This window comes from Talpa occidentalis, unplaced genomic scaffold, assembly GCF_014898055.3.
Source record: "Talpa occidentalis isolate TD23 unplaced genomic scaffold, MPIMG_talOcc4v2.1 talOcc4.12, whole genome shotgun sequence".
NCBI lineage: Eukaryota > Metazoa > Chordata > Mammalia > Eulipotyphla > Talpidae > Talpa > Talpa occidentalis.
Genome location: NW_023601212.1, coordinates 54,462,932 through 54,748,317, shown reverse-complemented (window position 1 = coordinate 54,748,317; position 285,386 = coordinate 54,462,932). Strand labels below are relative to the sequence as shown.

General features: G+C 40.4%; 2 protein-coding genes across 3 annotated transcripts; one reads left to right on the top strand and one right to left on the bottom strand.

Annotated features, from left to right (window-relative positions):
- Nucleotides 1–25,257: 25,257 nt before the first annotated feature.
- LHX4 (LIM homeobox 4) lies at nucleotides 25,258–67,713 on the top strand. Its single transcript, XM_037504425.1, has 6 exons — nucleotides 25,258–25,595; nucleotides 40,947–41,118; nucleotides 58,946–59,148; nucleotides 63,881–64,035; nucleotides 64,410–64,581; nucleotides 66,854–67,713. The coding sequence occupies exons 1-6, from the start codon at nucleotides 25,520–25,522 to the stop codon at nucleotides 67,246–67,248; spliced, it is 1,173 nt and encodes a 390-aa protein (XP_037360322.1). The 5' UTR covers nucleotides 25,258–25,519; the 3' UTR covers nucleotides 67,249–67,713.
- A 14,491-nt stretch (nucleotides 67,714–82,204) lies between these two features.
- ACBD6 (acyl-CoA binding domain containing 6) lies at nucleotides 82,205–254,832 on the bottom strand. Of its 2 annotated transcripts, XM_037506349.2 has the most exons (8): nucleotides 254,321–254,832; nucleotides 249,433–249,497; nucleotides 246,054–246,150; nucleotides 194,906–194,988; nucleotides 176,479–176,584; nucleotides 163,112–163,201; nucleotides 106,427–106,457; nucleotides 82,205–82,492 (listed from the first exon to the last, which is right to left on the bottom strand). In XM_037506349.2, the coding sequence occupies exons 1-8, from the start codon at nucleotides 254,540–254,542 to the stop codon at nucleotides 82,338–82,340; spliced, it is 849 nt and encodes a 282-aa protein (XP_037362246.1). In that variant the 5' UTR covers nucleotides 254,543–254,832; the 3' UTR covers nucleotides 82,205–82,337. The 2 variants fall into 2 exon arrangements, with proteins under 2 accessions (XP_037362246.1, XP_054549407.1); XM_054693432.1 differs by lacking the exons at nucleotides 82,205–82,492; nucleotides 106,427–106,457 and adding an exon at nucleotides 139,130–139,207 and having other exon boundaries at nucleotides 254,321–254,831.
- Nucleotides 254,833–285,386: the final 30,554 nt, after the last annotated feature.

The window sequence follows — 285,386 nt, the reverse complement described above, 5'->3', positions numbered from 1 at the left end:
CCAAAAACAACAGTGTAGAAGCACAGGGCGTTAGTGAGTACTGTCCTTAGAAGCCAGATAACATCTCTTTTGCTACGCTTTATTGATTGAAGTAGACAGAACCCCTCACTGAAGTTCAAAGGGAAGAACCCTGGACTTTGTCTTTTGATGGGGGCAATGACAAAGTTCTGGAAAACTTTGTGCAAGAGGGGCAAGAACCTTGAAGACATCTTAAAAGAATGCTATCTGCCACGGAGCACTCACATACGCTGCTAGTGAAAGTATAAACTGATAGAAATTTTGGGAAACAAACACATAATTTGTAACATAATGTAACTAGTAATACTTTAGAGCCTTAACAAAATATATAACCTTTGATCCAGCAATTCTCTTTCTGGAATTGATCCTAGGGGAGTAATTGAAGATATTTACTAAGATTCACTACATTATAAACATATACAATGCAAAATAAAATTGACCTAAACTCCAAAATAGAAGATTGATGAACTCCATCATTACCATGGAATACAATGCAGTCTCTAAAAATAATTTTAGAGACTATAGACCTATAGGCATGCAATGCTTGATGATGTTTCAAAGACAGACAGTATATTCAATGGTGTTCTCATAATTACACTCGGTGATGTTCCCATAATGACAAAGTTGCATAACACCCCATTTTTCTGAATCAATTCCCATCATTAAGTGATGCGTATATTTCTTTTTTTTTCTTCTTTTCTTTTTTTTTTTTTTTAAAGATTTGTTTTATTTATACAAGAGCTGGGGTACAGACCAGATGCGCGGAAGGGTGAGAGGATTCACCAGAGACAGAGTAGGGAGCAGAAAAGGCAGACTGACGAAATACACTGCTGAGGGGAGCAGCGGGCGAGACAGGAGAGGTCTGTGCGCCATGTGGGATTCTTGCTGGCTGGCTGGGATCGAACCCGTACCACAGAGGTTGCGAACAGCTTCACAGTGCAGTGCTCAAACACCTGCACCACCAGGGAGGCCCAAATTTGTATATTTCTTAACCTGAAAATATTTTCACACCATATTGTTACGTGGAAATATAAAGGTGCAAAGGCAATGCCATACAATATGATCTCATCTTTGAGAAATAAAATACATATATAGTTACGGACACTGAAGCAAGGGTAAAAACCTGATATATATACACCAAAATGTTAAGAGTAGTTAGTGGTCAGTGGTGGAAATATTTGTTTCTCTTTCTACTCATCTGTATTTTCTCTTTTTCTGTTAAATATTTACTACTTGTATAATTGAAAGATATTTTAATTGGCCAAGACTATAAACTGTCAATTCACAGAAGAAGAAATACAATGGCCTGTAAATAGATGAAACAATATTCCTCAGCAATCAAGGAAGTAAAAGGTTAATTTATGTAATATTTTTATATGTCATGAAACAAAACAATTTGATGCTGGAAAGGTGACAATGTGCACTGGCATAATATTTCTGAAAAAATAATATGGCAGTCTGTGGCACATTTAAAAAAGTTTATACCCTTTGATTCAGTAATTTTACTGCTCAAAGTCTATCCTAACGAAATAACCAGAGACACTGGACCAGAGACCAAAGCCTGGAATGATCTACGTGTTCACCATCAAAACACCTGCCCAGATTCCCACATGACAACAGTCAACTGGGACATCCTTTCCCAGGGCCCTGGTCTTTACTGTTCCCTTTTACATGCCCACTATGAAGGCCAAAGGCAGTTACCATTTATCATCATATTTACACTCTTGGTTTAGAGGAGTGAATGATCTCCATGCACTCAAATTGCTAACTCCACAAGTCATGGTTCAAGAAAAATGGAAGAAAATATTATCTGTGTGGATATGAAGAGCATGCCTACATCTCCCATATCCAGGCAGAGCATAGCTCATAGTCTATGACCTAGCTGCCTGCCCCATGGGCATTTGAGTTGAGGCCTGATTTTAGATTCAACTGAGACATCACTCCAGGGGGCACTTTAAACACATGGTGGGCACCTGGCTATTGTCTTGCCCAGCTCCTCTGATGGCTGTGAGGTAAAGTCTTGCCTCCTCTACTGCAGTGCCAGGACTTGCCATGGGACTGGCACATAATAGGTGGTCAGCAGATGCCTTTTGAATAAACAGGGGGACTTTCTCAAAGTATGTCCCTCCTTTTTATAACCCTCAGGGGTGTGCACAGGGAGTGCTCTGAACATCAAAGAGACTTAACAATCTCAGCATGAGTAAGTAACAAATTACCAGGAAGCAGGGACAATTATGGAGAAAGGATGCTTTAGGGTCAGGAGACCTGGATTCCAAGTCCTGATGCTGCTCCTTACTAACTGTGTAAACGTCTAAGTGCTCCTCTGAATCTGAGTTCCTTCAACTGCAAAGAAACTAATACAACGTTGAAGGAGTGGCTGTGGCACCCTGCACATAGTAGGTCAACATGTGTATGATCAGTCTTCTTTTCTAATCGTAGTGGGCCAGGGCTTGGGCTGACAAGAAGTGAGAGCCCCAAGCAGCAAAGGACAAACAGGCAGCCAGCGCCCCTGGGAATGGCATGAGTCACCTCGGCGTGGGGGAACCCCACGTGCACCTGGGAAGCGGACACTCCACATGCAGCTCAGGATCATTCCCCAAAGACAAGAAACATTGAGGTTTCAGTTATTTATTCAGCTAAGTCCTTTCACATACGTTGTTCTATTAAAAAAACCAAAACCCACCTAATTATATTCTGTTCTCAAAAACCAACTTATGTGTCCTTTCAGACCCTTCTGTGCAAATACAAGGGAAGAGCACAGACACCGTTTTCATTGCTTTGTTGTATTTTTCATTTATGACCACATCCTGAATATCCTCCCATGTCAGCATATACAGAACTGCTGACAAATGCCTAGTGCCACTGTCTTTTTGGCTCGAAAATCCTTACTTCCCTCTTGGTCTCCCTTCTGAGCTTCAGTTCCATCTCCAGTTGCCACTGACTGGTCTCCCTAGGGAGTCTCTGATCCCCCACAACGGTCCAGATGTCTGAAGTCCAAATTCACTTCCCTCTTCTGGCAGCTGGTGGGGTTTATTTCCCTCTCCTCTCTCCCACATGTGGATGAACGCCCTTCTTTGCTCTGGCGCTGCCTGTTGGAGCCACCTAATCCTCCTTGTTCCTGTTGCCTCATCCACATTATCTCAAAATCTCCTTCTAACCTTCAGAGGTATAGCCCAAGCCTCTTAGATGAGCAGCATGCCCTCCACTGTCTGGCCAGCAGGCTCTTCCCCCCTTTACTTCCGTTATGATCAGTCTTGGCGCTTTGACTGAGCACCTGTGGGACTTTAGTACATTAGCTTCACTGAACCTCAGCTGCTTTCTCATTTTTTAAAGATTTATTTATTTATGCATGCAAAAACTAGGGTGTAGGCCAAAGGTGTAGGGGGTGAGAGACAGAGAGGGGTACAGAACAGGCAGACTGACCAAAGTACACTGCTGAGGGGCGCAGCGGGCGAGACAGGAGAGGTCTGCTGCGCCATGTGGCTGTCTCCCTGGCTGGGGATGGAACTCGTGCTGCAGAGGCTGTGGATAGCTTCATAGTGCTGCGTCTTAACCCCTTGTGCCACCAGGAAGGCCCCTCAGTTGCTTTCATAAATAAAGCAGGGTCAGTAATGTCTCAGCACTGGGGACCCAGGTGAATAAAAGAAGTATTTCTGGTCACATTTTGAGGTGAGGTGGTAGGATGAGACAGATAGTAATCAGGTAAAGAAATGAAGAAATAGGGCCTCCCCTGGTGGTGCAGCAGTTGAGTGCTAGGCTGCGAAGCTGCCCGCAGCCTCTGCAGTGCCGGTTCCATCCCCGGCCGCGAGGGTCCCGCATGGCGTGCAGACCTCTCCTGCCATGCCTGCTCCCCTCAGCAGTGTATTTCGTGAGTGTGCCTGCTCTGCTCCCCGCCCTGTCCCTGGTGAGTCCTCTCACCCTCCTGTGCTTCTGACTGTACCCAGTGCTTGTATAAATAAATAAATAAATCTTAAAAAAAAAAAAAGAGGGCCTCCCTGGTGGCGCAGCGGTTGAGCGCGGGGTTGCCAAGCTGCCCGCAGCCTTGTAGCGCCGGTTCGATCCCCGGCTGCTCCCCGGCCACCGGAGGAGGGTCCCACATGGCGCGCAGACCTCTCCTGCCGCCCGCTGCTCCCCTCAGCAATGTACTTCGGTCCTTCTGCCTGCTCTGCTCCCCTCTCTGGCTCTGGTGAATTCTCTCACCCTCCCGCGCTTCTGACTGTACCCACTGCTTGTATAAATAAATAAATAAATCTTTAAAAAAAAAAAAAAAATGAAGAAATAAATGAACAGGATCTCATGCAGTGATACGTACTATGGGGAAAATTAATAAAGACATTTTTAAAGATTTCATTAAACAGAGAGATGTCCTGTGGTTACGGATGGACAGATGAACATGTTAGAGATGAAGAACTGCTCAAAGTAACCAAAAAATTCAGAGTAACACCAATTAAAAGTCTGATGGAATCTTTTTTAGAACTCAGAACCTTATTCTAAAATATATGTGGGTGATTAAAGTTTCATGCATTAAATGGCCAACAGGCATATGAAAAATGTTCAACCACTTGTAATCAGGGAACTGCAAATCAAAACTACAATGAGAAACAACTATGAACCAGAGACAGGGAAAGGGAGGATTGGGGTCAAAATAAGGGGGTTGCAATTGTATGGCAAATATAAAAATAAAATTAAAAAAAAAACTACAATGAGATACCATCTTACAGCAGTGAGAATGGCACACATTTAAAAAAACTAGCAACAACAAATGTTGGCAAGGATGTGGAGAAAAAGGAACTCTCCTGTACTGCTGGTGGGAGTGCAAACTGGTCCAACCACTATGGAGAGCTGTGTGGAGATTCCTCAACCTACTAAAGATGGAGCTTCCATAAGATCCAGCAATTCCACTCCTAGGTATTTACCCAAAGGACACAGAAACATTAATTCAAAAGGGCACCTGCACCCCTATGTTTACAGCAGCACTATCTACAATAGCTAAGCTATGGAAACAACCCAAATGCCCAAAAACAGATGACTGGATCAAGAAGATGTGGTACATATACACCATGGAATATTACTCAGCATTCAAAAAAGATAAACTCATGCAATTTGCAGCAACACGGATGGAGCCGAAAGGGATCATGCTCAGCGAAATAAGCCAGAAAGAAAAAGAAAAATACTGGATGGTGTCACTCATAGCAGGAATTTAGAAAACCTAAATAAGGAATCAGAAAAAGACTAATTATAATAAAGAAAAAATCAAAATCAACAAGCAACTACAAACCAGAGACACACTATGGCGGGGTGGCAGGGGGAGGAGAGGAGGGATTAGGGTCAAAATAAGGGGGACTATAATCAAAATGAAAATGCATACATTGTGAAAAAATGAAAAATGATGTAAGAATTATATAAAATAAAATATATTAAATAAAAAAAATAAAGTTTCATGCATTACTGGGTCAATTTTGGGGGGAAGGGCAAAGTAGGAGAGCTGCCCCATGAGAAATTGTTTTGAAGTGTGATTTTACCATAGGAGCAAATAAATAGACCAATTAATCATAACAAAAAGTTCAAAGGAAGACCCATGAATATATGAAAGTGTGAGATATGATAAAGGTGGCATCATAAGCCAATGATAATGGAGAAACTGGCTCACTCACTCTATGGAGAAAAATTAAACTGAGCCAAACTAATAAAAGAAGGTAGACTATCATTGTGACATAGTAGTGGGAGAGCATTTCTTGAACAAGACCCCAAAAGCAACAATGACAGATGGATTATAAATGGACTCCATATATCACATGAAGAGTTTCTGTTCAATGGAGGATTCCATGGCAAGTGAGCAGAGAGATTCCAGACTGAGAGATGTTCACAATGTCTGAAACTGCCCTCATGGTCTTCATGTGGTGCAGCCCTTCCAACACCCCTGGTGGGGAACCTGGTGGGAGACTGTCCTCATCTTGATCAGGGAGGGGCAGGGCACTGATGGGAATAACCTGAATGGCTCCACAGCCAAGGACCATGCCAGGCCAGCAGTCAGTGTCCCAGGCATCTTCTCCCAGCCAGGGCTCCGGGGTGCAGGCTTCGTCTCCCTGAGACCACAGTTTCATTCACAGCCACAGCCCAGACCACAAGCACCGGCTCTGAAATGTGTGTGATAAAATGGACAAATTGCCCTGAAGAGTTCCAATTTTCACTCTCCTGGAGTAATTCCCTGCAGGCCTATTCCAGAGCAGCAAGTGTGAAATGCAGCCTTCATGGTGGATTACCAGCCTAAAGGAAGCTGTCATCTCCAGGCATGGGGCAGAGAATGGGGCTAATTCCGTTTCTCTCTGGGAGAATTCCTTTCTGTGTCCTGTCTGTGGCCTGAGCAACATTTCCTGTCACCACTATTCTGCTCCCATGACTGAAAGGACTGATTCAGTGTGTGCGTGTGTGTTTGGAGGTGAGGGAGACTCGCCATAGCAGCTGGTACTGAAGGCTTCCACTGGGAAACAGTCTCCTACAGAAGGGCTGCTCCTGAAATTTTGCCCCCCTTCTGGAGGAAAGCTTTGGTTTCTCCTGGGGGACAGTGACATTCATAGCAAATATGTACACAGTGCCCTGCCCTCAAAGACAGTGTAGTCTCAAAAGGGTGCATTCTGTTACATTCAGCAGGTAGATGTTTAGAGATGGGCTGAGGGGCCATGGAGGCCCCAGTGGTCACCTGCTTTTCAGGAGGGGGTGTGAGGGTCATGCAAGAATAGCAGGGGTTCACCAGGAAATTAACATGAGGGATGGGGTGGAGGAAGGAAAGATGGGTACAGAAGCACTAAGAGTGAGTGGGTGGGGGGTGGCACGGGACTGAGGAACAGCCTGAAATTCTGGGCTTGATCCTACAGGCAGTGTTCAGCAGGAGGGGGCACAGTCTTGGTGGTTTTTCAGTGAGAGGTTCAGACTTGAGATCCAGTTCCTTTCAGCCAGCAACAGGTAAGGCCTTGCCAGGTGCTGCTCTCTCTGCCACCTGTGGAGTACCTCCATGGACACCTCCCTCCCTTGGCAGTACTTAAGGGCTCCCCAGGTCTCAAGCTCTTACTCCCCAGGCCTTCTTGTATGCATGCTTCTCCCTATTTGAAACCCTTCCCTGCCAAACTCCTGCTGGGTTCAAATGTCACCTCCTCCTAGGAGCCTTCCCTACCCCCCTCACCCCTCTCTGCTGACAGGCCCTTTCTCCCCTTTGAAGGTCACACTAAGATCATCCTTTTCTTCTCATTTTTATCTCATTGCTGAAGCATATGCTGGCCACTGGGCATCCCCCTCAGACTATGAACCCTGGGAAGGCAGGCAGGAGCTGCAGCCTATCCATCCTGTATCTCTGTCACCCTGGTTGCCCAGTTATTGCCTGATGGATGAATGTGTAGTTTCTGCTCCCACCATGAAGTAAACCACTTCTTTTTTTTTAAGATTTATTTTATTTACACAAGACCTGGGGTACAGGCCAGATGCATGGGAGGGTGAGAGGATTCACCAGAGACAGAGCAGGGAACAGAACAGGCAGAATGACGAACTACACTGCTGAGGGGAGCAGCGGGTGAGACAGGAGAGGTCTGCTCGACATGTGGATTGCTCCGAGGCCAGTGGGGATCGAACCCGCGCTGCAGGGGCCATGGACAGTTTCACAGTGCTGCGCTCAACCGCCTGCGCCACCAGGGAGGCCCGTAAACCACTTCTTGACTTTGCCAGGGCTTGATTCTCTCTCATGGATCTACATCGCATCCCAGTAAGAAGACACCAAAAAATCTTTTTAAAAGGACTATTAGAGGGTCTTCCTAGTGGCAAGCGGGTTGAGCGCAGCACTGTGAAGCTGTCTGTGGCCTTGGCAGTGTGAGTTCGATCCCCAGCCAGCCAGGGAGATACCCACATGGAGCCACAGACCTCTCCTATCTCACCCACTGCTCTCCTCAGCAGTGTATTTCAGTCCTTCTGCCTGTTCTGCTCCCTGCTCTGTCTCTGGCGAATTATCTCACCCTCCCACGCATCTGGCCTGTACCCCAGTTCTTGTATAAATAAATAAATCTTTTTTTAAAAAAAAGATGATTAGCTTCTCAGAAGCACTGGTAGACCCTTTTGGAAGTATCTATCAAGATGATAATTTTACATGCCTGTTTACCCAGGAACTCCAGTTTCAGAAATATATCCCTTGGGAATATTTTCACATGCACAGAAAGACACGTGTGCATATGCAGTAGCCAAAAATAACTCAAATATCCACCATTGAGGACGACCTTATTGTCCATTAGTATTATGGACCATTACACACCACTGAGAAATAAATAAACCTAAATGTGTGTACTGATATGAAACAGCATCCACATCTTATTAAATAATAAAAGTGAACTGGAAAACAGCGTTGTAGAGTAACTTACTTCAATGCAAAGTTATCTGTGCACACCTGTCTGTTAAGAACTTGGAAAATAAGTCTGAAACAATATCCATCCAATTCCTACTAATAGCTACATTTGTAGGGTAGAATTTCAGAAAGCTATGGGAGTAACATTCATTTGTGAATACAGGTGTTTGAATTATTTGAAAATCATGTGTACTGTTTTCTAGAATAAGGATAAAATGGGGGACATTTCCACTGCAGCCAACTACTAATTGCCATCAAAATACTTTTGAGTCATGTATTTTAAAATGTGAATGTAAAATCAAGAACACTGGTGGTGGTGATGGTGCTCAGCCAGTATTCTACTCTCACCTCCCCCTACTTCAAGCCCCATGCAGGGCGTCAGGGCTGAGGGACCAGCTTTAGTCAATGAAACTGGGGAGATGGACCTCCCTGGTGGTGCAATGGCTTAAGCACCACACTATGAAGCAATCCACAGCCTCTGCAGCCCAAGTTCAATCCCCGGCCAGCCAGGGAGCAAACCATACGGTGCAGCAAACCTCTTCTGTCTAACCTGCTGCTCCCCTCAGCAATGTATTTCAGTCTGTCTGCCTGTTCTGCTCCTTGCTTTGTCTCTGGTGGATCCTCTCACCCCCCACACCTCTGGCCTGTACCCCAGTTCTTGTATGCATAAATAAATAAATCTTTAAAAAAAAAAAAGACTCAACCTATGAAGCTATCCACAGCCTCTGCAGCACAAATTCGATCCCTGGCCAGGAAGCTACCCACATAGCACAGCATATCTCTCCTGACTCCCCCGCTGCTCCCCTCAGCAGTGTATTTCTTCAGTCTGCTTGTTCTGTTCCCCACTCTGTCTCTGTTGAATCCTCTCACCCCCCACACCTCTGGCCTATAGCCCAGTTCTTGTATGCATAAATAAATCTTTTTTTCTATTTTTTAATTTTTTACATCATTGTTCATTTTAAAGCAATATTTGCTTCCCCCCACCCCCTCAGGTGTAGTCCCCATAGAGTTTCCTTCGCCAATGCACCTGTGCACCATCACCTCAGTCCCCTGTGCTCCTCCCTCAATCTTTAAAAAAAAAGAAACTGGGGAGATGACACTTGGCATTTCTATGCTGAGGGTGTGGCAAGCCCTGCTCAGCTTTTCAGTTTCTTTTTCTCTGCTTTGGACACCAAGGTGGCCTTAAATTCTAGATTGTTAAGCTACAAAATGTTGAAGTCTCCTGGGAACTGCTGGTGCTCTATGATGCCACTGAGATTTTGGAGTTAATTTGATAATGCTTTATGTCCTGGCCTGTTTCGGTTATGTGTTACTATCTGACAAACCACCACTTCATAACTTTTAACAACACCCATTTTCTTTGCTCATGATTCTGTAATTGGGCTCCTTGCAAGGGGCAGCTCTGCTATAGCTTTGCCTAGCTAGACTGCTTTCAGCCAGTGAGCAGGCTGAGGCCTGGGCTTGGCTGAAGCCCTGGGAAAATTCAGGGTCTCTCTGGCCCCCTCCCAATGGTGTGCTCAAGTGGAGTCTCCAACAGACATCTTACATGAAGAGGGAGCAAACCTGTTTGAAGTGCCACAACTTTTTTGAAAATAATACCTCTGGGCCTTCCTGGTGGCACAAAGGGTTGAGACAGCACTGTAAAGCTATCCACAGCCACTGCAGCATGAGTTCTATTCCCGGCCAGGGAGCTAATCCACATGGCACAGCAGACCTCTCCTGTCTCGCCCGCTGCTTCCCTCAGCAGTATATTTCAGTAGATTCACCTGTTCTGCTCCCCATCTGTCTCTGGTGAATCCTCTCACCCCCTGCATCTCTGGCCTGCACCCCAGCTCTCGTATGCATAAATAAGTCTTTTTAAAAAATAGGAAATAATACCTTCCCTTCTCCCCTACACTCTCCCGCATAACCTCAGAAACCTCATTTCAGTTACCAATGTCTCTTAGTTCATAATTATCTTGTTTTGTTAGCTCATGCACTTTATTTCCTTGTATTACTCCAGTGTGTGAAATCATCTAATATTTATCTTTCTGGCTTACTTTGCTTCACCTAATCCCAAGTTCCTTTTATTTTGAAATGGCAACATTTCATCTTTCCTTAAAACTGAACTGTAGTCCATCTGTGGGTATAACACATCTTCTTTATCAGTGGACATTTATATAGCTTCCATATCTTAGCTACTATAAATGATGTTGCAATAAACAATTCAGGGCCTCCCCTGTGGCACAGCAGTTGAGCCCTGGGTTGCGATGCTGTCCGCAGCCTCTGCAGCACCGTTCGATCCCCGGCTGCTGGGCGAGGGTCCCACATGGCGTGCAGACCTCTCCTGCCGCCCGCTGCTCCACTCAGTGTACTTCGTCAGTCTTCCTGCTCCGCTCTGGCTCTGGTGAATTCTCTCACCCTCCCGTGCTTCTGACTGTACCCAGTGCTTGTATAAATAAATAAATAAATAAATAAATAAATAAATACATCTTTGAAAAAAAAAAAAACATTTCAGAGCATATAATTTTTTGAATTGCGTCTTCTTCAGATAGATACCCAAAAGTCAGATTGCTGGATCATAAAGTATTTCCAATTTTAGTTTTTTAAGATAGGTCCAGACCACTTTCCAAGATGACTGCACTAATTTACATTCCTATCAACAATGTAATTGGATTCCTCTTTTTCCACATCCTCTCCAGCACTTGTTGAGAGTCTTTTTAAAGCATGCCATTCATACAGGTGTGAGATGACAGCTCATTATGGTTTTGCTTTGCATTTCTCTTATTAGAAGTGATCATGTACATTTTTTCATATATCTATAGGCCTTTGTATGTTCTCTGAAAATTAACTACTTTTATGCCATTTAAAATTGAGTTGTTTGGGGTTTTTTGTGTTTTTGTTTTTTTTTTGTTAAGTTGGATGAGTTCCTTGTATGACGTGATTAGAATATTAGGTCACACCTTCTTGGTCTTACACTGGTGGAGTCTCCTCTGCTGCATTCTATCAGTCAAAGCAGGTGATAGGCCCAGCCTGGCTCCAAAAGGAGGGGACTCTACAAGGCACAAATACTAGTGATGTGGTTCATTGGGAAGGAGTGTGACATGCTACAATGTAGCCTTTTGTGACTAGCATAAATGCCAAAGGTCTGCTCCATGAAGGAGAACGTGGTAGTGATTGTGGTGGTGTGTGTGTGTGAGTATGTGTGTATGTGGTGTGGTGTAGTGTGGTGTGATATAGTGTAGTGTGTGTGTATGTGGTTTGGTGTATGTGTATACTCTCTAAGAGCATAACCATATAAATGACAACCAAATCTTGGAGAGCATTTTATTGCTGTATTCAGGAAATAGTTAACAATCTAAAATTCATTTAAGGGCCTCTCTGGTGACGCAAGGGGTTAAGAAGCAACCTATGAAGTTATCTGCAGCCACTGCGGCATGAGTTCCATCCCTGGCCAGGGAGATACCTACATGGTGCTGCAGACCTCTCCTGTCTCATCCTCTGCTCCCCTCAGCAGTGTATTTCAGTCAGTCTGCCTGTTCTGTTCCCCACTCTGTCTCTGGTGAATCCCTCACCCCCTACAACTTTGGCCTGTGCCCCAGCTCTTGTATGCATAAATAAATAAATCTTTGATAAATAAATAAATGAATAAATAAATAAATAAATAAATAAATAAAATTCATTTAAAAATCAGTAGCCACATTTTAAAAAAGCAAAGCTCTTATGGTGAACTTTTTAAAATTTTTAAATTTTTTTAAAGATTTATATATTTATGCATATAAGAACTGGGGTAAAGGCCAGAGGTGTGCGGGGTGAGAGGATTCACCAGAAACAGAGTGGAGAACAGAACAGGCAGATTGACTGAAATACACTGCTGAGGGGAACAGCAGGAGAGTCAGGGGATATCTGCTGTGCCATGTGGATAGCTCCCTGGCCGGGGATTGAACTCTTACTGCAGCAGCTGCAGATAACTTCAAAGTGTGTCTTAACCCCTTGCACCACCAGGGAGGCCCTGGTGAACTTTTTTTTTAAAGGTTAATGGTGAATTTTGAAGTTCACATCTTCCCTTATTGTTGTAGGTTAAAGAAATAGGGAGAAACAAGTTACTCCAGATGCTAAAGTCATTTTGAACAGATCCACAATAATTTAAGAGTAATAACTATAAAACATATGTAGCACACACACCCACAAAACTCACAACATTGAATTTATCCAAAGATAAAATTCTGCAGGAAGCAATAGTCCTGTGCAGAACTGCCTGGAAACAGACTTAGCTGTCTTTGAGAAGAGAGTGACCACAATTGCTGTGTTCATACCAAGGCCAGATGTCCCCCAATAGTCCCCTCTCCCAACCCCCAAACACCCTTCAGCCCCCCACCATGCAGGATGTGGAGACATAATCTTGTAGGGCAGGATGAGCTTCAAGTCTTCTCAGGTGCTTCCAGTCTGAGAATCTGGTCCCCTGTTGTCAGAGGTGTATGAGGCTTGATGGCAGAGGGAAATTTGAGGAGGGGCCAGGACTTGGGAAGGAGGAGAGGCAGCCTGCGTCTTGGACCTGCCAGGCCCAGCCCAGCCCAGCCCAGGCACCAGTGGCTGAAGCAGATGGCTGTTGAGGCTTTTCTGTGCCTCAGTGTCTGGGTCACTACCCCAAGCCGCCCCTTCTTCCTCGGCTCTCATCACAGAGACCACGTGGCCCATCTAATAAAGTCTGCAGAGAGCAGGAAGTACATAAAAAGCCAGGGATCATTAGGGGTGAGAGGTAAGTGGGGCCCTGACAGCCACATAACCATGAGTATCCAGTCAGTGACCACACCAGTAATGTCCCACAGCCTAACTAGGCCTGACAGGGCCACTTGGGGGAAAGCTCCAGGAGCAGCTGCTCAGAGCTGCCTGGCTGCCCCAGGGAGGGGGTCCGCGGGCTTCTCCCCTTTCTTGGGCTGTGGCCCACGTGTGTAACAAATCTTTACTAAGAGGCTGGGCCCTGTTCTTGGAGCTGGAAATATCTTGGTGAGCAAGACTTTTTTTATTGTTAGAAGAGGGGTGTAAAGAAAGGTGTCTGAGGACTTCATATGTCTTCAATGTCTATTTGTTAATCATCTGCTTAAGGAGCAACCCTCAGGGCCAGGCCCTGAGCACAATGGTTTCCTGTGTACTCCTGAGAGGCTGTGGTTAAGTGATTTGCCCGAGGTCTCTGGTGCTGAGGTCTCTTGTAAATAGATTGCCTTGGGCAAGTGAAGCTAAGGAGAATTGACAGTTTTTTGAGTGCCTTCTCAGAGACACCCAAAATATCCTGCGTGATTGGGACAAGTGGGAACACCCAAGTCTGGTCAAGGGTGGGAATGTGTATTATTCCAATGTTCTTTTCATGAAGACAGATGGAACCCCAGGAGGGACTTTGAGGTCCCCCATTAGCGCAGGGTGGGGGCAGTGGTCTCAGGGAGCAGAGGCCTTGGCGAGGCTAGTAGGTGTGGCTGAAGCCAGAAAACCTGGACCCTGGGAAACTTGAGTAGCCTCCCCTGGGAAGGCCTACTGGCAATGGCAGCTCCTTCCTGTGCTCCACAGTAGCTTCAGTTGCTAGCCTGAGCCCTGAAAATTGGGCAGGAGGCAGGGACTGGTGTGACCTCATGTGAGCCCATCTCTAGGCAAGAGCCACCTACTGAGCGAGCCCCTGGGCTGAAGAGGATGTCCTCACTCTGTTCTTGCCCTTTTGTTCACTGGATCACTTTCTCCTGTCTCTCTTCTCCATTTACCCGGACACTTCCTGTCATCCAGCCATCTAACCACTGGATGCTGGAGGAGAAGGGGTCTCTCCCTGGTCTGACCTCTGGCCTTCTTGTCCCTGCCCAGACTAAGCAGGGTAATGCCATGCTCCCTGGCACTACTGCTCCTTGTTTTCTGTGTGCGTTCCAGGACACTTCCACCCCACACTTTTGAAGAGTCTGCAGCCTATGTGTGGTGAAAGAAGGGTCCTCCCAGGGCAGATTGGGGAGCAGGAGTGGGAAGCAGCGATGACTGGGCCCCAGAGGTCACAGGCCTGGCTCCCACAGATGAGGGACAGAGCTTACCCGGCTTGGGGCGGAGGTGCCGGGCTGAGCTAATCACCTAAATGGACGCAGGCTGTTGAGAGACAGGCTCTATTCCCTAATAGAATTTGCCCTCAAGTGCAATTTAATTTTCTCTGAGGCGGTCTCCAGCCCCTCTGCTACCCTCCCCCAGACAGACCCTCATTTCCCAGCTTCCAGGGGGAGCAGAGCACCTTGTCTGAGAGGGAAGAAGAGAAGGGCCTCTTCTGGGCTCTGTGCAGATCCAGTCGTTTGGCCTCCACCTTTGGAACCCTGGCCCTTCTTCTGCTTCACCCCAGTAGGGGGGTGCTGCTCCCCTCCCAGACAATCCCTGACTGTCCTCAGAGCTGTCCATACTCAGTGACAACAGCTGCACGTGGCCTCCAAATCCTCACCATGAAGGCAGATCCTTCCCCTGACTTCTGGTAAGTTTTCCTGATTCCAGAATTCTTTGTCTTGCCTAGTGTGAGTGGTTGGGGGGTTAGGGAGACAGTGAGAAGCAAAGTATGGGAGAGCCTGAGGAATGAGGTGTGGGCCCACGTATGCACACATTCCAGCCTCAGTGAGGGGGAGGACATCAGCTCAGAGCCCCGTGCTTTGCATCCAGCCTGCTTCTTCAGCATCTTGGGGACCCTCCTGGGTAGACTCTCCAGTGGCTGCTTCTCCCTCCACATCCCTCCCCCACCCTAGACCACCGGCTGCACTGCCCTGACTCTGATCACTGAGAGTGAGGAGCAGTGGGGGATCCAGGCTCTAAGTTTCCCTTCCTTCTTCCTTCCTGCTAATTTCTAGGGTGTGGGGTAAGGGGGTGCATCTTCAGGGGCTTTGATAGGAGCTCAGGGAAGTCTGGGCCGCTTCATGCCTGACCTGTGCCCATGACGATGGGCTTCCCCCCACCCATCTCCAGACTGTCCCCCCAGTAGGGATGTGGAAAGCACAACAAAGAAAATCTTAGGAGATGATGTGAATGTAGAGGAGGTAGGCAGAGCAGAGGGGTGGGCCCTCCAGTTAGGTGGCTTTCAGGGAAGGCAGGAAGCCTTGGGGGCACAGAGTGTTTCCCAGACTCAGACTCAGACAATCTCATGACCCTCTCTTCATCTGGAGAGCCCTGGGGAGGGAACACTGGGATTCCTTTTTCTTGGCCTCCAAGTCTTGAAAAGAGCAGAGGGTGGGGCAAGGATGAAGGAGAATGGATGGGTGGCAGGTCAGGGTCAACTAAAGGGGGAGATGGTCATTCTTCAGGCACAGCCAGCTGCTCACCCCCGCCCCCTCTCATGCAGCTGAGGTCTCCTCTGCAGCATGTGGGCCCATGGCTCTGGAGAGGCCATATTTGTGGGTATCCTCCCTGTTCATTCACCCACCAAACACTTATTAACCCTGTACTGGGTTTGAGAAACTGCTGGGTTCTGGAAGGAAAAGGACTCCTGGTTGCATATGAATGCCTGCACACAAAATACATGCAAGTCAAAATGCCCTAGAACATCTCTGTCTAACAGAAATCTAAGGCCAGCTACTTAGGTGATTTTAAATTTCCTAGCAATCATGCCAGTGGAAGAAAAAAAGTGAAATTAATAGTGAATTTTATTTAAACAAATATATTCAAGATGATACCATTTTGAGATATAATAAAAGCTTTTAAAATATTTTTTAAAATTTTTATTGAATTATTGTTGGTTTATAACATATAGGTTTCTGGCATATAACATTATAATCAACTTCCATGTATATTACATTAAGTTTACCACTGAAAGTTTAATTCTGTCCTTTACCATATAATTGATCCCTTTTACCTGATTTACCCACCCCACTTCCCCCTTCCTTTCTGGCAACCACTAATTTGGCCATATAATCTAAAAGTTTATTTTATATTATTGAGTTCATTTATTTGTTTTGTTTCTTTATGTACCACAGGAGTGAAATCGCTTAGTGTTTGTCTTTCTCCCTCTTATTTCACTTAGCAAGGATCTCTTGGTCCATCTTTGTTGTTGCAAATGACAAGATTTCATCAATTTTTAATAGCTAAATAATATAAAAATCTTAATGAGATAATTTACATTCTTTGTGTTAAATCTATAAATTCTAATATAACACAACATATTTCATTTCTGACTAGTTACATTTCAGAACTCAGTAGCCACATGTGGCTAGTGGGAGCTATGTTAGAGAGTAGATTTCTAGAACATGTTCACACACAGCATGGTGCACAGGTCAGTAACATCAGCATCTCCTAGTCACTTATTAGAAATGCAGACTCTCAGTTCCTGGGCCTGCTAATAAGAATCTGAGTTTATATAAAACACTCGATGCTTTATGTACAGAATAAAGTGAAGTGTGTGTGAAGGGGCAGGAGAAGAGAGCATTTGCCTTAGGAGCCTTTCATATTGGACCCTATGATCCCCCAGCAATCCCATCTTAGGAGAGTTCTGAGTGTTATCATCTCCATTTAAACACACAAAAACAGGCTTTCCTTGTGGTGCAATGAGTTGAGTGCCGCCCTGTGAAGCTCTCCACAGCTTCTGCGGCGCAGGTTCAATTCTGGCTGCTCAGAGAGATTCCCACATGGTGCAGCAGACCTCTCCTGCCTCACCCACTGTTCCCCTCAGCAGTGTCTTCGGTGAGTCAGCCTGTTCTGCTCCCCACGCCAGCTCTCTCGCTCTCTCTCTCTCTGGTGAATTCTCTCACCTTCCTGGGCCTATACCCCAGTTCTTGTATAAATAAATAAATCTTTAAAATTAAAAAAAAAACGTGGGAAAGCAAAAGCTTGGAGAGTTTAACTTTTCACAGTCAGAAAACTCAGCTGTACTTTAGAGCCAGGATTTATGTCTCCCTTGGTGCTTCATGGGGAAATCTTTGCCCTACTCAGTGTTCTTCTTTGACCATCAAAAACTGGCTGTAGTCAGTGTCCTGGTCCCTGTATCTAAGTAATAAATGTGTCTAAGTAATAAACTTTGGTGACCAAGGACAAGCCTCTTCATAGTGAGGCAGAGATGTGAAGAAAGAAGGCCAAGCAGTGAGAGACATTTATATTTCCAAATTCTTTGTCCTCATTCACTAGAGAAAGTTAACATTTATGGGATGCCACGTACCAGGTCGCGAGCTAATGTTTGTGGCCCTCCTGTGACAACATTATCAGGCAGGTACTATTACTGTGTCCACCACAGTGGTCAGTAAGCAGAGGCTCGCGTGGTCACCCCCTACAGGCATCCACACTGAGTCCATCTGGCTCCAAGGTCTGGGATATGACCCTGCCTCAGCGCCTCTCCTCACATGGGCCTCCTGCCCATGTGAGGCAGGAGCTTCACAGGGCAGCACTCAACTTTCTCCTGTCGCCTCTGCTCACATCCAACACATCCACATTTTTTTGGTTGTAAGTCAGTTCCCAAGAGGAAACTGCTGAGTTAAGCTCCTCTGGTAAAAATCCTTCGCCAAGACGATGACGGGTTATTTTATAGATTAGCCTTGACACCTGCAGCTATTTCTAAATGAAGCCAGGCTGGACTTGCCACCCTCCACCTCCTCTGAGGGGCTCTGGCCCATCAGAGGCTCTGGGACCAGCCCCGGGAATGTAGTCAGACAGGGTGACCTTTCTGTGCCTCATTTTGCTTGTCTGTAAAATGATCTTGAGATGAGGTGCTTCACCTACCCTGTGAGGCTTGGGTGAGAAAAGCTGTGCAGAAGCCCAAACTGTAAAGCACAATGAAAATGTTGGTTACTGAGGTCATTCTTGGATTCAGGGTGCCTCTGATTCCTAGAGATTGAAGAGAGTGTTGGCCGTGCGGCGTCTGGCATCTTAGCTCTTTCTTCAAATAATCTTGGAGATTTAGTCAACTTTAGAGATAAACAAATACAAAAAGCATAATTGCATGTTGTGTGAGCAGAATAGCCTCTGAAGAGAAAATAGCATCGAGTCTCTCAGTGAACGTGAAGGGGCTGTTAGGTGAGGAAGGCAGAAGGAGCAGGCCCCTCCCATAACTACTGCTGGTGACCTGCTTGACAGCCACCTCAATGACATTCCAGTGCCTCCTGTTTATGGAACACTGGGTTCTGGGGTTTATATGTGTTGTCTCTATTCCCACACAAGTACCCCACCATGTCGGGGGGGGGAGGGTTATCTTTAGTTTACAGTTGAGGGAAGTGAAGTTGGCAGTATTGAATAACTTGGCCTCAAAGTCAGGAAGGACAGACCCGGGTCTGAGCCCTGGCGATCTGACTCAGTGCACCAGAATCTCCTCTCCCAGCCATCATCCACCTGGGTGTCTGTTTCGGTAATGAAGTGGGAGCTATTCACAAGACAGCTAAAATATTACCTGAGGAATAATTTAGGTGCCTTGACCTCAGCTTATGAGAGACTCTGGTGTTAAGAACAATCTCCTTTGGGCCTCCCCGGTGGCGCAGAGGTTGTTGAGTGCTGGGTTGCGAAGCTGCCAGCAGCCTCTGCAGCGCTGGTTCCATCCCTGGCCACCGGGCGAGGGTCCCACATGGTGCGCAGACCTCTCCTGCCGCCCGCTGCTCCCCTCAGCAGTGTACTTCGGTCCTTCTGCCTGCTCTGCTCTCCGCTCTGGCTCTGGTGAATTCTCTCACCCTCCCGTGCTTCTGACTGTACCCAGTGCTTGTATAAATAAATAAATAAATAAATAAATAAATAAATAAATAAATAAATAAATCTTAAAAAAAAAAAAAAAGAACAATCTCCTTCACCTCAAATGGGGGAAAGTCTTAATTAAGAATGCTCCCTCCATTGTGGGTCACTTAACACCTGTGCAAACTCAGGCATATCAAATAATATGTTCAGGAAAGAAGAGCCCCCAATTTGTAGTTTTTGCTTGAAAACATCCTAAAGACTTTCCTGTCCCCTGGCTTCTCCCACAAGTACAAAACAAGATAAGGAAAACATAGAATACGATAATGTCAGGAAAAAACTTCCAGAGAAAAACCCCTTCGGGGCTTCGGGCAACCATCTAGAGGAGAGTGCTATCATTGCCCCATCTAGCCAATGAGAAGGCAAAGTCAACCCAAACCATTTGGCAAAGTCAACCCAAATAGGAACCTATATACGCTGGAATTTGAATGTAGGTACTCTGGGTCCAGAGCTCAAATGTTTGCTAAGCCAGTTCTCCAACTCCCTCCCAGCATAGGCATGGCAGATGCACCTGGGGTACTTACTGTTATGTTTTCACAGGAATGTGGGGAGCCCTGGAATAAAATAAGCTATGGACTATCTGCAGTTGTCACTTGAGTCATTGCTTCCAGGGCCTAGCGTGAGCTGGCATACAATATGTGCTCAATAAACACATGAATTAAGGAATGATCAAGACGCTCCAGCTTTTTGATGGATAAAAAAGAGAGTAATCCCTCAAACGGAGCAAAACCAAATGTCCCGATTCATTCCCCAGCTCTTCATACCTAAAGAGCTGGGGGTTTGATGGCTGCATAGATGGGGCTCCAAGGACTCTGCCTTGCAGGGTAACCTACTGTCCAAGGACCTGCCTCCTAGCTTTGCCAGGGAAACTGCAAATAAGAGTAGAAGCTCTGGCAAAGACACAGCTGGATTCCAGTGCTTCCTACTTGTGTAAATTCAGGCACTTCATTTGACCTCTCTGTTCCTTAGTTTCCTCACCGTAAAATGGGACTGATAATAGTATCAGCCTCAACAGATTTGTAGAATTGAACGAGTTGATACATACCAAACACACTTATAGCAGTGTTATCTCTTGTCACTTTCCTTCCTCTCAGGAACCCAGACCCCTTTTCTTGTTCTATTTCTCAGTCACTTACTGAATCAAAATTAGACCCTGGAGAGTAAGATTCCTAAATACAGGACCATCTCTTTGCCATGTCCCTTAAGCTCCTCTGTCAAGGACAGGGGGCAGGATTAAGATGAGCAACAACTGCCTTCTGATCAGCATTGTTTGGGGGGGAGGTCCCTAGAAGGTTCTGGGAAGAGAAGGAGACAAATGACAAAGTGGTGGGCTCACAAAAGGGGCCTGTGACAAATGACTGGAAGGACTGGGTGGACAGATGGAGAAGAGCAAAGGCCTCTGTCCTTTTATTGGAGAACTCCTTGTGGCTCCCTGAACAAGACAGTGGCTCCCCAGGGGCCAGGCTAAGGGTTTGTCTCCCCAATTCTCTCTGCTGGGATGAGTAATATGGACCGGGGCAGAGGGTCTATATCAATCTAGCCCAGCAGAAAAATGAATGAAAATTGAATTCCCCAAGGAGAATCTGGGAGCTGTTATCTAGACAGAGATAAATCAAAGGATGCCACAGAGACGGGAGGAGCAGGTTTCCACTAGCAGGAGAATAATTAAGGAAACAGTTTCAAAATGCAAATGATGAAAGAGGGTTTGAGAGGAATGAAGACAAGGAGGAGATTATTGGAGACGGGGTGACAGGGAGCAGGGGCCAGGAGTTTGTTCCTCTGTGGAAAAAGAGACTGGAGTTCAGGATTCCTGGCGTCTGAGGTTGAACTCACCCACTCTGGGAAGCTACTAAAATGTAAGGGTTAGAAGACACACACGCTTGTTGTGTGCAGTGGAAAGAGCACCAGATTGGGAGTCATCAGCTTGGTTGAATTTCCAGTTGGCTCTGCAACTTACCAGCAATCTGACCTTAAGCAAACCACTTAACCTCTCTAAGTCCTGATAATCAGACCCAAGCCCATGCATGATTGTGAAGAGCAAACGAGATAATATATGTGGAGGAATTTTGTAAAATGCAAAGTGGTAGACAAATGCAAGCACGCGAGAAGCATTTCCCTAAATTGGGTTTCCCTCAGAATCTGATCCACTGACAGGTTGGGTTTGGTTCCCGGAAATGTAATGTGCAAATGTTCAGAAAGTACTGGGTAGTGTTACTGGCTATCCAGCAAATGTCTGGGCAGAACTAAGACCTGGGGAATATCACACCACTACTGGCCTATCCTCTGGTGCCCACTGAGTTGTGACTGAATGGCACAGGTCTGAGGGGTCTCTGAGGACCACTGCCTCTGGGAGGTCACCTGCCAGCCCAAGAGAAAAGTCCTCCTGGGTCAGCTCAGAGTTTTAAGTCCAAACAGATCCACCTGAGGGTCTTTCTGTCAAATTCAGCCATCATCCCATTCTCTGGGGTTAGAGACTAACTTAGCACATGTTGAACTCAGTTTTTTCATCTACCAGGTAGGTATAATTATGCCACTATTGAATGGTTATAAGGAATAGATGAAATAATGCAGATGGAAGCATTTGTCTTGGTGCCTGGCACAGTTTTTAAACCTTCATAAATGTTGGTTGTTTTTATTACCACTGGATTGTTTTTATTACCATTGGATACCATAATATTATCATTATCATTATTATTTTTACTATCAGCAGCAGCAGGCTCTGAAATGTCTGGTTAAGGAAAGCTTTTTGTTAGGGCTTTTATCATTTACTGATGGGAAAGCTGAGGCCACAGGAGGGAAGTGAAATAAATGCCTTGGCAGATGTAGATGATAGTGGAAGGACTTGGGACTCTGACCCAATTCACACCTGGACACTAGGAAAGTCCTGGAATGTGGAAAGGGCATTTATTGGCTGAATTGCGTTGTGTGGATGTGTGAATGCCTAGGGATGCTGGGGAAATGCTACCCAACGTTCAAGGACTGAATGCTATATGGACATCCCAGGGTTCTTCTGCCAGGGATAGAGGTAGAAGTGGCAGCTCCTGAATCAGCCTCCCCCCGCCCCCGCCCCCCCAGCAGAGGAGTGTCCCTCTTATAGTAAAACTGCTTCTCACCCAGTGACAAGCTGGTGGTATGCGAAGGGACCAGGGCAAGTCCCAGGCAGTTTCATAGCAGAGGAGCAGGAGCTGCAGAAGTCATGTTTAAGTATAATTTTAAATTATAAAAGTAATTATCACATATGTTCTACACTTGCTGCAGATAAATATTTTATCTTTTATGAATATTATTACAAAATATAACACATTTATGTGTTATAGAAACAAATTCATAGCCTATCTCTGTCATAGTCTTTTCCTCCAATATATGTTTGAATAGCATTTTGAGAGTTCCTTCCAGTTTTTTCCAACGTGTTTGAAAGGATTGTAATTTTTATTATTTTTCTGCATTATATAAATATGCTCATTGAAGAAAGTGAAAAAAGGCTAAAAGAACAAAACAAAAATATCCCTATAAGGTACTTAGATATCTTAACATTTTTAAAAAAGAAAATGCTTTTTTTTTTCTTAAAAAAAAAAACAGTTCCTATTGCTTCATATTCCTTCCCCCATTTCCTAATGAATCTCAATTTCCTATATTAAAGATCCTTCTGCTGTATTTTCTAATGATTATATAACATTAATTCTACTTATTCTAATTTATTTAATAATCCCCTATTGTTGGATATGTAGGTTATTCTCTTTTAAAAATACTATACACATCCTTGCAGCTGCATCTTCATAAATACTGTTGATTATTTTCTGTGGATAAATTACTATATGAATTGGGTCAAATCCATCACACTTAAGGCTACAAAACATTGCCAAAATGCTCTCAGAAGACATTATCCCTTGTTATATCCCCTACAGGAAATTGTTTCCTAATTCCCCTATGCCCTAGTCACAATGGGTATTATCACCACTTTTATCTTTGAATAACACTTTCACATATTTATAATCATATAAGATTGCATCCTGTTTTTGAAAAAAATTAGTATTTCACAAGCATTCCTGTGTTGCCTGGCTTCATAACAAGTTTCAATAATTGTGTAACATATAATCAAGCAAATTTAATATACTTCACTAAACCACTTTTTTTTTGCTGGATATTTAGGTTTTTTCCCTCTCCAAAACATAAGCATCTCCATGCATGTAAGTTGTTTTTGAATTTTAGATGATTTCCGTGGAAAAGAAAAGTGGACTCACATGAGTTAAAGGGTATGAAAAATTTATGGGTTTGATACATATTGCCAACTTGCTTTCAAGCGGATTTAAGAGCTTATACACAAACCAGCGATATTTGTGTGAGTACCAGTTTCAAAGCATCTCCATCAGCACTGAATTCTACATTTCCTCCCCAAACTGTCATTTAACAGACAAAAAAAAAAAAAAAAAGAAAAAAAGAAAAGAAAAAGAAGTAAGGTATGTACTATGCTGTTTTATGTCTTTTATTGTTAGTAAGCAATTTTATTTCTGTGAAAAACATTTGGTAAACCCTGACGATGTCACCGAGTTCTTTGCTTTTTTTGCGCACTGGAGTCACCTCGCAGGCAAACAGGACGGCAGGGGAAGATGCCAACCCAGTGCCAGGACACATACAAGTAAAATTGTGCCCTCACTGACGACAAATTCTAAGTGTGGACGGCCACACTATCCCTCCCCCCAACACAAAGACGCTAGTGCCCCCCGTTTGGGGACGACGCCAGGAGAAAGAACAGGGGACTCTCTGGAAAGCTGGGACGGGCATACAGCCCCCTTCCCAAGGAACCGGCCCGCACTAGGCTGGAAGTTCCTATCTGTTTACATCTCTGGAGCGAAATTCAGGGTGGGGGTGTGGCGAGGCTGGGGTCCGAGAGCCGCGCGGGTGCGGTGGCCGAGGGGCCGGGCGGCCCGCGCCTGCAGGCTGGCGGTGCCAACTGTGAACCTGACGGATTAGAGCGCCTCCGCGGAGACCTCGGTCCTGCGTTGGGTCTACCTTTTGATTTCCTCCAGGAATTGGCGTTGAGAATTTCAGTGTTTGTGTGTGCGTGTGCTGTAAATGCCACGAAGCCACACAGTCCCTTCGCGGAGTCCGGGCGGGTCCGCGCGCGCGCGCCGCCGTCCTGGGCGCGCAAGGTCGAGAGTGGTTCAAAGCGCCCGCGGTGGCAGCGCAGCCGGCGGAGCGGTCCCCGGGGACTCAGGGCCAGCTCCAGCGGGGCGCACGCGGGCCACGCGGCCCGGGAGGCCCCGCCGCCCAGAGGCGCTGAGCCCCGACGAGGCCGAGAGGGGGAGCAGACTCAGGGCTGCAGGCCGCGGCGTGCGGGGGCGCGCACTGGGGTCCCCAGCCGCGCCACCTCCGCTCGCAGCCCCCGGCCGCCGCGTCCAGCCCGCCGCCGCCGCTGCGTGACTCGCGTGTTCCGGGCCGAGTACGGACTGTCCCTGGCCCGGCCTCAGCCAGACGCGGGGGAGAGAGCAAGGGCTGGGAAGCGCCGGCGGGAAAGGAATTGGCTAGAAAAAAGGAGGAGGAGGAGGACGAGAGGATGGAGTCATCTGGTGACCGAGCGAGCTCATTCCGGTGGAGAGAAGCCCAGGACCGCGAGCGCACGGGGGGACGCCGCCTGAGGCCCTGGCCTCCGAGGGGTCTGCCTCCCCCTTCCCCTTGCCTCGGATAGAAAGGAGGGGAGGCGAGAACATGCGCCGCCAACCCTGGCGGGAGCCCCAAAAAGACCCACGGAAACCTGAGAGACCCACGCGCCGCTGTCCCGGACCACCTGCTGCCGCGGCCGGCTCAGCCGCAGTATTTATACCCAGGACGCGCGCCAGCACCTCGGGGTGGGGGGCTGGGGGGGGGGCTGTGCAGCCGCGAGGCCACGCCCCGCTCCCTGCGGCCCCGCCCTCCTGCCCGCTCGGCCTCTCTTGGGGTGCGGGGACCCCCCACTCCGGCCGGGGTCGTGCGTCCGCGGCCGCGGGGGGGATCGGCTGAAGGGCGGGCCTCCCTGCGGAAAGCGACGTCACGGCCGCTCCTGCAGTGTGAATGAATCAAAATGCCTGGGTGACCGCGGCCTCCGGGCGGCCGGCACGCGAAGGGTGGAGGGGGAGGGAGAGGGAGCGGGCGGGGGAGGGAGGAGAGGAAAAAAGCCAGAGCTGCAGCAACAGCGTCTCCTCAACCCGGGATGTGCACCAGCCCGGGAGAGCGAGATCAAAGGGATTCGAAACAGACCGAGGGCTGGCGGGGGAGGGGACAGCCAGCCTGTGGAATCCTCCCGAGGGGCGGAGGGTCCAGTTGCCACCGTGACTCCAGCGGCCACCGTGACTCTGGCGGCCTGGTTGGGGTTTTCATTATTATTTTCAAATTTCTGAATCCAGCTTGAGCGAGAGAGCGAGAGACCTCCGTGCACTGCGACTCGCTGGCTCTCGCTCCGAGATGATGCAGAGCGCAGCCGTCCCCGCGGAGGGGGCTGTCAAGGGGCTCCAGGAGATGCTTGGCGTGCCGATGCAACGTAAGACACCCCCCTTTCTCTCTGATTGAATTTGATATCACGACAGCTAGCAGCCGCGGCCGGTGCGGGGCGGGCCGGACGCTGTGCGTTGCCTGGACCGGAGGGGCGGCGGGCGGAGCGAGGGACCGACAGCCCCGGAGCAGAGGCGGTCACAGGGCAGGGGCACCCGCCAGAGTGCGTGGAAGGGCCTGGATCTTGGCTTTTGGAGCCAAAAGTGAAAGCCTCCCGGATCAGGCTCCTGGCGAACCTAGGGTACCAAACTCCGCATCCCCAGCCCATGGATTTTCTGGGAGCATTGGAGAGAGTGTTATTTGGGGCCATTTGGGGCACGAGCTGAAGGCCAGGCCTGTCGGCGGGGTGGTCTCCACTCAAATCACCTTGCGCTGCGGTCAAAGCGCCTAGTACCGCTAGTGCAACTTCACCCCAGCTGGCGGGAAGTTGGAGAGCGCGTCCCCCGCCTCTAGGGTTGGCGGCGGGGAAGTCCAGGCCACCGCTCCATCCCCGCGCAGTGCGTGCGCGCCCGGGGCGTCCGCAGTGGAGGCTGCCCACAGCGCCCGCCGCCCGAGCTGCCGGGGACTGCCTGCTCCTAGGGAGGGAGTCCACTCGCCATGTTCCAGCCAGCCGAGGAATGCCGGGGAGGGAGAAGCGACGGGACCAAGTTGTGAACTCTGGGACAGCTTTTGCGCACGCGAAGGCAGCCTCTCAGAATGGGTCCGACTCGGAAGGGGAGTGACTGGTGGGCTGCTCGCCCACGGGCTTTCTTCCCACGCCCCAAATTAGCAAGGGGCAGGAGCTCCATGTTTATCCCCAAGTCAGTCTGCCTGCCTGTCTGTCTGTCTGTCTGTCTCTCTCTCTCCCTCCCTGTATGTGTGTGTGTGTATGAGTGTGCGTGCGCAGGGATTTTCCCAGAGGGACTCTGTCTTCGTTTTTCATTCCGGTGCCGAGAGTCTGCGAGGGAGAATCTGTGCGGAGGCCGATGTAGGTACCTGGCGTCGCCGAGGGGCGGACGCTGTGCGAGTCTGCTTGCAGGTTCGCGCGCTCCGCGGACCGCCTCTGTCAGCCTGGAGAAATCCCTCATTCCGCTTGCCAAGGGGCTGTGCTTCTGCCCGCTCCTTTTTAAGCCAGAGGTCGTTACAGCCTTTAGGTTTATTTTAAAGACCGGTTCATCCACTGATGGTGCCTACCTACGTTCTCGGGAGCACCAGCGCGCCCTCCTGCGCCCGGGCTCTTCCTGGCAAGATTTCTGCCTCGGCTACACCTCAAACGGCAGGCTGGTGAGCCTGTATCCCGGGCTTCCCTGAGGGTTTCTGAGAAGGCACTAGAAGAAGACAGACCCCCCCCCACCCCCGCCCAAGCTATTTACGTTGTTCCTTGACAATAACCCACAGTTATCCTTTGTGTCTTTTTCTGTCAACTGTCGACAGTTTCATTTCTGTGCCGGACCTTGGAGAGTTTATTACCGGCTAGATGTGTTTGTAAAAGGTGTTGGGGGCTCACTGCCCCCCTTTACTGTCGTCATCCCACCACAGGCAGCAAGGGAGTGGGTTTTCAGCCCCTGTAGGCAAAGAACACAAGCCCTGGCAGAGGTACCCCAAGTCCTTAAGCTGATCTAACTCTGTGAGTGATCTAGCTGCTTGCGTGTGTGACTCCAGTCCTTGTTGTCTAGGTATGTCTGTGCTTTAATAGCTGTGGTCAGAAGGTGGCCTGGAAACACGGACAGTGAGCCGGCTCTATTCTGATGGTTTTTCTTGGGATGCCCAACACACTCTCAGATTGCCTCACTTTTCATTTCTCTTAGAGACAACTTTGATTTCATCATCATGAACTCCATTTCCTAAAAGCCTGGAACTCATTTTCACACCTACAGTCAACCAGGGCTCTGAGTCTGGGTTCTAACTGTGGAAAACTTAATGGGGTAGGGAAAAAACTCTCATTCCAAGGCAGCCCGGCAAGGCAATACCTTCCTTTTGTCTTGACCTGTTCTGTGGCATTGGTTGGAGGAGGCACTGGTCAAAATGGAAAGACCCTATCCCTGAATACTTTGGAATACCACTTTCTTTTTTTCTTTTTAGATGTGTGTGGGTTGTACCCTATTTCCGTTCCAGCAGATCTGGCCATTAGGTATTCAGTTGTTGGTACTAGGAACTAGGTTACACATCTGCTCTTTTGTGGACATGGAGCTAGAAACTCAGGATAGGGGTGGGAAACAGCCTTTGGGTCTTAGGGAGGAAGGCGGGTAATCCCAGGGAACTACGAAAAGGCCATCCCAAGGGGTCCTTCTGAACTGCCAAGTGGAAGATTGGGTTGCTTTTTTCCTCCCACCCCCAATACACAGGCAGGTTCTGTATCTTCACTCTGAGGCATCACAACTGAATCTCTTATAAGCACACGTCTAGGGCTCCCCTAACCTCAGTGCTGCTGGTGCCTTGGCTTCTAGGGGCATTTTAGACAGTTTTAATCCAGTTTGCTTTCAGTGGTCAGAATATTCTTTTATTTGGGGGTGAGTGAAGGGCATTCCCTTCAGAGAAAACTTACCAAGTAATGTAATCATTTCTCTTTCTTTGCTGTCCTCTTCCTTACACTGAATCCCCTTCCCCCTGCCACTGCCGGCTCCTGGGCAGACAGTTCCTTAGTGCGGCTGCCTGCCCTCCTCCTGCGGCACAGTGGCGGAGAAGCTGTGGGTCTGGTATCAGCCTTCACTCTCCGACAGCCTCAGGGCAACCAGATCTGTCCTATGAGCATTTCAGACTTCTCAGGACAAGTTGTGAGAGCAGTTTAGGAAGGATCTGGTGAAGGAGACTGGGCGCTATCTCAAGTGCAACTTGGGGTAGAGACCATAGCCACCCCTTAAATCTCCAACAGTCGGCTTGGCAGCACCCCATCCTGCCTTTCATCAATGGTTACAGAGCTCCTGGCTCTGGGTGGTGGGGTGCTCTGTTTGCAGGAGGCTGCATGCTTGGGTCATGTCCAGCACAGCCCAAGTACCCCTTTTGAAGGCTGAAGTGTCTTTCTCTGACTTGGATAGATTTAGAAAGGGACAGCATCCCAAGTCAGTGGCGCCAGGCTACTGGCCCATTATTTAGGGACTCGGTCTCTTTCTCTACTGTTTTAGGCATAACCTGCCTAAGTCTGGGTCATTCCCTCAGCTCCTCGGGAGTATAGGAACACCAGGATCCTCTCAGGCACCACCTTGGCACGAAGAGTGTCCCCAAGTCTCTGTCCTTCCGGAATTCAGCAATCCCTGCACACATCTGGGCACCGCTAGCCCCTCATGTCTGCCAAGATCATTCAGAAAAGTTGAGGACTTATAGGAAGGACATAAATGATGCTTTATTCACCCCTTGCTCTCAGTTTTGACCCACTGCCCATGGAGTCTCCCTGGGAACCCAGGGAAAGGACAAAGACGCCAGGTCCCCTGAGAACGCTGGCTGGAGAGTCTGTCTACCCAGGCGGGAGGAGTGGGGGAGGGTTACCTGGGGCACCTCAGGTCTCTTCCTTGTCTCCTAAAATATCTACCTCTATCTGATCTTGGATTTGGTAGGATCTGGATGAAGGATTTCTTCCCAGCACCAGTGTCATCCAGAACTCTCCCCCCCCACACACATTATCATCTTTCTTGAAAGCCGTTTGTTAGCAGGTGGAGTAGACTCATTTTCACAGGTGACTGGAGTTCTCTCCAACTCTGGCCTGCATTTTGCTCTTTTTTCCATTCCTGCCTTTTCTGATTGAGTTGAGGAAAATTCTGTTTTTTTCCTTTTTTTTTCTAGGAGGGAGGGAGGGAGAGAGAGAGAATTATATCAGATTTTGATAGAGACAGCAATCCTGGCACTGCAAATCTCCAACCAACTTTTAAAGTCCAGATTCTTCTTGACAGTAGAAGGGGATCTCGAGGCTTGGGGATTTGAACTCCCTAAACACAAGGATCCCCGCTGAACCTGTGACCAGAGCTGCGCACCTCCCAGGAGGGAATCTGGAGAAACGGTTGACCTTGGCAGTCAGGGCAGCGACTGACGATCGCATCCGAGGGGCGATGGGGCTCTGTTCCACCGCCTGATCAGAGAGGGCAGCCAGGACCTCAGGGGAACTTAGGAAGGCGCAGCACCAGTGAGCTCAGGGCACGGAATTAACGACTTAACCCTGACCAGGAGCCGACAGGTGGAGCGGCTAAGGGGCGAAGGTCTGCGCTGAGTGGTCCCCAGGGTCCAGGAAAGCTGGGGAGTTGGGGCTGAGAGGAGAAAGCAGGACCTAACTCAATGGTTTCCTAGCGTGGTCGCGATCCGGGCTTTAGGAAAAGCAGCGTCAGGCCCGGCTGGGCGGGAGGGGAGTCCCCAGGACCCGCGCAGCGACCTGCGTGACCTCGCTGAGACCCGGCCAGGACGCCGGCCCGGGCGGCCTGCGGAGCTAGCAAGGAATTCCTTCAACTCGCGTTTGCTGCTCCCGGGGGGCGGTGCCCGATCCCGGGCGCTCGCTCCCTGTGTGCCCCCGAGTTTTTGAGAGCTGGCCCGTGGAGGCAGGTGCAGAGAGAGCTGCCTTTTGGAGAGAAGGTTGTGCGCGCACCGTCTCCGCAGAGGTCGCGGCTGCGAAGTAGGCAGGAGACGGCACCTCCTGTGTCCACCGCGCACCGCATGCGGCCTTCCTGCGCTGTGGCCGGCTGACTTCAGCACCTGATGGTTCCTTTTCCCAGCCGATTCACCCGAGGGGCCCCGAGCGGGCTGAGATTGGCCAGCCCCTTCTCTGCCGCCTTGGAGGGGTGGCGAGACTTTTTCCGCCCGAGGATGCGCGGCAAGCTGGAGAGCCGACGGCCGCCCGGCGCAGGAAGCCCGCTGAAGTCTCCCTCCGTGTGCCCTTTCTTTCCCTCGTGTTATGCATTTTCATGCTGTGCATTGGGGGGTGACCAAACTAACCCCCAACGCCGGCGGCACGAGCCTTCCCGTGACTTTTTAACCTTAACGCGGTTCTCCGGTGAGGGGAGCGGCTCCTCTTTCACAGAGCCGGGGGGCAGCCCGCGGGTTCCCGCTTCGCGCCCCCTTTCGAACCTGGGCTGCAGGTCCCGCTCCCCGCGCTTAGCGGACCTTGACGAAAGCGCCAAACGGGTCAGACTCCAGAGAAACGAAGTCTCTGCCTGGGCAGCTGACGGTATAAAATAACTCGACCCGGTGAGTTGATGACACTGTGCGCCTGAGAAGACCAAGTGGCGCGGGTTGCACCCTCCGAGAGGAAGCCGGCCAGGGACAGTGCGGGGGGGGGGGGGGGGCTTCACCCCTGGCGCCCAGAGGCTGCTTCATCTAAGATAGGTGGTTTTTGTTTCCTTTTTTCTAACTTTTTCTTAGACGGCAGGGCCAATATATTTTTAAAGGAATCTGAAGCTGAAACTAATTAGGAAGGAGAGAAATTACTAGCAAAGCCCGGGCAGGATAAAACCCGGGGCGGCGGGAAGCAGAAGGAAGGAAGACCTAAGCTGGGGGTCCCTCCTGGACACGCCAAAACCAAAGCGGGTTAAGGCAAGAATGTAGGCTTGAATGCTGGGGGATTAGAGCTACGTGAGTCCTCAAGACGTCTTGGAGACCGCCTACCTGACTGCAAATACTGAGGTCGATTTTTTAACAAATGCAGTCCTCTGAGAGGTGAGGTAGGGTTGGAGGGAGGCGGAGAAACCGGTAAAGCAATTTCTTTCCACTGAGCAGACAAAACAGGGCTCACGGGCCTCTTGTATTCTGAGCAGTGACCTGATGACCCCGCTGACCAGGTGTAGACAGCCTCAAGTCCTAAATATTTCCATTGTCCTAACTTCCCATTTGCCTCGGATTTTGTGCCCTTTCTTTCACTTGTGCTACAGTCAATTAGTGATTACTTAGCACAGCATTAGCAGCCAGAGTCCAGAGAGGCACCCTGGCCGGGATGCAGTGGAGGGGGGGGGGGGTTGGGTTGCACCTGTAGTGTCCAAGGATGGAAAATTAATTAAGAGGAACTAACCTTCTTTCTGTCTTTGAGAAATCTCCTTTGAGCCTCTGGTTTTGATCTAGAATGGTGGACCTTCGGTGTGTCTCAGATGGGAAACTCGTCTCCTCCAAATTGAAGAGCTGTGGGTGGGGGAGGGTTGTGGAGTTGGATGGAAGAACTTGTGTCATTTCTTGCGGTCAAGGAAATTTATCAGGATTAGAGCTGAGAAGCTTTGGAATGCATAGAGACTTGGAAACAGTTTAGCTGATGAAAGGAGGAAAGGAGCATTATTATCCATTTTGGGAAATCCACTGCTGGAGACAAACTGAAGTGGCAATTTGTAGAAACTCCTGGATTCGGAGATGGCTGGGTGTGTGTGTGTGTGACATTTTACTTTTGCAATGATTTTCTGCCTTTTCCCCCCTTCCTGAAATGCCCATAAGACAGATCTGAGCAAACAAGTCTACTGCTTTTAGCAAATTCCATCATGGCTTGAATGTCCGTCTCCCCCTGTCTTTCCCTTCTTCCTTTCTCCCTCCCTACTGCCTCCCCTCTCTTAGTTTTCTCCTTCCTTTGTGCCCCTTTATGCATGGAGGAAAATGGTTTTGTGCCTGAATTCTCAGCACAGGGGTTTTATTAAGGACTGAGTAACCAACATGCTCAGGGCGGGGAGACACCCCCACCCTCTTGCTGGGAACCCTGAGAGTGAAGGGCAGTTTCAGTGTCCAGGACAGATGCCGCCCTGGAACTGGGCTATTGTTTGTGGTGAGAAGAAATCCACTAAAAATGGATGTACTGTGAGGTTTTGCCTTTTTCAATCCTCAATTTTATAGGAGACCTGACCAAAATGGAGCGCAAATCAACCATTTTGAGGCACTGATGTAGAAAGTAGGTGGACAGGTTGGGTTTAATTGGCAAAATTGAAATTGATTCTCCCTTGGAGCATGTACTTTGGGCTAACTATTAGTGATGGGCTGAAAATCGTCTTGGGAAGCAAGTCCTAACTCTTGTTGTTATTTTGGTGCATTTCTTTTCTCAGCTCTCCCTGCCTCCCACTTCCCTCTATCATATTGTACTTAGTCTGGTTCTAGCTACAAAAGTTTTACTGCGGTATGTCAACCCCAAATGCCTTTAAAGTGTAATTTGCTTTAATTATAATGTTAGGGGGTTAAGGATTGGTTCTGGGAATAGCTTAATAGAGACAAAACTTGCAGCCAAATTAATTGAAAGTTTCTTCTTATGAGGGAGAGGTTGCCAAACATATGGAATATGGTTACAGAATGAGACATCAGAAAAACAAATTGTGGAAATTGAGCAAGGATTAAACGTGAAAATGGAGTGCAAATAGATGAGGCAACAGCATTTCCATAGATTGTTTTGGATTTGTTTGTGATTTTCTGTTTTATTTGCAATTATAGAGACTATTGGATGTCCTGCTGAAGAATACTAATTCTGTGTCCATATATAATCTAGAAGATTACCCCGTCCTTTCACATACATATTTACACTGTGTATTTTATTTGCTATGGGAGTCCTTCCATTAAAATGCTATCCAAATTCAGCCTTCAGATGGCAACATCGAAATTATCTGTAGGATACTTTTGAATTTAATTTTCTATTGAAGAGGTTACTATTTTTGAGCTGTCAAAGAACAAGAACAAAAGAGATTTTCAAAGGGGCCCCAAATGACCAAATGAAACAAAATCTGAGGGGTGGTAGGAAGATTCTGGAGGGGAAGTGCTGGGGGAAAAATCTACATTAGTCATGGCCATTTTTAATATAAGGATTTTCTGATCTTTTTGTAGTTGTTAATCATTTGTCAAGACAAACTAGGAAAAAACCAGAAATTAGAAAAGACGTGTACAGATTGATGTGCTTTTAAAATATATAAATATAATAGAAAATACAATTTACCTTAAATGTGATGCCAGTTTTCTTTTTCACTAGACTTTTCCAATATTTTTTGTGGCTGGCCCAGCTGAACACAGTCAGTGTTCACATGTTGTCACACTGAACACAAAAACACCGGGGTGTTCAATGTACCTTTTTTCCTTAAGTTTCAAAGGCTAAATATTGAGATTTTGTGTTTCAGCTGTGTTGTATATGAGACAAATCTTATGAGGTTGTGAAAGTCTAGTCAGTGAAAATTTATAAAACATTTTGGAAAATTATATTTTGGTATCCTCAGATACATTGATTTAGAATAAGGAGGAATATAAAAAGGAAGTTATAAATTATTCAATAAAATGAATTGTTTTAAGTAGGTAAAAAGCAAATAAATTGCCAGGAGGGGAAGCACATCCTGTTAGGATTTATCACGTAATATTATCCTGGGGTTCAGACTTGTGTGAGACATGCCTGCCTGCACTGATAGTCCTCGAGTTCCTTAGATCACAATTCTCAAGTAATTCAAAAGGGGAGTTGTAGTCAGAAAACAAGATTTTATTTTCAGTGGTGATGGTGGAGACTTTGAATAGGAAAGTTTTATTTTTGAAATATATATCCAGTAAATGGGGCTTTTAACTAGCTTAATTTTAATTTAACTACACCACAGTTATAATTCTTAGAGTTGGATATTCTAAAATTTGGGTATGAGTTTAGGTGGGCATGCTATCATACTTGGTATGCCCTATGGGCTTACATGGATATTTAGAATTAGGGACCCCCAGACTAAATCAATCCCTATCAGAGTGTTTCCCCAACCTGCCTTTTAAAAACCATCTTCTTTCTTACTAGTGGAGGAGTAACGTCTGCCACTGACTGTAGTTCCCCTGCCTCCTATGTGGGGAAGGAAGGGAGAATTCCAAGAAAAACTTTTGCATAATATTTCAAGTCTGTATGCGCATCCTGAAAACTGTATTTCGCTACTCCTTTCAATTTGTTAACACATTAAATTAAATATTAACACAAAGTTAACACATAAAGTTAAATATTTTTGGAAACATACAAGTGTTTCCAAATATTATTTTTGACAGAGGTCAAAGGTGGTAGGCATGGCTTGAAAACACACACTTGTAGAGGTCTGAACCTCCCTTAAAACAAATACAATGATGTGAACCAACTTTACGTTCAATAAACATAATTGAAAAAATAAAAAACAACTTCTTTACTCCTTTTAAGAAGTCACCGGGAAGAAGATTTGGGGGAAAGCCACCAGGTAGAGGTAGCTTTTGCAATACCCTTGGAAGCCTACGTCTTCAGGCAACCCTAGAATCTGTCTTAGAGAAAAAAAAGTTCAAGCCCCAGGTTGGCCCCCAACCTTGTACCCCTAGGGAAGCCCTTTTCAATGTCAATTCACTTTTCACAGGGTCTCTGGGAAGAGTAAATAAGCTTGTTAATGAACGCGATGAAGGTCAGGGTGCTGGCAATCTTAGGTGCTCAAAGACCAGGAGCTCCGTCCCATTTGGCAGCTAGAGCTGCCATAAGAAGGTTGGGGTGTTCCCAAGTGTCCCAAGAAGATGGCCAAATAGACAGGGATGTTGTGGGAGTCTGCAAAAAAAGGAACCCTGGGAATGTCTTCCACAGAGCCAGTCTCCCACTGAAGGAAGCGAGAAAATCTTACCTGACCATTAAGCTCTAAAGTCAATGTTTGAAAAAATAAAGAGAAGAATTCTCTTTACCCAAGACAAAAAAAGCAAGGTTGTATACAAAGTTCCAACTTTATAAAATATTATTCTGATCTCAGAGCATAGTTAAATGAGCATTATTCCTATGAGCACAGAATAACTTAGTTTAAAAAATATTTAAGTAGCCATCAGTATTATGAGTCCAATGGAAATATCTGAAAATTTTAATTCATTTCTTCACAAAGGTGCACCTTCTTGAATATATTTTAGAAGTCATTGTCAAGTGTATTAGTTCTAGTTTTAGTCTCTTTGGTGGAAAAAATTTTCCTCACCCTGTTGATCTTCTGTGACCAAAGAGATAGAAAACCTCATTTTTCAAAGAATTAAAATCGATCAAACAAACAAACACAAACCATCTCTGAAATGTTTCACGGTGGTTCCTGATTCCTTGAGAGCATTTTCTTGGAAATGAAGAAACGTGAGTGGAGAATAAAAATACACAATATTTATTATATATCACCAGAGGGAAGTGGGCAATTTGATTACCACAGATCACATCAGACCTTTTGATCTTTTCTACTTCCCAGCTTTCTGAAACTTCACCAATGGAGAAATTTAGGGACTTAAAATGGAAACTATTTTCTGACGAGCCACTCAGAAAAATAAGCTTGGGTACCTCAGGTTCTTGGAGGGCGGGGTTTTATGTCTGGGTTTTATAAGCTTCCTTGATGATGAAGTATATTAAGCTACAGATAAAGAATTTGGTGGGGGTGTGTGTTTGAGTGTACATGTGTGTATGCACCTATCTGTGTCTCTGTGGATGTGGTATGTGCAGGAGACTGTATATCTGAGTGAGTGTCAGGGTATATTTTTGTTTATTTGTGACGGTGTGTGTTTCTATGTCAGTGTGTGTATGTGGGTGTGTCTGTCTTTGTGTATATTGTTAGTGTGTGTGAATATGTGTGTGTGTGACTCTATGAGTGTGTATGCTGACTGAGTGGATAGCAGGTGTATCTGCTCCTGCACGCGCGTGTGTGTGCACACACACACACACACACACACACACACACCCGCTACTCTCCCCGAGGGCTTAGGTTTGTGCCTTGAGCCAGAGGGAAGTCTCTGGTAAATGGGCCCTGCCCTGGGGAGTGCCTCGGTGTGGGTGGCCCAGTACCTCTGCAAATTCTTTGACTGATCTAGGGGTGCCATGTCTTTTTGTGCCAGAGTTTACCCTGCAGAGTTCCAGCAGAAAGCATTATCATGAATCCTTGCATACAGATAAAATTAAAAATTTCATTTTAAAGGAAATGCCTCTGCATGTCGCATGTCGGGAACTGTGTTTACTGAACAAATTCTGTTTTAGAGATTCCAAGGGTCTGCTTAAATTCTAGGTTTTAAAGTGGAATTTTGTGGGTCTCCTCTGGTGGTGCAGCGGTTGAGCGCTGGGTTGCGAGGCTGCCCGCAGCCTCTGCAGTGCCAACTCAATCCCCAGTCACCGGCGAGGGTCCCACACAAAAAAAAATAAAATAAAGTGGAATTTTGTGATATCAAAAACTGCATGAAATGAGTTGAGATTACTAGGGCTTTGGAAATCCTCTTGTTCCTTGGAAATGTAAATTACAAATTTACATTTGTAAATTTGTGGCAACGGACCTATAAAATCTCTGTCCTGTTCAGGCTTTCCAAATTGTGAATAATAATAGTAATTATTTTTTATTTATTGTAGGTAAAAATAAGAAAAGTTTGTTATTGCTCTTTGAAAATTTTCTAGATAGTTTCTATTTGATACTAATTTAAACAATTACTTGCAGTGCTATAACCAGAAGTGTAGGGTCTGAGTTCACAGACAAGGATGAATCTGAACTTGACAGACACTATCAACAAGCTAGCACCTTGCATCTGAGTAGAGATCAGAGAGGCATGGTTCCTGCTTCTGTCCTCCCCTAAGATTAAGTGTCCTTCCCACACCGCACAGGCACACACTGACCAGAGGATACAAATCTGTGCCTCAAATGCTTCCCTTTGCCCACTTGTTAGATAGCAAGAGAGGTCGGTGACTCATCTACTCCCTGTCAGTGTACACAGGGTAGCTTTGGAACCATCTCTTTGCCTTCCTCCTTCCCACATGAAATGACAGCTTAGACCCAGCCTGGTGGGGTGGGGTGTCAGGCCCCTCCAGTTCTCAGGTCCTGCTAGTCCACCTTAAGCCCATGCTGTTGGTTCAAATCCTAGCTCCCCACCGAGGGGCCTTTTCTGCTTACCTCTCAGAGGCTCAGTTTCCTCATCTGTAAAATGGGTACAATAATATATATAACAGGCTCTTGACATCTAGTTTTATCATGTATCATTATTCCATATTATTTATTATAATATACCAACATCATGAATGGTATATTATGGATCTTTTAAATAGTTTCTACATTACCTTTGTTTTTATTTTTTAAAAAGATTTATTTATTTATGCTTTCAAGAGCTGGGGTGCAGGCCAGAGATGCAGGGGGGTGAGAAGATTCACCAGAGACAGAGTGGGGAACAGAAGAGGCAGACTGACTGAAATACACTGCTGAGGGGAGCAGCGGGAGAGTCAGGAGAGGTCTGCTGCGCCATGTGGGTTGCTCCCTGGCCGGCCCAGGGATCGAACTGGTGCTGCAGAGGCGGCAGATTGCTTCATAGTGCGGTGCTTAACCCCTTGGGCCACCAGGGAGGCCCCACCTTTGTTTTTAAATAATGCTCTCTCCCAACATCTACAATACACTGGGAAAGTGTATTTCAGCTTTTTAAGTCATGAGCACCCTGAGTATATCCCTTCCATGGTTGCATAGCCGGTGGGACCCCAGTTTGGTCCCCAGAACCCCTACTTCTGTGGCCCAGCCTGACCCAGCTCCCTGTCGGAGATGGAGGCTGAAATGTCTGCTTTTAGCGTCCTGCCTGAACGTGATGTTGTCTCGGCTTCCAAGCCTCTAAAACTCCCTGCCCGCCCTTCCCTGCATACATTAGCTTTAATGTATTCTCTCTTGAATACTCATCATATTAAGGCTCCCGGAAGATACCTTGCTCGAAATAAATTTCATGGGCATACATCCTCGCCCGCATCCCGGTGCATGGGTGGCCGAGAAGAGAAATATAGCCGCAGCTTTCCTGGGAGGCAAGGCCAAGTAACGATGAGGTGGGAATGGGCGGCCCTCTGGCCCCGGAGCCCGGGCCGGGCAAAGAGCGGGAGGGAGCGGGTGCCGGTGGCTGCCCGCGGCGGCGCGCCCGGCGCTGGAGAACGGTTCTGCAGGGGTTCATTGCCTCCCCTGGGCCGGTACCTGACAGCTCGCTCAGAATCTAGTTTGTGATTGCGAAGCCCCTGGGCGGTGCGCACGGCTGGGCGGCGGGGTACGCGGGGTGAAGGACAAAGGTTCGTGACGCTCTGCGTGCACTTCCCTGAGCGCGGAGGGCTTCTTGCTAGGTCTTCCCTTTCGCTGCAAAAGATGCTCAGCCTTTACCAGCGGAAACCCGCAGCCCCATGCCCTTTATGGTGCACTCCTCGTAGTCTCACTTCTGTGTCCAAATCTTTCAGCTGGGGCGTGGAAACCCTCCTTGGCTGCTGGGGGACATCAGTCCCTGCCGGTTCCTAGAGAGAGGCGGGGTGTGATTCGGTGGCACCAGCATGGGGGCACAGCACCCTCTGTCCCCATGGGTCCTTGTTTGGCTACTGTGTGAGGTGGGCATTTATACAGAAATTCTTAGTGAGAGTCAGAGGTTGGGTCCCTAACTTTCCCTTGGTCACAACAGAACCACTTCTCACACCTGGTTACTGCTGTTGTCTAACAGTAACAGCAAATTTGGATTGATTACCAACTATATGCTGATGATGAGCTGTTCACTCTTCACAATCCTAAGAGATTCATCACCATCCTCTTTTATAGGTGAGAAAAACAGAGGGCAGAGAGAGGCAAAGAAATTGATTCAGTAAAAACTGAGCTAGGATTCAAACCCAGGCAGTCTGGCTCTAGAACCCAAGGTTTTACCCTTTGTTCTATCTACCCCCTCTCCTTTGGGAGACATTCTTGCCATCAGCATGTACTTATCACTTTGCTGGATACATTTAGAACTAAATTTCTTTGCCAAGAAGGAAAACTTTAGGAAAAGAAAAAAATCCCATATAAGTTGGGACAGGCAGCAAGTGTCCAGACCTACAACAATCTGCTTCAGTGAGACACCAGGTAGTTCTTGCAGGATGGTTTGCTTTGAGAATTGTGTCAACTTTCTGGGTCTGACTTTCATACAAATGTAGGTGGCTGCTAAAGTCACATAGGAAACAATCTGTGGTTGGGGGTTTAATTGGGTTTAAGATTAACACTGTGTCAAGGCTAGTGATGACATTAGTGTCAAGTGTAGACAGTAGCCTGTCTACAAGTTTCAGATACAAATGTCTTAATACTTGAGAAAGCTTTCTCTTTGCCTAGGTGTAGATATGTTCAATCCCCCCAGCCACCTACCACGCACCTCCCTTTTTCCCCTTCATGCTTTGAGGCTAACTGCCTATGCTGAAAACTATTTCACCTGAAAATTATATCACAGCCAACAAACATGAATGGAGAAACAGATATGATTCACGAGAGAGGTTTGATTTTACCACTTTGGCTGACATTTTGGGGGTGTGCAGGAGACTTTAGTGAAAGCTGTTTCAAGGTGAGCTGCTTAGGATTTGATCAATTATTTATTCCATGATAAATATCTGTGGAGTTGCTGTTGTGTTCCAGGCACTGTGTTTAAGAACTGACAAAACAAAATTGAGAACTCCTGCCCCTTGAGGATTCTACCTTCCAGTGGGAAAGATAGTGTGTAAACAAACAATTAGCAAAAGTTCTATTTGTACTAGAAGTGAGAAATGCCCACTCCCCAGTTGTCAGCCTTGGAATTACTGTATCAGGAAGCTACTATAGGAAACCAGATGCTTGCATTTTTATGTTTTTGTTCTTAATATTTGTCATCTTCCTTTCTTTCTAAATAGAGATGCTATTTAGCACTGCTTGGAAAAAATGATCATTTTTTAAGTTTTGGAACTAATTCAGTGACTTAAAACATTATCAATTTCCCTAAAACAATCCCTTGGAGAAGATGTGCTGGCAGAGAAATGGGGAGTCACCCAGGACAAGAGCAGTGTAGGGCAGTGGTTAAGGTTCAGTTACTGATGACAGAATCTACTTCACTATTAAACTGGAAAGTGATCAATTACCAGGTATTGGGTGACACTCAACACAATGGAGCTAGCTCTGGGCAGCCTCCAGGAATAACTCCCAGCTCTGCAGACTTTCATTGTCTCTATGGTGACTACAAAACCCCTGCTCCCCAGCAGCACAATGGAAGCCTGTCCTTCAACTGTGCATTCATTCAACACAGTTCTGAATTTAGGTCCCTCCTAAGTGCATTGGATTGGCAGGCTCTGAATCATATTCAGAACCCTAGCTGCAAGGGAGTCTGGAAAAGTAGTTTCTAGTTTTCTTGTCTGAGTATATGATAGTACTTTAGGAGGGCATGTTGTGGGAGCCAATCCATGGACTCTGTTGCAGTTCATTAAAATATTGAGATTCTCTCAAAAGACACTGAGATTCTGTCTCCAGGAACACCCTCAGGTCTGGGCCATGTATAGAATTTCAGTCCCCACTTGCTCCCTTGACCAGCCCATTTGTGCAGTGTGCAACCTGCACATCTTTATGTGGCAGTCTAGGGAGTTGGGTTATGTTCATTTCCACCATAGGCAGAATGAGAAGGCATCCACATTGGGGGGTGGGGGTGCCCTCAACTGGTTATCAGTGCTGTGCAGAAGGCTCACGCTGCCTCTCTACTCTCCCTGCAGAGATCCCCCAGTGTGCTGGCTGCAACCAGCACATCCTGGACAAGTTCATCCTGAAGGTCCTGGACAGACACTGGCACAGCTCCTGCCTCAAGTGTGCAGACTGCCAGATGCAGCTGGCTGACAGGTGCTTCTCCAGGGCTGGGAGCGTCTACTGCAAGGAGGACTTCTTCAAGTAAGTGAGATCCTCAGGTGCAGCCTCCTGCCACTGCCCTGGCCTGATTCTGCCTCTCCCAGTGAAGGGAGAGTAAAGGTTTGTGGGGAGGCTGGATGGGGCAGGGCGGGGGAGGATCTCGGAGGTCCCCCTTTTGATCATCTGCCCCTACATTACCTGAGGCCTAGAATCTTGGCCTGGGAGCTTCCACAAGGAACAAGGGAGGAGCTCCAGCAGGGCCTGAGCCTGACTTCCCCCAAAGGATTTCTGCAAATCTTAAAAAGAATGGCTCTTTCAGTCCTTCTGAGTTGGTGCCTCAGGCCACTTGGTTGTATTGTTCCTGTAGAGCAGGTGAGGCTCCTGGCAGAATCTAGTAGGTATTTCCCCCAGGCTATGCCTGGAAGATTTGTTCCCTATAGCAGTCAAGGTGGCCTTGGCCTCAGACAGTTTCAGTGGAAACCTGCCTAAGAAGCAGTTATATGTGATGATTAAGATCTCGGCCTGGGTTGGGACCCACTTGTTATCTGTGTGCTCCTGGACCAGTTTTTTGTTTTTTTTTTTAACGATTTATTTATTTATTTATTTATACAAGCACTGGGTACAGTCAGAAGCGTGGGAGGGTGAGAGAATTCACCAGAGCCAGAGCGGGGAACAGAACAGGCAGACCCACGAAATACACTGTTGAGGGGAGCAGCGGGCACAGCAGTAGAGGTCTGTCGCCCCATGTGGGACCCTCACCTGCAGCCGGGGATCGAACTGGCACTGCAGAGTCTGCGGGCAGCTTCACAGCCCAGTGCTCAACCACTGTGCCACCAGGGGAGGCCCTGGACCAGTTATTTAACTTCTCTGTCTTGGTTTGCTGGCCTGTAAAACAGGGCTGATAATAATAGTTCCTACCCCATAGGGTTGTTACTAACTTCAAATGAGTTAATATGTATAAAAACCTTAGGACAGTGCCTGTCATCTGAGTGATAAATTGATTTTTCATTCTGTGTTGGGTCCAGCAGAAAAAAATTCTATTAGAGTTTGGGGCCAAGATGAGGGGATCTTGTAGAATTTATTTTCTGTGGCATTTAGCCTGGAGTATACCCCCAGAATCTATAACCCCAGTTACCGAGGCCAGTACCTCAGTGGACCTGCTGGGGACAGCAGAGCCAAGGACAGGAGCTGTGTTGTTGGTCAGTGACCCAGAGCCTAGTTTGGGTGCCCACGGGATGAACATCAGGGTTTCTCGGAGGTTCACCAAAGCCTGGACAACAGGGCAGGAATGAGAAGTCCTGGAGGTGGTGCCCATCCCTCGGGGGCTGTGTGTTCTGGGGTCCTGGAGGAGAAATGGGGAGAAATACCTGAGCTAGGCACAGAACTGGAGTTCTCCTGATTCCTCCCAGGAGTTTAACTGCAGGAAATAGGTGAGTTGGGGTTCTGAGTTTCTCATCTCTTTAGTGCCCCATGAATTGAAAACATGTGAAAAATGATCTTGGTTTCAACTGTGGCTGCCTCCCTGGCTTCCTTGCAGAAGGCAGTAGTCGCCATCACCTTATACTACTGTCAAATGTGTGCTGGTCCCTCCTGGTGGCTATGTTGGTGCATGTGGGGGTGGGGGCGTGCATGCAGTTTCCGGGAGCATGTGTGTGCTTCCTGAGGGCAGGGGCAGTACTGACACAGGCACACCCAGAAGCTCTCCAGGGTTCTAGTTGAGGGGCGGGGCTTTGGTTCTTCTAAGCCTTTTCTGTGAACTGCTCCCCTTTCTCCTCATCTTTTTTTTCATTTCTTTATTTTTTTAAAGATTTATTTATTTATGTATGCAAGAACTAGGGTACAGGCCAGAGGTGTGGAGGAGGGGTGAGAGGATTCACCAGAGACAAAGTGGGGAACAGAACAGGTAGACTGACTGAAATACACTGCTGAGGGGAGCAGCTGGCAAGACAGGAGAGGTCTGCTGCACCATGTGGGTAGCTCTCTGGCTGAGAATTGAACTCATGCTGCAGTGGCTGCAGATAGCTTTGTAGGTTGTATCTTAACCCCTTGCACCAGCAGGGAGGCCCCTTCTTTTCTTTCTTTCTCTCTCTATATATTTTTAAAGATTTATTTATTTATTCACCAGAGACAGAGTGGGGAAACAGAACAGGTGGATTGACTGAAATGCACTGCTGAGGGGAGCAGTGGGCGAGCCAGGAGAGGTCTGCTGCGCCATGTGGGTAGCTCCCTGGCTGGCTGGGGCTCAAACTCATGCTGCAGTGGCTGTGGATAGCTTCATAAGTTGTGTCTTAACCCCTTGTGCCACCAGGGAGGCCTGTTCTTCTTTTCTTTTCTTTTTTAAAAGATTTGTTTATTTATACATACAAGAGCTGGGGTGCAGGTCAGAAGTGTGTGTGGGGGTGTGGGGGGTGAGAGGATTCACTAGAGACAGAGTGGGGAACAAAACAGGCGAATCTACTGAAATCTACTGCTGAGAAGAGCAGTGGCTGAGACGGGAGAGGTCTGCTGTGCCATGTGGGTAGCTCCCTGTCCGGCCAGGGATCCAGGGATCCAGGGATTGAATTCGGTGCTGCAGAGGCTGCCGGTAGCTTAAGTACTGTGTCTTAACCCCTTGTGCCACCAGGGAGGCCCCTCATCTTTCTTTTTGTTTCTGCACCTTTTTTTTCTTTTATTCTGGCATCTTCAGAGTCCCATTGCCTCTACCCACATCATTTCTCAGAGAGCAGCAAGAGGTTGCCTCTCCTTTCCTTCCTCAATGATGCCCTTGGGGGTGGGGTGAGCTGTCCCTGCTTGCAGAGTTGGGACACCACCCTCCAGTTTGCCCTTATACCTTTGGAAAGCTCATTCCCCATTTACCGGTTTGATCTTCCTTGTGGGAAAAACAGTCATTTTTCTGTCCTCTGCTTCTGCACCTAGCTTCAAGCCTCACTCATAGACCCTTACTGTACTGGACACAACAGAGAGTAAACTACATAACAAATTTATAATACGTATTGGTGACTGCCTTCTTCTGCACCCCACAAGCTGCCCTGTGACTCCCACAAACCCATTCTCTTTGTTCCACTGACTGCCCTCTTTTGGAAAATGATCTGCTGCTAAGATTGGATCATTTTGTAACATAGGGGCCGGCCACAGACTTAGTGCTGAATCCAGGTCATTAACTGTGATGGGGGAACTGTGTGCAGAGAAATTTAGAGCTGATGTGACTTTCCCCACAGCTGATGGAGGGTCAGCTCTGAAACCCCTGGGGAGGATACTTGCATTTGCAGGCACTCAGTCCCCATCCACTTCCTAAGGACCTTGCATGTTTGGTCAGGAAGGCATAGGTAGTTTGGCATAGTGAGTTCTGGGTGAGGAGGACAGGGAGGGACAGGGGAGGGAGTTGGGCAGGGCCAGAATGGTTTCACTTTCCATCCCAGGGGTATTGGGTCCTGCTGCCCACGTGGGGGGCAGGCTATGACTGAGCCACAGAATCAGGCAGTCTGTTCCTTCTTCACCAGACAGTAGCTTTCAGATGACACGTGGGGCACCTGAGCCCCAAGCACAGAGAAATGAGGGGGACAGGGCAGGGCAGAGCAGTCCCTGCAATCCCAGTCTCTCCCTGCTCTTGTGCTTTGTGAGGGGGCTGGCAGCTGCCATGTGCTTGAATGCCCCGTAAAACCTGAGTGCTCTCAGCTGTGGGATTTGGAAGCTGCCTAACTCTTCCCAGAGGTCAGGATCCATTGGCCTCAACGATCAGCACTGCTTCTAAGACCCAGGATCAATATTTTAAATCTCTTTGTCCATAACAAGGGGCGGGGCCGCTACTCTGCACATCTCTAGGGGGTATCCTGTACACACTCCACGTGAAGTTTTCCCAGTCAAGACAGGAAGGTGATGCGCGCCCCCTGGAGGTGGATCGTACGTCAACGACGGCCGGAGGTTAAGGTCCGTCTTTGCCTGTGAGGTGTGGCAATACTGGTGACTGGCGGCAGAGGGCGATGTTGGTATGTACACAGGCGAAGAAAGAAGTATTGTTGGAAGGTTGTACTCTGTGGTTGTTGCATTTTTCTTTCCCAGTTTTTGAACTCCGTTTTGCACAGTAACACTGGATGATTTTTAATTTATTTTTTGTTTGTTTGTTCTTTGCCTCTTGGGTCCTTGGTTTCCCTTTCTGCAAAGGAAAGAAAAATTTGAAGCTGGAAAGTAGAGGCATTGATTTGACTCTGCCCCTTGGTGGAGCTGCAATTCATTTGGAGTTCAGTGGTGGCTTCAGGAGAGCCACTGCCTCATGCAGAGGACATTTCAAGGCCTATTACAATTTGAATTGCAAGCTGAGAGGCCGTCAGGTCCTTGTAAAGCACTTCCTAAGCAGGTCCTTTCTGGACTGTACATCCAGCCTGTTGTAGGTTTTGTCTATTTGCAAAGGAACCAGGATCTGTGCAGTGGGGGTCAGGGAGGAAGGCTCTGGGTCCTCTCATGATCACTGTTTGGGTCCCAGGAGGAGCCTGGCAGGCTACTCCTTTACTCTAAAGCACGATGAGGACATTAGACAGGGCCTTGGTTATGGGAACCTGTTCAATTGCTGACTTTCTCTCACCAGCTGGGTCCTGAGACAAACTCCCTGCTGTCTCTGAGCCTCAGAGTACGTTTCAGGGAAAAAGAGAATAAATGTTAATGGTGCCAGCTTAGAAAACCTGACTCACAGCAGCATTTCAAAATGGAGTTATGAGTAGAGTGGTTTGGTGAACCCCAGTGGAGCTCAGTTGAATTCCTTGCACTGTCAGCAAACAAGTGACAAGAACTTTCTGAACCTCATCCCCTTATCTGTTAAGAGGCCCACAGAGTTGCTGTGCAATGGGAAAAAGAAAGGTGCAAAGGTGGCCAGCACGCTGCTAGACTCTCTGTTCAAAGCCTTGTGTCCCTGGTCACTTGACCTGCAGTCCTGGAGGGCGGGCCCACAGAGTTCTCCCTCAGGGCTGTCCCACCCAGGTTTCTCCAGGCCACCCCTCTCATCATTGTTCCCCCAGCTTTGAGAATTTGTGTGTGTGTGTGTGTGTGTGGGGGGGGGGGACCCTCACCGGCGGCCGGGGAATGAACTGGCGCTGCAGAGGCTGCAGGCAGCCTCGCAGCCCAGCGCTCAACCGCTGAGCCACCAGGGGAGGCCCATTTTTTGAGGTGATTTTTTGATGACCTAGAACAACCTGTGGGGGCAAAATGGGGAGGGCACCAGGCACTGTGCCAGGGATAAACTACAGAGAGAGAGATGCCATGTTGATTTACATGGAGATTTGGGAAAGAAATCAATGATTATTATAATATGACAACAAATATAGCTATAGACGCAAAGAGGATACATTCCTACACATTTTTAAGGTGAAAAGCACAAGCCTTCAAGGACATTCTGGGGAGGCATGTGGAGTGCTTCAAGCTGCCCCCGCCCCCACCAGACCACCGGTGCTGTGTGCTCATGCCTGCCTGCTTGAGAGGGGCTTCTGAAGGTGGCTGCCACTCTAGGGGAGCACCTGACTGAAACTTCACGCTTTACTCGCACCCTCTCGGTCCCCCAGGTCCTTACCCAGCATGGAGGGCAGAGATGGGCACCGTCTGGGGGCCCCTTGGTATAGAAGGTCCCTGTATGTCTGTGCTGCTGGGGAGTGTGTGGGCGCCCCCCAAGCCAGGCAGTTTGGCAGCTCTGCCAGTGCCCCTTCCCCCAGCCAGTCAATCTCCAGGCAGTCAGCGCGGCTGTCAGCCAAGGGCAGGTGAGCTGCGTCCTTGGGAGCCTGGGAGCTGCTGATTTATCCCCGCAGTCAAGAACAGCCTGTTTCAGCTCCTCAAGCTCTGCGTCTAGGCCGCGGCAGGGTGGTTTTGCAGCTCCAACCTGGTCTCCACTGCTGACCTTGGCCTAGTCATTCCAGCAACCAGGCCTCCACCCCTCAGTTGGGCAGATACCTACAGAACTTCGGAGAATATGGGGAAAGGTCCTTTGATGTCTCCACATGGTGGACTTCTCAGAGGGATATGAGTCCAGGAGGAGGAGTATAAATTTGGGATATGAGACCTCTCTGAGCCTCATTTTCTCATCTCCAAAATGGGACTACAAATACCAACCTTGTGAAGACCAAACTTGCAGGCAGATGATAGACCTGGGGCACACAGCAGGGAAGGGGGAGGGCGGGGGTCAGAACAGGGGAGGGAAGAGCACAGGGGCCTGTGGTGATGGATCCCGGGTGCTGTGGTGGTGGGAGAACTACAGGGACGACATCTGAGGGGGGAAATCAATTGCTGTACAAAAATGAACAACGATGAAAGAAAATTAATAAATAAAAACAAAAATACCCAAATATCTACCTTTTGAGTTACTGTGAGGATTGAGCAAGATGAAGAACGTGCTTAGTAATAACTAATACTAATAGTTATTAGTAACTATTCTTATTAAAGTTGCTTGGCATGTCTATGTAAGGAGGAGAAAAAAGGAGGGCTCTGCGTGGAGGCTGTGAGTGATGTGGCTGTAAAGTGTCTTGGGCTGGATAGCATGTGGGATGGGAGTTGGGCAGAGGCGGGTCAGATGCCTGGAATAATTGCCCACCTCCAGGCATGGGAGTGGGGCGGGGAGCCTTCGTGCGTTTTCCTCACAGGACGCCATCCCTTCCCATGTGACCCCGAGCTCTGGGGCAGTTACTGTGGCCCTCAGTCATCATTTCGCTGAGCAGGGTTCCCAGTCTTGGCAGAAGAGTCCCGCCCTTATGTGTGTGGGCACACATGCTAGCTTGTACCATGTTGCCCCAGTAGGAGGTCACTTCAATTCTGAGGTTGGCTGTGGGTCCAGTCTGGGTCAGCTTCTTGCTCAGTCACTTGTTATCTTATTTCTGATAATCGCACACCTGTTAGAACACACACACACACACACACACACACAAACCTGCTGTAGTAAAATGTGTTCAAGGAACTCACAGAGGGAGGGTCTCTTTGACGTGTGACTTTCCATAATTTCTGAATAGTTTATAGTCTAATTCCCTCGCTAAGCAAATTAAACCTTTTAAGGTAACGATCAGATGGTCTAGATAGTGACTGTGCATGTGGACATTTGTAAGATTCAAACACACTGGTGGGACCAGGCCCACAGTCATTTGCAAAGGCCTGTAATCAAGGCAGAAGCAATTACTTAGCTGAGCAGCTTCCCCCGGGACCTGAGGCCGTATATCAGGCAGTGATGAGTCCTCGGATTATCTGTCTGCCCGCCCCAGGAGCTCCGCTTCAGCTGTCCGCCCACCCTCCCAGAGCCCAGCCCTGGGGCGAAGGCCTCCTGACATCTGTGGAAACTGCATTTCAGGGGCTTTTCTATTTTGGAGGAATCTGTTTGGAACTGAATGATTGCAAATCAGAGTTGGGGTCAGACAGCCTCTGGGCTGTAGAAACAGGGTCCCCAAGTGAAAAGGGATCTGGGTGATGTGGGAGAGGGACCTGGAAGAAATTTCTTTACCCAAGGAAAAAAAACCTTACTTAGCAGCAGAAGCCCTCATTCTCTCCATCACTGAGGCTCAGCTTCCTCTCTCTGTCACCTCCCACCCCTGCCCGTTCAGGTACTAGTCCCGGGCTCTCTCCAAAATGCCCTCTTTCCATTCTCATAGCATCTGTCGTCTCTCAGGCTCCTGTCACCGTACCTCTGCTCAGCTGGAAGCTTTTCTAATCCACCCTCCTCGTCCTTTCCTTCCCCTTCAGATGGACTGCCAGTTCCGTGTCTGGCCTCATTGTCCCACGGCCTCCTGGAACGCCTGGGCCCTGCACTCAGGGGCCTGTGATCTTTCTCCACTTCATTTCCTACTGATTCTCTGGCTGAGGTTCTAGGGAGGTCCCTATAGAAACAGACTCTTTGGCTCTGGGGACCTGTCTGTGCCCCCTGGAAGCCCCAGGCCAGAGTAGGGCCCTGTGGCACTATTTTGGGTAAGCACAGGGGGCTAGTCAGCGGTGTGATGTGAGGGGATCAGGCCAGGCCCTGTCCAGCCACCGGTCACAGAGTCAGTGACACCACCCTTTGAGAATGAGTCCTTAGGTCTTGGGGAACTCAGGAATCAACCACAGTCTGCGGGTGCCTGGGGAGGGCCCAGACTGGCAGGCACACATGTCCAGCAGTCATCCTGGAGGCCTTGTTAAAAAGTGTGGATTCTATGAGTGAGACCATCGGGTATTTTTCTTTTTCTTTCTGGCTTATTTCGCTGAGCATGATCCCTTCCAGCTCCACCCATGTTGCTGCAAATTGCATGAGTTTATCTTTTTTGACTCATAGCAGGAATTTAGAAAACCTAAATAAGGGACCGGAAAAAGACTAATTATAATAAAGTAAAAATCAAAATCAACAAACAACTGTAAACCAGAGACACACTACCGGGCCAGGGGGTGGGGGTAGGGGGAGGAGAGGAGAGATTACGGTCAAAATAAGGGGGGTGGGAATTGTATGGGGAATAAAACCAAGATGAAAATGCATACATTGTGCAAAAATGAAAAATGATGTAAAAAATATATAAAAGAAAAGAAAAGAAAAAAAGGAAAAAAAAAGTGTGGATTCTGTGCCCAGATTCAGGAGTCAGGATGGCTTTTTTACTTTTAAGCCAATGCCCCTGGTGGGTCTTCTGTGCAGGGTAGTTTGGTAATAATTGAGCTGATAATTTGGCAGAGAAGAATTAACCTGGATTCGGGAGGGCAGATTAGGTGCCTTGGGGAAAGGGGTAGTAAGGAAGGAGACTGACGTTGGGCCAGCTGGCTGACTGTTCCCAGCCTGTCCCCATCTGTGCCAAGGGAATAGTGGTAGCTACCTGGAAGGGCTGGCATGCGGCTTAAATGAGATCACCCAGGTGAAGGTGGCAGGTGCACATAACTACTTGAGGCGTGTGTACAGAAGGGAGGTGAGCTAGGCTTTAGCAGGTCAGCTCTTCCTTGTCCCACTGCTTCCTGGGAAGCAAATCTACCCCGGAAAGTAAAGGGATGAGGTTGGGGAAAAAAGAATTCTGCCACTGTGTACTGTGTGGTGTTGGTGAGTCACTATCCTTCTCTGGACCCCAATTTCCTTCTGTATTGAATGAAGTAGTTGTTTCTAAAGCGTTTCCAGTAACATTCACCTCAAAATAATAATATTGGTTGCTCTTAAAAAAAAAAATTACAGGGGCCTCCCTGGTGGTGCAAGGGGTTAAGTCTCAGCACTATGACGCTATCCACAGCCTCTGCAGCACGAGTTCAATCCCGAATGCGATTCCCAGCCAGCCAGGGAGCTATCCACATGGCGCGGCAGACCTCTTCTGTCTCACCCGCTGCTGCCCTCAGCAATGCATTTTAGTCAATCTGCCTGTTCTGCTCCGCACTCTGTCTCTGGTGAATCCTCTCACCTCCTGCACCTCTGGCCTGTACCCCGGTTCTTGTATGCATAAATAAGTCTTTAAAAAAAGAAAAAGAAACATTAAAAAAAAGAAAAATATCACAATAAAACCCTCAAATAAACTGCAGAGAACTGTGCGGGCAATTTGATGGCCCAGGAGGGGTATGTGTGAGTGCTTGCATGGGATGGGGGCTGTATCTCTATTCCCCAAGGCTCTCGCATCCTCTGGTGTCAGGCTGCTGTCTGTGTCTGGAGAAGGCTGACCATTCTTGGGCAGAACTTTATGTGCCTGTGACATGGCTATGGTGGTGATATATGTTGGAAATATTGGTACATACAGTAACAGTAAATATCAGCAACTTACCTGTCAAGTGTGGTGATAGATAAAAGAAATACACGTAGGGAAGTGTCAGCCTGGAAAAAAATATACGGCCTGCAGTAAATCACCACCAAGCAATTAAAGCATAAAATTAAGTTATGCAGTATTTTGTTTCCTCAGGTGTTGCTGTGCTGTGGCAGTGCTCGCTCACCGGGAGTTGGCATAGGCCTGGGCTGCCCCCATGACAGTGTCGCTGTGGCTGTGACTAAGGAAGAGTCCTGAGTTCAAATGTCAGCTCTACCTGCTGTGTGGCCTCTGGCACATTACCCAGCCTCTCTGAATTTCAGTTTCCTCATCTATAAATGGAGGATGTGTATTGATGCATACCGCATGTGAGGCGAGACCTGTAGAAACTGCAGGAGTGAGCACACAGGAGGTCTCTAGGCAGGGACCTGGTGCAGTGCGAGTAACAGGAGACCACGCTAGAGAGTAATGGGGAGCTACAAAGGGGAGGGTCCCTGCCAGTAAAGGGATGTTGGCTTTTATTCTGAGCAAGAAGGGGGCTTGCAGTAGGGGGCTGAGAAGGTTTCGCTTGGGCCTGTGGCTCCTTTGTGGGGCCAGGGCTGAGACCAGGAGATCCCTCAGGACACAGTGATTGGTGAGGGGTGACGGTGGCCTGAAAGAGGACGGCAGCAGTGGTGATGGTCAGAGGTGGTCCAATTCTTGATAGAATTTTGGGTGGAGCCAACAGGATTTGCTGTCCAATAAGATGTGTGTGTATATTGGGTGGGGGGCTGGTGCAGTGTCCAAGTCTGAAAGAAGGAATTCATCATTCTGAGATGAGAAAGACCATGGGGAGACCTGGGGCAGATGAGGAATTTGGTTCTGGACATCCATGCAGAGGCGAGGAGGCCGGGGCTATACCATGCACATTTTGGGGAGACGTCTGCAATCCCCAGGTGGACAGGGAAGAGGCGTGAGAGGTGGAGGGGTGGCTGCCAGCCTGGAGGAGCAGAACCTGGATGACTGGTCCTGAGGGCAGATGGGAGAGAGGGAGAGAGTTAACCAGTACCGGGAGGACAGGGAAGAGAGACCCGGCCCGGGACTCAGCCATGCAGGGGCAGGAAGGACCCAAGTGCAGTTTGGGTTGATTGGTCGAAGGGTCCCTAACTCTAGTGTGCGTTAGGGTTTTCTAGAGAACCAGAGCCAACAGGGTGTGTGTGTGTGTGTGTGTGTGTGTGTGTGTGTGTGTGTATGTGTGTAAAGAGATCTATTTATTTTAAAAAAAAATTTAAGACATTTTTATTTATTTATGCATACAAGAACTGGGGTCTAGGCCAGAGGCCGGGGGACGAGGGGGTGAGAGGATTCACCAGCGACAGAGTGGGGAGCAGAACAGATGGATCTACTGAAATACACTGCTGAGGGGAGCAGCGGGAGAGACAGGAAACATCTACTGTGCCATTTGGGTAGCTCCCTAACTGGGGATCCAACTCATGCTGCAGTGCCTGGTAGCTTGATAGTGCTAAGACTTTAAGCCCTGCACCACCAGGGAGGCCCTGTAAAGAGATTTATTATAAGGATTGGCCCGTGTGATTCTGGAGTCCCAAGATCTGTAGTCGGCCCAGGAGAGCCCATGGTGTAAGTTCTGCTCCAAAAGCTGGTGGCAGTCTCCAGACCTAAGAAGAGTTTCGGTTTGAGTTTAAAGTCAGAAAAAGACGTATGTCCCAGCTCTAGGTGGTCAGACCAGAGGCATTCCCTCTTTCTCTTGGAAGCATTACCCTTTTTGTTCTACTCAGACCCTTCAACTGATTGGATAAGGCCCACCCACCTGCTTTACTCTGCCTGAGTCACATGTTTACCTCATCTAAAAACATCTCACAGACACAGTAATATTTGACTAAATATTTGGGTGACCGAGTCAGGTTAACACACAAAATTAACCAGCAATGTGGATTCAAGAGAAGAGTGGGAGCAGATACAATAGAGGCCCGAGCCTGTGCAGAAAGCCCCTTTGGAGGAGTTTTGTTTTAAAAGGAATAGAGAAATGGATGGTCGATAGAGGGAGATGTGAAGTTAAGAGAGGCAGAAATAACTACACGTTGCATGCTGAGGGGTAGGCGCTAGTAGAGGTGGACAATGAATGTGGAGGCGAAGGGGACAGTTGTTGGAAGAACAATATTATTAGGCAAGAAGGACTGGACTCCAGCTGGTGGAGAGTAGGCCTCACCCAGGAGCTGATGATACAGCTGCAGGTGAGAGAAGTGTGGCTAGCAGGGGTGTGTATGGGGGTGGGCAGGGAGGCACACAGCAGCACAGCAGTGCAGGTCTTTGCTGAGAACACGGAAAACAGGAAACTCAGCTACCAGACTGAGGAGGGGTCTGGACAGAGGCATCTGAAGGGTGGGGGGTGCCCGGATTGTATATGCATGGTGGTTCCTGGCCCTCCTGAGTCTGTGAGGTGCTGTGATTTTCTCTGCTCTGTTCAGACACCCAGTGCTGGGTGAAGGCAGAAGATGAGAGTGGGAAGGGAGTTGGGGGTGTGAGCATGGAGGGATGTAAGGTCATGAGGGAAGTGAGGGACAGTGAAAAGGATTAATGTCCCTGTCGGGGTTGCAGGATAGTGGGACTTGGGGTGTTGCTGGGGGGAATTTGGTGAAGTTATTAGGAGGTTATTCCTGAAACCCCTCCAGTTCCTGATAATGGCAAGGACAGGGGTAGACCATGGGAGCGACTGAGGAGGGCCATGCACGCCAGTGGGGGTCATGACCTTCAGGAGCAGGGGCCAAAGCATGCAGAAGATAGGGCGGGAAGGAGTGTCTACGTGGATATTGAGGTTATAAAGAGAGATGGCAGGAGAGAGATGGTAAGCCAGGAGCTAAACTCCTGGGGGGGGAGGTGGGAGGTGCCGGGGAGTGAGATCTGTAGCATAGAGCACACAGTAGGTGTTTGGTAAGGGGAGCTGCTATTCGTCATGTTTCAGTGACCACAATGTGGCCCCTGGTTGATTGTAGGACAAAACATAAAATCAGGAATGTGCCAGAACTTCTGTGGTGTGGGATTTATGAGCACCTGTTTCTAGAAGAAGTGGCGCTTGCAGGGCCTGCCTTTGTCTGGTTGCTGCAGGATCAGGATACCCTGAGTCTGAGTGTGGTTTGATGAGGTGTGTCACCAACAGTGGGATGGACAGATAAATGGCAGATGGGAGCTCAGGCTGAGCACTGGAGCAGGGGGAGGGCAGGGTGGTGACCTAGGACACAGGCCTGGCCCCCTCCTGGGCCAGGGCCACCCCTGAATGTCAGCTGTGATGTTTGGTGCATTTCTGGGCGACAGGCCCGGGCCCTTCATGCCAGACCCAGCTGTGGGATCACGGAGGTGGTGAACAGAGAGGACACCCCAGGGTGAAGCCTCCCAGGGCCACCCTGCATTGCAGGCCTGGGAACCCCATGCTCAGTGGCTCTGAGCAACTAGGGATGATGGAGGCCAAGGGGCACCACAGCTTCTTCTCAATGGATGTTGCTGCCTTTGACAACTACCATGTTCCAGAAGCACTGAGTTCAAACCCTGGGTTTTCTCACTCTGCCTGTGTGAACCGGGCTGGTTCTTTAGTTTCTCATCTGTTAGAGGTCACCCTAATCCTCACTTTTGAGACAGCAAAGTAGAATGGAGAGTGTCATCTTTTAGTAAACTGTGGACCTTGTTTCAGCCAAAGGTTCAACTCCCTTAGTTTTATTTTTATTTTTTTAAAGATTTATTTATTGATTTATACAATTTATACAATATCACCCAAATATTTAGTCAAATATTACTGTGTCTGTGAGATTTATTATTTATTTATACAAGCACTGGGTACAGTCAGAAGCACGGGAGGGTCGCTTTGGCTCTGGTGAATTCTCTCACCCTCCCGCTCTTCTGACTGTACCCAGTGCATGTATAAACAAAACAAACAAACAAACAAATAAATAAATAAATAAAACATGCCTCTATTAAAAAAAAAAAAAAACTTTAAAAAAAAAAAAAAAGAAGCACGGGAGGGTGAGAGGATTCACCAGAGCCAGAGCGGGGAGCAGAGCAGGCAGAAGGACCGAAGTACACTGCTGAGGGGAGCAGCGGGCGGCAGGAGAGGTCTGCGCGCCATGTGGGACCCTCCTCCAGTGGCCGGGGAGCAGCCGGGGATCGAACCGGCGCTGCAGAGGCCGCGGGCAGCTTCGCAACCCAGCGCCCAACCGCTGCGCCACCGGGGAGGCCCCAACTCCCTTAGTTTTAGACACAGTTTCCAGGAGTGGCTCAGGCATTAACTCCTAGTGCCTCCACGCATTCACTGGGCTCTGCTGTTTGCCTACTACATGCCAGGCAGGGATAAGAGAATCCAGTGGTGTGACCAAATAGGAAAGTAACAGGAGCCACTGGCAAGCCCTTCCTTGCATTTCCTTTGTCTTTTTTGGGTGAGCTCCAGCTGCCTTCCCAGGGGGACTGACCATATGATTTGTCCTGGTGATAGGGGCCAGTGCCATTTGCACCCCAGTGACAGCACCCTGCACACAGCACGTGCTCAATAATAGAATGAAGGGGTTGCTGCCTAGACAATGCCAGAAGCCTACTCTTTTTTTTTTTTTTTTTATTTATTCATGCAAGCACTGGATACAGTCAGAAGTGCGGGAGGGTGAGAGGATTCACGAGAGCCAGAGCGGGGAACAGAACAGGCAGACCAATGAAATACACTGCTGAGGGGAGCAGCAGGCGCAGCAGGCAAGGTCTGTCGCTCCATGTGGGTCCCTCGCTGGCGGCCAGGGGTTGAATCAGCGCGGCAGAGGCTGCGGGCAGCTTCACAGCCCAGCGCTCAACTGCTGCACCACCAGGGGAGGCCCAGAAGCCTCTTCTTTGATCTGTCTCAAGCTTCACTCCCATCCCCAGGCTCTCCAACTTTGGTCAGGTTGGTTAGGCTGTTGGTTCTCTAGATAGCAGTAAAGGTCATAGTTTTGCTCCATTTTGGCCACGGCTGTCTCATTGTTGCCTATCACAGAGCTAGTCATGAAGCTGCTCCAGGCTGTGGCTTTCTCCTCTCATTCTGTCTGGATTCTTCAGGGCAGTATCTTCGCTATATACACCCCACAGGACAGCACCTTAATCTGGGTCCACTGGCTCTGACCGGGAGTGGGGAGGAGGCACCATGCTGAGGGAGCCCTGGAGCCTAAGGGGGCCATGTGGTCCCCCCAATGATGGTCCAGTTGGCTGTGATCCAGGGAAAAAAGGTAATAAGGAGCAACTCCTGCTTACCATCGGTATAAATCCCACAATCAGGAAAATTGCTTCAATTGCTAAAAAACGCTGGTGGGAAAGTCCATTTATTTTTCATTTTTCTTGTGCACTTGCCACCCTCACACATGAATCACTGTCGGTGCGTAGACTAAATTTATACCCCCATTATCTTTCATGTCTCTGGGGCTCTGGTGTCAACTGGGTTTCTGGTTACTGAAGCCACTGTCTGCTTTTTGGCGGTGAGAGATGTGACCCTCTCCATGCGAGAGGGTTCTGGGGGGACTTGGCTGGCTCTGGAGCCTCCCTTAGTCTCTACTCCTCTGTTCTGACCACTACGGTGGTGTTTGGAAAACCCCCATTCTTCTGTGCCAGCATTTGCAGGCAAGGAGTTGGACACCGGATTTGGGGTGGCTCATATGGGAGGCTTCGCGGAGGCCGTGAGGAAGGCACTGCTTCATTTGAAGGCACTGCTTCATTTTTGATACCTGTTGTGCGAATTGGCCTGCAAATGTCAGGCACTTAGTAACACGTACAGAGGCTTCCTTTCTCTGTCCCCCAAACACCAGCCTTCCTCTGTGGTGCGGGTCATAGGAGCAGCCCACAGGTCTTGCGCTTCTGGGAGTAAGAACCTTCCAGAGCTGGCTCTGTACTTTGTCCTCCATCCTCACATTCAGCTGTCTCCACCCACATCCGCTAAAAGCCCGGTTCTGTATTCACTGATCTATTTATTTTAATTTTATTAAGATTTATTTATTTGTTCATATAAGAACTGGTGTATAGACTAGAGGTACAGGGGGTGAGAGGATTCACTAGAGAGAGTGGGGAGCAGAGCAGACACATCCACTGAAGTACACTGCTGAGGGGAGCAGCAAGCGAGACAGGAGAGGTCTGCTGTGCCATGTGGGTTGCTCCCTGGGGGGCTGGGATCGAACTCATGCTGTAGTGGCTGGTGATAGCTTGATAGCGCTATGTCTTTAACCCCTGCCCCACCAGGGAAGCCCCTTTCACTGATCTTTTTTTTTTTTAAAGATTTATTTACTTATTTATACAAGCACGGGGTACAGTCAGAAGCACGGGAGGGTGAGAGAATTCACCAGAGCCAGAGCGGGGAGCAGCGCAGGCAGAAGGACCGACTCACACTGCTGAGGGGAGCAGCGGGCGGCAGGAGAGGTCTTTGCGCCATGTGGGACCCTCCTCCGGTGGCCGGGGAGCAGCCAGGGATCGAACCGGTGCTGCAGAGGCTGTGGGCACCTTCACAACCCAGCACTCGACCGCTGCACCACCGGGGAGGCCTTTTCACTGATCTATTTATCCAACAAATGTTCCATCTCCTTTGTGGGTCCTGGACCCCCTTGAAAAGCTGATGAAGGCCCAGGCTCCTCCTGGTTTTGAATCTCTTGGGGGTGGTTTTCAGAGCCAGCCCTGAGCCTCAGGCTGAGAATATCTGCTCCCCACACACAACCTTCCCCACAAACCAAGAAGTCAGAAGTCTGGGGTCGTCACAAACCAAAGGCCTGAGGTTCTCAGACCCTTCTGGGAGTCTCGCCTCAGAAGAGCGGTCCCCTGGGTCATGCTTCTGGTTCTTTCAAGGTTACCCAGCTAGACTTAGAGAACCCCCCCTCTGTGTCTCTTTTAGATACCAAGTCCCTGGGAGGGGGGCTTCTAAAGCTGCAGCTGGCCACGCAAGCTGCAGGCCCGTAGCCCCCCAGCAGGTATCATTACCGCATAAGAGACCCATCATTCTGCATTAATCTGGGATTCATCATGATAGCCATGACCATAATTAATTTATTTGGTATTAATGTGGATGAAATATGTACTGTCCTTTCAGGGGAAATCAGGCTGCCTATAAGCATTAGTTAAAAGGACCATTAAAATCAAACCTTCCCCAGATCCATTAGGCGAAGTCTTTCATCCTGAAGAAGATAAAGTTCTGCTGTGTGAAATGTCATGAATAATTAGGTTGATTGCTGTTTTAAACTCTGCCCCTGCCTCCCCAGCCCCTCCCGCCTCTCTCCTCAAGTGGGGAAGGTGCACCTGCAGTGGTGCTCTGCACCCCCGCCCCCCACCGAACCCCCTCCATGTAGACATGGCCCATGTCTACACTGGCCTCCAAATTACCATCCCGCCTCTCCCATTAGTGGCCATTGCATCTCTGGTCAGAATGGGGAAAGGGGCTTAAATGACCCCACTGGCCTATATTTTAATGTGTCTTCTTCTCCCCCTCCCGAGCTTGGCCTGGATGGTAGCAGGTGACCTCCTCTAGCCGAGGTGCTGGTCCTGAAAAGTGTTGGCCAGGGAGCAGCTGAAGCAGCATTTTTCAAACTGAGGTCTTCAGACTCTGCCTCAAATGGTGAAAGGCTTGAAAATGCAGATTCCTGGGCCTACCCCAGGCTCCCACATCCCAGGGGCTGTGCAAGGGAAGGGGGTAGAGGCTGAACTCTGTGCTGGCTGGAAGGGAGAGGATAGAGGTAGCCTCAGGCGACCCCCACTCTGCTTCCCAAATGTGGCTCCTCTGAGCTCCAACATGGACCCCAGGCGGTGCTGTCTCCTGGCTTCCCAGTGTGGATGGTACCTGCTGGGTGTTTCACTGGGTGCTTCCTGCACATCAGTGCAGTCCCTGTGGGGCTGGCACTCTAGGCCTCACCATAGAGTTGGAGAATCCAAGAGGCGGAGGATGAAAGAGTTTACTCACAGTTGGGACTTAGAAATTCCAACGTCCTCGTAAACTTTAGAGTCTGGGATGTCAGCCTTGGGAAAGGGGCTGGAGATGAAAGTTCAGTCCTGCAATGAGGCTGGCTGGAGGCGGGAAAGACCAGACAGTGATTGCTGGGAGGCCAGGCGTTGATGCCCACGAATGTCCCAGAGTGGAGGGGCAGGAGGAGGAAATGGTGGGGCCAGATACCCCTCTGCACCCTAATCCTTTCATGCTGCTCTGACAGGCGCTTCGGCACAAAATGCACGGCCTGCCAGCAGGGCATTCCCCCAACCCAGGTGGTCCGCAAGGCCCAGGACTTCGTCTACCACCTGCACTGCTTTGCCTGCATCATCTGTAACCGGCAGCTGGCCACAGGGGACGAGTTCTACCTCATGGAGGACGGGCGGCTGGTGTGCAAGGAGGACTACGAGACAGCCAAGCAGAACGGTAAATGGCACTGCCCTGCACGGTCCCTCCTCCGGGCCTGTGCTCAGGCCATGCCCTCAGCCAGAGGAGCCCTCTGCGGCTTTGAGCTGCCCAGCCCTCAGAGCCCTGAGCCCACCCTGCCCCCTCTGAGAAGCTTTCCCCAATCTCTAGGGGGAGGGTTAGTTTTCCACACCCCTGCATCCTTGGGCACTGGCCGGATTCACTGAAGCATTAATCAAGTGATGGGTACTGAGCGTGTCACTGTTCCCCCACGCTAGCTGGCAGGCTCAGGAGGTGCAAGGGGCCCATGGTCACCATCTTGGGTGGCTTCTTTAATAGGATGAAGTTGGGCGGGTGCTCAGTCTACAGAGGACATTTGAGGTCACTCCCTAGTCTTGTATATTGGGGTGCGCAGTTACCTCAGCCTCCACAATCAAAGGCTTCAGTCAGTGAGAGCCCTAGCATTGGCCTAAGTTGCCCTTTGAAGGGATGTTGGATTAATCGTGTTCAATTTCCCCTCTCACACTGCAGGCCAGACTTCTCCAGAGCAGGAACTTAGGGACAATGATGGCTTTGTGTCCCCAAGCTCTGATGCTGCAGGCAGGGCTTGCTCAGTTTCCATATTCAGGGAGACTCCAGCTCTTGAAAATCCCTACCCACTCTTGAACCATTGTCCATGGTCCAAGCAGAGACTTGCTTTCAGGCCCCTGCTTTCAGCAGTCATACCCAGGATACCCGGAAAACCTGCCATCCCTTACACAGCCTGGGCACCATATTACCCTCCAGTGCCATGTCCTCGGGGATGCCCAGTTCTCTCCACTGCCTGGGCAGGGTGCAGACCCCCACACTCTCTCAGATCCCACTGGAAAGCCAAGCCCGACTCCCCCTCCTGTATCTCCTCCTCTGCCTCTTCACTCACAGTTATGCCTGCATCTGGCATCCCTTCCATCTTGGCATTTGGCCAAGCTCCACCTGGGAATCTCAGATGCACAGACTCAGGACACATCAAGGCCTTTGCCTTTGACTAGAATTGATATCAACTCAGTGTGTTCCTGGGAAAGCAGCTCTCATTGACAGCTCTGGGCTTGATGAGAAAATAAAGCAACAGTAATTTTATGTATCTCCTTCCAGATCTTTCCTGGACCCACACACATATGTTACAGGATCTGATCAATACATGGAGAAATTAGTTTTTCTCTTAATAAACACATTTTAAAATAAAGGGTTTGGGGCGTGGAGGAGGCAGATCATTCATGGGGCCCATTGGTGAGGCGACTGTGTTGAGCTTGGCTTTGGTGGGAGGGGCATGGATGCAGAATATTGTTATTGGGGGATTTCCTTTCCCTTCTCCCACTCCCATAACTCTGGCCTTTCAGGCCTTTCAGACCTTCCATCTCTTTCCTTCTCTTTCCCAGCCTCTGAAAGTCCATTCCTAGGCTCTGTCTTAATGGAGTTATCTGCTGGGTTTCCTTAAAACTCACTCGATGTCTTTGCTTGTAGTCAATTATGATGTCAGAAGATTAGGGCATCATGTGAGGGATAAAACGTCAAAGCAGATAGACTCAAGATCCTGACCTGGAACTTGGATGCCTCTGGAACTCGCACGCCCTTCCCCAGAGACTGGAAGAATGAACAACTTCCTGCGTCCACTGCAGCTTCTTCTTGTCAGAGGCCTCCGTTAGCCCTGAGTGCTTCTGGCTCCACAGCTGCTTTGGGGGGTGGAACTCAAGACAAGGGGAGGTGTCCAGCTGAAGAGGCACGATGGCATAACAGGGCTAATCCTTTTCTGGAGGGATGCTTGTGCCCTGGAGGCCTCTGTAGGCCAATGGAAACATAAGGGGTTTGGCATCGGGGGCTGGTGGACTTCTCTCCCGGGCCACTCACTGATGTGGGGGTCCTTTCATAAGCTCTGTGATTAGTCGAGCTGCAGCTTCTCACCACATATGGGGGATAGCAGTGGCTGCCAAGCAGGGCTCTTTGCCGAGGTTTCACTAGGACGGCGCTGTCTCGTGGGATATCAAGTGAGGGGGTGGCCAGCAAGTGGACATGTCACCAGGGACACGAGGTCTGCTGCAGGCCTTCAAGGGGCTGAAGGTTACGCCAATTCTGATATGTCCCCTGCCTCTGTCAGGGAAATTGGGGTGACCCTGGCCCAGCAGGGCTCCTTGCCTGCTGTGGGACACTCGCGTCTCGCCCTTTGATTCTTCACTGCTAAACTAAGCCCTCTCTCAGGCTTGCTGTTCCTTCTCCTGTGCTAGACAAAGGACCTCATCTCCCCTATTTGTCCCTTCCTGTGACGGGTTTTGTTCATTTATTACATCTCCCTAGATATTTGCATTTTCAATATAATGAGGTTGCATTTTATGTAAGGACAAGTGTGAGAAGACCCTGCATAATTCAATATGAACATATTTTAAGACTAATTTCCCCATAGGAGTTAATGTAAAAAGTAGAGGGGATGTGTTCTGGGAGCACATAAATCCATAAGCGGTGAAGTGTATCTTTGCCTTAATGCTACTTTTTATTTTCTCGGCACTATCTCTCATCGCTCGCAGAATGCTCTCTCCTAAATTAACAGCCCAGGGTAGCACCGTCTTGCTCGGCCTTCCTCAGAGCATTTTTATCACATTTAACTTCCGTACCAAAGCTATTGATTTTTGGGTACATTTTTCAGCATGAGCATTGCCACCGCTACTTAATGAATACTTGGATGACATTGTTATAGGGTATAAAAAAGATTTTAAATTATAATAACAGTGAATGTTAAAATAACAGCATAATAGTCCTCATAATCGTGAGAAGGAAGTCCTGAGCATGGAGGCAGCAGTGGGCCAGCAGCAGGGTGACCCCGCCAGCAGCTGTGGGGAACAACCTCTAAGTCACTAGGCTGAACTATTTTGAAATTAAGCCAGTCTTGAATTAAAATTTTTGGGGTCTTTCTTTCAGATTTTGCACATAAGACTCCATCCTTGTTCAGAAGTGCAGGATTTCCCATTCGCCTCAAATGCTGTCATCTTTATAAATGTTGGCAGAAGGGAGATTAAAGACCTTTGGAGGTTCTGCTCTGTCTTTGCCACAGCGGCTCTGGAATCCTTCTTTCTTGGGTTCAGGATGCCAGGGAGTAATGAGGAGGCCCGGATTTAATGGCAATGGCTCTGCTGGAGATGAAAACAGCCAGGGGAGAAGGGAAGACTTATGGTCTCATCCCTCCTCCTCTGTGAGCACGAGAAGTTGTGGGGACTCAGTGCACAAGGTGGAGACTTGCCACCCCCATGCGCAGGCTTCAGGGGTGATAGACTTGCTCATGTCACTCAACAAAAATGCTGAGCCTAGGTCATCTTTTTTTTTTTTTAAGATTTATTTATTTATACAAGAACTAGGGTATAGGCCAGAGGTGTGGGAGGGTGAGAGGATTCACCAGAGACAGAGCAGGGAGCAGGACAGGCAGACTGACCAAAGGCACTGCTGAGGGGGGCAGTGGGCAAGATAGGAAAGGTCTGCCGCACCATGTGGGTATCTCTCTGGCCAGCCAGGAATCAAACCTGTGCTTCAGAGGCTGCAGACAGCTTCACAGCGCAGTGCTCAACCCACTGCACCATCAGGGAGGCATGCCTAGGTCTTCTGACTCCAAGGAAAGCCTCTTAGAATTGCCCAGAAGAGTGTGTGCATGTTAAGCTCTTTGATCAACACTAGGCATGCAGTCGGCACTTAACGAATGCTGGCTGTTGTTATTGGTACCCAAGAGAGTGTTTTCTTGAATGGAAAGAAAGATGAAAAGAAAGGGAGAAAGGTAGGGCTGTAGAAGAGACACTTTAAAGGACACAGGGGGAGGGGGAGACCAGGGACCCTGCAGGTGACTTACTCTTTGTGGACCCCAAGGGTGCTGTGCAGAGAATGGGAATAACTACAAGTGCGGGGAAACAAACCATTTGCTCTTGGCTGTGAACTAGATCTCAACAGTGCAGGTGCCTCTCTTGTGCTGGTTCTGAGAACAAACCAGTCTTTGACTAATAGGAGCGTGAGGTGTGTCTAGTGAAATCCAGAGGTGATTTCCAAGCAGTTCTATGATCCACAGTATGATATGCATTTTACATCTCAACTCAGTACACACATTTCATCCACTAAATAACTTTCATGAAAGTTCTTCCATTCTGTTTTATTCTATTCTGTTCTATTCTATCCCATCCTGTTCCATTCCATTCCATTCCAGTCCATTCCAGTCCATTCCATCACATTCCATCCCACTGCTCTTCACTCCACTCCACTCCACCTCAGTCCATTATTTTAGTTTTTGATCAACTAATTGGACCTTGCAACCCACTAATGGGTTCTAACCCACTAGCTCATGGACATTGGTCAGATGACCAGTGGATATGTAGGCGACCCCCATCTATGAGTCCAGGGAGGTTGTGCTGTGGGAACAGGGGAGGGGTGTTGGGGGCACCTCAGAACAGACGTCACTCACAGCCCTGGTGTGATTCACGAGGGTGTACAGCAGGAGTGTTTGTCATGATAGGGACATGGACGGGGTCTGAGGACAGTGCCTGTGTAGCTGGGCTGGAAGGGGACAGGGAGAGGCCTGGGGCTGCGGTGCAGGAGTAGGCTCTGAGGGGTGAGGCTGCTCCACTCTGACGTCGCCAGTGTCTTCCATGCCTCGCCATAATGGGCAGGGTTGCTTGAGGAAAAGAGGGCAAGGGAAGGAGGCCCATTGCTTCAGGTAGACCTACCCAACAGGGAGTGGCTTTCCTTGCAGATGACTCAGAGGCTGGAGCCAAGCGGCCCCGGACTACCATCACAGCCAAGCAGCTGGAGACGTTGAAGAATGCCTACAAGAACTCCCCTAAGCCTGCCCGGCATGTGAGGGAGCAGCTGTCCTCAGAAACAGGCCTGGACATGAGGGTCGTGCAGGTGAGACATCTGCTGCCCCAGACCCAGGACTCCTTTGCCCAATCCTAGAACCACCCTCCTGGAGGGCCTGGGGCCTGGGTTGAGAGTGTCCTGAGCGGTCAGTGTGCCCCCCCTCTACGTGAGGGAAGTGTAGGGAGCTCTCACGATGTCACTTCTCCAATGCTCACTGATCCCCTTGGGGACTTGGGCCTCGGACCATGATTTTGGGAAATTTGCCAGAATCACAGGCGGATTTCTGTGGCCCAGACAGAGGGCATGGTGGCTCTGAACTTCATGAGGCTTCAGGCCCTATGTCAGCCACCTGTCTTGGGGCCCTGGGGTGCTTTGGGTTCATGGTGGACACCCTGAGCATGTCCCTTGTGCTTGTGTGGCAGGTTTGGTTTCAGAACAGAAGGGCCAAGGAGAAGAGACTGAAGAAGGACGCAGGGCGGCATCGCTGGGGGCAGTTCTATAAAAGCGTCAAGAGGAGCCGGGGAGGCAGCAAGCAGGAGAAGGAGAGCTCTGCAGAGGACTGTGGGGTTAGTGACAGTGAGCTGAGCTTCCGAGGTGAGCAGGGCTGGAGGGGTGAGGCCGAGGCCTTAGGAAAGGCCCCTGGGAAACAATAAACATTCATATTCAGGAGGGATCTTTCTGGAGGTCTTGACAACGCCCTCCTGCACAGGGTTCCCTGTGACTTGCAGTGAAGGGTGGGGGATGATGTGTAGTGGCTCTTTAAGATGTGACAAGGAGGAGAGATCTGGACTCTAGATTCCTGGGGACCAGGACTGTGGGCCCTAAGGCCTCCCCTCCTTTCCTGCTGACTGGGGCTCCCTCACCAGCTCATGCAGCTGTGGACAGATAGCTGGGTCTCCGTCTTGTGCCTCTAGCCCCTCTCCTATGTGTCTCCCCTCTGCCGGGCAGTGGCCTCCCTCCCATGCTCCCCTAGAGTGGCCCCTAGTGGTGGGGGGGCATGTTTAACGGGCTCTTTCCCTGGGGGAATCCCTGCTGTGGGTGCATGAGAGATAGCACTGGCTTTATTTCTGAAATCCCTTAACCCCCCCGCCCCTCCCCCCACCCCGCTGCTCACTTCATCTGCTTCGCAGCATGTGCTGTATTCAAATGTGTGCATCAGCAAAATTTGCAAATGAGTGCATGTTTTGAATCTTCAGGTTGTTCGCAAGTAGCCATAACGGTTCCCATTTATTGAGCCCTCAAATGTGGAAGGAAGGTCTTCTGCTGTGGGGAAAGGAAGCATATGGGCTGGAGTTCATTTCTCCTGTATGGTTCTGTCAAATTGATTCCCTTGTCCTGAGCCTCAGTTTCCCTATATGTAAATGGGGAATAACCATATCCCTGTCCATCTCACAGTGTTTTGGGGATCAACACCAACTACGAATGTGTTTGGGGAAGGCTCGGCACATTTTTTTCCTTTGGAAGACATAACTGTTCCCACAGAAGCCTGTGGCACCCACAAAGGGCCCTGGCATATAAGCAGAAGGCCAAGGCCTCCCTGGTGGCACAGGGGGTTCAGTCTCAGCACTATGAAGCTATCAACAGCCACTGCTGCATGAGTTCAATTCCCAGCCAGGGAGCTACATCACATGGAGCTGCAGACCTCCCCTGTCTCACCCGCTGCTCCCCTCAGCAGTGTATTTCAGTAGATCTGCCTGTTCTGCTCCCTACTCTGTCTCTGGTGAATCCTCTCACCCGCCCCACACCTCTGGCCTGTACCCCAGTTCTTGTAAGCATAAATAAATATATCTTAAAAAAAAGAAGGTCTAATGAGGGCCTGAGCCTTCAGCTTCTGCCACCTTCCAAGATCACAAGGTTTCACCACCTTTTCCCATTTTTATGGGTTGCGTGGGGGCAGGCTCCAGGAAGGCTGTCAGAGGACTGGGTATTTAAGTCTCGTCTGGGGAGGAGGCCCTGACAGAATCGATGCATAAGCCCAGGTGGGATTAGAAAAGAAGCTTGTGGGTTTGAGACTAAAATAAACAGCCCCCAAGAGCTTATGGGCTGTCCCCAAGAGCAGAGAGCAGCGGCTCAGCCTGGAGGTCAGCACTGAGGGGCTGGGCCAGGCTCCGGGAAGCCCCTTTACTCATCCGAGCTGCTGAAGTCAACATCTGGAACAGAGGACTGCTCAGTCTTGTTTGGTAGCTAATTTCTCTGGCGTGCAGGGGGCCTCCCAGGTTGACACACCCTTGAACTCGCTGGGTAATTCTATAATCCTCTATGCCTTAAGATGAAAACTGCTCACCTGTATTGGAGAGATGACTTCTTCCAGGTGGCAAAGATCCCATTAGCTCCCTTTCGTGAACGTTTGCAAGAAACAAGGAGGTCCATTTGCCTTAACCAAGCCAATACGCTGTCCCCAGAGAAGCGTTTATTTGAGAAGGAGGGAAACCAAGTCCTTTGACACTGAACCTCATTTCCAGGTAGAGCAGAGGGAGTTCCTACACATCTAAGAGAGGCCTTCGGTGACCCTCACCCTGTGGGCCTGCTTGTTTCTCTTTTTCTCAGCTTGAAAACTTTCCCATTAGTCTTGTCAGCACAAGGTTTCCATTGCCATGCGGGTAACCCCTCCCATCCCCACCCAGGGCACGCTCACCCCTTATGGCAGGGGCCACAAGGACCGGTGAGCTCTCTGGGAAGGCAGGTCCTCCTTCTGTCCCGCTCTGTCTCTGGATGCCGGGCTGACATGTTGGTTTCTGACTGCTGCGTGGCAGAGAGGTAGCCGTCCCCGTGGGCATCTCCCCTGGGTGTGGGTATTCCTAGGTTGTGAAAGCAGGACCACTGAGTCCCGGCAGCTGACAATAAATCTCCGTTCTTTTGTCCACAGAGGATCAAATTCTCTCAGAACTTGGCCACACCAATAGGATTTATGGCAACGTGGGGGACGTTACAGGCGGACAGTTAATGAATGGGAGCTTCTCCATGGACGGGACGGGACAATCCTATCAGGACTTGAGGGATGGGAGCCCCTATGGAATCCCCCAGTCTCCAGCCTCCATCTCGTCCCTGCCATCCCACGCTCCTTTGCTCAACGGGCTGGATTACACGGTGGACAGTAATTTGGGCATTGTTGCTCATGCGGGGCAGGGAGTGAGCCAGACACTGAGAGCCATGGCTGGGGGACCCACCTCTGACATCTCCACGGGAAGCAGTGTAGGCTACCCCGACTTCCCAACGAGCCCCGCCTCCTGGCTCGATGAAATGGATCATCCTCCTTTTTAAACATCACTCCCCCCCACCTTACCCCTCCTTCCGGCTTGAGAAAATACCTTTATGGATCAAAAGAGACTTGCCTTGTAAGGATCAAAGTGCGCCAAGGTGAATTTCCATTATTTTCAATGGAAGTCCTCCACTGGCCCCGGAGGCCCGAGACCACACTGGGGTTGTTTTCCTGGGGAAGAGGGGGGAGGGCAGCCTCCTTCAGGAACACAGCACAGGGGCGCAGAGCCTCGCTAGGCTGCTGGCTTATGGGCTGCCTCCCCACCGCCTCCCGCCTTGCTTACAGGCTTTGGCTGCTCAGAGCTTGAGTAGTACGCGGTGACTCTGTCGGGCCCTGTTGGCCTTCGGGAGCTCTGCTCTGAGTGTGTGTCTCACGCGATGCCTCCTGAACCACTGCTGTCACCAGGCCCCAGGGCCCCCAAGCAAAGGCATCGTGGCCCTTGAGTATGATACAAGTGAGTTCTGGACACCCTTATCAAACTCCAGTTTTCAAAATAAAAAAAGTCACTTATTAAAGGTCAGTGAAAACTTTGATGACCATAGCTTGATATTGAAAACATGCCACCACTTTTTTTTTTTTTTTTTTTTTTGCTTTTTTGATGTGAAAATATGACTTCTTCCCTCCCTGGAAATACCAGAGAAATTTTTCGACAGTGTTGCTCTTTTGGAAAGCCCACCCCTCTCACTAAATCCCTGATGGCAGGAAACGTCGGCGATTGCTGAGGCTGCAGCCTAGTGGCCTGGACCATCAGAGCCGCTGCCCTGCACGGCCCCTCCGTGCACCATGTGCCTTTTTAATTTGCTTGTGTCATTTATTCCACGAGGCAGGCTGCAGGTTGCAAAATGATCAACACTAAAATATGGAGAGAACAGAATGACAATCAGTACAAACATTTATAGACACATTTGGATTCCAAACGTGTTGTTTAGCCAGATCAGCAGATGCCAGTCTCCCCAAGTCCCCGTCCTGTAGGGTGCAATGACACTAAGTCTGTTTGTAAGGAATTGATTAGATGAGCTTGCAAGCCCTCCCCAGCCCTTTAAAGGCGAGATTTCTCTGCTGTGCTAGCTGACTCAGTTGGAGGCCACTCTTGGTGTCTTCCAAGGATGAGCAGTGCTTTGTGGCCTATCTTGGTTGGGAGCAATCATTTGGGGATGAGCCCTAACATTGTCCAAAAGATTAGGCTGCATTTCTCTGGGTTGCTAGCTGAACTCAGCAGGGCTCTCCGGACAACAGTAGTGCCAGGGTGCTCAGCTCGTGGGCTTATGATAGCATGTTACTAAGACTGAGGCCAGGGCAGGGCTAACCCCCGCTTTACCAGCTGACACACTTCTGTGGATGACAAGGGCGTGAACGGTGCTGCTCCTCCCACACAGAAATATGCACATGCATCTGTCTATCAGGAGTTCTCCTGCGTACCCTGGAGTCTAGCCAGGTGGAATTTACTGAGAAATAGTGATTTGCTGTTTCGGGCCTTCCATCCTCCTAAGCAAGATCAGCAGAGCAGGAAGGGATGAGAAGGTGTGGCTTCTTTTTCACAAGAAGTGATGGGCCAGAGATCCTAAGGATCCTAACCTCTGTGAATGGTTCTTCACCTTTTGACCACTGCAAAGATTTAGGGGTTCCCAAAGACAGGTCAGAGGAAGAAATAAACACTTCCTCTTTTGCAAACTCCTTTCAGGACTAAACTAAGGCCAGTTAAAATATATAGTCAGTAAATTCCTGGGGTCAATCTTTTTTTTCCCCTCAATCTTTTAATAGAACCCTCTTTAGTCCACCTTTTCTTCATTAATTTTTCGATGCACCCTTGTTTTTTGATGTGCTGCAATTGTTGAGATTTTTGCTGGGGAGGGGGCCCTGCAAACCAGACTCTTGTTGAGGTCCTCCATGCAAGGATGGAGATAAAGCAAGTGAAAGGAAGGAAAATGCAGCGGTCTCTGGCGGGCAGAGCCACAGCTACATTGCTCTTAGCAGGCTGCTCACAATACACAGGCCATGCTGGCGATGCACTGATTAAAATCCCTCCCACCCAGACCCCAGTCTTGGCTCAATTACTTGGCAAAGTATCTCATGGGAGCTCAGAGTCACTTGATATGATATATTTGGTGAGTAAGTGGGGAGGGGGCAGCAGGCTCCTTCAAGCCCCTTCCCCCCACTCCTGCCTGTGTAGTACTATTTTTTAAGATCAGTTGAAATGGGCCATTTTTTATTTTCATATGTGAGTTACTCATGTGTCCTCCCTCTGCACAGCTGGAGGGTGGGAGACCCTCCTCACTCACACTAATATCAGAAGTCTTCTGGGAAACTCAATGAATGGGGTGCTGGATTGGTGGGGTTGGCTGGCATCTCTGGCCAGAAAGCCAGGAGAGCTTGATATAAGTTCCCCAGAGTCACCTCTCCTCCCCAGAGCCACCTCCCCAGAAACACTGGAGTCCCATTTAGAAGCACAGCCTGAATGGATCTCATATTTGAAGGGGGCCATCTTGCAAGTGAGGTTAGCCTTGCAGATGGATCAGTGGCACGAAGGAGCCACCGCATGATGGGCCGTTCCTTGGATCTTCTGTGGCTTGAAGTGGAGAAAAACAGACCGACACCTTGAGTTGCTGAGGCCTGAGGTGCTGTGTGGAGTTGTTTATCCCTGGCTAAAATGACATGTATGAATTTTAAACTTGAAAGGAGACCTTCCAGAGCCATACAATATTTGGACCTATTTTTGGCTCAGAGGGCAATTAACTAGCAACCGCTCTGTGCAGTGCCTGGCTGGTAGACCTTAGAGTCGGAGGTTTCTGACTCCAGAAGCAACTTAATAATTGAAAAAACAACCACCAAATTTCCACTGGTAATTGGTACAAGCAAAACTGGAAACGGAGGGGCTATAGAAAGATCTACTTTTGCTGCAAAGTCATAAAATCACAGAGGAAATAGTAACAATTCCCAGGGCTGAGTTGGCCCACTGAGTCATGGTCAGGAAGTCATGGTCAAGAAGCCTGGGTTCCGGGCCTTGCAGGGACTTGCTGTGTACCCTGAGGAAACTCCTCTCCATCTCTGTGCTTTCTCTCTTGGCCTCAGCTTATAGTTATGAATACAATGTAAAGCGATAACATTATTCCTGCAAGTGAATACAGCAAAAGATCAGGGAAAGGGGACAAAATTAAAACTTAAAAGCATTTGGTAGTATCTTTCAAAGGGTTTTTCTTTCTTCCTCCCAATATAAAACATGAAATCTAGTGAGATCATCGGGAATCACCAGAGCTTCATTACGAAGTTCACTTTGCAAGAAGTGTGATGAATTTGTAGGACAAAAGACATGACCATCTCTGAAGCGCAAGCTGGGTATTTTGAAATAACTGCCTCCTGGCAGGAGGGGCTTTAAGGCGCCAGCTTAGCAGCAAACACTGGGGCAAAGCGCAGTGCTGGTATTGTGGGCAGGACGCCCTCTGGCACCTGCACACCCCTCCCACCGCCACTACTGACAACTTGGTTATCGCCATGGAAATAATGACCATACCTCTTCGGCCAGCAGGGCCTGGAAGGACTGAGGAGGCTCATTTTTAAACATTGCACTTTAAAAATTGCAAACCATGAGATGAAGAAAAATTCAATTAAGCGGAAATGAGTTTTGTTTTATTGCCTGCTGCTGAAGGGCTCTGGGCATGCTGAAAGCTAAATAAAAAGCACATCACTGGCTCTCTCTTTCTTGGATTGGTCCGTTGGCCCTTTGTGCAGTCGTTGCTCCAACTGCTCTAACACGGTGACTGGAGCCAAAAAGAGAGAGCGCGGCAGCGTCATCCCATCCACACACCGCTTGGTAGGACCACACGAAAGCACACTTGCACGCTGCTAGCTCTGGTGAGGAGACAGCTGCAGGGCTGGGAGGTGCGCCAAGCATTCCTTTGCTTAGGGAGCAGAGCGCAGGTGGAGAGCACAGCCACACTCTCCTCCGTGCCCACCTAGAGACAAGAGTCACTCCCGCGTGCCCCTGAGGATGTGTCTGTCAAACCTGCAGGGGCAGGGCTGCAGGATCCCAGCAGTGGCTCTGATCTTGCATTCAGACCTCAAAGCCCCCAGACCCCCTAAGCTCTGGATTGTTGCCCTCATCCTTCGCAGTGTAAATTTTGTACAGTTAAAGAGAAATGGAGTCTCATTTCCTGGAAAAATAAGAAAAAGAAAAAAAAAAAGACCCACCCCTTTATTTATTGCCATGTGACTGTGGACCACAGAAGCTGGTGCATTTGTTTGTATCTGCCTCCTGTGTGTTGGCATGAGACGTGTATGGTACAACAATGTCAAATAAATATGGAAATTCTTTAGAAGCTGATGTGTTTTGCATTTTGTTTGGTTCCCTGGAATTTTTTTCCTTTTGACACAAACAGAATAAAAAGCTGAACTGACTATCTTTCATCACTGGGATCCCCCAAAATATAACCCTGAAGATCAGAGCTATTCACAACCCCCGAATAACAGAGCTTTGCCAGGACATATGGATTTAGGGAAAGTTTGCTGATTTTTCATTTTTTTTTTTTTAAGATTTATTTATTTATCTATTTATACAAGCACTGGGTACAGTCAGAAGCGCGGGAGGGTGAGAGAATTCACCAGAGTCAGAGCGGGGAACAGAACAGGCAGACTGACGAAATACACTGCTGAGGGGAGCAGCGGGCAAGGCAGGAGAGGTCTGTCTTGCCATGTGGGACCCTTGCCGGTGGCTGGGGATCGAACCATTGCTGCAGAGTCTGTGGGCAGCTTCGCAGCCCAGTGCGAAAACCGCTGCGCCACCGGGGGAGGCCCCTGTTGATTTTTCTAATAGCTATTTTCTGGGCCTCAACCCTCTACCCCCACACTTAGGAAATGAGCAGAGAAAACTGCTGTCCACAGAAGTGTCAGTTAATGTTTGTCTTGTTGCGCTCATGCTTATTTAACTTCTAGAGAAAGCCTGTGCAAATATTGATATCTTGGTGACAGGCAGAGAGAGTCACACAGTCAGGTGGGTTCCCAGACAAGATTTTCTAGGACAATTTCTCCTCAGGTGTCTCTCGGAGGCAGTCTTTATTAGTGTGCTGGGCCTGAAGTTTAACTGGAATGAAAAGAGCCAGAGATTCTTTAATCATCCAAAATAAAATAAAAATAAAAATAAAGTCAGAGCATTTCTTTGAAGATGGGGTGCCATCGAGGAAACACTAGAGAACCCTTCTCCCATTAGTGATTCATTTTTTTTTTCTGGTTGGCGAGAAGATCAACACAGAGGTGTCCTGTCCAATATGGAGCTACTAGCTGCAGGTGGCTACTTACACTTAAATTAATATGAAATAAAACTCAAAGTTTGGTTCCTCACAAGCATCATATTTTGAGTGACCAGGGGTGACAGGTGGCTTGTATATTGGCCTAAGACATGGGGTCATTTCCACCTTCTACTCCTTGGTACACGGTCCCCCCACAGTACTTACTAATCTAGTAACTTCTGTTATCATAAAACATGTTCTCAGCTTACAAAAGCAGGACAGGATCCAGTCCTGTTTTGTTAAGTCACTAGAGACCAGCCTCTGACCAGTGGACAGTAGCTTTGCAGAGGGACAGTCGCATAAAGAGGAATAAAGGAAAATCACTGGCAGAAAGGAGTGAGGCAAAACTCGGAAAGCTGTGCTGCCGTTACTGTCCTGTCTTCCCTTCTCCCACCCAGAACTCAGCTATAATCAGAACAGGATAAAGAGATCAAAGGCAACTCACTGTGCGTAAATTCTCACTGATGACCAAACCAGAAGTAAAATCAGAGGGGTGACCCTCAACATAAACTAAATGCATTTCCTTAGATTTGATGTTTGAGATGGTTTAAAAATTGTCCTTTCCCGTCTGCATCCCTTTGTCACACTCCTACGGGGAAGGCTATTTCAATTTTATCACAGGCATTTCTAAGTGCCTTTCCTCATAACACCCTTGGCTGCGCAGTGAGTGGTCCAGATGGGGTGCGGCCTGCCGGCTGCCTCACTGTCCCGGCAGCGGTGGACTGTAAGGAGGGAGAAAAACACCCAGCGGTGATAAAATGGGAACAAATCATTAGGAAGGGGGATATTTCTATTATCCTACTTCTACAAGGCGGTTAAAAAAAAAAGAACCCAGCCAAACGAGTAGAGGTCTTGTACACAATCAGCTCCTGCCTCGGGGAGAATATCACGTCCTTCCGAGACAGGGGCTCGGACTCTGTATGGAAGGAACATTTGTCTCTGTGACCTTTTCATTCATCTTCTCTCACTTTTGTCCAATGTGGCTTCAGGATTTTCCTTTGGAAGCCTTTCTTCTGGTGAATTTTCCTTTGACCATCTCCCTTGGTGAACACAAAAACTGAGTCTATGTACATTACTAACCAGTATGTTATTTTGTGATGAGACGAGCACGTTGTCCTGAGAGTGTATTTCATGCACTGGGGCTCCCAGGAGGAAAAGCTTTCCACCCAGCTTACTCATTTGGCTTGTTCAGCAGACAACTGAGCTGGCCAGAACTTTCAAGGCCAATACAGGCTGGGCTGCTCTGAGGGCTGGGAGGCGTGGGTGGTGCTGGGAGATGGGGGGAAGTTGGGGGTGGGGGGTGGGGGAAAAGGGGGCAGTGTAAACTGTGGGGGGAGGAAGAGCTTTTGTTTTTCAAGGATTTCTCTTTTACGCACTTGCTTGCTTGTCAACTCTGGACACAGGATCTCCTTTGTTTTAGGAGGCGTTTGGGGATCTTGGAAAGGCTAGGAATTGCTTCCTGAAAGATAAAATACAGACCCAAAAAAGTGATCTTGGCACACTCTTGGAGTTGGAAATAAGCAATTAAAAAAAAAGGCCATCAAAATGGTAAATAGGTTTCAACAGATGGCTTCAGCACAGCAATGGAAAACGCAGGCAAGGACTTTGGGGTTAAATCTCCTATTTTAGTCACTTGGGACTAGTGTATTATTCCAGAAAAACAAACATCTATAAAGTTGACAGCTCTCTCCCCTCCTCTGAGGTGGAGCCCTTGAAGGCTGCCTGCTTGCTGCCAGCTGAGGAGTGGCTGCTTGCAGAGGGTGACCTAGGGAATTGAAAGTCACTTTCCACACCTGTCAACTGCAGGGTTAGGGCTCACCAGGCTAGAGGAACGCCATAACCGCCAACCCGTGTTACTGATGGGCCAGGACTTTTATACTCAATATCTGTGTGGGCTTTATTATTTTTTTAGAATCATTTTAACATTTAATGCTTCTCATTAAAGTGATTTCCTGGAGTGGATGCCAAGCTTCGTTTAGAATGCGCATTAACCACTTTCTGTATCTGTAGTTAAAGGCACTGAGGGATTTAAACAGCAATCCACAAGTCTGTTCAGTCAAGGTTTGGCGGGATAAAGCAGATTATAAACAATAATATATGTCTTTCTCTTCTTTTTTTGGAAGGGTTCCAAACTCACAAACGGAGCTAAAGTGCTATAAACATATCCAGGACTAAGCTTTGGGCTCTACAAATGTACTCCGTGAAAGCCACTGGCACTGGCGGTGCCACTTTTTATCCTGTGTGTGTACGTGTGTGCGTACTTTAAAAGAGCTTTTTATTACACAAAGTGTCCATCAACTGAACTTACCTTCTAAATATTAAAATGGAAACCAAGATTGCTGCACAAGTGAGAGGGAAAATAAATCCTGGCTGCAGGGTGGGTGACGATTTGTTGCTGTTGCCTAGGGCAGCCCATGCAAATCACCTCTATGCCTTCATGGCCTCATTGGCCCTCAGGTGCAGCCACCACATTCAGTAGTTCCAGGTTCAAATGGTCATTTTCCACCTATGAGAAACCCCACTGAGTGCCTGGGGTTCCACCATGCGCAAACGCATGTCATGGATGGGAACAGCAATGTGGGCGTCTCCCATCTGGTTTTTCTTCTCAATGTTCTATTGCAAACTCATGTTCATTCCTTCTAAGATATGCAGGAAGAATATCACATCCTATCTGCAAGGAAGAGTCTGTCCTGAATATAAACTAGCACACACTTTGACTACAGTAATAGGGTTTTTAAGGCTGGAGACTTTCGAGCTGGGGAAAGAAATACTGTCCCCAGGCGCTTCCCTAGTGGCCTAGGGGTTAGTTTCAGCGCGGTCACCACCGCTGTGGCCTGAGCTCGATCCCTTGCCAGGGAGCTGATCCACATGGTGCAGCAGACCTCTCCTATCTCACCCACTACTCCCCTCAGCAGTGTACCTCAGTAAATCTGCCTGTTCTGCTCCCCAATCTATCTCTGGTGAATCCTTTCACACCCTGCACCCCTTGGCCTACACTCCAGTTCTGTATGCATAAATAAAAAAAATCTTAAAAAAAACTGTCCCCAAAAGAGAGTCTAGTGCATGCATCCCCAAAGAAGAGAGAGTAAAAAGATGTAAAATTATGACTTTTATTTAACAAGTGTGCCAAGAACAAGTGATAAACAAACAGGAAATAAAATTGTGAAGAATTTATATAGAAGTAAAAATAGTAAGGTAGGAAAATCCATGAACTCCAAATAACTATGGTGTTCTAAACAAGGATCAAGTCATTCAATTCTGCTTTTCAGGAAGGAAACTGTCAAGAATTTTTCAAGGATGTGAATACAGATGAGGTTAAATAGCTTTTCCTTTTCGATCCTTTACTGTAATGCTAATTAGGGACTGTTGGAAAAATTGGTCATACTTGGTGCATAAGGTGATAAGTATAACAATCCCCTTTATTCTAATAATCTCTATACTTTTACCCAAAATCTCTGAAGGAATTGTGGTCACTGAAATAATTAGATATTCAAGGTAAAATCCAATAACAAACAATAATTTTCAAATCACATGGTTACGTAACACTGCATCGCAGACTTTTGGCAAGGAAAGTACGAGTGAGTATATGCATGTGTGTGTGTTGTGTGTGTGTGTGTGTGTGTGTGTGTGTGTATGAGGAGGCTGATGATAAGTCTTTGAGTGTGGTGACTTTTGTTTTTACTTTAACTTACTCTGACAATATGGTGCTGGAAAAACTTTTGGACTTAGAATCACAAGGCTTACATAATCAGTCTGATTCCGAATAAGTAAGATTGTATATATTGAAGTGTTTTATATAAAATGAAGGTATATGAAAATTAGCATTTTTACTGTTCCCGTTTACAGAACCTTACACAATTTCCATTAACAGTTAAGTGTGAATTTCCTCATTTGTAGAGGAAATACCAACTATTTCTACTTTTACAATTATTCTGAGGTTCAATGAAGATGCTTGTGTATAAAGTTCTGTACAAAAGGTCTGTGGGGGACCTCCCTGGTGGCGCAGCTGTTGAGCGCTGGGTTGCAAAGCTGCCCGCAGCCTCTGCAGTACCAGTTCGATCCCCGGCCATCCGGTGAGGGTCCCACATGGTGTGCAGACCTCTCCCGCCACCCGCTGCTCCCCTCAGCAGTGTACTTCGTCAGTCTGCCTGCTCTGCTCTCTGCGCTGACTCTGGTGAATTCTCTCACCCTCCCGCGCTTCTGACTGTACCCAGTGCTTGTATAAATAAATAAATAAATCTTTAAAAAAAAAAAAGAACAGAAGGTCTGTGGGTCTCCCTGGTGGCGATGGGGGTTAAGCACAGGGCTATGAAGCTGTGCACAGCCTGTGCAGTGTGAGTTTGATCCCTGGCTGGCCAGGGAGCAACCCACATGGTGCAGCAGACTCTCCTGGCTCACCTGCTGCTCCCCTCAGCGGTGTACTTCAGTCTATCTGCCTGTTCTGTTCCCCACTCTGTCTCTGGTGAATCCTCTCTCTCCCCCAACACCTCTGACCTGTACCCCAGTTCTTGTATGCATAAATAAATAAATCTTTAAAAATAAATAATAAGTAAATACTTAAAAAAAAGTAAGGTCTAGTTACTAAAGAAAGATGTATTGATTGTAAACTATATTAGTTTATGTATGATAAAAAAAAAATGCTCCCAACTCAAATGACATATCATTTTTTATAAAACATCCAATTCTGGATATGCTGAAAATGTGAAAAATATATACTTTAAAATTGATCAACTATAGTAACTAATTACAATTAAAACATGTAATTCCAAACACCTTAGGAATTGGGCTTTGAAATTGTAAATATTAAAACTCAAAATCTTTATCACTAAGTTGTGGCTGGTGGGTTATGTACCTATTCTTTGAGAAACATTGATTGATGAATGGGATCTTTCAAGGACTTGAAGTTTGAAGAAAGTCTTCATGTTTCAACTGTTAAACGTTAATTCAACATTTGAAGTCTTTGTGTTCGGTTGAAGCACGTAGGATGAGCCTGGCCTGTAAATCCCTCTGCAAACGAAGCTTCACTCTGCCACTGTCACTCACCTTGTTCATTAATCCTCAGAGATGCTGCACTGTACATGGAATAATAACCCTTAGCCAAGTAGTTAAACCTGGCAGGAAGCGAAGAAATACCTATTTAATAGAAAGGTTCACTGGATTATAGCAACCTTTTCGCTGGAAAATGCTGAAACATTTAAAAAACGATATAATAGATACAATTCCAGATATTACACCTTGGTTGTTACCCTTCTACCTGACAAGCATAAGATAACAATATGTGGCCAGCTGGCTCACTTCATACAGTTTTATTAAAGACATAGTAGGCTTAAAAGATTGAGTTAGTTTTTGATGGGTAATTTATGCATTTCTATTGAGACTTTTTACAGAAATAGGCAATATCATGGAATTTAAAATATCCATGATAATGAGAGAAGGGAATGACAGATGCCTAGAACAGTGCCTCTCATTTAATAGGTTCTCAAGAAATATTTGTGAGTTGAAGGAAGAACTTTAATGCTTCACAAGTTTTAGGTTCTAATGGAGAGGACTGAGGTTCAGTAGCCTTAGTCCTATTTGTGACCTCATTACCACTCTGTGATCTTGGCAATTTAAGTAAACTGTTTGTGTCTCAGATTCATCCTTGTTTTAAGTGGCCTCAATGACATTTGGACTACCTGCTTTATAAGGTTAAGGTTACTGTAGAGGGGTGGTAGGTTAAATAATGTCTGTGCAAGGATTCTGAAAAGTCCAAAAAATGAAACACCTATAAAAAGGTACTATTAGTCACAAAGAATTGAAAAGGTGGACTCATTTCTGCCCTGTGATAGACTCAGAGGACAGAGTTAGGTCCAAATTTTGGCCAGTGTCTCAAAAAGATTTCCTATGTGGTGATCAGTAATAAAATTATAGTCTATATATATCAAGGAAATCTTGGACAAGGGTTAAGAAAAGAGTTTCTCCCATTTTTTAGACAGATGTGGCATTACCCTATATAGAATTTGGTTGGAGCACTTAAAAACTATGCAAATTGGGCCTCCCCTGGTGGCACAGGCGGTTGAGCTCAGTGCTGTGAAGCTGTCCCCAGCCTCTGCAGCGCCGGTTTGATCCTGGCAGGCCAGGGAGATTCCCACACGGCGAGGCAGACCTCTCCTGTCTTTCCCGCTGCTCCCCTCAGCAGTGTATTGCAGTCAGTCTGCCTGGTCTGTTCCCTGCTCTGTCTCTGGTGAATCCTCTCACCCTCGTGTGCATCTGGCCTGTACCCTGGTTCTTGTATGCATGAATAAATAAATCTTAAAAAAAAAACAAACTATGCAAATTGTGTCAGCCAACAAGATTTCTCAATCTTGATACACCATGACAAGGCACCAGAAATTGGGTTCTAAGTGGAAGTCAGTCCCAGTGGAGTCCGAGAATGGGCCTCACAAGGTCTGTGAGTTTCTCAAAATTCCCTGCTAGAACAATACCGTTCTAGAGGGAGAGGGCATAGTTTTTCAAGGTGACCTGGACATCCCATTGTTAAGAGCAGAAATTTAGTAGACTCAAGCAAGCATATGAAGGTAACAGAATTTGATTCAGAAGTTGAGATCCTTTCCTTTGCATCCTTTTTAATGTTTGTTTACATGATTCTCTTTTTCGTCTTCATTTTTCACCCATGTGTATCAAGATTACAGTGAAGGCAATCAGGGCCTCTTAGATCAGTTGGTAGAGGGCAAAGTGAATGACAGTCATGAATAAATATTAAATACAGTCATTAGTGTTGTTCTGATCAAAGTATCTTCAGGGAAGGAAAAGAAAAAGCAACACATTTCCTTTTTTGCTTTTTTTAAGGACATGGGGAAAAGGACCTAAATATGTTTTTGTGTGTTGATGCATATTTATAGAGGTGGCTGGAGGACAAGACAATGAAATAAATATGGAATTGGGGATGGAGTATGAGTGGAAAGGCAATACATTAACAGAAGATGCAAGTTGCAAAGGGTAACTACACGTGAATCTGACAAACATCTTCAACCGTCCGCCTTTAGTGACTCTTAACGCATAACTAGTTTCCTGTGCAGTTACAGAGAACGTGGTGAATCAATGTTTAAAATACTCGTGCACACTGGAAACAAAAAAGAGTCTTAGTTAAGGATGAGGAAAATTGAATGTCAGGTCTTTCAACGTTAAAAAAGAGGCCGAACAATTATTTTGAAGTTCTTGTTGACTCGACCAAAAGCTACCTTCAGAAAAAAGGTTTTCTGTATTTCCTAATGTTCTAATTAACTTGAACATTGCTAACTTGTCTGGGGTCGGGGGGGGTGGGCGGTGGTCTATGCATAGCTGAAGCAAACTTAAAGTTTGTCCTAGTTTTGTCCTGCTGAACTATATGAAACTTGGTTTGCCATGTATCTGGGGAAGTCACCTGGTTTTTGGCTGCAGTAAATTTGTATTCTTTGCTTGGTGGGTACTACTGGCATTTTTGGCAAAGGAACTCACGAACTGGCTGAAATGTAAAACACTACATAATTGAAGGGGAATGAAAACACCAAGATCCAGTGTCTCTGACATTACGGATGAAATCTTCCCCTAAGGCACGGGGAGATGATCCACAGATTGTTACATGAGAATAAGGTTTTTGAAAACTCAGATAATGGTGAGAAAAGAATAATTTTAGAAACTGATTTTAGAGTGTACTGGAACATGTTGATGACTGCTTTTAGAGACAGCTTTGAATATAAATTTGAAACCTTTAAAATAAAATTGATAGGGCCTCCCTGGTGGTTGAAGGGGTTAAGTCACAGCACTATGAAGCTATCCGCAGCCACTGCAGCAGGAGTTTGATCCCCGGCCAGGGAGCTGACCCACAAGGTGCAGCAGACCTCTCCTATCTCGCCTGCTGTTCCCCTCAGCAGTTTATTTCAGTTGATCTGCCTGTTTTGTTCCCTATTCTGTTTCTGGTAAATCCTCTCACCCCCCCGCACCTCTGGTGTGTACCCCAGTCCTTGTATGCATAAATAAGCAAATCTTAAAAAAATAAAATTAATATAATATTTATATAAAGGTTGCTTAAAAACAATCTATATGATTTTAGATGTGACAGAACAGGTTATAAAAAATTTGTGTAAGAAGTGTCAAGGTCAAATTACAAAAGAAAGATAGAAAAAAGGGAATTCCTTGACAGCTTCTTGCTCAGATAACTATTCTGTAAATCTGAAAATGAATAAACACTTTTTGACTTATTAATGTCCTAAAAATGCACAAAATACAATCAATTAAAAGCTACATGCAATATCTTGGTCACTTTTACTGTAACTACTGAATAATGCTTCTTAGCACACATTCAATTAATGTGGAACATGAGACTTTAGCTAAATAGTAGGTTGCAGTGTAGCTGAGATTGTGGGGAAAGAACAGATAGTGAAGAGAAAGCTTTACTAGAATGACAGTAACATTTCAATATGTACTCACATGCCTATGACCTTCACAGATAATTAAGAAGTCATTTAAAAAATGAATAGTCTTGGTGAGTGGTTTTGGCTTACATCTCAGAAAATAAGAAGTTAGAAAAATCACAGAATAAGCAGAATATATGCCTCATTTCTGCCCTGGGGGGGCTGTTCCAGAAGGACAGCTTAGCTTGAGCTAAAGAAAATCCTGTCCACTGTTGAGGGCTCTACTAGCTTATATCTTGCTATCTTAATAGAAACATGCTAGAAAAATGATCTTTTAAATGGTCATCTTTGCATCTCAACTTGTTTCTTCTTCATTTCTCTTCTGATGACAGCTATCTACTTTCCTTATATAATAAAAGATGTCAAGGAATTCCCCAGATGGAATCTTGAGGTTCAAAGGGGAAAATGGAAGGATCCAGTTTTAACAATGGCATATTTCTCTATCCTTTAAATAAAATCAGTGAATCACTTGCCTTTGTTTTTAATAAAAAAAGGGGCTCTCCTAGTATCCACAAATAACTTCACTCACACCTAGGTAATGGGGCCTTATGACTATTACATTGGGGTCACACGAGACCTCAACAGGCCTAACACTTTAGGTCTGAGCTCAGTGATGGACACTGCTGACATACTTGGGAATATGAGAGCAATTAAAGGGGCACAAGGAAAAGTCCTGTTCTGTGAAGTGAGTTAAAGGAATCCTCACTTTTACCAACGAATTCTCCAGAATGTGTGCTTCAATCCTAGAGTGAAGTTGCTGACTCTTATCCTAAAATGTCTGGGCTTTAGGATTTTCAGTACTTCTGGTTGTTCCTCTGAATTCTACATCCCTTTTACTCTTTCGCTTTCTTTCTTTTTTTTTTTTTTTAAATATCCCTTCTTTTTTCCTATCTTCCCAATTTTGACTGCCTAAAGAATAGACATTATATCTGCCTACTGAGACCAGCTGTACAAAATAACATAAAATCATTTAATCTCCACCATATTGGGATTTCATGAAACTTTCCTTAATTGTCAGTGTGGTGTTGTCGGTCATATTTTGCCTCTGGAGGTTTTTTTAAAGAGCAGCCATGTTTACTGTTGTGAAATACGATCTGTCTCCTCCTCTCCCCACCCTCCAGAACAGTGATAAATTTCAGAGCACGCTCAGCAGAATTGGATTGTATTATGCACAGTACACATGTTCATCACCAAAACTGTACTCGCTGCAATGCATGCAAGTAGAATGAATTGCTGAGACTTCAGAATCCCAGTTCCTCAGAACTGATTTTATTAGCCAATGTATACCAAAGATGGGTGGTAAAAGGAGTATTATTTTTACAGTTTCTTTCATCATTGAAGCCCTCTGCTGTTACAGACTGTGGTTTTCTGGCCTTTTGATTAAGTCTTGCCAGTCGTGTGCTTCTGCAACACCAGCGCCACTGCCTTGCAGCCTGTCACCTCCTCCGGCAGGCAGCCGTCCTGGTCTCGGAGAGCGGGGTCTGCACCGGACTGGAGCAGCAGCTCTACAATGTCCAAGAACTCACAAGCAGCAGCTGATGGGAAAATGGACAAATATGGAAACGAGGTTACCAGGAGACAAAGAAACTACCCTGTCTGCAGAAACTACCCTGTCTGCAGGAAAGGGAGTGCTGAGCAGTAAGGGATCCTGAACAATGAGACTGGCCTAGCAGCTGCAGGGTATCAGCCTCACAACTGAACTGTGCAGTGCAGTGGGAGGCCAGTGTTAGGAAATCAAACTGTGGGTTGTCTGGAAGCAAACACATACGTTTTTAAAATTGTAAGGCTCCTGGATTCTATTCTTAAGGATGGGATAGAACAAAATAAGGGAAAGAACAAAAACAAGCATTTTAGTATCTATTTTACCTTGATTTATTTTTATCAGAACGGGTTAGTAGATAAGGTGTCAAAAGGCTAAATATAGTGTAAATGTAAAAAAAAAAAAGATTTTGTTTTTTTCTTTAAAGAGAGGGTAAGTAATTAAAACTTGTAAGTGAAATAAAAATTGTAGCTAAGTGATCAGACCATCCCTCACTGGACCTTTTAAAAAGAAGGAATGGCATTGGTGGGGATCCCTGAAGAGTCCACGGCATAGGAAGGGGAAAAGACCTACAGATACCAAGACTTCTTGTGAAGATAGCGAGGTATTGACCCCGCAGCATGGACAGTGGACCAAAGGGCTAAAACAAGGAGTCCTCTATTCTTTTGCACCTATGTAGAAACTTGATTTATGACAATGCTGGCATCACAGATCAATCCATTAATTAAATGGTGCTGAGACAACTGGACTAAAGGCAAAATAGGCATTTTGCATAAGATGAAACATTGATGCCAACAAACAAGAAAAGATGAGTAGCCACATTCGTAATTAGGGAAATTAAAATTAAAGAATGAGATATCATTTTATTCCCACTAGATAGGTGAAAATTAAAAACTTGGACAGTACCAAGCACTGAGGAGGCCTGGAGAAGGAAAACTCCCTGCTGGGTACAGTCACTTTGGACAACAATTTGATATTATCTCTTAAACATAGGCACAACCACTGACCCAGCAATTTCTCCACAGTTACATGGTCTATAGGAATTTTTGCATATGCATATGTTCTCCAAGAGGTATTTATATGCAAGGATATATACAGCAGCATTGTTTGTAAGTGACCCCAAATGTAAATAGTTCAAATGCCCATAATAAAATATGAATTTTGTTTTAAAAAAAACATGCAAAATAAAGTATTATTTACTTATACAATGAAATTCCATACAACAGTGAAAACAAATGAACTATAACTTCATACTACATGAGTTTATCACCAAAACATAATGTCAAAGGAATAAAAGCAAGTCAGAAGAATACATTTAAATACAATTTAAATAAAATTAAAAAATAAACGGAACTTAACAACATGGTTTAGAGATAAAAATATATAGTGGGGCGGTAGGGAAGGTCATAAGCTTAGACTGGCACAAATGGGGCTTTAAAGACATTGGCAAGGTTCGTCCAACAGCATTTTATTGAGTACACACCAGTGCTATCAAGGTTAAAGGGAGGATTCCTGTCCTGGGAATGGGATCGTGAAATAGTTGTAAGACTAATATGTAAATCGGCAGTTCTAACACAAGGAATAAGCACTGTGGCAGGCACACACACACACACACACACACACACACAGAGGCTGGAGGGGAGGAGGAAGCAGAGGAATCAGGGGAAACACTACAAGTAGGGGCTGTAGTTGAGCTATGAAACACACAGTACAATTCCAGGGAAGCCGAGAAGGAAAGACTCCAGGGAGTGAGAAAAAAACGATTAACAAAGGCCCTGAAGCACAGGGAATGTGGAGACAACTGCCTGCTGGGCAGAGATGCAATCCAGTCAAAAGCAGAGAGGCAGCTTGGGGTCAATATAAGGGGGTTGTAATTATATGGGGAATAAAAAAATAAAATTAAAAAAAAAAGCAGAGAGGCAGGATTTAAGTTAAGCTATACAAAGGCTTGAATGCCTAAGAACTTTGGCATTGATGAGGAAGACAGTGGCATGATTTGGAAGCTATGTTAGGATGATAATTCTATAAAGAGTGACTTGGAGAACCTAGAAATTTTTGGCAGTTAGACCAATTAGTACTTTTGGGGGTTGACATTAGTCAGTGTCAGCAGGAATTTAAAGAAGAGCTTGAATAAAAGAGCCACTGAAATTCAAGTAGTAAGGAACCAGCTGTATTTTTTCTTAATGTTTGTGAATATAAATTTAATACTTAATGAAGTTAATATGCTATATTTGTAGACACATAAACATCTCAAGATATTTTGAAATTCTCTTTCTGGAACAAAAATTATTTTATTTCATAAGGAAAATTACTGATAAATTCAAAACAGCTATAATACACGCAATACACAAACTGTATGCCAAGATAATGGGAAGTAGTCTCATACTTAAGAAAAACAATACAAGCTTTAAAAAGTCAATAACAGAAAGATTAAAAAAAGACAAAAGAATTAAAAGAATAAAAAACACCATTCATGTTCTCACTCTGGGAGAGTACATGGATGTTAGTAACATCTCTAAAATAAGAAATCAGGGCCTCCCTGGTGGAGCAGGGGTTAAAGTCTCAGCACTATCAAGCTACTGTCAGACACTACATCATGAGTTCGATCCCCGGCCAGGGAGATAACCCACATGGCACAGCAGACCTCTCCTGTCTTGCCTGCTGCTCCCCTCAGCAGTGTGTTTCAGTCGATCTACATGTTCTGTTCCCTACTCTGTCTCTGGTGAATCCTCTCACCCCCTGCACCTCTGACCTACACCCCAGTTCTTGCATGCATAAATAAATCTTAAAAAAAAAATAAAATAAGGAAACAGAAAATGGAAGAGCAGTAGGTTTTGGAGGGGAACAGAAGCAGAAAGTTATGGAGGGGGGAAAATAATCTTGGTTTAGAACATGATCAATATGTGGCGCTAAGGGATATTTACATTGATGAGTTTAACAGAGTGGTAAAATTTGTATCTGAAATAAAAAGCCATACACATTGTTATCTCTGTTTTTATTATACTATGTGACTTTCTGGAGACATTGTGTGATCAGAATTTTTATCAATTTCTCTGGATATGCTGTTAAATATATTTATATTACATGACCACCTTGGCCAAAGAACTACCTTTCTAAGAAAGTTACCATTATCATGCTGAGAAATATGTTTCGAGGGCCTCCCCGGTGGCGCAGCGGTTGAGCGCTGGGCTGCAAACCTGCCCGCAGCCTCTATAGCGCCGGTTCTATCCCTGGCTGCCGGCGAGGGTCCCACATGGCGCACAGACCTCTCCTGTCTTGCCTGCTGCTCCCCTAAGCAGTGTACTTTGGTCCTTCTGCCTGTTCTGCTCCCTGCTCTTGCTCTGGTGAATTCTTTCACCCTCCCGCGCTTCTGCTGTACCCAGTGCTTGTATAAATAAATAAATAAAATCTTTTTTTTTTTTAAAGCAATTCAATAAAGTTTAAAAAAAAAGAAATATGTTTCGAAAGAAACATACTGAAAATTCCTAACAGTCTGGGGTCGAGTCCAGGTAGGTGCCATCTCAGCAACTTCTTACAACCCTACCAATAACACTGTGGGTAGAAACCATCTTGGAATCTACCTTCCAGACTATCAGACCCTGAGGAAGAACCATTGATGCGAGCCTCCCCCACCTTCACCCACCCTCCAGGAAACAGGCAAGCTACCCGGAGCCCCAGAGACAACAAGCACGAGGATAGACCCTGGCAACAGTCCAGGTGCCTGCTACCTATCAGCTGCCTGCTAGCAAGCATGCTACATTCCTATAGCCAGCAAGCATCCAGGAACCCCCAAATTGTAGAAAGCTAGCAAGTGGACCCCTTCCAGCTGCCCAAAGACTGCCAGGCACTGCTCCTACCAGCCAAGGTGCTCCATTCCCTGCAAGGCCACAGTCCACAAGCACCTCAGCACAGAGATGGCACCTCGCTGGTATGCACCTTAGTGCAGCAGTAGCCCCTGCCCATGTATCTGCAAGGCCCACTGTACTCAAAAGGCTACCATGCCTGTGAGGCCCTTGTCAAGGTCCCACAAGCACCTGCAGCAAGGACCCAGTTGAATGCCTTCAGTCACACTCACAAGGCCCACTGCACACACCAAGCTTACTTTTCAGTCTGAGCCATGCCAACAAGGCCCCAGCCACCAGGCCTCATATGGGTGTGTACTGCAGCTACCACAGCAACAACCCAGTTACACCTCCTGCAGCCTACCTAGTAGGTTGACAGCCATGCCTCCAGTGGTTAACAGCTCTCCTTGACACTGTGGGCTGCTGCTGACATTATACACTTCTGCTGGTGTAGTGAACACCAGTGAAATGCAGTAGGCAGCCTTGATATATTTGTGCACACCCTGCAGCAACTCCAAGCAGCACATACAAAGGATGGATCCACAACACACCCATGGAGCTTTTGGTCCAGGGCCAAAGCCAAACTTAACTCATGTGCCACTGCATGGACAGATTGACACCCCTAAACACAGGAATGGCCTGACACAGGAGGCAGGTGGGTACAGCCCACAAAGGGATACACCCTGATTAACTACCTTACTGGGGAGTCAGGAGACAGTGCTCTAGGATGCCATATGACATCGTCTGCGTAAGACCAAACCCTCAGTACTACAACAGGTAGTAGTGTGCCTGTATCATAGAAGTAACAGTGAACCACGCAAAATGGGGAACATGCCCCAAATGAAGATGTACAACAAAACTATGGTAAAGACCCTCAAGAAATGGAGATAAGCAAACTACCTGAGGAAGAATTCAAAGTAATGGTGATAAAGATGATCACCAATCTTGGGAAAAGATGGAAGAACTAGAAAAATTAACGAATATCTAGACTAAAGTCATATAGCTGAGGGGTATGATAACAGAAAAATATACAACAGAGGGCTCCAAGGAATCAAAAGAGACACACATCAAGAGACATTTTATATAATTAAAATGGAAAAATTAATTGGAAGTTCTGACCAGAGCAAGAGGGCAAGAAAAAAATAAATAAAAGGCATCCAAATTGGAAAGGAAGAAATAAAACTGTTACTATATGCAGATGACATGATACTATATTGGGTTGTTGGAAAAGTTATGACATGTTTTTTAAAAAGATTTATTTATGCATACAAGAGCTGGGGTGTAGGCCAGAGGTGCGGGGGCTGAGAGGATTCACCAGAGACATAGTGGTCTGCTGCGTAATGTGGGTCATCTCCCTGGCTGGGGATTGAATCATGCTGCAGTGGCTGCAGATTGCTTTATAGTGCTGACAATTGACACCTTGCACCACCAGGGAGGCCCCAAGGATACCTCTTTGCTTGAAAAAAGTCATGCCTTTTCCGATAACCCAATATACAGAAAATCCTAAAGACTCGACCAAAAACTGTTATAAATAATAATACATTAAAGTTGCAGGCTACAAAACCAATTTACAAAAATCTGCTGTGTTTTTGCAAGCAAACGATGAACTAGCAAAAAGAGAAATGATGAAAATAACACCATTTATGAACACGACAAAAGAATAGAATACTCTGGAAAAAAAATTTAGGGCCTTCCTGCTGGCACAGGCGGTTGAGTGCAGTGCTGTGAAGCTGTCTGCAGTCTCTGCAGTGAGGGTTCAATCCCAGCCGGCCATGGAGATACCTACATGGTGCGGCAGACCTCTCCTATCTCAGCCACTGCTCCCCTCAGCAGTGTATTTCAGTCAGTTTGCCTGTTCTGTTCCCCATTCTGTCTGGTGAATCCTCTCACCCTCCTGCACATCTGGCCTGTACCCTGGTTCTTGTATAAATAAATAAATCTTAAAAAAAATTTAACCAAGGAAATGAAGAATCTGTACATTGACAACTATAAAACACTTCAAAGAAATGGAAAGACATGCTTTGCTCATAGATTGAAAGAATCAATATAAAAATGGCCATTTTATCTAAAGATTGAACACAATCCAAATCAAAATACCAATGGCATTTCTTCACAGAAACAGAACAAAAAAATTCTAAAATTTGTATGGAACCACAGAAGACCATGAAGAACCAAAACAATCCTGAGAAAAAACAAAAATGGAGGCATCATGTTTCCTGAATTCAAATTATGCTACAAAGCTACAATAATCAAAAATGGTATAGTTTTGGAATAAAAACCAGCATATAGACGAAGGGCATAGAACTCTGAGATCAAAGGCATAGAATTGAGAGGCCAGAAATAAAACCACATATTTGTGGACAACTAATTTATGACAAAGGAGCCAAGAGCACATAATGAAGAAAAAAAAGTCTCTTCAATAAATGATGCTAGGAAAATTGGACAGCCCCAATTGCAAAGAATGAAACTAGACCACTATCTTATACCATGTACTAAGACCAATTCATAATAGGTTAAATACTTGAATATAAGTCCTGAAGACATAAAATACATATAAAAATGTAAATAATAAGTTCTTTGACACTTGTTTTAGTGATGTCTTTGTGAATTCATCTCTAACAGCAAACCATTACTAAAATGGAAAGGCAGCCTGCTGAATGGGAAGAGAGATTTGCAAACCATGTACCAGATAAGGGGTTAATATCCAAAATACATAAACAGCTCATACAACTCAACAGTAACAAAAAACATACAACCTGATTAAAAAATGGGTAGAGGATCTAAATCGGAAATCTATTCTATATAGCTTATCATTAGTGAAATGCAAATTAAACCATATTAAGAATTAATCTCACACCAATGATAATGGCTATTGAAAGGAAATAAATGGGGCTTCCCTGGTTGACGCAAGGGGTTAAGCACAGCACTGTGAAGCTATCCTCAGCCTCTGCAGCACGAGTTTGATCCCGGGCCAGCCAAGGAGCTACCCATATGGTGCAGCAGACCTCTCCTGTTTCACCTGCTGCTCCCCTCAGCAGTGTATTTCAGTCAGTCTGCCTCTTCTGTACCCCACTCTGTCTGTGGTGAATCCTCTCACAACCCACATCTTTGGCCTGTATCCCAGTTCTTATATGCATAAATAAATAAATCTTTAAAAAAATAAAAGGAAATAAATATAAATGTTTGCAGGAGAAAAAGTAACCCTCACACACTTTTGGTGGGAATGTAAATTTGTACAGAAAAGTAATTTGGAGGTCCCTCAAAAATTAAAAATAGAACTACCATACATTTAGTAATCCCATTTCTGTGCATTTAGCCAAGAATATGAAAATACACATTCTAAAAGATATATGCACTCCTATATCATTGCAGTACTATTCACAACAACCAAGATATGGAAGTAACACAAGTGCTCGATGACAGATGAGTGGATAAAGATGCGGTACATATACACAAAGGAATACAACGCAGCCATCAATTATGAGATCTTGCCATTTGTGACAATATGGATGGCCCTTGTCAGAATTATACTGCGTGAAATATAAAGAAAACCAACAAACAAAACAAAAACAAACCTGTAAACTGTGACAACCGAATGGTGGTTACCGGAGGGAAAGGAAGGAGGAGGGACTGAGTAGGAGTACATGATGACTGGGACATTTGGTGGTGTGCAAATGGAGTTGCTGAGGTGAGAAAATGTACTCCTGGAACTTAGGGGATGTTGTAAATGAATGTTACCAAAATTGAAAAACAACAAAACTGTGTGGTATTGGCAAAAGAACAACTAGATTAACGAAACAGAGCAGAGAGACCAGAAATAAAACGACATCCATACAATCAACTGATCTTTGACAAAGGAACAAAGGTAATGTAATGGAACAAAGAGAGTCTCTTCAAAAAATGGTAGTGGAAAAATCAGAAAATCACATGTAAAAAATGAATCTAGACATAGACATTACACCCATCACAAAAATTAACTTCTATGGATCACAGACCTAAATGTAAAATATGAAATTTCTTGTAGATAACATAGGAGAAAGCCTTGATGACCTTGGGTATGTGATGATTTTTTAGAAACAACAATGATCTATGAAAGAAATAACTGATATGATGAATTTCATTACAATTAAAACCTTTGCTCTTTGTAGACAATGAGAAGACAAGCCACAAACTAGCAGAAAGTATTTGTAAGACACAGCTGATAAAGGACACTTGTTTTAGGGATGGACAAAGAACTCCTAAAACTCGGTAAGAAAAAAACCCAAGATGATGAATGTGGAGCACTAGGAACTCTCACTCAGTTCCAGTGGAAATGCAAAATGGTAGTCGCTAGGAAGATAGTTTGGAGTCTAAGGTCCAGCTATCATGTTTCTTGGTATTTACCCAAAGTAGTCAAAAACTTATGTCCACACAAAAACCTGCACGTTTATAGCAGCTTTATTCATAATTGCCAAAACTTGGAAGCAACCAAAATTTAACCATTTAAATATTGGGTGGTCAGAAAAGTCATGACACATTTGTGCATAGAAAACAGAAAAAATACATCATGATTTTCTCATCCAAAAACTCTGTACAAGCAGATAATGGAATACATAATATAATGAACAGTTTTAGTTTACGTTTCTGAAAGGTTTTACCATGGTCATTGTACCCCCAATTAGATTTAAATGGTAGACAGTATCTTACAAAAGAGAACAAGGTTAAAGATACATTGCCTAGTTATCAAGTAGCTGTGAGAAGAGAGTATTTATCCTGCATAGACTAGAACTAGCTACGTGACATTTATATTTTAAGAAATAATCATTTAACCTTTTTGCTGCAGCTATCAGTCTCAGCTTTCTATGAGAAGCACTTGGTTAGGTTTTAAACATGAACTTTTAAAGCAGTATCAGGGGAATAAAATTCTCAATGTATAAATCTGTAAAACAGGATAATAACAGCCATGGTCTGTCAGATCACACTTGAGACTGGGAAGCATGAAGATCAAGGCTAAGTAGAGGTGTGCTCTGGCTGGGGATGCTACACTGGCCATCTCAGACAAAGGGGCATTCATTTCAGTTATGCTGTATGAGGAAGTGGTGAGATACGATATAATTTATGAAGAACAGAGCTTAAATTTTAAAGTTTCACATCTATAGGATTACAGTCAACCAGCTAAGAAAAGGCTGACTGAGCTGTATAACAATCCCCTAGCAGAGGTGAATGAAATTTTAGTTCAAGTGTAACTATAAAGCGAGATTTAAATTTGGAATGTAAGGATTGCAAAAACAGTACTTCAGAGTAAGGGATATGGTATCCATAAAGAAAGGAATTTTAGTAACAAATGTCTGGGATTTATGTAGAAACAGACCGATATGACGGCAGAAACACTCAGGAAGTTGTAGTAAAGAGGAAAAATAGGAAGAGAAGAGAAAGACCAATTTAAAGGACAAGGGGAAACCACACAGGTAAATCTCATCTTAGTATAAGGAGGTACTTAGAGGACCTCTGGATTTTCTCTTATGTTGAGCAGAGAGCTTACTGGCAGGCACAGGTGCCCAACAAATAGTCTCTGAAAGAAATATGTTTTGTATCCTAATGAGTTTTGTACCCCCAATTAGATGGTAACTACTTGATTATATACTCTTTTGTATTCTCCTCTCCATTTAGCACAGTGCTGGGGACTTAGTAGTTGCTCAAAATTCATTAGTTAATTGATTTCTCTGCCTTCGGCATCTTCAGTGAAACACAACCGCAAGAAGAGCTGTCTTTCAGAAATGTGTGAGCTGCTCACCCCCTCAAAGTGGACAAAAGCGAGATGATGAGAGAGGAATGAGAAGAAAAGGGTGCTAACATTTTACCAAATTAATGAGGGGATATATTGGTCCCCACAATGTGCTGGGAAATACAAAAACAGTCATAAGCCCATCTCGGAAAAGCTTGAGCAAGTCTGTAGGGATTAGAACAGTTGCTGAATTTATGGTACCCTGGGAACCTCTATTTGTCAAGTGCCATAGAGGCAGCCCTGACACTGGCACAGGTGAAGATGAATTTTCATTCAGAGCAGTGAGCCTTCTGACTCCATTAATCCTCAGGGTTTTGATGATGAATTTCTTTCTTTTTTTATTTTATTTATTTTCACTCTAATGCCTCCTCCCACTGCCCTGTAACAGTGGGCAAGGAACAGAACAGATGGTGCTTTACGTGGAAGACCGAGGGCTCATGAGGATACAAAGCCTGCCCACTCTGAAATCACATGACTGCACGTGCAAGGAAAAGCCTTGATTTCCCCTGGGAGACAGAGATGCAATGATATTAGTATTCCCAGTGGAGAGAGAGGAGGGGGAAGGGTAACAGGCCATTTACAAGGAAGACCGCATTTATACTAATATACTCTTCAGCAAGGCTCATGTTTAATCACAAAATAACGAGAGGCCCAATAACTGAAGATTCAAAAACACCATAGTAAAAGAGAGGCAAATAAGGGCTTTAGTAGGCTGCTATGCAAAGCCCATTTAGAATGAACTAGTAAGGACATACAGCAGAACACTGGCCTCTAGTTAACCTGCCATTGGCTCTGACCCAGTTTTAATCGGAAGAAGTCAGGATTTACAACCTGCTTAAGGATGGAGTTTGACAACTGCTGTAATCAGAAGAGCTGTCAACACAAGGACAGCTGTCAAGCCAAACTGTAATTCATAAAAAATAATAGCTAAACCCCCAAGACATCCCCAACATTGTCTGTGCTCACTGGATTTAACTGTACTTATAGTTTTACAAAAGTTCCAAGATTAGGTTAAAGGTCCTAAAATCAAATCAATTCAACAAATAGCCATTTAGTGCCCATTAAGTACAAAAGGCTAAATAATATTAACTGACTATTCAATAAGTGGAAAAAATATGCCCCACATATTCTCTGGCATATAGTAAGTGCTTAACAAATGGTAATTATTGTTACATCTCAAATCTGTTTTGATAACATTAAAAAGTGGTAAAAGTCTATGACTTAGTAAAAAAACTAATTAAAAATAAACCTCTCCTATAAGTGATTATTAAACTTAAAATGTTAATTTCATGAAACATTTCTGAGTTGTCAGAATATTTTAGTTTTATGCATTTGTACTGCTAAAACCTCTGGCTAATGGTATTATTTTAGTGTTGAATTATGTGGATTATAATATACATGATATTTATTTTGTTCCTTCTACTATGACTAATATAATTTCTGAGAAACAGAAACAGAGGTGGTTTTACTAGATCAATTTTGAGTAGGATTCCTGAACCAGGGATAATTTTTATTAATGTCCAAACTTTCAGTAAATAGATATATGAATACAAAAATACCTAGGATGGACACAACTACTGATATATGTGTTTACTCACAAGTACAGTTTTGAAAAATAGCCTCGACTCACTCACTTTATTCCTATAAAAGATTATCTTCCACAAAATAATGTCTAGTTTAAAAGGATTCCAGGACTGTAATTTTTTAGGAAATTATGAAACGAGCACCAGAAGTGGAAGTTGTCTGAAGAGGTGTCTTGGCTGTTACCAAGGCCACAGCCTTGTGAAGGCTGTGAACAGCACTTTAACTTTTTTTTTTTTATCTGCAGGTGTAGGAAACCAGGCCCAGCTAACACTCGTTGGAAAGGCTGGTAATACATACACCAAAACAGTAACACTACCACCTTTTATCTGTCCAGATTTGGACTTTAATGTTTGTAAATTTTTTTGATGTCCCCCTTTTTATTTTTGTAGAAGAAATGGGGTGTAGGCCAGAGGTGTGAGGGGTGAGAGGATTCACCAGAAAGTAGGGAGCAGAATAGGCATAGGCAGATTGACTGAAATACACTGCTAAGAGGAGCAATGGGTGAGACAGGAAAGGTCTGCTGCGCCATATGTGGGTTTGCTCCCTGGTTGGGGGAACTTATCCATGTAACTGGATGGAGCTGGAAGGGATCATGCTCAGCTAAATAAGCCAGAAAGAAAAATACCGGATGGTCTCATTCATAGCAGGAATTTAGAAAACCTAAATAAGGGACCAGGAGACACTCTGGGGGTAGAGGGGGGGGGTGCGGAGAAGGGAGTAGAAGGGAGTAGGACCAAAACAAGGGGGGCGGAATTGTATGGGGACTATAACCAAGATGAAAATGCATACATTGTGCAAAAATTAAAATGATGTAAAACATATATAAAATTTAAAAAAAGATGAATTTACCCATGTAACTAAATAGCGCATGGACTGGACTGAGAATCCCATCATTATTAGACTGTCAGAAGCATCCTTGCCCTGTTAACTCCTTCCAAATGCTATCTACCCATTTCCCCAAGGTAACCATTACCCTGCCAAATTGAACTCAACAGTGTGTTTGTGAGGTTCATCCAAGTTGTTGGACATAGTTGTATTTTTTTCTCATTGCTGTGCAGTGTTCCATTAGATGACTATACCTTATCCTGAGCAAATCTGTCACTTCCTGAATCTCAAGATTCCAATGTCTTATCAATTATGGAAATTATCAGTAAATATATCTTCAAATATTGATTCTTTGCTAATTTTTCTTCTGAAACTCATATTTTAAAATGCAGGATGTTCTCACTGCAGGACTCAATGTCTCTTTTCTGTTTCCTTCTCTATCTTTCTGTGCCATCTTTTTAGTGATTATTTTATTTTATTATTTTAAAGATTTATTTATTTATTTATTTATTTATTTATTTATTTATTTATTTATTTATTTATTTATACAGGCACTGGGTACAGTCAGAAGGACCGAAGTACACTGCTGAGGGGAGCAGCGGGCAGCAGGAGAGTTCTGCGCACCATGTGGGACCCTCCTCTGGTGGGCGGGGAGCAGCCGGGGATCGAACTGGTGCTGCAGAAGCCGCTGGCAGCCTCGTAACCCAGCCCAGCGCCCAACGGCTGCGCCACCGGGGAGGCCATTTAGTGATTTCTTTATAACTATCTTTCAGTTCACCAAGTTTTACTTGTTCCAATTATATACTTGAATCTATGTAAATTATAGATTTCATTTATTAAAATTTGATTTAATTTTCTTTCAAATCTGCCTGTTTTTTTTTGGATTGTTCCTATTTTTTTGATTCCTTGATTTTATATATTTATTCTTGTGGTCACTACTTCTGGCTCAAGAAACATCATTTCTTAGGTTTGTTGACATTAAACTCAAACCCACAGTTTTCCCAGATTAGTGTATAGCTCACACACCTACTACCATGGCTATTAGATCCTTGTTTAATGGGTGGGTTGTAAGGGACACCCAAAAGTCTGAACATGCCTTACCCTTAAAAAGGGTATTGGGTCTATTTTATTCAGCAAATTATCAGTGCTCAAAAATATATGTTGAAAAAACAAGCAAACACCCAGTCAAAAAATGGGCAGAAGAAGTAAAAAGACACTTCTCCTAAGAGGAAATGCAAATGGCCAACTGGTACATGAAAAATGTCCAGTATCGGGCCTCCCTGGTGGCACAGCGGTTGAGCGCTGGGTTGCAAAGCTGCCCGCAGCCTCTGCATCGCCGGTTCGATCCCCGGCTGCTCCCCGGCCACCGGAGGAGGGTCCCACATGGCGCGCAGACCTCTCCTGCCGCCCGCTGCTCCCCTCAGCAGTGTACTTCGGTCCTTCTGCCTGCTCTGCTCCCCGCTCTGGCTCTGGTGAATTCTCTCACCCTCCCGCGCTTCTGACTGTACCCAGTGCATGTATAAATAAATAAATAAATCTTTAAAAAAAAGAAAAAAGTCCAGTATCTCTTATAATCAGGGAAACACAAATCTAAACCACAATGAGAATGGCACATATCAAAAAAAAATGGCAACAACAAATGCTGGCAAGGATGTGCTGAAAAAGGAACCCTCTTACATTGCTGGTGGGAATGCAAAATGGTCCAACCACTATGGAAATCTGTGAAGCAAACTCAAACTACTAAAAATGGAGCCACCATATGACCCAGAAATTGTACTCCTAAGAATATACCCAAAGGTCACAAAAACATTAATTCAAAGGGAAACCTGCACTCCTATGTTTACTGCAGCACTATTTATAATAGGTAAGATATGGAAACAACCTAAATGCCCCCAAACAGATGACTGGATAAAGAAGATGTGATATATACACACAATGTAATACTATTCAGCAATCAAAAAAGATAAACTCATGCCATTTGCAGGATGGAGCTGGAAGGGATTATGCTTAGAGAAATAAGTCAGCAGGAAAAATAAAAATATCGGATGGTTTCACTTATAGGAGGAATATAGGGAAACCAAACAAGGGGTCAGGAAATAAAATAGACAAAACTAGCAGGCAAACTATAAATTGGAGACATTCAGCAGGGGAGGGGGAGGGAGAGGGATCAAAACAGGGGAGGGAAGAGCACAAGAAACTATGGTGACAGTTCATGAGTGTCTTGGTGTTGGTAATTTTTTGGGGATTACACCTGAGAGGAGAAATCAAACTTGTACAAAATTGGACAATGCGGGCCTCCCCGGTGGCGCAGCGGTTGAGTGCTGGGCTGTGAAGCTGCCCACAGCCTCTGCAGCGCCAGTTCAATCTGGGGGCCGTCTGGTGGGCAAGGGTCCCCACAGGGCGCGCAGACCTCTCCTGCCATGCCCGCTGCTCCCCTCAGCAGTGTACTTCGTTCCTTCTGCCTGTTCTGCTCCCCACTCTGGCTCTGATGAATTCTCTCACCCTCCAGCGTTTCTGACTGTACCCAGTGCTTGTATAAATAAATAAATAAATCTTTTTTTTTTTAAAAAAAGGCTTTTTTAAAAAAAAATGAACAATGGTGTAAAAATATATAAATTTAAAAAAAAATATTGCACCCCCCCAAATTTTTTAAAATAAATTTGGTGACTTACCTTCTTAGTTATATTTTATTCATCCAACAAATATTGAATCAATATTAGCTTTCTGTATATCTGTCTGAAGTCAGTTTTAGTATTTACTATGCACATATACATTCGCAGCAACACTAGATGCAATCTTCTACACCTCAATCCTTTCACTTAACATGTATCTTAAATACTTTTCCTTATCATTATACAAAGAAAATACAGTTTATTTGAAGTCAAGAGACATTTGAAAAATCTCATCCTTGTTGTTATCCAGAAAAGCATTTTATATATCTCAAATTTAAATGGATACATTCTAATATCCATAAAGGCACTCACCCCCAATGGTTAAACCAGGGGTGGTGACAGAATGACTCAGATACATTTTCAAGGGCATATTCAGTCCAGTTTAACTGTTTCTATAATGTCTGGGTAGAGAAATGAAAGGAAACACAACATATGCTACAGAGAAGACACTAACAATGTCTGACTCAGTGAATGAAAGAAGGAATGAGCGGAATAAAACAGAACTCAGTATGTGGATGCACTAGTAGGGGTTCTCTTTCTAGGCACAGCAGTGAACTCCATACTTCATCGCAAGTATTTGTATTAAAAGAAAGTTGGTTTATTGAAGTTCAGAAAAGGGCAGCCATGAATTTTGTACCTAAGGACTAAAAATCACTCTGGACAGTGTCTTCTTCCTCCTTTCTGATTACTTGGTTGGTTGACTTATGCCTGACTGACTGTCATTACAGTCATGAAGGCAGCTGTGAAAAGTTTTTTTCTGAGTTAGAAATTAGGGTTTAGGGCCTCCCCAGTGGCGCAGCGGTTGAGCGCTGGGTTGCAAAGCTACCCGCACCTCTGCAGCGCCGGTTCAATCCCCGGCTGCTCCCCCGCAAATGGAGGAGGGTCCCACATGGCGCGCAGACCTCTCCTGCTGCCCGCTGCTCCCCTCAGCAGTGTACTTCGGTCCTTCTGCCTGCTCTGCTCCCCGCTCTGGCTCTGGTGAATTCTCTCACCCTCCTGCGCTTCTGACTGTACCCAGTGCTTGTATAAACAAAACAAACAAACAAATAATAAATAAAAAGAAATTTGTTTAAAAAAAAGAAATTAGGGTTTAGAATGGTTAGCACTCAGTGATGTTAGAGGAGCTATGTGCAGGACGATCACATAGATGTGTCTGGGGGGTGAGAATGTGAATCTGGAGGAGGCATGGGACAGCTTTGTTCCCTTTCCTGGGGACAAGGCTTTGAATTTCTGTATCTCTTAGGTAAGTTTAATGACTTTTTTTGAGTTAGGATTTCTTTATTATAAAATGGGAAAAACACAACTACTTTAGAGGGTTGTTTGTAGAAAGGAGCCTAGAGATTACTTGTATACTACATTGTATATTGCACATTTTTAATGATATATGCTTCAAAGATATTTGGTAATGTATGTATGTATATGTATGTATGTATGACTTGTGTGTAATGTCAATTAAATATTTAATTATGGCATTCAGAGGAAAATAAACTTATAAAACAAAGTTTTGGCCATTACAAATAATTATGAGTAAATGATCTTAATCACATCTCATTATATACATGTCCAGGAGTATTTATAGGGTGTATATCTAAAAGTGGAACTGCTGGGCTGTAGGCTAAGTGTAGTTTTCACTTCACTAGATTGTGCCAAACTGATCTTCAAAGTGGTTGTAACAGTTCACGCTCTCATCAGCAATGTAGGAGAGTTCCTGTTGCTCCAAATCCTAATATTAATATTTGTACATGTTTACATGCTGCCAATCTGACCAAAGTTTAATCTTCACTCCCTATTTATTAAGGAAACAATTCTTCAAGGAACTTTTATTTTTCTGCATGTCTTATGAGTAAGGTGAGAATAGCTTTTGTTTTAGACTTTCTCTTCAAGGATGTTTGTATAGTGAACAGCCTTGAGCAACATATGTATTATCTCCTTCCAGAGTAGAGGACTGGTTTGTTTCCTGTCCAGTATAATATATTCCCTCTAGATTAAGAGGGTTTGCTTGCAGCTTATTACAAAAGCCTGGAGCTCCCTAAGCTTAGGATGCCTAAGTTAAGACACACTAAGTATGCACACCTGATTTCTGCATAGCTCCTATAGGAGTCAAGAGGAAATGATACAAACATGATGCTCATGCTAATTGCTGCATCGTAAAGAACAGTCTGTTGTCTCTGCTCTAGAAGTTTCATGTCTTTCGCCAGCATCCATGAATCTGTGTCAGGCTGACCTGTTAGCTTGCAAGCAGGGTATAATCTCAGACTATTCATACTTCTTGACAGTTATTAATGAGGATAATCATCTTTTCTTGTTGTTTATTGGTTTCTTGGTCCTTCCCGTTTGTGAGATATTTTTGGGGGGTCCATTTTTTAATTCAATTGTTTCACTTACTATCTGACTAAATGTTCTTGATATATTCTGAATACTGACTTTATGTAGTTAATTGCATTTTAAATATCTTCTTTGTGTTTTGCATTTTAACTTTGCTTACACTATACCTTTATTAAACAGAAGTTTAAAACATTAATATAGTAAAATTATAATTTATGATTTGTATTTTTGTTTTTCTTTTGTTAAGAAATCATTCTTTACCCTATATACTTGTCTGAAAGTTAAAAATTTTGTTCTTCCCTATTATGCACTCAGTCAGCTGAAATGATTTATATATGTGGGGTGAGTTATTCTGGCTATCTATCGTCGTTTAACAAGCCACCCAAAAATCTAGTGGCTTAAATGTCACATGGTACTATTTTTCATAATTCTGTGGGCTGACTGCTGCTTCAAAGAACCAATTTTTGGTTTTGTTTATTTTCTCTATAGTGTACCTATTCTCTATTTCATTTATTTCTACTCCAAACATGATTATTTCTTCTTTCTGCTTTCCTTAGACTTAGCCTACTATTCTTTTCCTAAGAAGATTAAGTTATTGATTGAAATATTTCTTTTTTCTTTTTTTTTAAGATTTATTTTTTTTTATTTATTTAGACAAGCACTGGGTACAGTCAGAAGCGCAGGAGGGTGAGAGAATTCACCAGAGCCAGAGCGGGGAGCAGAGCAGGCAGAAGGACCGAAGTACACTGCTGAGGGGAGCAGTGGGCATGGCAGGAGAGGTCTGCGCGCCATGTGGGACCCTCCTCCGGTGGCCGGGGAGCAGCCGGGGATCGAACCGGCGCTGCAGAGGCTGTGGGCAGCTTCGCAACCCAGTGCTCAACTGCTGCGCCACCAGGGAGGTCCTATTTCTTTTTTCTTAACAGGCTTTTAGAGCTAAATATTTTCCTGTAAACATTACTTTAGCTACACTCCACAAATTTTGGTATATTTTGTTTTCATTCATCTCAAAATATTTTTTGATTTCTGCTTGATTTCTTCCTTGACCCATTGGTTAGTTAAGAATGTGTTGTTTAATTTCCTCATTTTTCTGAGTTAAATTTCTTTCCCCCTACTCTTGATATCTAATTTTATTCCACAATGTTTAGAGAACATACTTTGCATTATTTCCATTCTTTTAATTTTATTGAGTTGTTTATAGTGCAAATATTGTTTATCTGAAGAATGCTCCATGTGTACCTGAGAAGTATGTCTTATCTCCTCATTGAATGAAAAATTTTATGTATGTCTATTGGATGTAGTTGCTTTGTAGTGCTGGTCAGGTCTTCTATTTCCTTGCTAATCTTCTGTTTAGTTGTTCTCTCCGTTACCAAAAGTGGGCTACTGAAATCTTCAGCTATTTTTGAATTGTCTATTCTGAGTTTTTTCTTTAATGGTTGATCTAGGGTTTACCATGTAAATCTTATCAAAATCACCTTTAGATTTAGTTAAATTCCAGTGATATATAGAAACATTACTCCCATATAGCTTTTTTTTTTTAAAGATTTTTTTTTTTTTAATATAGGCATGTTTTTCTTTATTTATTTGTTTGCTTGTTTGTTTTGTTTATACATGCACTGGGTATAGTCAGAAGCGCGGGAAGGTGAGAGAATTCACCAGAGCCAGAGCGAGGGACAGAGCAGGCAGAAGGACCGAAATACACTGCTGAGGGGAGCAGCGGGCGGCAGGAGAGGTCTGCGTGCCATGTGGGACCCTCCTCCGGTGGCCGGGGAGCAGCCGGGGATTGAACCGGCACCGCAGAGGCCGCGGGCAGCTTCGCAACCCAGCGCTCTACCGCTACGCCACCGGGGAGGCCCACTCCCATATAGCTTTATTCCATTGTATCTATAATGTTAAAAATCCAACAAAAAGTTTTAATAACTTTAACATCTGTGGTCATCTCCTTATTAGCCCATTACAGCTGTGCTCTCACCCATCTCCTCTGCGCTGTTAATGGCAAATATATTACACCTCTATACATTATAAGCCAAATGATACATTATATACCTTACATTTTAAACATTACTTTTTAAATCAGCTAAGAAAAGAAAGGAGAACAAGTATGCACTTAGACTGCCTGTTATAATTATGTAATTACCTTTATGAGTGCTCTTTGCTTTTTCATGAGGATTTGAATTACCATCTAGGGTCATTTGCTTTCAGTCTGAATATATTCCTTAAATATTCCTTGCAAGGTGCCTGCTAGCACAAATTCTCTCAGTTTTTGCTTATCTGGTAAAGATTTTATTCTAACTTCAACTCTGAAAGATAGCTTTGCTAGATACAGATTCTATATCTACAAATAGATATTCAAGGTCAGAAAGCAGTAGGACAATATATTCAGAGTGTTCAAATTAAAAAAAAAAACTACCAATTAGGGCATAAATTGCTCTATACATTAACACAATGAAATTGTGGCTTCTTTGAAGGTCAGTGCATGATACTTGTTCTGACCACGGACAAGTATCCCATTTGCCTTATTCTTCCATTCCCTCCACTACTGTTTGAAAGGGCTCTTAGCCTTGAACAGAAGTTCTGTTACAAATGAAGTCAGCAGTTTTTTGGGAAAAGACTAGGAGCTATTTGCCTCATGATCTGCTTCTCCCTTACCCCTTGCCTCTGGGAAAATCCCTAAGCAAAGCTCTGGAGATGAGTTGCTTGGTGGTAGTGGTGAGCATCCTGAATGCCTCTTAGCTTGCCTCTCCTGATATGGAACTACCAACAAACAAGCCAGGGCAAAGGTGATCTGGGCCCAAGTATTCTCAGTGTACTCTGTCTAAAGCAGAGCCTCCCTTTCATGAGGTTATAATGGGAAAAAGAAGGGACCCCTCGTCTTTCAATCATACTTGCCCAGAAACTTTGCCCTAGCAGTAGTTGGAGGCAGAATGAGAAAAACTGAAATTCTGCTTCTTCCAGGAAGAAAGCGCTGATTGGGAGCTGGTTGGAGAGGGAGCTCTGTGTTCTTGGCTATAGCATTCTTTTTTTTTTTTTAAACATTAATTTTTTTTTTAAGATTTATTTATTTTATACAAGAACCAGGTACAGGCCAATGTGCGGGAGGGTGAGAGGATTCACCAGAGACAGAGCGGGGAACAGAACAGGCAGACTGACGAAATACACTGCTGAGGGGAGTAGCGGGCGCAGCAGGAGAGGTCTGCCCCGCCTTGGCTATAGCATTCTGAGTGGAATCTTTGTGCTGCTGCATAGGGGTGAGAAAGGGGTGGGGGAGGAGGGAGTGATATTGCTTCAAATACCACAAACTTTTGTCTTCTTGCCAAATTTTCTTAACTAGATACTTCTACATTTGTTGTTTGTCAGAACCATTTTCAGAAACATTAAATGACTGTATTGTTAAAAATAGTTTTTATTACTTTTACAGAGGAGTAGTTCAATAAACTTCCCCTGCACTGGCAGAAGTCAAACTGTGCCTTCATTATTATAACTTTAAAATAACATCTCGATGTTTGGAAGAGTAAGTCCCTCTTTCTTATTTTTCTTCAAATTGCCTTAGATATTCTTTGTCCTTTATTCTTCAATTTGAATTTGAGGACAAGCTTGTTAAAGTACACAAAACCTTGCTGAGAGTCTATGAAAATTTTCTGAAGGTTAGCTTGGAATGAAATCATCTTTATAATACTGAGTCTTCCTATTCATTAAAATGGACTATTTCTCCTATTAGGTCTCTAAAAAATGTCTTTAGAAGTGGTGTAGTTTTTTCCATGAAGGTTTTGCATGTCTTTGTGAGGCTGAATTCTAGGATGTTATTGCTTTTTAAAATAGTCTTTAAAATGTTTGGGCCTCCCTGGTGGCGCAAGAGGTTAAGACACAACCTATGAAGCTATCCACAGCCACTGCAGCATGAGTTCGATCCCCAGCCAGGGAGCTAGCCACATGGCACAGCACACTTCTCCTGACTTGCCCACTGCTACCCTCAGCAATGTATTTAAGTCAATCTGCCTATTCTGCTCCCCACTCTGTCTCTGGTGAATCCTCTTACCCCTTACACCTCTGGACTGTACCCCAGATCTTGTATGCATAAATAAATAAATCTTTAAAAAAAGTTTTATGTTCTACCTTTTTATATTAAGGTCTAAGAATGAAATTAAAAAAACCTGATTTTGTATTTAGCATCCTTGCTAAACTATATTACTAGTTTTAATAATTTGACTGTAGAGCTCTTAGATTTCTATGTAACCATTTATATTATTTTGTTATATTATATTATATACTATAATGTTATATTATATTATTTTGTTTCTTTTTATCTATCCCATGTACCTTTTATTTCTTAAGCTTTTCTTTCTGTGTACTATAAAATTCCAAAAAACCTATCAAGAAATAGTTGTGGTAGGCATTATTTTCTTATTCCTGATTTTAAAGGAAATACTTCAAATATTCCAGTTTTAATAATAATTTTACACTAGGTTTTCAATCAGGCATTGGAAGCTTCCTTTCATTTCCAGTTTACTAATACTTTTGATCATAAATAATAACTTCAGCTAACATTTATCAGGTATAGACCAGGTGTCAGGCATTATTCTAAGTACTTTACATGGATTAACTAATTATATGCTCAAGTAATCTCTGAGGTTATTATTCCCATTATCATGAGTAAAAAGATACAGTAAAATTAAATAATCTGTCTGTGTTCCACAGCAGAGCTAGAATTTGAAATAAGATCTCTGACTTAAAAGCCTTCAGCCTTAACCACTTTTTTATATTGCTTCTTAGAATGAGTGTTAAATTTCCTCAAATGTCTTTTCTGTATTTGAGTGTACCATATGGTGGTTGGTTGTTTTTGTTTATTTGTTTGTTTGTTTACCTACTGAATGGTTTGTTAATGTGGTGAGTCAACTACATTAACAATTTTTTAAAATGTGAAATCATCTTTGAATTTCTTAGATAAATTCAATTGATCACAACATCTTCGTTTTTAAAATACATTGATGGATTTCATTTGATAATATTTTATTTTGGACTTTTGTATCTAAGTTCAAATGTGGCACTGACTTACAGTATTCATGGTTTTGGTACCTAGGTTATACTGAGTTGGGTATCTGGTGACATTTCAATATTCATTATCAGGCTGATAAATATAGATATCTTTTAGATACAATCCCAGTGAGATTTTTTTTTAATATATAGAATTTCTATCATTTTTTTAAAGATTTATTTATTTATTTATTTATTTATTTATTTATTTATTTATTTATTTATACAAGCACTGGGTACAGTCAGAAGCACAGGAGGGTGAGAGAATTCACCAGAGCTAGAGTGGGGAGCAGAACAGGCAGACTGACGAACTATACTGCTGAGGGGAGCAGCGGGTGGCAGGAGAGGTCTGTCGCGCCATGTGGGACCCTCGGTGGCCGGGGATCAAACCGGTGCTGCAGAGACTGCGGGCAGCTTCACAACCCAGTGCTCTACCGCTGCGCCACTGGAGAGGCCCCCCAGTGGGATTCTTGACATCCAAGCAAACACTAAGCAGTGGACAAAAGTGCCCAGGAGCATCTGGGCTACTTACTCATGAATGGTGGTCTAGGATTGCCAAAACCAGCAAAACAGTATAATATATTCTGTCCCAGAAGATCTGAAGATGGCTGACTCTTAATCTGCTTAAAAACCACTGGCTGCCTTTTATTCATCCATATTCACACCCAAACAGAATAAAAGTAAGAATACTTTTAATATACTTTATGGTTTACAAAATAACATTTTATTTTTTTAAATTTTTTTTAAGGTTTCTTAAATATTCCATTGTGCTTTTTTTTTAGATTTATTTATTTATTTATACAAGCACTGGGTACAGTCAGAAGCGCGGGAGGGTGAGAGAATTCACCAGAGCCAGAGCGGGGAGCAGAGCAGGCAGAAGGACCGAAGTACACAACTGAGGGGAGCAGCGGGCGGCAGGAGAGGTCTGTACACCATGTGGGACCCTCCTCTGGTGGCTGGGGAGCAGCTCGGAATCGAACCCACGCTGCAGAGGCTGCAGGCAGCTTCGCAACCCAGCACTCAGCCACTGCGCCACTGGGGAGGCCCCAAAATAACATTTTATTTCACTGAACTTATCCAGTACTCTTTAAGAGTCATGTATCTGTCTTATTGATTATCCTTGACCTATAGATGGTGTAAGTGAAGATTACTTAACTAGGCTAATCAGTTAGTAGGGGAAATGAGTTAAAAAAAATCTTCACTCATATGTTGTACATTAAGAAGCAAAACAAAATAATGATTAAAACAAAAATATATGTTTAGACTATAAGACCAAATTAGGTTAACTGAAGGAAAAAGCAATGCAGAATGGATTAATCTGGTTAAAGTGTCAAGTGTAGAATGGAGGATGGAATTGAGCTTTTGGTGGTAAACATAATGTGTTACAGACAGATGTTGATTGCTAATGATGCTTACCTGAAACCTACATATTACAATGGAATGTTAGTTCAATGAAAGTTGAAATACATGGAAAAAAAATCAAAACATTAAAAAAAGCTGTTTTTCTTTACTTCAATCTCATCAAGAAAGAATTTCTTGTGGGAGTGATTCTAGATGATACAGTAGGAGAGATTCTAGATCATATGCTGACAACGACAAGTGACTTAATTGTTATTGACACTACAAGAAAGAAATAACGAATTTTCAAAGGGGAATTGGAGAAACTTTCATGTCTGTTGATCATATAGAAATGCTCAATTCACAATGAATATGCCAATAAGAAATTTAATGTATCTCTTAACTTTATAGGTTAGCAATCTATTTTTTAAACACAAAGTTACTGTGTCTCTGCTTGCTGCCAGGCATTTTTCTAAGCACTACAGTAGGTTGGACAAAATTGACAGAGAAAAGTCTGAAATATATTTATTAATAATTTAGAAACATCTTACCATAATGTAGAGCTGTTTGACCTTCATTGTCCTGTAAAAAAACAAACATATAATACATTTTAGAAATCTGAGCTACTGAAGTAGTAGGAGAGTACATAAGCTACAGTAAACGCACTCAGTGGACCAAAGTTCAACATTTATGAGACACAGGAAAAGAAATCATTTCTTTGAGCCTCTCAGTAATTTTCAACAGAGCTTGCTCTGTTGGAAAGCAGAGAAAAGTAGAATGGTAACTTGTGCACTGCACCAGCTATAGAAAAGTGAAAGCATAACAACAGTTACAGATAGTAAACCAGGGGAATCCCTTAAAATGCAGCAGACTGATTACCCAGTAAGTGACAGAAAAATGGGTGCTGTATATAATTTATCTTAGCTACTATTACGTTTTTTTCTATACTTGCTCCCAAATCTGTCTAAAAGGTCTGTGATTTATTTAAGAGTCAATAACATTTTAATCCCTTTTTCATGACTCACTAATTCTAGGCTCATAACATTAGGCTTCCTACTTAGATCAAATATAGAGAAATGTGTCTTCAAGGCACACCCCAGAAGTTTAATAAAGTCAAAAGTTCCCACAATTTACTCAAGAAACTCCAAGAGTTAATTTTTTTTGTTCTTTAAAAAACCAAGATATTCTAACTAGATATACTAATTATAGCACAAATGAGTACTTTTTAGCAATGCTATTCTTAAACTGAGAGCAGGTAATCACATTACAAGAGCAACAATCAAGATTAAAAGGTGAAAAGCAGAATATAGTAATTAATCTAATACGCACTTAGCAGTAAGTATGATCATTCAGATGCACAGAAATACAAATAAATGCTTAATCATTACTGTGAATACCTGGGAGAGGGTGGGGTGAGATTATTTCTTAAATCTTTAGGCACGTCATAGTAGCCTTTCCCACTTTCTAAAAGCTGAATGTGGAAGTTGGTCCCCACAACATTTTGGCTATGGTTCTCTTTACTTAATGCCCTAGGAAGAAAAACAAAAAGCTCCCACAGTGAACTTATTCTCTGGATCAGATATGTAGTAAGAAAAAAAGTCATGTCTTAAGGACTTTTTAAGAACTAGATAGGTTTGGCAGTCATGACAGCTGGTGAGGTCAGGAGGACAAACTTGAGCCATTATACATTAATTTTTTTCCTATGAGGGAATGGGAGTGCTCACTGGATTTTGAGGTGAGGTGTTGGTGGTTGGGTGGAGATATGAAGTCAATATTTTTTTATAGATTTTATTTTATTTATACAAGAGCTGGGGTACAGGCCAGATGCACAGGAGGGTGAGAGGATTCACCAGAGATAGAGTGAACAGAACGGGCAGACTGACAAAATACACTGCTGAGGGAAGCAGCGGGCGAGACAGGAGAGGTCTGCTCGCCTGAAGTCAATATTTTTGAGGAATCCTACGAATATGACTGAGGTACACAGTGGCTAAGTTTGGGATGTGCATTAAACATCATAAGATGTTTATGATGTTTATTCTAGTAAACATAACTTCTTAACTCTAGTTAAGAAACTAGAGTCTAAGGGGAATAAAAGGTGGAAAGCACCAAGAAGTTAGAAAGATAGACACTTTTTGCCTACCTCTTTTCTTTTTCAATACAACTCCTACCTTGTTGCCTGCCTCCCTCTGGCTTTGCTCTGCCCTCAAGGTTAAGGAAAGGTAGGGTAAGAGAGCTGAGGAAGCTACAGTGATGCTCCTGAGAGGCAGCATGAATCTATGTGGCAGAGTATTCCATCCTGCCTGGCTCTAGTTAAGGACAATTTTGAAAGAACTGTTCTGATTGTTACAGCTTGACATATCTACTTTGCCTGTTTCCAATGCTGATCAATAAAATGTGTGTGTGTGTGTGGGTATGTGTGTGTGTAAGTATATGTAGATACACAACTACCGAGCTTATACAAATTCACATTTACGGCTTAAAAATCCAGCAATGGAACACAATGGAACATACAATTTCAGAAAAGGCCTAAGCTATTGCAACATAGTAATATGGACCCTATTTACTATCCATCAAACAAGGTTATATTTTCCACAATTATCCATGTTTAGAGAATACAGTTCTCTTGCTACTTATGCATTAATTTGTTTAAGCACTGTACTTAATATATACTCTGTTCCATATATACTCAGTTTCTTTTAATTTCTAATTGTTTGTCTTCATTAGGGAGGTAGAAACATAATTTCTATTAATCATTTTACCAATGAATATTAAATTTATATCTCTACCACAACTTCCAGTTAATTAAAAAGTATTTAGTGAGCTCCTATTATGTTGCAGTCATTGTTTTAGGTACCAGAAAGAGCAGTGAGCAAGACAGAGAAGGTCCCTGATGTTATAAATTTTATATTCAAATAAGGGAAGTAATGAACAGCTAAATCCATTACATAACAAGGAGTATTAAGTACCCTGGAAGAAAAATACAAAGCAGAAAGAGTCTAGTGTGACATGGGGTGCTGTTTTAGACGTAGATAGGCAGAAATAAGGTATGTTTATACAGAGAACTGATGAAAATTCCAGGGGTGCAGGTAACCCAAGTTGAGCTAATATGCACATCACCCTCCAGAGCTAAATGTCAGTACTATATGCAGGGAAAACCCATTAGCATTTTTCTCTCAGGATTTAGAAAATGGAGCCAGGGGATGGAAATCTGTGTATAGAGAAGGTTCTTTCCTCCCTGATAAAAAACACTGGGTGTAATGAAATAAGTCAGACACTAAAGGACAAATATTGTATGATGATTTTACTTAGATGAAGTACCTAGGGTAGTCAGATCCACAGAGACTGAAATACAATAGTGGTTACCAGGGGCTGGAGGGAAGAAAGAAAGGGAGTAGCTGCTTAATAGGTACAGAATTTCATTTTGGGATGGTGCATATTTTCTGGAGCTGAAGAGTAGAAATGGTTGCACAATAATGTACTTAACATACATCAATTATATTTAGTCATTGAACCATATACTCAAAAGTGGTTACAGTGGTTTATTATATGTTAAGCATATTTTATCACAATTAAAAAAAAAAAGTGAAAGATGTGAGCCAGGAAGTGCAAATGGCAATGGCCTGCACTTTGGAGAAAAACCAGTCTACAGTAGGAAAGAGTGAAATATTCACTAAGAAAAAGGTAGTGGTGAGAGATGAAGAGAGATTCTCTGGTTCTTGTCATTCTAACCATATCCTTGCCTTTCTGGGTTAGGTGAAACAGCAGCAATACACTCCCTAGACAAATGTGATCATTCTTGCCACTTGCAAACAGGAATCCTCCTTAACACAGGATGCAAAGCAATTATGCCTGAACCTTGTTCATCTTCCTAATTTCTTCTCCTCCCAATTTTGACTGCTAATCCCAATGTCTGTACTCTTACTGCTGTAAATGCTCTGAACGCTACTTGAAAACTGTTCTCTAACCTTTTAAAAATATTTCTGGCTTTTTTTATCAAGCTTTAAAAATCTGCCGTTGATAAATTTTAGTGTTTTAGATAGATATATTTTAGAGTACCTATATTTCTTTTATTTGAGCTTGGGGGAGAAAGCGAGTGAGTCTACATGTTATGTGGGCTGTGCTGCATGAGATTTGCTTACTGTTGACTGCTTCTTGTGTGCTTTTTGAAGTTTGAACTGTAAATTCATTTTAAGTATGCTTTATCTGTTAAAAATTCTTTGCTGTGTTCCCTGGATTGAGAGCCTATCTTTCCAGGATGATTTCTTTTGTTTCTGCAGGCTCCATATCATTCTGAGGTCCCTAAATTAACTTCTTAGCCTGGGGAACACTTAAAAGTAGTGTAAATTTTAAAAAGACAAACCTCTCCTCATACCCAACTCTGGCTCCTGAACTTGGAGGACAGGCCATGACAAATGTTCTATAAGTCAACTCTTTTGGGCAGACTCATAAATTTCCTTTTCCCCAAAAATGGCTAGTATTCTTTGAGATCTCTACCCTTTGAGATATCTACTAAGTCTGGCAAATCTACTCAGGGCAACCCAGTATTGGTTTAAACCTACCATTTTCTTTTTAAAGCTTTGGAATTTTATAAACTTTATTTAAGGCTCACTGTGTTTCTTAGCTGTGCTTTGGCTGATGGAGAGTTACATTGATTTTTCATAATTTCAGCATCATTTAAAGGAACACCTTTTATATTTTATTCTGCATTTCTGAGTGTTTTGTGTTGTGAGAATTTCCAGATTATTTAGTAAGGAATCTTGCAGGAAAAGGAAATCTCCTCAACATTTAAGACTCAGTTCATCTTCTTTGGGAAACCTTCCCACTGCCCCTGTTCGACTAGTGTGGAATAGCATATACTATCTATACTCACCTAGCTCTTTTACTAAGACTACAACTTCTTGTAGGCAAGTCCTGCACCCAGTTCCCATCATAGTGTCCTCCATTCAGTATGTGTTTAGCAAATATTTATGAAATAAGAGAATGCTTATACTCTCTAATCTTTCTTACTGATTTATTCTCTAATCTCTTGACCTACCCTTTTTTTCTTTTAATGGAACATAAAAATAAAGTTTTACTATTTCCACATATTTATTCATATAGCATGGAATAAAATGACAGATGTAATAATCCAATGAGAGCCTAAATAGTGAACAGGAGACTTAGCTTACTATTAACGAGGTATAAAATCACTTCTATATTCAGTCTGGTTTCTAGATTATTCTTCCTTCTAACTGTGCGTGAATCAAGGCACTCTTTAGAATTTTTATATCTTACTTTGCTATTTTTGGTCATGCCTCCATTTTATTAATAATTATTGTTTATGGACTTAGTTTTCTTTATTTCTAGACTAGGTACCCTATTGAATATAAGAATTACATATTTTTTATTCTATTAAATGAGGTACTGATGGAAAATATTAAGTATTTTGCTCAGGATTAATTACAGGAAGCATTATTTTATCCCTTTAACACTAAGTAAAAGGTTGGAAGACAGCCCTGTAAGTAAATGAGATACCCTAAAAAGGAAGGGACAGCCAGGGATGGGCACTATGTAATATTTAAGAGATGAATCCATTAAAAAGACATAACACTAATATATATGCACCAAATAAAGAATCATCAAAATATATAAAACAACTATTAACAGACCTAAAACAGGTCTGTTTTTAGGGGACTTCAAGATCCTGTAAGAAGAACAGTGAGGAACAACCTCCAAGTCAATGGGTGGCACTTGATGGTAGAAAGCAGAGCCTTTGTAGACTCTACCCTTGATGTCAACTCTATGGCAGAAGGTGGAATTTTCCAGACTCCACCCCTGAGTGGGGGCTGGTGGGAAATCAGGGCTGAGGTAGGATTTTGGCAGTTAAGTCGCTGGAACTTTTGGCATTAAGTTGCTGGGGCTTTGGGGCAATTAAGCTGTTACTGCCGGTGAGGAGGGGTGTTTATGTAGAAGCCACCAGTTTGTCATGGTGCAGTTTCAGCTTGTACTTTGGTCTCTGCTTATTGGATACTGTCTGGGGTAAGGCAGATGGCACATGGCCAAATGCTAGCTGGTAAATACACACTCTCAGGTCTCCCTTTTAGCACTCCCTGTGTAAATAAATCCTGTTATTATTGTTTATTTCCATTGTCTGCTTTTGGGTCATGTCCTTTGTTTCCAAACACAGGGGTGAGGACCCACCAACTCAGTAAATTTGGTTCTCCCAGGTTTGTTCTGTTTCAACACCATTTACATCAAATGGATAGATCAAACCACACAGAATGTGCAATGAAACAGCCTTAAATGAGGAATAAGGCCAGACTGGCTTTATAGGGCGCTGTACCCTGGGCAAGTTGAGCACGCACTCTTCTCAAGTACACATGGAATATTCTCGAGGACTGACCACATGTTGGGACACAAAACAAGTGTTGATAAATTCATAATGATTGAAATCATATTAAGTATCTTCTCTGATCATGGTGGTATAAAACTAGAAATCAAACACAAAGAAAAAGGTGGGGAAAATCTCAAATATGGGGAGACTAAACATGCTACTGAATAACTACTGGGTTACCTAGGAAAACAGGAGAAATTAAAGAACAGCTGGAAATAAATGAAAATGAAGATACAAACTATCAGAACCTATGGGACAGTACAAAAGTAGTAATTAATAGGGAAATATATAGCGATACAGGCCTATGTCAAGAAGCAAGCTCAAATAAATAACATATCTTAAGGAATAAGGGAAAGAAAAATAAATGAAACCAAATCCACTAGAAGGAAATAATAAAAATTAGAGCAGAAATAAATGAAATAGAAATCAAAATGACATTTCAAAAGATCAAGGAGACCAAATGTTGGGTCTTTGGGAAAAAAAAAAAGAAAATAGACAAACCTCTAGCTAGGTTCAATAATAAAAAATGGAGAAGAGTAGAATTCAGAATATAAATAATGATTTTTTGAAAACCTACGACATATCCAGGACACAATAAAAAATAAACCAGTTAGGGGGGCCACCCTGATGGCCTAGGAGCTAACTCTCTACACTATCACTGGAAGAGCCCACCATTGCAGCCTGAGTTAGATCCCTGTCAGGGAGCTAGCGCACCTCTCCTGTCTCACCCACTGCTCCCCTTAGCAGTGTATTTCAGTAAAGCTACCTGTTCTGTTTCCCACTCTGTCTCTGGTGAATCCTTTCACTCCCTGCAACTCTGGCCTACACCCCAATTCTTCCATGCAAAAACAAATAAATAAATATCTTTTAAAAAATAAATACACCAGTTTATAGTCTAGCTTATATATTGCAAAATAGAATCTCATATCTATGGATATAAGAAGATAGTAATAAGTAAATAAAGTAGATTACAAAACTAGGAGTTTACTTTTGTTTTAAAAATGTTATCTAGCAGTAAAAAAAGATAAGGAAAACATCAGAAGTGATAATATGGAGTTATCTCTAAATTAAGACTATGGATGACTGAAATCTTTGTTTTCACTTACTATTTGTATTCTGTAAAAATTTCTATAATATATAAATACTACTTTTATAATAAAAAGTTACTATTCATTTGTAGTCTCTCTGAATTTGAATACCTTCCATATATTTACAAACTCATTTTTCAGTGATTATAACCATGGCTTAGCTGTTTCCAATAAAAACTGATCAAGCCAATTAAAATCATGGTTTCTTATAAATGGCTCTTTACTGTTACAAGCATGATAGGGTTACCTCATACCTACCCCCATCCATTTCCAATTTGCTATGTCTCTCAGATCACCATGCCTAATTTGGGGCTTTTGAGTGCAGATGCTGTAGGCTGAAGTGTTCTAGTGTTTAATGTGAAATACTGAGATTTCTGATCTTTCAATTTAGAGCATGTCTACCTAGAAATCAATTAAAGCAGGAACATGAACATAAGAACCATGACTACAACCACTAAATTGATTGGCAAGTGGGGAACAGAAAGACAGCAGGACTTATACTATTGTATTCCAAGAGCACCAGAGAAAAGGAGCAGTCTTTAAAACACATGAGGGATTTTCTTTAGTTCTCAACTGTTTATATATCTAAGCACCTTGATATGTCTAAACAATAGGCATTTGAGTGAAAACAAAGGATGCCTATTTTAAATTACTCTCTAATCAAATTATAGTCTTTAGGGACCCAAGTGTAAATTCTTTTTTTATTCATGTCTGGTAAGCCTAGTATATAATAAGCACTCAAGAATGTTAGCTCCAAGAACTTGATACCGACTCACATATAAAGGCTAGTTTTTTTTTTTTAAAGATTTATTTATTTATGCATACAAGAACTGGGGCACAGGCCAGAGGTGTGGGGGGGGGGTGAGAGGATTCACCAGAGACAGAGCTTGGAACAGAACAGGCAGATCAACCAAAGCACACTGCTGAGGGGAGGAGCGGGTGAGTCAAGAGAGGTCTGCTATGCCATGTGGGTTGCTCCCTGGCTGGCTGGGGATTGAACTCGTGCTTCAGAAGCTGCTGACAGATTCATAGGTTGTGTCTTAACCCATCACACCACCAGGAAGGCTAGTTTTTAATCATTATTGCTAATTATTTTAAATCAACTACTGTGTTACAGTATTCTTATTATTCTGATACTTTAGTAAGGTACATCATTTTATATCTACAAAATCTTTCCCTCTGTTTGTCTTTGTGTGTCAAAACAGAATTTGTATTAAAGCAGGAATATGACTCCAAACATTTTTTCCTTGGTAACTTTAATACAAGATATAGGAACCCAAACCTTAGTCTTTATAAACATTCTGTTTGAAAATATATTACAAAGAATAAATGGAATTGAATGTCAAGAATGAGTAAGTGAAAGCTTTTACTCATCTGGTTTACAACTTATATCAGCTTATTTTTCTAAATTTAAGTTGATTAAATTTTTTGGTTGTTTCATTTCAAATGACCACACCAGAAGAGGGTTGTTTGTCATAGTTATTTATGCTTTTCCTTTCTGTTTTAGCTTAAAAGAAATGTTCAAATTCAATAAATATAGAGTTGTTATAAACAGCAGCAAAAACAATTCTAATAAATTAAAATTGGTCATACATTTGAAATCTTTGGTAAGGGGTTATACGCTAGGGTAAAATAAAAATACTCAGTTGAATTAAAAATAAAGTAACATGATAAAACTAACATGTAGAACAATTCAACCATAATTAAAATTCAAATTACAAAATTACATATAAAAATATGTTCCTCCATTCTATACCTCCACATCTTTTGTTCCCAAATAAATAATAATTTATAAGGAGCATAAATGATAAATTATAGGAATTTTAAATATTCTCATATAAAAAAAATGCACCCATGATCCCCCTAAAAGGTTTTTCACCATCACCTTTAAGATGGTAAACTTCTTTCCATTTGGCCTCTTCCTCTGTTCCGCCCCTAGGAGGACTCAAAATTACCATGCATTCTACCTTAAGACTGGTTCAAAAGCAGCCTTCTTCCCTATTATCCAACACAACGTCCCTTGTATCTGACTGCACATAAAAGTTAAACAATACCAAAATATAAACCACTTGCAGGAAAACCAAATACAGTTATACCTCACTAATCCTGGGACCTGATTTCTGGCATTCTCAAGTACCTGGACTAAGATCCAGAGCATGGGGGCAAAAGATGCTGGTATGGACCATATTAAACATGTGTGTCTAGGGGCTCAGTGCACAGAAGAATTCTTCTAGTGGGTTTGGGAAAGCATTGAAAGGTCAGCCTTCACCTATAACGTATGAGCTACAATAGGAGTCAGAAGAGACATGGGAAGTGAAAAGTGAAGCAAAGCAAGAAGTAGAGAATAGGAGTGCTCAGAGCCTAATGATAATTAGAAGAAGGAATGGGGGCGGAAATAATCGCAGCCAGCAAAAATTAGAAGCTGTGAAAGAGGTGGTAAGTTGTAGACATTTGAGACCACTGAGAATAGCCAGCCATAAAGAGGACTGGGCTACATGCCAACCAGTAGATTTTAGCAATCTCAAGAGAGAAAGAGAAGCTTTAGCCCTATGCTTCAAACCATCTATAAATACCTATGGTATAGTATAATGATTTAAGAAGAAAGCAATAGAGTATAGAATATATTTTAGAAAAGATCTTTTACAGAAAAACAGCTAACAATAAAAAGCAGAATGTAACTGCTCAGCTGTTTGAAACCCACTTTAATCTAGAAGGTTTTACTTTCCAAAGGGTGCTAGATAGTTGTAAGAGTAAGTAAAGAAAAAGGAAAAAACTGAATACCTATTATATGTTGGATATTTTATGAACATCATTTCTTTTAAAATGCACGACCACTATGCTACATAGACATTATTATTTCCCAAGCTGAGTAAACTAAGACTCAGACAGATTATATATTTGTAACTTGCCCAAGGTACCAGGCTATTGTAACATCAAAATCCAAGTTTTCTCAACTATAATATGTTACTAAAGGAGCAAGGGGAATTGACACAAATCAATACAAGTAAGAAGTATTTTTTATCAAAATTTTTATTTTTGTAGGTTAAAGGCTATGTAGGTTGGGCTGTCTAAGTTACAGTTTTATGTGCAACATGGTGGTGTAACTCCCTTTAGCATAAACTCAAAATTGATTATACATTTAGAGAGTTAATTATCTTACTCTTCAGGACTACACAATCATCTTTACTTCTCAGGTGACTGCTTACTTTTTCAAGTATACATATTTTGAGAAGCTGTAACAGTCTATTTTTTACAGTTAACTTACTAAGTTAGGTACATAAGAAACAGAAACTGTTTTCTCTTCTGAAAGGTGTTTTGCTTACTTCATTACTGTTTCTGTCACACAGTAAATACTCAGTACATCTCAATCTGCTCTATTCAAAATCCCTTGTATGATGGTAATCAGGCATATAGTGGAGAAATGTTTTTTTCCCATTTATACTCTTACTTATTCTTTACTTTTACAATGAAAATTTTTATACTCTGCTAGGTCCACAAGAGAGTTTACTATCTGTAGGGGATGCTAAAAGGCAGGTACTTTGATTTGTTGTTGGCAGGAGCATAAGTGAGTATAATAGAAAAAGTTCATGGCCTCTAGTAATGGTTTAACATTCTTAAAAATATATATTTTTTTAAGATTTATTTTATTTATACAAGAGCTGGGGTACAGGCTAGATGCGTGGGAGGGTGAAAGGATTCACCAGAGATAGAGCAAGGAACAGAACAGGCAGACTGATGAAATGCACTGCTGAGGGGAGCAGCGGGTGAGACAGGAGAGGTCTGCTTGCCATGTGGGTTGCTCTGAGGCCAGCAGGGATCGAACTGGCACTGCAGAAGCTGCAGACAGTTTCACAGCTATGCGCTCAACCGCCTGCGCCACCAGGGAGGCCCTTAAAAATATTTTTAAAGTTTTTTAAAAAAATTCATTCCAGTATTATCTAGAACAAGAAATTGAAACAATTTAATATTCAACAATACAGGAAAAGCTAATATGTCAGTTGAGTAGCTGAGTGGATAATTGGTTGAATTTTTAAATAAAGGTCATAAAGTGTAACTTAGAATATCATCACATTATTAGTATAATATGGAGGAATAAAAAAGTTTTCATAGAAAGATCTCAACTAGGTAAAGCAAGCAAAGAAACAAAAAGCTGTATACTGAAAACATCTCAAAAATCTATTACAAGGGCCTCCCTGGTGGCCTAGGGGTTAAGTCTCAGCAATAACCACAAAGGCCCACAATAAAGGCCTGAGTTCTATCCCCAGCCAGGGAGTTAACCCGCTGCTCCCCTTAGCTGAGTATTTCAGTAAATCTGCCTGTTTTGCTCCCCACTCTGTCTCTGGTGAATCCTCTTACCATCCCTCCAACCTCTGGCCTATACCCCAATTCTTTTATGCAAAATAAATTTAAAAAATAAAAATCTTACAATAAAGGAATAATCCCTAAAAAAAATCTATTACAATGTGAACAGTAGGTGTAAGTAGGCATGCAGTTTTTTTCTTCTTTTTACTTTTCTATATATTCTAAGATTCTATTATAAGCAGATATTATTCTCATAATGAAAAGTAAAGCATCTTGTATTTTTCAAAGTTATATTTTTTACAATACAGCAAAGTTTAGCCCGTGCCAGCTCTGTGAAAACCAACATTATGTGTTGGAAGTCTGGAGTTCTGAAGCTAAAATTCTAGAAATTCATTTGAAATTGAGAGACATGGTAAGAATACTGGGTGAGAGAATCGGTCATCAAATGTTGATGGGCTAGCTCAGTTGAACCTAGCAATGTAAAATTTAACTGAGATAAATAGGATCCTGTAGTACAGATGGAGCAGTCAAAAGCTACAGTAGGGAGCAAATTTTCTTAGGAGAAGCCTAAATAGAAGACACAGGGGAATTTGTGTGCTCAGTGAGTCTTTAGTATTCAAAATAATTAAAGTTTAGAAATGGACTGGTGGCGTGATGTGGGAACACACATCTGAGGAGATGGGATCCTGTATTTCTAAGTCATATACAGTTAGATCAATGTTAATTATAATTAATTTTTTTTAAAAAAATAGTTGTATAATGTTAGTAAAGGGAAGTGATAGTTCCTATGGCAGGCAGAATTCTAGAATGATCCCAATGACCCATGCCCTTGTATAATTCTTCCCATGAATTGGAAGAGGACTTGAAAATTTGACAGAATACCCATTTCTATGATGGAGGGTAGAGATGAAATGAAAATGAACTGATTTTAAAGACAACTTGGCCCTGTTGTGAAGTGCTGATGGAGAAGGAAGGCCTCTAGAAGCTCAGAACCTCAGTCCTACAAACTACAAGAAACAGAATTCTGCCAATATCTGAGCAAACCTGGAAGAGGACATCAAGCTCCAGAAGAGAACACAGCATGGCTGGCAATGTGAATGCTGTTCGAGAGACTCTGAGAAGAGAATTCCAGTAAGCCATATCCCAATTCCTGACCCACGAAGACTGTGCGGTGACAAACATTTATATATTGCTTAAGCCGCTGAATTTGTGGTAAAGTTTTATACAGCAATAAACATCAAATATGGCACGATTCTCTGTTTGGGTCAGATGATTCCTGCAGTGTTAGTAGTATTGAATCTCAGTGAAATATACTGTGAAAGGTATATATTAAAGAGCTAGAAACAGGCTCTGGTTGGACAGGAGAGTAATTTTTAATCATACCATGTTAGGAATCAAAGAAAAAATAGCCTAAACACAGGAATTAAGTTTGCTGTATAGCTAGGAAGAATGCAAAAAAATTACAAAGCCATATAGTTAATTTTCCAGTAGAAAGATGCTTCTAAACATTAAAAAAAACTTTAATATTCATTGAATTCCCTATCCTTGGAAGTTTTCAAGCTTAGAAAGATGACTAATAAGCATAGTAGAGAGGAAAATCTAAGCATTTTCAGATGGCCTGATTAATAACTTTTAAAGACTTTCTTTCTTAGACATTTGCATCATTAAGTATGGTATGTAAATAAAGAGCTACTCTAATATAGTATAAAAATCTGCAGTGGCTGGATATTACCGGCAGCCAGTAAGTATCTGTTAAATGAAGATATTAATAGAGCATGGTGTAATTATCTAGTTATTTTTTTAAAGTTTCCTTTGGGTAAATTAAAATAAAACCTTGGTAATGAGGGAGGCAGCAGCTATCTTCAGGAGAAAGAACTATGTCTTTCTCTAGCAAATGAGTCTACCCAGGGAAACGGAGAAAGCTCTGGAAAAAGAGTCTTGTCAACACCCTCACAGCTCTTGGTCCATAAGATAAGCTGATTAATTCTGGGGTTCATGTTTGAATCAGCAGGCATGTTAAGGCAGGAAGTATAGGATCACATTTGAGGAAAAGGGAGATGTTAAGAATTAATGATCTAGAGAAATTTCAGAATTTGAGGTCTTGACAGGAAGCAAGATCCAAAATATTAGTGTACAAGTAAGTCAAAATGGAGTATAAATGGATGTTGCCTGGGTTGAGGGGTTGCACAAACTGTAGCCCAACTGGAAGGTCTTAGCAAGAATGTTCCAGTGCCTGCGTAAGATCATACGCGATGGCATGGAGACTACAAGCCATGTTCTCACCTCTTCCACTGATTAAAACATTCAATCCAAAAAGCTATCAGTTTTTTAACATGCAATTTATTCTTTTTGATATATAAATGTTGCTTATTCTCGTCAGCTCTATCCCACAGCTTTCCAGACATTTGCTTTCCACATTTATTCCACTGCTTTAACTCAAAAGTTGACAGACTTATTGGACAATATATCAACAAATAAAATTCCAATAAGCTTTCTTTTTGCTCTTTTAAGTTTTCATTTTATTAGTTCTCATGTTAATAGAACAAAATATACTAGGGACTAAAATATATTTGAAAATTATCATTATTCACTAAGAGAATGTTACACATACCATCTATAAGTGAAAAGACAAATTTCCCTGACTTTTTATTTGCTTTAGGACATTGCAAGAGCAACATCACTCCCACTCATTTTCTATCTTTTATCTAATTTTAGTTAATGTCTTCTTATGTGCAGTTAGCTTTTTTAAATGGGCTTAATTCTTCAGTGAATGAGGAGGCTTTTTAGGTTCTTAGCTCATTTATTTCAACTCACTTGTCCCTGAAATTAACCACTTTCTGTTCTTTTTAGCTTCTCCTTCCATGCCTCATAAAGTTTTATTAATGCTACAATTCTCTCCAGCTTTCCTCTGAATGTCAACGTAAAAATAATTTTTATTTTTGAAGTCTTTAAGTTTTTAAACTACTGTAAAATCATATAAAATATTTCTCTATTTGCGTTTTAAATATTTCTCTATTTGCATTCTCCTCATTCCCCACTCTCAACTAAAAAATTGTGATATGATCAACTGGACTATATTGTAATAGAGAAACTAAAGTTGTTTCAATCCCCTCAGTGATACCTAAATGTAATGTTTCCTCCCAGCACTCTTTAACCCGACCTGTTAAAGGACCCTAACTCAAGTTTTCCTTTTGCTATTTGGGAAACTAATTCATATCCTCTATTGCCGTTACCCAAACACAAATCGTTTACTCACTACATATCTAAATTAAATCACTGTTGTCTTCACTAGCATTCCTTTCTCCCTATAAAAGTAGTCACTAGATTAATCTCTAAAAAATCCATAACATTGCGGGCCTCCCAGGTGGCGCAGCGGTAGAGCGCTGGGTTGCGAAGCTGCCCGCGGCCTCTGTGGCGCCGGTTCGATCCCCGGCTGCTCTCTGGCCACCGGAGGAGGGTCCCACATGGCGCGCAGACCTCTCCTGCCGCCCGCTGCTCCCCTCAGCAGTGTACTTCAGTCCTTCTGCCTGCTCTGCTCCCCACTCTGGCTCTGGTGAATTCTTTCACCCTCCCGCGCTTCTGACTGTACCCAGTGCTTGTATAAACAAAACAAACAAACAAATAAATAAATAAAATGCCTCTATTAAAAAAAAAAATCTTTAAAAAAAAAAAATCCATAACATTGCTTCCTCTTAAAACACACACACACAAATACACAAATACACACAGATAGACACACACACACACACACACACAGAGGAATTCCTTAAGGTGAGTGTTCATAGCTTCCATGGTCTGCTTCCGCTTTATCCAACTATTCTTCATTACAAACACACAGGATTGAACTATTTCTGCTACTTATCTGTACCCCTACCTCAGTGGCCATCAAATATCATCTAGCCTTTATAGTTCTTTGACAGGCTGCAATTTCCTCTTGAATAAATTTCTGACTATGTAGTTCATAATGGACTTTCCTGTTTCCAAATTACCTTTCCCCATGCACTTATAGAGTCTCTCTCATTATGGCACTTGATTACCTTATGGCTCATAACTCTTCTCGTTATTTGATACGTCCTACTGTCTCCACAGTAAGCAACCTGAGGGCAGGAATCACAGCTTATACTTCTTATATGCCCTTTAGTGCCTGTAGCATTCAGGTCATAAAGCATTTAGTAAAAATATCTAAGTTGAATTTACATCCCAGGGTTGTCAGTGATTGTATTGTAGTGTTTATTTTATTCCTATGACAGGCCATGTGCTAAAATTTTGTTACTCTCTGGGCCATAATAAACAAATGCATGAAATATATTATCAGTGAGTTACAGGTACCTATTATTCCCATATAAAACTGAAAAGGATGAATAGGTTTATTCTCAATCTAGTTATCTTTATGTCATTCTGTGGCATACATTATTTGTTAGGCATCACTTTAATCTGGGTATCTGCTAGATATTAAAAATTTCTAATAATGCAATGAGATATCACTTCATACCCACTATGATGGTTATTGTCAAAAACAGAAAATAACAAGTGTCGGCGAGGATGTAGAGAAACTGGAACCCTTGTTCACTGCTGGTGGGACTATAAAATAGTATGGCCAATGGGGAAACACTATGGCAATTCCTCAAAAGATTACACATAAAATTACACGATCCAGCATTTCTACTTCTGGGTATATACTGAACTGAAAGCAGGTAATCAAACCAGTATGTGTACACCAATGCTTGTAAAAGCATTACTCACAGTGGCTCAGAAGTGGAAACAACCTAAATGTCCATCAACAAGTGAATAAACAAAATGTGGTATATACATACAGTGGAATAATATTATTCATCTCTGAAAAGAAATGAAATTCTGGCACCTGAAACATCATGTATTAGGCTAGAAGACATTATGGTACATGAAATGTCACACACAGAAGAAAAAGTTATGGTATGATTACACATATGTGAGGGATCTAGGGTAGTCAAATATAGAGACAGAAAAGTAAAATGGTGGTTGCCAGTAGCTAGAAGAGGGGAATATGAGGAATTATTATTTAGAGAGTACAGAATTTCAGCCAGGGAAAAATGGAAAATTTCTGGAAATTGATGGTGGTGGTGGTGGTTGTGTCAGTATACTTGATGCTACTGAATTGTTTACTGAAAAGAGGTTAAAATGATTAGTTTTGTTAGGTATATTTTACCACAATAAACAGATTTTTCCCGTAATAACAGACATTTAAAAAAAACCCACAGAGGCCAGTGAACTATAGAGTCAGGATGTCTGAAGGTGATCCTAAGAAACCAAAGGGTTATGTCTTCTTTATGTAGATAAGGAAGGAACAAGGTGGAACATAGAAGAAAAACTAGGAGATCCCTGTCTTCCCTGGATCTAGATGAGTGTCAAGCTATAGCAGATGCTCAAATGTGCACTAAATAAGTAGGTTCAGGGCTATTTAAACCTAGGAGGTGGTATTAAAAGGACAGAGAGCACAGAGTCCCTACTCTCAGAATCAGAATCCCAGACTTTGGCTCACAGTTCAAATTCCTAGATGTGAAGCTTTTCTTTAGCTAATAACTTAGTTTTCCCGGATGTCTTCTACCTAGCAGAACCTGGTTCTGGCCCTCCTGGTCAGGTATGCCCTGTTTTACATGTAGTTTTGAAGTGCTCAATATTCCAAGGTTAACAGTGGCTGTTGAATGGTTGGGAAGGGAGAAGAGTCTTTAACAGCAAACAACACTGGAGTAACAGTAAGTTTCATTAGTAACTATAACAATAACTACTTTCATGGACCTCACTAAGTCTACCCACACATATATATATATAGTTATATGTAATATATATTTGGCATTAAGACCCAGATCTATTTATTTATTATAAACATAATGCCATGTACTTTAAAGTTATTTATATTTAACTGTACAGTACCTATTGTGTTTCTAGACCTCCTAGCAGACCAATGTTTTTTCCTTAGAGAATCTGGGTTTATCCCTACCCTACACACACACACACACACACACACACACACACACCCTACCTTTCTCCATTTCATTAAATATTAAGGTAAAAGTTGTTTTAAACTCATTGAATTAAGAGGCCAGAGAACTACTCCTCTTCTAAAAATGTGAATATTCTGTGCTAAAGAAATCCTCATGATTAAGACTTCCTTTAGTGAATACAGGATTTAAAAATGTGACACAGTGTCCTGGGATTAGAGGTTGCATCATTTTATGGAAAAGACTTATTCCTGAAAAGTCAGGTGCACGTCAAATCATACTCTAAATGTTCAAGGGAATTATTGATTGATAAATATTTTTAAGCATTATCCTTTTAGACTTGATCTTAGCCAAGAGGCCCAAGAAATGATCACAGTATCTTTTTACACTGTGATTAAGTATCCTTTACTTTCTCAGTTTAGTAAGACTAAATGGTGCACTACTATTTTTCTCAAATAGTCATACTCCTTCAGATAAACATAAACACCAGGCCCTTTAAACATTTTATATGAAAAACTTAACACATAAACAAAAGAGTATGAACTTCCATACATACCCATCTCCCAGATTCAACAATAGTAATCTTACTGTTTGCTTCATTTATTCCTGTTTTTCTTCAATAATTTAAAGCAAATTCCAGACATAATGCCTTTTTTTCCCAACATAAATCAATATGAAGCGACATAAAAACATGGGAATCTACTTACATAACCACAACATCCAATTTTCCTAATGGTGTTTTTAAAATGTGTTTTCATAACTGATTTGTAGGAATGAGGATCCAAATAAGGTTTCACATTACATTTGATCGCTAGATTTCTTAACTAATTTTCTACCTAGAGTTGACTTCACCTTTTTTTTTAATGCCAACTGATCGGTTACAGAAAGTCAGTTGTTTAGTAGAATGTCCCACAGTCCAGATTTGCCACTGTGTTTTATGTCATTCACATCACTGTCACACGTATTTTTTTATGTGTTTTTTTAGAGCTGCAGTCAACTTTTTTTGGTTAAGACTACTTCACACTGGACCTCCCTAGTGGCCTAGGGGTTAAGTCTCAATGCTATCACTGCCAGGGCTTCAGTGAAAAAAAAGAAAACTTCACAAAAAATACCCAGTGCTTCCATACTTGTAGGGAACCTTGAAGAATGGTCAATCTACTGCTCTGTCTCTACATTTGAGAGGGTGGGGATAGACATATTGAGGTACGTGTAAGAGGTTAAGGGTAAACATTACAAGCAAAGGAAAAACCATGAACAAAAACACAGGTCAAGTAGCTAAGGATGTGAAGGGTTCAAGGGAAAGAACTAGCTACACCCAGTAATTAGAGACAGGTTTTTCACCACAGTTCACGGCACTGTCACATAGGCGTTATCATATTTGGCCTTGCTTAATCATCATTTCTAGGGATAGAGTTAAGATATCTTTATTTTTACAAAGTTCCCAAAGAAATTCAGATGCTCTGTCATGTCTGAAATCCACAATGTACATACAAGTTGTATGTTCTTGGTATGTCCAGCTCATTCCCATTTCAGGGATTTTAGCATGATTTATAGGACCTTTTCTCCACTGAAGTCTCAATTTAACTATTACCTCCTCAGTAACATCTTACCTAATCATTGTTTTAAGTACCAATCTGCTTTGTTTTTTTCTTAGCATTTACCTGGTATTATCTTATTTACTTGTTTCTCACATGTTTTCTCCACTAGAATGCATGTTCACAAAGAATGTGGAAGATATTTGTCTTGTTCACTGTGGTAAATCTAATGTTAGAAAAGGCATACTCTAAATATTCACAGAAAGTAATGGATAACTTTGGCAAATTAAGGAAATTCCTTTTGGAACACTCTTTTACAATGTAAATGATAGCAATACAATTATCTTTTAGGCTTGTTCTCACTATGATGGGATAGTAAGTACTTTCTTTGATAATTTATCTTTCCTATTTTGGCTATTTTGCTCTATAGTAGCTCATGTTACCTAACTGTTTAAAAGGAAAAATTTGGGGCCGCATTTCATAGAAGGTAACTGCAACTCTGAACATTCATCTAATCAGTTCAATAATAATTTCCAAATGTACTTAATGGACTATTAAATCAGTAATTAGAAATCAAATTTTGCTACGCTGCAAAAGATGTCAAAATTATGTATGCTCAGACTAAGATATTTTAAAATTAAAATTTTATTTAATTAGCATTCCTCAGAGAAAGATATTTTAAAATTAAAATTTTATTTAATTAGTGTTAGTGTTCCCATAATCTATATTAAAATTTATTTGTACTCTGCTGACTTATAAAATATAGGCAGGGCCAGATAATATATGAAAAGACCTCCTGGTGGTTAACACAATTCACTGACATAAAAGTTAGTAACACCTCCCTGCCTCTCCCAAATAAAGTCTGGCAGAAAATGATTTAGGGTCAAGTAGGAAGAGAATATGAATAAAGTGAAAAAACTTTTATATAAGTTGTTTTGTGGGGTGTTTGAAAACATTTCTTTCTTTCACCTACACTTTTGTGAGTTAAAGTTAATGGATTTCTATTGCATTCCTGTTGTCACTATTGCCAAATGCTTTCCTATGGATGAGGCAGATACCTGGTTATTTAAGGAGCAGGATAAATGGGTCAAGACAGCTTTCCCTATCTCCAATCCACCAGGGAACATTTGAGAATTCCACCTGACATGAGGACAGCACTGTGCTCTTAAACAATCTGCAGTTTGATCCGATTGTTCCCCAGTGGGGGAGGGAGGCCACAGCTCACTCAAGAGTCATTGATTGGATTAACAGTCTAATTCCCAACAGATGAATAGAATACTGATGTCTTGTCAGCCCTGATCACAAAAGGAAAACACAATCTGCTTCTACAGCTCAGAGATTTAACCCTCTCTTTACCAGAAGATACGATTTCAGTTCTTAGTACTGTAATTCCTTCAAAACGATTTACCTGTATATATTATAAAATATTACCAATTGGTGGTTTTATTATAATCCACACACTTTCACTCTCCTTTTGGGTAATTTAAAAAAATGCTTAAAAAACATAGAAGGATTTTTACTTCAGGTTTTACAGGTTTGCCTAAAATCTTTTCTGGGTTTCCTAAAGAAATATTAAAGAAGCTGCTTTCTTTGGGGACCCAAAAAACCAGCTATTTTTCTGACATAGGTGACTGATTTTATTAAAGAGAATGAATGTATTAAGGGGAATAGAGTCTCAATAAATGTTAGCTTTAGTTTATTCTCCTACTCCACCTCTACCTCTCGGTCCTACTGTAATTTAATATATTTATATATGGTGGGACAACAAAGAATCAAATAAAAAGGTCTTATTGATACAGGTTTAAAAATAGGGACAAAGTTTTCTTTCAATTCACCTACGAATTAGAATTCTAATAAAGACATGCACAATGTCTTCCAAGATTAATAAACCAGACAAAGATGCAGTATTCTCGGCAGTTTTAATTATTTATTTTGTATGCTTTTCTTTCTATAACATGACAAAGAAGACTGATTTTAGTGAGTTGTTAGTAAAAACAATGATAGTAGTAGGTATTAAATCATTTCATTTCACAAATGAAGAAGCTTAGGTTAAGTAATTTTGTCTAAGGTCACATGATTTGTAAGTGCCAGAGCCAGAACTTAAATTGAGTCTCTGACTCCAAAGCTTATCCTCTTAACCACTAGTGGGGTTTTATGGGTTTCTCTGTAAGTGTTCATATTTATATGGGGACTTTTCAGCATTCTTAGGTGTTAAAATGAAGACTTAGACCTCTCTTAGAAACTGTTCTTATTCCTTTGGGAAAACATCTCTATCACACCAATATCTCTACTGACTCTTCCTTTTCTTAATGACATTTCCTCAAAGATTTAACTTCTAAGTCTTTTCTTTATCTCTTACATTTTTTTTTCAAGTAAGGTTGATTAAATTCTCCTATATTGCGTCTCTGATTCTTTTTTTCATTGTAACGGACCTTTTCAAGGTCCTAACCTCCGAATTTACTAATTCCTACAAGAGCCTCCCTAATCATTTATCTTGTGTCTTAAACCTTTTACAAGCATTGTCTTATGCATGCTACTTTTCTATTTAAAACTTTGAAGCCTATTCCAACTATAAAGTCAAATATGAATTTCTAACTAAGAATTTCCCTAACTGCTATTATTAGAATGCGCCATATTGTTATGGCTTTAAACAGCAAAGTTGTACATATGGGAATTTAGATCAGTTTAAATATGAAAACATACTATATAATGACTATAGATTGCTTATATTATTAGGTACTAGATTATAATCTACTTCCTTACGGTAATAAATGCTTCCATAATAACCATTATGTCAAAGGACATTTTTGAAAAATAATTACAAGGAAAGGAAGAATACATTTTTGGAAAGAGACAGGAAAAAACTCAACTAACACCAATTAAAAGCCATTCACAAAATAATGGATAATGTAAAAGATCTTTATACCAGATTCCCCCCCCTTTATTCCCACATATTTTCTTGATTAACAATATTTTTCTTTCTTTTCAGAAAACAAAAATTTTATGTATATCCTCTTACATGTATATCCTGAAGAGATTCAGGCCTAGCAAATTTATCTGAAACTGACATCCTTAAGTAAGATAGGAAACAGTATCTCTGTTTTATAAAGAAGGAAATTGAAGTTCATCAGGATTAAATAACCTCCCAAAATGATACAGTAAGTCAAACACAACTAGGACTTAAATTTATGTCCTCTGCACAAATGAAATAAAGAAATGGTACTCAAATTAAATAAGTAAATAACTGGGTGAGGTTTCATGTCTAATTCCCACTTTTAGAGTACAAGCAAAATTTATCAAAGAATTTAGATAATAAAACATTACTATTATTTTGGTTAAGATCCTCCTTCATAACCCAAATATGTTGTTAATGTCCATTCAGTTAAGTATGAAGAAATCCCACTTAGAAGAGAAAAGACAGCCTCAGTAATTAAATAACTTCATACTAAAATAAAACATTTTAAAGTAAGTGTTAAGAAGATAAGATACTATGAACACGTTCTGAATCAAGACAGGTCCTATTAAAGGTTAAGTAATTTTGTTTAAGGTCACATGATATGTGAAGCTTGAAGACCTTCAGGAAGGATAAGCCCCAAATAATTCCTTTCCTTAGAATTTGAAAGATGAGGCAGTGGAGAACATGAAGCAGCAGAACTGTTTCCTTAAGTGTTAAAGATTTGGAAGCAATTTCATGGTGGCTACAGACATGATACTCTAATTCCACAAAGAGTATTTCATAAGCTCTCTTGATTCTTTGTTCCTTCACACTTTGTCAACTCTGAAATTCAGGAAAATTTTATAGCCCTTAATAACATAAATTGGGCAGGCAGAAATCTTTGTTCCAGATGCCCCTGGGATCAGTTAGCTGACAATCCTGGAACCCATGTTAGACATGTCCACTAACCCATCCACAAAACACAGAGGTTTTACATTTTGCATATCTACATCTTTAGATTCCCATCATGTAATACAAAAACAGCATTTTAGCAGATGTTCTAAAGTATGTCACATTAACTTTGTTAGCGTTTCAAAAAATAGTATTTTTTTTTTTTTGCAGAAATGTTTCAAGGAGAAATGAAAGACCAAAGCCAATAAAAAAAAATAAAAATTTAAAAAACAAGGAAAATCTAATTGAAGGTGTATCTTTTGTGGACAGATATGCTTGTCTGACTATGGAAACCAGGTTAAAGAAAAAGGTTTGGACAGTTGTGCCCTGAAACAAGCAGACTGCAGGTTTGATAAATACATACAGAAATAATTAAAATATAAGGGGTTTAGAGGGATTAATCTCCTTTAAATAATCTCTGCCACAAAGCCTGTAAAGACTCTGCTGGCACCAGGCCCATATGAGACCAGCTGTCGGATATCAGAGCAGCAAAGAGATTAACTGCTACCTCTTCTGCACTGACCTCCTCTGTGCAGCCTAGTATTCAGTACTCTGCACTGTAGGGGAGGTTAGCAGAATAATGCCTGGTATAATCTGGAGGACTATCATTTAACTTAGGTAGGAGAAAAACCAAAGCAAAACAAGGAAGTTAGTGCTGGAAGGGTATTACAAATGTAGGGTTCAGGGGACCCTGGGGAAATGCAGAGGGCTCTGGAAAGTGCTGATTACCTGATTCCATTCATTTAACCCATAGCAATTTTAAAGTCACCTTTAATTATTTTCAAGCTGAGTTTTAAGTAATGCAAAGTACTCTTACTCCCAAAGGAAGGACAAAGATCTTTAAATATAGTATAGTAGCATTTATTGTACTTCAAGGCTAGCCACAAATTCAAGTATTTTAAAAAGATGACAGTTTCAGTGAAAAAACCCAAGAATATTTACAGTAGTGTTGTAGGGTAAAGAAAATATCAGGCTTTTCTGCCCTTCCGCCATCAGGATAGATGATGGATCCTTGTCCTGAATGCATGCCTGATGGCGGGCACCTGGAATAGGGTGTGGGCATAGGTAGATGGGATTCAGCTGAGCTAAGACTGTGCTTTTTAAGGGCGGCGTCACGGGGGGACGCCAGCAGCACCAGCAGCAGCAGTAGAAGCCAAAGCCGAAGCCGAAAGAGAAGCCGAGAAGCAGCAAAACAAACGCTAGAGAGCCCAGCTAGAGTGAAGACTTGCTGGGGGCTGGGAGGCTGGCAGCCTCCCAGCCCCCCAGCCAGCACCCCTGCCTGCCATATGCCTGGTGAACCCCAAATAAAAAACCTGCAAAACTACTGAGGACTCTGACTCCTCCTTTACCCGGTCTGCATGGGATCAGAAAACCTGCACTGTGCCCGTTCCTGACTTTACAAGTGTTCTTTCAGTAAGAGAGATTTTGGGACCCTCTCTGCATCTATACTAGTTAGTTCCGTGACTTTAAAGAGAAAGCATTAAAAGCAAAAAAACAGCAGCTTTGAAGATGACATGAAATCAATGTATGTGGACATACTTTAAATATAGGAAATGTGCAAATATAAGAAATGTGTGTGTATAATTTTAAGAAAAGGATTTGTTAGGCTGGAATTTACTGGACTGGTAAAAAATGGAGTGTGAAAGGTCCTCCCTGGTGGTGCAAGGGGTTAAGTCTCATAACTATGACATTATCACCAGTCACTGCAGCACTAGTTCGACACCCAGCCCATTGCTGCCCTCAGTAGTATATTTTAGTAGATGTGCCTGCTGTGCACCCTACTCTGTCTCTGGTGGATCCTCTCACCCCTACACACCTCGGCCTACACCTCAGCTCTTGTATACATAAATAAATAAAATCTTAGAAAAAAGAAAAGAAGAAAATGGAGTGTGAAACAGAAGAACACTGTGAGCACTACAAACATTTAGACATTGAAAGCATAGATATACATGTGTTTATTTTCATAAGTATTCTTTCACCAAAAGACCCTGAGACTGGGTGCTAAACTACCTTCTTTATTTTTTTTTTAAAAGATTTATTTATTTATGCATCCAAGAGCTGGGGTACAGGCCAGAGATGCACGGGGTGACAGGATTCACCAGAGACAGAGTGGGGAACAGAACAGGCAGACTCACTGAAATACACTGCTGAGGGGAGCAGTGGGCAAGACAGGAGAGGTCTGCTGCGTCATGTGGGTTGTTCCCTGGCAGGCCGGGGATCGAACTCATGCTGCAGAGGCTGTGGATTGCTTCATAGTGTGTTGCTCAACCCCTTGCGCCACCAGGGAGGTCCTAGATTACCTTTTGAAATATTTCCATTTCAGGTTCCTAAGTCTTTTTTATTAAAAATTTGCTTCTATAATTTTGAGCTGTCAGTAAAGCCTTTACTGTAATTTTTTTCTTGTCAAATAATGGTTATTTTTCTAGTTTCCTATTTACATCACAGTATATTTTTGGGACATGTGAATAAATAATATGTCTAACTCTCTAGACTCTTTAGTGAAAGTAGACTAACATATCAATTCTAAATATTTCAAAGGAAATATTGTCAATATACCTAGAGGGAAATATTCTGGATAACACAATAACCATATACTTTATACAAAAATGATCAGTTTTCAAAGAATTGGAATGTTAAATATAATTTACCCTTTAAAAATAATGATTAAGAAGATATTTGGGCTTTTACATAAAGGCAGAAGTTGTTCTTTTTTTTTTTTTTTTTTTAAAAGATTATTTATTTATTTTTTCTTTATTTACACAAGCACTGTGTACAGTCAGAAGCGCGGGAGGGTGAGAGAATTCACCAGAGCCAGAGCGGGGAGCAGAGCAGGCAGAAGGACTGAAGTACACTGCTGAGGGGAGCAGCGGGCGGCAGGAGAGGTCTGCGCGCCACGTGGGACCCTCCTCCGGTGGCCGGGGAGCAGCCGGGGATCGAACCAGCTCTCCAGAGGCCGCGGGCAGCTTCGCAACCCAGCGCTCAACCGCTGCGCCACCGGGGAGGCCCCAGAAGTTGTTCTTGTTTAAAAGAATGTCTTGGAAAACTTATTCTCAGTTCCTATTTTGTTAAATAACACACAGGCACTCATAGTTTTCTCTCCTGCACTATTTCTAAGATGAAAGCTCTAGCTTCATTGTTCCCCCCTCCCTTCAGAATGGATTTTAAAGACTGTCGATGAGGAGGCCAAATGTCAAACACATGCCTGTCCACTCAAGACTATATTGATATCCATCAACACATTTTTCACACATCAGAGCGCTTTCAGATGTTAATGACTTTGGGACTAAATGATTTGATTCAAATTTTGAATCACTTGATTCAGAGATGTGAAAAGTATCTCTTTTCACAGCTCTTCTGAGCCAGTGGTTCTCCAAGTGTGAGCCCAATCTAGGAGTACAGTTTCAGCTGAGAACTTGTTTAAAGAGCTACCCCAGACCTGCTGAATCAGAAATTCTGCTGGCTGGGTCCAGTAATTTGTTTTAACAAACCACAGTGATTCTAATGTTAGCCAACATTTGAGAATCACTGCCCTCCATTAGTATATTCTCTGTAAATGAGCACCATCTTTTGGACAAATAGAAGTAAATATCAACTGCAGTGAAAGAAAAAGTTTGCTAAAATATTGTTTTTAACAATCTATATTTGCTTTTTTAAAAAAATCTAAGCATACTTGACAGGATTTCTTCTCATCTTTCAATGAATGGCTGCTCATCAGAGAGACCACTATGGCCTGGTGCACTGTTTTTATAGTTCCATAACATAAACTGACATTTATTGGAGCTTCACATAAGATTTTTCCATCAACGGATGTGTTGGAAGAGCAATAACCAAGTATGCTGTGTTGGGCAAATACCTACACATCAGGACACTGATGCATAAATAAAGGGGGTCAGCTGAATTTTTTTTACTGCACAGGCTAATGCTTTAAGAGTGTCCTGATGGAATCAAGGAAATTGGATTGTCCCCCCATTTGCTGGGCTAAAACAAGCCTTTTTTATTTATCCCATTAGAGGAACACAAGAGAAACCTTTTAAATGTCACTAAAAATTTCCCTGCATTGCAAAACCCAGTCAAAAGGGTTTTAATTTTCTCTGAGAACTCTTAAGTAATGCAGTATGTCAAGGTTTAATAAATCGTAGGTGGGGACAGTTTTCGTTACAACTTTTTTTAAACAGGTGCACAGATACACTTGGGCTTCTCTCTATACAGAGTGGTCAGGGCACACCTTAAACGGCAGAGAACTCAACTTCAGTCCACACAATAAACAAGTGAACCATAATGAAATCTGTAAAATAACTGAAACACATTTTAAGATCACTTCTTAAAAAAGAAAATATTTTTAAATGTATTGAAAGTGATGGTCAAGCTTTTTAAGTGATTTTTTTTTTTTTTTGGTTGAGCTTCTTGAAAATTTTCTTAAGGAATTTGCTCTTGAAGAAAGTCAACTAAAGGAAGGTACAGAAATTAGGCATTCAGCAGTCTCCCAATAGAAAGAGGTACTGCACAGCAAAGACACACCCAAATTTGTAATGTGGTAAAACCCACATTTTACAACTTTCAGAATACTACAGAAATATCCATTAATAAAAGCAAGTTGACTTATGTATTATATGGATTAAATATATTTTTAGAAACATAATAATCAAGTGGTCTATATTTACTTTCTATGATGGTATACGTATGTGTGTAATATTTATTAACAATCAGTAAACATTCTGGGTGTTTTGATGCTGTTCTTGAAATTTCCCCACATCAATAAAATATTAAAAGTATTTCTAATCATGAGACAAAATGCTACAGAGGGAATACCAGAATGGAGGACTTTTAAAAAAAAAGTGACAACTTATAAGTGAGAGTGGTTCCTTTCTTAAATCATCACTTAATAGAAATATTTTTAATCACACTGAAAGTGGTATTTTTTTTAAAGATTTATTTTATTTATTTATTCATACAAGAGCTGAGGTGCAGGCTGCGGGAGGATTCACCAGAGACAGAGTAGGGAGCAGAACAGGCAGATCTACTGAAATACACTGCTGAGGGGAGCAGCAGGCGAGTCAGGAGAGGTCTGCTGTGCTAGGTGGGTTAGCTCCCTGGCTGGGGATGGCAACTCATGCTGCAGTGGCTGCCCATAGCTTCATAGTGCTGAGACTTAACCCCTTGTACCACCAAGGAGGCCCTAAAAGTGGTTTATCTTACTCTTTTTTTTTTTTTAATATTGGGAAATTTTTTTTTAAAGATTTATTTATTTATACAAGCACTGGGTACAGTCAGAAGCGTGGGAGGGTGAGAGAATTCACCAGAGCCAGAGTGGGGAACAGAGCAGGCAGACTGATGAGGTACACTGCTGAGGGGAGCAGCGGGCGGCAGGTGAGGTCTGCGAGCCATGTGGGACCCTCCCAGGCAGCTGGGGATCCAACCGGCGCTGCAGAGCCTGCGGGCAGCTTTGCAACCCAGTGCTCAACCGCTGCGCCACCGGGGAGGCCCCGGTTTATCTTACTCTTTATCTCCAAGCTTGAAAGAGAGAGCTACTATGCCAAAGACAAAATATCTAGTAACTTGAAATGGAATAATTAATAAATTATGTCAACATTCCTCTTTCATTGTCTGTTGGGAGCCTGCTACCCTAAAGGGAGCTGGACTTTCTGGAGAATACCTGTTTACATACGGAGTTCCAGGATCTTAGAAGTTCTGCAAAAACAGAACTTCTTCCCAGAATTGACTCCTGTTTTCTGAGGATGTACTGGCTTGTGCGCATGTTCCCCGCTAACCAGGAAAACTTGTTTTTCAGTAGTAACTTATTAATCTGTATAAGCAAAAACACAATTGCGTGCTATTTTTTTGTTCCTTTGTTCATATCTTCAATAAAAGCTTGGGCTGGGAGAGTAAAAGGCAGAGCTGCTCTCTCTCGATGGCACTCTCCCGAGCCTCCCCCCATTGCAAATTCATTTAGACTCAAGTCTTCATTAATGGCAGAGAACTGCATTGGCAGTCCTGTCTGCAGCAATATCTGCATTTTAAAAATACCTTTAGCTCACTATCTGGGCAAGATAGTGTGGGGTTGTGGGTTCAATAATGAAATAGTTCTATAAGAGAATCCTGCAGGCTGCTAGTGCCACTTTACAAACTGCTTGTGCCTTGGGTCTGCCCTATGACCAACAGCTGTTCCAGAGGGAGGCATTTGAGAAGTGCCAGCTGACAAAAGAAGTGTGAAACAGGTTGGCAAAAAGGATTACCCTTTTGCCATGTTCAATCTTCTATCCCTAAACTTTCAATAAACATGATTTAATTATTAATTAGAATTAGTATTTATAAGCTAGTATCCTCTTTCTTAGAAACTCCAGCTCTATTACTTATGTTTCTAATAACTTAATACATTTCATTGCTATTCATACCCTTTACGTATAGTGAGAGGTAGTTTTCTTTTTCTTTTTTTTTCCCCAGCTTTTGGCAACTATAACTGAGAAGCTCTATGAAATTCAGAGTTGTTATACCTTGAAAATTGAATCACTGAAAGTCTTCAAAATCTGTCAAGATGAGTAAAAAACTATCAATTAAAAAAAGACAAACCAATATAAGCACCAAAGGGAAAAGATGAATAAAGATGTATATTAAGAAAAAGAATCTATAGTAAGTAGTCATTCAAGGCCCTGCCTTACTATTCCCTTTGGAGGAAAGCAGGAATTCTTATTGTATATTCTTAGATTCCTAGAACATCCATGTAAGGGTTCATCGACTGTATGATCGCATTAAAATTATTTGCAAAAATTTTACATGCAAGTCCTTTTTTTTTGATGTTCATAATTTTCTTTATATTGTTCCTTAAAAGGTAAAAATCACGGTTGTGGAGTAGCAGTAAAGATTAACAAGACTGGCCACAAATTGCTGAAATTGGGTGATGAGTACATGGAAGTTCATTATACTACTCTAATTTTATATATGACTGAAGTTTTTGTAATTGTTATTTTTGTTAAAAATGCTGAGGAATTCATTCTTGATATAGGACTTGATATAGGACAGATATAGAATTATATCTGTCCATCTAAATAAATCACTCATGTGTCATAAGGCAAGCCCAAATCAAGGTAAACAATCTACAGTTTACAGAACATAAATATAAAAGTCTTTCATGCCAAAACTTGAGATGATGCAAGTTACTTTACTTTTGAATTTATTTTATTTCAGAATGTCAAAATTTGACATGAAAACAGGAAGAAAAGAAAAGAGAAAAGGTAACTGGCAAAGACAAAGAAGGTGGTGGTTTGGTGCATGAAGGGGAGGGAGAAAGTGAACAGAATAAAGTGGTGTGTCTAATCAAATCACTTTAAAAAGCTGCAGCCTCTTAGAGTTAACCCTGCCAATCAGAGTGAGCAGGAGCAGGAGCAGAAGCATGTTTGTGCACATTAAACTTTGTGTGTGTCCTTGAACCTATGATGCACTTCCTCCTCTAAAGCAGCCCGGTAAGGCTTCCTAATGCTCACCCTTAGAGAGAACCTTGAATTCCATTAGAAAGCTCCTCAAGAAGAAGGAACCTTCAAGTGGCAGCTTGTACCACAGATTCAGCTCATATGCTTTAAAGATAATAGAAGTGAACTTGGGGAATAAGTCTGCAGGTCCTGGAAAATTAAAAAGTATGAAGACACTAATGTCATTATCAACAAAAACACAAGATGCCTTAATTAAGTCTACTTTCCTTTTCTTTCTCCCTCCACCCCCATTTTTCAGAGACAGCAAATATTTAAAACAATGATGTCATAAAGACTGGTTACTAAGTCTATGATAAAACTATAATTAATTTGCCTAAAATTCCACTAATATCACAATAATAATACTTATATCTGCGTGTAATGCTTTTCTGGAAAGTCATTCACCCATCTGATGGTCTTCCACATTTTACATGCAAACCACACTTTTAAATAAGAGGAAGTATTAAGGTAGATAACTTGTTTCTCATTTCATATCTATTAAATTATTATAGTGCTGTTCTGTACTAAAGAGAAGATACCTTATATAAAGTACATTAAATGTAGCAGATATAGGCTCAATATGTAGGAGAAATTTCTAATAATTAGAGGTTTCTAAAATGGAATGGTTACTTTATGAAGTAAACAGAAATGTGAGAACAGAGGCCAGCTGGCTTAACTACTTACTAGAAATTTAGTGGAGAGAATTTCTGCATTAGGTAGAAAGTTGAGGGAGATGATCTTTAAATTCCTTTCTACCTTTAAGATTTTAGAAGTATGATTTATTCAAGGCCACTAAGATAGAGGCAGAATAAAAACTGGAACACAGGTAACTTGATTCCAAACATAGTCTTTATAAACATGAGGTCATAAACACCTCAAATGTCTTCAGGCAGTAAATACAAAAGGATGAAGTTAATTGGTCAGGAGAGCAATAGTGGGGTGGTGAGAATTGGGGAGCTCCAGGCCAGTCAATAGAGGGCAGCATCTACTCAGCTCTGGCTGGTTGTTGCCATGTGGAATGTGCCCAGCACTGCCAGAGTTTCAGGTTTTTCCAGAGAATCCTGAAATTAACTGGTAGTAACACTAGGTGCCAAACAAAAAGCCCTTTGGATGGTATAAGACACAGGACAGGACAACGTGTAATCATGAGACTTACTCAAAAAAAAAAAAAAAAAAATCCAAACTACCGAGTCCTTAAAATCCTTGTCTATATTCTTCAAATTTATCAACATCCACTTTGAAACACAACTACCTAAACTTTATGCTCTACATTAATTGTAGTCTGTTAAGTGTATGTAGTTTGTTCTAACTTTTACAGATTATATTCCTATTACTGGAGTGGGCAGCATTAAGTTGACTTTTATAAGACCAACACTGCATTGTAGTTTCATTGTTCACCTTTGGTCCACAATAATCATCAAGCTTTCTACAAATAATAATGTGTGTAATCAATCTCTATCATGTGTATAAGAATACTGTCTGCAAATATTCTATAGCACTTACATGATAGAAAAAAATCACATTTTCTGATTTTTTATCTGAATTATTTTATTCTGATATTTCAGGCATTACATTAGTTTCATCATTAAAAAAGCAAGCTTGACCATTTTCAGAACTTGTTTACTCAGTGGCCAATAAGCAAATGTTTGGTTTCATTTGGGAGTATTTTATATTTTGTGTAATCCCTCAGTCTTTAATTTGTTCTTATGGGTGGCATTGAGAAAAACATTTAAGACTCAGCACTACTAAGTTCAGTCACATATATTTTATAATATGCATACATTTAAATAATAAATCTCAGAAATTATCAATGAGTCACCATTGCAACATTCAAACAAGTTAGCTCTTTTAAGACATTACTGAGTTCAATGAGGAAGACATACTTGACTTTATAAAAAGTTACAGAATTATAGAATTAATCCAATTCTGAGGGCATAATCAATTTTAAAGTATACAAAATGTTATGATTCAGTTGTAGGAAGCTAAGATGTTCAGAAGACTTTCTCATGAAGAAGGTATACTGCTTATGGATAAAAAACAGTTCTTTTGTTTTCAAGCTTACGATAGTATAAGAAGCCAACAATTTCTGGTTTACAGAAATAGCAAGAGAGAACGTAGCCAGGGGACCATTAAGAAGAAGCAATTTACTATACCAGGTCATAACACTTTGACAGTGTCCTATAATTCAGTTAGATGTAAAAATAAGATGACACTGGGTGTTCTCTGAACTCAAAGTAATTTGAAGTTGATTCACACTGCATTGTGAGTAAGTTGCTCATTCTCAGATACAAACTTAGCAAAAGAAGTGACTATTCAATATAAATATGATAGAAAAAATAACTGATTAAAGAAAACTGTGAGCTGTGAGAATGGGAAAAATGGATTAAGAGTCACATGGAAGGGGAAAACCTGATAAATAAACTAATGTCTGCATACAAGAATTTCATTGTAAATTAGAAAATACAGTGAACAGGAAGAACTTATTACTGTAAGTCTCATAAAATGCACAAAATGGCTGTGAATTCTAAAAGTGAGTCAATGTGATATAGTATGATGGCACCACAATAAGGAAAAAAGACTGGAAGTGCAGTCAGAATACTAGGGTATAGGAACTGTGGATATCCTACTTACTAGCTTTGTGTCCTTAAGCAATTGACATTACCTCTCTGAGCTTTAGTTTCCTCAACTGTGAAATCAGGACAGAATTCTGTAAGGATAAAATGAGTATATAGCTATATATCTGTATCTATCCACATGTATACATATATAATATATAATAAATCTCATATATTAAAATATATTTATATGATAAAGAGAGCACACACAAGCCCGTCATAAAACCCGCACTACCAGGCACCAGGGAACCCAAGATAAGCAGAATCTGAGATAAAGCTGACAACAGTAAACAATTCCAGCAGAGCTGCCCCTGGCATAAACAGCTCCAGCAGACCCACTCTGGCAGAAGAGACACCCACACATACACCAAAAATTCTAGCAGTAGCCTAACTCTATAAAGACCCAAGCTTCCATTTTGGGGTGTGACTCTTGGTCTCCAGAGAGTCGTCACCTCACGGACTTTCAATAAAGTCTGCTTCAGTCTGATACTCTTGGCTGCTTCTCTTTACTAACATTCTGGTGCCAAAACCTGGACTGGCCTCCTCTCTTTTCTAACATATATAAACATAACTGATAGAATAGAAAAATGATAAAAATATTTGATTCCTACAAGTAGGTAAAAGTTGAAGTGGGGAGGGAGACTTAACCTGGCAGGTAAGCCAGGTACCCCAACAGGTACCCCAACATTTGTGTGCCTGGGTCAAGAGTAAGAAGAGCTCCCCAGAATCACTTCTTTCCCACCCTCATCACCCACCCTATATCACAAAGAACCTATGTTTCTATGTCCAAAGTTCCCATGTCCAAGCTCAATCCATTCTTCCACTTCCATTCCCTTCTCCTGGCCATTCTTCAGGCTTAGGGGCAAACGTATGAGAAGCAACTGGATAGGACACTGGAGCTGAGCCAGGCCTTTGAGACTGGTCCCTATGTAAGTGGGCCTTATGTTTCTGGTGGAATATGTGGCTTAAAAGTACAAAATGGGTGTGATTTTCACATTTTGGGAAGGGGAAAATAAAAGAGACATAATTGTCTTATACTTTGGCTCTTTCTTCTTTCAACTCAAGTCATAGAAGGATACCTGCTACCAGTTTTAAGAGGTCATATTCCTTTTAACACATAGTTTTAAAAATGTTAAAATGAGAAATTACATTTTGAAAAAATAAAGAACTGTGAAAGAGAATATTAACAATTATATGAAGTAAAACAGTCCACTGCCAAGATGTTGGTCAAAAACATTAAGTCACTTCAATGTGGGCACTGTAGTCTCATAATGCATAAGCTTCATTTAAGAGCACAACTAATTTATCTTTAGAACAATCTTTAGCATCTACTACTCAAGAATGCCTATCTGACATATGTTTCAGCATATTTGTTTAGGCCAGCCATACTCAAACAATTCTCTGCAGAATAAATAAGTATAAATAAGTATATTAACCAGATGTGTCAAGAAAGTTATGAAGGAATTAAATGATGTTGTTAAGATCAAGTTTTCCTAACCTAAACTTGCCCTTTTTTCTTTCCATAAATTTATAAAAAATATTTTTCCTTTGAGGCATTATTTCTGTTGTAAATCTTTATTCATTGTTTATATCAAACACATATAAAGTGATATGTAAAGTAATGTGTTAGGAGCTGGGAACAGAAAAATATCAAATTTCCTATATTTAAGGAGCCTAGAGACTTAAAAACAGACATAATAAAGAATGATAAATCCATGTTTCAATTTTTTATATTAAATTTTAAATATTTTCCACTTTTTTTAAGTTTTCATCCAACAATGTTTTATGCAAAAGTATTCAGAATTAAACTTAAAAAAAATGATAAATTCTATGGCAGATGTCACAAATGTGAAAGTATATTACAGAAATCCAAGAGAGGGGTCTAACGGATATTGTGGTTGGAGGATAAGGAGGGGGTTAAGCCAGGATCTTCTCAAAAGAAGTGATGCTTTAATGAAGAAGATGTCAGAAAAAGGATTGTGTGTATGTGTATGCACATACTTATGTATGTATTTTAGCAAGGGGAGTGTATCGCTGCAAAAGAACAATCATTAAATATTTTATAATAATTACAGAATATATTATATGTCAGATATTATGCAAGAGATCACCAGGAATATTAAAGACAAAGTAAACATGATCTCTACTCAGAGAACTTAGAATCCAAATGGGGAGACAATACAAGATGAACATTAAAGTATAATAAATATTACTAATACAATTAATCTAACACTAGTTAAATAAAACTGTGGGAGAATGTTCAGTATATGTAGTGAAGTTTTCCTAAGAATTTTGGGTGTTCTTCTTTAATTTTATTCTCATTGGGGCCTCCCCAGTGGCACAGCGGTTGAGTGCTGGGTTGCAACGCTGCCCGCAGCCTCTGCAGTGCCTGTTCAATCCCCGGCCACCGGGCGAGGGTCCCACATGTGCACAGACCTCTCCTGCTGCCCGCTGCTCCCCTCAGCAGTGTACTTTGTCAGTCTGCCTGCTCTGCTCTCCGCTCTGGCTCTGGTGAATTCTCTCACCCTCCCGTGCTTCTGACTGTACCCAGTGCTTATATAAACAAAATAAATCTTTAAAAAATTTTTTTTCCTCATTGATTAGTAATTTTTCTACCATGCTTTCTTTTTTCTTTTTTTTAGATTTATTTATTTATGCATACAAGAGCTGGGGTACAGGCCAGAGATGCAGGGGCTGAGAGGATCCACCAGAGACAGAGCGGGAAACAGAACAGGCAGACTGACTGAAGTACACTACTGAGGCGGGCGAGTCAGGAGAGGTCTGCTTTGCCATGTGGGTTTCTCTCTGGCCAGCCGGGGATTAAACTCATGCTGCAGAGGCTGCGGATTGCTTCACAGTGCGGTGCTTAACCCCTTGTACCACCAGGGAGGTCCTACCATGCTTCCTTGAACTCAGTCAACAGTATCTGACTACATTTGGCTTTCGACTGACCCATTAAAAAAATCACATATTTGTTCTCCCAATTTGCCACCAGAAGTGTGTTTTTTGTTGCTGTTTGTTATCTTTACAACACCCCTCTCCTTCCAACTCATCTACTATCATTTTAGGGGTTGGGAATTATTTTTAAAAAGATCTATAGTTGATTCTGGTGATCCAGTTTGGACTTGTGGGGTACACAAAATAAGTGCATCAACTTCACTAAAGGGAAAAATACTGGATGAAACAGGTAAGTGAAAGGAGGTGAGGCTTTGAGAGTCCATTATAAAAGTTGAGAATTGATTTATAGATACAAGATCACTGAAATTTTTGGTCATAGTTATTTAGATAGGAACAGCATTTAACCAATGATGCTTAATGAAGACTTATTTGTCATAATTAGTTTTTGATTATAAAATTATTTAGATATTGAAATGGCATTTAATTAATACCATTGAAGGAAGATTTCTTTGTCATAATTACATAGGTTTTAAAAAGTCTGTTAAGAAGTTACGACAACAGGGGCCTCCCCGGTGGCGCAGCGGTTGAGCGCTGGGTTGCGAAGCTGCCCGCGGCCTCTGCGGCGCCGGTTCGATCCCTGGCTGCTCCCCGGCCACCAGAGGAGGGTCCCACATGGCGCGCAGACCTCTCCTGCCGCCTGCTGCTCCCCTCAGCAGTGTACTTTGGTCCTTCTGCCTGCTCTCGATCTGGTGAATTCTCTCACCCTCCCGTGCTCCTGACTGTACCCAGTGCAAGTATAAACAAAACAAACAAACAAATAATAAATAAAACATGCCTCTAGAAAAATTAAAAAAAAAAAAAGTTACGACAATAATATACAATTGAAGGAATAATAGTTTGGATGAGAGATGTGTCAATGGAAATGAAATATATACTGTGAAGCTCTCCATACCTTACAAGGCCCACAACTACAGATCTCAACTTAGAAGGAAGTTGAGTTTGAGTGGAAACAATGTTATTAAATAATGAGTGAGATGTCAAAGTTGTGTACTAAGTAAGAAATTATTGTTAATGTGGATAAACAACTTAATGCAGAAAAGAACAGTCAAGCTTTTGACAAGTAAGTAGAAATTGGAACTAAAAGCAGAATGGGATAAAGTATGTTTCCTAGTAACACACTAGCTTAGTGGTTTTATTACTTGTGGTTTTTCTTTGTTACTTTTTATTATGAAAACATGTATATGAGTAAGGTAGAGATCCATTACTCTTATGTAGCAATTATTAATGTTTTGCCATATTTCCTTCCTTCCTGTTCTATCTTCCTCTATCTTTTTTGTTGAAATAGGTTAAATAAATAATGGGCATCACATCTTTGTCCCATGAATATATCAATGTGAACTTAAAACAACAAGGAAAATTCCCACATAATCACAATACCATTATTACACTTAAAAAGAGTTAAACTAATTCCTTAATGTTAATGTGACATGATCCTTTTAATGTTTTTTAGCTACATGCAAATCAAGACAGTGTGGGTTTGTATTATGTCCCTCTACCAATGCAATTCTACATACTCTTTCTGAATCATTAATGTGGAAATTAGCTTTCAAGATTAATCTTTACAAATCCTTTGGAATTTACTGGCAATGTGATAGAAACTCTTCTGTCATTTTTTAAAAGAAGTATCATTAGAGAATGTTTACTTGATTTTAACAAACAAGTCACTTGGTGTTTCATATATAGTCCTTCTGTAAGACTTTAAGAGTTCTTGAGTGTATCACCTCCTTCTTTCCAACTGTCATGGGTATGGATTGAACATCAGCAAGAACCATGGCATGCTCAAGACATTGCCCTTAACAGAACCAAGACCTCTGGCCACTGTCAGATAATCTGTCACTATAAGCTACTTGTATCCAAGCCAGATATTTATTGCTATTGATCTGCCTGGTCCTAGCAAAAGACTTTTGTTCTCCCAGACCGGGACTTTGACCTCAATTAAGTTATGAATTTCAATCCGATAGACTGCTCCACTTACCCTACTGCTCTCCCTGACTGGATTAATTAGAATTAGCTAGGCTGAGAGTCACCCCAAGCTCCTCATGGATCATGTTATTTTAATAATAAATAAAGGAATAGCAGCAGTGTACAAGAAGTATTTTGAAAGATTGCTCATCTAGGAACATCATTCAGAACCTGCCAATATCAATTTCTATGACTTTGATTACCTCATTTACTTTTTATTTCTTTTCATTCATTAGTATTTCTCTTCTTATTTCAGCTTTCTAAACATGTTCTGTTCTTTATATAGAGAAATCAAAGTATATCTAAAGCCATTTTAGCACATTCCTACTACGTTACGGTTCCATTAGAGAGTAACTCATGAAAGCAATCACCTGTAAAAATATAACTTAACACATTTAATAAAAATACTATCAGGGAAAATACTAGTCTTTGGCTAAAAGCAGAAAAATCTAAATGTCACTGAGATGGGAATATCTTGCAGGGTAAGAATATGCAAATACATTTATTTTTAATACATAAGCTACTAGGACAGATTATATTCTGGCAAATGAGAAGTCTAAACCATGATGATAACTACAATAATCAATGGGATTTGCTAAATATACTGCTTTAACTTTATTTTATGACTTGTTCCCTAAATATTAAAATATTATTTTCAAATGTAAATATTATGAGAATGTCCACAATTTGGGATGCAGCATTTGGCATGATACTGGGTGGCACAAGGGGTTAAGACGCAACATATGAAGCTATCCACAGCCACTGAAGCTGTGGATCCCCGGCCAGGGAGCTACCCACATGGTGCAGCAGACCTCTCCTGACTCTCCCGATGCTCCCCTAAGCAGTGTTTTTCAGTCATTCTGCCTGTTCTGCTCCCCACTCTGTCTCTGGTGAATCCTCTCACCCCCCACACCTCTGGCCTATACCTCAGTTCTTGTATGCATAAATAAATAAATCTTAAAAAAAAAAAGAAAGTATAAAGAGAATCCCCAAAACTACACGTTACCAATGGATGTTTTTGACATATTTTTAACATGTAACCTTTTACTTCTTTATTATTGAAATTTTGAGTTTTGATTGGTCCTAGGGAACATAAAGAAAAGATGTTGCAGAATGCCTTAGCATAGTAGTAATTTCAATATTAAAAGCAATGCAAAATTAAAGCACAAACTCTGCTCTCAAAATGCTAAGAATTACAGTGTTACTGGAAGGGATATCCTTAGTATAAATGAAAAGGGACAGGCATAACATTATACATTAGTGATTTACCAAATCTTCAAAAATGGAAGTGTTGTTATGAGCCAATTTTGTTAAAAAAATGGATACACAAAATTATTCCTATAACGAAAAATAAAACAATTGATTTTTAGAAAGCAGAGCTGTTGGTTTTAAACTCTATCACCCTTCCTTTCCCTTCACTACCACCTACACACTCACTTCAAGTTCTACAGAATATGTAAAACTTCATTTTAGAGAAAAGTGTTACATTTTCCATGGAAAGGTTCTAAGCTCAAGCACTAGTAAACATTTCCTTAGAACCCAAAAAATATTAGTAAATACAGGAAGAAAGTAAAACTGGGCTCATCACAATGTGTGAGAGAGTTAATGATGAATGAAATAATTTGATGTAAGACTATTTTCATAATGATCCACTCAGCAGGAAAATAGCAAATGACAAAATGTATTGTGTTTTAGGCATAGTATATGTTTTCACACCTGACTTTCATTAAGTTGCATATTGTTAAGTGGAATTAAAGCAATTCTCTAGCAAATCATACAGGTGATTTAACACATTAGCCCAGACTTTTCAAATGACCCTGCAATTAGGGTCACAAGGAAAATATGTGAGGAAAAAGGGTAAATTTAAGATATTACAGCTTGCTTCACTTACATTTGAAATACCTGAAATGTAGACAATAACTTATATAAATGTTATGGGAACTACATTAAAATATGGAAATCAGAGATCTGAAAATCTCACTTAAAAAAAGTATAAATCACAAACACTTCCACAAAGACAAATATTTTAGGAGAAATTTAAGAAAAAATGTACAAACCTATATGATGGAAAATTTTTAAAATATTGAAAGATGCAAAAGTTGACTTTATCAAATGGAAAGGCATTCCCTGTATTTGGAAAGCAAATTAAATACATCTCTTCTGGAGGGAAACTTAGTCATACCTAATAAAGTACATATGCATTTGTATCTTTTGACCCAGTGTTCCACATTAGGAATCTATCCTGAAGGTACACCTCTAACAATATGAAAATACAAATGTACAAAATTGTTAATTACAGCATTACTTATAACTACAAAATCCTAGAAACAACCTAAATTCCCATAATGGGAGAGTAATAGCCGAAGGCACAGCCACATGAGAGTATGACGCAGTGGTGGAAAAGAGGAAATTATCCATGAAATGATATGCAGTGATTTCTAGGCCTCACTGTCAATAAAACAAATGAAGAACAAAGAGTTATCTATAGTATGCTTTGGTGTAAATAGGAGGAGGAGCTATGAAATGTACATGTATCTGCTCATTAGTGCAAAAGAAATACAGAAAGTATAAGGCAGAAACAAGAGACTGGTTATCCATGGGTGAGAAAGCAGTGGAAAGAAGCCGGGGCAATGAGATTGGGAAAGCAGGTATGAGAAGGAAGGGACAATTTTCTGAAGTTATTTTTTTAATGTAGCTCTGATTCTTAGGAACACAGTAATCTTTCCCAAATCCCCAAAATTATTAAAAAATTAAAAGGCACTGGTATGTGGGGGCAAATCTAAGGTGGCATACAAACACTAACAAGTGAACCTGACTGGAATAACATAATCCTACTGAAGGGAGTAGGGAAGAAAAGAACTAACCTAAGTAACTTTGGAATGGTACCTCGATTGGATACTGTAAGGCAAATGGCAAAACAAACAAACAAACAAAAAAAAACATACATTAGTGTTCCAGTCTAGTTAGTAAATGTATTTTACAGAGGTATGTTAGCAATATTGAAAGAGTTGAACAAAAGAAATAATGACAACTGAGTTATTCATTATAAGAGAAAAAAAGTCACAAATAAGGAAAGGTTAAACTAAGCCCTGTGGTGTTGGATTGGAATAAAAAGTATAAGTATAAATACATGGTGTCAACTTGTATACAGACACAGAAATAAAAGTGTGTATTTGCTCCCTCACACACACACACACACACACACACACCATATATATATATATATATATATATATGGAGAGGGAGGGAGAGAGAGTGAGAGAGAGAGAAAGAGAGAGAGAGAGAGAGAGAGAGAGAGAATACTCATTCCTCTCAGAATGTCATTGCATCTCAGTACTCTCAGCAAATTTAAGCTAGGAAATTATATATACATCCACATTGTGTGGATGTATACATCCACATACATCCACACACACACACACACACACAATTTTCTAGGGCCCAGATCTTGATTTCTCAACATCATCCTTCAACCAAATGGTTGATTCTTGGGCTGTGGTAGAGAATATGCAAAATGAATCTGGAGAGGGAAGGGTCAGTTCCTCCTTATAGAGTTCCAGTTATTAAAGGTATAAGGCAAGAGGAAATGGAAAATCACGGGAGGGGGAGTGAGGCATGTACACACATGGAGATGTGTAGCCGTACTCACCAAATTATATAGTTATGTAAACAGAAGACAAATCAATAGAATTTTAGGAAAAAGTAAAGGAAAACACCCTTACACAAACCCATAACAACATTAACTGCTACAGACAAGACATACTGATGGATGCTAAAATTAATGGGTAGAAGTTTGGGGAAAAATAGGATTTGCATCATCTCAAAGTATCTTGCCCCTGATATTAACTACTATGCAATACAGTAACTTTACAATAGAGAAACCAGGCAGACATAACCTTAACACAGTGATCCAAGTAACATCTCAAGTAATAAGACATTGACATGATAAACCTTTTAATACATGCTCTGATAAGGGCATAACACTTTTGGGATATTTTTGCCAAAAATTTATACCCTAATTCTAATCAACAGAAAACATTATAGACAAATTCAAACTGAGGCACAGGCTATAAAATAACTGATCATTCTCTTCAACAGTGTCAAGATCAAGAAAAACAAGGAAAGACTGAAGAACTGTTATGGGTTAGAAGAGGCTAAGAAGAAATAACTAAATCCAAATGGGGACCCTAAATAAAATGTTGGAGCAGAAAATATTTTCAACATTAGTAGGAAAACTATTGAAATTCAAGTAAGTTCAAATAACTGTATTATACCAGAAAGAGAGAAATGGACAGACATGGGTGCCTGTATGTATGAGTAAATGTGTATCTGGGAAGAGTGATAACAGCAATGAGCATATATAATACTTAAATCTTGGTTTTTAAATACCATTCTCTACCTCACTGAACTAGAGCTATCTACAGAAACTACTGTTTCCAGGGCTGGGAAAAGGAAGCTTGGAACTTCAAGATGAGCCTGGAACTTCTTGGTAAGCCAGAAAGTATGGAAATTCTCAAAGAATTGTGGGTGCAAGTCAAAAGGAGAAGGAGTTAGCCAGATTGAAGTGGCTCACTGGTCAAATTTGGAATAATTTGAGCATAAAATTAAATAATGACAACAATGAATTAAAATATTGAATGAAACAGGAAACCATGAATCCAAACTAACATTTAAAAAGGCATGAATAGGGGCCTCCCTGGTGGTGCAAGGGGTTAAGACGCAACATTATGAAGCTGCCAGCAGCCACTGCAGCCCGAGTTCCATCCCCGCCAGGAGGTGACCCACATGGCACAGTAGACCTCTCCTGACTCGTCCGCTGCTCCCTTCAGCAGTGTATTTCAGTCAGTCTGCCTGTTCTCCTCCCTACTCTATCTCTGGTGAATCTTCTCACCTCCCACATTTCTGGCCTATACCCCAGTTTTTGTATGCATAAATAAATAAATCTTTAAAAAATAAATAAAAATAAAAAAGCATGAATAAATGGAAATTTTGATGAGAACAGGATATTTCACATACTCTCCTAGCATCTCCCCACAAAAATACTAATAAATTACAATGGGAAAAAAGCAATTTTACTTTGAATAATCCTGGCAGACACACCCTTAACCAAGTGATGAAAATGTACATAAGTAATGGAACGAATTGAAAGTATATGCTATCAGATAGATTCCAATGAAAATACATGTCACTTCTACAATATCCCTGCTTAAGATGCATGTCCTCAACATAATCATGAAGAAATAGGCACATGAGAAAAAAAATGCTCATCATCACTTATAATAAGAGAAATGCAAATTAAAACCACAATGAGATAACACTTCATTCCAATGAGAATTGCCCATTAAAAAAAAAATCAGAAACAGCAATTACTGGCAAGGATGTGGACAAAAAGGAACCTTCATTCACTGTTGGTGGGAATACAGACTGGTCTAGACCCCATGGAGAATAATATGGAGGCTTCCTCCAAATATTAAAAGTATATATACCACATGTTTTAGCATTTTTACTTCTTGGTATTTATCCAGAGAATGTAAAAGCACTAATTCGAGGGGAAATATATACTCCTAGGATCACTGAAGCACTATTTATAATAGCCAAACAGAGGGGGGAGGAAGACCTAATGATCTGTATTGAAGGACTAATGAAAGACTTCATCAGGAATGCAGAATGCCCGTAAATCTATGAGTTTATTTCTGGATTTTCTATTCAGTTCCATAGGTCTGTGTGTCTGTTTCTTGTTCCAATACCATGCAGTTTTGATCATTATAGCTTTGTAGTATAGTTCGAAGTCTGGGCGTGTGATACCTCCATTCCCTTCTTTTTTTTTTTAGGAGAGCTTTGGCTATTCAGGGCTTTTGGTGCCTCCATATGAATTTCATCAATATTTGTTCTATATTTTTGAAGAATGTCATTGAAATTTTTATTGGAATAGCATTGAATCTGCAAATTGCTTTTGGTAATGTTAATTCTTCCAACCCATGAGTAGGGGATGTCTTTCCATTTCTTTGTGTCTTCTTCTATTTCTTTAAACAGTGTTTTATAGTTTTCTTTATATAGCTCCTTTACCTCTTTTGTTAGGTTTATTTCCAAGAATTTGATTTTTTTGTTTCAATAATAAAAGGGATGGTTTTCTTGATTTCTTCTTCTTTGGATTTATTATTTGTGTATAGGAAGGTTACTGATTTTTGTGTGTTGATTTTGTATCCTGCTACTTTACTAAACTGATTGGTTAGTTTGATTAGTTGTTCTGTGGAGTTTTGGGTTCTCTATGTATATTGTCATATCATCTGCAAATAGTGATAGTTTAACTTCTTCCTTCCCTATTTGGATTTCTTGTATGTCTTTCTCTTGTCTTATTGCTCTGACGAGGACTTCCAGTATCATATTGAAAAGCAGTGGTGAGAGTGGACATCCTTGTCTTGTTCCAGATCTTTTTTTTTTTTTTTTAAGATTTATTTATTTATTTATTTATTTATTTATTTATTTATTTATACAAGCACTGGGTATAGTCAGAAGCGCAGGAGGGTGAGAGAATTCACCAGAGCCAGAGAGGGGAGCAGAACAGGCAGAAGGACTGAAGTACACTGCTGAGGGGAGCAGCGGGCGGCAGCAGGAGAGGTCTGCGCGCCATGTGGGACCCTCCTCCGGTAGCCAGGGAGCAGCCGGGGATTGAACCGGCGCTGCAGAGGCTGCGGGCAGCTTTGCAACCCAGCGCTCAACCGCTGCGCCACCGGGGAGGCCCTTGTTCCAGATCTTAACAGAAATGCTTTTAATTTTTCACCATTGAGAATGATATTGGCTATGGGCTTGTCATATATGGCTTTTATGATGTTGAGATATCTTCCTTGTACCCCGAGAATTTCAAGGGCCTTTATGATAAATGGGTGTTGTACTTTGTCAAAAGCTTTCTCAGCATCTATTGATATTACCATATGGCTTTTATATTTCTTTTTGTTAATGTGTTGGAATTACATTGATTGATTTTTGGATGTTGAACCATCCTTGTGTCCCTGGAATAAATCCTACTTGGTCGTGGTGAATTATCTTATGGATACATTGTTGGATTCTGTTAGCTAAAATTTTATTGAGGATTTTTACATCAGTGTTCATTAGAGAAATTGGCCTAAGCCAGAAAGAAAAAGAAAAATACCAGATGGTTTCACTCATAGCAGGAATTTAGAAAACCTAAATAATGGACCAAGAAAAAGACCAATTATAATAAAGTTAAAATCAAAATCCACAAGCAACAATAAACCAGAGACACACTACTGGGGGGGGGTGTAGGATCAAAAAACAAGTGGGGGGTGGGAATTGTATAGGGACTATAACCAAGATGAAAATGCATACTTTGTACAAAAATGAAAAATGATGTAAAAATATATAAAATTAAAATATATATATAAAATAAAAAACAATGCAGAATGAAAAATGAATTGCATTTCTGCACACCAACTTGAGTAATCTGAAAAAATTAAGAAAAGAATTTTATTTAAAATAGGATTGAAAAGAACAAAATTAACAAAGGAAGTGTTGTACTTACGTACTAAAAAGTACATTACACAGAATTATATAAGATCTAAATAAATGGAAAGACATTTAGTTAATGAGTCAGAAGTCTTAATATTTTAAGATGGCATTACTTCCTGAATTGATTTACAGATTCAATGCATTGCCTACCAAAATCTCAGTAGCCTTTTTTTTCCCCAGAAATAAAAAGGGTGATTCTAAAATTCATATAGGAGTGAATGGGACACAGAATAGGCAAAACAACCTTGAAAAAAAGAACAAAGTTAAAGGACTCACACTTCTCAGTTTCAAAACTTACTATGAAACTATAGTAATCAAGACAATGTGGTACTGGCATAAGACCAGACACATAATGATCAATGGAATCAACTTGAGAAGCTGGAAATAAATACTCACATTTATGGTCAATTGACTTTTGACACAGGTGCTACAATTCAATGGGGGACAGAATAGTCTTTCTAACAAATGCTGAAAATGAATATGCATCTGTGAAAGGATAAAGTTAGATCCCTACCTCACATCACACACAATTAATTAAAAATTAATCAGAGTTAAATATAAATGATAGACTTTAAAACTCTTAAAAGAAAAAGGCTTACCCACTGTTATCTTTGATTAGACATTAGTTTCTTAGGAATGAAACTAAAATATAATCAATGAAATAAAAAGCAAAATAATTTGAGTTTCATTACAATTAAAAACTTCTGTGATTCAAAGGGCACTTTGTAAAGTGAAACGACAACCTACCAAATGGAAGAACATATTTGCAAGTCATCTCTGATAAATGACTTGGATCCAAAATACATAAAAAACCCTTACAACTCGATAATAAAAAAAAAATCAATTTAAAAATGAGCACAGGATTTGAATAGAAATTTTCCCAACAAAGAATACAAATGGCCAATAAGTATGTGAGGAGCTGTTTAACATCATTAATCAGGAAATGAAATCAAAACCACAATGAGATGCCATTTCACTTACACAGGTATAGCTACAATTAAAAAGACAGTAACAAGTGTTCAAAAGGATGTAGACAAACTGGAAGCTTCATACACTGCTGGTTAAAATGTAAAATGTGGCAGCCTCTTTGAAAAATCATAAGCAGTTCCTTAAAAGGTTAAACATAGTTACCATATGACCCAACACTTCTACTCTGGCATATTCTCAAAAGAAAAGAAAATGTATTTGTACATGTACATGTTTAAGAATATTCATAGGTGTTTTAGACATAACAGTCAAAAACTAAAGAAAAGAAAATAACCTAAAAACTAAATATCCATCAACAGGAGAATGGGTAAGTTATTGCATATGCATACAGTGAAAAGTCACACAGGTGTAAAAATAAAGGGACAAATGATACACATAACAACACGGGTGACTCTTATAAATTTTATATTGAGAATATGCCATTTCCAAAAGAATATATACTATATGATAATGAATATCTGAATTTCAAGCAGAACTAACTGATGATAACAGAAGTCAAAATAAGATACCTCATAGTAGGGGTGAGAGGATGGATAATGACAGGAAATGCCTTAAGGAAACAAACTTCCTAAAGGTTCCAGAAATAATCTAATTTGATACAGGTGGCATAGAGGGGTGCGTGTGTGTGTGTGTGTGTGTGTGTGTGTCAAGAGAAAGTACATTAAGTTGTATCCTTAAGATCTTTGTACTGTCTGTATCTCACTGACTATACTGTGTATCTCAATCATTTTAAATGTAAGTACAAATTGTACCAAACAGCTTTAAAATTATTACATAGGTCTAAGTAGAGAAAATAAAGGTGATAATGAAATAATACAGAATTTATAGTGAAGAGCTTAAGAGCCACAGCTTAAGAGTCAGAATGACAAGTTCAAACCTAGACTATGTCACTTACTAGCTTTATGATGTTTCAAAGCTCCTGTTTTAGTAAAATGCAGATAATATTATATTACAGGATTGATGACGAAAGAGTTACTACACATAAAATGCATGGCATATTGTAATGCAACAAAGCCTTTATATCCTACCCCACACACATATCTAATAGAATTAAGGATAATTTTATTTACTTCTATACTTTTTCATGTTTTTCAAATCTTTTTTAAGACACAGGTAGTCACCAAGGTATTCATTGAGAAGGTATGTTGCTGTAGACCATTCTATAAACAATGAGCTTATGTAACTTTTAAACCACAAAGTTCTTAAATGTTTCAGCGCAACTCAAAATATTTTTCTTTTGAGTTGCATTAACACCCAGTACACAGAGTAGACACCTAACACCACAGACATTCCTACTTCCCTCCTACTCCACTTATTTCCTTAATGTTACTTTATAATAAATCTGGGAAAATCTAGCAATAAATCTTCAGCATTTAAATACTTTCTGTGTGTTGGGGATTGTTTTAATCTTTCTCTAGGGCTTGAAAGATCAAAGTTACTCAAGAGGTCTGAGGTGGGGGAGGTGTATTTACCCATATTCTAATATCAAATGTGGTAAGAACCTAACTTCTAGAGTCAGAAAAAAAATCGATATTAAGCAGTGGAAGAGACAAAACTGAGTCCATAATACTGCCAGATAACAAACGAAATCTATAAAGACTCTTTCCTAGAAATAAAATGAAATTAAAACTTCCAATTCCATCAGGGTCACAGAATGTAGAAGCCACAATGTAATAAAAGTATATATGAAATTTACTGAAGGGTAAAAATGACAGAAAAACACAAAGTAGACTTTGACATATCTCTAATTACTACTTCATTTCAAGCTAATGGTAAAAATTAGCCTTCAGATAGTTGATAACATCAGCCTGTCTTTGCTGGGTTAGTACCAAGATCTGTGGCCAAGCAAATACTTCTAATAAAATTGATTTTCTTTTTTGGCAACCAATAGACCAGTCAATAATAATGTTGTTTAAGAAAGATTGAGTCATGAGGGAGAGGAACCATTCCTTCCATTTATTATGTTTGTATTGTCTATATTTGAAAAGAGTTTTTAATAACGAAACCAAAGAAGAAATTACAAGGGAAAAGATATTCTGGGAGTTAATCTCCAAAAGCCCTCTGACTTGGAGGCATGTTAGCAACCCAACCTGGCAAAGCCAAAAGCACTGCCTTAACTAAAGCTTGATCATATGGACTAGGATTGTCAGTAACAAACGAAAAAGCAAAGTGAGAGGCAATATAAAATGGTCATGTGAATTTAAAAGGGCAAGGAAAACCCTGCCAGTCACACAGTCATAACTGATCCATTCTAAAATCCTACATGAAATTTGTACTGTGTATTAAAGCTGGTATTTAGTTAAGAGTGTTCTATAAATCCACATAAAGTCTTGTATTACCAAAACAAATGGAATATAAGAAACCTACAGGCAAAAACAACAGGCTTCCAAAATACCCCCTAAAAATTCAAACCAAATAAAAGACATGAGAACACCAAGTTTATGGTTCTGGTTTGTTTTTAATAGAGTAGAGGGAATGGTGGTTTCAAGAAGGGTTGAAAAGGCATTTCAAAGTCCACACAGAAAAATAAACAAGCTAAAATTATAGAAAAATTTCTGATTAAGTAGTGAAGGAATTTTTCCTACCAGATACTAAAACATATTTTGAAGCTAAAATAGCTTAAGTACATGAATAGAAATATCAATGGAATAGCTCAGAAATAGATTGAAACATAGAGAAAGTGAGAATATGAAAAAAAAAATGCTACACACTAGTAAAGATTATTCAATAACATTGGAACTAATCATTTAGACAAAAATAAAGTTGGGGAGCCTCCCTATTGGCACAGGAGTTAAGTTTCAGTGCTATTACCGCTGCAGTCTTAGTTCGATCCCCAGCCAGGGAGCTAACCCACATGGCACAGCTGCTCCTGTCTTACCTGCTGCTCCCCTCAGCAGTGCATTTCAGTGGATCCACCTGTTCTGCTCCCCACTCTGTCTCTGGTGAATCCTCACACCCCCTACACCTCTGGCCTATACCACAGTTCTTCTATGCAAAAATAAATAAAATAAAATAAATAAAAAAGTTGCCACCACCTGGACGAAAATTAAATTCCTACTATACACATGACAAAAGTAATGCTAGATGGATCAAGAAACTATGAAATGGTGAAAGTACTAGAAGAAAATATGGGGAAAAATTTTTATAATTATTGATATATCACAAAGAAAGAGCTAATTTTTCTTAATAATAAAAAAAATCTTAAAAAGGAAGAAAAATGCCATCTATTCAATGGGAAACTGGAGGAAATATATGAAGAGATGCTCAACATCACTCTTAACATGAGAAATGCAGGGCCTCCCTGGTGGCGCAGGGGTTAAGATGCAAACTATGAAGCTAGCCACAGTTATTGCAGCACGAGTTCGATCCCCGCCAGGGAGATTCCCACATGGTGCAGCAGACCTCTCCTGACTCGCCTGCTGCTACCCTCAGCAGTGTATTTCAGTCCATCTGCCTGTTCTGTTCCCCACTCTGTCTCTGGTGAATCCTCTCGCCCACCCCCCACACCTCTGGACTGTCCCCTAGTTCTTGCATGCATAAATAAACAAATCTTTAAAAAAAAAACATGACAGGGCCTCCCCTGGTGGCGCAGCGGTTGAGTGCTGGGCTGCGAAGCTGCCCGCAGCCTCTGCAGCGCCGGTTCGTTCCCCGGCCACAAGGAGGGTCCCACATGGCACTACAGACCTCTCCTGCCATGCCCGCTGCTCTCCTCAGCAGTGTATTTTTTCAGTCTGCCTATTCTGTTCCCCGCTCTGGCTCTGGTGAATTCTCTCACCCTCCCACGCTTCTGACTGTACCCAGTGCTTGTATAAATAAATAAATAAATCTTTTTTTTTTTAAAAAAAAAAACCCAAAAACAAAAACATGAGAAATGCAAATTTCTTATCCATCAAACAGGCAGAGAACGAAAAGTGTTATGACAAACTATATTGCTAAGAGTGGAAAAGCAAGATTTTTTTATACACTGCTGGTAAAATTATACATTGGTATAATCCATTAATAAGATACTAGTTTTGGGGGCCTCCCTGGTGGTGCAAGGGATTAAGCACCGCACTATGAAGCAATCCACAGCTTCTGCAGCAGGAGTTTGATCCCCGGCCAGCCAGGGAGCAACCCACGTGGCGCAGCAGACCTCTCCTGACTTTCCCACTGCTCCCTTTGGCAGCATACTTCTGTCAATCTGCTGTTCTCTTCCCCACTCTGTCTCTGGTGAATCCTCTCATCCCCCGCATCTCTGGCCTGTGCCCCAGCTCTTGTATGCATAAATAAATAAATCTTTTTAAAAAATATGATACTAGTTCTAAAAATTATGATATATCACTATAAAGGAATATTATGAAGCTATTATAAAGAATAAGGCAGCACTATTTGATGTGATATAGGACAATTTCCAAATAAACTGTTAAATAAAGAAAGCAAGTTATAGATTAGTATGTGCAGTATGCATTAGTTTGCTTTTTAAAAAAAAAAAAAGATTTATTTATTTATTTATACAAGCACTGGGAGCAGAGCCAGAGCAGGGAGCAGAGCAGGCAGAAGGACCGAAGTACACTGCTGAGGGGAGCAGCGGGCGGCAGGAGAGGTCTGTGCGCCATGTGGGACCCTCGCCCGGTGGCCGGGGATGGAACCAGCGCTGCAGAGGCTGCGGGCAGCTTCGCAACCCAGAGCTCAACCGCTGCGCCACCGGGGAGGCCCTGCATTATTTTGCTATTATATAACCTTGCATATGTGTAACATAACTTGAGAATACATATAAACCTGACAATAAGAATTGGAAAAGAGAAATGGGTGGCTGGGTAACAAAGGTAGGAGGAAGAGTTTTTAAAAATTAGTTTTTTGGGGCCTCCCTTGTGGCACAGCGGTTGAGCGCTGGGTTGCGAAGCTGCCTGCAGCCTCTGCAGTGCCGGTTTGATCCCCCGCCAAGGAGCGAGGGTCCCACATGGTGCGCAGACCTCTCCTGCCGCCCGCTGCTCCCCTCAGCAGTGTACTTCGTCAGTCTGCCTGCTCTGCTCTCCCCTCTGGCTCTGGTGAATTCTCTCACTCTCCCACGCTTCTGACTGTACCCAGTGCTTGTATAAATAAATAAATCTTGAAAAAAAAATTAGTCTTTTTTACTTTGCTTTTTCTCTGTGTACATACTGCCTACTCAAAAAAATAAATTGGTGAGATATACATATTTCAAGGTAAGGTTATAGCCTAAGTCTATAATTTGACCTATGACTCAAAGCTAGAAAAATGTCCTTAAGTCTAATGAAGAAAGAAGCATTTCTGATAAAACAGCATGGCTAACAAATGTTTCTAGTAGATGCTTAGGTTTTTTTCTGGTTCTCACATTCTATTTTTCCAACATTGAATCAATTTCTTTATAAGTTGCTATTACATTATTCAATAATCACTGAATACCTACTATGGGTCAGATGTCATGCTAGGCAACTGCATATGGTGGTAATGAGGAAATACGCATAGTCAGCCATAATATAGTCAACAAATAATATAATACAAAATGATAGCTCTGTGAAGACATTCTGATGAGCTAAAGAATAGGGAACTATGAGACAGAGTTCCATGTCTACCTGGTCAGAGTGAAGGAAAGCTTCCTGGAGGAAATGAAGTGTAAGCTGAACTCTAGGAGGAAAAATGATGGAGAGAAAACAATATATATATGAAAAGGTCAAGAGGTGAGCAGCATGTCAAGTTCTTCAGAACCAATGGGGCTTAAGAGATGAGACTTAAGCAAGGAGTGGGTAGAGAAAACAGTGAAGAAGTAAGCAAGGTGTATATCATGAGGGGTTTTAGAGGCCATATTAAATTTATATTTTTATCTTGCAAAAGTGAAAGCAAATCATACTCACAAAACTTACAATACTCAGGCATACCTGTAAACGTATTGTGTATTTCCTCAATACCACCACATACAAGTATCTATCTATATACAAATACAAACACACGCATCAACGAATATTTGCAAAGGAAATTGAAATTAAAAATAAAACTCCTGGAATAAGGCAAGGATACCCACTTTTACTATTTTTATTCAACATGCTACTAGAGGACTAATCAAAGCAATTAAGCAAGAAAAGGAAATAAAAGGCACCCAAACTGTAAAGTTAGAAGTATATTGAACTATAGTCATAGACAACAGGATTTAAATATGTAGAAAATCCGTGTGCGCTTGAGAAAAATGTGTACTCCGTTTTTTTTGGGTTTAGTGTTCTATAGATGTCTGTTAAGCCCAAATGCTCTAGGTCCTTATTTAGAGCTTTAGTTTCTTTACTTATTTTTTGTCTTGTTGATCTATCCATTGTTGATAGTGGTGTGTTGAAGTCTCCCACGACGTATGTGTTTTCTCTGATGTCTGTTTTCAGAGAGGACAACAGTTGTCTGATATATTTTGGTGCTCTTTCGTTTGGTGAGTATATGTTAATGAGTGTTATTTCTTCTTGAAGTATTGTCCCCTTAATCATAATGTAGTGACCATTGGTGTCTCTTTTTATTTTTTTGAGTTTGAAGTCTGTTTTATCTGATATAAGTATAGCTGTTCCTGCTTTCTTTTTTGGCCCATTTGCTTGTAGGATTGTTTTCCATCCTTTGACTTTGAGCCTATTTTTATCTTTTGTAGCTAAATGTGTTTCCTGGAGACAGCAAAAGGTTGGGTTTTGTTTCTTAATCCAGGCTGCAACTCTGTATCAGGGAAATGCAAATCAAAACTACCATGAGATACCATCTCACACCAGTGAGAATGGCACATATTAAAAAAACTAGCAACAACAAATGTTGGCGAGGGTGTGGAGAAAAAGGAACTCTTCTGCACTGTTGGTGGGAGTGCAAACTGGTCCAACCACTATGGAGAGCTGTGTGGAGATTTCTGGACCTACTAAACATAGAGCTTCCATATGATCCAGCAATTCCACTCCTAGGTATTTACCCAAAGGACACAGAAACATCAATTCCAAAGAGCACCTGCACCCCTATGTTTATAGCAGCACTGTTTACAATAGCTAAGCTTTGGAAACAACCCAAATGCCCAAAAATAGATGACTGGATCAAGAAGATGTGGTACATATATACCATGGAATATTACTCAGCATTCAAAAAAGATAAACACATGCAATTTGCAGCAACATGGATGGCGCTGGAAGGGATCATGCTCAGCAAAATAAGCCAAAATGAAAAAGAAAAATACCGGATGGTCTCACTCATAGCAGGAATCTAGAAAACTTAAATAAGGGACCAGGAAAATGAATATAAGAAAGTGAAAATCAAAATCAACAAAAAACTATGAACCAGAGACACTTTTTGGGGGGTGGGGGGCGGGAGGGGAAGGATTGGGGTCAGAATGGGGCGTTTGCAATTGTATGGGGGAATACAAAAATAAAATTTATTATTTAAAAAAAAAATATGTAGAAAATCCCAAGGACTCCAAAAGGAGTTGTTAAAATAAATGAATTCAGCAAAGGTGAAGGATATAAAAATCTGTTACATTTCTAAACACTAACAATGAACAATCTGAAAAGAAATTTTAGAAAAAATTTTCATTTACTGCCATCAAAAAAAATAAGGAAATTCTCAGGAATAAATTTAACCAAAGAGGTGAATGATTTATGCACTGACAACTACAAAATGTTGCTGAAAGAAATTAAAGACAGCAGTAAACAAAAAATCATCACATGAACTAGAAGACTTAACATTATTAAAATGACAGTACTCCCAAAGAGATCTACAGATTTAAGTCAATCTTATAAAAATCCCAATGACATGTTTTATAGAAAAAGAAAAATCCACCCTAAACTCCACATAGAAACTCAATGGACCAAGAATATCCCAAAATATTTTGAAAAAGTTGGAGGTCTCACACTTCCTGATTTCAGAATTTACTACAAAGCCACAGTAATAAAACCAGTATAATACTGGCAAAAAGGAGAGATATATAAACCAATGAAATAGAATACAGAACTTAATCCCTCATATATATGACCAAATGATTTTTTAAATTTTATTTATTTATGCATAGAAGAACTGGGGTGTAGGCCAGAGGTGCAGGGGGTGAGAGGATTCACCAGAGACAGAGTGGGGAGCAGAATAGGCAGACTGACTGAAATACATTGCTGAGGGGAGCAGCAGGCGAGATAAGAGAGGTCTGCTGCACCATATGGATTAGCTCCCTGGTCAGGGATTAAACTCATGCTGCAGTGGCTGGTGAAAGCTTGATAGTGCTGAGACTTACCCTCTGTGCCACCAGGGAGGCCCTGATCAAATGATTTTTGACAAAGATGCCAAGACCACTGAATAGGAAAAAGATAATCTTTTTAACAAATGGTGCTGGGAAAACTGAATATTTGCATGCAAAAAAAAAAAAAAAATGAGGCCATAAGATCAACTGGAAATGGGCCACAGATCTAAGTGTGAGAGCTAGAATAAAACTTAAAATAAATAGGGAATTGAATTTGGCAATGGTATCTTAGGACACCAAAAGTAGAGGCAACAACAGCAAAAAAGGTAATTAGGCTTCATCAAAATGAAAAACTTTTGTACATCAAAAGACACTATCAACAAAGTAAAGACCGCCGATAGAAATAAAGAAATATTTGTAAATTATACATGTGATAAAGGATTGATATTTAGAATATATAAAGAATTTCTGCAACTCAACAACAAAGAAACAAACTGGGTTAAAACATGGGACATGAATGGACATTTCTCCAAATACAACATAATAATGTCATGAAAAGATGTCCAACATAACCAATTAAGGGAAATGTAAATCAAAACCACAGTGAAATACCACTTCACTCCCATTACAATGGCTCATTAGAAACACAGAAAATGACAAGTGTTGATAAGGATGTGGAGAAACTGGAACTCCTTTTGCATTGCTTATAGAAATGAAAAATGGCACAGTAACTGTGAAAACAGTATATTAATTCCTTAAAAAGTTAAGAAAAGAATTACCATATGAGACAGCAATTCTACTACAGGGCATATACTCAAAAGAAATGAAACTAAGAACTGGAACAGAACTTTATCGCCCAAAATCCTAGCAAAATTATTACAATAGCCAAAAGGCAAAATAAATCCATGCTGAGCAGAGGGTTCTTTGGATAAACAAAATGCAATACACATTAACATTACTAACTGTTAAAAATCAAGGAAATTCTGACACATGCTACAACATGGGTGAAACTTGAATTCAATACATTAAGTCAAATAAGCCAGCCACAAAAAGAGCAATGTTATATAATTTCACTTATATGAGTACCTGGAATAGTCAAATTCATGGATATAGAAAACAGAATGGCACTTGTGAGGGCTGCAGGAAGGAAGTAATGGGCAATTAGTTAATGTGTACAGAGTTTGAGGTGGAGAAGATGAAAAGTTTTAGAGATGAATGGTAGGTGATGGCAATACAAGAATGTTCTTAAGTAACAGAACAATACACTTAATAATGGTGAAAATGGAAAATTTTATGCTATATATATTTTGCCACAATAAAAGTAAGAAAGAAAACATGAGTAAATCTAAATGACCTTAGATCCAGCATTGGTTTCTTATTTATGACATCAAAAGTATAACTAACCAAAGACAAGTAAGATAACTTTGTATTTGATCAAAATTTAAAACATGTGTGCCTCTAAAGGACAAGATCAAGAAGGAAGAAAATATCAGCAAATCATATATTTGACAGAGTATTCAGAATATATAAAGAACACTTATAGTTCAACAACAAAAAATCAATTCAATTAAAAAATGTGTGAAAGACTTCAATAAATATTTCTCCAAAGAGACACAAGTTATCAAGAAGTACATAAAAAGACAGTCATCCTAATTAGCCACAATGGAAATGCAAATCAAAACCATACCATGTGAAATGTCATTTCATGCCCATTTGGATGGCCACTAAACAGGAAACCAAGTGACTGGCAAAGAAGTGGACAAACAAGAACACTTGTGCATTGCTGTTGGGGTTATAAAATCATGGTTCCTCAAAAAGTTAAACATAAAATTACCATATCATTCAGCAATTTTACTCCAGCCAAAAGAACTGGAGAACAAGTGTTCTGAAGAAAACATGTACAGCAATTATTCACAGCAATGATTCACAAATGCCAAAAGGGGGAAACAACCCAACAGCTTATAAGCTGATAAACTGATAAACAAAATGTGATATGTATATATAATGCAATATTATTTAGATATGAAAAGGAATGAGGTGTTGTTATATACTACAATAGGATAAACCTTGAAAACATTATGCTAAGTGAAAGAAGCCAGGCACAAAGGCCATGTATGTTACGATTCCATTTACATGGAATATCTAGAATAGCAGATCCATTGATACAGAAAGCAGATTTGTTGTTGTCAAGATCTGGTGTGAGAGGCAAACAGAAAGTTACCACTGACTGGGTACAGATTTCCTTTTGGAGTGATAAAAATGTGCTACTAATAACTGTGATGGTCACACAACATTGTAAAATGTATTAATGTCACTGAATTTAAAACAATTTTATGTCATGTGGATTTTACCTCAATTTATTTTTTTAAAGTTCCCTCTTTATCACTCTTACCTGACAATTAATATCAGCTCTATATTGTAACAAGACTGTGACTAGTTCTTTATGTCCTCGGTCACATGCCCAATGGAGTAGAGCTCTGCCCTAAAAAACACAGAAAATGATAAATGCATTAGTCCAGTTGTGGGGCCATAAAAAACACGCAAATATGTGAAACTGTAGGTTAACTGACATTAAAAGGCTGCATGGGAAAAGCAATCAAGTGAAATTTCCAATCTTCTGGAAGTCCTGAGTTATGTTTCTGGTATCCACAGCATACTAGCCTAGTGACTTATTTAAGCCTGCTCTGTTTCCTCACTACACAGTGGAGAGAAGGCTAATACTAACAACAATAATGTCTATAACACTTGTTGAATAAATGAACTATAAGACAGTGCTTTGTAAATTTTAAAATACTTTACAAATGTTAAAGCTTTATGTTCACCTTCTCTAGTGAAAGAAATCTTGTGACTGAAAAACAAGTAGTTAAACCTCAGTAAAAATCTTAATTTAAATGTAGTATATCTAAATTTATTCAAGTTTATGCCTTAAAACATAAGAAAATCTAATCAGTTTTAAACTAAGCACTCCCCGTTAACATTCCAAATATATATTCAGAAATATCTAAAATAAAACAATAGTCCAATCCATTAGTGTCTATCTTAAAATGTTGACTGTGAAAGCCATCTGTAAAACAGAATAAATATTAGGAGATAAAGTACTACATTTAAAACATTAATTTTAACTTATCTACCAACAACTCACAGTTACTATGTGTTAATTCTATTCTCTACAGTCAGAAAAGCTTGATTCAACGAATGAAAAAAGCCCAAAGCTAAGGGCTTTTCTGAAGAAATGAGGAGTGTATGGCTTAACTACTTTTTCAGGGTACTAATGATGAAATTTTTAAAGACTGGAATGTCTTTCTACATTAAGTTGAAATCCCTGCTTTATGCCATTTCAAAAGAGATTTAAGTAGATATAAGCTGGGATAAAGACGGTTTTAAAGTAAAAGGCACCTCTCAAGAAAGCATTACTGAACCCACTTATACTTTATCTTTCAAACTCTTCACACACCTATTAGTTAAACTAATTAAACTGAGATCTAAGATAACTTCTGTCTAAATTGTCCTTTTTCTTTTTCTTTTCATTTGCTCAATCTATTTTTATTTACCTGTATTTGTTTTCCAATAGGCTTACACAAAATTCAAAGAGGAAGGGAAACAGAAAATTTGAAAATACAGGCAAGTCATTCACAATTTGTTGTAGTAACAAAATTAGTTTGTTTAGAGTGTACTGTTTTTAAAATGGAGATGTCTAAAAATCAAGCAAAAACTATATTTGCTGAGTAGAAAAAACTAGGTTCCAGTGTTAAAATTTCTATAGTTCTAATGTGTACTGTTCTTCTGTTAGCAGGGCACTAAGTCAAAACCCTCTAGGTGACTATTAAGATTTTCTAATAAGACCGCTGAACAAACACCAATGCATAAATTATCCTGCAGTTTAGTGTAACTGCTACATAGCTGTCACATGAAAAAACTCAGATAAAATTTCAAAGTCTCATTTTTAGTTCTAATTTTTAGTTCTAATTTTTAAGTATACATTTTATTGCTATTAAGTTAAATTACAGAGTTTAAATTACTACAGAGTTAAAATGATGTGTGATATACATACACAATGCACTTGACAGAACTATCTAGTAATTAAATAGGAAAACATAATATTAATATAGCTAATACTTTTACACAAGAGGTACAGATAATTTCTACTTCTCAACCAGGTGTCTAATTTCTTTTTAGGTTTAACCCAATAGAGTTACATCAACTAATGCTAAACATAAATCCTTAGCTGTTTCAATGGGAAAGCAGACAAGTAACACATTTAACTGTTAATGGGAGTTATATTTTAAATTTCCTATATGTGCTGCCAAAAATTTACTTTAGGGGAAACACCTATGACTGGACCTCTGTAGTGATTCTCATTTTGGCTATATTTTCCAGAGGGTGGCACATGTATAGCAATGTTTTAAGAAGGACGATATGCTCTCAGACATTTGTATTACACTTTTAAACACGTTTTTTGACCTGCAATGTAATTAATTTTTGTAACACATTATTTTAATGGTACACTAATTAACCTTGAATTAGAATGAATTCTCTGACAATGACTTTCTGTAGACATGTTGAAAATATCTACATTCAGATCACTTAATGATTAATATTTTTATGCAGTATCAATAAACTTTAAAAAACAGGGACAGGATTAAACATACTTGTAAATAAGCACTGATCACACAGATTCAATCAGACTTAGGAATTTTTGTCTTCAAGGTGTTCTATATTTAAATGAACAAGAACGGTACAACCAGGGGCATAAATATGCTCTTTACTTCTTCAAATTATGAAATTCCTTTAAACATGTTGTAATTGAATACTATTAGTTACAATAATAACATAACCAGCAATCTGCAGAAATGTTATCCTCATAACCAATATGACAAAATTAGGAAATAAAACACTTCTTTGTCAACCACAAAATATCTAGACCAATACAATGAAATTATTAAATTATAATGCAATTATTAAATTATTTTAAATCAGGATTCTATAACTTCTCCTCCAGAAATAAAACCATGAATTACTTGCACAATAAAGTAAACTTTGCTTACAGATTTTTTTTTTTTTAAAAGATTTTATTTATTTATTTATTTATACAAACACTGGGTACAGTCAGAAGTGCGGGAGGGTGAGAGAATTCACCAGAGCGGGGAACAGAACAGGCAGACCGACAAAATACACTGCTGAGGGGAGCAGTGGGCGGCAGGAGAGGTCTCTGCGCCCTGTGGGACCCTCCTCTGGTGGCCGGGGAGCAGCCGGGGATCAAACCGGCACTGCAGAGGCTGCGGGCAGCTTTGCAACCCAGCGCTCAACTGCTGTGCCACCAGGGAGGCCCAACAGGTTTTATCTTAATCAAGGAAATATTCTACCTATTTAAATATACAATAGTTAAATACACCCCTCCCTGGTGGCGCAGGGGTTAAGATGCAAACTATGAAGCTATCCACAGTCACTGCAACACAAGTTCGATCCCCGCCATGGAGATTCCCACATGGTGCCGCAGACCTCTCCTGCCTCGTCCGCTGCTCCCCTCAGCAGTGTACTTCGGTCAATCTGCTTGTTCTGTTCCTCATTCTGTCTCTGGTGAATCCTCTCACCCCCCACAACTCTGGACTGTACCCCAGCTCTTGTATGCATAAGTAAATAAATCTTAAAAAAAAGATTTTAAAAAATAAACAAATATACAATAGTTTCATCTTCTTCGATGAGTGATAAAATCTCTTATAAATATTCAAGTTAAATTTATTTTTACTCTTGCCACATAAAGCTGACAGTTACTTGTGTCTAATTTTCAAAATCCTTTTGAAAAAATTATCCCAGAAGTATTTAGGGGATAAGGGGGAAGGAAATCCATTATTGAAGGGAATCTTTGTTAGGTCACCAGAAGACCACAACACTGTTTGGAGAGCTCTGGATAAATTCTGGAACTCAAATATAATAAAATATGGGGCATGGGGGAGAGTTTCCATCTATTAACTAAGGGAGCTAATATTATCCTTCCTCAGACAGATGAATGACTCTAAAGTGCTTTGAAAGTGCAGGGTGGCAGTTAACCTATTAAGTGGTATTACTTTCATACCTTCTGGAAAATACAGAGTGGGTCTAACTTGAAACACTCCTTTTATATCCTTAATTACTTGTCCTTAAACCATGACAAATTTTTAAAAATTAGATCTTATCCTGGATATCATGAAATAAAGAGGTTGTTTTATGAGTCTTGATGTTCTTATGGTATTTTTGAGAATAGATACAAAGAATGTACACTGCATATACATCAGACAAAAAAAGTTGTCAAGTTTAAATTTTAAGAATTGCCACCTTGTCCATCTGTCAAAGATGGTATGTATATACAGTACTGCCTAATTAAAAATGAAATATTGCAAACATGTCAATTTGAATTTCTCTCTAAAAAGGTAGAATTTCAATTTATAACTGTGGGACTTCAGCTACCAACAACCTGTAATGTCTCTCTGTCTCCTCTATCCTGTGCCTGTTTTCTTCTCTTTGCTGCTGCTGCTGCTGCTGCTACTGCTACTGCTTCAAGCACTTGGCAGTGAGAACTACCTGAAACCATTAGAAAGTAACACAAGAACTCCTACTTCCATTTCCTGTCAATAGTAAAAACACAATGTTGTTTCAAAAAATTAGACAGGAGTTTGTCCAGGAAGAGTTTAAGATCTAAGATGTATATAATGTAGAAACCAACAGCTCAGAAGCCAATGATTCTCTATGGGATAATTCACTTACCAGCACTAAAAAAAACCAAAAAAAAAAAAAACCAAAAAAAAAAAACCACAACAAAATCCATACACCATTATGTGTGATACACGTTTAATATAACCAACTCCTTAACCTCTCTCACTGGCTAAAATCTAGATTAGAGAGAAACGGTACTGCTGAGGTGTCAAACAAATGAAAAGGACTTGTGTCTTTGAAAAAATCTCCCTTGAGGCCTCCCCGGTGGCGCAGCGGTTGAGCGCTGGGTTGCGAAGCTGCCTGCGGCCTCTGCGGCGCCGGTTCGATCCCTGGCTGCTCCCCGGCCACCGGAGGAGGGTCCCACATGGCATGCAGACCTCTCCTGCCGCCCGCTGCTCCCCTCAGCAGTGTACTTCGGTCCTTCTGCCTGCTCTGCTCCCCGCTCTGGCTCTGGTGAATTCTCTCACCCTCCCGTGCTTCTGACTGTACCCAGTGCATGTATAAACAAACCATCAAACAAACAAACAAACAAACAAAAAATGCCTCTAAAAAAAAAAAAAATCTCCCTTGAGCACTGAGTAAGCTATAATGTTAGTGACTCAAGAGTGAAGAAATAATATGCAAGGAGGACAGTGTGCTATCCTGTATAAAATAATTGTAATTTGCTACGAAAACAATCCAGGTGTCCACCAGAAGAAAATGATACATTCATATGATGAACTATTATTCAGCAATATAAAGGAAAAAAAGCACTGATGAAAAATCTCAGAAACATGCTAAATGAAATAACCCTTACACAAAAGAATATACATGTATTACTCCATTTATGTAAAGTTCTAGCTAAGGCAAAAACCAAGCTATTATAGAACAAGTATCAGAACAGTGGTTACCTTTATGGAACTATGATAGGGAAGGGATATGAGGTAACTTTGTGGGATGATTAGAAATGTCCCCTATCATACATAATAGGAGTTTTGGTTACACAGGTATATATGCTTTTGTCAAAATTAACCAAATGTACTTAAGATTTGTACATGTGATTGTACATAAATGTAATCTCAAAAGAAAAAGTAAACTAATATTCAATTCTAAATAATGATAAACATGCTGAAGCAATTAGTAGGAAGTATCCAGCTGTCTATAAAAAACTCTGAAAAGTATGAAAAAAAGATTGATGAACAAATAGAGAGATGAACAGATACTGATGAAAGCAAGCACAGTAATATATCAGTGGTAGAATCTTGGTGGTAGGGATACAGATATTCATCATAAAATTCTTTCAATGTTTCTGTCAGTTTAAAATTTTTCTTAAGTTTGGGGAAAAAATAAAACAAAAATTTGTAAGCCTACATTCATAACAGCAATATTCACAATAACGAAAAAGTGAAAGCAACCCAAGTGGCCACAGAGGACCACTTGGATAAACAAAAGGCAGATATATACATACAGGGAATACTACTCAGTTTTATTTATTTATTTATTTATTTATTATTTTTTAAAGATTTATTTATTTTTACACAAGAACTGGGGTAAGGGCCAGATGTGCGGGAGAGTGAGAGGATTCACCAGAAACAGAGTGGGGGAACAGAACAAGCAGACAACCGAAATACACTGCTGAGGGGAGCAGTGGGCAAGACAGGAGGGGTCTGCTTTGCCATGTGGGATTCTCGCTGGCTGGCTGGGATTGAACCAGCACTACAGAGGCTGCAGACAGTTTCACAATGTGGCGCTCAACCACCTGCGCCACCAGGGAGGCCCAATACTACTCAGTTTTAAAAGGGAAATTCTGACACATGCTATAATATGGATAATATGGATATATTTTAAAGACGTTATGCTAAGTGGCTAAGCCAGTCACAAAAGGACAAATACTGTATGATTCCATTTATGTGACATTATTTAGAGTAGTCAATGGCCTGAAGATAGAAAGTAGAGTGGTGGTTGCCAGGGACTGAGGGGAAGGGAAAATGGTGAGTTATTGTGGAATGAGTACAGACTTTCAACAAAGGAAGATGAAAAAGTTCAGGAGATGGACCACGGCAGTGTTACACAGCACTGTTAAGTGCACCAAAGGTCACAGACCTGTATACTTAAAAATGTCTAAAATGTAAATTTTATGTTATGGAATAAAAAAATCAAAAAATAAGTTGCCAAAGAATGATTTAAACCACACCACCATTTTGTGATTTTGTATTTAATGACTTTCTGATGTAAAATATGACCACAGGCCTGATTTTCACAAGTGGTGCTGTCTGTCTTATAGTAAATGGGCAACATTTGACAGTTTTGCAGTGCATTTCTCAATTATTAGAATCAACAAAATTCCTTTAAGTTAATATTTTAATCTACTACACAACCAAAATAACATACACTATATGTAGAAAGTTATTTAAGAGGATGCATTTTTTGTATTCCTTTCTCATAACTTAATAAAAGCATAAATTTAGTTTCAGTATACTGACTCTGCCTTTTAATATCTTTTGCTTCTTTGTTAGGTTAATACTGTACATTTTGCCATGCAGTTCCTCAAGCCAACAGCATGTAAATTATATTCTGACATGAGCCACAAATTTAAAACAAAGCAAGAAGGGAAATGAATGGAGTCAAGAGAAGGTTCTCTCCTTCAAAGTATTTGAAAGAATCAATAAACATAGAGAAAATGATATAACAATTATACCTTCAAAAGGATGGAAAGAAAAGAACTTAACTAAATAAGTAGTTCAATAAAAGAGTAATTTGTAAGTGCAAAATAAGATCTAAGGAAAACCAACAAAGCATATGAATGCTTTTGGCGGGGTGGGGGGTGGGGTGGTGGGACTGGTGATAAATACACTGGAATAATGATGCCTATTTTGCTCAAATAATACATTGCCACATTCATTCTAAGATGAATTTAAATTCATGTAAAGATTTAAAGTACTATTTAAATATCACCAATATTCATATATTTAGTGTCAAGTGTATATTACACTGATCTGAGAAACAAAATGACAAGAATTATGTCTGATGTTTGATAAATATTCAAACATTCTTTATCTTAAAAAGATATTTTCTTAGAAGAACTATATATTTGGCATATGTGAGAAAACATATTAATATTGTTTAAAGATGAAAACTGAACCACTGTGTGAAAAAAGTAATAGGCTTTAAGATCTTCTCCTTTACATTTTCCTTAATATTCTCTACCTCAATTTCTAAACATTTTGCAAATGGTTAAAAAAAAGTTGTAATTTAAATAAAAAATAAATACATATATCATGATGCTATAAGCTTGCACATTGAAATATCTGATTTATATTTTACATATATGCATACATACATACATATACAGTTTCTGAACAGTAAATATAACTACAAAACTATTTTCTATTATGTGAAATATGATGTCTAATTACATCAGCAGAAAACACCAGGTAATTTTCTCAAATTAGAATTAGATGCCTTACTATATTAGTAGTAATAAAAACTTAAAAGGATAAAAGATATATAGGAGGAACTATACTTATTCATAATAACTTTATTTTTGAAATATGAATATTTTATTCAAAAGACATACATGTTAATGTACTATGATAGAGATTCTAATATATGCATTTCAGGCAATATTAATAGTTGTGTCTATTTCAATGTGTGGAATACAAATGCAGTTAATCATTTTATGAATATAATTAAATTTATGTGCTTACAGCAAATTTTCAGTGAAACAGATGCAATTTTTAAACCACTAAAGAACAAGACTGAAATCAGGCTCAACCTGTAGGATAAACTTTTCAAATAAAGATATATACCATCCCAAAGACTCATAGGTAATCAATGTGTCAAGTTCAATAGTTTAGTATCTCAAGTTCAAATATCAGATAGATATACACAAAGAACTGGATGTCCTTTCAAAGTAATTGTCACTCAACTTATTACAGTAAGGAAATAACTTTCTTCTGATAAAGGCATTAAAAGTTTTCAGCTAGCAACTTAATTTTGAAATTATATACTTTTAGTCTATCATCAAGGCTTACCAAGTTGTTTTATTTGCTATCATGAAGCAGTACCACTTACTTTATTTAGAATGTTAAGTTTGATTTTAATTTTAAGATCCCATCTCCCTCATGTTCTTAAATTAATTCATACAAATCCCTGATTAATAATAAAAGAACTTGCTATCAGTATTCAAAGCCCTGCCTGAGCGGTCATGGCTGAGAGGGCAGAAATCTGCTTGGAGCAACGAGAGAACCCAACTGAATTCTTGGCGTCTCAGTCTATGAATGTGTAAGCGCTTCATCTGTTCATGGAAACACAGTGTTCTGGCAAGCTGGGGGGAAAGGTAGCTGCATGGGTGACAAACTAGAAGAGCTGGGAAGCCATTCTACATCAAAGCAACTGCATGGTAGAAACAACACATTTTACAAGTGTTCCTTTTATTTTCACAAAAAAATTGTGTTAGTGCAACACTCTGAAGCATTTATCTCTATTTCTACTGTACAGTGATCATTTTAGAGGTTATATGGACTGACTTTGAGCACTATTTTATAAAAGAAACTGTTGCAAATTAGAAGATAATCCTAGCAGGGCCAAGTGGAAACTGCTTATCCTTTTTAAATTCAGGGGTGAAAACAACACCCTTCCAGACCTATATGTCAACTTAGCAGTTGTTGAACAAGTAGATGAATGTCTCCAAGGTTTAATTCCTATCTTTAAAATGAGAACAACATTTGTAGGGTAATGAGTGAAAATATTCTATAAACTGCAACAAATACTATATAAAGTATTATCATTTGTTATCTGAAAGGTGTAAAATTCTAACAGAGATAACACAGTACATACACACTACTTTCCAGTGAAAAAGTGATCCTGAAAAGTTAAGTGTGCTTCTGGTTTCCAGTTTCATATGTAAGGAACTTGGAAGTTACCTTTCTGTTATTACAACATGTAAAAAGTTATAATGACTAAAAAATTAACTATTTTTCTTGGATCCATAAGAGAGAGGAGGACATAGGGTAAACTAAGACTGGAGAGACTGACAGGAGAATATAGGGAATTTCGATTTCCCAGAGCAGAGTCTCATTAATGGAGAGCACTAGGAAACTAGGGCCGGATTGGAAAACCTGAGTTGCAGTTGATGAATTGCTGGGGGCTTATTACAGACAATTCACAGGAGATCTAGTGTTGCTAGGTCCACCAGTATTGTGAGATTCACTTCCAGGAACTTGACTAGGTTCCCACAGTAAATATCTGGGTGGGGGAGGAGGGGACCACAATCCCCTTGAGCTTCTGGCAGGAGGAGAAGGAAAGAAACCATTTTGAAATATCCAGAGCACTGGGAGCACTCTGTTCTTAAAAGGCATAACTGACCTGGGAGAAGGGAAGAACACAAGTCTTGTCCATTCTAGCCAACCTGTCCCACAAAAAGGGAGAAAAACATCTGAAAAATACTTGTGATACGAATTCACAGCCCAGAAGTAGACATACTATAGGACCACAGAATACTTTCCTTTGCCAACATGTCATTACTAAAGGCCTATTTATAGAAGTTATTTTTACCCAGCACACCATGCTCAAGATTTTATGAGGGACACCAAAAAGCAAAACGCACAATTTGAAGAGACAAAGCAAGCATCATCATCAAATATGGCAGGGATGTTGAAATTTAAAACTATAAATGATATGCAAAGGGTTGTAAAGGATAAAATATACAGTATGTAAGAACAGGTGGACAGTGTACACAGAGAGATGTAAATCCTAAAAAAGAAACAAAAAATGTAGTGATTAAAAAAAAACCAAACCATTGTAACAGAAAAGAATGCTTCTGATGGATTTTTATAAGACTAGAGACAGGTGAAGAAAGAATCTCTGAGTTACAATATATATTCCTCAGGAAAAACAAACAAAAAAGCAAAGAGAACAAAAAGAAAAAAAAATCAGAATAGAATATCCAAGTTTTGTGAGACAACTTATACAAATTATACATAACGGGAATACCAGAAGAAAGAAAAAGAACAGAAGAAATATCTGAAACAATGTCCAAAAATTTCCCCAAATTAATGCTAGCACTAAGAAGCTCATGGTACATCAAGCAGAATAAATGCCTAAAAACCTACTACAAATGACAGATGTATCAAATTCAAATCATAAATTCAAAAAGACAAATTGATTTTTGAAAGAATACTTGAATTGAAAATCAAAGATTAAACAAAAATTTAGACTAATAAAAAAAATTACATTAGACTTCTTTTCAGAAACCATACAAGAAAGAAAGAGTGAAAATAAAATTTTAGGTATTGAGGAAAAAAATACTAGAATTCTGTATCCTGAGAAATTATCCCTCAACAGAAAAGGAGAAATACTCTCTTAGACAAACAAAAATTGAGGGAATTGCTGCATGTAGACCTTTCTTGTAAAAAAAAAAAAAGTTGTTTTTAGAGATAAGGAAAATAATAAAGGTAAGAAACTGGTTCCACACAAAGGAAGAACACTCAAGAAAGAATAAGTGAAGGTAAAATAAAAACTTTACTTTTTTTTATTTTTCCCTGTTCTCAGACATTGATTTGTTTAAAATTATAATAGCAATAGTAGTCAATTATGTATGCTTGAGTATATATGTTATCTATATATATCTTATGTATATATGTAAGTATATGTGTTTATGTATACAAATATATGCTTATCTATGTTTACATTTAAATGAAATGAATAGCAACAATGATAAAAGGAAGAGGAGGGAGGATTTAGGACTATTTTCTTATTATAAGGTATTCACAATACCTGTAAAGTGGTAAAGTGTTCTTTGAAAGTGGACTTGTACTAGTAGTACATTTACATTGCAAACTCCAGGGCAATTACTCAAAAAGGCAAGTATAATTGATTGCTATGTTAAGAAGGGAGAGAAAATTAAACTGCTAAATTAAAGCTATGCGTAAATAAATAAAAATATATCTCTTAAAAAATAAAAATAAAAAGCTAAAACTGGAAGCTGTGTGTGATATAACTATGTCAGGAGGATAGGAAGAGAGGGGAAGATGAGTAAAATAGCTAAACCCTCATATAACAAAGAAGAAAATCAGTAATGTCTAAAATTAGAAAATCATGAAACAGAAGAGTATTATTCAGAATTATGTAGGTAAATTACAAAAGCAATGGCTGAAAGAATTGAAAACTTTTGTCCTGGGGGAGCTAAAGTTAAATGTGAAAAGGATGCTGGTAAGGAAGTACTCTTTTTGTTACTTGAGTTACAGCACAATTTGATTTTCTTTCAATTATTTACATGTTCATGTTTAATTTTATAAAACTCTTAACTTGGGAGCACAAAAATGAAAAACAACAATAAAATCAAAAGAGAAGTAATCATGCCTGATCTACTTTTTAAAGTGACTTCTGATCCTGTGAGGCAAAGAAGAGACCTCTAGTTGGAATCAGAAGACCTGGTCTCAGCATTTCACAATCTGGCTTCTACTTTTCTCTAGTCACGTCTTTCTTGGCTTGGTTTTATGTTTTAGTGGAGAACACAGAGTATTGCATACAGATCTCCCTTTACTGGTTTTACATTTTCAGTTTCAGGTGTCACTGAGGATATGGAGGGAAGATGTTTAAAAGTATGATAGTATTAAGTAAGATAGTATCAGATAGTAAACAGTATAGTGTGCTCTAATTAGTACATAAGTTGACTATCTACTCCACACATTACCTATGATCACTATCAGTGCATGTCCTCTTCCCCAAAATTGTCACCATTTAATCCTTTCAATCATGGTTCAAGTTTGAGATAAAAGATTAACAGTGAATTAGTAAATTTGTTTCTTTTTAGCATTTATAATTCCGGGACAGTTTAAAGTTCAACATGTGAACAGTTTTATTCACAAAGTAATCAAAAAGTAGTATTTGTATAAAACAATTTAGATTTATCATAATTCACAGTTTTCTAAAAATATATCTATTAAGCAAAAGATAACATATCCGTTTAATATGTGATAGAAGACACTAGTGAGTGATAAATATTTTTATATTACTTATAGATTTCACTGATGTTAATGGTTTCTCCCTTTATCACAAACAGATAGCAGTTATTTGACTGTTCTAAGTTTTAGCTAGTAACTTCCACAACATGGCTAGAAAATGTTGGATAAGATACAGAAAGTATCTTATATGACACCATCTCATATTGATATACTGATAGAATCTTTTTTTTTGGTTATTTATTTATTTATTTTATATTTTATATAATTCTTACATCATTTTTCATTTTTGCACAATGTATGCATTTTCATTTTGGTTATATTCCCCATACAATTGCACCCCCACTTATTTTGACCCTAATCCTTCCTCTCCCCGCCCCTGCCCCCCCGTAGTGTGTCTCTGGTTTATAGTTGCTTGTTGATTTTGATTTTTACTTTGTATTCATTATAGCAGCACTATTTACATTAGCTAAGCTATGGAAACAACCCAAATGCCCAAAAATAGATGACTGGATCAAGAAGATGTGGTACCTATACATAATGGAATATTACTCAGCAATCAAAAAAGATAAACACATGCAGTTTGCAGCAACATGGATGGAGCTAGAAGGGATCATGCTCAGAGAAATAAGTCAAAAAGAAAAAGAAAAATACCGGATGGTCTCACTCATAGCAGAAATTTAGAAAACCAAAATAAGGGACCAGGATATCCTGATATATTCTTAACCATACTGGACTTTGAGTTGTTGTCCATAGGCCTGCCATTTAAAAAAAGGGCTCTGGAGGGCCTCCCTGGTGGCGCAGAGTGTTAAGCACCACACTATGGGGCAATCCGCAGCCTCTGCAGAGCGATTTCAATCCCTGGCCAGCCAGAGAGAAACCCACATGGCGAGGCAGACCTCTCCTGTCTCGCCCGCTGTTCCCCTTGGCAGTGTGTTTTGGTCAGTCTGCCTGTTCTGTTCCCCACTTTGTTTCTGGTGAGTACTCTCGTACCCCCGAATCTCTGGCCTGTACCCCAGCTCTTGTATGCATAAATAAATAAATAAATAAATAAATAAATAAAATAAGGCACTGGAACAGAACCACAAAGCATAAGAAAATATTTAATAGGACATGTTTTTCATACCTCTTCATCTTTTACATTCACATCCACACTTTTTGATTTGATGGCTTTAGTTACACGGTCAATGTTGTTTTCCCTGCAGTAATCAAATATGTTTTTGTCTTCTTCCCTAATTAAAATAAAAAAAAAAAGCATTTATCTTACTGGGTAATACATAAAAGTTACATATTTCAATACAACCCCTTTGCTACTAACAAACATTAATAGAAAACTGGGTTTTTTTATATAGAATTTTACATGAACAATAAAGGATTTTCAACAAGAACATAAATCACCCAAACTCTGAAAACAGTAAAGTTCTTAGCAACATAATTATAGAGAAAAGCTTCACCTGCTTTAATGAGTTACACTAGTAAACTAATAAAACATCTTGAAGTATACTTCTCTGTGCTCTTTCTTTTTTTTTTTCAGTTACTGGCACATATTTCCTCTGATTCAGAATTTTGAATCGTAACACTGCATGCAGTAAGATTGCAGTTTCGGGTATTTCATTTATATTGTCTGTAAAGAGGTATCAAAAGATCAGGACACAACTTACTACTTGTATTACAGGATAACAGAGTAAGTTGGTTACTTGAGTGGGGGGTGTGTGTGTGTGTGTGTACACATATGTACTATATATATACTTACAGACATGTACACACACCCACAAATAATTTTCCTAAAGGAGAGGTAACTAGAAAAAGGCAACACAAAACCAGAAATCCTTCCTGAGATAACAGAAGCAAGACTGGGAACAAAAACTGGAAAGCACACTATGTGCCCACCACTGTTCTATGCACATTACATGTACTAGTTCATATACCCCAACTTTACACTTTATAGATGAAGAAACAGAAATTGAGAGATTACATGACCCTTCAAATGGGGCCTCCCCTGGTGGTGCAACGGTTGAGCGCTGGGCTGCGAAGCTGGTTCGATCCCTGGCCGCTGGTGAGGGTCCCATAAGGCGCGCATACCTCTCCTGCAGCGCCTGCTGCTCCCCTCAGCAGTGTATTTTGTCAGTCTGCCTGTTCTGTTCCCAGATCTGGCTCTGGTGAATTCTCTCACCCTCCCGTGCTTCTGACTGTACCCAGTGCTTGTATAAATAAATAAATAAATCTTCAAATGGCACTGCTTTTTTTTTTTTGACAATCTTTTATTTTTTTATGAATTATTTAATTTTATATAATTCTTACATCATTTTTCATTTTTGCACAATGTATGCATTTTCATTTTGGTTATATTCCCCATACAATTCCCAACCCCTTTTTCTGACCCTAATCCCTCTTCTCCCCCTGCCCCCCACTGTAGTGTGTCTCTGGTCTATAGTTGCTTGTTGATTTTGATTTTTACTTTATTATAATTAGTCTTTTCCCTGATCCCTTATTTAGGTTTTCTAAACTCCTGCTATGAATGAGACCATCCAGTATTTTTCTTTTTCCTTCTGGCTTATTTCACTGAGCATGATCCCTTCTGGCTCCATCCATGTTGCTGCAAATTGCATGAGTTTATCTTTTTTGATTGCTGAGTAATATTCCATTGTGTATATGTGCCACATCTTCTTGATCCAGTCATCTATTTTGGGCATTTGGGTGGTTTCCATAGCTTAGCTATTGTAAATAGTGCTGCCATAAACACAGGGGTGCAGGTGCCCTTTTGAATTAATGTTTCTGTGTCCTTTGGGTAAATACCTAGGAATGGAACTGCTAGGTATTTATATGGAAGCTCTATCGTTAGTAGGTTGAGGAATCTCCACACAGCTCTCCATAGTGGTTGGACCATTTTGCACTCCCACCAGCAGTGCAGGAGAGTTCCTTTTTTCTCCACATCCTTGCCAACAGTTGCTGTTGCTAGTTTAATATGTGCCATTCTCACTGGTGTAAGATGGTATCTCATTGTAGTTTTGATTTGCCAAATGGCACTGGTTTTATCAAAGATAGAATAAGAGCTAGCACTCACTCAGATCAACTCATTTTACTATTGTACACTTTTCTATTCAATTAGCCTATAGCTTGAAACTTGTCAACTGTATTCTATTCCAGAACCTAATGCACTTCTTAACATGAGGTCTATGAATTCTCTAAAATGGTATGCAGAATTATCTGTGTAAATGCTTCTGCATTTGTTCTGAATGCATTGTGTGTACTTTTCAGGGGTTGGGTGGAGGGGGGAATGGCTTCAGTGAGATTCTCAAAAGGACCAGTGACTGCCAAATTAGTAACTTAGAATATTAATAATGGAAGTGTCCTATTCTGGACAGGCATAAAGGAATACAATTAGAGTTTCAAAAATTTTAACTAGTATGTTTTACAATCTGCAAGATCATAGCTTTAATTCATCAGAAATTAAATCAGCTGGTCACAGGAATCTTTCTGTCTTAAAAGTCAATTTAAATACCTATAAGTGCCTTATAAAGAGTTATTTTCAATCAGTTAATTATCTCAAAATATACTGCTGAGGGGTTGGGGGGAAGCGAATATTGTTTAAAAATGAACAATGATGTAAAAAATTAAAAAAATATATACTGCTTTGGCAGTATAAATATCTTCTTAAGCACTTGATGCATTTAATTGAGTACCTACTACATGCATGACACAGAGTAAGATTCTGCTGATAACACCAACAAGAATAAGCAAGAAACTCTGCATTCAACACAGTACAGTATAGCTAAGGTTATTAAATCTATACAACATTAACATGAGGTAAACCCTGATAAGTATACAGTGGAGGGTCAGTCTGATTTAAGCTGGAGAAAATAAAGTAAGTTTCAAGGAAAAAATCATGTTTAAAGGAATATACAGTCTCATGAAAATCTGTTTTGTAAAAGAGAAAATGCTTTTCCAGATCACTTGATCCGAAAGAAAATAGGAAAAAGTCTGAGGTCAAATCCACAGAAAGGAGAAGTCTGACTTTTTTTTTTTTTTTAAATGTGTGTTGATTTTTTTTTTTAAAGATCTATTTATTTATTTATTTATTTATTTATTTATTTATTTATTTATTTATTTATTTATTTATATAAGCACTGGGTACAGTCAGAAGCACAGGAGGGCGAGAGAATTCACCAGAATCAGAGCAGAGAGCAGAGCAGGCAGAGTGATGAAGTACACTGCTGAGGGGAGCAGCGGGCGGCAGGAGAGGTCTGCGCGCCATATGGGACCCTCACCCCGTGGCCGGGGATGGAACCAGCGCTGCAGAGGCTGCGGGCAGCTTCGCAGCCCAGCGCTCAACCACTGCGCCACCAGGGAGGCCCGAAGTCTGACTTTTAAAATTAATTAGCTATCATTGAAAACACTGTTTCTAGGAAGAGGGGTCTTCACAATTCCAGCTTGGGAATAAGTGACCTATTTTCCTCCAATCCAATAAAAGAGACCCCTCTAATTCAACTCTGAAAGAAAGGACTATGTCCTTTAACTTGTATGTTTTTGCCCAATAACAAAAATGTTTTGAATTTGAAAATAATTGGGAGTTGTTGGTGGGGTACAGAAAGGAAGGCACTCCCACTCTGGCTCTGGTGAATTCTCTCACCCTCCTACGCTTCTGACTGTACCCAGTGCATGTATAAACAAACAAAACAAACAAACAAAAAATAAATAAATAAAAACATGCCTCTATAAAAAAAAAAAGGGAAGGCAAAGAAATTCTTAGCACATGAGTTGCCCATATGCAATAATATATAAATGTTATTCCTAGATGACAGAACCTTCTGAGTGGTCCCTCTTCCTAAATCCAACTCCCAAATGTGGGTGTATATTCATATATATATACATTGCCATAAGCAATATAAAAAATTATTCAAACTTTCATATTTCTTAATATAGTTTCAATAATCTTCTTTTAAACATCATCTGTATCAATTATTTTATTTTGATATGTGAATTTTTGGAGGGAAGAAAGCATTTTTTCATCTGAATATCTGCTTATCACTTGTAGTTTATTATCACTAAATATGTCAGGCAGAGAAAGGTATTTGTAAAATACTTGGAGGTGGAATATACAATTTAAATATCAAAAAGAAATTCAGTAAAATCACCACCAATGTGCTACAAAACTGAGTGGCTAATATTTTTAAAATGCAATGATACTCTTGGTCTTAGTTGTTAAATATATTACTTTTACTTTACCCCATGCAACCAAGCTGTCTTTATGCAATGTTACCACCTACTGGTCAAATTGGAGAAACATCTGGAGCAACATCTTGTCCTCTAACTAGCTTATGTACAATATACAAATAAAACTTCTCTCTACAGCTCCTGTTAATACGGTCTTCCATAGGAACTCACCCTCTCCTAATTTTAAATGAAATGTGTAAAAGAATTCAACCATAACTAACATAGCAGAGACTTAGTGTCAGAGCCTTCCACATCTTCTCATTTTATCTTCCTTTCTCTCACAATTCTTACCTAGTTATCTTCCTCCTTCTCTTTGCTCAATGAGAGAAAATTATCATATTCATTCTCCATGGACGAGTATGAATAATATTTGTAATACTATCCTCAAGGATGTCCATATTACCCCTAATACAAGACAGGAAGTATCTCTTTGAATGACTCCAATTTTTCTGAAACTGCTAGACAATAAACATACACTTGAAAGGAAAAAAAATCAACTGGTTTTCTTCGAATTTTTAAAGAAATACGAGGACACACCTTTTATGGGAATTGAGCAATGGTTGTCTTTCATGAAACACAGAAGAATAAACAGATACTTGCTCATTTCTAAAAATGTTACTTATACTACTTTCTAAAAAGATTGCATTTCCTATCAAAAGAATATTTCAAATATGTTTCTTGGCAAGTAACCTAAAATACATTAACCAATATTTAATCTACCTCATAGAGTTAAAAAAACACATCTGGGATGAGCTCAAAAATCTGTTTAATAGGGCCTCCCCTGGCGGCGAAGGTGGTTGAGCGCCACGCTGTGAAGCTGTCCGCAGCCTCTGCAGCGCCGGTTCGATCCTGGCCGGCCAGCGAGGGTCCTACATGGTGTGGCAGACCTCTCCCGTCGTGCCAGTTGCTCCCCTCAGCTGTGTATTTCGTCAGTCTGCCTGTTTTGTTCCCCACTCTGTCTATGGTGAATCCTCTCACCCTCCTTCACATCTGGCCTGTACCCCGTTCTTGTATAAATAAATAAATCTTTTAAAAAAATCTGTTTAATAGACACATTCAATACACATTTCAATTCAATTCATATATTTATCAAGCAACTGGCAATTACATATAAAAACAGTATTCCACTGAACAATGAAAAACTATATATTGAATGAGTGAAAACACAAAGTAAGGTAATACCTCCACAAATATGAACAGATGCTAATCACTCATCAAAATAAATAATAAGTACCTGTGGGCTCTGATGATACACAAAGATCTTTAAAAGGATATGCAGTTATGGAAATATTAAGTGAATCAGTTTTCCATTCCTCAACTTCTAAATAAACACTTCTTTCTTCTTTCTTAAAGTGACAGACATAAAGAGGCTCCTGTGATAAATATTTTATCACTATCCTCCTCCACAACATTTCCTCTGTTCAATCCAGCTCCTCCAAGTTTATGCGAGAAAGGCATATACCTCTCTCTGTGCTACACTATACTTCTAGAAAGTATAGCCAGAGAATTTTACTAAGATTTAGCAAATGACTATAAATTAAACCCATTACCCTTGCTTAAAAGCACAGTTTAATATCTAGGCAAGAATTGGGAAAAAATAACCCCCAGTTGTACTGACCCAAGATATAAAATCTTCTATAGTGCCCCCAAAAGGGGACAATACTGGTGTATAATTGGTGTCGGAAAGCCCCTTGTAATTAAGGTTAGAGGATGGAAGACGTAAGTAAACAAAACAGAAAACATCATTGATGCTGAACTACATCTCATTCTAATAATATACATCAATAAAATAAACTATTTTTAAAAGCCTCATTCATCTTATCATGGTACATTTCTAATAAAATTTTCTCATGTTTAATTGAATTTATAATGTGGTTTTTTTCCTTAAAGATTTATTTATACAAAAACCGGGGTACAGGTCAGATGTGTGGGAGGGTGAGAGAATTCACCAGAGACAGAGTGGGGAACAGAACAGGTAGACTGACGAAATACACTGCTGAGGGGAGCAGCAGGTGAGACAGGAGATGTCTACCACACCATGTGGGTTGCTTCGGTGGCCGGCGAGGATCGAACCGGCACTGCAGAGGCTGCGGACAGCTTTACAGCGTTGAGCTCAACTGCCTGTGCCACCAGGGAGACCCCTATAATGTGTGTTTTAATCACATGCTTAGAAGTAATAACGATAATGAAAATTCAAATCAGAAAAAATTTAATGCTTATATTTTGTGGATTGCGGCAAACTGATTTTTTTTATTGCATTATTTTTACTGAGGTAACAGCTTTATAGTATTATATATAATTTGGGTATAGGTTCAAACCTCTTCAATATGTTCCAACACCATACCATCTAAACACCCATAATCCTGTACCCTCATCCACTGGGCCACCTCCCACTTTTGTTTCCCTTCCAGAACCCTCCTCCACTGGTAGTTTAAATTCTGTAGTCAGATTTCTAGGATTTTTTTGGTTTGTTTGTTTAGTTTTCTGTTTGTTTTGTTTCTCTATATTCCACATATAAATGAAATCATCTGTTATTTTTCTTTCTCCTGGCTTATTTGGTTTAGCATATCCCTTCTAGTTTCATTCATGTTGTCAAAAATGACAAGATTTCATCTACTCTTATTGCTGAGTAGCATTTATTGTGTATATATACCACCTCTTTTTTTTTAAAAAAAGCCTGATACTTTTTTTTTTTAAAGATTTATTTATTTATACAAGCACTAGAGGGTGAGTCAGAAGCAGGGGAGGGTGAGAGAATTCATCAGAGCCAGAGCGGGGAACAGAACAGGCAGACCGACGAAATACAATGATGAGGGGAGCAGCAGGCGTGGCAGGAGAGGTCTGCGCACCATGTGGGACTCTCACTGGGGGCCGGGGATCGAACTGACGCTGCAGAGGCTGCAGGGAGCTTTGCAGCAGAGCGCTCAACAGCTGTGCCACCAGGGGAGGCCCAACACCACCCCTTTTTAGTCCACTCATCTGTGGTTGGGCACTGAGGTTGTTTTCATAAATGCTGCAATAGACATACATCATCTATCCCTTTGAACTATAGCAAACAAAATTTTTTAAAATTCTAACTTAGCAAACATTTTTATTGCAGAGAATTATGGTAATATAATAAAACTACACAAAAATATATTACTTTAAAACTTTATAGAAATAAAAGGAATGGTATAAAAATTCCTACAGGTAAAGACCTTATTCATTAAAGTACATTCATATGTACTTTAATCAAGATCAGAATTTTATTTACTTCAATTAAATTTTTAATTTTGAGATAACTGAAGATGTATATGCTGTTCTAAGAAATCTACATAGAGCTTGTATACAGCCTTTGCCCAGCTTCCCTCAATGATAACATGTTCATGTATTTTAAAAAATGGATTACAGTATTTGAATTGCACTGGATAAATCTAAAAGATGATCATTATTCACAAAATGCCAGAAATTATGTCTTTTGCAATTATTTAAACTTTTAAACAAAAATTGTAGATGTTATCTTAAAAATACAAAAGGGAACATAAGTCCTCAAATATTCTTATAGGGCCTGCATTAGCAAAAAGTTGCTTTTTTAAGTAATTAATTCATTTTCTTACATCGTTGCTAACTTTTGAACATTATTTGATTTCTCCCCTCAGTGTCGCCCCCACTGTTCTAACACTATAGCACCAGTGGTTCATCTCCACAGTCCCTTAAACTCTTCCCTCCCCTGTTTTGATTCCTCTCCTTCTACTTCTTCTGAAGTGTGCCTCAGATCTATGATGAGTTGGCAAAAAGTTTTCTTTAATATCACTGTTAGAACCTGATATTCTGCAAAAGAGAGGCCTAAAACAAGAAGTGGGTGGGCTGCACTATGAAATATGACCAAAGAAGACATTATAGGAAAGTTGACATTACAGCCTAGTCTTTTGAAGGATGAACTGACAATCTAGCTGGGTTATTGAAGGATTCTGCAGAATAAAGAAAAGCAAAATGATCAACAAAAAGAAGTGTTCAGGGAAATGCAAGTAATTGTCATGGTAGGATGTTGGGAGATAGGGTTTGCTGCAGGAGGCCTTGTTGCTCCAGCCAGATAGGATACTGACAAGCAGCAAAGAGAAAGGGCCTCACACCGTGGGGCTGAAGATCTGGCATTCCTTTGCTTTTTGTTCTTGGTCATAGAGAGAGAAAAATTTATCAAAAAGTATATTAGGCAATAAATTATATGTATCAGCATATTGTAAGTAAATAGCATGAAAAATTGTTTGTTTAGAAATTAGTTGTTGGGCAGTTTGGCCCACTTGACAATGGGAGATGGTTTATTAAACATGCCTGACAAGCATTACAATACAATAATTATAATAGGTCCTTCTTTTGCCTTCTCTTGAAGTTTCTTGGGAAAGTTTTTAAATGAAGCTATTTGAGTTAAGGAATTTCTAGGTAGAAAAAAGTTCTGATAGCTGAACAGCAGCTGGCCTCCGGCTGAAGGTCATGTGAATAGAATAATCCTTTGATGCTTAGGCTTTAGCTGATAGGGATGCACTGGCGGTTATTCACTGTTTTAAATAATTGTCTAAATGAAAAAATAAGTAGCTTTAATGTTAGGTCTGGTTTATTATCTATTAACCTTGAAAGCTGCCATCTAGCTGAGACCTGTAGGGGCCAGTAGTCTATGGGAAACATAATATACTAATTGTTTTTGCTTTACACATAATAATGTATTTCCTTATTATTATTACTAATAATGAATAAAAAAAGACCTGCTGAGCCTTTCGGGCAGAAGATACTAGCACCTCACCAAGTGTCAGTGTCTCCTCATTCTACCTCATTCCCCTTCCTAACAGCCCTTAAGTTTCAGCCCTTTCGTTTTCGCCCACGCCGTCTCATCCTTTCAGGAACCCTGACACGACATTTTGCCGGAGGCTGGTCCCCGGCAAGGGTTAAAGGGGTAAGTTGAATAACAGAGCTCTTAAAAAGCCTGGCACATTGCATATAATGTAATTAACAAAATACTTATTCACCTTTCAAAACTTGGAACAAATGTTTCGAAATAATAAGGCTATACTCTTAAACTAAATAAACTAGGAATGAGAGGGAAAAACAATGTCTCCTCGCTAGGCTGAAAAGCTACTTGACTTGGACACTAACCTTAACAAATACTCAAAAAACAAAGAAACGACTATCACCAGTAAGAGGAATGTTTGGCAATGAACCACCAGGGAAGGTAAGTAGGGGGTAGGTTAGTGAAACCAATTTTGAATGCTGACCAGAAGAAACAATCTAAGGTTAAAAAGCACTTGGAGGTTTTTCTGCTGGAAGAGATTTTGTTCAAGAGGTCTCATCAGGACTTGGCTGAAGCAGTGTTCAAAATGATGCACCTTCTTTTACTCTGTTTACATGTCTGAAAATGGTGATCCTCAACACTCAGAAAAAGGGTACCCAGGGTACCTAAGCACTTGGATCACTAATAAATAATCATAAGTTTTAGATAAATTTTATTATCTAGGGGTTTGCTCATCTATGCATCCTTTTTTCTAAATCTTTGTAGTTGAAGAATGGACCTTGACCTATAGTAAATTCACCAGAAAAAGTCACTCTGTGAAGCTCCTTAGGAGATGGTAGCTCTCGGATGAAAGCCTGCATACTGTCATACAAAATTCAGTAAGCACAGTTGGTGAATATTACTTCTTTGCAGGAATTAAGCTTCTAACATTTTTTATTGGCTGTATGGCCAGAAATTGTCAGTTTGAAGAGTAAATAGTTCCTATTCAGTCCAAATGCAGTGTTAGGGAACCATGCTACCACTCCACTGATCTCATTTGATTATAGTTTCCAAATTCCATTGTATATGTCAAATATAAGGTACCAATTCTAATATTGATACTTTTTTCATATGACCTTTTTACATATATATAAATCTGATTTACATATATACATATACATATAATGACTAAACCTTCAAAATTTTAGAAGTTGAGATAAAGCATTTCCTTAAAAATTAAGATACTCTGTATTTCTTAAAAAGCATGTTTTAATTATAAATGTAAAAAATCACACAGGCATATTTTAATTTTATTTACAATAGATTCTCCAAAAGAATCTGTTCTTACTTAAAGATTTATAGTAAATCTGATATAAGGTTTCTCTACAAGGAGCAAAATAAGTAAAGTCAACTCCTATCTCAACTATTAAATGGTAGTCTTGGCTGTCATATTTAGTACATTGAATATCCCCACTTTTAATTAATGTCTAATTAAAATTTTAAATGTTAATTTCATCTTTAAAGAGACTATTTTAGAGCCTCTTATGAAAAACTGAAATGAGAGTTTATACTATTATCCTCAAGTAAAAACTTACAAATAGCATTGCATGTCTGAAACACCTTGATCAAAAGTCCTGGAGGAGGCAAAACACTGCTTGGGGAGTAATTATGTTCAGGAAAGCCAACATTCAGATCAAAGCATTTAAGAAAGTGCTTTTTTGTTGCTTGTTGTGTTGTTATTAAAATAGTTCTTGAAATCCTAGATGACAAATAGACTAACTTACCACGTATCATTGATAGTAAAACAAATTTTTTAAAATATTTTAAACATCTGATAGAGCTTATAATCAGCAACACATCTTACAATTAATAGCATTTTTTTTCTTAATGGTATTTAAATAATGGTGTTCTTAAAACTAATGGTATTACAGAGTTGATAAAGTAATAAGATAGGTTCAAAGTAAACAGTACCAAATGTACGTATGAATGACTGAAAGAATTAACATATACTGAATCACAATCCTCCCACTCAGCGTGCTACTATTGTCTGCAACCGATTTCAGACAGTTATAGGACATAACCAGTTAGTTCCTCCTTCCTGTTATATGGTAGTACAGCATCCTCTTTGAGTGGATTTTAAATGCAATATACTTAGTTCTAGAACCAGAAGATTCTTAAAGCTTCTAGTAAAAGTTGTATTTATTATCTTATTTAAATTGCTATGGGTTCCTTTCAAAGAAAACCGTTTGTATTTTTCTCCCATTTTTCTCCCATGTTTTCCAAGCAAGTAATGAAAAAGGAAAGATTAATGTCCCAGGTAATTCCTGTAGATAACTAGTCATTATACTAGAAAAGCTACCTAACCATGATTTACAAAAACACCAGTTACTAAAAATGCATTCTCACCTCTTAAAATATGTTTAACTCTAAAAAAAAAGTTGATTGAAAAGTTCTGATAATTTTAATGCCCATTAAAAAAAATAGTTCAATTGTGCTCAATCCCTGGAAAACCAGTGGCGACATCAGAAAAATCTATAGATTCCTTTTGCTAACAGGCTCTACAGAGTTAAGTCACATTCTCAACCATTAAGGTAGGTCTTAAATCAATAAAAACAATTAATCCAAAGGCAACCTCACGATCAGTATATTGATAAACAAGACTACAGTCCCTAATTTTACCACTGAAGCACATTTTCAAAAACACTAAATAAGAATTTTCATTTAAAATTCAAATCTGAAGATACTCATTATATAAATAACTATCAAATACAATTTCATTAATTGGAGATTACGATGATTACTCAAACATCTCAGGAACAGTATACTACAATAAGAAAGAACAGAGTTACTAACCATGTGACCTTGGGCAACTAACCTAACCTTTAGTCTCAGTTTCCTCATCTGTAGGGATATTAATGATACCTACATCTCACAGTCTTATTCTGAAAATTAAGTGAAATAATATAAACAAAACATATATAGTTTCTAGCAAATATTATGTGGTCAATAAATATTAGCTGACATTATTATTACCTTAAGAATTTAACATATATTGTAAATTGGGGGTCATTTCTCATACACTTAAGTATAACTGTCAATCAATTCTTCTAACAAATATTAATTAAACTTTCAAAGAAAAAAACAAGTCAATGTGGGTGAAGCAGAATGAACAAGGGGAATGGGGAAAGTTGGCATTAAATGAGTTGAGGGGCCCTGAAAGATGTCTTAAGTAAGGATTTAAAAATTTTATCCTAAGCGTTCTGGAGAATCATTAAAGGGCTTATATGATGAGATTAAGTTATAAATCTGGGACAGAGACTGTACAGGAAGCCAGGAATCCAGTTCTCAAAGTGTCTTGCAGTGCTCTGGCTAATAGATGATGTGAGTTTAGAACAGGAATGGTAATACAAACGGCACTGTTGCCTTTAGTGGCAATAATGATAAGTAGATGAATCTGGATTAATTTTAGAAAGCAGAAAACAGAATTTCTGATATATTAGAGGATGAGAAAGAGAGAGCACAGACCAATATGACATACAGGCCTGAGAACATACTTTACAAAAAATACTGTTAAAAATACTTACCTAATGTACATATAAAATTTTATATCAAGTAAAAATTTAAAAACAAAACCATACACAGAATTCAAGCTTCAATCAAAGCTAAGTATTTATTAATATATGCAATGCAATCAGCAAAGTCCTCACAAATTGAAAGTAACAGGATGAGCCAAAATTGCTTATTTCTAGCACTACAGAATAACTGATAATAATTGAGAATTTTTTTAAAAATGACTATTACACAATATTAACATGTCTGCTAAAAATCTATCTGTGAAGCATTTTAGAAGTAGATATTTATATTATTTAAAACACATATTCCACCTTTCATTTAAATGGACATGGCATACTTGTAACTACATTATCTTTACATGTGTCCAGGTATACACACTAAACATAACACTACACATACACTAAACTTTGCAAAGATGTCTAAGTGCCTACCATTTTACAGGTACTACACAGTGACAACAATATTAGAGAGAAGGTAAAGACTACATGGGGTAGACAGAAAAGAGAAAACAGTGCGGAAGTGATAAGAAAGAAGAAAGGAAGAAAAGATGATGGTTTTAGCTGGTGAAGGAACTCTTGTTCAGAGGGGTCGCTGATCTGCAAACAGGTGGATTTGCCTTGTATGCCTGGTTGGCATCACAACACTGAACGCACAGGAGCTAAATAAAGCATGTAAGAAAAGGGCGAATATGAGAGCCAGGAGACTCTTACAACAGTTACTGTTTATGTCAAGACCTGCTAGTCCCAAGGGACCCATTTTCACATAATCTATAATTATCTCTTCGCTTTAATCGCCTTGTCATTCCTGAGGCTCTCATGGGCACTGGAAGAGGAAAAGCTCATTAACTAAACCTTTTCTCCTCTCTCCAGCCACCCATGGCTTTTAATTGCTTGGTGTGTTATTATCTAGGAGTGCAACTGGGATCATTTTCATAAGAAAGGGAGGTAGAGAAGAGGAAGGGAGCCATGAGTCCCTAAGGTCTGCACCAGAGACAAACCTTTGCTTTCTCAATTATTTATGCCAGCTGAGGTTTTACAGGCTGAATAAATCCATAACTCAAGTTCATTCTGAGCAGTCAGATTCTCAAGGGGGAGTTGTCCACTTGCCTATACACACGTGTGTAGTCCTCAAAGAATAACCAGAATGTAACAAGACATATGTCATCCAATTTATCACCTATCACCAAAGTGTTAACACAATGTTGATCATAGGCAACATGGTGAAATAGGGAAGGATTTAGCTACCACCAGCCAAACAGATGGAGGGAAGCAAGATAACCATTTTGGTGCTGAGGGCAGTCTGATAATGGGACAGAAGCGTCCCAGAATGACCTTAGTCTGTTGTAAGCATAAAAATCTGAATATTCGTTTTTAAAATGCAAAATATATATACGCTTGAAGCTTTGGTTTTAAATATTTGTTAAAAACAGGTTGCAATGTGACAATTTGATGAATAAATAAATAGGATTTTATACAATCTGATTTTATAAGCCACAATAAAACAATATATGTTGCAATGTTTTCTCTAATCACATCCCTCTTAGGGATAATTTTAGTATAACTTACGTGTAAGTAACAGATTTTCAAGCTGTTTTCATTCTAGTTTATATTTTCACCAAAATTATAAAATTAAAGCAAAAATAACCACGTCATTCTAGTTTTTACATTTATTCTCCCATTTTATAATCAGTATTAGAGAGCAACCAATGAAAAGACACTTTAAAATATTTTCAAAATCTAGTATTGCTTAAAAATTGAAACTTTATAAGTCAACGATGAAAGCATATCTTTAAAATTCTACAGGCTTTTGTGTCTGGCCACAGCAGTGACCTCTGGTATTTTCTGCCAAAACAGTTCATTTGTCTCACAGAACAACTAATCAATTCCAGAGCCCATCAATCATTTTAGTTGTATACTGGTTGGGTCTTAGAGAAGGTCCAGATGGCTGCTTGTGTAAGTGGGATTAATAAAATTCTGATAGATTACATAGCATCAAACTACAAAACAAGATCAAAGCTTATTGCAGGGTGGGATGGAGACCAATACGCTTCATTTACTGCATTTTTAATTCTTGTTCTAATTTCTCAAATTATGTGCCAACTTACAGATAAAACCTTTTAAGTATACAAGTCACTAAAAGTGATTTCTTGTTAAGTGAGTCAGTATGTGTAGCACAGAATCATGGTAGAGCTCTATGCTTATTAACCAGAGCTTTTTCTGCCAGTCTACAGTATAAATGAAACATAGATGATCTCAATACCAGAGTAAGTGTCCATGGGTTACAAGATTTGTTACTCTCTTGCTTCTATATTTCCAGACACATCTAATAGAGACTCTCTTCCCTATGTTTCACTTCACTTTCTTTTACCAAAGCAAACACCTTGTACCCCAATCTATTACCAGACTTTAGCACCTAAAAAAACAGCTCGTGCTTAGCTTCTGCTCTGTGGGGAGTCTATGCTGAGTAACAATTCTAGTAAAAACTAATAGTTACATAGTAACGTGTTTTGTGCCAGATATTGTTCTAAGATGCTGTGTGTAGAAATTAGGTAATTCACGTAAATGTACTGCAGTTATCCCCATTTTACAGATGAGTAACTTGTCCACTGTCACAAAGCCAGTAAGCAGTCGAATCAGCAGCATTTGAACGCCAGCAGTTTGGTTCCATGAATTCTGTACTTTATAAGTTTTACACTATATTCCCTCCATTATACTACATAAAAACTAGCTTCAGAATGAGAAACGAGTGTCAGGGCTTTATAATTAAAGACATAGAGACAGGTGCGTATGACATTTTATTGTCACTTCCTGTGATAGAGTAGGAATAAAGGTCAGAATCAAAACAGGTAGGAAGCAAGCTCAGAATAGGCCCAGTGGCTATGGCTCAAGAACTTTTACAATAAAACTAAAAACAGCACTTAGCTTCCCACCTATAATGCTCATTAGTCAGGAAAGCTGCCATAACAGTAGAAGGCTAGCCTTATCAAATCAGTTTATTAGATACTGATTTTCCTTATTGTTAAAAATGTGGGGAAAAAACCTAGAAGTTTATACACTGAAATATTCAAAATGAACCTTCAAAATACAATATATTTTATTTTTCTTTTTAAAAACAATGGTTCTAGGGTCTCCCCTGGTGGCGCAGCGGTTGAGCGCTGGGCTACGAAGCTACCCGCAGCCTCTGCAGTGCCGGTTCGTTCCTGACTGCCAGCGAGGGTCCCACATGGAGCGAGAGACCTCTCCTGCCCTGCCCGCTGCTCCCCTCAGCAGTGTATTTCGTCAGTCTGCCTGTTCTGTTCCCCGCTCTGGCTCTGGTGAATTCTCTCACCCTCCCGCGCTTTGACTGTACCCAGTGCTTGTATGAATAAATAAATAAATCTTAAAAAAAAAAAATGGTTCTATAGAAGAAATCTTTTCCTTTTATCCAAGTTTATCTTTTGATGTTTTGAAAATTCTAAAACTTACAGTCTCTTTCATATCTGTTAAACATTAAGAAACTGCAATCAAAGCACAACTTGATCTTGGGGGAAAAAAACTAACTATACTTCACCAAAGTATAAACAAAGTTTGATTTCAAATATTTGAACAAACAGCTTGTTATCCTTGTTGCAATTACATTCTTATACTTAAGAAACAATAGGACTACATCTGATCTTTCTCTGGAATAACTTAACATTAGAGCATTAATAATTTTTTTTACCATGATCTAGGTTGTTATACTGAAATCTGTTACATCATAAAATGAATCCTTTAATATAAGAATATGACTAGCTGCTATGACTTCTGATCTGCCATAGCAGTGACAAATTTACTGTTAAACTAGCAGCTCTCTGCTTTATGGGAGAAACACTAGGTAAATCTATGTAAGCAACAGTTACTGAACTACCAGCTTACAATTATCGACTCCTTGAAGGAAGGAGCTGTTTATACCTTCCAAAGTCTGGACACTTTTACTAGATACCTACTAAGTCCTGGGAACTCCCTCAGATACTGAGAATGGAGAGATAGATAAAATATGATCCTTGCTCTCCAAACACTAACATTTTAATGGAAAGGATAAAGTTGTTTTTTAAAAAGATTACAATTCAATGTGGTATACTATCATAAATGCTGTAACAGAAGTGTAAAGAAAGAATTATGGAAAAACAGAGGAAAAATGACTAACATCTCCCATAACCTAGAAAAATAACTAATTGACTTGAATACTTAATACACTGATTAGCAGGGTTAAGACTCATTTTATAGATGACTCTAAGGACAGAATATATAAATTAAGAACCCCCAAACACTTTCCAAATATATAAGGGTTGAGGGGAAGTGAGGTTAAACTCTGACAATGTTTTTTAAACTGTGGTTTCTCAGAACCCTGTATGGATTCCTCAGAGTTCTCAGGGTTTCTAAAAGGGCTGAGGGTGGCAAATACATTCCAGGAAGAAATAGCCTTAAGGGTATCTTTATTCCCCCAATCTCCATCAGTCATCCTTGAATAAACATTAATCTTAACAAAAATGTCCTTGTTATGCAAAGAGACCCACCATTATACCCTAGTATTAACTGACTGGTCATTAACTTGAAACTGAGCATTACAGTTTTTGATTATGATGTCAATGACTTTCCCCCTAGAATGCTACCTGAGAGTTCTCATCACTACTTCTTTATGTGGTGGATCATGTCAGCAAACTCTTCTGCAAAAGTGAAGCATACATTTTTGGTACAATTTTTTCTTCATGATGATAAGAGATCATGATGATAAGAGATCCCCCCAGTTCGATGAATTTAGGTGAATCCAATTTTCCATTGGAAAATTAGAACACATTTATTTCATATTGGCCAACAAGAAAAGTAAAGATCAGATAACTCAAAAAAAGGGTAAGAACTTCAGAGATTCCTGCTTCATGCTTTTATTTGTTAAGTAACAATGTGTCACATGATTTTAAAGCAGAATAGAATGCCTTTCCTGATTTACAGTCCTAAAAGAAAAAAATTATCCCAGAAATTTATACATAATATAAAAATTTAGGACGTCTGTTAAATAACACAAAATGACCTTTTAAAAAATTAATTATTCTAAAAAACACGTAACAATATACCACTTTAATCATTTCTAAGTATACAGTTCAGTAGTGTTAGACACATTGTGGTACAAGCAATCTCCAAAATTTTTTCATCTTTTCAAGCTGAAACTCTAATCTCATTATGTAACAGTTCAATCCCCACTCCCTTTTGAACCACCATTTCTTTCTGTCATAAATTTGACTACATTTGATTCCTCATATAAGTGGAATAATACAGTAGTTGTCTTTTTGTGACTGGATTAGCATAATGTCAAGGTTCATCCACATTCCAGCATGTGTCAGAATGTCTTATCTTTTTAAGGATTAATAATATTCCATTATATATATCTACACGCCACATTTTGTTTGTCCCTTAATCGGTAATGGACACTTGGGTTGGCTTCCATCTCTTAGCTACTGTGAATAGTGCTGCTATGAATGTGAGTGTACAAATATATGTTAAAGATCCCACTTTCAATTCTTTTGGATATAGAACTATAAGCAGAATTGCTGGATCATATGGTAATTCTTTGTTTAATTTTTTTACGGTTTTCCACAGTGCACCATTTTACACCCCAAAATTACTTTTAAATTGTAGCTAGGGTGAAAGGTAAAATTAAAACCCTTAAAAGAAACAATGGTACTTTTTTGGAAAACTAACAATAATAAAAATCCATTGCTTTAGACTGACATGTAAAATCTTGCCCTACCAACTACTTACATAGGGAAAAGTTTACTATCTGGCACAGACCCAGACACATTGATTTTAAAGATTACACACCTAAAAAATTCTTTCCTGCCATATATTATCCTAATAGAGGTATCATTAAATTGGTTTCATTTTAAGAAAAAATTCTTCACAGATGGAAGTTTTCAGGATTAAAATATATATACTAATATACATATATAAGTACACAAATATAGATACATACATGTATGTATTTTTAAATCAAAGATCAGAACAGAAATTACCTGATGATTTCTTCATGATATAGTGAACTAACAACTGGCCCACCAAAACCAGTATTTGCTTCTTTTCCTTTCTTCTCTGATGACTATGAATAAAAAAAGATGGAAAAAAAGAAATATGAATTAAACCAGTGTGTATTTAAACCAGTTACAAAACACAACTTTGACAAGGAATACTAAAGATTTAACTCTCCACACCATTTCTCTGAGACTTTATTGGCCCTACAATTTTAAGATGGTACCAGAAAAGCAAGGGGACTCTCCAGTTATCACAGCAGTGGAATGAGTACCCACCAGCAGGCTTTGGTCATTTCACTATCTTTTTTTTGATCATTTAAAAGCCATTCCCCAGCTGATTATTAGATATTTGCTAAGTTGACTCTGGAAAATATGAATGTTCAATGTGGGAAAATGAAAGCAAAATATGAATTATAAATACCAGAAATGAATGTAATCAGGAAAATCATATCTAAATTAACAAAATTAAAGTTCCTAAATAAGAAAGAAACTAAGCTGTAGTAAAACTTCAAATCTGACCACAATATTTTTAGGTGAAAAGAAGGAGAGAAAATGGAAATAAATTTGAGATTTAAAATGAAAGAAAAAAGAAAAACTGTTAAGGAAACCCTTTCCAAAATCAAGTATTCAATAGATCTTGCACTGCTATGTTCTCAAAAGAAGAAGATTAAGATTAAATTTAAAAATAATATTCTTCCAAAACATGTAATGTGGACACAGTGTACTTGGATGTTGTTATTGTCTGAAGGGATGAAACTGCAACCTTTATGAAAGTCCATGTTTCCTGCAAATACTGAAGAGGTTTTACACCTGGATAAGACATCAAGAAATAATAAAAAGTTCAAATAAGTAATCTTATCTCTCACCTTAAGGAACTAAAAGATGAAGAAAACCAAAATCCAGTAGAAAGAAGAAAATAATAAAAATTAGAGCAGAAATAAATGAAATAGAAATAAAAAAGATGTCCATAAGATTAAGGAAACCAAAAGCTGGTTCATTTGTGTATCTTCTTTAGAAAACTGTCTACTCAGACAGTTTTCTAAATAACAGTACAAAACACAACAAAGCAAAAACGAACAATTATAAATCAGAGACATACTGCAGGGGAGGAGGTGGGAGAGGGATCAGAGGGAGGAAGGGAGGAGCACAGGGGACTGAGGTGATGGTGCACGAGTGCCTTGGTGAAGGAAACTCTATGGGGACTACACCTGAGGGGGTGGAGGGAAGCAAATATTGTTTAAAAATCAACAGTGAGGGCCTCCCCGGTGGCTCAGAGGTTGAGCGCTGGGTTGCGAAGCTGCCCGCAGCCTCTGCAGTGCCGGTTCGATCCCCGGCTGCTCCCCGACCACCAGAGGAGGGTCCCACATGGTGCGCAGACCTCTCCTGCCGCCCACTGCTCCCCTCAGCAGTGTACTTCAGTCTGCCTGCTCTGCTCCCTGCTCTGGCTCTGGTGAATTCTCTCACCCTCCCGTGCTTCTGACTGTACCTGTAACAGGGTGGTCCCCAGGAAAGGGGGAGGTTCCAGGTTCCCTGTCCCACCCAAGGGAGAGTGGAGCTGAGCAGGGAGAGGAGAAGCTGCAGAAGAGACTGAGGAAGGAAGCAGGATGGAGCCAGGAGTCCTGGAGGAGGCGCGTGGAGCCTAGAGACACGTGAAGAAACTGCGCTTGTCTTTTGGTCGTGGACTGGGTGACACAGATGTGGGTGAGACCCATGGGGAGGTGGCAGCTTTTATCTTAATGTTGATTTTGCTCTTTTCCTTCTGGGCTTGTCTGGTTGTTTCTGACCCTTTTCTGTGGGTCCCCCTGGAAGGTGCTTTAGACTTGTGGCAGGCTTTGGGGCCTTTCTCTGGGCCAATCCCATTTGGATGGAGTTTTACCCACGAGGGGACAGGTAACTTTGGGTTCTTAATTTAGAAACTATATTCTTTGCCTTTCCTGTATTGTTTCCTAATTGTATTAAAGTTCCTTCCCATTAAAGTCTCATATGTTTTGTGTTGATACGGCGGATGGCAGAACCCACTTAGAGTAGGCAGGTTTGCAGGGTTTGGGCTGCCCCCTCCCTGCCCTATAACATACCCAGTGCTTATATAAACAAACAAACAAACAAATAAATCTTTAAAAAAAAAAGAACAGTGATATAAAAATAATTAATATTAAAAAAGAAAAATGTCTACTCAGATCCTCTGCCTGTTTTATTGCTGGATTTTGTTTGTTTGTTTTTAGAGACTTGTATGAGTTTTCTATATATTTTGGATATTAATGACTTTCCAAATATATGAATTGCAAATATTTTCTCCCACTCTGTAGACTGTCTTTGTCAATGGTTTCCTTTGCTGGAGGGAATGCAAGATGAAACAGTCACTTTGGAATACAAAAATTGCAAATTTTATCAAAATGAATTTTGACAAAGACTGCAATGAATCTGTAGATCACCTGGGTAGGACTGCCCTCTTAACAATAAAAAAATTCCAATCTATTGATATTAACATGAGATGCTTTTAATTTTGTTCAACAGTCATCTATAGTTTTCTGTATAAAATTGTTTACCTCCTTAAGTAGAAGGTATTTTATTCTTTTGGATGTTGCTATAAGTAGAATTGTTTTAGTTTCCATTTTGGAGTGTTCATTGCTGAGATAGAGAAATTCAAATGACTTTTACATGCTGATCTGGTATCTAGCAACATTGCTGCATCCGTGGCTTTTCTATATATAGGATCAAGTCATCTATGAACAAAGATAGTTTTACTTCTTCCCTTCAAATTGAATACTGTTTATATCTCTTTTTTGGTCTAATTTCTTTGGCTACATTTTATAATGCAGTGTTGAATAGCAGTAGGGAAAGCAAGCATCCTTGTATAATTCCATCAAGGTAAAGGTACCTGTGGCTCTTCATAAATACCCATTATCAGGGTTAAGTTTCACCAATATTTTTTAAAGTTATCTTAACTGATATAGTATATAAATTGATAGTTCTTTCCCCTTGATTTCAGATCTGGAAAAAAGTCTGCACCAGTTCTTACCTATGTTCTGTTTGGGTTTTCTGTTTTTGTCTTTTTTTTTTTTTTTTTCGGTCTAGCTGCTTTAAGATTTTCTCTTTTTCATTGGTTTTCAACAGTTTCACTATGTTGATGCTTGATATGGTTTTAACATTCCTTCAGCTTAGTTTTCATTGACGTTTTTCTTGTACCTATGAGTTTATGCAATGATTCTCAACTAGAGGATTTTTTTTGTTCCCATCATTCCCCAAGGATATCTGACAATGTTTGTGGTGATTTCTGATGGTCACAATAGGTAGTGCTACTGGCATCTAGTAAGTAGAGATCAGAGTTGCTGGTAAACATCTTATAATGTACAGGACAGTGCTTCACAACAAAAACTTAAGCAGTCCCAAATGTCATGTTGCAAAGGCTGAAAAATTCTGGTTTATAATTTTTATCAAATATTTACAATTTAGCTATTATTAAATTTTTTTTCTGTCTTCTCTCTCTGTCTTGCTTTTCCTCTTCTTTTTGGGACTCCATTTATATGTATGGTAGAGTAGTTTATATTTTCGCAAAGTTCGCTAGGAGTTTCTGTTCAGTCTTTTTGTGTTCTGTGCTTCATTATTATTAGTTTTACTTGCTGTATCTCACTAATCTTTTCTTATGCAATGTTAATCTCCTGTTAATCCTATCTAGTGACTTGTTGGTTTGTTTTTTTTTTTCTTTCTTCTCACTTTAGGTATTATTTTCTTTCATTTCTAGAAGTTTCATTTGGGTCTTTTTGTGACTTTCATTTCTTTCTTCATAATGTTAATGTTTTCCCTGGAAACATGGATATGTAGAATGTATTTAGAATAGCTGTTTTCACTTCTATCATTGACAGGTATTTTCCGCCTGTCTATGGGTTATATTTTCATGCAATCTTTGCATGCTTTAAAGACTTTTACTGTAAGCCAAGAATTATAAATTTTACACTTTTGTTTGCTACAATTTGTTGTATTCCTTTAAATTATGTTAGATTTTGTTGTGGTATGAAGTAAGTTATGTGAAATAAATTTTGATCCTTTCAAGTCTCACTATTTTTTAAGCTTTGTTAAGACAGAGGGAGAACAGTCTTGACTCTAAAGCTTAACTTAGCCTTGCTACTGACATGAAGTCCACCTGAGGCTGCTATCATATGCCTCATATATTACATTTTCTTCATACTCTTAGTAGGAAATGAAATATCCGGTCATATGTCTGTTCCCAAATTGTTTGGCCTACTTCTTTCTTGTATTTCTTTCCTAAGCCTGTTAGTTTCCTCTCACATATATACATAATAGTATTCAGCCAAAAGGATCCCTCTGCAGATCTCTAGGAGTCACATTCTCTTTATGCAGGAACATCCTCTCTAATATTGGGTCCTATACATTCTAGTTCAAATTGGCAAAATAACTGGGTTTTTTTGGATCTCCCATCTCTGCATTGCAGCCCGAAAAACTGTCTCCAGGCAATAACTGAGGCATTTGGAAGGATCAAAGGCATTTGTTTCCCTTTTCTTCTAGCTTTCTACTACTTTTCGTATAATATATGAAAATAATGACTTTATCTAATGGATCTGGTTGTCTTCCTGTTTTAGGAAAAAGGATAAATCTTTTCCCTATTACTATACTGTGCCCAAAAGCAAAAGTCCCACAAACATTAATTTTAAAACCAGCATAATATTCCATGCAGTAATGTATCATAACTTAATCATCTGTGTCTATTCAGGTTATATTTGACTATTAATTCATAAAGATATGATGAATACCTTTGTACATAAAGCATAATATGGTTTTAATTAAAATTTTCAGGGGGAAAAAACTGACTCTATAATTTGATTACAGTTTATTCTAAACATATTTCTTTTTCCCAGGATTAATTCCTCTTTCTGGAGCAACTGTACAAAGAAAGTTAGAATGTTGGTAACCATTTTTTTTTTGTGGAGGGAAAGATTATATTTAGGCAGAAATAGTATTTTAAAAATAATCTGCCATTATTATTTGATTGAATTGAGAATAAAGCTGCCAAAGATGCATTAGTTTTTCTCTCCATCCACTTTATCTACCAGGGATAAACTTTGGCTATTTTATCTTCTTGAGTTCCACTCCAGTGAAATGTTTCTCATAGAGGCTTACAAAGTTTATTCCATTTCTCTCTACTCAAAATCCATTAAGTTATCTTTATGTTGCATCAGCAGTTAGAGGGAGACTCCCAATTTGGCAGCCAATAGGATAAAATTTGCCAATTTTTATATTGCCTCAGACTATATTATTTGAGACACTGAAATGCTCCTTCATTCAAAGGGGAAAGGATAAGTTGTTGGCTGAATCTTTATCACTTCTTTCAGATTCCACCTTAGTCAGTTGCAGGGTCAACATTTAAAATTTGTGAAAGTAACTATTCTAAAATGTATCAGGGTTATATTGCATTGAGGGGGTTTCTTGTTTCCATGCGCTACCTTGTTAGGCCTTGATTTTACTGGTTTATTTGCTTAATTTGTTACAGATCTAGCTATAGAATTTTGGGTAAATTTAGCTCTTTGCCTCAGTTTTCTCATTTGTAAAAATAGGAACAACAGTACTTCATATCTCATATGCATGCTTTAAGGATTTAAAATATGTACGAAAGGGCCTCCCCGGTGGCGCAGCGGTTGAGCATTGGGTTGCGAAGCTGCCTGCAGCCTCTGCAGCGCCGGTTCGATCCCCGGCTGCTCCCCGGCCACCGGAGGAGGGTCCCACATGGCACGCAGACCTCTCCTGCCCCCCGCTGCTCCTCTCAGCAGTGTACTTCGGTCCTTCTGCCTGCTCTGCTCCCCGCTCTGGCTCTGGTGAATTCTCTCACCCTCCCGCGCTTCTGACTGTACCCAGTGCATGTATAAACAAACAAACAAACAAACAAAAAAAATAAATAAATAAATAAATAAACATGCCTCTATAAAAAAAAAAAAATAAAATATGTACGAAAAACAGCAGTGTCCAGCACAATGTGGACATTATGTAAGCATTAGCAGATACAATAATTATTATTGGTCCAAATATGGTCATTTCTCCAAAGCAAAAGTCTCAGCAATATAGACAAAACATGTTTAGATATGGGGAATTACAATATTGAACAATGAGTCTAGCTTTAAACTTCTGATTTCACTGATAAAACAGCAAACTGCAGAACTAAATGAACAACCAACCAAAAAAACTAACACAATAACTATCATTAAGAAAAAAGGAAGGGAAAGAAGGACTTAAAAAGTATCTTCCATGTGATTTTGCACTTACTAAATATTATCCAATTTCAAATTCAAAGTAATTCTATAAAGTTTGGATTTTTATTGTATTTCATTTAATCTAAGACATCATCAATTATAAGAAGCATCATTTTTTCTGAAATGCTAGAAAACAAAAAGCACAGCCAATTAAGTCCACCATCAATTTTTAGATACACCCAGAATTTTTAAAATATTAAAAAATGATTGTCTGCATTCTATTTGATGAATATATCTCCATTTTGCAAATTAAAAAAGACAAGAGAGGTAAAGTATACAATGCCATATAGTAAGCGGCAAAATTGAGAATCAATCCAAGATCGTATGATATCCAAAGAGTGTGCTCTTTTATTCTTTTAATTTATTTATGCATAGAAGAATTGGGGTGTAGGCCAGATGTGGGGGTGGTGGGGGATTCACTAGAGACAGAGTGGGGAGCATAACAAGCAGATCTACTGAATACACTGCTGAAGGGAACAGCGGGCAAGACAGGAGGTCTGCTGCACCATGTGGGTAGGATCCCTGGCCAGGGATCGAACTCATGCTGCAGTGGCTGTCTTGATAGCGCTGAGACTTGTCTGTACATTTTTTATTAAACTACACTACCTCTCCAAAGTCCTTTAGGAACCATTATCATATACACAATATTGCATACTAAAATTATGTTCCATTTCTTAAATACACACTGAAAAAAATTTTAAGTACTTTATTAGTTCAAAAGAAAATTTTAAACCTATAATTCCTTAGCTTTTTCAAGGCTGATTTTCATGATAAATTATACACAGTTTAATCAATTAAGCAGATTGATACTGTAGTTCTAGTCCTTAAAAGTTCACTTTTTAAATAACCCTTTAAAAATATCCTAAAAAAAGTTTTTTCTCCTGAAACATTAACATTCATGTCCATACAAAAGAATATTAATCTCATCTATTATCTGTCATTAAGAATACTTAAGGGGTCTCCCTGGTGGCGCAAGGAGGTAAGACACAACCTATGAAGCTATCCTGTCTTACCCGCTGCTCTCCTCAGCAGTGTGTTTCACTCAGTCTGCCTGTTCTGTTACTCACTCTGTCTCTGGTGAATCCTCTCACCACCCACACCTCTGGCCTGTGCTCCAGTTCTCGTATGCATAAATAAATAAATCTTTAAAAAAATTTAAAAAACAGAAGATAAAGTAAAAAAAAAAAAAGAATGCTTTGGTGGATATGGTGTAGTAACATACCTCTGAAAAGGTATGAACCTATATCCCTGAATTATATGCAGTACTGTAAACTACTATTATTTCAATTAAAAAGTGTTACCATGAAAACACTTGGTTGCTGTAACATTAATACTTATAAAATTTCTCAAATAAAACCCATCAACCTATTTTTTAACCTTCACCTCTCTTAAAATTATGTCTGCTCTGTTCCCTGCTCTGGCTCTGGTGAATTCTCTCACCCTGCCGCGCTTCTAATTGTACCCAGTGCTTGTATGTATAAATAAATAAATCTTTTAAAAAAAAATAAGCATACATTTAAAAAATAATCTCTTAAATTCTTTAAAAAATTGGGTATTTAGAAGAATGCCAATTATCTAGAAATAAATGCTATTAATATTGGGAAATAATTTTTAGATGAAAGAAAAGAAACCAAATACAATCGGTGCAAGGATATTTTATGAAGACCTCCAAATTTCAGAATTTCCTAATTTTTTGTATATGTTACATACACTAGCTAAAAAAGTGATAGATTTTTTAAAAGATTAAATAACTGAAAAACATACTTTTTTTAAACAGATACTTTTATCTAACATCACTAATTATTCCAGATCATTCTAAATTAGTAGTCCATACATATTGTACAATGGAAATAGAGATAATTTTTCCAGATAATTATTATGGTAAACAGAACTCTTACAAAGAATACTCATAATCCGGGCCTCCCCGGTGGCGCAGCGGTTGAGCGCTGGGTTGCGAAGCTGCCGGTGGCCTCCGCGGCGCCGGTTTGATTCCCGGCTGCTCCCCGGCCACCAGAGGAGGGTCCCACATGGCGTGCAGACCTCTCCTGCCACCCGCTGCTCCCCTCAGCAGTGTACTTCGGTCCTTCTGCCTGCTCTGCTCCCTGCTCTGGCTCTGGTGAATTCTCTCACCCTCCGTGCTTCTGACTGTACCCAGTGTTTGTATAAATAAATAAATAAATCTTAAAAAAAAGTTAATGTTTAAAAAAAAAAAAAAAGAATACTCATAATCCAACAAGTAAATTTCCTCAGTCTGTATGACAAAACAAAACACAAAATGGCAAACTGCTTTCAGTACTCTACAAGGAATTTAAGAATACATTAATTTTATCTTAATTTCCTGGCTATTGTCAACTGTCTTGATTCCAGAGTATTTTAAACAACTAAGATATATAAGATTATCACTTGTATACCTGTCCAGCTTCCATTGTACAATATATAAGGACTTATCTTTGTGAAGTATTTAATAATGCTACTTTTAAATGACTCTCGTGGAAAATTAGCTTCAGGTTATTATGACTAACTTACTAAAAATGTAACAATTATCAAGACTTAAATGCTCTTTAGAAAATAATTTTGAAATATAGTATGTGTCCTATTTATTCAGAAATTATAACTTTGTTAAATTTTTGAGCATCAAAGAAAATCCTAAAAAAACCCCAAAGATTCAAATACTTAAAACTGGCATTTTTATAATAATGTAGTAAAAAATAAATAGGAAAAAAGAACTGCATTTTAAACAAAACAAATGGCAAATATTTTTGTAATATTATAAGCAATATATCCAAATGATCTCAGATGCAAGAAAAACATTATGACCCAGTAAGCAGGCCATGATTGTGAGCAGGCAACAATTACATCATACTTAAAGTTATACAGATGTTTAGAGTTTTATTCATATACATACATATCAGTAATATACACCAAACAGGGAAATATTCAGTACCCCTAGTCATCTAAAAAAATGCAAATTAAAACCACAAAGAGCAATGATTAAACTAATTCCATTAGACTAACAACAATCATGTAAGTTGGTAAAACTATAGTGAAACGGGTACTAATACTAAATTAATGGCCCTAATGGCCTTGTAAAATGGTATTACTCTTTTGGAAAGCAATACTGCAATCCTACCAAAATCCATAAAAATATTAGCATGCTTCCATCATTTTCAACATTAATACAGCTTGTGGATAATGTAGGAAATAAAATACATCTCTACAGTAACTTGTATATTGTATATTCAAAACAGTCTTTTCAGTTATTCATCTTTACATGAAATAAATGTTCTTGAATCTTTTCTGTTGTTTTCAAGAAGTATTCGAAACTTTAACCCCCAGGATACTTCCAAGACTATCTCTGATCCCCTACTCTGACTTTTATCTGATTCTTCATTTTCCTTTTTTGACTTTATTCCATTTGGTTTTCACTGAATGTTGGTGGTTTGCCCATTTTCTCAGTTACAGATGTTGGTTATCCCATTAAGGGAATATTCCAGAATATTCAAAAACTATGCTACAGCCACTGCCATCTTTCTGGAAATTCAACAATCATGAATGATTTTTTTTTAAAAAAGAGGCAAGCTTTATTTATTTATTTGTTTGTTTATTTATTATTTATTTATACATACAAGCGCTGGGTACAGTCAGAAGCGCAGGAGGGTGAGAAAATTCGCCAGAGCAGGGAGCAGAGCAGGCAGAAGGACCGAAGTACACTGCTGAGGGGAGCAGCGGGCGGCAGGAGAGGTCTGCGCGCCATGTGGGACCCTCCTCCGGTGGCCGGGGAGCAGCCGGGGATGGAACCGGCGTCGCAGAGGCTGCGGGCAGGTTCGCAACCCAGCGCTCAACCGCTCCGGGGAGGCCCCATGAATGATTTTTGATGGAATGTATGGAGTATACAAACAGATTAGTGTTGCATGCCATTTCATTCTCTTTTCCATCACTTTTGTCTCCATTCAACCAACTATCTTAAGATGAATGACTTCATAAAAGAAAAGGCATAGAGATTAAGAAAGATACAATGGTAAGAAAAATACAATTAAGATCACAAGATATGTTTAGTGAACATCTGTTATCTGTGGCTTACCAAAGTTTTTAGAACACTACCCCTTAACACTGTAATAGCTTCTTATAGTGTGAATTCCAACTTTCCAAATCAGAATCCTGAAAACTGCATTTTCAGACTAGGATATACAGGGCCGATGATCTTGAGCCCATCAATTAGAAGCATAAACAAGCCATATAAATATAGCATGCAGAACATATTATTGACCTATAGCAAGTCACATGCCTTCATAGTTCAAAATTCAGTTGAAATGATCTCACCAACAAAAATACTAAGTTTGGGCCTCCCCGGTGGCGCAGCGGTTGAGCGGTGGGTTGCGAAGCTGCCCGCGGCCTCTGCGGCGCCGGTTCAATCCCCAGCTGCTCCCCGGCCACGGGAGGAGGGTCCCACATGGCGCGCAGACCTCTCCTGCCGCCCGATGCTCCCCTCAGCAGTGTACTTCGGTCCTTCTGCCTGCTCTGCTCCCTGCTCTGGCTCTGGTGAATTCTCTCACCCTCCCGCGCTTCTGACTGTACCCAGTGCATGTATAAACAAACACAAACAAACGAATAAAATAAAGAAAGAAATAAAAAACATGCCTCTATAAAAAAAAAAATTTTAAAAAAATTTAAAAAAATACTAAGTTTGACATAAACAGAATTCAAGTAATTAAATCAAACACCATATCAATTCATATTTTCATTTTTAGTTCACAGGAGAATTCTGATGAATACCATCAGAAATTCACAAATAAAAATCAATGCTATTTTATACATAAACAGTTTTTATGAAATACAGCATCTACTGCTCTGTGACTGCTACTACCAAAAAAAGACATTTATGAATTTATCAGATGTGAAAATTGTGTGCCAAAATATTTAACAAACATGCAAACATTAAAATTATTTGAGGGGCCTCCCCTGGTGGCGCAGCGGTTGAGCAGTTTGTTCCCCGGCCACCGGCGAGGGTCCCACATGGTGCAACAGACCTCTCCTGCCGTGCCCGCTGCTCCCCTCAGCAGTGTATTTCGTCACTTTACCTGCTCTGTTCCCCGCTATGGCTCTGGTGAGTTCTCTCACCCTCCCACACTTCTGACTGTGCCCAGTGCTTGTATGAATAAATAAATAAATCTTTAAAAAAATAAAATAAAATAATTTGAGTATGATGTCTGCTACAGATACAATTATCAGATTAAGAAAGTTTGCCTCTATTAATAGCTGTTAAGATTTTTATCATGAATGGGTATTGGATTTGGTCAAGTCTTTTGCCTTACCCCCATCAAATATGTGATTTTTCTTCATTTTTTTTCTGTTAATGTGATAAATTACACCATATTTCAGAAGTTAAATCACCTTTACATTCCTAGAATTATCCCTACTTCATCAATATCTTTTATTCTTTTTATTTTTTTGCTGGAAAGCAATTGACTTTACACTTTCCTTTTCTGTATCATTCTTCTCAGGCTTAAGTGCCAAGGTTATTCTGGTCTTAAAAAAAAAATGAAAAGTGTTCCCCTCTTTTCAATTTTCCAGAAGAGTTTCTATAAAATTAGCATGATTTCTATAAATTTAGCATGATTTGGCCTCCCTGGTGGCGCAAGGGGTTAAGCACCGCACTATGAAGCAATCGAAGCCTCTGCAGCACAAGTTCACTCCCTGGCCCGCCAGGGAGCAACCCACATGGTGAAGCAGACCTCTCCTGTCTCACTAGCTGCTCCCCTCAGCAATGTATTTCAGTTAGTCTACCTGTTCTATTCCCCACTCTGTCTCTGGTGAATCCTCTCAATCCCAGACCTCTGTACCCAGACCTATACCCCAGCTCTTGTATGCATAAATAAATAAATCTTTTAAAAAATTAGCATGATTTATTCCTTACGAAACACATCAATAAAAAGAAAAATAAAAACCCTATGATCATATAAATAGATGCTGAGAAAGCATTCGACAAAGTCCAACATTCATTTATAATGAAGGCCCTCGAAATTCTCGGGATAGAAGGAACATACCTTAACATGATAAAAACCATATTTGACAAACACACTGTCAATATTATCTTCAATGGCGAAAAGCTGAAGTCCTTTCCTTTAAGATCAGGAACAAGTCAAGGATGTCCTCTCTCACCACTGCTCTTCAATATAATACTGGAGGTCCTAGCCAGGGCAATAGACAAGAGAAAAACATACAAGGAATCCAGATAGGGAAAGAAGAAGTAAAACTATCACTATTTGTAGATGATAGATAATATACATAGAGAACCCTAAAATCTCCACAGAAAAACTACTCAGAATAATCAACTAATTCAGTAAAGTAGCAGGATACAAAATCAACACACAAAAATCAGTAGCCATCCTATCAATCTGAAGAAGAAGAAATCAAGAAAACCATCCCTTTTATAATTGAAGCAAAAAATATCAAATACTTGGGAATAAACCTAACAAAAGAGGTGAAAGACCTATACAAAGAAAATTTTAAAACACTTTGTTAAAAGAAATAGAAGACACAAAGAAATAGAAAGACATCCCCAGCTCATGGATGGGAAGAATTAATATTATTAAAATGTCCATCCTACCAAAAACAATATACAGATTCAATGCTATTCCAATAAAAATCTCAATGACATTCTTCAAAAGAAATAGAACAAATACTGATGAAATTCATATGAAACCACAAAAAAAACACGAATAGCCAAAGACCTACTGATGAAAACAAAGGAGAAAGGAGGTATCACACTTCCAAACTTCAAGCTATACTACAAGATGAAAGAATCAGGAAGATTTGACATATATATATATACACACAATGGAATACTACTGAGGTATAAAATGAGATGAAATCTTGCCATTTACAACAACATGGATGGAGTGGGAAAGGATTTTGTTTGCTAAGCAAAATAAGTCAGGAGAAGAAAGACAAATAGCAAATGATTTCACTCATACGTGGAATATATGAAACAAACAAGGGAATAGACCAAACTAATTAAAATAAGATCTAGAAATCTTACTGCAGAACAGAGGCTATCAGAGGGGGAAGGTGTGGGTGAGAAATAAGAGGGAAGAGGTCCAATGGACTCTGGTGGAGGGTTATTGGTACTTAGGTGGTAGGTGTAGTGTGGCAACATACATTTGAAAGGGTATGAACCTATACCCCTAAAATATATAGTGTTGTAAACCAACATATCTCAATAAAATAATTTAAAAATTTAAAATCCTGTAACCCAATACCCCCTTTATCCTATATATAATACAGTCCTTCATGTCTCCCTGTGGCAGAATTTGAGCCCTATATATCTACATTACAGGACTGTGGTGAGAGTTACATAGACTAACATCTAAAATAACTGGCATAGTGAATGGAACATATTAAGATGTCAGTAAATAAAGCTAATAATTATTTTTATTATTACTGAGTATCTTAGCAAAAATGGATCAATATCAATCTCCATTTAAATTTCTAGTGGCAAAATCAGTTCCTACCTACCACATATGCTACCTACATCAAGGTTCCTAAAAAGCATGCTAATCAAATTTCCTGATGTGACAGGGTCAATAAAAGATAGCTCATATACTAGATGACACATTCATGAGCCAAAAGAATAACTCAGTGTTGGAAAAATATGATGAATCAAATAAATGCAATTTAATGAGTACATATAAAGTACTGAATTTAGGACAGAAGAGACACTACTAACAGAATATGTGAAAGACTTGGGATTTCAGTTCTCTGACAATGACAAAACAAGTCACATTGTGATGTGACTGTCAAAAATGTTAAAGTAATTATAAGGTATATCAGTAGCATTATATCCAAATGAGAGAAAATTTCATTTCTATAGTGGTAAAACTATGTCTCAAATAGTCTTTTCAACAGTTCCTAAAGTTATACTTTTGAAAAACTGAAACTTGTGCATACAAGAATGAGTGACATGGTGGTGGAACCTGACAGTATTGGGGGTGCAAAACAATTTTAGAAATTAGGGATAGCTAGCCTGAAGAAAAAGAAACTTAAAAGCTGTCATAAAAACAATGAAGAACTCTGTATGTAGATAAAAACTGGACTTATTCTATTGATATGTTTCCTAGAAAGCAAAAATAAAACAGATTAGAAAACAACAAAACAAAACAATGAAATAGATTCTGGTCTATACAGTAGAAGAAATTTCTAATACCTGGAGTTGTTTAAAAAAAAAAGCTTCTTCATAATTCTTCATAATAGTGTATTTCCATCACTAGGAATCTTCTAACAGAAGCTAAAAAAGATTCTTGGAATGCCTTGGAGAAGAAAATTAATCTAGACAACCACCTAAGTTTTCTGACTATAAAACTATAGCCCCATAGTGAGAAAAAAAGGAGAAAAAAAATTTAAAAGACATATACAAATGGTTAACACACACATGAAAAAATGTTCAACTTCACTATTTATCAAGGAAATGAATATCAAAACTACACTAACGTACAAATTCATACCCACTAAAATGTCTATAGGAAAAAGGAAATTAAGGAGTACTGGCAAGGATATAAAGACATCATAACTCTCAATATTCTTTTTTTTTTAAGATTTATTTATTTATTTATACAAGAACGGGGTACAGGCCAGATGTGCAGGAGGGTGAGAGGATTCACCAGAGACAGAGCAGGGAACAGAACTGGCAGACTGATGAAATACACCGTGAAGGGGAGCAGCGGGCAAGACAGGAGAGGTCTGCTGTGCCACGTGGGACCCTCGCCGGTCGGCCAGGATTGAACTGGCGCTGCAGAGGCTGTGGACAGCTTCACAGCGTGGCGCTCAACCGCCTGCACCACCAGGGAAGGCCCATCCCTCAATATTCTTAAAGGGAATGTAAAATGCTGTAGTCACTTGGAAAACAGTTTAGCAGTTCCTTTAAAAAGTTAAACATAGAGGTGCCATTTGACCTAGCAATTCCACTCCTAGGTATGCAAATGAAGAAATACATCTATTTCAAAAGTTGGCATTATTCACAACAGCCAAAAGGTGGAAACAACCCAAATGTCCATTGATGGATACAGAAAATGTGGTATAATCATGTAACAGAATATATGAACCTAAAAAAGAAACTAAGCATTGATATATGCTACAATGTGGAAGAATTCATATTCTCCTACACTGAAAGATGCTAAATGAAGCCAGTCACAAAAGACCAGCTAAATATGATTCCATTTATTTGACATGTTCAGAACAGGTAAATCTATAGAGATATAAGGTAGATTAGTGATTGTTTAGGGCTGGGAGAAACTGGGAGATTGCAATGGATAAAGAATATGGAATTTCTTTTTGAGGTGCTGAAAATATACTAAAATTGACTGTGGTGATGGTATACAACTTTGTGAATATACTAAAAATCACTAAATGGAACAGTTCAAATGGATGGTATATGTGAATTATGCTGTATCTCAATTTTTTAAAAAGCACCAAAAAGAGTACAAAGTTTAGAAATAGTAGGTGAAGGGATAAATAATCTTATGTTCTAACTGGCCTATAAGCTCATCATATTAATTATCACAATTAGTAAACAAAATGATAACTCCAGAAGGTGAGGAAAATGGTGAAAATGTATTTAGCAAACGATGCTCAAAGAACCTAGGAAAGAAACATGATCACCTTAGAAAAACTCTCGCCTAAAAATAAAGTTGATCTATTTAAGAGTACACTCAGTTGAAAAACTCACTCGTGAAGAATAGTTCTTTCCCCAGATCTGTGGGCATTCTCCAACCTAGAATCATTACATCATGATCTTGTGCTATCACTGCAATCACAAAATTGAATTCTGAATTATATAGGGATTTAACTAGTGTATACACTTTTTAAAAAAGTAACTACCGGCTTAGAATCATATTTCCTAAGCTGCAGCCAATATGGTACTAACAAGAAAATGTATTCATAATTAATTCTTCGGAAATAAAATTACAACCAATGAACCTTCGAACCTTTTTTGTTTATGCTCTTATTACTGTCAGACATTCAGGCCAGTTTTCTAACATATATAAAAAGCAGTGGAACTGTATAGTTTAAAATTTTCTAAGTAGATAGGCTTATAAGGAAAACAGCCCAAAAGTTTCAGAAGCTCTCTCCTCATTTTCTTACTCTAGTCAAGGCATGGCATGACTGCCCCCAGAGAAAGAAATTTGGGCAGACAGTAATTGTATTTGACAGCAGCAATTACATGCAAGGTTGGAGATTAGAAGACCATTAATGTGTGTGCAGTAATTGCTCTGGTATTTTCTATTACTACTGAGGGTCAGTTTGAAGAGAATTCATGGCAAACTTTACCTTGCATACAGTTGTTCCAGGAACTCCACATTAAAAAGCTTATAAAGACTAATTATAATAAATTAAAAATCAAAATCAACAAGCAACTATAAACCAGAGACACACTACAGGGGGGTGGGGAGAGGGGATAGGGTCAAAATAAGGGGGGTGGGAATTTTATGGGGAATATAATCAAGATGAAAATGCATACACTGTGCAAAAATGAAAAATGGTGTAAAAATATATATAAAATAAAATTTTAAAAAAGCATATAAAAGGCACAGCAGGAATGCAGGATATACTTTTCATAAGACAATAATAAAGCATGGAATAGGAACAATTAATATGAAATTCTGAAAGATATTTCTACCTATACTTTTCATGAAAACAATAATAAGATTATAGACCAAACACATAACTGTGGTTCTTTCTCCTTCCATATAACATGCTGGAGCGACGCAAAAACTGAAACAATTATGGAAGAAATTGGGAGAAATTATGGAAGAAGGTACAGTGCAAAAGATTCACAGGCCCAAAGGTTGGGATAAAATTTTACCCTGGTAGTAAAACCTGAACTTTCAGGGACCTAACCATATGACAAAGATAATTACCTTTGTGCTATATATGGTGAATGCTATACAAAGTGAATCCTGCTTACCCTGCAAGTCCTAAACCATCCTGGCAGGCTGAACTACCTACCAGTCTCTTTGTTCTGTCTTTTCTCAGAATTCTCCTGAAGAGTCTTACGAAAAGAAAGGTCTTCCTTAATCCATCTACCTTGTATCAGCGGAGGAATCAAAGGTAGTTAGCTCACTGGCCTACTGGACTAGGAAATAATTATGTATGCCTATGACTGTCATCTGTTATTGCTCAAAAGACTTCAGTATACAGATCAATGCTAAGGAAACCTACAATCAGTAGTTAGAGAAAAATTACAATGATTTAAGGAGAGGGAGAGGCTAAGAGGAATCAGAACAAGTGGTGGGTTTTTTTTGTATGTTTTTTTCTTCTGAGGGCAGCAAAAGTAATTGAAGAAATAGAAGAGATCTTTAACGCAATAAAATGTAAAGATATACATAAATACTAGCTGTTTTATTCCATGAAAGTCTACTGTACTATAAACATTAACTTTTCATCAATGTTGATTATTTTCATGTTAGTTCAACATCTCTCTCCTACAACATGGTTCCAAACAGCCCTTAGTATGAGCATGATTCAGCAAGTGAAAAGTCTTCAAAGAGACTGTGAAAAATATATATAACTAGACTGTTAGAACCACATTCAAAAAGCATATATTCCTTCATATGAGGCAATATCCCTAACTTTTTCCAGTTCAACTCAGTTCAACACAGGAAGTACTTTTTAAAAAATATATATTTTATTTATTTATGCATACAAGAGCTCGACTGTAGGCTAGAGGTTTGGGGGCTGAGAAGATTCATCAGAGACAGAATGGGGAGCAGAACAGGCAGACTGAAATCCACTGCTGAGGGGAGCAGCAGGCGACACAGGAGAGGTCTACTGCACCATGTGGGTCAGCTCCTTGGCCGGGGATCAAACTGGTGCTGCAGTGGCTGCAGAGAGCTTCACAGTGCTAAGACTTAAACCCTTGTGCCAACAGGGAGGCCCCACAGGAAGTAATTTTAAGCACCTACTCTCTTAAATACCGAGCTTACCACCAAAAAGCATATTAATCAAGGTACCTAACAAGATACTTAGTATTATCGGGATTTAGGATATGCTGCCACATAAAACAGGTGAGAAACAATATAAAACAAGTAAGGTCAAACACTCAAATGTGCACAATAAACAACAAATGTGACAGATTTACAGAGGGGGAAATTAGTGTGAACTGGAGACTTCTTGGAGTAAACCGGAATTGATCAGGGTTGAAAAAATATGTAGGCAGAAACAATAAAAGGGGCATTTCCATAAGCACATGAGTAAAGAAAGGCATAATCTACTGGATTTGAGGACAAATAAGAGAGGGATGGCAGATGGGAGTCAAACTACAGTATGTAAAGTTAAGCTAAGTCTGGATTCACTGTTGGAGAAAAAGGTACAGGTTACAGAAGATTTGAAAATAAGAATTTAAAGCTTAGACTTGACTTAATGGTTCAAACAAGTTTGGTATAATTTTTGCCATTTTCCTGTTAATCATAATCATAAAGAGGAATAAATGGTCCAGTATAAAATTATGCTTCTCAGAAAATATCAAAATCAACAAACTATGAACCAGAGACACTCTATGGGGTGTGGGGGGCGGGGAAAGGAGGGGTTGGGAAATAAGGGAAAATAAGGAGGTTGTAATTGTATGGGGAATATAAAAATAAAATTTAAATTAAAAAATTAAAAATAAATAAATAGATTAATAAAAAAATAAAATTATGCTTCTCCATATGCAATACAATCACACTTAAAACAACAAATCTTGGGGCCTCCCTGGTGGTGCAAGGGGTTAAGTCTCAGCACTATGAAGTTATCGCCAGCCACTGTAGAATGAGTTCGATCCACAGCCAGGGAGCTGACCCACTTGGTGCAGAAGACCTCTCCTGTCTCCCCGCTGCTCCCCTCAGCAGTGTATTTCAGTCAATCAGCCCCTTTCTGCTCCCCACTATGTCTCTGGTGAATCTTCTCCCCCTCTCCCTGCACCTCTACTCTACACCCCAGCTCTTGTATGCATAAATAAATAAAATAAATCTTTAAAAATAAAACACAACAAATTTTAAAACATGTAACATCAAATGTTCTCAAAAATTAATGATGTTTTTCAGGGTCTCAGTAGAATAAAGCATTAAAAATAACTCATATTATAAAATTATCCATAACATTAACATATTGAAAGTGACAAACTCATCAGGCAATCTGGTAGCATAACAGAGAGCTTAAGATATTCCAGTTATTCAAAAGAAATTTTTTATATTGTCATAATTTGGCTCCAGATTACCTTAACCATGGTAATGAAACCACAGTCAATAATTTATTTTTGCATTTTCTCCATAAATATAACTTACTGTTCCATTTCTCAACCCCTCCCCTATTATAACTATTCAGTTTACTAAGAGGTATCCTTGGTTGCAAGAAAATAAGTTCATAAAGCCAAAAGAATGAAATATTCAATCCTGGTTTAGCTAAGGATACTCAGTCCAAATTAGCTGGACTCACAGTTGATCATAACTAATGAATATTCTGATGGTGATAGGCAAAGGAAAAGTCATGTCCTCTGTGACTACTCAATTCTTAATATAAAGGTGTGTTTATTAGAAATTACTAGCGATCTCACTAGTAGCTGTTAGTACATTTTAAAAGCATTCTTACACATTCATTTTAGTTTAAGCCATGATCCTCAAGGTCTATCAGCAAGAAAAAAAGTTGAGGAGGGGGCGGAGCAACATGGCAGCAAGGAGACGCTGCGAGTAAGATCTCCCATTAAAAAAAGTGAATAGGGAGGAAAAGCGGCAGGTCCCAGTGAGAACTGGGACACTGAAGATAAACGGGTGACGCCAGCAAACTACCCGAAGAAGAAACTGGCCATAAAAGAGGACTAGAAGGGAGGGAAGCGCAGAACCCTGCTCCCCTCCCCCGCCCACAGAGGCGGCACTCTCCGACCGGCAGAGAGGAGGAAACAACAAACCAAAACTGCCAACAAGAAAAACGGACGCAGCAAGCGGGACTGTGAGTGGAAAGGAACTATTTCAGCCACCACACCCCGTGAACGGGAGCTGAGGCGAACCCTGCAGGATCCGCCGCGGCTGTGAGCGAACGGCTCCGGGCGCCATTAGAGAAGAACAAAGACCCCGGGAGACGCGCACACAGCCCGGGCTGCCGGTAAGCTGGCGCGGAAACGCGGAGTGCTCGGTGCGCTTGAAAAGCAAGTGCAGACCGGGATCGCGGCTGCCCAGGTCCCCGCGCCTGCAACCTAGGCTTGCGGGGAGACGACCTAGGCTTGCGGGGAGACGCGCGGAGGTCCTCACTGAGGTGAAGGTCCCTCCCTGAGTAAGCAGGATCCAGGCGCCCAGGCACGGGAGCTGTGCAAAAGGCGCCATTCCCGCGCCACTGAACTGGGCTACAGCCCGCGTCCTGGAACTGAGGGCTTTGAACTGAGACCCGGGGCACGAAAATTCGGGGCGTGGTTTCTCCACGACGGTGGGGCACAAGGCAGACACAGCACCCCAAAGCTGTTGAGGTGTACCCTACCATTCCCGCTCTGTTCTCTGTCCCACGGGGTCGGGGGAGGCGAAAAACAGCCCCCCAAGGACAATAGGAGAGATCTCTGGCGCCACCTAGCGACCAGGAAAAAAAAAGTCACTAACACCCTATAAAACAGGACATTTCTTAAGACTGCTTGAAAAGGGCAGAAGGTTTCTGGAGGACCCAGTGGCCAGCCGGGAAGTTATTCCACGCCAGGCCCCTTCCGACCAGCAGTCTGAGCCCACAGAGGGAGCAGGAACCCACGTCCGGGGCAGACCGGGTGCGCAGAAGAGTGTGCCTGAAACCGCAGGCGCAGGGACTGCATCCCGCTTCGCCATTTGAGAACAGGGACATTTCTTCAGTAAAAACTGCCTAAAACCAGCAGAAAGCTCCCCCAGAAGACAGAGATGGCTCCTGGAAGAGCCAGAGGGGAGCGGAGAAGTTCACCCAAGATGTCAGTCAGTCCGAGCAACACAGTGTCCCAACGCATACGACAAATTAGAAAACAGACAGTAGGGAGTAGAAGAACCACACGCAACCTAAAAACTCCTCAGGAAAGAAGCACACCACAAAAAGAAAACCACTCCCCAGATTGCAACGACAGCAACTTGGAAGAACTTCTGAGCCTTCCAGAAAGAGAATTTAAAATTGCCATGATTAAAAAAGTGATAGATCAGAAGAAGGAAATTGAGTCCCTAAAGAGGGAAGTAAGAGAAATGCAGGAGATCAAAGAATTAATGGAGGAACTAAAGAACTCTGGGAAAAGCAATGAAAGCAGAATAGATGAAATGGAAGAACGAATAAGTAATCTTGAAGACACAGAAATAAAAAGAACCAAAACAGAAAAGGAAAGAGAAGTACGAAGGAAAAAGAATGAAGAAAGACTTCGGGAACTATCTGACTCCATGAGGAAAGGAAATATAAGAGTTATAGGAATTCCAGAAGGAGAGGAGAGAGATGTAGGAACAGAGAAAATATTCATGGATATAATTGAAGAGAACTTCCCAAATGAGAAGAAGGAGCTGAAAATTGATATACAAGAAGCAAGAAGAACACCAAACTTCCACGACGAAAGGAAAAACACAGCAAGACACATAATAGTAAAGCTCCCAAGAATCCAGGACAAGGAAAAAATAATGAAGCTGACAAGAGGGAAGAAACAGATAACATTCAAAGGAAAACCAATCAGGCTGACATCAGACTTCTCTGAAGAAACACTACGGGCAAGGAGAGAGTGGAGGGACATAGTCAACAGACTCCAAGAAAACAGATGCCAACCAAGAATACTCTATCCCGCAAAGCTCTCTTTCCTCCATGAAGAAAGAATATGGACCTTCCCAGACAAAGAGAAACTCCGGAATTTCATTGCGACTAAACCCCCACTCCAAAAAATACTACAAGGAATCCTAAAGCCAGAACCTCAGAGGGACGAATAACAACGAAAGAAGACCAAAAAAAAAAAGTTATTAAAAGAATAAATAAATAAAATCAAAGGAAAGACAAACATAATGGCAAATACAGATGCTAACATATCAATATTAACTCTAAATGTAAATGGACTAAACTCTTCAATAAAAAGACACAAAGTTGCAGCCTGGATTAAGAAACAAAACCCAACCTTTTGCTGTCTCCAGGAAACACATTTAGCTACAAAAGATAAAAATAGGCTCAAAGTCAAAGGATGGAAAACAATCCTACAAGCAAATGGGCCAAAAAAGAAAGCAGGAACAGCTATACTTATATCAGATAAAACAGACTTCAAACTCAAAAAAATAAAAAGAGACCCCAATGGTCACTACATTATGATTAAGGGGACAATACTTCAAGAAGAAATAACACTCATTAACATATACTCACCAAACGAAAGAGCACCAAAATATATCAGACAACTGTTGTCCTCTCTGAAAACAGACATCAGAGAAAACACATATGTAGTGGGAGACTTCAACACACCACTATCAACAATGGATAGATCAACAAGACAAAAAATAAGTAAAGAAACTAAAGCTCTAAATAAGGACCTAGAGCATTTGGGCTTAACAGACATCTATAGAACACTAAACCCAAAAAAAACGGAGTACACATTTTTCTCAAGCGCACACGGATCATTCTCCAGGATCGATCACATACTGGGGCACAAGACAAACATCAACAGATACACCAAGATTGAAATCATACCAACCATCTTTTCTGACCACGAAGGCATCAAACTAGAAATAAATCATAAAAAGAAGGCAAGGAACTATCCTACCTCATGGAGATTAAAAGCCACACTACTGGAAGACCACTGGACTAACGAGATCAAAGAAGAAATTAAAAAATTCTTTGAATTGAATGACAAGGAGGACACCAATATCCTAAATGTATGGGATGCAGCAAAAGCAGTAATAAGAGGAAAATATATAGCAATAGAAGCTCACATCAAAAACAAGAAAGAACTCAAAGAAACAACCTAATCTCGAAGCTCAAAGATCTAGAAAAAGAACAACAAAAAAACCCCAGAACCAGTAGAAGAAAAGAAATAATAAAAACCAAAGCAGAAATAAATGAAATTGAAACTAAAAAAAATCCAAAAGATCAATGAAACCAAGAGCTGGTTCTTTGAAAAAATAAATAAAATAGACAAACCCCTAGCCAGGCTCACAAAGGAAAAAAGGGAGAAAGCACAAATACACAGAATCATAAATGAAAGAGGAGAAATCACAACGGACACAGCAGAAATCAAAAGAATAATCAGTAACTACTATGAACAGTTATATGGAAACAAGTTCAACAATCTAGAGGAGATGGACAAATTCCTACAACTCTACAATCACCCAAAGCTAGATAAAGAAGAAATAGAACACCTAAACAGACCAATTACAAGCAGCGAAATTGAAATGGTAATTAAAAACCTCCCCAAAAACAAAAGCCCAGGACCTGATGGATTTACAAATGAATTCTACCAAACATTCAGAGACGAATTAGTGCCTATCCTTCACAAACTCTTCCAAAAAATTGAGAAGGAAGGGACAATACCAAACACGTTCTATGAAGCCAATATTACACTAATACCAAAACCGAATAAGGACAACACAAAAAAGGAAAACTATAGGCCAATCTCCCTAATGAACACTGATGCAAAAATCCTCAATAAAATTTTAGCCATCAGAATCCAACAATGTATCCATAAGATAATTCACCACGACCAAGTTGGATTCATTCCAGGGGCACAAGGATGGTTTAACATCCGAAAATCAATCAACGTTATCCAACACATCAACAAAAAGAAATATAAAAACCATATGATAATATCAATAGATGCTGAGAAAGCTTTCGACAAAGTGCAACACCCATTCATGATAAAAGCCCTTGAAATTCTTGGGATACAAGGAACATACCTCAACATCATAAAGGCCATCTATGACAAGCCAACAGCCAGTATCATTCTCAATGGTGAAAAGCTGAAAGCAATTCCATTAAGATCTGGAACAAGACAAGGATGTCCACTCTCACCACTGCTTTTCAATATAATACTGGAAGTCCTAGCCAGAGCAATAAGACAAGAGAAAGACATCCAAGGAATCCAAATAGGAAAAGAAGAAGTCAAACTATCACTATTTGCAGATGATATGATAATATACATAGAGAACCCCAAAATCTCCACAGAAAAACTAATTCAACTCATCAATCAATTCAGTAAAGTGGCAGGATACAAAATCAACACGCAAAAGTCAGTGGCCTTCCTATACACAAACAATAAATCTGAAGAAGAAGAAATCAAAAAAACCACCCTTTTATTATCGAAACAAAAAAAATCAAGTATTTGGGAATAAATCTAACAAAAGAGGTAAAGGACCTATACAAAGAAAACTATAAAACACTGTTAAAAGACATAGAAGAAGACACAAAGAAATGGAAAGACATCCCCTGCTCATGGATTGGAAGAATAAACATTATTAAAATGGCCATCCTACCAAAAGCAATATACAGATTCAATGCTATTCCAATCAAAATCTCAATGGCATTCTTCAAAGAAATAGAACAATTATTGATGAAATTCATATGGAATCACCAAAAACCCCGAATAGCCAAAGCTCTCCTGAAAAAAAAAGAAGGAAATGGAGGCATCACACTCCCAGACTTCAAACTCTACTACAAAGCCATAATCATCAAAACTGCATGGTATTGGAACAAGAACAGACATACAGACCAATGGAATCGAATAGAAAATCCAGAAATAAACCCACAGATTTATGGTCAACTAATCTTTGACAAAGGAGCAAAGACTATGCATTGGAGCAAAGAAAGTTTGTTCAACAAATGGTGCTGGGAAAACTGGGTCGCTACATGCAAAAGAATGAAGCTTGACCACTACCTCACACCATACACAAAAATCAACTCAAAATGGATTAAAGAACTAGACATAAGACCTGAACCATAAATACATAGAAGGAAATATAGGCGAAACACTACGGGATTTGCACATCAAAGACATCTTTACAGACACATCACCCAAAGCAGTGATAGTGAAGAGAAAGATAAACAGCTGGGACTACATCAAATTAAAGAGCTTCTGCACAGCAAAGAGACAATAACAAAAACAAAGAGAAACCCCACCAACTGGGAGAACATTTTTGCACCCAACACTAATGATAAAGGACTGATCACAAAAATCTGCAAAGAGCTGATGAGACTCAGCAACAACAAAGAAAATAATCCAGTCAAAAAATGGGCAGAAGAGCTAAAAAGAAACTTCTCTGAAGAGGAAATGCAAATGGCCAACAGACATATGAAAAAATGTTCAACATCACTTGTAATCAGGGAAATGCAAATCAAAACTACCATGAGATACCATCTCACACCAGTGGAATGGCACATATTAAAAAAACTAGCAACAACAAATGTTGGCGAGGATGTGGAGAAAAAGGAACTCTTGTGCACTGTTGGTGGGAGTGCAAACTGGTCCAACCACTATGGAGAGCTGTGTGGAGATTTCTGGACCTACTAAACATAGAGCTTCCATATGATCCAGCAATTCCACTCCTAGGTATTTACCCAAAGGACACAGAAACATCAATTCCAAAGAGCACCTGCACTCCTATGTTTATAGCAGCACTGTTTACAATAGCTAAGCTTTGGAAACAACCCAAATGCCCAAAAATAGATGACTGGATCAAGAAGATGTGGTACATATATACCATGGAATATTACTCAGCTCATTCAAAAAAGATAAACACATGCAATTTGCAGCAACATGGATGGCACTGGAAGGGATCATGCTCAGCGAAATAAGCCAAAAAGAAAAAGAAAAATACCGGATGGTCTCACTCATAGCAGGAATCTAGAAAACTTAAATAAGGGACCAGGAAAATGAATATAAGAAAGTGAAAATCAAAATCAACAAAAAACTATGAACCAGAGACACTTTTTGGGGGATGAGGGGGCGGGGGGGAAGGATTGGGGTCAGAATGGGCGTTTGCAATTGTATGGGGGATATAAAAATAAAATTTAATATTTAAAAAAAAAAAAAAAGAAAAAAAGTTGAAGTTAATTTGTTATTTAATTCATAAATAACTCTTATTCAAAAAACCATTAAATTAAATGAGGGATGCTTATACAAGGTAAGGCTTGTTACAAACATAGCTGCATTTATACAACATTGTTCAATTTTACAAAGGGAAAAATGAAACACACATGATCTCAAGAAAACTTTTAAACCTGGTAAAATGCATGTGTTTAATCAAAATGCTATTTGTGGGGTAAAAGTTAATTTAGTATGCGTTGACTCAAAATTAAAAATGAAGTCATTAGCGTGTTATTTATTCTAATTATATTCAATTTTTAAACGCAACAACCCAACAATGCAAAATTGAAATGTAAACACAGCACAAGGGGGATTTCCTGAGACTCTTCATAACCATATTTCTATAAAAATATTTACTACCCATGTGATTTGGAAGCGGTCTCTCTGCAATGGGGTTGTCACCTCCATAGCAATAATAAAGTTGGAGTTTATTTTCAAAGTACCTATAGTATTTTGTGACTTGAAAGAAACTTTCAAAGATTATGTCACTAAATATAAACAATGAGCATTAGTCTAAGACAGTAATTTTTAAAATTATATTAGCTAAAACATTCCAAAAAGAAAATCATGCAGTTATTTTTTAAGTTATTATTGACAGTCTATTTGGGAACTGTTTTGTCACTTACGAAAGTGTCAGAAGGAAGGATACTTCCTGGCTATACCAAATAATGTCCAAGAATTCTAAAATCCTTTAAACAAACCACTAATCTGAAAAACTTTTGTCAATATAGTCAATACTCAATATGTGAAATAAACTGGTCTGTCAGCCAATGAAGAATGTCTTCACCCAGAGAGTCTTTCCTTTCCCATAATTTGCTATTGACAATTTCCTAATAGACTAGAGTGATAGTTGTTTCTCTGAGATTCCATTCTGGCTAGTATGAGCTCGGATAGAATCTAGTAAATAAGGTTTACTAGATTCACCAAAGTTTTATGAAAAAAAGGATACTTTAGAAATTGCCAAACAATTAGAATGCAGTTGAAATTTCAAATTTAAAAGAGAAAACAAACTTGACAGAATTGTTTAAATTTTTACCACTTAATAAGTATACCAAAATCAATGGAGAAACCCTGTAAGATTATTTAAGAATGCATTTCCATTTTACAATGTTGGGAAGAGTATAATAACATCCTAATCTATCAGATGATCTATAGGTTACTGCAGTTTGACTATGTTTATTCAACAAGAACCTAACACTTTCTCAACAGTTACTGGATAAAAAAACTAATGATGTATTATTGGTGCATTTAAATTTTAAATAAAAATACTTTATTACTCAAACAACCATGATAAGGGGCCTCCCTGGTGGCGCAGCGGTTGAGCGTTGGGTTGCGAAGCTGCCCGCGGCCTCTGCGGCGCCGGTTCGATCCCCGGCTGCTCCCCGGCCACCCGAGGAGGGTCCCACATGGCGCGCAGACCTCTCCTGCCGCCCGCTGCTCCCCTCAGCAGTGTACTTCGGTCCTTCTGCCTGCTCTGCTCCCCGCTCTGGCTCTGGTGAATTCTCTCACCCTCCCGCGCTTCTGACTGTACCCAGTGCATGTATAAACAAAACAAACAAATAAATAAATAAAACATGCCTCTATTTAAAAAAAAAAAAAAAAAAAACAACCATGATAAACCTTCATTAAAATGTACTTTAAAGACCTCCCTGTTGGCGCAAGGAGTTAAGCACTGCACTATGAAGCAATCCGCAGCCTCTGCAGCAAGAGTTCGATACCCGGACCGCCAAGGAGCAACCCATAAGGCGAAGCAGACCTCTCCTGTCTTGCCCGCAGCTCCCCTCAGCAGTGTTTTCCACAATCTGCCTGTTCTATTGCCCTCTCTGTCTCTGGTGAATCCTCTTACCCCCCTGCATCTCTGGCCTGTGCCCTAGCTCTTTTATGCATAAATAAATAAATAAATAAATACCTATAAAAAATGTTTAAATCAGTAGCCTGCCTATATATGAAATAAGGGATCACTGGTGCCAAAGGAAGTACTTTCTAACTGGTACAGAACATCAGCTGCTTCTAAGTGATTTATTTTTATTTTTTGGTAGTTATAATCAAGATTATTTCGTTTTCACTATTGAAATGTCAAAGCTGAAACACTTACACAGAGAATACCAATGATAACTTAGGATAGGAATCAGCATAAATGAGGCAACAACTATCAAAGAATACCAAGAAACCTGTCATCATTTTTATAAGGGTTCTTTTACTGAGGACCCTATTTACTTAAGCGAGATCTTAAGTTATTCATTTATAAGTTGGCTTAAGTAACCAGTAAACACTCCTTTGGGACATATCATTTGTAATACTGATTGACTGTTCTGCTGCCTCCCAGTATAGGTCTGACCCTGAGTTTATAATTAGGCTGCATAATGTGCAAATAGAATGGCAGGTCACTATCTTACTTTATGAAATGGTATGTATCTCTAAAATGGTATGGTTTAATTAAATGGACTAAGGATGTTGGTTTCACCTAGATAGCATTAAAACATTACTTTAAGAAACATCAAAACATATGTCCTAAAAACTCAGTAGGTATGGTTCTGCAAACAACCTACGTAACAGATGTCATTTCATATATGTATTGTTTGTCTCATTTATTCATTAATTAAACTTATAGTTAGAGCCTCCTAGCTGGGAGTACAAGGATTACCTTACCAGATGTTTTCTTAACCTCTTGGAATTAAAAGAGGGGGGAAGAGACAAATAATAACAATTACAAAAGTATAAAAGGGAAAAGTATAGTCTACAATGTTTTTTAAAGTTATATATCCTTCTTTTTCTTCCAAATTCTATGCAATAACACTGTCATGTCTTTTTTCCGTTTTTTTGTTATGAACCAATTCTGGCTCATGGTTTGTAGGTCACATAGTTTACCCATAGGAAATTTGGAAAATAACACCTACTGATGTGATGCCATGTTCATAGAGGGTCTCAATAATTACTAGCCATTCGTGAAAAGTCACAAGTGGCTAAGAGCCCCATGAGACTATTTCGTCCTAGATAATAATGCATTCTTCAAAGAGTCTAAACTGGAACTATAAAACTTGGCTACTGACTTCAAGGAATTCATTATAAAAAAAATCATTAGATAAGTGTGTGACTATGTATGTAGAAAAATGTTTACTGAAGTATTACTTGTTAAGAGTTAAAAAAAAGAAAACATCCAAACAGAACAATGACTAAACACACACACACAGAAAGATGACCATAACTGACAAAGCAGATTGAAAAAAAATTATCTGAGTAGTATGATCCCATTTAAGGGAAAAATAAAGTTTTAAATTTTAAGTATGTTTACATGAATGTACACAGAAAATTTAAAAAAAATAAATACCAAAATGTTAACAACAGTTATCTCTACAATTCTTATTTTCCTCCAGAAACAAATCTGTATTGTCTAAAAGCTCAATATTCTTTTTAAATAATCAGCTACTTAAGGCTACCTGTTAGCTTACATACTTTATCACAAAATCTTTGCTGGTTATTCTGTCCACAGATATAAAAAAAAGAATAAGGTAAGAACATGACAACTTCTTAAAACCCAGTTTCCATAATTACATTTTACACCACCAGGGAAAACAGCATGTAAGGAAAGTCTGCATTTCCATCCAGTTTCCTATGTCCTTGATTTCTGGTCAGAATACTTTAGTATCACTCAGAACAATGACCCCAGTGATCAGTTCAAATTCTCTTTTATCACTGTAGGGTTTTGACCACAAGATAACCATCTTCAACAAAGAACCTTTCCACACAAGGGCAGGCACACCAAACCTGTGATAACATCTCTTTTTCTTCATGTCTCTTTTCATTTCAGGAATTAACCCTGATGGTTTTTTTGAATCAATTTCTGCATTGTACCCAAGGATCAATCCATCACCCCAAACTCTCCCCCTTTTCATCTTTGCCACACTCTGAAAGTTGAAAGAGGAACACATGGCATCTTGGGCAGTAAATTTGTATAGTTTGTACATTTCAGGTCTCAGAAACAGGAATTGTGTCAAACAGCTTGAAGTCTTCCTTCATATGCACTGAGATATTAATAAAACCTTACTGCCTCCAGGAGATGACCACTCTACAGTGAGATGGAAAACAGGAGAGTTTTCAGACAGTGTCTGAAATTCAAGTCTTTGTAATATACATTTTTAAATGAACATATTTATTTCCAACTTGGTTAACAAAATCTAATTCAGGTAGCTGACAGATTTGATGTATATGAAGAAAAACTGTATTTTCCAACTCTAAATTAAAGGAATATGACTTAGACTTGACTAAATCAGTCCTTTATGATTCAAGGTTTGCTACAGCACAACTGCAAAAAGGAAATGTATTCACTTTCCCCTCTGAATAATTCCTCTATAATTTCAGCCTAGTCATTTATTCAACATAGCCTACAATGCGCTACGTTATCACTCACTAAAATCCCCAGCAACACTAACGTTGCATCCCATTTATTTTTTGGTAGCTTATTAATAAAATCCTTGCCTCTGTTCAATATTATATAGTTGGTATAATAATAAAAATAATTTATATTTGCATTACACTGTATAGTTTACAAACTCTCTTCTACATATATAGTCTCAATGAATGATAATCTTCCTTCACAACTTTAAAACATGACAATACACTACAAATCTCCAAAAGTGAATCTTGTCAAATACTGTAAATAAGATTTTACCAATAAAAGACCAATAGAAGTATAAAGAAATTAACCTGCCATTCCCTTCTTACCTCGCTCCAAAACAACTCCATATTAGCTCTGTGGGCTCATTTTCCCAATTTAAGCTTTTAAAAAATACATAATAAATATCCTTATATTGTATTTCAATCAATTGCCTAAGCTGAGACTATAATGTCATAAATAAAGCACCTGATCATAAATTTCTCTAAAGACATAAAATCAAAGACACCCAACTCTTACAAATTAAATGTAAAGATACAAATTAAACAATGGAAAGGTATCATCATATGAAATTCATGTTGATCAGTTAGCCAGTCTAGTTTGAATAGCCTTAGTCTTTATTCTCTCTGCTGATATTAAGATTATAACCATGCACCAAAATCATCTTGCTCTATCTTTTCATTTTATGTTTTCTTATAAATTATGTAGCTAAGGGAAAAAAGTCAATCACCTTTCAGATGTTTGACTGCAAAAGCACTACTTAGAATAGCAATGATATGAGTTATATAAATACAGGACTCTGCATGAAATGAGGGCTATCTGTAAAACAGCACACACTTGAACTAGGGTATATATTACAACACTTCAAATACCTAGAAGAACCTCAAGTCTTTCAGCATTCTATATTTACACAGTTGACGAGGAAGTCCGGTACAGACAATTTTTTTTAAAAAAAAAAGGCCTAGAAAAGACAGCAACAACACAATTTTTACTGTTTTTATACAAAAAAACTACATCCACATCTTACATCCAGGAATTGAGGCCACTTTACTTGTGTCCACTACAAAATACATTCAAAATATATATACCTTTAAGTTAACTTGAACTGATTTTTAAAGCACATGATTGAAATGGCATTAAAACCCAAATGTCACACTGTGGAGAAGAGTAAAAATACTTAACTGCTCAATTTTTGTTAAACAAATTTCTTTTCTTTTTTTTTTTTTGGAGAAGGAAATTTATTTTTTAATTACGTTTATAGAGATAAGACTGATTCACAACACTATATATATTGCAAGGGTATGTGTTCATACCTCTAAAAATTTATGTTATCACAGCATGCCCACCACCAAAGATCCAATAATTCTCCATTGTATGGGTACCAAATATGTTAACTCTTGCATTATTTCACTACTCAGAATTCATTTAATTAGGTGAAAAGAGGCAAAAAGCTAGACTATAAAGGAATGCTACACACCTTACTGATGAACAAGAAAGACTCAGAAGATCAGAGGATGGCAGCATCATGACTTTGGGCAGACCCTGTTGAAATGCCTATGAGACCCCCCCCTGGAAACTGCATAAAAGCAAAGATTAATTGTTGATCTAAATGTAAACATCACAAATTAAAATGTCCTTGGAAAACACTACAAACACAAAGGCCTATATATGTCACCAACATTATTTTAAAAAATTGTAAAATCTTTTAAGTCAGTTTTTTTTTTAAGTCAGCCCAATAATAGAGTAATGGTATTGGGTGATTTTATGATTTTTATATTCATTAGCAAAAATGTAAAAGGAAGGAGGTAAAAATACCTTGTTGGTATCATGAGCTTACTGGGAAAAATCACAGTCCAAAATACATGAGTTCTTTAAAAATTTCAGAAGATGACATATAATTAATCATTATTATTATAAGATTTCAGCAGGATTACAGCATTGTTTTATGCTAAGTAACACAACATGAAAAGACTCAATAAATCTTAAGTGAACTGAATCTCAAAGGACAAATTAACATAGTCACCCTTAATTTTACAATGCAAATAGATCTGAAAAGAAAACAAAGACTATCACATTTGGAGGTATAGAAATCTAGTACAGTGCTAGAGTAATGAAAAAATGTAGACTAATTCCATAGAACAAAGCATAAAAATGCTCCATGGACCATAAAAATTATTATAAAGAAAGAACACAAAGGTTAAAATAGTGATAAAAATTTAGTCAGTTCTTGTACAAATATTAGACATTTAAAACAATCTCTCAATATATAAAACTTTTGCACATGATTTACACTTGGGGGAATGTGATAGGAAATTAGTCTCAAACTTATTCATGTAGGTTTATAATACAAAAATTTTAATGCCCTGACTTCTAAGAATTAAGAGGACTTTTAAAATGAACAATATTAAGCCATTCAAGCAATTTTCTATGTGTGTAAGAAAAAAATGATAGGATTTGGGAAGCAACTTTAATACCATATGTGAAAACAGTTTTGATATATTTTAAGTTTCAAAGTGTCCATTTTCTTTGTAACACCATAATTTTCTTAGTAACACCCTTTGCTATAATTATTGATATTGAACACTAAATGACAGCAGTTAGTATGAAAGAGATTTAAACATACATACAAATGATATATATATATATATAAACAACAACAAACACACAAGGTGGTCTAGATTCACTTGATTAAATATTTCTTATAAATTCATACTAACATTAAAAACTGACATATAAACTTGGTATCTGCTACATATACATTTGCTCTTATACATAAGATCAATATTCTGAAATTATTATCTTCATTCCATGTAAATTTTCTCCTCACGATAAATCTAATTGTAAAAATATTGCTTAATAATACTTGCAAACTGTAAATTCTTACCAAAAACACTAAGGAAATTATGGCTTCAGAATAAACAGAAACACAACTTTTCTACTTTTTTTTTTATAATTTCTAGTTTTTTAATGACTGTTACTATTTACTTATATCCAGTGAGAAATATAAGAAATAAAGCTATCTTGTCAAGAAAGAGTACAAAGCTATAAACCCATCTTGAAACAAATCTGAAGTGAATTTCTCTTATGCTTTTATTTTATTTTTTAATTTTTTTTTTTTTTAAGATGTATTTATTTATACAAGCACTGGGTACAGTCAGAAGTGCGGGAGGGTGAGAGAATTCACCAGAGCCAGAGCGGGGAGCAGAGCAGGCAGAAGGACAGAAGCACACTGCTGAGGGGAGCAGCGGGTGGCAGGAGAGGTCTGCGCGCCATGCGGGACCCTCCCCCGGTGGCCGGGGAGCAGCCGGGGATCAAACCGGCGCTGCAGAGTCTGCGGGCAGCTTCGCAACCCAGCGCTCAACCGCTGCGCCACCGGGGAGGCCCTCTTATGCTTTTAAATCATATATAATGTTGTAAACCAATGTCACCTCAATACAAAAAAATTATAGTCAAACAGAAAAAAACTATACAATAAGAAGTATATTAGACTGGTTTAAAATACAGGTTAAGCCTGTACTTGATTTTTTTTTTATTTTTTATTTCTTTAAAGATTTATTTATTTATACAAGCACTGGGCACAGTCAGAAGCGCGGGTGGGTGAGAGAATTCACCAGAGCCAGAGAGGGGAGCAGAACAGGCAGAAGGACCGAAGTGCACTGCTGAGGGGTGTAGTGGGTGGCAGGAGAGGTCTGTGCGCCATGTGGGACCCTCCCAGGCAGCCAGGGATAGAAACAGCGCTGCAGAGGCTGCGGGCAGTTTTGCAGCCCAGCGCTCAACCGCTGAGCCACCAGGAGAGGCCCTGTACTTGATTTTTAAAGGTAAGGTTGTTTTAAAAAAGAACATCGGACTCCAATAAAATAGCATCAAATGTTTGATGACTAATTAAAGAAAAAATACAGCACAAGACTTAACTATCCATGAAAAGCTAAAATCTTCTAAACTGTGTAGAGCAATGTGGTGTGGGGACACAATTCTAAGTCAGGAAGACCTAGATCAGAACTCTTGCTTTAGCACTTTCTTGGATGGGTTGGTTACTAATCTATTGGTTAAATTATTTAACCTCTCTGGGCCTTGGTTACTTCAGCTTTAAGAGGGGAATAATAACACACATTGTTAAAAAGACTAATTCAATTTAGTCTGAATCTTCTAACATAGGAATGAATTTATGTGAATTATATATACTTTTTTGATATAGAATTTTTTAGACTAGAAGCATATCACTAATTCTGATATATAATTTTACTGACTTACTTACCACTATATTTTTAAAATAAATAGAGTTAAAAAATTATCTTCCTTCATTGAATTTCAAATTGAAATCAAGATATTTTCAGACCCTACATTTAAAATGACCCAGTCTTTAGTGAGTCTACTCACTACTACATGATGGGGAAATGCTATTATAAAACTTAATCATCTGTTAAAATGAGTAGGTGGGACATTAAAAAAAGAATCTTTTCTAAGTATATTTCACTTTTATTTAAATTAAACTGATACTATGACTAAGTACTTCTAGAAGAAATATCAAAACACTCATTATATAATAAAATCAGAATCTGGCTCCAGTGCAACCCAATTCAGTCATTATCAATGAAAACGCTGGAAGTTTATCCCAAGGTAATTTTATATGAGGTCACTGGCACAAAACTATGTATTGCTTAAAGGTGAGGATTGATTACTAAAAGCATTCACAAGAGTAAGATTTATAACTAAATTATTTTTTAAATAAAGAATGCTCAGTTTTGACATACACACAAATATATACACACGCTCCTTCCTTTCCTCAGCTAGCAAATAAAACAGGAGAAAACTAAAAAACTCAAAACAAGCAAATGCATGGAAGGAATGTGAAAATATCCAATGAATATATCAGATGAATATCTATTTGCCAATTCTCTTCTGAAGCTAACCAAACATCAGACATTTTTTAACCACAAATAGGGACCACTGGATTAAAATGGCAAACACACAAGCATTAAGAATCTGTTGTTTCTAAATACTGTGCAATTCCTTAAAGTGAGTAAGATAGGGCATTTTATGGCTTTACTAATATACGGTGCTTCTCAGTATCAGAAATGAGCTGCATACAGAGGCTAATAAATTTCACTCAAAATATATTCAATTTTTGTTGCTAATAGCACAACATATAATAGTTGTTATTAGAACAGTTTTTCAGTAGAAAAAAATCATCTTTACAATTTGAAAATGAGATAAAAAACAGTTTCTATGCAGTAACATTGCATTTTACTAATTAATACCCTTTTTTAAAAGTAAATAAATCAGAAATAACCAAATCCAAAAGGAGTTATTCTTAGATTATTTCTTCTGCCTACTGTTTTAAAAATCATAGCTCAATTAGTCTACTCAAATGTAATTGCTTTAACTTACAAAGAAATATATCCTGTTCTATTGCACAAATAAGAAAATCCTAAGAATTCTTTTATAAAAGAAAATTTTAGCTACACAATACTTTCTCCAAATTTTCTAATAAATTTAGATTATCAAATGAAATTATGTTGCTTATTTTTCTTAATTTACATGAATTGAACGGAACAACAAAATCTCTTCTCCTTTTCAGTTCTCAGCTATAAGTCCAAAGCTACAACATTTTGGAATATAAAGATAAAATATTCTATAATGAAACTATATTTAATTATTAACTAAAACATTGCATTTTAATTTGTTAAACATAGCTAAAAATTTTAAATTTCTAGCCTTTCAGTTATTATGGTTGTCTTTAAGGGAAACAAAAATATAAAATAAGCACAATGTAATTATATCTTCACAGAAAAATCGGAAAAAGTTTAAACTGTGAAACACTGCCCTCTATAGACCACTGAATTCAAAGACAATTCAATTTACTAAATCACAATATAATTGTCAACGAATTTTGGATTTTCCTGACTTGTTCCTGAAGCAAAATTTTTCTGCTCTATAAAATTCTTTAAATAAAAAAGTTTAGGGTCTCCCCAGTGGTGCAGCAGATAGAGCACAGAGCTGTGAAGCTGTCCGCAGCCTCTGCAGCGCGAGTTTGATTCCCGGTGGGTAGGGAGATTCCCACATGGACCAGCAGATCTCTCCTGTCGTGCCCGCTGCTCCCCTCAGCAGTGTTTCTGCCTGTTCTGCTCCCCGCTCTGTCTCTGAATCCTTTCACCCTCCCTTGCATCTGGCCTGTACCCCAGCTCTTGTAGAAATAAAAAATAAATATTTAATAACTAAGTAAATAGTTTATCTTAGAAAAGCGCCTATTTTAAGTATTCTTCAAAATCTTTTAAAGTCCTTCCTCCCTTTCTCTTTCCCCTATTAACAATTAAATATAGCATGAATTTTCATGTTCCTGCATAAATAATACAGCATTTAACACAAATAATCAAAGTTGATTAATCCAGACAGAACACATGTGATAAAACATAGGCACACCCATATAAAAAAAATAAAGAAATAAATTCAGAAGTCAATTTATACAGTGCCTTAACCCAGTTTTCTATTAACTTGGCACTATTGTAACTGGGAAAGCTATATAAAGCAAACACCTGCAGAAGATATATTTGGTATTAAATACTTAGGTATTAAGGTAATCAAGCCAAACTGCAATTTGGGGTATACAAACTCAGACTCTTCTTCAGTACTCCCCCTGTACCACAAAAGAAACAGCTGCCAGATCAGCATAGTTCAATATTTTATTGATCATCTTTCTTTTAGATATCGTGCTGGCATAGAGAATAAAAATATGAATACAAAATCATCTCAATACTGGAAAAATCTGCAGTGTAATGGAAGAGAAAGCCCCTTGCAATTCAAAGTGGCAAGTACACTGAAAGCATGGCCTCCAGAGAAGAGGTACTTGGCCTATCTTGGTATGGTTCAAAGAAGTGGAGAAGATTCCTGTAAAGGCAGGAATGGACACAGTGCAGGTTTTCTGATCCAGCAGACCGGGTGAAGGAGGAGTCAGAGTCCTCAATGGTTTTGCAGGCTTTTATTGGGATTACCAGGTACACGGCAGGCAGGGGTGCTGGGGGGCCAGGAGGCTGGCAGGCCTCCCGGCCCCCAGCAAATCCGCACTCTCTCTGGGCTCTCTAGCGTTCTCTGCTTCTGCTTCTTGGCTTCTCTTCAGCTTCTCCTGCTTCTTTCTCAGCTTCTGCTGGCGTCCCCATGACGCCGCCCTTAAAAGCACAGTCTTAGCCCAGGTGAATCCCATCTACCTATGCCCACACCCTACTCCAGGTGCCCGCCATCAGGCATGCATTCAGGACCGCAAGGATGCATCATCTATCCTGATGGCGGGAGGGCAGAAAAGCCTGACATTTTCTTTACCCTACAATTCCTAAAGGAGAAAATACCCTGAGCTCAGTCTTGAAGGATGAGCATAAATTAATCTAGTAAAGAGTGAGCATTTTCCAGAGAGAGAGAAAAAACAACTTGATATAACATCAGGAGGTTTGAAACAGCATGATGTAAGGCAACTGATACCAATCATCTTAGGTTGTGTTTCAATATAAACTGAGGGTCATAAAGATAAATTTTAAGTAAATCAGCAGTGAAGCTTGAGCACCTCTGTTTTTAAAGCTCCCCACAGAGTATTCTGATGCACAGGAAGGATGTCAAAACAATATTTTTAGGAAATACAACCAGTCTGCTAGTTCTAGAACTTAAAGCCTGAGCAGAGGAAAGACATGGGGCTGAAGTGTGGATATGAGACAAATTATGTTAGGAGTTATATGCCATACTACTTTAGCCTATGAGTAAAGAGGAATCACTTTCAAAATGGGGAAAAGTACTCAGGTACATAGTTCGGATTAGTCATTTTTAGAAGCAATGTGGGAGACAGAATTGAGTGGAACTACTCAAAACAGGAAGAACATGTAGGAAGTAATACAACAGCCAAGACAGGATGACAGGCTAAGACAAATAATGGGGATGGAAAGAAAGTGATAGGTGTGAAATATTTATAAGGTAAAGCTAGTGAAACTTGGTAACTAACTAAATGGGTCACTAAGAAGAAGCAGTAAAGAAAGAGTTAGGGATTACTCCCAGGTTTCGCACTTGAGTAAATTAAGTACATGGCAGTACCATTTTCAATAACACAGGAAATAAAAGAGAAGAAAACAGTTAAAGGGGGGAATAAGAAGTTGACGAGTTCTATCTTGGACTCACAGAGTATGCAGTGTCATTGCAACACCTGAGTTTGCAGTGTCATTGTAACACTAAAGTAGAAACACTCTGCATATTTCACCATATAAAACTTAAGGTCAAAAGGGTCAAGGCCCTCAAGTTGAATACTGTCTGTAGTTGTGCCTGACTTGGCTCACAGCAGTTTTAACTTTTTGAAGCCTCATTTAAAAATCAAAAAATTTTACATGAAAACCTCAATTTCATATATAATGTTCACTATTGAACATTCACAGCAATAACTGGCTGGAGCTAACGTCCAATTCCTCCTTTGAGACAGGGCATGCGCTCCCCTGCCAGCCACAATCCCCATGACTACGTATAAATTCCAACCCACTTCATTCATTTATTTTAATGGCCTGGCCCCTCAGGCATTTCACTTTTTAAAAATCCTTTTGGTAAGTCTGGCCTAAAAACCTGAGGCCTGATGAAGATCACAGAAAAGGTCAGGGCTGAAAAATAAATTTAGAATCAACATAGGCTGTCATTAAAACTGCCAGAATAGTAGGGAGAAATAGCAACATTGGCTGAGTCTTCGGGCAAATAATATTTAATCATGCAGACTATGTGCTTCATGATATTACTATCACCTTAAAAATGGCCTTTAACACATTCAAATCTTAATTCAAAATACACTTTTCCCATGTGTGTTTATTTTAATCTCTTCAGTGACACTTAGTCCTTAACTGGGTTTTCCAATTCTAGGTAGTTTTTTTTTAAGAATTAAAATAGCATTCCGATACCTTGTGTTGTACAAAGCCTAGTTTATTTAAATAAAGTAACCCCCTAACTGAGCATAACTTATCCCGCAAAACTTGAAGAAATAAGAAAGGAGACAGAAGAGGCTTAGAAATATGTCCGGAAAGAGAAATGTAAAGCAATTACTATTCTATGAGAAGGAAAATAGAATAATTTAAGAACTACTTATGTAGCTCTTGGCATAGCACTTCAATGGCATCACCCTATGGAAGCCTTATAGGCAGTATGGTTGGGAAACAAAGTTAAACCCCACGTGGTCTTAGGCTTGAGGAGACTGTAGGCTAAGTGCAGTGTTATCAGCATATAGGTTAGATGACGTTTGTTTTGAGATGAGCATTTTAATACAAGAGAAAATGTAAACTAAAGATTGATTCTCTAGCCTACAGCAGCCAGCGAAAAGAAAACCAATTCAACCAATACCTGATAATCAATAAAACTTAAATGTGAATGAGAAAAAAGTTAAAGACAAATTTTTGATAAAAAATAAAATATGTGCCTAATTATTTTTTAAATAGAAATTTTTAAAAGTGATGATATCTTTAGGTAAGTATACTGCATGTGCAAATTTATCTCCTCTGATGTCTAATGAATTTTTACAGGTTTAAAAACCCACAAATGAATAATAGCAAGTCTTATAAAAGCCTACACAGCTACTGATAGCTCGATAACCACGTACTTGACTATTAGAATTAAAAAGAGTAGAATGTTGATTTTCCTGTTTATGCTATTTATTCATGTACAACACACAAATATACAAAGGATGTTAGTCTAAGAGTCATTAGACCAGTTAGGTGAAGAAAAAAAAAGTTACTAATAAGATCCCAAATAGATATAAAAACTTTAGGATATAGGTGTCAAAAAAAAAAAACAAAAAACAACCCAAGAGACTAGACAACCACGGAGAACAAAGGTATTAGCAACACTAGTGAATACATGAAGCTTTAAAAATTCCCATGAATAAAATTTTTTTATTTATAATGAACTTTGCTCCCTCTGGTGGTCATAAGTGATTTTACTAGATGTGAGTAGAAATGGAGAAAAAGGAAAAATAAAATTTGTGCAAGAATTATCCAGATTAAACTTCATCTATATGTCAGACAAGTTAAGTGCTGGATTTACAAAGAACACTTCTTTAAAAGAAAGAATTTATAGTTTAGCGTTATTGAGGCAGCAATGCAGAGTTACAGAAAAAGTCAACTGGAGAGTGTTGTAGGAAATAGGGTTGGGTGTGTAGCATGTGTTGTGCATGCAGATAATGTATATGATATACAATATGATATGTGGGGCAAGAACTGATAAAGTTTCATTCTATATGCTACCATTTTTTTTGCATTTCCCCATATTTTCATTAAAATTTTTTTTTATACAATGCAGAAAAACAGCTCTACCTTTTTACAAGTTTACAATTAAAGGGTCATAGTTCATTCATTGGTTTTTGGAAACTGAACTTAAGCAAAATGACATATAATGAATCCTCAAATAGCAAAATACTCAAATCTGTTATTACTACTCCAAAGAAACAGAACTCATCACTCTATATACCTTGGAACAATCTTTTCCAAAGAGCTATGAACAAAACAAAAAAAGAGCTACAAATCATTAGATCCTCAAATAACACTGCTTTGACCAATATTAGCCAAGATTCCTTTTTTCTCATCTCCATTATAAAGAAAAGAATGAAATGCAACACAACTCCTGTTGCATTTCCCTTCTATTCAGAATGAAATTTATAATCCTCTGACTATGCCATGTACCCACCCTACCTCACTGCCTATGTCTCTGTTCCCATTTGCATTAACCCACTCACTCTGCCCTGCAGTGACTAGAGCACACCAAGCATGAGCCTGCCTTACAGACTTGCACTGACTCTGCCTTCTCTATGGAATACTTTTCTCCAGAAAACTGTACGGCTCAATGGCTCCTGCAGGGCTCCTTAAATCTATGGAAAGTGTCACCTTTTTAGTGAGCCTGCCTTGACCATCTTATATAAACTGTAACCTCGCCTCTTAACAGTCTTTCCTTCTCTGCTTTCTCTCCACAGCATTTTTCACCTTCTAATATTATATTTACTTATTTTATTTTTTATGCCTGCCAGACTAGAAGCTTCTTAACCACAGGAATGTTTTCCTGTGTTCATTGCTGCAGTCCAGCCCCTAGACTACAACTTATACACAATAAGTTCACAATCAGTAGAAGGAATGAGTAACACCAATAAAAACTTAGAAGATGTTTAAAGCAAAGAACAAGAGGGCTCATTTTATATTTGGGTCACATGAACAGTAATCTCGTACACAGTAGGATAAACCTTTAATTATATATACAAAACATATGGCATTGTCTTCTAATAAGTTGAGATCTATAGAGAGAGACATTGTTTTGGTTTTTTTTTTTTAAGATTTTCTTCAATGCTTTTAATTTTCTTCTATCTGGGATATGTCTTTGTACTGAATACCATGTTCCACTTGTTTTTTTTTTTTTTAAAGATTTATTTATTTATTTATTTATTTATTTATTTATACATACAAGCCCTGGGTACAGTCAGAAGCGTGGGAGGGTGAGAGAATTCACCAGAGCCAGAGTGGGGAGCAGAGCAGGCAGAAGGACCGAAGTACACTGCTGAGGGGAGCAGCGGGTGGCAGGAGAGGTCTGCGCACCATGCGGGACCCTCCTCCAGTAGCCGGGGAGCAGCCGGCGCTGCAGAGGCTGCGAGCACCTTCGCAACCCAGCGCTCAACCGCTGCGCCACTGGGGAGGCCCGAGTGCTAATTTTTATTTTTATTTTTGGCTAATGGATAGGACTAACAGATACCAAATAAGTGCAAATTAAATCATCTTGCCATTACTACTCCAAAGAAATAGTACTCATCGTACTATGTATTTTGAGCGACAATCTTCTCCAAAGAGCTACGAACTAAACAAAACAAACACAAAACAAGACAAAAAAAGAGCTATAAAAATATCAAATCTTAGCTAATACTGATGGGAAAATTTAATTCTTTAACTTGGGAAATGCCCCTTCTATAAATTTCAATATATTTATCAGGCTATAAAAATAGACTTTTTGCCCAGAGTAAAAAATATATTAAAATTCTACAGACTTAAATTTGGTGGTCCTGCTTTACATGTCAATGTTATTTACTTAGAAGTAAGTCAGCTACTTAGAATAGGGTTCAAGTCATGCACATTATAAACAATCTTAATCTTAGGATCTCCCCGGTGGCACAGCAGGTTGAGTGCAGCGCTGTGAAGCTGTCCACAGCCTCTGCAGTGCAGGTTTGATCCTGGCCGGCTGGTGAGAATCCCACATAGCGCGGCAGACCTCTCCTGTAGTGCCCATGTATTTCGGTCGTAAACAAACAGGGAGCTTCAATTAGTAAAGTTGCTTTCACAGCAGAGTAGGTTAGCAATTCTCAAGCCACTTTCTGTGTATACTAGGCTTGCACAAATTAGTAAATATAATGAGAATTGGGAGCCAGTGTTTTGCTGGGAAAATAAGTTACAAATATGGAAAGGAGGAAGATAAAAATGTAGCCAAAGTTGAGATTGGAATTAGAGATATCATGTGAACTTGGGGTTTTTAAGTAGATAAATATATAAATACAGATATAGGATATATACATGAGAAGGATATGTAGGTGTGTTTGTATACACACACATTTCTACAATGAATATATGTGCATATCTGTGTGTCTCCACATATATCTATACATATGTATGTGAGTATACATAGATAAAAGTATATATATGGACCCCCCTGGTGGCATAGGGGTTAAGTCTCAGAGCTACAGCCACTATGGCCTAAGTTCCATGCCCTCTCCCCTCCAGGGAGCTAACCCACATGGTGCAGCAGACTTCTTTCTGTCTTACCTGCTGCTCCCCTCAGCAGTGTCAGTAGATTCCCCCTGTTCTTCCCACGCTATGTCTGGTAAATCCTCTCACCCCCCACATCTCTGGCCTATACCCCATTTTTTCTATGCATAAATAAATAAAAATAAATCTTTAAAAAATATAAGTATGTGTGTGTGTGTGTGTGTGTGTATAAGTGAATTTATTATTTAGGCTTGTCTAGTGAAATCGTCTAGAAGCAATGATATCCAGCAGCAATGATTATACCCAAACACTCTTATTTATTTTCTAAATACTGGTGTTTACCAAAAGGAAACAGAGAAAAACAGTTGCTTCCAAGGTTGGAATCTGTGCAGTGGGCTAAATTGTGTCCCCCAACCCTAGTAAAAGATAGTCCCAAATTCTAACCCAAGGTATATCTTAGAATAAGAACCCCGTTCTTGTATGCATAAATAAATGTCTTTAAAAAAAATAAGACCTTATTTGGAAATAGGGCCTTTGCAGATGTAATCGAGTTAATAAGAAGTATACAGTCAATGAGTATTTGACAAAGGACCCCAAGATACTCCATGGGAAAGGATAGTCTCTTGAACAGTGCTAGGAAAAATGAATAACCACACATAAAAGAATGAAACTGGACCCCTACCTTACAATACCCACAAAAATTAACTTGAAATGGATTAAAGACTTGAGCCATAACACTGAAATCGTAAAACTCTAAAAAACATAGGGAAAAATCATGACACTGATCTTAGCAATGTTTTTTGGATATGACACCAAAAGAGAAAGCAAAATCAACAACTGGGACTTTATCAAACTAAAAATCTCCACACAGCAACAGAAATGATCAACAAAATGAAAAGACAACCTATAGTATGGGAGACAATATTTTCCAATATCTCTCTCTCTCTTTCTCTTTCTCTCTCTCTCTCTCTTTCACACACACACACACACACACACACACACACACACACACACACAGAAAAGGGTTGATATCCAAAATATTTATAAGAACTCATACAACTCAGAGGACTTTCTGGTGGTGTAGGGATTAAAGTCTCAGCACTATCAAGCTATCACCAGCTACTGTGGCATGACTTCAATCCCCAGCCAAGCAGTTAACCCATATGGCACAGCAGACCTCTCCTGTCTCGTCCGCTGCTCCCCTCAGCAGTGTATTTCAGTAGATCTACCTGTTCTGCTCCCCACTCTGTCTCTGGTGAATCCTCTTAGCCCCTAGCACCTCTGGCCTACACCCCAGTTCTTGTATGCACAAAAAAATAAAAATAAATCTTTAAAAAAAAAAGAAATCATATAACGCAATTGTAAAAAACAGTCTGATTAAAAAATAGTCATAAGATGGGCCTCCCCGGTGGCGCAGCAGTTGAGCGCTGGGTTGCAAGGCTGCCCGCAGCCTCTGCAGCACCGGTTCGTTCCCCAGCGCCACCGGGTGAGGGTCCCACATGGCGCACAGACCTCTCCTGCCGCCCGCTGCTCCCCTCAGCAGTGTACTTCATCAGTCTGCCTGTTCTGCTCCCTGCTCTGGCTCTGGTGAATTCTCTCACTCTCCCGCGCTTCTGACTGTACCCAGTGCTTGTATAAATAAATAAATAAATCTTTAAAAAAAAAAGTCATAAGATTCAGATAGACATTTTTCAAAAAAAGACATAAATAGCCAGCAGGTACATAAAAAAGTTATCAACATCATCAATCATCAGGGAAATACAAATTAAAATCACAATAAGATTATCACCTCAACATATTAAAATGGCCATCATCAAAAACATTGGAGATAACAAATGTTGAGATGGAGGTGCAGAAAAGGGAACACTTATACACTGGTGGTGGGAATGTGAAATGGTACAGCCACAATGGGAAACAGACAGAGGTTCCTAAAAAAATTAAAAATAGAACTCCCATAGGACCAGAAATTTCTTGGTTCATAGCCAAAGGAAATGAAAATAGGATCTTAAAGAGACAGGTGCACTCCCATGTTCATTGCAACATTATTCACAATAGTCAAGATAATGGAACAATCTGGGATAAAGAGAGAGAGAGAGAGAGAGAGAGAGAGAGAGAGAGAGTGTGTGTATGTGTGTGTGTGTGTGTAGGAGAGGAGCGAGGGAGAGAAGAGGAGAGAGGGAGAGAGGGGGAGAGAGAAAGAGATGGGGGGGAGAGAGAGAGAGACAGAGACTATTATTCAACCATAAGAAAGAGGAAATCCAGTCATTTGCAACAACATGAATACACCATGAAGGCATTATGCTAAGTGAAATATGTCAGACAGAGAAAGACAAATACCATATGACATCACTTGTATGTGGAATCTAAAAAAGCCAAACTCATAGAAACAAGAGAACAGAAGAGAGTTTACCAGGGGCTTGGGTGAGGGGATGGGATGGAAAAATGCTAGTTATAGGGTACAAACTTCCAGATGTAAAACTAGTAAGTTCTGGTGGGGGAGCTAATGTAAAGCCCAGTGATTATAGCTAATAATACTGCACTATTATTGCTAAGACTTAAATGCCTTCACCACAAAAAGGAAAAATGAATTATGTGACATGATAGAGATATTAGCTATGGTGGTAATCATTCTGCAATATATAAATGTATCAAATCCAGTTGCCATGCTATACACTTTAAACTTACACAATGCAAACAAAGGGTCAGATAGAGTCTGAAAGCTGACCACATATCTGAGGCAAGGGGACGGAAAGGGGCAAGGACAAGTGAGGACAAGCACAATGGACTATTGTGGTGGCCTCTGAGTGCCCTGGTGGTGGGGGCACTATGGTAACTACACCTGAAAAAGAAGAATTCCAAATACCAACAACAATGTAAGCCAACAGCACTTCAATAAAAAAATTTAAACAAGCAAACAAACAAAACCACTGACACAATATTATATGTCAATTATATTGTAATAAGCTGAGAGGCAGGGAACGAGTTAAAATGAGGAAGGGCCTAAATCTAATGACTGTTAAGAATGGAGAGAGAGATCTGGACAGAGACTCTGGAAGAAGGCCATGTGAAGAAAGAGACATACTGAATTTACGTCACAAGGTAGGAATATCTGAAGCCACCAGAAGCCATTTGGGGCAAGGAAGGCTGTTCCCATGGAGCCTTCAAAGGCAGTACAACTTTGCTAACACCTGGATTTCGGACATCTACCGTCCAGAACTGTGAGAGAATAATTTCTGCTGTTTTAAACATAAAGCACTATATGTACTGCTTGGTTACAGCTGTCCCAGGAAACTAACATAGCTTTAGACATCTTGTAGCCAAAAGTAAGAAAATGCTCAGAGAATGATAGAGACTTATCAAGAACACACAGGAGTCACCTGAAGAGGCTCCCAGAGGCCAAATACAAAATGGTGTGAATGGATTATAACCCACTGAATAAAACAGAAATCCATGAGCATATACTGATAAAAACACATGAAGCCTGGGGGAGGCAACCCAACCATGAGTGAGCCTGAGTGTCCAGGAACACTCAAGGACAGGTCTGCCCACTCTACCTGGGCCATTTCTCAGGGATGTATGGGCAGTAAGCCCCCCAGGAATGAGGTCATGTCTTCCCAACCATGACAAAGAACCTCCACCTGTGAATGCTCAACGCTCAGTGCTCCTTCCTTAGAGCACATTCCACTGCATATGCAGGACTCCATCTAGGCCCACCTGCATGGTCCCTGTGGAACTGCAGGCAAACAAGAAACCAATGCAAATCAAATGAAGCTCATGCAGTTTGCCATGCCATGAATATTAAAGCCCTTTGGCTCAGACCCAGGAAGTCTTGTGCCTCTGCCAACATCTAAAAAACAGTAACAGCTAACATATTAGTTTGCAAGCAGGGTACAATCCCAGACCTTTCATAATTCTTGACAATGAATAAATAAATGGAGAGTAAAGGAAAGTCTATCCTTACAGTGGAATGCCAAATAATAAATGTAGAAGAAATGATGAAGTTAAAAAATTAATGAATGTTAAAACTAGCGGGTGATATCTAATTAGTAAAAGGATATTAACATAGCCTCAAAGGGGAAAATGGGAACTTTATACTAGCGAAAAAGATAATACCTTAACCAAGTGATCAAAGTTAACACAACCAATATTGGGAAAAACAGACATCATGTATCTCCTGGTATAGTGCAAAAGTATAGAAGGACACAATTCTGTGTCACTCCTCGTAGAAATTCATAATTTGAATCTAATCATGAGGAGACATTAAATAAGCCCAACTTGAGGGCTATGTTACAAAATAATTGGTCCATATCCTTTAAAAATATCACAATTAAAGAAAAAGAAAGACTGAAAAAAAGAAAGGTCTGCTCCAGATCAAAGGAGACTAAAGAGACATGACAACTAATGCAATACATGATGCTGGCTAGGATAATGAATCAGAATTTAAAAAAAATAACTGCGAAGGTATAAATATAAGTTCAACAGTAATATTAAACCAAGGTTAAATTCCTGATTTTGAGAAAGGGAACTACTGTACATTGTTGGTGGGAGTATAAATTGGCAAAGTCATTAGGGAAAATAGTATGAAGGTTCCCCATTAAAAACAGAGCTCCTATGGTCTCCTTGGTAGCCTACAGGTAAAGTCTCAGTGCTACCATCACAAAGGCCTACTGCGATGGCCTCAGTTCACTCCTCAACCAGGGAGCTAACCCAGAAATGGCGAAGCAGACCTCTCCTGTCTCACACGCTGCTCCCCTTAGCAGTGTATTTCAGTAAATCCACCTGTTCTGCTTCCTACTCTGTTTCTGGTAAATCCTTTCTCTCACACACACACCTCCTCATCTCTGGCCTACACTCCAGTTCTTATAAGCACAAATAAAAATAAAATAAATCTTTAAAAAAAAAACAAAAACAGAGCTCCTGAATGATCCAGCAATTCCAGTTGAGGGTATATACCAAAAGAAAATAAAGTAGTATCTTTAAGAGGTTATTTGTACTTTCATGTTCATGGGAGCATAATTCATAATAGGCAAGAAATGGAAACAACCTAAGAGTTTTACGGATGAATTGACAAAGAATTGTTGGTGCCCCAGTCATATGCCCCATAACAACATTTTGGTCATTGATGGACCACATATGTGACAGAAATATAGGTTCAGTGTGTATTATCTAGGTTTGTGTAAGTACACTCAATAACAATTACACATTGATGGAATCCCCTAGTGAGGTAGTTCTTATAAAGTAATTCCATTGTTAAGTGACACATGACTGAGTGGGATACCACTCAGCCCTGGGAAAGAAGGAAATCCTGTGACTGGATTTATGGTAACACAGACGAACCTAAAGAACATTATGCTAAATGAAACAGGCCAGACAAAAGGACAAACAAAATCTAAAAAATAAAAAAGTCAAACTCAGAAAAGCAGAGAGTAGAAGGGTATTTACCAGGGTTGGAGAAAATGGGGAGAGGTTAGTCAAAGGTTACAAAGTTACAGTTGTGTAGGATAAGTAAGTCTGGAAGTCTAAAGTAGAGACATGTTGCCAACAATTAATAACACAGTGGTGAATACTGGAAATATGCTGGGAGAGTAGCTAGCAGGTGGCCTCATCACAGAAAAAAGAAATGGTAACTAATTGTGTAGATGAAATATTAACTAGCTTGACTATAATAATCATTTCACTTTGTAGATCAGATCATCACACTGTATGACTTAAATATATATAATTTTAATTTTAATGTATATATACATGTAGTATCTTGCAAATATCCTGAGCCCAGGGATTTTAAAAGAACTCATAACACACACAAAAACAAAATCTCAATTTTTGATAATTAGGTGTAGTTATATAAGAGAAGGTTGTTGTTCTTAAGAAACATTGAAGAATTTAATGGAAAGGGATATGATGTCTTCAACTTACCTGAAATGACTCAGAAAAACCTCTTGTTATGTGTGTGTATGGATACATATATGTGTGTAGGTGAACAAGGAATGCTAAAGCAAGCATAAGCAATTGATGAATCTAGATTAAGGTCACGAGAAGTTTCTTGTACTATTCCTGAAACTTAAAAGAAATTATATCAAGTATACATTAATGTATTGTTGTTCAGTTACTAATAAATACATTAGTTAATAATAATGTATTACATACTTGAAATTTGCTAACAGAAGAGTCCTCAAGTGTTTTCACCATACACACGCAAAAAAAATCCAAAGCATGGCAATTATGAGAGCAGACTGGGTATGTGCATTGCCTTGTGATAATCATTTCATAATGTATACAATATATCAAAACATCACTTTGTACACCTTAGATATAATTTTAATTGTCAAAAATAAATTTCAAAAATCATATCAAAATAAAATCCCCCCTCCTCCCATCAAAAAATCCAAATAAGGCAAAAAATTGCCTTGATTTGTATTAGATTTTCAACAACATACTCTTGAGTTAAGATGAAACATAACAGAAAACACAGACAAAGGGTTGCATTTTAAAGCACTGTTCCCTTTATACTTCAAGATACCATGTAGCTTTGATTTAAAAACTATATTTGGGGCCTCTCTGGTGGTGCAGAGGTTTTAAGTCTCAGCACTATCAAGCTATCACCAGCCACTGGCAGTAGACCTCCCCTGTCTTGCCCCGCTGCTCCCCTGAAGCAGTGTATTTCAGTAGATACACCTGCTCTGCTCCCCACTCTGTCTCTGATGAATCCTCTCACAAACCACCTCCACACACCTCAGGTATATACTCCAGCTCTTGAATGCATAAATAAATAAAATCAATTTAAATAAATAAATAAATAAACAGCAACCCCACCTTTATGCAATTCTTTGTAGATGTTCTCTAATGTCTAAATAAATGGCACATTCAAGTGAACAATACCCAATGCTTCCTAAGTCCAAAGTAATCTTTCTATTATATTCCCTAGCACCTCAATTATTATTTTATACTATTATCATATTTTTGATGTTTTGTCTGTTCTAATATTCTTTAAACTGCGTAAGGGGAGAAAGCCTGTCTTATTCCTATCTTATCCCTGTCAATAAGCACTTCGTACTTGCACAGAAGGTACTCATAAAAAAAGACAAATTTACCATTTCTCAAGGTAAGAACGATAAACTCAAACTCTTTCAAATTATGAAATGAATTGAGTTTTTATATGACTGAAATTATTATGCATTTAAAAATCCTCTACGGGGCCTCCCCGGTGGCGCAGCAGTTGAGTGCTGGGTTGCAAAGCTGCCAGCAGCCTCTGCAGCGCCGGTTCGATCCCCGGCTGCTCCCCGGCCACCGGAGGAGGGTCCCACATGGCGCGCAGACCTCTCCTGCCACCCGCTGCTCCCCTCAGTAGTGTACTTCGGTCCTTCTGCCTGCTCTGCTCCCCTCTCTGGCTCTGGTGAATTCTCTCACCCTCCTGCACCTCTGACTGTACCCCAGTGCATGTATAAATAAATAAAAATAAATCTAAAAAAAATAAAATAAAAATAAAAATCCTCTACAATTCAGAGTTCCAGTATTCACAGCTGGTTATGTTACTACTTAAGCAATAGTAATTTTAGATAAATATTGCAAGAACTTTATAATCTTGAGTTTAGAAAATAAAATTTTTAGAATGCTATTTAAGCCTAAGTCTAGTTTTAAACATTTGTTTCAGAGAAGGATGATAAGGTGTTACATTAGGTCTTACCTGAGGATTCCAACCTGGATCTAGTTTTTTAACTACCGCGATATACTCCTGCATTGCTTGGCTGGGGCTTGAATCACCAAGTGCTTTCCATGCTTCCCTGAAATACAAGAACATCCAAAATGATCATGAGCTATGTAAATAACATAAATAGCACATTCCTTATTAAAAAAAATACACATTGTAAGGTGTGGGTATGTGCATATAAAATGTCAGACAATACCCCTTTCTTTTTGCATTTATACTTGTCTTATCATCCCACCTAACGAGTCTTTTTAGACATGTTTTTCCTAATTACCCAACCCCATGAAATTTTAATAACACAAACTAATTGCTTATCTGTTGGTTTTTGGAAGACCGCAAACCAATGTAATAGCTAAGATTTTGTAACTTCTCAAAACCCAAATTTCATCCTTGTTGAAACTATATGAGCTGCTTATGGCATTTCAGTAATGTAGAAATGAATCATCACACAAAATAATATTTCCTGGAAAATGCTTAAAACTTTTTACTTAAGATGTAAGAAAGACACCTTCCCCTTCTGCTTTTGTCTCATCAATAAGTTGCTAGTAGTGGATCCAGAGGCCTCAGGAAAGGACTTTAAGGGTAAGGAGTGATAAGGACAGAGAAGAATATTAGTGAATAAGAAGTAGGAACAAGCTGCAGTTTAAATACCAAGTGCAGGGTCTCCCTGGTGGGCCTCTCTTCATAAGCACTGCACTATGAAGCAATTCACAGCCTCTGCAGCAAGAGTTCGATCCCTGGCAGGCCAGGGAACAACCTACATGGAGCAGCAGACCTCTCCTGTCTTGCCTGCTGCTCCCCTCAGCAGTGTATTTCAATCAGTCTGCCTGTTCTGTTCCCCACCCTGTCTCTGGTGAATCCTCTCACCACCCCACACCCCAGCATCTCTGGCCTGTACCCCAGCTCTTGTATGCATAAATAAATAAATAAATAAATAATAGGGTGGGGGAAGCAAATATTATTTAAAAATGAACAATGATGTACAAAATAAAAATGGAATGTAAAAATAATTAAATAAATAAATACCAAGAGTATTATTTTAGTCCTAGCCCCCTTCTGGGTTGTCTTTTTCTTCTTTTCTGCAATTTGCCAGGATAGGCTTCCTTTCCCTGCTAATTCTTTCTACTCCTAATGAGGATCTACTGTAAAAACAGAACACAGCCCCACAGCTTTTCACTGCCTTCAGTTCCTATGATGAATATAAAATCTTTCTGAGGTTTTCTAAATTCATTTTTTACACAATATCTTAAGAGTTAACTATACACACATCATAACACTACCCCTCAATATAACAATCTATATCAAATTACAGAAATTAAAATTTAATGGTATGATACAAATACATGACCCATATTCAAATTTCCTTGATTTCTCAATGTCCTTTATAGTTTGCTTCTTCAGACCGGTAGCCAATCAAGATTCACACATAGCATGGAGTTTCATGTATCCTTAGTCCTTTCTTGTCTTCCATAATATTGATATTTTTTTTAGTCCAAACCAGTCATTTTATAAAATATCCCTCAATTTAGATTTGTCTGATCATTTCCTCACCTACAAAATGTTCTTGCCAAAATTTTATGGAATCATAATTCTAAAATAAATTATGGGGGCCTCCCTGGTGGCGCAGGCGGTTGAGTGCAGTACTGTGAAGCTGTCCGCAGCCTCTGCAGTGCGGGTTCGATCCCTGCCGGCCTCGGAGCAACCCACATGGTGAGCAGACCTCTCCTGCTGCCCGCTGCTCCCCTCAGCAGTGCATTTCGTCACTCTGCCTGTTCTGCTCCCCGCTCTGTCTCTGGTGATTCCTCTCACCCTCCCGCGCATCTGGCTTGTACCCCTCCTCTTGTATAAATAAAAAATAAACGTAAAATAAATCATGATTAAAATAAGGTCAAACATTTTGGCAAGAATGCCATCTAGATGGCATTTCCTTTAAAATGCCTCACATCAGGGGGCACATGATATCAGTTCATCCCTCATCAATAAGATTGAAGATCTATTAACAGGAGCATCTGCAATTTCCTTGTTTGCAATTAGTAAGAAAATCTTAGGTCACGGTTGGGTAAACATCGTTCTCCAGTATTTTTTATCTAATGGTTTTAGCATCCACTGATGATTCATTAGTATCCTCTAATGAGCCTAGGTTATTATTATAGTGGGTGTAAAATCTAGACATTTTTAAATTGCTGAAAACAAGAAAAAAAAAAAAGCAGGCAAGCATAGGGGAAAATAATGAAGCTATAAAATGTCATAAATTAAAGTAGAAAACTCACAAAAATTGTTACATCAGGTCTTTTCTATAACAAATAAAGTGCCAGAGAACTATTTCTTATCGGTAAGGAAAAGTTACACCAGAATGTAAATCAAAGCACTGCTTTCTTCACTGAGAATGTGCTATACTGTGCACTTACAGACATAACTGCTTTTCATTTAGCTTCGAGCTCGGCTTACCCTTACAGTTGAGTAACAAACAGTTCCTAGAGAGGTACTTTGTCCAGGGACCACACTTTGAGAAGCACTGCTCTCAGATATAAAGCTAGAACTTATCCTTTAGCAATTTCTTCACTCTACAACTTATTTCATCTTTTTCCTTTTTTAACGCCATCCTCTATCCTTTTGATGCCAGAGCTAATGCTTCAAATTTACAACGATAACGAAGGTTTCCTGTTTTATATGCCTTTTTTTCCCCTCACTTAAATAAGGTATGAGAAAATAAGTTTTCATATAATAAGAGGAAACTCTGGGTTATAGCTGAAAAAGTTTGGAAAGGTATAATGTTTTTATGTATTCAGGAAAGCAGACTCGGTATCTGTGTTGGGGTTTTTTTTTTTTTTTTTTCCCCCTCCTCCGTCTCAAGAGGTTACGATAAGTATTTCTTTTTCTTTTTTTTTTTTTTACTATAAGTATTTCTTTACTGTGGTGTGGATGGGAGCACGGAAAGGAAGAGCACTGAGGGCAGGAGCTAAATCAAAGCAGTGAAAAAAGGAGCTTTGCCCTCCCCATCCTCACAGCTTTCTTCCAAGGATTCCTTCAGAGGAGAGAAGGCATGGCCTCGCCGGGTGGTATGACAGAAAAGGAAAATTTCCAGCAACAATTCTTTCTTAGTTACTAAAAAGCGATTCACATGTAATATATGTCTGTTCTCAACTACTTATGTACCAACAACATGGCATAAGAATCTCTTTAGGAGATTTAGTTAAAAGCGGATTCTTTTAATCTCTCCCCAATTGCCTGTCATTAGCACAGTCTATAGCAAAAGGAGATTAATATAAAAATAATTCTTTAATCTGCTCACTACTTTCTAATTCCTACACACCTAAACCATTCCCAACAACCTCACTATATCCGAAGAATTTCTTACCATTTTTGCTTTCCTTCAAAGTCAAAGAAGCTTGGTTTAGGAGTATTGCATTTTCCAACTTTGACCTAAATGAAGGGGGGAATGGGTGAATTAAGAACATATTTTTCAAAGACATGCAGAGAAACTTTTGATTTTCAAATTTATTATGCATACTTACTATTGGCCAGGAAATATTTGCATCTATATAGAATTAATATTCATTACATAAGCAAAAATTTTTAAACACAGTCTACTGTGGCATATCATCTAACACTACAATATATAAAAAATATGGGTAACAAACAGCTGGGTTTCTAAATAATAGACAAATAAAATATAAGATAAATATATATATATTATGCAATTTATTACCAGTTATATAATACAGAAGAACTTTTAAACATGCAATAAATAAGCTTCAAGTTCAGTATCAGAATTCATAATGCTGATAACTTCTGCTGATTTTCCATAACACTATTAGTATTTGACCTCTCCCAAATTCCAGAATAGCACATACACTTTTTAAAGTATCCTTGTAGAGATTTAATCAATAAAATTTGCTGCAAAAACAAAAAAATTTCAAAAGTTTCTCAACAACAGCAATATAAATTCTATCCCACAGCAATCTTCTCTTGTTTTTTGTCACTACTTATTTTTAATCCTCAAAGAACATCTGTGGTTAAACTAACAGCAATTATGCATAAGTGAAATTTGCATAATGTGACTGATACCTATCTATTTCAACATGCAGCCTGATTTCTGCAGCCAGAAGGTATCTCCCTTTTTTAGGAACTCCCACAGCATTTACTGTATGTATTTCTGATCACACTTTCTATTTTACCTTGTCATAGAAAGTTTTATGTAAAGTCTCATCTTTTTATTAGAACACAGCCTCTAAGAAAGCTCCCTTAATTCACTCACTACTAATACCATGCCTAACTTAAGGTAACAAAAATTTTCATTGAATAAAGAATATATTAGGTATGTGTTCAACAAAATACCTATTTTCCCTTTCTTATGAATCCCCACAGCACTTGAACCCAATCCACTTCTCAGGACCTTTCCACCACGTCTTACTACTCTTACACTCTTAGATTTTGTTAATATCAAGCTAATGCCATCATTTAACCCACTGATCTACTTGTTGCCTTAGGGACTTTTATTCTAAGTTTTGCTCTTATTATCCTTTCTACCTGAAAGGAACAATATGGAACCTTTTGCTTTTACTTCTTCCATCAACTTTTCACAATGCTTTTAGCCCCACTCAAGTTTCAAATACGAAGAGCCCTTTCCATCCACAGAGAGCTCAGTCTGAGCTCATTTATAACAATTATCTGAATTCTCAATAATTATCATCTCTACCATTTGCTTAACAATTAGTCACATAGTAAAGTCTGGTCACTAGTAAAATGTATGCACAATTGGACAGGAACAGCCCTGCTATGATAGGACAGAGAAGAGCAGGAGCTGCACTTTCTGAACAGTCATCACAAACCAGATGCTTCACATATGTTAAGTCAAATGAGCCACACGATAATCTTGGGAGGTGTGCCATTACCTTTCAAGAAAAGTATTCTATTTTATATTATACTATGTTATTTTTATAAAATGCCTTTTTTTAAAGAACTATAGAAAGTTGAAGAAGGTGCCATAGCTCACAAACTGGTAAATCCAGAATTCATAATTGGGATTTGAATCCAAAGTCCAATATTTCTTCACCACATTGTTTTATAAGCTGCCTAGGCTCTTGGCTTCAGCTTTAGCATCTTTAAAATCATTTGAACTACTGGACTATTAAAAATTTGAAATTATATAAACTATTAGACATAAAACAACAGTTATTAGCATTTTTGGTTTTTAGTCAGACACCAGGAAAAATTCCAATATCTGCTCGCCATTTCTCCTACAGAAATAGAATTATCAGATGGACACACATGGTCATCCAGCTACACATCACATGTAGCCATGCAACTCTAACCCAGGTTGGGGGACTGGATAAATAACTTCCTTAAAAGAAAGAGGGACTGTCTTTCCCCTTCCCTTTCCCTTTGTCCTGGCTAGAACATGTATGTGGTGATGGTGAGCCATCTCTGGCCATGGAAAGAAAAGTATTTCTCCAACTTTTTGGTCTTAGAAATTGAGGACTCAAAGGAGCCAACATAATTCAGTATGCAGAAGGGCTCTGTGTGTACCGCCACCCCATTTCATCACACAATGTCAAAAAATATTTGTACTCAAGAGTTGATATTTTTTAAGTGAAGGTGGTGTTTTATTTTACTCTGAGTACAGGGCATTAAAAAAAAATAGGAGTACAGTTTGCTGCCACTACCTTGATTGATGCTAATGTATCAACAGTTATATGCACCATGACAGCACAGAATAAAAGACAAATAGTGTCTTACTATTATTATGAAAATAGTTTTGACCTTACATATCTCCTGAGCTAGTCACAAGGATAATTTGAGAACTGCTGCCTTGGGGAAATGAGAGAGCTACAGGACAGGTAAAGTCTAAGTCCTTGAACGACCTCACGTCAGCCCTATATCACCTACCTCTGGAGCATTATGTGAGATGAAAAGAAAAGTCCAGGGGGGCTTCCCTGGTGGCCTATGGGTTAAGTCTCAATGCTATCACTGCTGTGGCTTGAGTTCAATCCCCAACCAGGGAGCTAACCCACATATGGTCAGCAGTCTCCTGTCTCGCCCACTGCTGCCCTCAGCAGTATATTCAGTTAATCTACCTGTGCTGTTCCCCGCTCTGTCTCTGGTGAATCCTCTCACCACCCACACCTCTGGCCTGTACCCCAGCTCTTGTATGCATAAATAAATAAATCTTTAAAAAAAAAAAAAGATGATTTTGGAGCCACAGGTTTATCAGAGACTAAAAGAGCTATTGTGTTAGGTGGGTTTCAGTATACCTCAGGAAATAAGGTTCATATCTCAGTTTATTTTTACTGTCTTCCTGCCAAGAACCTTACTTCATTCAACCTGTAAAATAAGAGTGCAATTCAGAATACAAAATGGAATTATTTTATGAAATAAAAGTTTGATCTGCCACACAGATCAGTTTTGAACTTTTAGATTTATTACTGAACTTTCAGCTTTATTATTGTATCAAAGGTGCTATTTTTAACAGTCTCAGAAATCTGTTGAAAAGAAAGTATTTAGGAAAGACTGATGAAACCTATGTCCAATGTCACATTTATGCAAGCATAACCTTATTCTCTCAAATTGAAGAATTTTGTTTTCAAATACAGAATATCTCTAAACACACTAACATCAAATTTTTGAAAGGGTGAGGGGCAAGACTCCTTATGGACTACCTGAATGAAATAAGTATACTTGAGACCAAATGGTTGGTTGCCCAGTAATGACTTGGAAATCAGATACTTAATAATGATGATGCTAATATCAACAAGTAAAGATATGACTCAGAAAGGAAAAGAATGTTCTCTAGGGAATTTGGAGAAAACTAGCCTTATACCATCCATCAGTCAGACATGTTACATTCCTAGCACAACACTCAACAAATGCTTGTTAAATAATCAAAAACCTCGTTTTAAAATGATCGGCACTGGGCCAATAGTCAAAGGAAAAACAGATATCTAGAACTTTGACTAGAAAGCAAATTCCAATGCCAATTAGGGGCAATTTTCACTCAATACATGAATTATACCATTTGTACCTACAGTTATATATCTCAATGACATTAACTGATAGTCATCAATCTGCAAAAAAATTTCATCTCCAATCAGTAGTTTCAATTTAAGAATACAAAGGCCCCACACCACCACCACCACCCACACACAACTATTTCTTTTTTTTAATGCAGGGAGTAAGCATAGGACAGAAGAAAAAACAAAGTTATAAATTTTGTAATAAAATAAACTGGGTTATTACTGAGAACTCCATTGCCTCTAGTGTTCTAAGGAGCTGGAGTTTTCCTGACCTGTTATTTAACTTATATTGTGAGCAATTTTTCACATGCTTCAATGTAGACTTCTCAAGTAACTTTATGAGTCTTGAAGGCAAATTATCATGATGCTTCTGTTTCTTTGCCTTTCCTGCTAGCATAAGACCCAAGGATTTTGCACATAAAAGATGCTGAACAAGTATTTGTTGACTATGATAAGGCAATTCTCCTTTTGCTACCTAGCCAATGACACTTTGAATGATGTAAAAATACCTCATTCCATATTTTCAGGTAGAGTTCAGAGCCTCATGAGTCGCCAGCTCCAAGCTAGCTCTAGTTTTAACTAATTTACCCGTATGACCTGTCGCAACCTATTTTTTTGGGGTTTACCTTTCATTTTCCTTAAGAGAAGGGAGTTATTTCATCTGGGGTTTACTAGCTCTGAATTTGTTTATAAAAATTGGATTAGCTATGACTAATCTAATCCAATTAGATACAACTATCTAACACGTTGAAACATATTCAGTAAAAAATTAGATCTAAAATATTTAGGATTTTTTAAAAATCACGAAAAATTTGTATTTTATTGGTATTACATCTCCTGAACACAATCATATTATTCCCCTGGATCGTAAAATATTTTAACATTACCGTATTTACTTCCCTTTGGCAAGTGTGAATGACAAATTTTATCACCCTCATGTGGGAAAGGTTCTGACGCTAGTAAAAGCATCTGTGCAAGGTCATTGAGCAAATCAGGGAAGACACAGAAAAAGTGTCATTTAATATCCAATTAAATATCACTCCTAGGCTAGCAGAAAGGTCCTTTCCATGACCAGAATGATGCTAATCCTTAGGAGATGACTAAGAAACACACACACACACAAACTTCATTCCACCTAGCCATTAACCCTGCACGTTTGCTGTTAGTCTCTGGAGGAAGAAGGAGGCCCCTCCCGGGTCGCTCTCCCGCATCCATCCCGTCCCAGGACTGTACCTGCTTGTACCGGGCATACAGGTACAAGAGCTCCTCCCTGCTGGCCACCTGAATCAGGCCTTGGAGGTGCGCTGCCGCCTGCTCAAACAGCTCGGCCAGGCTGCCGGCTGCCTCGGTCTCGGGGCTCTGAAGGGATTCCACATCACCCGAGTCGTCCCCCGAGCTCAGCTCCCCGCCGCTATCACCGGTGGTGGCCCCGGCGGGCAGGAATGGCGAGGCCATGTGTCCTTGCTCGCTCCGTCCCTCTCCGTCCGCTCGGCCCGGCTCCGATCGGGGTAAAGCCGCGTCGGGGGCCTGGTCCACCAGTTTCGGTCCTGAGCCCCAGCCCGAGCCGGACCCAAGCGCACCCCGCGCGCCCTCACCCAACTCTGCCTCCCTCCCACTTCCACTTCCCGGGCGCGCGGGCGGGCTCCGCTGGCCGCGGCCGCTCTCGCCTGGACTTCGGGCTTCCTTCGGACTAACAGCGATCGGGCTCGCCGGGGGGCCTCCAACGGCGCGGGGGTCTAGGGGCCCCGGCGCCGGGAGTGCGGGAGCGGGCGGCGGGGGCGGGGCGGCGGGGGCCGGGGGGCGGGCACGGGAGCGACGTGCGCGCGGGGCCGTGCGCGCCTGAGAGCGCGCCCGAGCGCGGGCCCGGCCTGGGGAGCGTGGGCGGCGCTAGGCTGGGCGCCCCTCCCGCCCGGGGGAGGGGGGGGCTCGCGGGGCCGAGCTGGGGAGACTCTGCGAGGGGAAACTGTCGCTCGTCGTTGGGGGTGTCCGTTCACCGTTTGGCTGAAATTACTAGTCACAAACTCTGAAGCTTTCCTCAGCCCAGGCCTTAGGGGCGGGGGAAGGAGGCCGTCTATTAGGGAGTGTAGCGATGAGAACAGCGTCGCGGGAAACACGGAGCTGAAGACTAAGGTTCCGCCTCCTGGAGCTTGTGTTCCGGGCGCCCCCCCCCCACACACACACACCCCCCACCCCACCCCCGAAATACTTGGGATCCCTGCACGCTTCGGATTTGTTGCTTCAGAATCTGGTTCCAACTTGAGTAAGCAATGAAAAACTCGGAGATGGGGGCTTCACGTCCCAAACTGTGTGATTAACTGGTCGAAAGACTTCTGTCTTGCTTTGCTCTGCCTTGCTGAACCCCCACCTCTTGGGGCACTGAAAATAGGCCTCACAGGTACCCCATCACCTGTATCTCCCCAAATCAGCCATTGCCACTATGCTTTGCGGACGCTGTAAAGAGAAACTAAGAACATAGTTTTCTCATAAAGGAACAAACTACAAACAATTTAACATGATTATAATAGTTGCCACTACTGAGTGGTTATTATGTTGTAAGTGTTGCTTAAAAAAAAGTTCATTTGTTCAAAACACCTTGTACTGCCACGAAGACACAGTGCAGGTTCTCTGTGCTTTGGGCAGACGGGTGAAGGAGAGTTCTGAAGCCCTTGGTGGCTTTTTTATTGAGTTTTTTACATGATTTGCATTGTGGCAACCAGGGGAGGGCGGAGGGGTAGGTAGGAGGCTGGCAGGGCTTTGGGCCGCTAGCAAATCTTCACTCTTTCTGGGATCTCTACGTTCGCTCGTGGTTTCTGTTTCTCTGCTACTGCTGTTGCTACCGCTCTGGTTCTTTGCCCGCTGCTGTTGCCGTTCTGTGATGCCGTCCTTACAGGCCCAGCCTCTCAGCCCAGGTGTGCCCACTTACACCTGTCCACACCCTATTCCAGGTGTCCGCTGTCAGGCACACGTGTAAGAAGAACACAGGTGTGGACCTTAACCACCAATGTCAGGAGGGCAGAAAATCCTGACAATTTCCATTTACCCTACATACCCATAATAACACCATCAGAATGGTACAAAGAATGTATTCTAAAGAATGGTTATTGACCATTCTTAACCATTGACCATTATTAACTTGGGGTTAGGTTTTAAGGTGAATAGGGGAGAAGGATATACAGCATGTGAAAACAATGAAAAAATGGTGGTGAGATGAGAGGGCTTGGTCAGTAGTCGATAAGTATTCCTTGAATACCCAGAATGTGCCACTGTTAGTAATCCCTGCTTCTAATCACTAACAATCCAGTTAAGGGATGGCTGATGAACACATTGTTGCAGTTAAAAAGCTATATTGAATCTCTTACTGTCTAAAGTAATTAATCATTACTGCTTAAGGTAGGTACAGTTAATTACACTTTATACATTAAAAAATCAGAACAGTGGCTAAGTAAATTGCCCAAAGTCACACAAGAAGAAGCAAGGAAAAAGTCAAAGTTGTACATTGTTTTGGTCTGACGATAGCCTGCATATGAGGTAACAATAATAGACAATGAATCTGAAGTGTAGATTGACGGGAAGTCACATGGACCTCCAATGTAAGGAAATCTATCATCTTGATAGCTACCTGTGGCGTGGAGGTGTAATATATATATTCACCACTTGATGGCAGCATAGAGCGAAGTTTGTTTTCCGCCGTGTGAAATCTTCCTGGATTATCTTCCTTTGGGTTTTATGTTTAGGAAAGGTAGAGACTGTTGGCTGCTAGGGTATGCCAGGGTATCTGTAACAATTGTTTATGTAATTATCTCTTTATTTTTTCTTTTCTGGAATATTTGGGAGTTAACATTTTTATCACTCCCAAATTCTTATGCCTCTCCCCTTTTCCCAAATATTTTAAATTTAAAAATTGTATACTAAACCTACAGACTAGGGGGCATCCCTGGTGGCACAGTGGTTGATGTCTTGGGGCTGTCAAGCTATCATTAGCTACTAGAAGTAACCAGCAGGGAGCTAACCTACATGGCACAGCAGACCTCTCCTATCTCTCCTGCTGCTCCCCTCCGCAGTGTATTTCAGTAGATCTGCCTGTTCTGCTCCCCACACTGTCTCTAGTGGGTTCTCTTACCCCCCACACACACATATAACTCTGGCCTACACCCCAGTTCTTCTATGCATAAATAAATAAATCTTTTTAAAAAGAATTGAAGGTAATGTGTTGCTGAGGGTACAGCAAGAAAGGAACTCTCATTTTCACAGATGGTGGGAATGTAAATTGGTGAAGACCCTATAGAAAATGGTATGGAGATTCCTTAACCATCAAAAACTGGAAATACCATCCAGCCAGCAATACTTCTCCTAGGTAATTTTTTTTTGGGGGGAGGATTTTCAGAAGAAATCTTTTGTTTCCAAAGTGATTTTTTAATTATTTTTTTATTTTAATATTTATCATTTTTTACATTTTTTAGACATTATTTGCTTCCCCCAACCCATTCAGATTGACTCCCCATAGAATTTCCTTCCCCAAGGCACCCATGCACCATCACCACAGTCCCCTGTGCTCCCCCTCCCTCCCTCTCTCCCCTCTCCCTCCTCTTTCCCTGCAGTATGTCTCTGGTTTATAATTGTCTGTTTTTGCTTTGTTGTGTTTTGTACTGTCACCTTTTTTTTTTATACTGATGTCTTATTTGGTTCCCTTATATTCCTGTTATAAGTGAAACCATCTGATATTTTTCTTTTTCCTTCTGGCTTATTTCACTGAGCATAATTCCTTCTAGCTCCATCCATGTTGCTGCGAATGGCATGAGTTTATCTTTTTGATATCTGAATAATATTCTATTGTGTATAGGCACCACATCTTCCTGATCCAGTCATCTATTTTTGGGCATTTGGGTTGTTTCCAGGTTTTACCTGTTGTAAATAGTGCTGCAATAAACATAGTTGTACAGGTGCTCTTTTGAATTACTGTTATTGTGTCCTTTGGGTAGATCCCTTCTCCTAGGTAATTTGTGTGAAGAATATGAAAACATGAATTCAAAAAGATTTATGCATCCCTCTTCTCACAGCAGCACTATTCACAATAGCAAAGACATAGAAATAACCATCCACGGATGACTTGGTAAAGAATGTGTGTATATACGCATTCATGATAAAAGCCCTTGAAATTCTTGGGATACAAAGAACATACCTCTACATCATAAAGGCCATCTATGACAAGCCAACAGCCAGTATCATTCTCAATGGTGAAAAGCTGAAAGCAATTCCATTAAGATCTGGAACAAGACAAGGATGTCCACTCTCACCACTGCTCTTCAATATAATACTGGAAGTCCTAGCCAGAGCAATAAGACAAGAGAAAGACATCCAAGGAATCCAAATAGGAAAAGAAGAAGTCAAACTATCACTATTTGCAGATGATATGATAATATACATAGAGAACACCAAAAACTCCACAGAAAAACTAATTCAACTCATCAATCAGTTCAGTAAAGTGGCAGGATACAAAATCAACACGCAAAAGTCAGTAGCCTTCCTATACACAAACAATAAATCTGAAGAAGAAGAAATCAAAAAAACCATCCCTTTTATTATTGAAACAAAAAAATCAAATATTTGGGAATAAATCTAACAAAAGAGGTAAAGGACCTATACAAAGAAAACTATAAAACACTGTTAAAAGAAATAGAAGAAGACACAAAGAAATGGAAAGACATCCCCTGCTCATGGATTGGAAGAATAAACATTATTAAAATGGCCATCCTACCAAAAGCAATCTACAGATTCAATGCTATTCCAATCAAAATTTCAATGTCATTCTTCAAAGAAATAGAACAATTATTGATGAAATTCATATGGAATCACAAAAAACCCCGAATAGCCAAAGCTCTCCTGAAAAAAAAAGAAGGGAATGGAGGCATCACACTCCCAGACTTCAAACTCTACTACAAAGCCATAATCATCAAAACTGCATGGTATTGGAACAAGAACAGACATACAGACCAATGGAATCGAATAGAAAATCCAGAAATAAACCCACAGATTTATGGTCAACTAATCTTTGACAAAGGAGCAAAGAATATGCATTGGAGCAAAGAAAGTTTGTTCAATAAATGGTGCTGGGAAAACTGGGTCGCTACATGCAAAAGAATGAAGCTTGACCACTACCTCACACCATACACAAAAATCAACTCAAAATGGATTAAAGAACTAGACATAAGACCTGAAACCATAAAATATATAGAAGGAAATATAGGCGAAACACTACGTGATTTGCACATCAAAGACATCTTTACAGACACATCACCCAAAGCAGTGATAGTGAAGGCAAAGATAAACAGCTGGGACTACATCAAATTAAAGAGCTTCTGCACAGCAAAAGAGACAATAACAAAAACAAAGAGAAACCCCACCAACTGGGAGAACATTTTTGCACACAACACTAATGATAAAGGACTGATCATAAAAATCTGCAAAGCGCTGATGAGACTCAACAACAACGAAGAAAATAATCCCGTCAAAAAATGGGCAGAAGAGCTAAAAAGAAACTTCTCTGAAAAGGAAATGCAAATGGCCAACAGGCATATGAAAAAATGTTCAACATCACTTGTCATCAGGGAAATGCAAATCAAAACTACCATGAGATACCATCTTACACCAGTGAGAATGGCACATATTAAAAAAACTAGCAACAACAAGTGTTGGTGAGGGTGTGGAGAAAAAGGAACTCTTCTGCACTGTTGGTGGGAGTGCAAACTGGTCCAACCACTATGGAGAGCTGTGTGGAGATTTCTGGACCTACTAAAGATAGAGCTTCCATAAGATCCAGCAATTCCACTCCTAGGTATTTACCCAAAGGACACAGAAACATCAATTCCAAAGAACACCTGCACCCCTATGTTTATAGCAACACTATTTACAATAGCTAAGCTTTGGAAACAGCCCAAATGCCCAAAAATAGATGACTGGATTAAGAAGATGTGGTACATATATACCATGGAATATTACTCAGCATTCAAAAAAGATAAACACATGCAATTTGCAGCAACATGGATGGCGCTGGAAGGGATCATGCTCAGCGAAATAAGCCAAAAAGAAAAAGAAAAATACCGGATGGTCTCACTCATAGCAGGAATCTAGAAAACTTAAATAAGGGACCAGAAAAATGAATAACTATAAGGAAGCGAAAATCAAAATCAACAAAAAACTGAACCAGAGACGCTTTTTGAGGGGTGAGGGGAGGGAGGGGAGGGATTGGGGTCAGAATGGGGGGGTTGCAATTGTATGGGGAATATAAAAATAAATTTTATTATTAAAAAAAAAAGAATGTGTGTATATATACTCAAAGAATACTACTCAGCTATTTAAAAAGATGAAGTCTTTTTTTTTTAAGATTTATTTATTTATGCATACAAGAACTGGGATACAGGCCAGAGGTGCAGGAGGTGAGAAGATTCACCACAGACAGAGTGGGGAACAGAACAGGCAGACTGAAAATACACTGCTGAGGGGAGCAGCAGGTGAGACAGGAGAGGTCCGCTGAACCATGAAGTAACTCCCTGGCTGGCTGGGGATAGAACTCCTGCTGCAGAGGCTGCAGATAGCTTCACAGTGCTGTGTTTAACCCTTTGCACTACCAGGGAGGCCCTAAAAAAATGAAGTCTTGCCTTTTGTGGCAACATGGATAGAACTTGTGGTGTTTATACTTCCTCAGTAAAATAAGTCAGAAAGTGGCAGACAATTATCAGATGGTTTCTCTCAAAGATTAAAAAGAAATAACCAAAGAAAAGGAACTAACAAATAACAACAACAACAACAACAAAAACACCTCTTAAGCTCTATTAAAAATATAGTGGTTACCAGAGGCAGAGAGAAAGAAGTGGGAAGGAGGGACAGAGTATATCAACCTTGAATATGAACTTACCACTGCTAGAATTTTTGTGGTAGGTGATGTGAAGCTAATAAAGACATAGACATAAAGTGATAAAGATGTACCCCTGAAATTAAATTTAAAAATTGTAGAAGTGTCATTTTGTAAATAAAAATTATTGAAAAGTTTGTTTTAATATTTTATAAGATATTTGATAAAATTGGCATTCTAAAATATACAATAAAAGAAAATATTTAGGCGCCTCCCCGGTGGCGCAGTGGTTGAGCGCTGGGTTGCGAAGCTGCCCGCAGCCTCTGGAGCGCCAGTTTGATCCCCGGCTGCTCCCCGGCCACCTGAGGAGGGTCCCACATGGCGTGCAGCCGTCTCCTGCCACCCGCTGCTCCCCTCAGCAGTGTACTTCCGTCCTTCTGCCTGCTCTGCTCCCCACTCTGGCTCTGGTGAATTCTCTCACCCTCCCGTGCTTCTGACTGTACCCAGTGCATGTATACATAAATAAATAAATCTTTAAATATATATATATATTTAGTATGTTTTTCTTGACATATGTTTATTAAGTTTAAAAGACTTAGCAAATGAAAATGTGTCCAAATTTGAATTTCTGATATGCTAAGTATCCTTTGTGTGCATTCATCAAATTAGCCCTTCTTTGCTGATATTGAGGTCTACAGTTGAGCATCATCCTGGAAAAAACCATGAGTGATGAATTTTGTTGTGTTTATGCTTGGAAGACATTAGTCATCAAAAACCAGAAATGGTTTTTATCAGCAAGACTATCTAGGCAGGCAGACACAATCACATGTAAACAGTGTGATTTATATTACCTTAAAAGTAGAGAATAACATTCAAGTCATTTTGAATGAAGTAATTTTTTCCAAAAATGTCTTTAGAGTAAAATTAAATTATCTATTAATCTTTCTGTTTGAAATCTGCTTATAAATTTTTAACTTCTCGCTTTTACAATGTCAAATGACAGTGTATACCTTTTAGCCATTATTTTGGCTGTAGAACTAAATCTCTCCTCCATCCCCCAGTGTGTTAAGAAAATTACAGCATTTATTTACTAGAGCACATTAGTCTGGCTCTGAAATGAGAATAACACGAACCTTAGCAGCAGAGACCCTCACATACTCATGCAGACACATGCAAGTCACTGGCTAGTTAGTTTGAATATTGATGTCCGTGCTTCTGATTTTTGTCATGATGACAATCACTTTATTAAAAAATCAGTGGTTCACTATTAACATTTCCAAATGTACAGAAAAGTTGAAAGAACAGTAAATGGCCACCCAATTATCTATCTCCTGGATTCAACAAGTGTTAACATCTCATCATATTTGCTCACTCACTCACTCTCTCTAATTTTTTTAAAGGTTTATTTATTTATGCATACAAGAGCTGGGGTACAGACCAGAGGTGTGGGAGGTGAGAGGATTCACTAGAGACAGAGTTGGGAACAGAACAGGCAGATCGACCGAAGTACACTGCTGAGGGGAGCAGCGGGTGAGCCAGGAGAGGTCTGCTGCACCATGTGGGGTGCTCCCTGGCTGACCAGGAATTGAACTCGTGCTGCAGTGGATGCGTATAGCTTCATAGGTCGCATCTTAACCCTTGCACCACCAGGGAGGCCCTATCTCTAATTTTTTGATGAACCATTTTGAAAATAGGTCGAAGACATCATGATTCTTCAAACTAAAGTCATATGTCTTCTTTAAATGAGGAAATTCTATGATAAAACCATAATGCCATTATCATACATAAGAAAATTAAGAGATATTATGGACTATGTAGCCCTCTGTGCTCAAATTGCCCAAAAACGGTTTTCCGAAAAGGCCTTTAAATACATACTCCCACACACATTCAAATAACATAAGACTAAAATACATGGATATATTTGTAGGATCAGTCAAAGCACATGAGAGTCAAAATTCAAGTTCAAAAAAGCTTGGTGTAGTGCCAGGAAGGGCACAGAGCAGGATCTCTAGGATCTGCGCAGACTGGGTGAAGGAGGAGTCCTAGAGCCCTCAGTGGCTTTTTCAGGCTTTTATTGAGCTTTTACTTGTAGTGCAGCAATCAGGTACATGGCAGGTAGGGGTGTCGGTGAGCAGGCCAGGAGGCCGGCAGGCCTCCAAGCCCCCGGCAAGTCTTCACTCTGGGCTCTCTGGTGTTCTTTCTCCCCTTCTCTCTCCTGTTCTCTCTTCTGCCTCACTCCTGTTCTCTCTTCCCTCTGCTTCTCTTGGGGAATATATCAGTACTGCAGCCACAAGAATAAACAACACAACTGAAAATAACAATACAACAAAATGCAGGTGCCCACCATCAGGCATGCAATCCTAATAGCAGGAGGGCAGAAAAGCCTGAAAATCACTTACCATACACTTGGCCAAAAAAAACACAGAGCACCTTACAGGGAAGATGAACAGTGGGCAAAAATGTATTGCCCACCAAGCGCACACTCATGACCGTCGCTGATTCTGGGAGTTTACAAGTCTATAGATGCCTACATTTGTGTTTAGTGTAACTAACAGTGGGGCTCCTGGAGTTTCTTTTCAAATGGTGAGTTTTTCAAATGATTCAAAGAGCTATTGTTTCATTTAAAATATCAAGAAGACAAAATGAAGCGTTATTTGTGAGATTTTATTCTAAATACGTATTTGTCCCTTTCTTTTAAGATTTATTTTATTTATTTATGCATGTAAGGACTGGGGTGTAGGTTAGAGTTGCGGGGGAGAAGGGTGAAAGTTTTCACCAGAGACAGAGTTGGGAGCAAAGTAGGCAAAGTATTTCTACTGAAATACACTGCTGAGGGGACCATTGGGTGAGACGCAGTGGCTGGCCATAGCTTGATCGTGCTGATCTTTAACTCCTGTGCCGCCAGGGAGGCCCTGTATTTCTCCTTTTCTAGCTTCTAAATGGTAAATAACTTTCCAGTTATGCATCCTACATAGATCATACACTTTTGAAAAGGCACATTGTCAATTCTAAGAAAAGGTATTAGTTGAATTATTTTGGTTATATTAGGTTGTCTCGCTCTTCTGCTTTTAATGGTAAGGTCTGGTTCATTTTGTGTTTCAGTGTAGTTACAGGGTGAGTTGCTTATAAGAGGACAAAAGACAGAAAAATCTTAGGATTCACACAGATCTATAAGCAACTGGGAGAGAGGACAGACACACACAAAAGGGGGTGAACCTTTCTATAATTCAATTCTAAATGATGTGCTGGGGACTATTACTGCTACAGGAATTCAGAAATGAAGAACATCAGGGAGGATGGGTGTCGAGAGGAAGATTCCAGACTGTCCTGGAGATGGGCTGAAACTTGAGGTCTGGTCAGATTTGAATAGGAAAATGAACTGAGAAGGGCACTACAGGTGAGTGACCACATGAGAGGAGCCAGCATGGCACACTTGCAAGACAGTGGTTTGGGGGTAAAGGGAGTCCATCAGGAAGCAGGGAGGGAAAAGCAAAAACAGGGGTTAAGTGATAAAGCCACGGTAGAGCAAACCTCACATTTCACTGGGACAAAAGAGTACTCCGTTCTTCTCATTGTACAACCACTTTGCTCCGGAAGGGCTTGTAGTGATTATGGCAGTCATTGTAGAAGTGTCAGAGCAGAATTTTGAGGTGAAAATAGGCAATGATATTGGCATAGTTAAGGGAGTTGAGAATTTGAAGGGGATGAATGAATTGGACGTTAACTTGCTTGCTGGCTAGAGCCCTCTATTTTTATTTATTTTTTTTAAGATTTATTAATTTGGGCCTCCCTAGTGGCACAAGGGGTTAAACACAGCACTATGAAGCTATCGCAGCCTTTACAGCACGAGTTCGATCCCTGATCAGCCAGGGAGATACCCACATGGCGCAGCAGACCTCTTCCGCCTCGCCCACTGCTCCCTTCAGCAGTGTTTTTAGTCAGTCTGCCTGTTCTGTTCCCCACTCTGTCTCTGGTCAACCTCTGGCCTGTACCCCAGTTCTTGTATGCATAAATAAATAAATCTTTAAAAAATATTTATTAATTTATTTAAAATACTTATTAATTTATTATTATTTACTAAAACAAGATTTCTTAATTTATTATTATTTACTTTAAAAGATTTATTAAATTTTTATTAATTTATTAATTTTTATTTATTATTTTTAAAATTTTATTAATTTATTTAAAATATTTATTAATTTGTTATTATTTATTAAAATAAGATTTATTAATTTATGCATACAAGAACTGAGGTACAGGCCAGAGGTGTGGAGGGTAAGAGCATTGACCAGAGACAGAGTGGAGAGCAGAACAGGCAGATTGACTGAAATACACTGCTGAGGGGAACAGCAGGCGAGTCAGGAGAGGTCTGCTGTGTCATGTGGGTTGCTCCCTGGCCAGGGATTGAACTCATGCTGCAGTGGCTGCAGATAGCTTCACAGGTTGTGCTTAACCCAGTGCGCCACCAGGGAGGCCCTAGAGCCCTCTTTTGAAGTGGTTTTAGTTGACTTGTTCTGCCTTCTTTCTTTTTCCTCTGTTCCTTTATTCTTCACAATATATCTCATTACTAAAATATCTCATACAACTAGAATAAAGTTGTATTACCCTTTATCATCTTGAAATATTTAATTGTGATGTCTATTACAAGGCACTTATTAGAACTGAGCAGTTAAAATAAATGTATTCTAATTGCTTCCTGCTAAAGCCTTTACAATCTACCTAGAGCCCTAGCCCCTCTGACAGATCTACTCTGGCAGGTCCTCACCCAAGAGAATCCCCAGTAGGGGGCACTATTCACCCATTGAAGGACTCCGTCCCATCAGCACAGGATTTGCTGATAACTGGTTAGTAGGAGTTGACATGAAGAATTTATTGCCACTACCAGAACAAAGCAGGTTATCTGGCAGGAACAAAATCCCCCAAATGTCAATGGCTTAGCCCCACAAATCTTTGACTTCACCCACACTCTCTTGGTTGCTCTGCTCATCAAAGTCACCAGGGACCCAAGCTGATAGGAGCCATCTTAACCTCAGCTTCCAACACTTCTGCAGTAGCAGCAAAGGAGAAAGTAAATCCTGCACTGGCTCTTGTAATTTTCACTCCAGAGTGACTTGAGTCACTCCTGCACACATTTTGTCAGACAAAGTAAGTAACACGGTCAGTCATACCTAGCTTCAGTGGGGACAGAGAAGTGCCATCTTACTATGTTCCTGGAAAAAAAATCAGATGATTTGTGGACATATCTTACTCTTTTCCTTTTCTTCTTCCCTCTTTTCTGTGAAAACATATAATGGGAAACTCCATGCTGGGATGGGGTCCCTTGCTGAATGATAAGCTGTTTCGTGTTCATTCTCCCTTCGAATGGCAATTCTATAAAGCATTTTATATAACTAGAATATCATTTCTGCAAGCGTTGCCCAATTCAGAGCCCATCTGTAGTTTATGGGAAATATTAACTGTGGTGAAATAGTTACACTGGGTCACATGTCAGCAACATCTTCCTCTTTTCCATGGAAACCAGAAGTCATTTTGCAATTTATCAACAAGTGTGCTGCCAGATTAGAGTTGAAGGCTTGCTTCCAACTCCCTGTGCTTGTCCAGGCATGGCCTAATTATCCCTAATGCATGGGAGAAATAGCTGTGTATTTCCTTGTGTGCCTCTGAACATCAATTGCTGGCTGAGCACTGGCAATGTGTGATATTGTCACCTTCCTGTGGGGTCAGATGAGGATCTTCTGTTTTCATTATGGGAATGGTAAGCATGCCTTAGCAGTTTGGAAGCATTAGTATCTAATACCTTATGGTATGTCAAGTGCATTGGCCTTGACTTAGAAAGCACTTTGCACAGGCTTGCCACCCATCTGGGATGTATTTACTTATTTTGTGATTTTAAAATGATTTCCTGATTTGTTTTACATTTTGCCACTGATTTGTTGTTAAACTTTGGAATTTCTTCTAAAATTGTTACCTGCTGATGAGGAAGGTCATGGTGGAGGACTAATAAGACACACTCTGAATTTTTTCAGAGGTCTGTCTTGTTTGCTGCTGCATCCCCACTGCCTGCAATGGTCCTGGCACGTGGTGCTCAATAAATGTTATAGATTAAAATAAATGAATGGTAGATAGATAGAAAAGACATTATTGGCTCAACTATATGGTAGTTCTGTATCTTTTGACCAATGGCAAAAAGCAGTGTAAGCTGTTGGACTGGAATGAGAAATGAAGAGAACTTTCCTGGGTTAAACAAAATAAGTCTATAGTTTTGTCCTCCAATTATTTCAGTTGCTACTTTGCTTTCATCTCCTACCACTCCCTACACAGACTCAACTTTCCAGCCAAATGAAACTACCTACTCTTCTCAGAATGGTCTTGCTCCTTGTTATGGTTTGAAATATCTCCCTGCTTATGTTGAGTTCTAACCCGCAGCAGCTCAGAATATGACCTTACTTGGAAGAAGAGTTGTTGCAGAAGTAATTAGCTAAGATGAGGTCATACTGGCATAGGATAAGCCCCTTGATCACACATGACTTGTGTCCTTTGATGCCACACCACATGTTGACCTTGCAGCAGTGTAATCCCCATAGAAAGGGGAGGCTCCAGGGCCTCCCTGGTGGTGCAAGGGGTTAAGCACCGCACTATGAAGCAATCTGCAGCCTCTGCAGCATGAGTTCAATCCCTGGCTAGCCAGGAAGCAACCCACATGGTGCAGCAGACCTCTCCTGACACGCCTGCTGCTCCCCTCAGCAGTGTACTTCGGTCAATCTGCCTGTTCTGTTCCCCACTCTGTCTCTGGTGGATCCGCTCACCCCACTGCATCTCTGGCCTGTACTGCAGCTCCTGCATGCATAAATAAATAAATCTTAAAAAAAAAAAGAGGGGGGAGGCTCCAGGTTCCCTGCCCCACCTAAGGAAGGGTGGAGTTAAGCAGCAAGGAGGGAAAGCTAAAAAGGACTTGGGAGAGAAGGCTGGAGAGAAGATGTGGAGGAGGCAAATGGAACCAAAAGACATGTGAAGAAGCTGTGTTAGCTTCTTGGCCTGGGACTTAACACCAGGGACTTGGGAACGTGGAAGGAGACACTTGAAAGAGATGTGGGTGAGAGACCTGTGGGGAGGCTGACAATGGCAGCCTTCTCTTGACTTGAATTTTGATTTTGCTCTTTTCCTTCCAGACTTGCATGATCTCTTCTGCCCCTTTCCAATGGTTCCCCACCAGAAGGTGCCTTAGACTTGTGGCAGCCTTTCAGGTCCCACAGGCCCTGCTTTAGGCCCATCATGCTTGACTGGGCATTTACCCACGAGGGGATGGGTGACTTTGAGTACATTTGGAAACTGTAGTCTTTGTTTTCTCTTTTCTCTAGTGCATACTAACTTTATTAAAGTTTATTTTCTGGGGCCTCCCCGGTGGTGCAAGGGATTAAATCTCAGCACTATGAAGCAATCTCCAGCCATTGCAGCATGAGTTCGATCCTCCATCAGGGAGGTGACCCACATGGTGCAACAGACCTCTCCTGTCTTGCCTGCTGCTCCCCTCAGCAGTGTATTTCAGTCAATCTGCCTGTTCGGCTCCCTACTCTGTCTCAGGTGAATCCTCTCACTGCCCCCCCACACCTCTGGCCTGTACCCCAGTTCTTGGATGCATAAAAATAAATCTTTAAAGAAGTTTATTTTCTATTGGCAGTTTTACACACTAAGAGTATGTTTTGTCTTTATGTGGCAAATGACAGAACCTATTTAGTGTGCATATTTGGGAGTCCAGGAGGTACTCCTCATTCTGTATAGCCCAAGGAATGCCAAACACTGCCAGCAAACCCCCAGAAGCCAGAAGGGGCAAGGAAGGAGTCTCCCATATGAGCTTCAGGGGGAGTAAGGCTGAATTCAAGGTTGACACCTTGATTTCAGACTAGAAGCTTTCAGAACTAAGACAATAAATGTATGTGACTTAAAGTCATCCAGTTTATGGTCTTTGTTACAACAACCCTAGGGAACTAATATACTCCGTGCCCATGTGCTTTGCTTCCTCTCTAGTCTTCAATCCACTGTCTGCCCGGAGAAACTCCTTACTAACTCTTCTTGGGGAAAATCTCTAAATCATCTCCAAAATATGAGAGTGGCTGACTCCCTCACCTCCTGTGGTATGTGTCTGCTAATCCTAAGCCATCTGTTCGGCCACCATTTTTGTTACCTGCAGTTCTGCATGCCTATACAAGGTCAGAACTGCCTGGACAATCAGTTATAGGAGCCAAACCTTACAAGGCGCCTTTCAAATCAATCAAGAGCAGAATGCTTGATCACGCTGGGAAGGGTATGCATCAAAATGTATGACTGGGAATGCCAGGGGTGGGGGGTGGGGTGGGGGGGTGTTGACTGATATATGACAAAGGACCCCAGTAGCTGATCAATGGAATGCCTTGTTGATAAGATTGGAACCATGGCTGGGGGATTGGGGGCGGACTGGGATATGGTTTCAATTACAACACTTGGTCATCAAGCAGATAAGAATTATCTGGTGGTCAACAGACTCATGTTCCTCTGAAGCCCCAGATGACATTTGCAAATTTTCAGTTTCACCCATCTTTTTCTCCTACCCCACGTAACTGATGCTGTATGATTATTCTATCAATAAAAAGGCCAGGAATTTTCTCATTTAGCAGCATCCTGCATTGTGCAGCCCGTTCCATGACTCCCGTTTATCAGTGTGGTGTTGCTAATGCAACACTGGTGTCTCTATTTGTTGTGGAGTAGACAGTGATGGACAAGCAGGAAATTCTGAAGAGACTGTTCTAAAGTTTCAAGTTTAGTTAGAAGAATAAAATGAGTAGGGGCCTCCCTGATGGTCCAAGGGTTAAAGTCTCGGTGCTTTCAAGCAATTGTCAGCCACTGCAGCACTAGTTCTATCCTCAGCCTGCCAGGTTGCTAACCTACCTGGCACAGCAGATCTCTCCTATTTCACTTGCTGCTGCCCTCAGCAGTATATTTCAGTAGATCACTTGTTCTGGTCCCCACTTTGTCTCTGGTGAATCCTTTCACCACTGTCCCTCCACAAGTGTACTTTACTTTTCTGTCCCTCTCCTAATAAACCTATTTTTTTTAAGATTTATTTATTTATTTATTTATTTATATAAGAACTGGGGTACAGGCCAGAGGTATAGATGGTGAGAGATTTTAGTTATGCATAAAATTAGATCCTTGTTTGAAAGTACTTTGATAAGGAAGGGAGGGGGAAGAAAGGAGGGAAGGAGGAAGGAAGGGAAGTTGGGGTGAGGAAGAGAGGGTAGGAGGGAGGGAGGGACAAGAAGGAATGAAGGAAAATTCAAGGGGGGTTTTCTGAGCAAGCTTACTATTTCTTTCATGTCCTTTTGGTCAAGTCAATTAGACAGTGAATTGTGCATAACCATCTCCACTAGTATGAAAACACTTACAGGTGAGAAATGATGGATGTTCTGGTGACCCCTGTCAATATGCCCAGAGTCAGAACAATTGTCTCAGCCTGTTGCTTACATTGCTTTCCCAATTCCTATTATCATCAGGAATCGGGGGGGGGGGGGGGGGGGGGGGGGGGGGGAGGGTTGGGCCTGGATGGAGCAAGTGACTGTTAAGTAGAATCAACACACACCTGGGTGCAGTGCTTATCTCTGGATGCTTTAGTCATCTTTGTTGAAAAGCAATGAATAACAATCAGTTTAATGAGAGTGGAAAAGACTGCCTTTGATAGGGGTGGGGTGTGTGTATGTGTGTGTGTGTATGTGTTGGGGTTGTGGTGGAGGCTGGAGAGAAGAGTTTGCTTTACTGGGGAAAGGAACTGGAAGGGATACCTGGGGTGATCCTATCAACTGTGCTGACCTTGACACTTGACTGGGAAGACTGGCAAGGCAGTCATAGCTGATAGGCCCCTAAAGGTCCCTAGTGTTCTGCAGAGCATGGCGGTGGGTGGGGATGAGGGGGCACAGGGGCTTTGACAATAGGCAGCCTAAGTGCAGGCTCTTCTCTAGCAAATGAGGCCTCCAAAATATTGGGGTAGAACAAGCATTTAACAGCTTATTTTTAAAAAGTGTTACATAGTCACATTTGATTTGTTAGAGTTTACATTTATTTTATAGCTTATAATTTCAATAGTATAGCTTATATATTCTTTAATGCTCGGGGCTTTCAAGCTGTTGGTCCAGCCATAGGCATTTGAGATGGAAGAAAACTGGGATTCTGTTTCAAGGAGCGCAGAGGTGGAGACCAGAATTATTTCCAACAGGAAGGACAGAGCTGAGACTGGATGGAAAATTGAGGAAGAGGACAAAGCTTGTAGCAGGGGAGAGGTCACTGATGAGAAAGCTAAGAATAACAACTGAGTAGCAAAGTGAGTGAGTGGGGAATGGACTGGAGAAACTCTGGAGAATTAGGACAGACAATTGCAAAGGGCTTTCCAAGCCCCTTGTGCGGCTGAATTGGGTTTATTTAAAGAGTTAGGAAATGATGAACGGCAGCAGCATAGCACTGACCCTCAACAGAGCTGCTTACCTTAAAAGACATCATGGGCAAAGTGGGGAGACTCAAGGGCACCTCAAGAGGAAGGAAGAGCCAGTGAATGGCCATAGTTGGAGGCCTGTGATTGTGGGTGCTGCTTCCTGCACTTAGCAAAGGAAGCCTTTAGGGGTCAGGAGGCACTTCCCTGGAGACAAGCGGTATGAGGGTAGGGAACTTAGCGATTGCTGCGTTATCTGAGGGATTTCATGAATTATTTCCTTGGTGGGTGTTGGAGCAGCCAGTCAGAGGGAGTTACTACAGCTCAGGACATGACATAGTAACAGTTGGGTCATTTTAGAAAACTCTTCCCCATTTTAATGCATATCACTTTTGTTTTGTTTTGTTTTGTTTTAAAAGGTTAACAAAAGGTTTATTTACAAGGGAAGGGGAATGAGGAAATGTACAACTCAGGGGAAAAGGAGGGAGATAAATTCTTAAATGTGTCCTACCCATTCTGCCGACCTGGAATCCCAAATGACCTGCTGGGCCAAACCTGCCCACCCAAGACAATGAGCCAAGTGTGTCCGACCCCACTAACATGGCTGGTTTTTATTTACAAACAGAGAAAATGGCTGCTTAACTCTCCCCTTATGTCCTTGCAACTTCCCTTTGGGGATCCTGGGATTTGTATTTCCCTGTGTTTTGATGGAGTGGGGGTGGCATCCACAAAGCCTGTATGGAATTAGCTCAGGACATCCTTTCCCCCTAAAATTCCCCCCTTTCACTTTTTGCCACCATTTCCATGGTGTTGAAGATCAAATGTATGGATGTTGGGGTACAGTCTCAGATGAAAATTTTTCTCAGGATTCCCATTGGAAAGCAAACCAGTCTCTCCAGGTATTGTCCATTGTGGAAAGTGAAAGTCCTCCATTCCTGGGAAATAGTTTATCAGACCAAGCTAAAAAAAAAAAATCTGGAGGCATTAGCCAAAACAAAACAGCAAAGATATCAAATCACAGGGAAAATATTACAATTGATTCAACTTATGCAAAAACAGTTTCTCTCAACCTTGATCCCAAATTGTTTCAATAGCGTAGCAAAAGTTTGCAAACCAAATCTACTTTTAAACCATATTACCTATTTTTGCATAAAATCACAGGGCAGAATAACTAAACAGCAATTTTAGCTGCTTTGTCGGAATACTCCATAAAGGATCAGAGCTAACTCTTGACATCCGGTCCACTTGGACTTCAAGAACAAAGTTGGTTTCATCAGACTCCACCTGGGCTTCCTCTTCCAGAGGGTACCAGGTTAATGCATATCACTTTTGCTTTAATTAATTTGCCTCTTGCCCATCTCCAGGCTGGTTATAGTGGGCAGTGAGAGAGAGAGAGAGAGAGAGAGAGAGAGAGAGAGAGAGAGAGAGAGAGAAAGTGTGTGTGTGTGTGTGTGTAATTTTCCCATCACACAGAGCAGAAGTGTTACAGGGCAAACCCCGATATAAAATGGGGTTGCCTGACTGTGGGTCCTCACCTGCATGCTTAAAGGGGACTTATTAATGCTAAACTGCAGACATACACAAAAGGTTGATAAAAGGTTTCTTTACAAGGGAAGGGGAAATGGGAAATGAATAACTCAGGGAGAAAAAAGAAGGAGATACATTCCTAAATGCATCCTACCCATTTCCGCTGACCTGGAATCCCAATGACCCAATGAGTTGGCACAAACCTACCATGCCTCGTGGCTAAGAGGGCGACCCCCTGGCCGCATGGCTAGTTAAATACCCAAACCAAGAGCCTAGTTGCTTAACTCCGCCCTCAGGTCCTCACGACCTTCCCTTTGGTGATCATGGGATTTGTAGTTCCCAGTGTCATGGGGGTGGAGTCCACAAAGCCTGTATGGAGTTTGCTCAGGACATCTTTCCCCCTAACAGAAGGATGAGTTCATGGAGCTATCACTGACACTCAGAGATGCAGACTTTGTAAACTTGGTGGACACAGGCCAATCAGAATGTGCTAGAGTTACTCCAGGTGAGTCAGCTTGACCTCAGCTTAACTGAATTGGTACGTAATAAACCGCCACTAGGCAGGAAGTCCAAAATGACCCTCATATCAACTCCTGACTCTGGGTTGGTTAACTCCATTACTTAGAGGTTTTCCTGGTTTCTTCTACTGTTGTAGCTGCACTAGTGTTAGTGTAACCTGGATGTCACCAAGCAAGCTTCCCATGGAGGTTACTTGCCTTTGATAGTCACTATGGAAACATCTCTTTTCCCTTCTTGGGTATCCACCATGTCTGGATCTGAAATCCTGCTTCCTGCTTCATCCTTGCAGCTCACCTGCCTTTCCGGCTGGAGGTAGCCAAAGTACAGACTTGGCCTGTCTCCTTTAGGTTGCAAAGTACCACTAACATAAAGCAGTTGCGCATAACAGACTTTTATGAAGATATTTGTTGCTAATGAGAGCAGACAGCTATTACAGCCTGGGGAGAAAATAACTTCAAATGCAATATCCCACATTATTGTTCTAGAAATACATGGGCCATTTCCTCTGCAAGGAATTTCTTCCTGACTGCGTCCCCCTGATACCCTCAGAATACCCGAAAGCCAGAGTTGCCCAAAATGAGGTCAAGACACACCCCAACCTTTTGTATGGATGGAAAAACATTTTTAAGTGTCAGGGATTGCAACAACTGCTTGGATTATCTCAATCCTCCCAATGCTCAGATAGATGCACTTTATTTGTTAAAGATTTATTTATTTTATGCATACAAGAACTGGGGTACAGGCCAGAGGTCAGGGGATTCACCAGAGACAGAGTGGGGAATAGAACAGGCAGATTGAAATACACTGCCGAGGAGAGCAGAGGGTGAAACAGGAGAGGTCTGCTTCGCCTTGTGGGTAGCTCCCTGGCTGATCGGGGACTGAACTCGTGCTGCAGAGGCTGTGGATAGCTTCACAGTGCTGTGCTTAATCCCTTGCGCCACCAGGGAGGCCCTCGATGCACTTATTTTACAGATGAGGAAGCTGAGACTCTGATAGTGATTTGGTCAGGACACAGGGCTGAGTGAGAGTTGAATGCCACTACATACACGCCAAGTTCATGCTTCTCACCACTCCATGGACTGCCTTTCATAGCCAGGTTCCCCACGTACTCCTTAGGTCATCAAAATCCAAATCTATTACTCATCCCTTAACTCAGCAAAGTTTTCTGTAGAGTCAGGTAAAAATTCCCCTACCATTTTTTTTCATGCAATTGTATCCTTTCCCTAAGAGTGATTGCATTCTCTCTCTCTCAAAAAAAAAACCAAAAAAAAAAAAAAAAACAACCACTACACTCCCTCTTCTTAGATAAGGATAAAGTTCTCCTTTTCTCTGCATTTTTTTTCCTCACTTGCTTTACTGGATAACTTTCTGCAGTCTCTGCTTCCCTGCCCTAATTTGCCCCCTAATTTCTCTGCTTTGTCAGCTTTTTGACAGAAAGAGTTCATTTTATATCAGGCACTAGGATTCTTTTGCCCCAATTTCTTCTTTAAGCAGGTGACTCAAGGCCCATAGAAAGCGCAACAGGCTCTGACTACAGAGCTGGCTTTCCCAGGGCTTTCTCTGGCAGCCTTGGGAGAGGAAGCCTCCCACCCCCAGCCCAGCATCCCCACCCAAATTGAAGCTGTATTTTCTTCCTCCCAGCCTGTTAGTCTTCGTGGAGCTGAGCTTGACACTCCATTAAACCAAGACACTCAGCCCTCCTGAATCCTCATAATTCTTAATGATGTCCTTGCTACCAGTTGGGATAACAGCCACAGATAAGTGAAAGCATTCATTCAGATAGCTTCTCCTCCCCGACCTTGCTTATAGCATCTGTAACAACATGAATACACAGTCCAATAGAGACCATAAAACAGGTAACGGTGAGAAATGACAGCCCTGCTACCCAAATGAATACCTAGTCCTATCTCCAAGCACCAGAAGATTAGGATGCAGGAACCAATCAGGAGGTTGTTTTGAGTTACCTATTTGGTAGGAGATCTGCTATCAGGGACATTAAAAAAAGAACAGAAAGGGGGTAAGATAGGTGTATATCCTGATGGACCACACAGCCTATTTCCAGAGACAGGATATATTGTAAAAAATAATTATCTGCACCAGAAAGGATATACTGGGTCGTAAATGTGTTCAGCAGAAATCAGAGGAGGCAGGAGGATGCAGCAGTGACTTGGAAGAAAAGACAAAAGGTTAGGCCAGAGATGAGGGTTGTGGCATACATGCACACAGGCATGCATGAATGCAAGAGCAAGCTCACACGCATGTAGCCTTCCTCTGCAGGCCGGTGGGTGGGGGGAGGGGAAGTTCATTGTGAGAATCCCGAGAAAAGGTGCGGGGGCAGGAATGTGAATGATGTGATCAAGAGACAATGAGTCACCCACTTGGCTTTCTTTCCTCTCCAGCTGCCACATCATAGTGGGCACATAACAGGTTATTAGTTTTCTTAAAAAAAAAAAAATCACAAAAATAAAACAAGAGACCCAAATTCTCGATGAAGAACACATGCCTGTGATGTCAGCGCCCAATGACACCCAGCGCCCCGCGGAGGTGAGAATTCCTAAGCTCAACGTGAACCTGAACCCTGGCAAGGATCTCATCCTTGTCTGCTGAAGACACCATTTATTCAGTGCTTTTGTTTATGATTCGTTATTTGGAAAACCTAGAACTAACCTGGTAACCTCCGTTACTAAGCGCAGCGTCAGCAATGATTTGGGCTTTGTCATAATTGATCACAAACTTTTCCGCTGTTTTAAAATATCTTCAAGCTATTTGCAGTCAGGGAGTGTCTATGAGGAAACTAACCTGGTACCATTACCCACACAAAAGTCTTAGGGATGTCACATCAGCCGTTGACAGGGGGCTTGAGAGTATTTCTGGTGAGGGTCAGTCTGTGTTTCTGAATTCCCAGGTATTTATTGGTGGTGCTCAGTCGTAGTACTAGCCTCCCCACTCAGAACTGAGGGGGTTGTACCTCCAAGACAATCAGAAAGCTTTATTTTACTTTTCTAGTATTTTCTATTGAAGAAGGTTTTGTTTTTCCATTATTTTCTATTGAGAACTAGTAGCAGTCTCTAACTCAAAACGAATGAGAATTTCCTCTCTATCTTCTAAAAATAATTTTTAACCAACCTGTCTTTCTTAAATGGTTACGATATATTTCCAGGGTATTTAGACAGGAAATTAATTCTCACTTCACGATTTTAGCAAAACAAACATTGCCAGAGTGCCTAAGGAGCAAGCACTTGAGACATTGTGTTCTCTTAGTCATAGGCACACACTAGGAAAAATTCAACTAAGCCTCACTTGAGTGTATTAAAATAGCCCTTTTCCCAGCTCAGAATCACATTTCAAAGGGTGCCTAGGTGCAAAGCTAAGCCAAGTATAACCTAGCCACAAATAGTGCCAAGGGTAATACGTTGTTTTCCATTTTGTTTTAAACAACTGAAGGCAGCAGGGAGCTGTGAACAAGAAAAAAACTTACTGAGAGCAAAGCTGAACAGCAGGTTGCTGTGTGACCTTGAATAAGTCACCTAATCTCTCTGGGCATTTTTACTAAGGAGTGAGAGGGAAATGCCTTATTTTGACATAATGACCAAATAATTTTTATTTGAGAAAAGTTATGCAAAAGCAATTTGTAAACTGCAGCATTTTTCTGTAAGACTTAAGGGAATCATCAGTAGCTGTTTGGGGAAATGAGGTATGTGCAAAGTTTAAAAAAAAAAACCCACATTAACGTCTACCATTTGATGAGATTTAAAATGAGTTATTAGGAGTTCATTAATTAAAACCCTAAGAAAATACTGTTACATTATAACTATGTCTTCTTAATGAACCATTTCTCTTCTTAGTGTCATTTGGAATTTTCTCCATGGCAGAAAAGTATTTAAAAGACAAATTACCTGGAAGATAATGGGGTGAGATTTTTTTCCGTCTTCTGTCCACAGACAAAAGGCTTTTTCAGCTGTACCTCAAGTACACAGTTGAATACAGAGATTTCTTTGACAACATAATACAGTTTTTTCAAATAAAGAAAGAGAAGGTGTTCCAGCAAGTGTTATGGAGGAAGGGGTTGAGGGCAGGGTGTAGGAGAAAGAGGGGAAAGGAATACTGAAGGGATCTGACCAGAAGTACCAGGCAATCATACCGGACAGCTTTATAACTGAAGTTGGGTAACAAGATCCCCAGTGAGTGAATGGAGCATTTTGGCAAATTTCCAGCAGCCTGTCTGGGTTTAGAGGAACCCACCCCTCCTCCCCACCACTCTGCTCTTTTTTGAAGGCTAATCGATAAGAATGTTGAGGAGCACTTTTCTAAGAGGGCCTGTAATCTGTTATTCAGGAGAGAGTGCCCTTAAGGTAAAGTTCATAACCAATCCCCCATGATTGGCTTTGCTGCCTAAAACATTGTTGGCACTAAACACTCAAGAGCTCACTGTCCCCATTGGGAATTTCTCCTCAAAGAGCTTGACTCCTAACTCATTTTCATTTGAGACAAATCATTAGAATAGTTAATCCTAATAAACTGGCAACTGGGACCCCAACTTTACTACATGAAATATCATTTCTCAGCTACTTTTCAGTTTTACTTAAATGTTGCCTTTGCCCATTTGCAGGGAATGCCATTAAAACTAGCCTTCCCTAGCATAGGTCCCAGTGCCTCATGGCACAATGGGGGGAAACCATTTGTCACACTCTCAAGTAGCCAAGGTACCAAGTAATGCCAGGAATTCCTAGGATATGCCATGAGCTGTATAGAGCCAGGTGAGCAAACATTCGATCCAAGTCCCACTTTCTCCACCCATCACCTTCTGTCATCTCTAGCAGTTAGAATCTCAAATGCACCAGAATTCTAATTCTCAAATGCACCTGATTCTTTTTCATCATTAGTAGACCCCAGCTCTGAGATTCATTTTTTTTTAAAGATTTATTTATTTATTTATACAAGCACTGGGTACAGTCAGAAGCGCGGGAGGGTGAGAGAATTCACCAGAGCCAGAGCGGGGAGCAGAGCAGGCAGAAGGACTGAAGTACACTGCTGAGGGGAGCAGCGGGCGGCAGGAGAGGTCTGCGCGCCATGTGGGACCCTCCTCCAGTGGCCGGGGAGCAGCCAGGGATCGAACGGGCGCCGCAGAGGCTGCGGGCAGCTTTGCAACCCAGCACTCAACCGCTGCCACCGGGGAGGCCCTCTGAGATTCAATTTTTTTCAAAAGAGAAGGAAATTTTAACAATGGGATATGAGTGAGATTATGACACACATCCGTGTGTCAATGAATTCTTGTACTTTATGAGCAAACCTCAAATAATGTTTGGGGGCTGGGGGAGGAAGCTCATGGATGATATTTATTGAAAGCTTTAAAAATTGCTTCCTATGGCTATCACCTGAATGTCACCCACTGCCTCTTCTACCATCAGTTTCATGAATAAACAAATCCATTCCTCTACTTCCCAATCAGTTAACCAAATCTCTGAGTATCACTGAGAATAAAATTTTTATGGTCAAATAAAATAATAATTTTAGTCGACAGATACTTCTCAATTGCTGCAAGGGATAAATGAAATATAGATCTCTTTGTCCCCTAAGAATTTATAATCTAATTGGAGGGGGAAAATTATACAATTGTAATTCAAATATGTTCATTGCAAAAAATGAAAATAGAAAAAATATAAAAAGGGAAATTGTTATCTTTTCCATAGGGCTCTGTATAGAATTTTTCTTCTTTTCGCGTGCTTTTAAAAATAAATCCCGGGGGGACCTCCCCGGTGGCGCAGTGGTTGAACGCTGGGTTGCAAAGCTGCCCACAGCCTCTGCGGCGCCGGTTCGATCCCTGGCTGCTCCCTGGCCACTGGAGGAGGGTCCCACATGGCGCGCAGACCTCTCCTGCCGCCCGCTGCTCCCCTCAGCAATGTACTTTGGTCCTTCTGCCTGCTCTGCTCCCCGCTCTGGTTCTGGCGAATTCTCTCACCCTCCTGAGCTTCTGACTGTACCCAGTGCTTGTATAAATAAATAAATAAATCTTAAAAAAAAAAAAAAAGAAGGTATCGAGCAAACAAATGTTAAAAAAATAAATAAATAAATAAATAAATCTCGGGGGCCTCCCTGGTGGCACAGGCGGTTGAGCACTGCACTGCGAAGCTGTCCGCAGCTTCTGCGGCACAGGTTCCATCCCAGCCAGCCATGGAAAAACCCACATGGCGCAGCAGACCTCTCCTGTCCTGACCGCTGCTCCCCTCAGCAGTGTATTTCAGTCAATCCACCTGTTCTGTTCCCCAATCTCTGGTGAATTCTCTCTCCCTCCCGCACATCTGGCCTGTACCCAGATTCTTGTACAAAAAATCTTAAAAAAAAAAAAATCTCTAGGGCCTCCGGGGACCTCCCCGGTGGCGCAGCGGTTGAGCGCTGGGTTGCGAAACTGCCTGCGGCCTCTGCGGCGCCGGTTCAATCCCCGGCTGCTCCCCGGCCACCGGAGGAGGGTCCCACATGGCGCGCGGACCTCTCCTGCCGCCCGCTGCTCCCCTCAGCAGTGTACTTCGGTCCTTCTGCCTGCTCTGCTCCCAGCTCTGGCTCAGTGAATTCTCTCACCCTCCAGCGCTTCTGACTGTACCCAGTGCATGTATAAACAAAACAAACAAATAAATAAATAAATAAAAACATGCCTCCATTAAAAAAAAAAAAAAGAAAGAAGCATTATAATTTACAATGGGTAAAAACTGGAAGTAAATGAAATGTTTAACAATATAGCATTGATTAAATTATTGCATATTCATCAAAAGGTATGCAGAAATTAAATATGCTTTTAAAGAACAAATATCACAGTGTCTATGACATTCTTGAATGAAAATATCATTTTATAAAACTGTACTGCATGAGTTCAGTTTTACTTAAAATACAAATATACATTTATATATTTAAGTATCTTTATATAACAAATAATTAACAATGGCTGTTTATGTTCCTTTCACAACTATCCAAATTTTATATTGTGTTCATGTATATTTTTGTGTTAGGAGTGAAAAGTACTAATTCCATTTTTAATAAAGAGATATGAAGATGAACCATTTTGTGAAAAAACTTTTGATTTAAACCTTTTTATAGGTAATGTCTTTGACATCCCAATCTCTTTCAACATGACTGGGAGTTATAATATCAAGTCTCAATATCATGGATGAAAAGTTATATATACATGTATATTTTAAAATTTTTTAATGAAGTACCACTGTTTTACATTCTTGTTAGTGTTCTGACAATCAATATAGTATTTCTCCCCTCAGGCGTAGTCACCACAGTCCATGTGCTCTCTCCTTCCTCCTCTGTTTTCACCTCTTCCTCTCCCCTCTGGATGCCTCAGATCTATGGTCAGCTTTCAAGGGTTGGGTTTAAAGTTTGTCTTTATTTGAACCTTTGTTTGGTTTTTCTGTAGTCTACATATAAGTGAAACCATCCAGTATTTATCTTTCTCCTTCTAGTTTATTTCATTTAGCATAATCCCTTCCAGTTCCATCCACATTGCCACAAATGGCATGAGTTTACGTTTTTTGATCATTGAATAGTATTGCAGTGTGTCTATATACCCACATCTTCCTAATCTGCTCATCTGTTTAGGGGCATTTAGATTGTTTCTGTATCTTGGCTACTCTAAATAGTCCTGCAATAAACATAATAGTGAAGTTTTCCTTTCAAATTAGTGATTTTGTGTTCTTTGGATAATTAGGAGTGGAATTGCTGGGTCATATTATAGACATGGATGAAAATTGTTATTTTTACTACTACCGCTATCAATTATTGAGTACTTACTTTGTGCCAGGCAGTATATTAAGAAATTTACAAATATTATTACATTATCTTCATAGTTACCTCCTGAGATAGAAATTATTATTATTCTCAGTTCACAGATGAAGAAACTGAGGCTTAAAGAGGTAAGAATTGGTCTTATAGTCTAGTGATCCTATCTAAAGGTGGTGGGACTGGCATTGGAACCCTGGAAGTCCAGCTATAATGCCTATACTCTTTACATCTACTCATATATTTTCACTTTCTCCTTTGCAAAAAGAACTGGAAAGTCCCATCTAATTCATTAGCTTAGAGAAGTCAAGTTTGCCCATCAAGAGGGAGTTTTTCTTCTTGTTTAAGGGGATTATTTACAGGATTGTAGAATTTTATGAGTCACCTGGACTTTTGCTTTCAGGGCTATTAAAGTGACCACTATGACTGCCCAAACTTGTGTGGCTGGTGACAGAGCTGGGGTCAAACCCAAGAGCTTGCCCAAGAATCTGCATACTTTTGCCAGCCACCACACCACCTGTCTGGGATGTCTTTCCAAGTCACCATTTCTTGAAAGCGTTAGGCCAGAAGAAATGTTTTCCATTGTGTTTCAGTCTGTTGCCCTGACACCTCCATCTCCGGACTTCCCAGTCATGATTACCTTCCCAAAGCGCTCAGGAATCCTATTGCATTCCTAGTAGTTAGGATGCATATCCACACTTTTCCACTCCTGCATTTCCTTCCGACTCCAATTTCCCTCCCATTAGGTATGTCACTTTATTAAATCCAATCCACATTTCAGCAGAAATTGAATGCATTGTCTGGTGAGGCATGGGGAATATGTTCTTGAAGATATGGGTCACTGTAAGAAAATATTAATGTTTAAAATCAGAAGTTAAAGAATCATATATTTCTAAAGGAGGAAGTTCTTAATGGTTTTCTGAATGCACAAATGATACCTTGTGAAAAGCTTTTAAATAGCTTTGCTGCTAACTCTGAAGGCCAAGGTTGTTTTTTTTTTCTTTTTTGAGGTTTCTTAATGGAATCTAAACACTTCATTGTGTTCATCAGAGCAGCAAATGAATGTAAAGTGGCAGGTCTTAAAAAAGAAGCCAGTGAGTTGGAGCACAATTTGACTGCATGACACCTGTTAGTTTTTTTGTTTTTCCTTATGGTATTTACATGGTCTTATGAGAGATGAGTATGACTCTTAGGTTGTTTCTTTCTTTTACTACCGGTCACCCCTTCCCCCAGCCCCTCCCCGACTCACACCATCTTCCAAGAGTCAAGTCCAACCTGCCACTTGGGGGCAGTATAATGCCTCCTTCCCTTCCCACCACCATTGCTATTTTTCTTTCCTGCCTTCTCTACATGGATTCTTAGGGCTTTGACCTAGTTTCTGGTCTCTCTTCTAATATGATGGTCCTTAGCAATCTCAGCAGTTTTCTCAAAAGATGTGATGGACCTTAATATGGTAGGCAAGCTGTTTCTTGTCCAGTTTTTCTAGGAGCTATCAGAAGGGCTCTACCTTTCCACTGACCTTCCTGAATAAGCAGGTATTATGCTCATCGTTTTTTGCAACAGACACCTTGTCTGGGGAAATAGGGTCGATGTTGAAACGACAAATGGCTCAGAAGCAGCAGGTTCACTGGTTCTTTGGCCAGGTCACTTTCCTTGGTTCATTCTGAAATAAAAGCCAACCTTTGTTTTGAAAGAAAATGATTTTTGAACAAAGATCTCAAGACAACAGCAGTAAGAACAACACGATAGAGAAAGAAATTCACATTTCTCTCCCGATATCTACTAATGAAATAGTTTCAATCTGGAGGAAAACAAAAGCCACAATCCCTTTTCAAAGTTTAATATAAATTCATTCAAACACAGAAGAAACAGCTTGCTCAGATCCCTTCCCCGCCCTTCCATCTACACGAGGCGATTTAATTAATGGGCAAACAGCCCAATGGTGGATTTCTCTGAGAGAGTGGCATGGAATAGTAAGAGCCATCCTCACACAGAGCTTGTTGGCACACCATTCTGGCTTCATTACAGAAACAGAAGAGAGTCGTATGCTTCCTGGAAAGTAATTGCTTGGCAGGGCTCATGTTTCGGGAGAGTCCATGTAGAAGAAGTTCACAGGTGGCCTTATAGGTGTGAGGGCCAGGTGTACGAGGGCGTGCCTCAAGGTGTGTGCGTGCAGGTGTGAGGTCCTTAGGTAAGAAGGAGAGGACACAGAAGGGGACACAGACTCATAACAACAAGACTGTAGATCGTTCCAGCTTCTCCTGCTCCTGAAATCCACTCTCTTAAGCACCAAATGCACACTGAATATCTATTGCACACTCAGCGCCAAGCAAAGAGGTTTCCATAAGTGAACACAAGAGATGAACTTTTAAAGGATTAAACAAAAAAGTCAATACTTTTGATGAGCTTCCATTTCAGATGAGGAAGTAGTATTTCAAGAAGTTATTTGACAAATATATTATTGAGTTTCTACTCTGTAGGGGTATCTGATAATCCTTCAAGGCTCCAAATTGAAATATCGATACGTGATAATGTACAGAAGTTTTTAGAGCCTATTTTATTGACCTGGTCCATGTTCTACAGAAGTTCAGAAGAGGATTGCTTTTAAAGCTATGCCTAGATTCAGTTCTATGTACAAGTTTGAATCAGCTAGAGAACAATTCAAGGAATTTGCTGGACATCTTTCCATAGAGACCCGCACCCCCCCTTCATTCCAGTGTCTCCAAATGTAAGCCTCAAACAGCATCATGGACTTGTTTAATAGCAGTGCTCTCATCATGGTGATTGAGGAGGCTATGGTTTGCCTTCTCCCACCAACCTTCTATGGGTTTCTTCTACTCTATGAAACAGCAATCCTTCTGGGCCTCCTCTGGTGGCTCAGCGGTTGAGTGCTGGGCTGCGAAGCTGCCCACAGCCTCTGCAGCACCGGTTCGATCCCCGCCCATCCCCGCCCACTGGCGAGGGTCCCACATGGCTTGCAGACCTCTCCTGCCGCCTGCTGCTCCCCTCAACAGTGTGCTTTGGTTGATCTGCCTATTCTGTTCCCCACTCTGGCTCTGGTGAATTATCTCACCCTCCCGTGCTTCTGACTGTACCCAGTGCTTGTATAAATAAAAAAATAAATCTTTAAAAAATTAAAAAAAAAAAAAGAAACAGCAATCCTTCTATGGATGTTTTAAAGAGTCTGAGAAGCTCCCTTTTGTATGCAAATATCTTCTTGGAGACTCAAGGCCTGTGCCTGTGTGTTCTCACACTCCGCACACACCACTGGCAGTTTATCAGTCTCTAGGTGCAGACAAAACTGGTCAGGCTCTCAGCCCTGCTGCCTCCCAGTCCTCCCATCTGTACCCAAAGGTCCTACTTCATTGTAAGCCTGGCTGTTTCTATCCATAATTTCTCTACTCAGGCATTTTGCCACATGGTATAGCTATAGATCTATTCACTGTTATGTAGGGATTATGACAGGAGACTTCTGCCAAAGAGGAAAAGGCAAGAGTGCTTCTGACGTCACCCATAGCACCAATGCTGCCACCATCTCCATATGTATTCAAAAACGCAGTGTCTATCCAGCTTGTTGCAACAGACTTTAAGGATGTGTTCTGTAAAACAAAGATGTGCACAGAGAAAAACATGCCTTGGTTTCACACTCTGTCCCTAGCTCCGATTTTAAGTTATTTATCTTCTTTGGACCTTAGTTTTCTTACCATGGCTTCTGAGCTTCTTTTTAGCTTCGACTTTCCATGTAAGTAAAAGTCAAAGGAAAAAAACCACCAGACGTTATTAAGAGCATGGCCTTGTAGCTTAATTAAGAGAATCAGTATCAGTATTTATTTTTAAAATTATATTTTTATTGGAAAAACTGTAAGAAAAATTTTTCAATAAGTTTTATTTTTAAATTAACAGATTAGCTAATAATCAACGCAAGGCAACATAATACCCAGCAGTTGGCATACATGGAAGAGCTTTGGATTCTGAGTTGTAGCCTTTATTTCCAAGACACTGACGAGGCACTGTGATCTACAGAAGTGGAAAAAAAATATTTTGGAGCTGAGTTCAAATCCTAGCACCATTGTGTTTGCTATCTATGTAACTTGACTTTGTGTGAATGATTTAACCTTTCGGAGTCTGTTACTTCATTAGTAACAAGAGTAAACACTTCACAGAATTATATTTTA

Coding starts and splice junctions, on each gene's coding strand:
- LHX4 (XM_037504425.1), top strand. CDS start 25,520: ATGATGCAGAGCGCAGCCGTCCCCGCGGAGGGGGCTGTCAAGGGGCTC. Junction 25,596..40,946: donor GCTTGGCGTGCCGATGCAAC/GTAAGACACCCC, acceptor CTCTCCCTGCAG/AGATCCCCCAGTGTGCTGGC. Junction 59,149..63,880: donor CGAGACAGCCAAGCAGAACG/GTAAATGGCACT, acceptor CTTTCCTTGCAG/ATGACTCAGAGGCTGGAGCC.
- ACBD6 (XM_037506349.2), bottom strand. CDS start 254,542: ATGGCCTCGCCATTCCTGCCCGCCGGGGCCACCACCGGTGATAGCGGC. Junction 163,202..176,478: donor TGAATGTAAAAGATGAAGAG/GTATGAAAAACA, acceptor TGTGTTTTTTAG/GGCAGAGCTCTACTCCATTG. Junction 106,458..163,111: donor GAGCTGATATTAATTGTCAG/GTAAGAGTGATA, acceptor GTTTTTTTACAG/GACAATGAAGGTCAAACAGC.